At 43.5% G+C, this 241401-nt stretch overlaps 8 protein-coding genes across 20 annotated transcripts; 5 read left to right on the top strand and 3 right to left on the bottom strand.

Moving 5' to 3' along the window:
* The first annotated feature begins 39644 nt into the window (after positions 1-39644).
* nphs1 (NPHS1 adhesion molecule, nephrin) lies at positions 39645-63787 on the top strand. Its single transcript, XM_066717884.1, has 29 exons — positions 39645-39741; positions 40182-40376; positions 40543-40665; positions 43957-44082; positions 44321-44402; positions 44709-44812; positions 45290-45411; positions 45604-45775; positions 46222-46379; positions 46536-46677; positions 48217-48341; positions 48634-48805; positions 49342-49471; positions 49725-49897; positions 50166-50306; positions 50674-50814; positions 51355-51476; positions 58715-58883; positions 59064-59220; positions 59411-59562; positions 60046-60157; positions 60394-60575; positions 60756-60809; positions 61253-61378; positions 61582-61612; positions 62127-62250; positions 62509-62611; positions 62772-62941; positions 63487-63787. The coding sequence occupies exons 1-29, from the start codon at positions 39645-39647 to the stop codon at positions 63619-63621; spliced, it is 3840 nt and encodes a 1279-aa protein (XP_066573981.1). The 3' UTR covers positions 63622-63787.
* LOC136764891 (uncharacterized) lies at positions 44844-101055 on the bottom strand. 7 transcript variants are annotated; one of them, XM_066719258.1, is made up of 11 exons: positions 100899-101055; positions 95813-95952; positions 86011-86062; positions 85208-85246; positions 84614-84634; positions 83967-84047; positions 83677-83730; positions 83402-83467; positions 81605-81647; positions 79585-79679; positions 44844-44867 (listed from the first exon to the last, which is right to left on the bottom strand). In XM_066719258.1, exons 3-10 carry the CDS (start codon positions 86051-86053, stop codon positions 79634-79636), a joined length of 393 nt encoding a protein of 130 aa, XP_066575355.1. In that variant the 5' UTR covers positions 86054-86062; positions 95813-95952; positions 100899-101055; the 3' UTR covers positions 44844-44867; positions 79585-79633. The 7 variants fall into 7 exon arrangements, with proteins under 7 accessions (XP_066575355.1, XP_066575354.1, XP_066575357.1 ...); XM_066719257.1 differs by lacking the exon at positions 44844-44867 and having other exon boundaries at positions 75673-79679; XM_066719260.1 differs by lacking the exon at positions 44844-44867 and having other exon boundaries at positions 75673-79679; positions 83967-84044.
* Positions 68657-75675, top strand: fxyd5 (FXYD domain containing ion transport regulator 5). Its single transcript, XM_066719256.1, has 11 exons — positions 68657-68833; positions 70046-70088; positions 70575-70631; positions 70915-71016; positions 72361-72450; positions 73100-73156; positions 73447-73500; positions 74100-74132; positions 74680-74754; positions 74916-74964; positions 75183-75675. Exons 1-11 carry the CDS (start codon positions 68822-68824, stop codon positions 75205-75207), a joined length of 597 nt encoding a protein of 198 aa, XP_066575353.1. The 5' UTR covers positions 68657-68821; the 3' UTR covers positions 75208-75675.
* A 14100-nt stretch (positions 101056-115155) lies between the features above and the next one.
* Positions 115156-117795, top strand: LOC136765041 (IgGFc-binding protein-like). Its single transcript, XM_066719516.1, has 5 exons — positions 115156-115209; positions 115563-116127; positions 116351-116937; positions 117063-117630; positions 117737-117795. Exons 1-5 carry the CDS (start codon positions 115156-115158, stop codon positions 117793-117795), a joined length of 1833 nt encoding a protein of 610 aa, XP_066575613.1.
* Positions 117796-120454: 2659 nt separating this feature from the next.
* Positions 120455-135225, top strand: LOC136765040 (IgGFc-binding protein). Its single transcript, XM_066719515.1, has 14 exons — positions 120455-121047; positions 123141-123705; positions 123909-124108; positions 124226-124364; positions 124803-125128; positions 126360-126921; positions 130184-130812; positions 131033-131600; positions 131873-132456; positions 132845-133418; positions 133536-133735; positions 133821-134189; positions 134784-135037; positions 135134-135225. The coding sequence occupies exons 1-14, from the start codon at positions 120535-120537 to the stop codon at positions 135147-135149; spliced, it is 5499 nt and encodes a 1832-aa protein (XP_066575612.1). The 5' UTR covers positions 120455-120534; the 3' UTR covers positions 135150-135225.
* A 6362-nt stretch (positions 135226-141587) lies between these two features.
* On the top strand, positions 141588-160519 carry fcgbp (Fc gamma binding protein). Its single transcript, XM_066719244.1, has 21 exons — positions 141588-141629; positions 142308-142358; positions 145059-146294; positions 146499-146842; positions 147419-147998; positions 148564-149162; positions 149471-150038; positions 150158-150756; positions 151165-151738; positions 152088-152287; positions 152732-152873; positions 153178-153506; positions 153750-154323; positions 154586-155184; positions 155489-156059; positions 156525-157120; positions 157502-158069; positions 158183-158382; positions 158884-159264; positions 159637-159923; positions 160377-160519. Exons 2-21 carry the CDS (start codon positions 142310-142312, stop codon positions 160384-160386), a joined length of 9006 nt encoding a protein of 3001 aa, XP_066575341.1. The 5' UTR covers positions 141588-141629; positions 142308-142309; the 3' UTR covers positions 160387-160519.
* A 13205-nt stretch (positions 160520-173724) lies between these two features.
* tyrobp (transmembrane immune signaling adaptor TYROBP) lies at positions 173725-185293 on the bottom strand. The gene is made up of 5 exons (XM_066719265.1): positions 185037-185293; positions 179441-179461; positions 178904-179044; positions 176564-176622; positions 173725-175303 (listed from the first exon to the last, which is right to left on the bottom strand). The coding sequence occupies exons 1-5, from the start codon at positions 185083-185085 to the stop codon at positions 175247-175249; spliced, it is 327 nt and encodes a 108-aa protein (XP_066575362.1). The 5' UTR covers positions 185086-185293; the 3' UTR covers positions 173725-175246.
* Positions 185294-190472: 5179 nt separating this feature from the next.
* hcst (hematopoietic cell signal transducer) lies at positions 190473-207497 on the bottom strand. Of its 7 annotated transcripts, XM_066719276.1 has the most exons (6): positions 207405-207497; positions 207054-207219; positions 196142-196218; positions 193968-193994; positions 193145-193276; positions 190473-192221 (listed from the first exon to the last, which is right to left on the bottom strand). In XM_066719276.1, coding segments are annotated over exons 2-6 (282 nt in total). In that variant the 5' UTR covers positions 207056-207219; positions 207405-207497; the 3' UTR covers positions 190473-192177. The 7 variants fall into 7 exon arrangements, with proteins under 7 accessions (XP_066575373.1, XP_066575372.1, XP_066575376.1 ...); XM_066719275.1 differs by having other exon boundaries at positions 207054-207447; XM_066719279.1 differs by having other exon boundaries at positions 196142-196214; positions 207054-207447.
* Positions 207498-241401: the final 33904 nt, after the last annotated feature.

Raw genomic sequence — 241401 nt, 5'->3', positions numbered from 1 at the left:
GTGTGTGTGTGTGTGTGTGTGTGTGTGTGGTGGGTTTGTGTATTTGAAGAAAATAAACAAATGTTAGCGAGAACAGCAGGCAGCTGCGAGAAATCAACAAACAACGACGGCTTTTGTGTGCAACAAACTGACGTCGACCAACCCTCTGTTTATTGAGGTTAAACGACCGCCAAACGCCAAACAAAAGTTCCGCCCGTGTAAATAATCAGGTTACAACCATTAATGTGTGGAAGAAAAAAAAATCGAATTAACTTTGGCAGTCTTAGGCGGGGGGGGGGGGGGTAAAAAAAAGAGAAAAGACAATAAGTAACGACCTTAATTGTAATTGGCATCTGAAAAAAAAGGTCCCCGCTTTTCGCAAACGCTGGAACGTTTGAATTATTAATAGCAGCGATTTTTTTTAAAGCTTGGTGGTTTATTAATAATGAATAAAGTTTGATATTTACTAAAGTCTTTTGCGGGAGGAAGACGTGACAGTTTAGAAGTATTTTGCATAGTAATTGGAAGAGGGGGGCGCAGGGGGGTAAATAACACACATAGTGAAGCGGTTTATTTCTTTCTTTATTTCTTTATATTTATTTTCGCACAGGGCAAATTCATAGTCCCACAAGAATGCTGGCGCTTAAACACAGACACATAGTCGGCACATTTTACCCATATCTATAACGCGAGTTCTGTGCGTATATGTTGCATTAAAATTAGTATTATTTATGCGTATCTGTAAGAATAAATAAGTTGAATCGGAAAGGTGGTCAATGTATTACATAATAATAATAATAATAATAATAATAATAATAATAATAATAATAATAATTTGGTAGCCATACCGTTCTTTTACCATCCTCAATGATCTGCGAAAGATCACTTAATCTTTGACTGATTATTTTACGCCTGTTGCAGTCTAACCGCCTCTTAAACGGCACATTTAGAACTGTGATTTGTGTGATGTTAGTGGAGTTTAGCCTAATGGTGACAGATCGGTTGGTGCGTTTTTGATGCGTGTTTTTTTTCCAATACAGTAGATATTTCAGTTATTATTATTGCTATTATTATTTTGTTGTTGTTGTTGTTGTTGTTGTTGTTATAGGTAAACCTTTAATCAATATAAAACGTGTGCCAAGGAGATCAGTTATCTTTGTGAATCTCTCTCCTCTCTCTCCATCCCGGATTCTCTCTTTCACTCACTCCACTTCCCTCTCCTTCTCTTACTGTTTCAAATTCAAAATCACATTCATTTATTGACATGATAAGGCTACAGAATCTTTGCCAAAGCACGTCCTTCGCTCTCCATCTCTCTCCCTTCTCCTGTCTCTCTGCCCCTCTTCTCCAGCCCTCCATCCCCCTTCTCCCTATATCTGTCCCTCTTTTTTACTCTCTCTCTCTCTCTCTCTCTCTCTCTCTCTCTCTCTCTATTTCACTATCTCTCTCAGCCTTGGGCTCTACTCTGCACTGCAAGAAAGATATTCTGACTGTGTGAGTGGGTGTGTAAGAGTGAGTGTGCGAGTGAGAGAGTGTGTGACTGTTTGTCTGGAGAGGTGTCAGAGGGGTGTTGGGGGAGTCGATCATTAGGCCCAAGGACCCCCAGATCTTTCTGTTGGAGTTTGTTTCCTTCTCCCCAAGTGTTTCTGTTTCTTCACTTTGAGTGTACTTCATGCATACGCCAGACTTGCACTTCTGTCGTCTCTGTAAAGCGCTCTGAGGCAGTTCCAGGGGAGGGGGCAGTGGTATAGCTTGCTGCCATCTTCACCATCTTCTTCACCATCACCAGCCTTAGGCATGTCTGGCTGTGTGTAGTGGACCTGTTCTCCCCGTGGCCACCTGGGCTTTCTCTGGGGTGCTCTGGTCTCCTCCTACATCCCAGAGACAGGCTGCTTAGGGTGACTGGCTAAATTGCCCCATAGTGTGTGTGTTAGTGCCGTCCTGCGATGGCCCCAGCCTTGTGCCCTGTGTACACCGGGTTGGGCTTCGGCTCACCGAACTGGATGAAGCGGTGATTGAAAATGGATGGATGGATGATTAATTGATTGGAAGGTAAGTGGGGTCAGTTTGAACTGCTGTTACTGCAACCTACTAAATAAATAAATCTGCGCTTTTCGAGGGTGGGCGCAGGTCGTCGTCACTGACAGCGACACACACCCCTGTCATGAGAGATGTCAAGTCCACTTAGTCACAGGGCTGTAGGCGACGCTGGCCCCCACTCTATTAATAGTTAGTTACCTATCAGTAGACATTATGTTGATGCAAGAGAGACATGGAGACAGATTCCAGGGAGAAAGGTGATGGATAAGTATATGGGGAGAGGGGGAGGGGGAGGAAGAGGGGGCAAGGGAGAGGAAGAAAGAGAGGGGGTAAGAGGGAATTGGAGAGGGAGAGAACAGGTATAGGGGAAGGAGAGCGATGAATGGAGAAGGAGGGAGAGGAGAGAGGGAGGGAATGGGAGTTGGAAGATGGAGTATATATATATATATATATATATATATATATATATATATATATATATATATAGAGAGAGAGAGAGAGAGAGAGAGAGAGGGGGGGGTTACAGTGTAGTAACTCACCATACGGATAGTTATACTATGTGGGGAGGGTATAATAAATATGGTTGGATAATTTGTGTGTGAGTGTCAGGCTGTGTCTATCTGAGTGAGTGTGTGTGTGTCTCTCTGTGTCTGTGATTTGCGTCTCCCTGTCTGTCGGCGTTTTTTCTACTTATTCTTCTTCTAATCTCCCGTTCTGAAGGAGGTCTCGGAATGACGCGGTACATTTTTCATCTACCTTGTAAATTAAAAATGCGCGCCGGTCATCATTTATTTGTCGAGCCTCTCGTAGCGTGTTGGTGTCAGGGCCGGTTTGTGTCAGCTTGCTGGAGGGGCGAGTGGAGCTCTGAGCCCCGCACTCCTGCTGCTATTAACACTTTCACCCCTATATGGGGCGTTCTGAGCTGAATTCGTATCCCGAAACGCTTTCTTGTAGTAGGACATCGGTGTCAGTAAGGATGGAAAACTGTTGTATTATTATTATGATTATGCTCATTAGTGTGTCACACCCACAGAGATTAATACATATTTATCTGGATGAATTAGTTTGTCTTTTTAATTCCCCCAACGGAACATCTGAAATGCATAATGGGAGGGGGGAGGGGGTGTGAGTGGGAAATTGCACTAACACTAATTAGGATAATGCAGGAAAATCCACAGCAGTCGGGTACTCTGTGTTTATTCGGCTGATGCCTGGGGTTAACGGGTTCAGTGAGTGCGACGCAATACACACACCAGCACAGGGCGCCACGCTTGTTTTCAGGTGTTTGGCTCCCACTGCTGAGGCCAGACTGGTGACCCTCTCTACACCCCTGACCCGCAGGAACGAGATAAGACGGGAAGCTACAAAGGGACTTCTATAGCCTGGTTACACTAATGCGACAGACGTGAGGTTGATTATAGCTACAATTAGATTTGCACTTCCAATGACTTCAGTGTTGTGTGTGTGTCTGATTGAATTGCAATGCCCGTGGTCCTTACAATGATGTTGTGTCATTTCGTTGACCGTAAAAAGTGCAACTCACAACGCGGTTCAAATAGGCGTGTTGGATATTGGATTGGTCAGTTGAGGAAAATAGTCTATTTGAGTCGCATTTCTGTGTTGGACCAGAGTGGGCTAGGAATGAACTGTGACTGATCACTTATGTAAATTAGAAAACAATAACTGTTATCGACAGCAGATCTAGTAACTGATGTGTGTTTTGGTATTTATGAATCGAGAGCGGATACGGGACACGTTGTATAGCCTATAGAAAACGAAGCGTTCAGCTTTTTATAACCCTTCTTGCAAAGGTGCTACATTGCGGTCATTTTAGTGCGTCGCGCTCAAACTGTGCACCAAACTGTGTGTGTGTTGAGATTTTGAACTGTTTTCCGATTGAACAAACCCCACTAAAACCCTTCTAGATTTGTGTACGGTGCATAATCCCAATCGATATTAGTTTGTCAATGAGACCCAAAGGGACGTTTTAGAAATTCCTGTCGTTTTTTTTTTTTTTGTATTGATCGAATCACTTCAGTTACGCATGAAGTAAAAGCAGTCCGTAGCCTACACACTTCGTTATTTATTTACGAGCAGCGACAGTACATATGTGACACACAGTCCTCAATGCCAAACGTGTTAGGTGCGTCCTTCTCTCTGGGAAAAGACGCGTCAAAGTCGATTAATGAAACTGCGCAGCTACAGCTGGCAAAGTTTGTGTCTGCGGGAGGCTGAGGACCCCTCTGGCACAGCCGCCTCTTTCACATCATCTGCGCCAGGATTAGTGATCCACTCTCTGCTGATAGGGACCTAAAGTCTTATTTAAAAGAAAAAAAAAAAAAAAAAACACCGTTTCCCAGACAGAATGCAAGGGTAAGATATAAGCAACTGGATGGTGAATTCAATTTAATCACTTAGTAATTTGCAACCAATTTTGCTTACTCCCAGGGGTTGGGGGAGTTATGTGGTTCATGCACAGAACAGGCCTGTTGCTTATCAAGCTTTACAGCGACCTGTACTGCCGATTTGGTGTCTATTCGCACAGTCTGTGTTGTTCTTTTCTGCATAGAGGTTCTGACCTCATTGAAAGCCCAACAGCAGGGGAGACATATGCGTTGTGGATGAGCACGACATAGACACACACACACATAAGACATCGAAAGAGGACAAGTTCACATTTCACTGTGGGGGGACGTTAGAAACACACCGATCACAGCGAACAGGTTATATTACAAGGAAACCTGGTGGGGAAACCGATTGTGCAAGGGATCAATAGGCAATACCCTGGTTGTATTCTTTGCACAGTGTTCAGGTTTGGATGGAATAATGGGATTGAAAAAATAGAGTAAAATAAAATGAAAACTAACCTACAGGAAAATAAATGCATGTAATAAACGGTGAACGAGGCAGTACTTATATACAAGCAGGGAGCAGTGCACATGCAGTCACTACAGCTTTAATGTTACACTCATGGCCGTGGGGTTCAATTTAAGCGATTTTAAGCCATGGCAAAACTATAATTGTGCTGGTAAGGCTGCAGATTCCTTGACGGGCCCGATCGTGTGTGTGTGTGTGTGTGTGTGTGTGTGTGTGTTTTAAAGACTGGCGACACTGTAATAATGTGACTTTCGGAGTTACCCCCCCCCCCCCCCGACCTTCGTCCCTCAGCAATTGTCAGCCGCTGATTTGACGTCAGATGTGATGTGACAGCGTGACAGGCACACGGCCGTGTATTATGCAGCACTGCGCCGCTGTGCGCTTGGATCCTGTTTGTTTGTGTTGTTTCCAGACACAAGTGCGCATAGGGATCATAGGCGGCAATGCGAGGAGCCCAGGCGCGGTCACTTGCGGTTAGGATCAGGTTTAAAGTAGACCACAGACCACGCAGGCGCGCCGGCCCTCGGATACCTCACTCACACTTTTGGTTAGCATCGGTTGTTAGAGCATAGATAGCCTACAGCGCAGGTAATTTATACCCGACACCATTTTAAACGTGGCCCTGTTGTTGAAATGTGCATACTACACTTTACTGTGCTTTTACCACAGTAGGTCTACGCCACACTATACTTTACTGTGCATAGACTTCCTTACACCAGTAAAGGTGCAGTAATCCCGACCTGGGTGGGGGCGTGGTATGGGCGTGGCTGTGTGAGGGGTTGGGGGGAGCTGATTGACATATCAATTACAGTCGGACCCCCCCCCCGCCCCCCATCGGAAAAGAGTGAGATTCTTAATCACTCTTACACCCCCCCCCCCAACATCTTACCAGCTCTCCTCCCAACCCCCTGTGAGAATCTTGCTCCCCACTGCTACCACGCCTTTGCTGGAATCGGTTCAGTTCATAGCCGGAGTCTCCCCCCCATGATCAAATTTGATGCTGCACTACTGTGTGACAGCCTCTAAACTGGCGGGGGGGTGCAGATGTCTCAGAGTGTCTTTGTACACGAACAAAGAGTGCTGAATTCCTGTATTGTAATGAACAGTGATATTTCCTTGCCCCCACCCCCACCCCACTCCCTCTGACGCCAGCCCTAGTGGTTACCCTAATGATAAGTTCCTGTCTTCTTGAAAGCATTGTTTTTTTTCTTGTATCCACAAGTCGCTAGGCTTCTCCCGGGCTATTCCTGTTCTTTTGTGGTTTGCATATGTTCAAGGCGGCTAAAAATAGGCTACACCCCAATCCCTTCATTCAGGGTAGAAAGAGCGTGTATTTATGTGTGTTCCTCAAGTGCAGTCATGTGCTTATTCATTCTGGGATCCTTTCTATTGTTGTGGGGTTTGTGTTTGTGTGTTTCCATGTCTGCATGTTTGTTTCTCTGTGTGTGTGTGTGTGTGTGTGTGTGTGTGTGTGTGTATGTGTGTGTCAATAGATGTGTGCAGGTTTGTGTGTATCAATGGCTTTGTGTGTACCAGTGCATGCCTTTGTTTTGTGTGTGCCAATGTGTTTATGTGTGCCAGTGTGCATCAATGTGTTTGTGTACCAGTGTGTGTGTCAGTTTTTCACATTACACTGTACTTTCTTATCAGGGAGACCTATACAAAGAATACCCCCTCTCTCCTCGTCTTCAATCAACTTGAATCATCTGTACACTTTTCCCCCTGGGACTGAATCAGTGTCAAAACCCTCCCAAAGGTCTTGAAACAACCTCATTGGTAAAAAAAGGTAGTTTTTCAGGAACAGTATTTCTTAAAAGGAGTGAATGACCAAATCACTGTTTCCTATGGAAGCTGTTGGGTTGACACTGGCTTGTGTGCTGTTAGAGACACCTGACTCGACTAAACACCATTAGCAAAGTCACAGCAGCTGTCTGTAAGAACAGGGGTATGCTATATACATTAACTGGCCACTGTAACACTTGCACACTTACTGTTCACTGGTGCATTGACCTGTCACCTTTATTGACAAGAGGGACAAGGTGGAGGTGGAGGGGTGGGACTATTAAAGAGTAGAGAAAGTTATTTTGGGACTCAGCTGTTGTTTTTTAGGGTGGCAGCCTTTCTTGGCTAAAGTCACACAAGCACAGTATTGTGTACAGTTGAGCAGAGTTGTTTTGCTATGTTGTCCAGCTGTCTTGCGTTGTGTTGAAATGACATTTGGAGCAGAAACCAACGCATTCACAGTCAGCCATCCGGGCCTCCAATTTTAAATCGTGAACTGGATGGGTTTTAAATTGGACTCAGGAGACGAGGAGGAGGAAAGGAGTGGACAGTGTGACTGCAGAGAGAAGGAAACCACACCTGCCCAGGCACAAACAGACTGCTCAGACCTCCCAAACTGTACAGCAATGCCGCACCCTGACAGATAAGAGGTCATGGATTCACGCATTGCCCTCCCCGTTTATTTTAGTAAGTAGCTGATTACCGCTCTTGTGAACTAGGCTTTTTTGTACGTCTTTAAGTGTAGACTTTCTCTGTAAATTCACATTTATTAAGACTGCGTTTTATTAGCTGGACATGAGGTTATGTGGGTTGAGCAGCTTACTGACTGTAGAGTTTAAACCCACTGTGTTTTGTCTTTAAATCCGCTCCGTTTTCCAAATCGTGAACAACGCAGTCGGTTGTTTCAGTTCACCGGGCGCGGGGGGAAACGCAGCCCAATGACATAAACCCCGAGCCCCAATCGATTCAATTCGGCACTTTTGCTGAGTCATCGGCTCCATCGAGTGGCATCTGTGGGATTGTAAAAGCTTTGAAGCGTTGACGTGTGACCGTCCCCTGAGTGCAGGCCTTGTTAACGGTCAGGGCACAGCACTGCTGTAGTCCCAGCCACGGGAGCCACAGTCCTCTCTCTGTCAGCGATGGTGACTGTAACCTCTCTCTCACTTTCAGCCCCTCTACCCCGGGTCGCTGCTTCCTGGGTTCTGAGGTGGAGTCCAGTGGGTCCGGACACGCTCACAACGTCTCTGGTTGTTGCAGGAAGCCGACAGCGCCTCTCTCCTCGCTCTGCCTGGGTCAGGGCTGGCTGGCCGGTCGACCCACCTCTAGACATGAGTCAACCTGCTTTCTCCACCACTACCGTGTTTTCTCACACACTTGGGAGAATCAGAACCAGGGTTGCCGATTAAGTGGGTCAGAACTTGGGTTGTGCTGGAGTGAAAGGGGCTCAGGATATGTCAAAGTTCTGCTGTGCTCTAGACCTAAATCATTTTTAGCAGACTCCTCAATCCAAGGTGACCTACAATGTGCTAGCAAGACACTTGGAAACACCAGGGAATAAATGACTGAAGTCAAGAAGAATCACATGCACACATATGTACGTTAAGAAGTAAGAGAATGCATTTGGCAAATAAAAACGTCAATGAATAATTAAACAAGGGGGAAACAAATAACTGAATACATAAATAATGAATGCCTTAATTTTTAAACGGGCATGCAGCTATCTATGAGTAAATTAATAAACACATCATTCTTTTTAAAATATTATTTTCAAGACTCTTGTCTGTTCAGATTTATATGCATTGAAAGGTATGTAAAGCTGGATTTATCTGCTGGGGTCGCCGGGGTCTGTCTGTGTTATTCTGTCGTTTCCCTTTATCGCCACCCACTTTAAATAGCAGGGATGTTTTTCAAAACGCATTCCTTCCTGTTTCCTGATCACACTCTCCCCCCTCCCCGCATCTTCCTTCCTCGATCTGCCCCCCTCCTCTCTCTCTCTCTCTCTCTCTCTCTCTCTCTCTCTCTCCTTCTCCTTTGCACTCTCTGTCTGTCTCTGTCCATCTCTCTCTCTCTCTGAGCAGTGGCCTTGTCCAGGCTGTTATAAACTTCTCTCTGTAGAGATACTGTATTGGCTAGTCAGTCTGGACTAACCCCCTCTTTCCCACTCTCCTTTTCGATCTCTTTTTCTCTCTCTTTCTCCATCTCTCCCCTTTTCCCTCTTTCCCCCTACCTCTCTCGACTTCTCCTCTCTCCCCATCTACCTCTTTCCCCTTCTCCCTTCTCTCTCCCTATCAGTCCCCCGTTTTCTCTCTTATCTCTCTTGGAAGCAGTCAGGGCAAATTTCCTTCTTTTTTTTAATTTATTATTTTACTCTTTGATAGTGAGCACAGTTGCCCCAACTCCTCCCTGTCGCTGGCCTCAGGAGTCCATTCTGCTTGTTTCCTGTCAGACACTCTCTGTTTCCCCTGACTGATTATTTCCCTTTCTTTCTCTGTCTTTCTATTTTTTTTGTCTTTTCCTCTAGGGTCTTATTAGGCAGAGTCAGTCCGTAGAAGCTTCTTAGCTGATGATAATGATAATAATAATAATAATAATAATAATAATAATAATAATAATAATAATAATAATAATAATCCATCCATCCATTATCATCCAGTACAGCGGGGTGGTGAGCTGGATCACAAACTTGCGGACAGAGGGCAAGGGACACACTTGAGAGGACGCCAGGTTCAGAGAGCAGAGCTAACACACACACAAACACACAAACTCACACACTCACACACACTCCTTTCCTGCACCTCACAGTACATCTTGTCGTTTGTTTTGTTCGTGTTTTAATTGTGGCCGCTCACTCGCTGGCGCAGTCCCTCACACGCTGCCAATGGGGACAGACTGCTTGTCACTTCCAATGATCAACCTAAATTTCCTCTGCAAGTCAAGAACCTTTGCCAGGTCCTGTAAGACACGCGCCGCCCTGACGCTAGGACACGGCGCTCAAGTGCAGCAGTGGATGTCGGGATGGTGTACGGAGAGCCACAGGAAGGGCCTGGTGGCTGGACACTGCAGGCGGGGCATGCCCTGGGAAACGGGGGCAGTCTGACTGTGCTTCGCTTCCTCAGCCGTTAGGGCTGGAGTGGACAGTGTCCATTAATGTGACATAAAGCGGTGAAGAGATGGACTATGGCAGCCAGCACTGCAGTCTGTGACTGGACTGGACTGGACTGGACTGGACTGGACTGGTGTGTGGTTGCAGAGTAACTAAGTCACTGAATGTACTGCACTGTACTGTACACAGGCTAGTGCTATTGATGAAAACAGCCACAGCTGGTCCTGCTTTTACCAGACCCTCACCTCTCTCTTTGTAAAGAAGCATCTCCTATTTTAATGTACGTTTGAAGCGTACTTACTGTTTGATTTGCCCTAGTGTGCTCGAGTGTTTTTGATTCTTCTGTTAAATGTGTGTACTGGTACTTCACTACAATACACTTCACTACATTGAACTGCAGTAAGCTACACTACACTACACAACAGTAAACTACAATACTCAACACTACACAACATTATACGACAGTAAACTACTCTACACTACAGTACACTACACTTCACGACTTTACTGCAGTAAACTACACTGTACTGTACAACATTACACAACACTACAGTAAAATACACTACACTTCACTACTTTCTACAGTAAACTACACTGTACTGTACAACACTACACTAAACTACACTATGCAACACTACACAACACTACAGTAAAATACACTACACTTCACTACTTTCTACAGTAAACTACACTGTACTGTACAACACTACACTACACTACACTATGCAACACTACACAACACTACAGTACATTACACTATACTGCAGTAAACTACACTACTCGACACTACAGTACACTACACTATACTACACTTTACTACAGTAAACTACACTGTACTGTACTACAATACTCTACAGTAAACTACACTGCACGGCACTACACTATTTAACTAAAAGTAAACTACACTGCACTGTACTACACTATACTACACAACTTAACTACAGTAAACTACACTACACTGCACTGCGACACTAGTTCCCAGTGTCTGCAGTGTGTTATTACTGCACAGTGGTACAGAGCCCACCCCGCCGCATCCCCGCACTGCTGCGGTGGAGCACAGCCCAGGCACACTCCTGCCACTCAAAAGGGCATACTATTGTCCCAGCTCTATTTATATTCTGTGTTTTCAGCATTTGTCTTTTTTCTTTTTGTGTTTTTTTTGTCTTTTTCTTTTCATTTCGTTCTAAGGCTTTATTTGGAAGCTCCCAGCTCTTCCTGTATTAATGAGCTGGCGATAAAAGGGGGAGAAATTAAGAATTAAAAACAAGAGCATCACTTATTTAATGAGAGGGAGGTTCACACAGCTCTGAGCCTGATACAGACAGATAGAAGCAGCAGAGATTGTGCGGCTGCTGTAGTGCCCACTATTACAGCGAGTGTGTGTGTTCTAGATTGCATCTCTCCTTATTTATGCTTTGTCTTTTTCAGGTAGGCTGTATTGGATACTGCACTGTGTGAGTGAACTGGACTGGATTGGACTACACAGGGCCTATAGTGACAGGGCTTTGAGAGTGTATTGGACATAAGGACTATGTTTTAGTATATACAGGTCTGAACTTTTGTATGCTGCCATTGAGGTTCTATTTCATTGGGCTGTTTTTAGTTTTTTTTTTTCGTGGGCTTTGATGGCCAAGCGAGGTGCTGACGTGGGGCCAACCACCATAAAATAAATATGGATCATGATGAACTCGATGCTTTACCTCAGCTGTTCTTCCATCTGTTGGGGGAAAGAGAGAGAGAGAGAGAGAGAGAAAGAGAGAGAGCACAGTAACCACACAAGCAACCAGTAAACCTTCTCTCTCTCTCTCTGTGTCTGTGTCTCTCTCTTTCTCTCTCTCTCTGCCCACTGCCCATTACAAGTAGCTGGACCACATCAACAGAGAGCAGCCAAACATCATAGAGGAGCCCAACTGTTCACCACACACAGAGCATTAATCTCCAACACACACACACTCACACACACTGGCACTTGCACAAACTTGCACTCACACACGCACACACTTGCATACACAAAAACACACGCACACACTTGCGCACACACGCACACACGCATGCACACACAGTCACACACGCACATGCACTCTCACTCACTCTTATACAGATGACCACACACACTCTCTCTCTCTCACACACACACACACCCATTCATTCACTCTCCCTCACACACACACGCTGGAGCCCCAGGTCTCCGTGGGCTTGTGTACAAGCGGCTCTGCCTTTGATTTTGCAAAGAGAGCAGCTGGGCGATGGGGATAATAATACAGGAGAGAGAGAAAAAATAAAACAAATAAATTCATTATAAAATTGGACAGGGAAGAAGCTGGCTGGCTCTGGGCTGGCAGTGTGGTTGTAAACAGGCTCTGGGTTGGTGGAGTCCAGCGGGTTTTGGAAAATACTCACTGTTACATAGGCAGAAGAGTTGTGTTGTGGTGTGGTGTACTGCTGTGTAGTGTGTAATAGTATCATGGCACTGTTGTATACCTGCGGCTCCCTCTTCCACTTAGAATTTATGCCCTGCAGAATGGGTCTGGGGTGAAGGAGTCAGGCAAAGCAACACAGAAAGAGAGACTGGAGAGATACCTGCAGAGGAAGGAGAGTGAAAGAGATTTAGGCCCCAGTTCAGACACAATTCAATGCTTCCCTGCTGCAGTCTCTAACCGCCCTCCTCCCCCCTCTCTTTCTCTCCCTTCCTCTCCCTCTCTCAACTCCTGGCTTGTTCCATTAAGTTGGTGAATTAAAATGAATTCATCTGGAACGCACAAGTCAGCTCTCCATCAGATCAGAGGAACTTGAGTGTGTCTGTTTGCAAACCTTTACGCAGTTAAATGACTTGGCAAGCCGGGCTCCAATCAAAGAGCTTTTAACAATTATTTCTTCTTTAAACAATGGAGTAATAATCCTTTTTCATTACCCCCCTTCCTCATCCCCAGAGACACCCTCCCCCACCCCGTCAGTCATTATAGTGCATTTCCCATGCTCTCGATTACTGCAACTAAAATGTGTCTATTTTAATTAATTTTAATCATTTTAATCCGGTGGAGATTCAAGGTAAAATGCTAAAAATGGCTGTTGAATTCTCCAATGTTTTCTTTTTAATTAAGCATACTCGGACCCATGTTAATTTATTGAAGACACAGCCAATTCTTAAGTTTATCCTTGATGTCAGGGCAAATTGACTTTATGCCCATTCTTGTGGACAATGTTGTGGATGTCACTGAAATTGAGCAGGTAGGGTATTCATTATTTTCAGTGTATTTTCATCAAACTGAAATAGTTTGATCAATAAAGAAATCACACATCACATTTCTCGAACTCATGTGACAAAGTGTGACTAATGTGCAGTAGGGATGTTGTTTGTTATTGTATTGCAATAAATGCTATGATTTTTCCACTCAGGGCAACTGCGGAGACGTTTTCTTGAAAAGTTCACGTAGAACCCAATGAAGGCCCCTATCATTGTGTGTAGACGTTATGGAGCTTTCTTGGAAAAGGTATTAAAAATGATATTTTCTACTTCTCAAATAAATCAACAAATAAACAAACGCATCAGCATATGGTATTAAACTGTGGTGTTCTCTCTGTCTCAACCAGTTGGCTTCCTCTTTGCTTGTTTTTCTTCGTCAGAAAGCTTTGAAGGACATCCCAAAAAATAAAAAATAAATATATATATATATATATATATATATAAATATATATATGAGAGAGAGAGAGAGAGAGAGAGCATGTTTCTAAACTGTCTCACAGGAAGTGTAAATAAAACTATAAAAAGTAAAATACATCAAATGAAATATAGGTCTATGTAAAAAATGTTTTATTGCGTAAGTCAGGCATGTACTACAAGAAGACCCCATCAAATACATTGCCAACTGCTGTCATGCGGTCTGAACCCAGACTTCCCGTGTAATACTCTGTAAATCACCCAAAACACATGCCAATAATAAAAAAGGACACAACAATCAAATACACAAGCATTTATTATTATTATGATCATTTATTTCGGCGTATGTGTGTGTGTGTGTATGTGTGTGTGAAAGCCGCGTCTAGCCCACTTGCGCCGTTGTTAGGATGTGAGCCCTGTTGTAATCCGGGCAAGACATAGGCTAAGCTGCCTGCTGTAATTGGTGTCTTGAGCAGGAGCCCAACCCAAGATTCAAGATTCCTCACAGGAAAATCTTTTGCTGGCAGATGGCGTGTTTCCTTGCGACTGACGTTACAATAACCTCGCCCACCCCCCCACCACACGCCTCCTCCAACTCTCTCCCATCTAGATCTACTTGTGTATTGTTTCTCGCATCAGTATGGGTCTTTACTGTTATTATTGTTATTATTTTTAGCTGTATTTTAGAAATACATCACCAACTAAATAAATTCCAGCCCAAGAATGTTATCAAAAGTGTATCTTTCACTGCTATCTCCCTCTAAACACGTTAATCTCCCATTGGCCAGTATCTGTACTGAGGGTGCACTAAGAGGGTAATGGAATATACACAAATTGGACAGAGGAACAGACTTTTATTTATCAATTTCAAAAATCATATTAATATTCAAAACAGAACATTTCAGTCAATATAGAGCAAGTGTGACACACACACAGAAATCAACAGATAGAGAGTAAAATTAAGAGAAATAAGGATAGGGATAGATACAGAGAAATAGACAGATCAATAGAGAGAGAAACAGATGGGTTCATAGAGAGGGATAGACAGACGCCAACAGTGAGGTAGACAGACCAGGACTGACCAAAGGAAGGGAGGCCTGTTCCTATACTTTTGCAGCATTGAAGGATGTTTTATACAGAAAAGAATACAATCAAACACACACACACAGATACAATCACACACATAATCAATCTCTCTCTCTCTCTCTCTCTCTCTCTCTCTCACACACACACACACACACACACACACACACACACACACACACACACACACACACACACACACAGATACAATCACACACATAGTCACTCTCTCTCTCACACACACAAGCCTATTAATTCTTGATAGAGGCATGTGCTAGAATAGTGTCTTCATATATAGGCCAAACGTGCTGTTTTTATTCTAGGGGAAATGTACAATGCAGGGATGACAAAAGATTTGGGGTGGGGGGGGGGATTTAGCTAAGACATGTTCCCTGGTACTTTAATCTGGAACGATGAGCTCCCACAAAAAGAAGAAAAGACGAAGAAATCAAATGAAAGGAATCAAATAAACAATCATTCGAATCCGGTGTTCGCTACCCGCTGTACATTGCGTCCTGTTGTTTCTCAGAGGAAACGTCAATGGCTTACAGACAGACAGACAGACAGACAGGCAAAACACCTTGGATTCCAGTGTACATCACAAGCTGCTGTATTTAAACACCCAGTAGGGAGAGATGCTTATCTTTTTATTTATTTCCTTATTTCTTTATTTTATTTTTCCCCTTCATTTGATCTTTTTGTGTCTGCTCCCCGCTCTTCGCGGTCTCTGTTGCGCGGAGATTAGTGCTTATCCAGGAAGGTGGAACGTTTCGCTAAAAGGATCAAGGGCTTCATTCTCGCGCTGACGTACCCCCCCCCTCCATGCACCCCCCCCATAACAACTGCACACTTGTCAGATCCGATTTCTGACCTGTATAACAAACTGCAACTTCCTGCTAAAGTGTGTTTCAGTACTAAACTCTTCTGTACTCTGCTCGACTGTGATGAAGTGTTCTGCACTCCTGTGAAATCTATCCTACTGTACTGTGCTGCACTAGAATACACTTTACTATATCATACTATAGTTTTATCATAGTTTTACAGTGCTTTCCTATGGGATTGACAACCAGCGGGGATACACCCTGATGAATATCTGTAAAGCAGGTTGACTATGGCAGCCCAGGGTTTATTCAGGGTCCAGGGTATTAAAGCCCAGCGGAAGCCTGTTAAACACAATAGGAAAGCACTGACACTGGGGTCCAACCACACTCCGACCGTGGTCCAATATAAGTGTCCCATATCCCACAGGCAATTGATCAGGGTCAGATACCCCTGTTCTGGGTGGTTTGAAAGACAGGGCCATGCTCCCCAGTGCGACTGCAGCCTGTTCTGTGACCATAGCCCGGCTAGCAGCCACTGCTGAGCGTATCTGGCAAGTATCAGACTGGCCTTAAGGAGGTTTGCATTATTGAGAGGGGATGGATAGGAAAGGGGGATAGAGCTACTGTAGAGAAGCATTGATGCATGATATAAAGTATAGTTTACCATGGTATAAACATGGTACTACATGGTAAAGTAAAGTATGATAAAAGTGTGTTAGAAACATTGTAAAATCATGGTTAAAGCAAGTACAGTGTACTTTGGTAAAAACATGGTTTAAGTATAGGATATGCATGTACACATACACACAGACCATATGGGCCAAAGCCAGCACTCCTCCCAGACGACACAACCCCCTTTCCCGTGCAAATGGCATCCTGTCCCATACAAATGCCATTGCCTTCTACAACACTTATTGAATGACTGACTGATACAGTGGCTCTCAAAAGTATTCACCCCCCTTGGACTTTTCCACATTTCATTATGTTACAACATGAAATCAGAATGGATTTAATCAGGAGTTTTTGCCATTGATCAAAACAGAAAAAGTCCATAATGTCAATGTGATTAATTTAAAAGCAATCCTAAATGAGCTCAGGTGTAAACAATTGCCTTCAAAATCACACACCAAATTAAGTGGCCTCCACTTGTGTTAAATTGTAGTGATTCACATGATTTCAGGATCAATTCAGCAGTTCCTGTAGGTTCCCTCTGCTGGACGGTGCATTTCAAAGCAAAGACTCAACCATGAGTACCAAGGAGCTTTCAAAAGAACTCCGGGACAAAGTTTTTAAAAGGCACAGATCAGGGGATGGGTATGAAAAACATCAAAGGACTTGAATATCCCTTGGAGCACAGTCAAAACAGTTAGTAATAAGTGGGACGTGTATGACTGAGTAAGAAGAAGACTGATCAGAGAGGCTACCAAGAGGCCAATGGCAACTCTGCAAGAGCTACAGACGTTAATGGCCAAGACTGGTCAAAGTGTGCATGTGACACCAATGTCCCAAGCACTACACAAATCTGGAGTTCTGGAGGAAATCTGGAGGACCCAGAGCTTTAAACTGCCACATCTCTCTCTATCCCTGTCATGTCTAAGTTTCTATATCTTTGCCATGTCCCCCTTTCTCTATATCCCAATCATGTATATCATAGCACCGTTAAATCATTATATTTTAAAATAAACATATTCATTTTGTATAGTTGCAGTTTGATGTCAACACAGATTGTGGTTACTATGGGAACTTAAGCAGAGGTGGAGAATTCAAAGTACACGACACGACACGCTAATGTGTTAATAGGCTACCACCATGCGCTACACAACACAACACAACACATGAGCGTCTTAAACCACAGTGCATCACCAGTGCACTACACTTTACCATGGTGTTACCACAATACATTCACTCTGATTCTAGCATGTGTCCCCTGTGTGCATTTTCTTCCCTTGACTGGTGACAGATCGCCACATTACTGTCCTGCATCTCTCAGCCCATCTCTCTGCTGCACAATCCTCATTATTTTAAGTGCCCCGTCTGGCCAAGCCCCCACCTCCTCTCTCTCATCTCTCAGCACAGCTCGTGTCTGGTACAAGTTGCAGAATTTAGACCATTATGCAGTTGTGCCCTGAACCCTGAGTAATAATACACTGTTAGTACATATGGTGAACTTGGCTGGGAGAGGGGGGTGGGGGGGGAGGAGGGGTTGTGACATTACTGCTCTAATCTCTCTCGTTATGGGGGGTAGTTAGTGACATGGAGTTAGCCTGGGAGCATTACTTTTAGATTTGTGTTGGCGGGGTGGGTGGGGGGGATGTCTCGGCCTAGCAGCAAGCAAGCACAAACGTATACAACTTTCTCTGTCTGTCTGTCTGCCTGTCTGTGTGTATTTGCCTGTCTCTGTATCTGTTCATGTGTCTGTCTGTCTGTCTCTCTCTCTCTCTATCTCTGTCTTTCTGTTTGCTTGTCTGTCTGGTCTGTCCATTTATGTATGTATGGAGTGACATGAATAAATAGTGGCTTCAGTCAACCCTACAATATCACCCCACTGTCTGTCCTTCAGCGGGACACACTACAAAACAAACATGGATAAAAAGAAACGTACACTAGAACTGTTTTTGGCATTTTTTTTCCATGGGTTGGTGAGGGTAAGTGGGTGAAGGGGATAAAGAAAGATGGTGCTGATTGTATGAAATGAAACAAATCAATACCCTCATAATTAAAAACGATTGGCTCTACAGAAAATTGTTGGCTTGGGAAATCTTCCCATTCCCAGTACAATGGGTGGGCAGACACACAGGCAGTTGTGTGGTGCGGTGCACTGTGTCGTGTTGTCTTGTGTTCCTGGTTAAGTTCATGGTTGCCTTTGCTTGCATTCCTTTCCTAAAGGGAAATAAACAAAAGTGTGTCTATTCTGGGTTTATGACTTGGGGGAGTGTTAATTAAAGGGGTGGCGACGACCCCTTGCACAACACGTAGATTGAGAGAGAGATAGAGAGGGAGACTCATGAACGAAAACAGTGCCTTGATTTGCTTTTCTCGAGCAGGGCTGTGCAAAGGACTGATTTCAATTTTAGTACTCGGGATGGGAAAATAGATATATGAGAGATAAAATATATACATGATAGATAAAATATGCAGTGTTATAGTGTATGAGGATTGTGTATTGTGCCTGTGTGTGTGTGTGTGTGTGTGTGTGTGTGTGTGTGTGTGTGTGCGACAGAGAGAGAGAGAGAGTGTGTCTATGTGTGTAGGATTTTCTCATAGCGTCACGGCCATAAATTAAATTCCCAGTGTGCAGAGACATGAAACAACAGTGATAGAGAGAGAGAGAGAGAGAGAGAGAGAGAGAGAGAGAGAGTGAGAAATAAAGTAGATAAATAAATAAATTTAAATACATAAATACATATGTGGGCTCCAGGATCCTGTTGTGACTGTGATTGAGAATTCTCCACAAGTCAAACCATGACACCACCAGCTAGATTATGGCAGTGCACATGCTGTACAGCACAATACAGCACACAACAGTACAACGGACCACAGCACAGCATAGTATAGCACGGGACAGCGCAACGCACCACAGCACAGCACAGTACAGCACAGCACAATGCAACGCAACACCATTTAATGAACATGACTGACAACAAACAATCATCCAAATGCAGCCCCACTCCCACCCCCCAAACCCCAGGCGTTCTAGCTCATTGGGGCTGGGTTTTTCCCATGGTTCCGAAATGAATTGCACCTCATATGAAAGCCATTAGCCAGGGCAGCCCATCCATTAGCTGTCAGTGCCCGCAGATTTCCAGAACTCTCCGTCTCCCTCTCATTTCGTATGCACGGCCGGCCCGCAGCTCCTGTGAGCTCTAATAAATTCCCATCTCTCTGGTATGGCTTTTTCCCCCCTTCTTTTTCTACCCTGCTCACCAAGTCATGAATTAATTCTCTACAGTGTAGGTCACTCCTAAGGGTGTTTCAGAGAGGGTGAGTGGAGGGCAGTGCTGCTGGTGGCGGTGGGGAGGGAATTGGGGCTGTAAATACAGTGTTTTAGAGAGATTGATCAAAACCGAACAAATCTGTGGTTTTTATTTTATTTTTTCAAGTTCCAGATTGTCCATAAAACACCAAAACCATTAACCAAATGTGTTGTATAATCTTGTGCTCTCTCTCTGTATGTAAATTATGTAAATAAGTGATATGTGAAGATTCTCAATTGCATAAGTATTCAAGCCCTATGCTATGGCAACCCTAAATGAGTTCAGGTACAACATATTTGTTTCAAAGGTTACAACATTAGTGTTATGGTCTCTGATCTCTATGAAACCAAAATAGTTTAACTTGACTTCAGAATAAATTCATCTGTTTCTGTAAGTTTCCTACCTGCCTACCACCCAGTCACTACCTAGATCAGGCCACCCCTCCAAACTGAGCAGCCAGGCAAGCAGGAGACTAGGGATGCCATTGTGAAGCCGACAGGGACTTTAAAAGATTTGCAAAGCTCTATGTCTGAGATGGGAGTCAATGTTCATATATCAACAATATCGCAGTCCCTACATAAAGCTGGCATGTGTGGGCGAATGGCAAGAAAGGAGCCATTACTGTAAATATCTGGGGCATGTGGCAGAAGGTTTGGTGGTCAGGCGAGACCAAAATTGAACATTTGGTCTAAATTCAAAGCATTACATGTGGCACAAAACCAATATAACACATCACCCAATACAGCACAGCACAGCAGGGTCTCCGGCCCTGGTCCTGCATACACACAGAATTCCTTTTTTTATTTTTGGTCTTTGCATGCGTCACTACAGTTCACCATTTGTGACTGTGTGTGCCAGTGTGAGTACAAGCCTAAATGTGTGTGTGTGTGTGTGTGTGTGTGTGTGTGAATTTGAGTGATTATGTGCAAGTTTGTGACTGTGTTTCTGTTTAGGGGTGTGAGGGTGTGTCTGTGTTTATGGTGTGTGTGTTTAGTGGGGTGTTTGTGTGTGTCTGTCTGCGTCTGTGTGTTCAGTGGTCTTTGTGTGTGTTTAGAGGGGTTGTGTGTGTGTCTGTGTGTTTAGTGGTGTGTGTATGTTTATGGTGTGCGTGTGTGTGTTTATGTTTAGCGGTGTGTGCTTATGGTGTATGGTCTGTGTGTCAATATGTATTAATTTGCTTGCTTTTACATACTGCGGATTATTTATCTTTCACAATGTTTTTTAATGTTTAAATGTATTATAAGGGTCCAGTTTAGGACCAGTGCAGGACACGGGCTCTCTATGCAGGTCCCCACTTTGTAGGGTAGATGTCATAGTTTCCCCGCTTTTTGGGAAAGTTGGGAAAGTGAGGTCCTCACTTGGCTGTGAAAAATGATAGTCCCCACTTAGTAATATAGACGTGTGTGTGTGTGTGTGCGTCTGTGTGTTTAGTGGTGTGTGTTTATGGTGTGTGTGCTTGTCTGTGTGTTTATGGTGTATGTGTGTGTCTCTGTGTGTTTAGTGGTGTGTGTGTGTCTATGTGTTTAGTGGTGAGTGTGTGTAGATGGTGTCTGACACTTGAGGCTCAGTTATTGCTCACTGTGTTCGGGAGGAAGCAGCATCTGCTGTCTGACACCAAACATAAGGACACATGTATTTGGGCAAAAAAAAAAAAAAAAAATGTATTGCAGAAGATCAGAGTGACTTAGGATTTAAAACCTACTTAGGATAATATCTATAAATACATTCCCATTGTTTTTTACGTGCGCAATATTTCTGTCCCCAGGACTTTCTATCCCTGTTCCTTCAGATCCCGAAAATATTGAATCGTAATAAAACCTAGATTAATTTCATGTATACACAAAGCAAGTGATTTACCAAATACTAACACACACACAAATAAATAAATAATCTTAATTTCATAACTGGGCCAATTTTTTGGCGCAGGGTTGGTCCTCGGGGGGGGCAACGTAATTCTGCTGTTCGGTCCACCTGAGCTTTCTTAATTTGTTAATTGAACTAATTATTCACTTAACTCAACCCATTTTCTCTCTGTTTTTTTCAATTTACTTGTGTTTATTTTAATCAGTTGCTGGCGAAGATGCAGCTGATGGTCTTTACAGCACTGACAGAGAACCCAATGTGCAGCACAGGTGAAGTCATTACTGCCTCCTGGGTTTCCTTCCTGAATAGCTGTAACACAGCAGACCTAATAAGGAATATTAACACACACTGAGATTCTGATAGGAATACTACACACACTGAGACGAATACTAAACACACTAGTTCTCTGAGGAATACTACACACACTGGGTGGGTCTCGGAGAGGAATACTATACACCCTTAGACTGATAGGAATACTACACACAATGAGTCTCTGACAGGAATATTACACACACTTAGACTGATAGGAATACTACAAACACCAACCAAACAGCTTCAACCACATCGCTGGAGAGTTTATTCTAGATTGTGACAACTCTCTGTGTGAAGAAGTGTCTCCTGTTTTCCGTCTTGAATGCCATGAAGCCCAATTTCCATTTGTGTCCCCGGGTGTGTGTGTCCCTGCTGATCTGGAAAAGCTCCTCTGGTTTGATGTGGTCGATGCCCTTCATGATTTTGAAGACTTGAATCAAGTCCCCACGTAGTCTCCTCTGTTCCAGGGTGAAAAGGTTCAGGTCCTCAGTCTCTCAGTAGGACATTCCCTTCAGACCTGGAATAAGTCTGGTTGCTCTCCTCTGAACTGCCTCTAGAGCAGCGATATCTTTCTGGAAATGTGGAGCCCAGAACTGTTCACAGTATCCATATGAGGTCTAACTAGTGCATTGTACAGTCTGAACATTACTGCCCTTGTTTTAAATTCTACACTTTTGACAATATACCCTAACATCCTGTTTCCCTTTTTTATTGCTTCCCCACATTGTTTGGATGGAGAAAGTGAGGCGTCCACATAGACTCCTAGGTCTTTCTCATGTGTTACTTCATCTAGTTCTATTCCTCCCATAGTGTAATTATAGTGGACATTGTTGTCTTGTTTTCATTGCAATGTAGCAGATGTGGTTTGTGTAATGGGGCAGGGGGGGAAGGGATTGGGGAGGTGGGGGGATCAAAAGACTGAAGGTCAAGCTGAAGTAATGCTACTACTACTACTACTAATAAGAAAAACATACGGAGACACCAGCTGATTTGTAATGGGGGCCCGAAGTGCGGAGGCTGAGGGTGGTGCGGGGGGGCACAGGAGAGGAGGATTACATAGTGGGGGAAAAACTATACATATTTATTCTGAACAAATAAAAAAAAATCAACCTTAATTTGTGCTGGAGATCTGTGCATCTGCCCAGAGAGGGGATTTTATTAGTAGGCCCGTGTCAATCTGTTGCAGCGATATATATATATTTCAACAGGTTTAAATCCACATTATGGGGATTTAGCATGCGATACATGAGGATTTGTAGAGATAAGCTTCTGTTCACTGACGGAGAAAACAAAAATCTCTTGCTCTCGCTCTCTCTCTCTACTGGACCCAGCACTGTGTGGACTATAGTATAGTATAGGTGCCCAAACTTTAGCCAGTGCTGTGTGGACTATAGTATAGTATAGGGGCCCAGACTGGAGCCAGTGCTGTGGGGACTATAGTATAGTATAGGGGCCCAGACTTTAGCCAGTGCTGTGTAGACTATAGTATAGTATAGGGGCCCAGACTGGAGCCAGTGCTGTGGGGACTATAGTATAGTATAGGGGCCCAGACTTTAGCCAGTGCTGTGTGGACTATAGTGTAGTATAGGGGCCCAGACTTTAGCCAGTGCTGTGAGGACTATAGTGTAGTATAGGGGCCCAGACTTTAGCCAGTGCTGTGTGGACTATAGTGTATTGTAGTATAGAAGCCCAGACTGAAGAGAGCCAGGCCTGCTTCATTACTGTACTGCTTTGTATGTGTTTTGCATATGTTTGGAGTCACTGATCATGGGAGAGGAAGTACTGTGGCTCTCTGGGACCAGGGCTGGCGATCTCTGCCTGGCGAAGGGAGGTACTGGCAGTATGGACTGACAGAGTGGAGTGCCTAGGAGGGAGAGAGAGGGATGGAGAAAGAGAGAGGGGAGGGAGAGAAAAGGATAGGAGATAAGAGAGTGAGAGAGAGGATGGGAAAAAGATGGTGGAAGATTTGTAAGAAATAAAAGAGAAAGTGAGAGAAGAAGGGAGAGAGGGTAGGAAATAGGGGGAGGGAGGTAGAGAGAGGGGGAGAGAAAGGAAAGAGCAGAGATAGGGAGGGCAAAACAGGGGGATTACAGGGCTTCATCTGTGGGGTCACTGTAAAAGTGGGCAGATGGGGTGGGAGATTAGTGAAGGGGAGAGGTGTGTGTGTGTATGAGAGAGAGAGAGAGAGAGAGAGATAGAGAGATATACTTGGCTTGTCTAATACAGGGATTGATGCATCTCAACACATAGTGAGACATGGGTAGTTAGGACAGTGCTGGCTCCAGTCTGGGCCCCTATATTATATTATAGTCCCCACAGTGCTGGCTCCAGTCTGGGCCCCTATAATATACTATAGTCCCCACAGCGCTGGCTCCAGTCTAGGCCCCTATACTATACTATAGTCCACACAGCACTGCTCCAGTCTGGGCCCCTATACTATACTATAGTCCCCACAGCGCTGGCTAAAGTCTGGGGCCCTATACTATACTATAGTCCCCACAGCGCTGGCTAAAGCCTGGGGCCCTATACTATACTATAGTGCACACTGTGCTGGCTCCAGTCTAGGGCCACTCACAGAGAGAAAGTTTAGTCCGGGACTCCAGTGAGAAAGTCACTCACAGAGAAAAGTCTCTTAAGCTTATAATTTGCAAGGGATCACTTAGGCTTAGCACTGGAGTTTTTAGCAGTTTTACACAGAGAGACATCAGACTTTGTGGGAGTTTGTGAGCGTTAACCTCTTATCATATGACCTCTCAGGAAGACTGTTACCCTGCAAGCTGCTCAACCGATCACTTCAGAGAGTGTAGAGCCCCCCTCCCTGCCCTCCGCCTCCATCCCCTTTTTAAATACGGACAGTATACTGTATATATATTTTTAAAAAGAGCAGTATATTGTAGTATTATCTCATGGTTGAAACTGTTTTTTCAAATTACTAGTTTATACTACACTATGGTCCCCACAGTGCTGGCTCCAGTCTTGGCCCCATTATACTCAGGGGTGGGTTTGTCCATTTTGTAGCCCTAATTAAATCTCAGTTTAGGGGCCCCTCCACCTCTACCTGTCATGACCATTTTAGCATCACCACACACCAGTGTCTGCCACAATCCTATGTCATGATGGGGGGCGACAGTATTGTCAGTGCACTGTAACTAAAGTGTTCTCTTCGAAGTTAAAATAGGAGAGTGAAATACATTTTCTTACCTTCTAGAAACTCTTCATTTCCTGGCTTCCACTGCCTGAAGCTGGACAAGTTACGGAGCTCAAATGTGTCATGATGCACGGTGAATGAAATTACCGTTTGTAAATATACAGACGTGTCATATAGCCACTATGAAATCTGCGTTTCAGAGAACACGGACAGAATTGCGGAATTTAGGGGCGACGGACCGAATACAATACAACAAAGTAAGTTTAAACAAACGTGTATATAATAGTAATCACTGAATTGTAATTTTAAATACACTGAAATAGCACAGTGTCTGTATAACAAGAGGCTTCGAGAAACGCACATGATGGGAACGCATGAAAAAACTATTTTAGCACCTTTCAGCCACCGTACACGACCTGTAACCAGAGGCGTTTCTAGGGTATGTGGGGGCCCCAGGCAAAAAAATAATTCCTGACGGTGATGCTGGGGTGGGGGGGTATGGTGCGGCAGAGTTTTCTGAGAGTGGGGGGTTCCCATTTGGGGGCCTAGTCTGATTAAGCCTAGTCTGAACAGCGCTTGGTTGAGGTTTTTGTCGGCAGTTTCATGGTGCCTGCAGTTTGGACGGTGGATAGTCATTCCTAGCAATGACGATGAATAAGTCCGTTGCAATGGAAATGTCGGAAGCTGTGACCTGGTGTTTTAAACGGGGCCATTTAAGTCCTTTGAGGTTCTTTTGGGAAATGAAGTGCACCTGCCCATAACTTAAACACAATATTTCAGGGTTTACCGCCGCTAAATTAAAAACATCATTGCCCCCACAGCACACAAGAACCTTGTTCTTTGTCCCCCACCCCCGCCAAGAAAACCCTAAGAGTTCAAAAGCAGGAAAAATTATTACAATTTGTATTATTTTACTTCATATGAGAAAATAAGGATTTGTTTGCAACTTACAATTCAGCTTGCAATGTAACACTGCTACTAGGCATCAGGGGGGTGCACTAGCCCCAAGGGGCCGAAGCAATTGCGTTGTTTGCATGTTGGGAAACAACGCTGCTGCATATACTATAGTCCCCACAGCGCTTGCTCCAGTTTGGGCCCCTATGCTTGATAAAAAAAAGGAGAACTGGTGATTACAGACATGAAGGCATTCAAGTGTCTGTGAGATCAGTTGAACTGGGATTGAAACACAGTCAGTCTGCTGCTCTGAGTGATTGAGAGCTAGAACAAATAGATAAAGAAATAAATTATCCATACACAACAAATATGTTTAATCTATTACAGAAAAGTGTGATCCTTCCTTTTCCATATGCCAAAATGTGTTTAAATATGTTTTGGTCTGCAATCCATTCTTAGTTTTTATGGGTTTTGAAATATATTAAGGAAATTAACATCAGCACATATTTTCCACCTGTGACATAAATACATGGATTACAGCCTGGAATATATTTTAAAGTCACCCCATATATCTTAAACGTACAGAAAAAATGTTAAACAAATAAGAAAAATCTAAGGATCAGTCATTTCAGCAGTATATAAAAATGATTTGCGAGTTCTGTGTGCGTAATGTTGGTGCTGCTATTTCAGGAGAGACAGAGCAAGTTGCCGCACTGCTGGGGAGGGCCGGCAATGACTCCGGATACAGATGTTGTAGAGCACGTACATCTGGATAGACTTTTAATTTCTCCAATCTTCCCAAAGTCTCTGCAAATCCCTGCCGCTACTCAAATCCCTTTAAATCTCTCTTCTCTTCTTTTTTTTTAAAACTCCCCTTCTCCTCTCTTACTCTCTCTTTCCCTTCTTCTGCTTCTTTTCCCTCTCCTCTTACCCTCTTTCCTCTCTCTCTCTCTCCTTCTGCCTCTCTCTCCCTTCTGTCCATCTCACCACCCCCTCTCCCTCTGATCACCTCTCCTTCTCTCTCCCTTTCTCCCCTCTCTCCACCCCTCTCCCTCACATTCCCCTTCTCACCCTCTCTATTCACTCTTTCCTTGTTCCTCTCCCTCTCCCGTTCTCCTTCTCATTGCTCTTTTTCTCTCTCTCTCCCTCTCTCTCTCCTCTCTCTATCTCACCTCTCTCCTCCATCTCCCACTCTCCCTGGTGCAATCACCTTCTTCCTTGCTCTTTCCCTCTTGTTCTTCTTCTCTTCTCACTGCCTCTCCGCCCTCTGCCTCTGACCTCCCCAGTCTGTGTGTCCCTGCTGCTCTGACACTACTCACTCCAGATTAAGGCAGACAGGGGGGGATTAGTACTGAAATATGTTTAAACATATTCAGCCTGGTATTACACTGACATCCTCAAACAGTCTTCCATATACAGCTAAAGGATGGATTGCAGTGTGTGTGTGTGTGTGTGTGTATGTGTGTTGGGGGGTTAAATAACTGCCAGATTATGTCTCGAGACATATTAAAGATGTCACAATCACTTAATGAGAAATAATAAATGTAAATAACACGCTTGATCATTTGATTTGCAGCTGTGATTTCTACAAGGGAGTTGGACTCTCTCTCTTTCTCCCTCCTTCTTCTGCTCCTTTGTCTTCTCCTTCTCCTTCCTGTCTAGTATAGTGTAGTGAAGTATAGTATTGTATAGTATATTACAGCATCACAAAAAAAGTCCCTGATCCTCAATCCCAGAAATGGAACATCTCTGGGATTAACTGTATCTGTACTGTACAAACTCCATTATTAGCATATTGTCATGTGATGTATTGTATTGTACTGTGCTGCATTGTACATGTTGAGATACTTGGTACTCCCAGATTCCCCCGTATTACAGCTAGAGCACCTGTGGAAGGAGCTGGGCAGGGCAGGTCACGGGCAGGGAGAGTGTGTGGGAGCCCGGCCTGCTGGTGCTGCAGCTGCACTGGTGGCTGAAGCCTGAATGTAGGGCTGAGGAAAGGTGGGGGGTGGCTGCATCTCTCCCTCTCTCTCTGTGGGTTGTGGGGACATCAGGAAAACCTGCTCCGTTCCCAGAGTCACAGCAGGAGCTAGTGCTGGTCACCACGGCAACTCTAGAGAGAGAGGCTGCCAGAGAAAAAGCCTTTTTCATTTCACCCCCCCTCACCCCGGCACACTGCAGCCCCACCGCCCCCCAGACCCCCCAACACATATGGGCTCGCTCTCACAACTGAGAGAGAGAGAGAGAGAGAGAGAGAGGTGAGTGGGGGGCAATTTGACTTTTAAATACACTTTATTCTACATCATTAAAAAAAGCTTTTTGGCGAGTATTCAATTTTGGGCAAGGTGTCCAGACTTCATCTCCCTCTCTCCCTCTCCCAGTTTCTCATTCTCTTCATCTCCCCATTTCTCTTTAAACCAGATATACACTACTTAATCTGATACTAGTAAGGATAGGAAACTCCTTTTTGGTCAATCTTTACTTTGTTTTTTACAAAATACATCCTTAAAAAATAATATATATATTATTTTAGTTTGATTCTGATCTGAGCAGCTGCATCATTAGGCCTAGGTGTCCAGGGCTACAGGCCCGAATGTTTTATGAATAGCCCCGGATCTCAATTTTTTTATTTTTTTTTATTTTTACAAAAATAATAATAATTAAAAAATAGCCCCAGATATATTCATCTGTCATTCCGATCATGCATTAAAGCCATCGAAAATAATATGATATTGTTGATCAAAAACGCAAGTATGTTCTGGGTCCTGTATGTGTCATTCAAGCAGCAGATCTACTTCACTTTACTTGCCACGCATGCATTTTGTGTGAGCAGAGAGAGAGAGAGAGAGAGAGAGAGAGACAGAGCGCACCGGTTACAGGGCTTGTCATTGTTGGCATCTGGTGGTAGCTAATTCACTAAGACAAGACTTGAGTTGAAGGGCAGCTATGGATATAAGAAGCTTTTTCAAAAAGAAAACGGATCATGGAGGCAAGGAGGCGCAGGCGAGGCTAGAGGAGGAGGAGGATGAAGACGAGTTATCTCCTGTAGCTGTAGCAGCAGATGAGTGAGAGTGCCACTGCCTCATCTAACGTTACAGGCTCAGGTTGGTGAAGAAGAAGGCTCTTTAGCTAGCTAGCTAGTCTCAAACGTTTTTGTCACAAGGCCCACCATTTATGTAAACAAGTATTTCCAAGGCACACCTTTGCATATGATTATATGTTATGTTAATCATCATGAATAAGACTAATTCCAAGGCACGCCTGGCCAGCTCCCAAGGCACACCAGTGTGCGCCGGCACACAGTTTGAGAAGCACTGGTCTAGCTAGCCTGCACTCACTGTCATATTGTGGAACATGGGCTGAGCATAGAAAGAAAGTGGGATGACCTTACTTTGCCTTTGTAGAATACAATTGATAAGTCTTCAAGCTATAATTCGTTTCCCCTGAAGCATATGTATGACTTGTATGCATCTCTGCAACTGATTTGGCGACTGAAACAGTCATTTTGTATATTTTGATTTCATGTGGTGAAAGCCAGCCTACGCACCTTACCGGAACCGTTTGCTAGAGCACAGTGTCTCACATCTTATATTAATTTTACTTTAGTACATTATGAGTCCTCTCAAACGGAGGCACTGCTCTAAGGTTGCTCGCTGCTAGAAAACTCGTGCGGTCTGTTTACCTCAGCACTGCCAGCAGTAGTAAGACTGCCTATGCCAGCTAACGACGTTGAATGTGGCGAGGTAGCCAGCTAGCTAGCCAATTTGTTTCTAAGCATCAAGATGAAACCAGCAAAGAGACATAAGGTAGACATTAGGTTGTTTTTTCCACACAATGTGCTTATAGCTAAGCTACATATTTATGATTGAATGAAAATATTCCATAACAATATCAGACAGAAGTACAGCTGAAGAGTTGATGTCTGGTTGACAATGTAGAAGTCTAGCTAGCTAGCTAATGTTACTGCTGGCTGGAGATTTTGTTCAGATCAGTTTTTCTTTCCTTTTTCATCCAAAATCTTAGTTAATCTTTTTTATTAATACTCATTAAAAAGTGCACCAGATTAATACATTTAGCTGTTCAAAATCTTTGTTTTTGTTGCAGGGGAGAATGCCCCCGGACCCCCCTACTTTGGGTTTGGACTGTGGGCTAAGCCCTGAATGTATTGTAATCCTAGCAACGCCTCTGGATCTGAGCTCTGTTACAGTCGGTTTACCTCCATAATTTTAATCATAATAACGAAATAATAACCGGTCTCGTATTAGGCCATTTTTGAAGCCAAGAAACTCACTGAGAGAAAAACTTACAAACTGGACTGTTGTGTTTCATTTTTTTTTCATTTTTTGTTCTTAAATTTCTGTTCTTTGACAACTTCCAGCTGTGTCAGGGTAGAAGACCGAAACAATGAGAAAAAGGGGAAGACAGGAAATAAAGAAAAGACTGGTACACTGCCGTTTTTCTTGTCTTTCTCTCTCTGTGCTGAAGAATTCCTTTGATCTCTGAAGTGGACACTTGTCGGGCCAGAACAGCGTGAGGCTTGTTTGGAATTGACTAGGCCCCGTTGCCCTGGTTACCTGGCAAAATGTAGTGTATTTGAGTGTGTGGGTCTGGAGAGAGTGATGTGAGTGTTTGTGTTTTGGTGTCTCTGTGTGTGATTGCGTTTGTGTGCTGTATGTGTTTAACAATGTTTAGCTGTGTTAAGCTTTGTGTGTGTTGAGCTATGAGTGTTGAGTTGTGTCTGTTTCTGTGTGTGAATCCCCCAGTCTCCCCCTGACCTCTGGCTGTCTTCCACACTCTCCCTCTCCTTCTCCCCTTCTCCCTCTTCCCTCTCTCCCAGTTATGCCAACCCCATAGTTGTTGAATGTGTTCAGTTGACTTGTGTGTCTAAGAAACACACACACACACACACAGACACACTCACAAACAAACAAAGTCAACATTTTCAACTCAAAACGGGACATAACTATTAGAAAAGCCCATAATGGCTCCTCCTATGAGGCTGATTGATGGCCTTGAGTACAAGCAAGACACACAAGAAGAGAAAAAAATGGAAAGAAAAAAGTTTTGTATTGATCCACCTCTCTATTTTTTTCTCTTTCCACCAGACTGGCCATCCATTCACCCTGGCCAGCATGAGTCCTGGCCATGAGTTGAAAAGCCTTTTTTACTAGGCCCTGTCACCCTGAGCAACCTCCAAGGCCTAGCTGTGCGGGCAGAGCCTGGGGGTTGGAGTAGGGGAGTGAGCCCAGCCAGGCAGGGGGTTAATGGGAGGGACCTGACAGGAGTTTGATAAAGGAGGGAAGAGGGGATAAAAGATATGGGGGGAAAAAAACATCTGCTTTTGTGGTGGAAGGCATCAAAGCTTGAAGGAGCCCTGATGGGATTTTCTTTTCACCCAAGACTCCCCACGTACAGGGCTCATATTTCACCCAGGAAAATCCCATGGATGCAGTTTGGGCCTGTTTTGTGTCTCCTCTCTGCAGGTCTCCAAGTATGTGAGTGAGCAAGTGAATGAATGAAGGTTGAGTGTGTGTGTGTAATGGTTTTGATGGTAGATTTGGGGAGGGGTGCAGTTATACATATATACAGTGAGGGAAAAAAGTATTTGATCCCCTGCTGATTTTGTACGTTTGCCCACTGACAAAGAAATGATCAGTCTATAATTTTAATGGTAGGTGTATTTTAACAGTGAGAGGCAGAATAATAACAAAAAATCAAGAAAAACGCATTTCAAAAAAGTTATAAATTGATTTTCATGTTAATGAGGGAAATAAGTATTTGACCCCTTCGACTTAGTACTTGGTGGCAAAACCCTTGTTGGCAATCACAGAGGTCAGACGTTTCTTGTAGTTGGCCACCAGGTTTGCACACTCAGGAGGGATTTTGTCCCACTCCTCTTTGCAGATCCTCTCCAAGTCATTAAGGTTTCGAGGCTGACGTTTGGCAACTCGAACCTTCAGCTCCCTCCACAGATTTTCTATAGGATTAAGGTCTGGAGACTGGCTAGGCCACTCCAGGACCTTAATGTGCATCTTCTTGAGCCACTCCTTTGTTGCCTTGGCTGTGTGTTTTGGGTTATTGTCATGCTGGAATACCCATCCACGACCCATGGCTGAGGGAAGGAGGTTCTCACCCAAGATTTGACGGTACATGGCCCCGTCCATCGTCCCTTTGATGCGGTGCAGTTGTCCTGTCCCCTTAGCAGAAAAACACCCCCAAAGCATAATGTTTCCACCTCCATGTTTGACGTTGGGGATGGTGTTCTTGGGGTCATTCCTCCTCCTCCAAAGATGGCGAGTTGAGTTGATGCCAAAGAGCTCGATTTTGGTCTCCTCTGACCACAACACTTTCACCCAGTTCTCCTCTGAATCATTCAGATATTAATTGGCAAACTTCAGACGGGCCTGTACATGTGCTTTCTTGAGCAGGGGGACCTTGTGGGCGCTGCAGGATTTCAGTCCTTCACGGCGTAGTGTGTTACCAATTGTTTTCTTGGTGACTATGGTCCCAGCTGCCTCGAGATCATTAACAAGATCCTCCTGTGTAGTTCTGGGCTGATTCCTCACTGTTCTCATGATTATTGAAACTCCACGAGGTGAGATCTTGCATGGAGCGCCAGACCGAGGGAGACTGACAGTTATTTTGCGTTTCTTCCATTTGCGAATAATCGCACCAACTGTTGTCACCTTCTCACCAAGCTGCTTGGTGATGGTCTTGTAGCCCATTCCAGCCTTGTGTAGGTCTACAATCTTGTCCCTGACATCCTTGGACAGCTCTTTGGTCTTGGCCATGGTGGAGAGTTTGGAATCTGATTGATTGATTGCTTCTGTGGACAGGTGTCTATTATACAGGTAACGAGCTGAGATTAGGAGCACTCCCTTTAAGAGAGCGCTCCTAATCTCAGCTCGTTACATGTATAAAAGACACCTGGGAACCAGAAATCTTGCTGATTGATAGGGGATCAAATACTTATTTCCCTCATTAACATGCAAATCAATTTATAACTTTTTTGAAATGCGTTTTTCTGGATTTTTTTGTTGTTGTTCTGTCTCTCACTGTTAAAATACACCTACCATTAAAATTATAGACTGATCATTTCTTTGTCAGTGGGCAAACGTACAAAATCAGCAGGGGATCAAATACTTTTTTCCCTCACTGTACATATATACATTTTTTCTGAATCCAAAATAGACCCAGAATTAATGCAAACTATAATACATTTATACAATCAAATAAAATAGGAGTGTTGTTTTTTTAAATAGTTTTAATACTCTCTCCTCCCCTGCCTTGCCTGTAGTGGCTGCCCCAGTGGATTAATATCACAGATGGTCACCGACTCCCTGTGCCAAATGCCACAAACATTCCTACATACTTTTAACAGAGCCGAATTTGGGACTGTCTTTCTCCCTCTCCCTCCCTCCCTCCCTCCCTCTCTCTCTCTCTCCCTCTCCATGCAGCTGTACCACAATTGAATATCAACAATCTCTGACTGTATTGTAATGTTGCAGATTCACTGACTACACTATACTACACTATACTATACAATATTGTTGCTACAGGGTCACTAACTGGATTGGACTGGTAGTGTAGTGTAGTGTAGTGTAGTGTAGTGTAGTATACTGCACTACTGCAGAAACACTAACCACTGACTGGACTGGGAAAATAGGTTGTGAACTGACTGTGACAGAAAATCGTGTAATATAAAGTGATGTTATTTATATCATAATTGTATTTCATTCAAATGTTATTAAAATATCCCAATATAACTGTTCCACAGAGAAACTTCCTCCTATAACTCTCCTCTCATTACGACTGCTCCAGACAACAGGAGGCAATGAGAGACAGAGAGAGGAGGGTCTGGGGGCGCAGGGAGAGCAGTCAGGGAGGGTGGCACTATTAAAGGCACAATCTTCCAACCATATGGTCTGCATTCAGACTCACACACACACACTCCCGCATTTCTGAACTGAATCAATTAGCTGACTGATCACAGACAACTGCAAACAGGTCGGTGCGGTCTTTGTAAGCTACCCCCCCCTGCATCCCTCCATCACTGCTCCCCTCTTTCTCCCCCTCCCTCTCTCCCTCACTTGTGTATCACTGCAGGTAGCATTTGGAGCTTCACTAGATAACATTCATTTATTTGTTTGTTAGGTTGTTCCAAATTTGGGAGTTTTTCTTTCTTTTCCCTCTCACTTAATCCCTGACTGATTTTGTAAATGGTCAGAAATAGTAGGTAAGCTGGTGGTTGAGATAAAAGTATGTATTTGTGTGTATGTATATTTATTTGTTTCAGTTCAGGAATTTAAATTGTTTCCCACAAATTCACACACACATAAACACACACACATACCCACACGCCTAGTGCTTTGTGTCGTGTTTTAATTGAGCCAGTTTTAATGAACTACACAACCCCTAAATCTTCACAAGATATGGGGCAAGCCCTACGGAGGGAGGGGAGGGGAGGGAAGGGCGGGTGTGTGGGCAGGTGGGCAGGAGGGGGGGTTGTTTAAATTGTTTAAATCATATGGCTTTGGAAAGAGCACCAGTCAAAAAAAAAGAGGAACGACTTAACACAACCCATGACTGCTGAGGTGTCCTACTTGTTGCCCTCCCCTTCCAGCCCTCCCTTTCTGTCTCTCTCTTTTTTCCTAACCGGACTTTGGTCGTTATGGAGACCCCTTAGAGATTGAGATGTTTGGAACTGGGGGGGGGGTTGGAAGGTCAGGGGTCAAGAAGGAGTTGTTATAGTGGTGGCAGTATGGTTCATTAAGCCTTTAGTCCAGGGTTCATTAAAAAGTGTGGATAAGACATTCCAGTGGACTGCATTAAAAATGCCCCCCCCGCCTGAGCCCACTGTCTTGTCAATTGAACAGACAGCAGCCTTTACACAAGCTTTACCCCCCCAGCCCGCCCAGTCCTCCAAATCACAATAGACCCCATCTGTTGAGAATCTGTTTTTTCTCTCTCTCTCTCTCTCTCTCTCTCTCCTCTCGCTGTCTCAGTCGCTCTCCCTCTGCTGGGACCCAGTGCAGTTGGGGCAACTCAATTTATCAATATATTATTTATTTCTTTATGTATTTACATTGATGTATGTATGTTTGTATGTATGTACTTTTGTATGCTACAAAGTACAGAGCAAAGAGTTAAGACCCATCAAGTATGACTGCAGTGCAGACCCCAGCAAATTCTCGCTTTCTCCTCCCTCCCTCCCTCTCTCTGTCTCTCTCTTTCTCTCTCTCTCTCACTGCGTTCTCTCCCACTATATAACATAGTTTTGTGAAATGAGAGGAGTTAAACTAATAAACTTGTCTCAGGTCACCAGCTCTCTCTCTATCCCTCCCTCCCTCTCTCTCTCCTTTCGCTGTCTCCCACTGTATACTACAAATGAAATATAAACTTCTCTCTCTCTATCACACTATGTACCACATTATAACAAATTATAATAGTATATGAACTTCCCTTTCCTTCTCCCACTGTATAGCACACTATCTTTCTCTGCCCCCCCTTTCTGGTGAAATGAAGAGAGTTTAATTGACCTATCAAATTCACCAAGTGTCTCTGTCTGAAAAATAAATAAAAACATAAATAAATAACAGCTCTCCATTACATTAAAATCCCCTGATCTCCCTTTGTCTGGGTCGGGGGGGGGGGGGGGGAATGTGGAAAGTTAAAAGCTGGATTTTAAGGTTTATACCATTATTTTGCTATTTAATCGCTTTGTTCTGTTTTATTTATGTTATTTTTTATTTTTTATTTATGTATGTATGTATTTATTTATTTATTTGAAGGGGGGGGGGGGGGGGGGTAGCCTTTAAGGGATTTGTTGGTTTCCGATGATGTCAGAGTGGTGGTGCATTAGTGAGTCAGTCAATCTCCTCTCTTTGCTTCTTTGCTTCAGCTCTCTCTGGGTTACAGATTCGTTTGTCCTTCCTTCTCTCTTTCTTTCTTTCTGAAGACTTGTGGATGTGCTTTCTTCCATTCGTCTGCTGTGCTGAACTGGTTTGCAACTTGCCTCACTTGGTTTGCCACACACATTTTCTTCTTCATCTTCTTCTTCTTTACATAATTAATTAAATTGTATTGAATTTCAGATAATTTTACACACACACACACACACACACACACACACTCACACACACCCATATCCTGTCCTGCTCCCTGGACTCTCTCCTCTAAGCCCCTAACTGTAATCTGCCACTCTCATTTCATTTTGTAATTAAACGTTTTTCTGACACTTGGTATGACACTCAGCTGTCTCACGCTTAAGCCACTGATCTCCACCCCTCTGCCACTCAGCTCACCCTTCCTCTGCCCCCCCACCCAGACTGATGGTCATGTTCCTTAGTATGTTTCTTACATTACAATTCTAATGGGGGAGTTCTTTTGAGTCCATTTGTGCCCTGGAATCTTTTCTCATGTGGTTGGTGGTTGGGGGAGACATTGTACTGTGCCCAGCCAAATGCCTACGCTTCTAGTTGCTCTTCAGCTTCAGTGTTTGCCCATGAAAGATATGCCACCAACTTGATATGGAGGATTTTTAGTTTATGTTTGAGAAATTCGTGGATGACGCAATGTCCGGTTCGAGTACAAGGCTGTAGCCGGGGGCGTATTACACCTCTCCTCTGTAATACAGTTGTTATCGATATGTTTCTGTGCTCTGCACATGTCTCTGTTATGCAAGGGGCAGCAGCTGGCAATGTAGGTACCCCAGCCTGCCTCCCTGGCCTGGCAAGCATAAGACCAGCCATTACTGTCCCCTCAGAGCGGCTGCTGTGAGCGCCTGGGTTAATCATTACAGATTCCCATCAGTCAGCCCGTGTGTGTCGTGCTGTTGCCTCCACAACGCCTCCACCCTCCACGCTCCATCACAGTCTCATGGAACTGTCTTCCACTCATGTTTGCCCCCCCGCCCGTCCCCTGAGACCCGTGCCCCGGTGACCCCTGTGTTCCTCTAGTTAATGAAGCTCCCTGGATGCCTGTAACAAGGGGGGACAGCTGTTTGGCATCTGTCGCTCTGTAGGGGTGGGGAGTGGGATGGGGGGAGGGGCTACCCTCTGCTGGTGGTGTGAAGAATTACAATGGGGGGCGTGAGGGGAGCTACAGGTGCAATAGACTAATGCCACTGTATTGGATTGGAGACATTGCTGTGTGGATTGTAGGACCCAAACTTAGTCATGCTCCATCTTGGTTGAAACCAGCATTTTTGAGCGGCCAAAGAACCTTTGACCCCTAGCAATGCGAAACCTGACTTGGTGTAATCGTGCCCTCCTCCCACCACTCTTTGCATAAGGGAGGATAGATTGTGAATCTGCAGGTCTTGGATATAATTCCTGCAGAACAGCTGTGTCCTGTACTGCTAACGTTCTCCCAAGCTGTCGTCGTCCCCCCGTTCCCGTCCTCCCCATCACTGAGTCAGCGTTTTCAACTCACAAGAGAGGAGTTTAAAGTTATCATTGTAGTTCATCACTTACAGAGGGTTTTTGAGGAAGAGAGAGAGAGAGAGAGAGAGAGAGAGAGAGAGAGAGAGAGAGAGAGAGAGAGAGAGAGGCAGGATGGAGCACCCCAGTACTTTTATAGGTAAGTCTGATCCCCTCTATCCCTTCCCCCTACCTGGATTCTAATGTTTGTTTCTTAGTTAATTCGTTTGGCACTTTTTTCACAATGGCTTTGAAATGAAATTGTACTTTTGGTGGGCTGTTACCACACTGGACTGATTTTACGCTGTTGTGCACACTTACAATGGTTGTGTACTACTTACTATACCCTAGGATGAGTGTGTGTGTGTTGGGGTAGGGGGTTAAAATATGAGCCCTTGAAATTCCCTGATTTGTACCAGCTTGGTTTCTGTTAGCAAAAAGCTACCTTATCTGTCTGACGGTTGTTAACCCTGCTGTTGTGTATCTGTAGTATGTTGTACACTACAGGCATTTACTACATGAATTTTAATACTACCACTACTACTACTACTACTACTAATAATAATAAAGAACGTCAGAGCATGTATGTCTCTGTGTGTGTCTGTTTTTGTGTCTCTGTATCCAAGCTTGTGCATGTGTGTGTGCTGTGCCTAACTGTGTGCTGTGTATATGTCTGTGTGCATGTGTTTGTAAGAAACATCCGTTAAATTATGTTATAAAGGGCTATATACTAAATATATAAGATCATAAATATTCAGTATTTCTTAAAGGATTATAATACAAAATAATGCCATGATACAGTGATCCCCATCATATGTACACTGTATTTTAAGACCCATGGATGAATGCGAATGTGAATTGACAGAGAGCTGGGCTTGATTGCTTGCTGTTGCCCCCACACAAACCAGATACCAACAGAACCTTATTACTGAATTACTACATTACTAAATTGCCAATTGGAATTGGCACCCCAGCCAATTACTACCTTGATTAAACGGCAAACTCCAACAGCACGTCCAATACGAATGGAGTAGAGTGGAGTGCGCATGCGTCATTTCTATCTGTTTAACAATATGAAAAACAGGTTTTACACATTAATTGAATATAATTATTATTAATTATTCAGATACACAGATCATTTGCACATTTACTATCTTACATATATTAATAGGCTGTTTAACACAATTCAACAGTCACTGCCATTTGATTAACAAGCACCCTAACCAGTAAATAACTACTTTTTTGTTAGAGTTAACTGTCGAGGAAAGTGATAGTAACAATCTGTGTGACAGATATTCATAATATATGTGTCGAAGTGGAAGAAGTCTCCCTGCATAAATCAACAAGTCTTGCCTAAGGAGATCAAGTAGGCTACGGTTTAACTTTGTTGTACCATGGTTGTGCAGCTGACTTGAAATTATGTAAAGTTATTCGGTGTACAGGTTATGTTAAATTCATAACTTGATCAGTAACCAAGTAAACACATTTTTTGTAAGTCCTATGAGCGAGTTAAACTGTATATTCAGCTGAATAAACATACCTGCACTGTACTGTAAAAATGGCACTGTGAATGGGTCGTGGTGTTGAAAATAAAATGCATGTTATTCTCATGATACATATTCTCTGCTCTAATAGCACCCTGATGCAAATTGATATGATTTAATAGTCGATAACTAAGAGAGTGTGCAGGTGCAACTCAGTTTTAATGGGGTGATTAAAACACTGCTGTAAGTATATAAAATGTGAAACTGCATACAATACTATACCTTTATATATAAACACATATTTGGAAGTGCAGTACACTGGTGCATTTATATAATCATTGCAAATACTCAAATTATATATTTTTGGCTGTTATTCTTTCCTTTCTTTCTGTTTCTTTTTGCCTCCCCTATCCCTGTCTCATTCTGCTTGCAGTGAGAGGTCAGCAGTGCCAGGCTGCTGTGCTGAGTCATCACGCACTAGGCCCCAGTTCTGGCAAAATAAAAACCAACAACCAAATAACAGTTCCCACACAGGACACAAGAGAGTCTTTTCTGTTGTGTTAAACAAGTCCTATTAACGGAATCTGTTGACATCTGCATTTCATGAATTATTTAGTTTGTTTGTTTGTTTGTTTGTTTGATTTGCGGGCGGGCTTGTTCATTGAAGGTGTCTTGCTCTCCTGTGCTGTGTGTGTTTAGTGTCTCTGACATTTTCTGCCAACTCCTTTGTGCTTTAAAGCAAACATTTAAAAAACAAATCAATATAAATGAAAACAATAAGAATTAATATATCATGAACACCTGTGATTATACTACAGCTACTGACCTACTAACCTAAATGATACTATTACTATTTAGATTAACCTGCATGCTACCATAAAATCCAATCCAGTATCCAATAATATATGCAAAAAGTCCTGTCAGAAACTTTAAATCTATTTATATTTGTTATTTAATGGAATGTTATGTAATCTTTATTTGAGGTCAATATGAAGGTAAGCAATACAAATATTAATTATGTGAATAACAATTTCAATAACAATAATACCCGGCCTGGTGTGTGTGCCTGCGTGTGCTTTTTCCAGTAGTACAGATCTTGAGTGGACGAGTGTCCAGGCCAGAGGGATATGAGAAGGCCAGGCCGCCAGTCCTGAGCGCACTCTGTAGCATCATTCTCCTTCTCGCAGTGCAGCAAGGTATTAAAACATGACCTTCTCAAATGTCCACTTCGGGGCCTCCAGAGATAGTCCCAACTCCATCTCCTACACTGAGACCAAGACTAGGCTGCAGGCACGGGGAGGGGGTTAAGACTTGATTGGTTTCGGAGTGAAAAAAGTCTGGCGGGTATCTTTACACCTTACACAGAGAGTGGTAGGAGTGGAACAAGCAATCTACTTGACTCTGGGGCGGGGCCTGTGAGATCTGTCTCAATTGGTCTGCTGTCTAGTCACTAACCGTTTTCTCATCTTTCTAAGTATCGCACTCAGACAGATATATATGCATAATTCAGGTCGTTTAGACTTTGTCATTGACCTTTTTCACACTTTAGCATCTGCAGACGTGGAATTGGCACTCTATAGCAATCAAGTGGAGTAGCAGCTCCTAGTTAGCCGCTGGTGTGAGTTCATCCGGATGCACATTTTGTCACTGAGATTTGGCACGGCTGAGACTCCCACACAAGGCACAACCGCTCTCTTAAGCATCCCTGGGGCCGCTTCCTGTTTGTTTTTTCTCCGTGTCAAGGAGGGGGGCAGCCCGTGTTCCGCGAAGAGCCGCAGAACCTGACGGTGGTGGTGGGGGCGGCGGCGCGGCTGCAGTGTGCAGTGGAAGGGCTGACCGGTGAGACCGTGCAGTGGGCCAAGGATGGGCTCTTGTTGGGGCCCGACCGCAGTCTGCCGGGATTCCCTCGCTACAGCATGGCGGGGCGACAAACGGGAGGTGAGGAGGGAGCATGCTAGTTATCTTCTAGTTCCCCTTCCACATCAGGGAGATTTTAAAGAAGCAGTTGTGATTATTATTAATATTATTATTATTATACAAGTATAGATACAAGTGGCGGGACAGGGATCCAATTGAGGTCTGATCATTGAGATGTTCTGTGTAGGGGAATACCACCTGAAGATCGAACGTGCCAGCCTGGAGGACGAGTCCCTTTTCGAATGCCAAGTGGGTGGCTCTGAGAGCAGTGGGCCTCTGGTCTCTCCCCCGGTGTGGCTGACTGTGCTGGGTGAGCCATATAAACTGTAGGGGGGTGGGGGTGTTTGGACATTGTTTTTTTGTTAGTGAGAGTGCATTATTGACTGACAAGGGGTCCCCATCTTCTCCCCCCCCACACTCTCTCTCTCTCTCTGTTTCTCTCTCCTCCCGCGTCTTATCTCTCATTATCTCTCTTCCAACTTCAAATTCAAACTCAAAAATTGTTTAATTGGCACGACAGGAGTGTCAAAGCATTTAAAGCTTTAAAGCCCTAGACAAGGGCATCGGACAATAAAAAAAATTATCAATACATAATTTCAGCAACATAGATGTTTTATGTTCATACAATAAATAACAGACAACATCAACAAATAACCTAATTTAATCCCTCTCTCTTTCTTAATACAGACAGTACAGCTTTCTTTTGGATGTTTTACTCTGACGAAATAGTCAGCCAGTGTAAAATCTCTATTTAGGGCCCGATTACATTCCAATTTGTTATTTAATTTTGTTTAATTTTTAATTTTTGTTGTTGTGGTGATGTTGTTGCTATTGTTGGCACCAAGGTGGTGTCTGAGTGGCAGTTGGCCCAGGTGGTCTCTCTCTGGGCTGAGCTGAGCAATAGGGACCAGCAGGGGGAAGCGATCTAGCTCAGCCCTGTGTGCATTGTGGGGGGAATTTCTATGCGTGTGTAAAATGTTTTCACAGAATTCTAAATGGAATGCTTCCGTTTTGGTTTCATTCCAAGTTTTATAGTTACTTTTCAAAAGCGGGGCCCATATTTCTGTTCTGTGGGCGACAGCAGGACCAGGTCAACTGCATAGAGCAGGAACTTGACCTCTGTGTCACACTCTCTCTTTTTCTCTTTCTCTCTCCTTCTCTCTTGGCCTCTCTCCTGCTTCTTCCCCTCACTCTTTATTCTCTGGTTCTCTCCATCACCCTCAGCCTCTCTCTCGCCCTCTCATCCCTCATTCTCTCTCTCTCTCTCTCTGTTCTTCATTTGTAGAGTAAAGGTATTTAAAAAGTGAAAAGTCACTCTGCACCACTCTGTCACTTTGCCCCACTCTTCTTCTCTCACTCAACCTTTCTCTCTCTCTCTCTCGGTCTCCCAGTTGTGAGAGCGAGCCCATATGTGTTGGGGGTCTGGGAGGCAGTGGAGCTGCAGTGTGCCGGGGTGATGGGGGGGTGAAATGAAAAGGGCTTTTTCTCTGGCAACCTCTCTCTCTCTCTCTCTCTCTCTCTCTCTCTCTCTCTCTCTCTCTCTCTCTCTGGGGTTGCCGTGGAGACCGGCCATAGCTCTCCTGCTGTGACTCTGGGAATGGAGCAGGTTTTTCTGATGTCCCCTAAAACCCACAGAGAGAGGGAGCGAGAGAGGGAGAGGTGCAGCCACCCCCCCCCACTTCCTCAGCCCTGCATTCAGACCCCAGTGCAGCTGTAGCGCCAGCAGGCTGGGCTCCCACACAATCTCCCTTTCCCCTTTCTCTCCTTCCCTCTGTCTCTCCCTGTCGAATATGTGTGTTCTTCAATTGTTACAGAGTTCATAAAGTTATAGTGACCTGCTGTTTTAGCAGAAATAACACTTTTAATAGATTTGTGTACTACACTGTACTGTATTGTACTGCACTATCACTGTACTGTACTGCACCTCCCTGTCTTGTATCGTCAGGGGGACAAGAGTCTCAAAATTAATTTGGTGCTGTAATAGCTGTCACACACAGAAACGGGTCTGTCAGTCTGTTAGTGAGGAAGGCTGATCAGACTAGAGGTGAGGGGGCTGGGGGAGGGGGTATGGGGGTAGGTAGCTCGTTGTGTGTGGCAGACACCTGCCCCTCCCCCCCACAGCACAGCATGGCAGAGCACAATCAGGGCTGCCAGCCTCAGTGGGTACACCTGAGCCCCCTGTCTGACTGAGAGAGAGAGGTGTGTGTGTGTGTGTTAAAGTATGTGTGTGTGTGTTAATGTGTGAGTATGTATGTAACAGAGTGAGAAAGAGAGAGAGAGAGAGAGAGGGGGAGGGATCAGGTGTAGCCCAGTCAGGTGATAATAGCTGGAGTTAGACACACACACACACACACACACACAAACTCACTCACACACTAATTTAGATACACACAAACTTACACTGCACAACTTTAACTGGTTGCAGGGGTCTCCAGTCCTGGAACTGGAGAGACACAGTCCAGTACAGCACAACAGGGTCTCCAGCCCTGGTCCTGCAGAGACACAGTACAGCACAGTACAGCAGGGTCTCCAGCCCTGGTCCTGCAGAGTTACAGTACGGTGCCTGTACCCACTGTTTTCAGATTGCTAAAGCAATTGAAGGGCTGGAGACCCCTTGCTCTACCGTGCACTATATCGTATCATAGGCGAGGGATACACTGTGGAGCTCCATAAGACACATAAATCAGTATTGACCTTTTTCTTTTGTGTGTTTTTGTTTCTGTTTCGCGTGCTGAGCCTGACAGTGAGACGCGCTCGACAGGGATGACACTCATACGGACTGGCATGAAAGGGCTGTGGGGAGAACAGGCCCGTGCTGCCCTGTAATTTAGGGGGCAACTCACTGTCCTCCCAATACTGTCGCTGCGCCGCTCCGCACCGTCAGGACATACTTCGACTCTGTGGGAAACGCCCCTTTTTTAAAACACTTTGGTTTCGGTTTTCGGTTCTGCTCTGTGCTTTGTTGTTCTGTTTGGTTTTGTGTTCTCGCTGGCTTGTGTTTAAGTGTGTACCTGGTCGGGTGACACACAGAGCCCGGGGCCCATGCAGACCCAATTGCTTGCTTCAGATCAGGTTGAGAAGCTGCCGTGCCACTTCACATCTGTGACAGGCAGGGAGATGAGCCACTGACCGCAGTGTGGGTGAAGGGCTCTGGGAAAGGATGACGCTGCCCCCTGGTGTTGGGCATTGGTGTAAAGTGTTCCAAAGACTGGCTGACAGTGCTGTAATTTGCAGTGCTGCAGTGTTGCGTACCTAGAGACCCCTACCTATAGTCCTGTACTGTCTCTCTCCAGGACCAGGGCTGGAGACCCAGCTGTACTGTACTAAACTACGTACTCTATACTACTGTAAACTGTAGTTCTTTCTTTCTTTTCTTTCTTTTTCTTTCTTTCTTTCTTTCTTTCTTTCTTTCTTTCTTTCTTTCTTTCTTTCTCTTTCTTTCATTCTTTCCTTTTTCTTTCATTTTCTCCATCATTCTCTTCTTTCCCCCTCGTGGATAGGGTGTTGATAAAGATGATGAGCATGTTAATCGCAACAGTACCGTGGCCTCGTTGTCTCTGTTTACACACTGTTCTGTGTCAATGTGGTTCTGTGTGCTCAGTCCCCCCTGCCCAATGCCTCGTCATGGTGGATGCTGCGGATGAACCCTGGATGTTCGGAGAGGAGTACACGGTCACCTGTCTGGCCACTGACGCCAAACCAGCCGCCCAGATCACCGTCTTCAGAGGTAGGAACTGGTTCAGGGACGGGTGCTACGCTGTACTGTACCTTTCTGTGCTATACTGTGCTGTACTGAATGCTAATTTGTGCTATACAATTTTATACTGTACAATACTACACTATGCTATACTATACCAATACGATTCTATACTATATTATACCTTTACATGCTATTCTGTCTGTGTGTTTGTGTGTGTGTGTGTGTGTGTGTGTGTCTCTGTTTGTCTGTGTGTGTGTGTGTGTAGGTGGGGTGGAGGTGACCGAATTTGATTCCTCTGAAATGTCTGGATCAGAGGACAAACTGAGCAACACAGAAGTCACTGTCCGGTAGGCACACGCTATTTCCACACACCTGGATGTTCTGATTTCCCCCCCCTTAGAGGGTTGTTTTTAGTGACCAGATGTAAATGGATGGAGCTGTTCTTAAAACATTGTTATCCGTCAATTTCTCAATCGTATACTCTGTACAGAAAGACATTTGGGGATGTTGTTTTAGACACCGGTTACTTCCAATGATGCCCCCCGACTCACCCCAGAGACCCACGTAAACAGAGAAAGAGTGTTGTTTAAAACAGCGGTGGCTCCCACCGCTGCTGTCAACCAGTCCCCCTCTCCTCTCTCTCTCTCCTACAGTGTGGTGGCGGAGAGCGGGGACAATGGGCGTCAGTTTCAGTGTGTGGCCAACAGTGATGCTCTGCTTACCCCCCTGAAGACCAGCTTCACCATGTCAGTGCTGTGTGAGTGAGCCCCAGGAGCCCTCCCTCCCTCCCTCTCTCTCTCTCTCCCCCTCTCATTCTCCCTCTCTCCCTCTTTCTTTCTGTCCCATTCTCTCCCTCTCTCCCTCTTTCTTAGTTTCCCTTTCACTCTCTCCTGTCTCCCTGTCTCTCCAACTCTCATGTTCTCCACTTCCCCCTCTTTTCCCATTTCTCACTGTCCCATTCCTCCCACTTCTCTCTCACTCCCTCTCTCGTTCTCCCTGCCTCCCTCTGTCACGCTCTGTTCCTTTGCCCTTGTCTCATCCTCAAAACCTGTGTACTCAAATTCAAGTTGTTCACTCTCTCTTTCTCACTCTCACTCTTCCTGACATCCCTTGTTCTCTTTCTGTCCCCTAATGCCCATTTATTTTTCCCTCTCCCCCTGCCTCTCTCCTGTCCTGTCTTCTCCGCCACTCTCCCCCTTTCTCTCCTATGTCTCTTCCCCCTCTCTCCCCGCAGTTCCGCCCCAGCCGCCGGTCATCGAGGGAATGGACAGTGAGGAGGTCAAGGCTGGCACCACCCTGCAGCTGCTGTGCACGTCGCGGGGGGGCAACCCAGTGGCCACACTGCACTGGACAAAGGTCGGTCCCTCTGTCTGTCCTTACTGCACTGACTTTCTGTCTTTCTTTCTCTGTCATTCAAATTGTCTGTCGATTAGTACAGCACCGTCTGTCTGTCACTGCTGTCCTGTCTGTCTGTGAGTCTGTCTGTCACTGGAACACTGACAGTCTGCCAGCCTCTCTTTCTCCCTCCCCCTCTCTATCGCTGCACAGAACGATGAGTTGCTGTCATCCAGCTGGGAGGTGGACAAACAGGCTGTAGTGGCCCGCAGCTCAGTCACTTTGACGGTCAAGGCAGAGGACAATGGAGCCCAGCTGACCTGCGAGAGCACCAACCCTGCCTCCCCCAGCCCCCTGCTAAACACCATCACCCTGAATGTCGTCTGTGAGGAGCCCCCCCTTGCAAGACCTCTGCCTGCTTTGCACATTGATAAACTGACGTACTGATCTACTGTCATACTGATACAGTAATATAGTGATAAACTGAAACATGGATACACTGGTATCGATACTAATACACTGATACTGATGCACTGATACTGATATTGATACACTGATACTGATACCAATACTGATACACTAATATTGATACTGATATTGATACCGATACACTGATACTGATGCATTTATAGTGATGCACTGATACTGATACTTACATACTGATACTGATACACTGATACTGATACTGATACCAATTTTGATACTGATACTGATACCGATACCGATATTGATACTGATACACTGACACACACTAATTCATTGATACATTCACTGACAGATTTTCTCTGCATCGCTAAATCTGTGTCTCTGTACCTCCGTGTGTGTATGCAGTCCTGCCCTCGGAGGTGCATGTGGCCGGCTCTCTCAGTGCGACGGAGGGCAAGAACATAACGCTCAGCTGCTCCACCACCTCCTCCCGCCCCCCCGTACTCATCCGCTGGTGGCTTGGTGCCCGGCAACTCGATGCCAGCAGCGTCACTGTCACCGAGGTGAGAGGGCACATGGGGTCAGAGGGCACTGGGGGCAGAGTTCACTGAGTTTATCTGAGGGGTCACAGGTCACTGAGGACACAGAGGCACTTGGGTGCATTTAGGTCACAATTCACTGAGGTGTGAGGTCATCTTGCTCCCCCTCTCTCTGTGCAGGGGTCCCATGGAGGGATGGTGACCATGTCCAACCTGACCCACACAGTGTCCCGCGAGGAGAATGGGCTGCCTCTGATCTGTGAGGCCTTCAACCAGGCTGTACGCTTCTCCCGCACGCAGTCCAACCCCCTGCGAGTCTACTGTGAGTACCCCTGACCCCTTTAAGGAAGCCACAGGCCATGAGAACATTTGTAAAATTAGTTATCGGCATACTAAACCTCTCCAGGGTGACGTTCAGTCCCATTTTGATGATTAACATAAAGTCTTACGCTCCATATCTGACTGGCATCCTCGAACAAGATACTGGACACACCTGAACACTGTTGATAGTACAGTTAACTCATAACAAACAGTGACATCATCAACAGGCACCACGCTGCCGACCTGGGAAGCTTTGGGTGCCACGAACCAGACGAATAGATAAGAACATAAGAACATAAGAAAGTTTACAAACGAGAGGAAGCCATTCGACCCATCGTGCTGGTTTGGTGTCCATTAATAACTAAGTGATCCAAGGATCCTATCCAGTATATTTCTAAATGTTCCCAAGTTTTCAGCTTCTACCACATCGCTGGGGAGTTTGTTCAGATTGTGACAACTCTCTGTGTGAAGAAGTGTCTCCTGTTTTCCATTTTGAATGCCTTGAAGCCCAATTTCCATTTGTGTCCCCGGGTCTGTGTGTCCCTGCAGATCTGGAAAAGCTCCTCTGGTTTGATGTGGTCGATGCCTTTCATTCCAAACTAAGAGTCGACAATAATTAAAACACTTTGGCCAGCTTCATTTAAAATGTACAAGTAAAGAAAAGCTTATACATTATGTGATTAATTATTAATTATGTGACAGAACCTGGGCTGGTGTGCCAGTGGGAAAGGGGGTAAAGGAAGTAAGTACTGCATTTCTAAGAGGCAATGGGGAGAATCCACAGAAACCTACTGTTTGCCTTGCAGAAAAAAAAAAATCTATGTTTGCAGGTTTAAGGCTAAATAAATACACATACTTCTCAATCAAATTTAAATGAGCTTAACTGGCAAGATGTTCTGGTATTGCCAAATCTTACAACAAATATTCCATCCCAGCCATAGATATGCTGGAAACAAACAAACAAAAAAGACACAATAAAAGACACAACATTCATAGTTTGAAATACGGATAGAATCCCCCCCCACCACTTCCCAATTCATCAGTAACAGGCAGGTAACAAACAATGTGTGGCAGGCAGGGTTTCTACACAGTCCCTCAGGTCGTGGCAGGCTCTCTCTCTCTCTCTATCTCTCTCTCTCTCGGGCTCATTGAGGTGTTATTGTGTTGTGTTAATGTGTTGGGTTAATGCTTAGTGTGTTAATGCACTGCAGTGAATTAGCTAGCCTCCTCTGAGCTCCCTCTCCCTCCCTCCCTGTCTCGCTGTATTAGATTCAGCTAAATGACTAGGAAAATGATCTCACACAATCTCTCTCTCTCTCCTCTCCTTCTGTGAAGTGCAGTATGATTATGCTGCAGTTAGTATGTCACCGTTCACCTCTCCCTCTCTTCCACCTCCTATTCTTACTTTCCTCCCTCTGACCCCTTCTCTCTCCCTCTCCCGTTGTATTCTACATTTTTCCTCTCTACCTTTCATTCCCTTCTCTCTTTTCCCTTCCCCAATCCCCCTCATCTCCCTATCCCTCCCTCCCTCCTGTCTCAGACCCCCCCCAGAAGGTGTGGATTGAGGCCCCCCCCCAGGGTACGAAGCTGCGCTCTGGCTCCACTCTGCACCTGGTGTGCTTCTCCAGTGGGGGCAACCCCCCCGGCCGCCTCACCTGGCTGAAGGTCAGAGGTTGAAGGTTGAAACTGCAGTCAGTGTTACTGTCCTGTAGTGTCCAGTCAGTCAGTCAGTGTTACTACTGTAGTGTCCAGTCAGTCAGTGTTACTGTACTGTAGTGTCCAGTCAGTCAGTTTAAATGTGCAGTAGTGTCCAGTTATTGTGTATATCTGTGTGTTTTTGTCTCTTTCTTTGTATTTGCCTGTGTGTGTGTCTATGTATCTCTTCTCTCTGTGGGTCTGTGTATGTGTGTCTATCTCTTTTTCTCTCTCTGTCTCACTGTCTCTCTCTCTCTCTCAGGACAATAAGTCTGCTCGTGAGATGCAGACAGCCGTGCAGTCTGAGAAGGGAGTTTCCCGGGAGCTGGTTCTGCTGCTGCAGCCCAGTGACAACCAGGCCACCTACCGTTGCAATGCCACCAACGACGCCAAAGGGCCCCCCTTGTCCGCCCACACCAAACTGCACGTACAGTGTGAGTGACACCCCCCCCCCCCATCACCACATTGTGCCATTCCCACCCCCACCCCCCCATCCTCTGGGGCTAATTCTAATGTCAACAATCTGTGTTGACATCAAACTGGAACAATACAAATTAATGATCTCAAATGTGTTTATTTTTAAATATGATATAATGGTGATATACATGATTGGGATATAGAGAAAGGGGTAGTACATAGGGGACAGGGGGCATTTGTAGGGGATAGGAGGGTGAGGGCCCATATGTTCTGTGAGTTTGTGTGTGTGTGTATACTATACTTTACTCTCATATTTCACCATGGTACACTCTACATTACCATTATTAAACCATATTTTGACCATATTTTACCCCATGATTGTACTTCGATTTTACCATATTTTGACCATGGTTTACCACACTAAACTTAACCATTTTGATAATATTTGTAATGTTTATCATGCTACACCACACAATGCTTTACTGTATTTTTACCACAGGACACCACATTGTATGATCAATAATAATAATAATACTAATTGCCATCCCTTCAGTCCCTGCGGTCAGTGTGAAGATCAGCGTGACACCAAAGGAGGTCAGGAGGGGTCAGACGTTGACGCTGGACTGTGTGGCTGGCAGCAGTAACCCTGTGGCCAACATTTCATGGGTGATGGGTGGACAGAAGTAAGGAAAAGGTGGAGGGGAGGGGGTTGGGGGGAGTAGGGGGCAGTGTAGGTCATTTCTTGTACAGAAGGTGAGTTCCACAGTAACATTCTTTAATAACCTTACATAGTAAAGTTGCATACAAATGTACTGTAGTGTTCAGTCAGTCAGTTGTTGTGCAGTATTGTTGTACTATAGTGGTAAGTCAGTCAGTCAGTCAGTGGTCATGTGTATATTAAGTGTATTAACCATTCCCACCCCCACTGTGTCCCAGGTTGCAGGGTGTGCCTCGGGGGCAGCAGGGGGCAGAGTTCGGGGGGGTGTCAGTGCGGAGCCGGCTGTCCCTGCAGGTGTGGTCAGCTCACAGCGGCCGCAAGGTCTCCTGCCAAGCCTACAGTCCAGTGCTGGCTGAGGGGGTCAATACTTTCCACACACTCAATGTGCTCTGTGAGTGACCACGCATTCGAGAGTGTGTGTGTGTGTGTGTGTGTGTGAGAGAGAGAGAGAGAAAGTCTGTGTTTGTTTACTTATGTTTGTGTTTGTGTGCATGCAGGTGTGTGTGTGTGTTTGTATGAATGTGGGTATGTGTGAATGTGTCTGTGTGTGTGTGTCTATGACTGTATGACTGATTGTCGATCTGTGTGTCTGTCTGTGTGACTTTGTGTGTGTGTGTGCGTGAGAGAGTTGAATGTGTCCCTATGTGTTTGTGTTGTAGACCCCCCTGAATTTGACCCAGACCAACCCAGGGAAGTCCAGGCTGTGGAGGGGGGCATGGCCCTCCTCCCTGTCAAAGTCTCCGCCAATCCCAACGACATCTCCTATAACTGGACCCATCGTGGACACTTCCTGGTGAAAGGTAGGGGGCTGTGCAGGCCAATGAGGAAGCAGGCTGCTTTGTTGATGTCTGCAGCCTTATCCAATGAAATGACAGCAGATGTTACACTAATATACCTCTCACTGCATTTCTGTTGAGAACACAGTCATGTGTTAAAGGACTGGAGCCCATCAAAAATAATCTTGATCAGCTCAGTTGTAAAGATACAGCTCACTCTGTCTCCCTCATTCTCTCTCTTTCACTCTCTCCCTCTTAAATCTTTCCCTCTCTGTCTCTCTTCTTAACTCTCTCTACTTCCCCTATCTCCCAATCTCCCTCCCTCTCCCTTCTTTCTCCATCCCTCAATCTCCCTCACTCCTCTCTTGCCACCGGGTCTGTCCGGGCTAAGAGAGGGCACAGAGGCATCGGATGCAGCCAGGGGGCGCTCTGGAGATCTGGAACGTGACACGGGCCGACGCTGGTAACTACACCATCATCTGCAACAACGCAGAGGGAGAGAACCGCACCATCCTCTGTCTGGACATCCTGTGTGAGTGGGAGGGAGAGGGAGGGATACAGTAATCCCATGAATAACACAGGCATTACATTCTTGAATTATATTGTGAATATTCTCACAGTGAAAGTCATGGCACAACTGGGAAGCTGTGATGGCGAGAGAGGCGCCAGATAACAGATAATGAAATATTAATGAACAATCTTAATTCTGCTGGCCAGATTTCACAGCAAACACCAAACATGCATGTATTTTTGAAGGATATATAGAAATATCTACATTTTATACAATATTCTGCTCCCGATGTATATATTAAACTGTACCTTGCAACATGAGAGGGCGTGGCTATGTGGGCAGTTATGCTCAGTTGCCCATAGATGTGCACATTAATAATACAAAATTAAAATATCACAGAAATCGTCCGCATTACCATGGAAACCTGTGGCTAAATGGAAATTCGACCCTGTGTTGAAAAAGGGATTACAGCACAGCAGTCAATGGCTCAGATTTATATCGGCATTGTTCTACTGGTCAGTTGGATTGTTTATCTACTGTCTTGCTTTCCCCCTCACCCAGATGCCCCGACTATCACACACCTGGCAGTGCGCACTGAGGCGGACTTGGGCCAGCCTGCAGAGATTGTGTGCACGGCCAACGCAAACCCAACCAATCCTGACATGTTCTCCTGGACCTGGCTGGTAAGAGCCAACGTCAAGCAGTTGGTTTGTGGTGTGTTGTATTGTGTGGTGTGTTGTAGGAATAGTGCAGTGTGGCCTAGGTGTGGTAAAGTGCAGTATAGTATAGTGTAGTGTGGTAAATTGAACTGTAGTTTATTATGATAGAACATAGTGCACTACTGTGTAACTAGTTTCCCTCAGTCTCTCTTACTGTCTCTCTCTATGTTTGTCTGTTTGTCTCTGTCTCACTCAATCTTTCTCTCTCTCTCTCCTCTCAAATTCAAATTCAACGTGCTTTTATTGCCAAAGCAATGGTGACAAACAACAGTTTTGAACATATACATGTACATTTGCATACATAAATACACGATATGTATGTTAAAACAGTTAACTGATTCATTTCAATTAATACAATTTAAACCATATGTCAGAGACATAAAATTGATATTAATAGTAATAAGTCGGTGTAGCATGGGTGTCATTGCCTGTGTCTAGGGGTGTCCCCTGTGTGTGTGGACTAAGTGTCCACTGTGTCCCTCAGTCTGTGGCAGGCAGCTGTATACTGGGCTGCCAGTAATATGCAGCTGGTCTCCTCTCCCAGAAGGACTGGCACTTTCTCCGAGTCTGGCAGGTCTGGAAATCTCTTATAGAGATCTGCTATTTTGGGGAAAAATTTTGCTTGTAAATGTTTATATTTTTCACATTTTAGAATAAAGTGCAGCTCTGTCTCGACCTCTCGGCGTTGGCAGTGGGGACACAGCCTGTCCTCTCTGGGCAGCCAGGTCTGCCTGTGCCGGCCCTACTCGATGACCAGGCTGTGCTCACTGAGCCTGTATTTGGTCAGGATCCTTTTGTGTTTTTCGTTTGTTATTAATTTAAGGTATTCTGCCAATGTGTAGTGTCTTTTTAGGGCCCGATAGCACTGCAGTTTACTTTGTGCTTGTGTGTGTGTTTTCCAACGGGTGATGTAGTTTTCTTTGTGCTGTGTGATAATTTGGTTGACTCTGATTGTGTGCATGTGTGTGTTGCTGTCCTGAGGCTGGCCGGTGTCGGTGTGTGTTTGCGCAGTGAGCCTGCGGACCAGCTGGCTGAGGGGGCTCCTCTCTGGGTTCAGCTCTTGGCATTGAAGGGCCTTGTGGTGGTAGGAGTGTGTCGCTGTTTATTAGATGGAGCCAGAATTTAATTGCTCTTTTGTGTATGTTGATTAATAATGGGTATTGACCTAATTCTGCCCTGCATGCGTTGTTCGGTGTTTTCCTTTGCACCTGTAGGATATTTTTGCAGAACTCTGCATGCAGGGTTTCTGTTGGGTGTTTGTCCCATTGAGCAAACTCCTGCCCTGTGAGGGGACCCCACACCTCACTGCCATAGAGAGCAATGGGCTGGATTACGGATTCAAATATTTTTAGCCAGATTTGTACAGGTATTTTTATGCTAATTTGTCTCTTTATGGCATAGAAGGCCCTGCGCGCTTTCTCTCTCAGTGTCTTCACCGCCGTGTTGAAGCTTCCTGTTGAGCTGAGTGTGAGGCCTAGGTATGTGTAGTGGGTGCAGTGTTCGATGGTGCTGTTTCCTAAAGTGAAGTGGTACCTACTTCCCTGAGGCCTGGCCTTTTTCTGGAATATCATGATATTTGTCTTGTTCATGTTTACTGCCAGGGCCCAGGTCTGACAGTACTGCTCCAGCAGTGCCAGGTTCCGCTGCAGCCCCTGCTCTGTGGGCGACAGCAGCACCAGGTCATCTGCGTAGAGCAGGAACTTGACTTCTGTGTCATGTAGGGTGAGGCCGGGGGCTGCAGATTGCTCCAGCATTGTGGCCAATTCGTTGAGGTAAATATTGAATAGCGTTGGGCTCAGAATGCAGCCCTGCCTCACCCCACGCCTCTGAGTGAAGAACTCTGTTCTTTTATTGCCAATTTTAACTCTGCACTCGTTTCCTGTATACATTGATTTGATGATGTCATATGTTTTACCCCCTATACCACTTTGGAGAAGTTTGTAAAATAAACCTTCGTGCCAGATTGAATCAAATGCTTTTTTTAAATCTATGAAACAAGCAAATATTTTATTTTTATTTTGGTTGACGTGTTTGTCAATGAGGGTGTGTAGGGTGTAAATATGATCGGTTGTGCGGTGTTTTGGGAGGAAGCCAATCTGACTCTTACTCAGGACACTGTGCTCGGTAAGGAAGGCCAGTATCCGGGTGTTAATGATACTGCAGAACACCTTCCCCAGGTTGCTGCTCACACAGATGCCCCGGTAGTTATTAGGGTCCAATTTGTCTCCACTCTTATGAATCGGGGTGATCAGTCATTTATTCCAGATGTCAGGGAAGTGGCCCACACTGAGCACCAGGTTGAACAGCTGTAGCAGGGCCTGCTGCAGCTCAGGGCTGCTGTGTTTCAGCATCTCGTTGGAGATGCCATCAGGCCCACAGGCTTTCCTGGGCAGCAGGGCGCGTAGCTTCTCAGTAGACTCCTGCTCAGTAATAGTTGAGTCCAGGGGATTCTGGGTGTCTTTAAATGCCAATTCCATTCTTTTTAGTTTCACACTGATGTCATGCTGAGCTGATTTCTCAGTGTGGTGAATGTTTTCATAAAGTTTTTCAAAGTGGTCTTTCCAAATATCTCCATATTGAATGGCCAATTCTTCAGGTTTTAATTTATTAAATTTTTCCAGTTTTCCCAGAATCTATTTGTGTTAATGGACTCTTCGATTATTGTCAGTTGCTTTCGGGTGTGTTGTTCTTTTTTTGATCTAAGTGTTTTTTTGTAATGTTTGAGTGTTTCACAGTAACTAAGGCGTAAATCTGGGTTATCTGGTTGTCTGTGCTTTTGGTTTGATAGTTTCCTCAGTTCCTTCCTTATTGTATTGCACTCCTTATCAAACCAATTCTCCTCTTTGTATTTTGTTGGGATGTTCTTTTTAATTTTCAATTTTGACTGTAAAGCTGCTTTTTCAAATATATGATTTAAGTTTTTTATAGCCAGATTTATTCCTTCTTTACTATGTTGATTTGGGGTGACCAGAAAGGTGTGTATTAGTGATTGGATGTCTTGATTGCCAATTGCTTTGTGGTATTCTTGTGTGCTGTCTGGAGCCCATCTGTAGGAGTGTCTGAGGCTGTACAGCTTGCTGGGCTGTGTGAGAGCGCTGCTCTGTCCTCTTCAGGAACACAGTGATTTGGCTGTGGTCTGACAGAGGTGTCAGTGGTTTGACGGTGAATGCACTGAGAGAGAAGGGGTCTAGGTCTGTGATGGCGTAGTCTACCGTGCTGCTGCCAAGAGCTGAGCTGTAGTTGTATCTTCCCAGAGAGTCTCCCCGGATCCTGTCATTCACGATATACAGGCCCAGTCCCTGACAGAGCTGCAGTAATTGTTGCCCGTTTTTATTCACTCCCCTGTCGTGACTGTGTCTGAGGGAGCTGATGGGGGTGTTTAAGGGGGTGTGGCCGAATATGTGTCTCCCTGTGTGCTGGTGAAGTCAGGCAGGCTGCCTGTCTGGGCGTTCAGGTCCCCCCAAAATGCCTTGTTGATGCTAGAGGTCAGAGGAGAATGGGCCGACTGATTCAAGCTGATAGAAGAGCAACTTTGACTGAAATAACCACTCGTTACAACCGAGATATGCAGCAAAGCATTTGTGAAGCCACAACACGTACAACCTTGAGGCAGATGGGCTACAACAGCAGAAGACCCCACCGGGTACCACTCATCTCCACTACAAATAGGAAAAAGAGGCTACAATTTGCACAAGCTCACCAAAATTGGGCAGTTGAAGACTGGAAAAATGTTGCCTGGTCTGATGAGTCTCGATTTCTGTTGACACATTCAGATGGTAGAGTCAGAATTTGGCGTAAACAGAATGAGAACATGGATCCATCATACCTTGTTACCACTGTGCAGGCTGGTGGTGGTGGTGTAATGGTGTGGGGGATGTTTTCTTGGCACACTTTAGGCCCCTTAGTGCCAATTGGGCACCGTTTAAATGCCAAGGCCTACCTGAGCATTGTTTCTGACCATGTCCATCCCTTTATGACCACCATGTACCCATCCTCTGATGGCTACTTCCAGCAGGATAATGCACCATGTCACAAAGGTCCAATCATTTCAAATTGGTTTCTTGAACATGACAATGAGTTCACTGTACTAAACTGGCCCCCACAGTCACCAGATCTCAACCCAATAGAGCATCTTTGGGATGTGGTGGAACGGGAGCTTCGTGCCCTGGATGTGCATCCCACAAATCTCCATCAACTGCAAGATGCTATCCTATCAATATGGACCAACATTTCTAAAGAATGCTTTCAGCACCTTGTTGAATCAATGCCACGTAGAATTAAGGCAGTTCTGAAGGCGAAAGGGGGTCAAACACAGTATTAGTATGGTGTTCCTAATAATCCTTTAGGTGAGTGTATATATATATACATATATCTACATATATACCCTCATACATATATACACATATATGTAAGCATCCATATATCTACATAATTTGTAGAAAATATGTCCATATATATCAGTATATAACTATATATACAGGGGTGATTTTCGGATGTGGTAATAGCTAGTCACCTCCTGCAGTGGTTTCTTTGTTATGCACAGTTACTTATCTCATCAGTCGGGTGCAGATGAGGTTGAGCAGGTGTCGGATCTCCTGCAGCTCCCCGGTGTCGGTGTCGGCCACTCTGCTGACCGCTGCTGCGTAGTTGCGCTGGCTGTGCTGCTGGGCTGCTCTGTGCATGTTCTGGATGGGCTCCACTCTGGGTCTGCTGTCCTGTGGTCGGGCGTATCCAGGCTGGGGTCTGCGGTCTGGGGAAGGTGGTGTGCAGGTGGAGGGCGGGGGCTCCCAGGGGCCGCTCTCCTGATTGGCTCAGGGTTGTTCTGGGTGATGTGGGTGCTGGAGACCCTTCTGTGGCCATGTGGGGGGCTGGCTGGGTTTCGGCCCAGGGCGACGTCTTTGAGTGTCTTTGCGAAGACGCTCACTGCTTGTTTGTGGAGATGGACGTGGTCAAACAAGCTGTGGGCCCCAAGAGTGGGGTGGTGTGCCAGGTGTACATTTGGCATCAGAGCACATCCCCGAGATATCTCGGCGTTGATCATGTGGATGGTGTTGGGGTGGAAGTCCTTCCTGGGCAGCAGGGTGGAGATGATGATTTTGGCATGGGGGAAGGTCTGGGTGGCCCTCTCCGCCACTCTTCTGATGGAGCTGGCCACCTTGTCCTGCTGGGTCCTCAGGTCGTTTGTGCCTGTGTGTATAATAATATGGCTGGGGGATCCGAGGCTATCCTCGGACAGCTGCTGCATGGCCCTCTCTGTGGTCGGACACCAGACCTTTGAGATCTTGCCATCAGGGAAGAGCCGCCTCTCATTTATGAGTTTGCCATTTGAGTCTATCAGCAGGGCTACTTCAGTGTTCTTCTTCCTGGTAGTTTTTCTGCGTGAGGTGGTCTCATCTGTGTTTGGTTCGGCCTGTGTGTGGGGTACGCAGGTTTTGTGAGTGGTTTCGGGCTCAGGGTGTGTGTGTGTGTTGGGTGCACTTTGTGTGTCGGGCTCAGGGTGTGTGTGTGTGCTGGGTGCACTCTGTGTGTTCGGGTTGGGTTGTGTGTGTGTGCTGGGTGCAGTGTGTGTGTCAGGCTCAGGGTGTGTGTTGGGTGCAGTGTGTGAGTGGTGTGTTGTGTGAGAGTCAGTATGTCTGGATGTCATTGGGGTGGGGGGGCTCTGCACAGTGTGCACTGCTGGGTTTCTTGAGGGCTGGTTGTTGTGGGCAGTGAGTTTGTATAGCTGCTCCTTCAGGCTCTGCACTGTCTTGTCTCTGCGTTGCAGTTCCTCTCTCAGGGCTGTCAGCTCCCTCCTCATGGCCTCCCTGTCCTGCTGCAGCTCCCTCACCTCTTCCCTCAGCTCCCTCACTGTGACCTTGTGCTCGTGTTGGACTCTGTTGAGCTGGTCTGTTAGCTGCTCTGTGGTGTTGGAGGTTGTGAGCTTGGCCAGCACCAGCTCTTTTAGCTCCATCAGCTCCACCTCCAGCAGGGACATGTTCTCCCTCAGCTGGGACACTGTGTCGGGTGTCTGAGGGGTGTCCTGCGCTGGGCTGCGTGTGGATTCCTCGCTGTTCTCTGGCGCGGCGCTCTCCCCTCTGTTGGCAGGGCAGTGTGGGGCTGGACTCTCCTCCTGTGTGGCTGCGTCTGTGCTCTTTTGGACACGTCTCACCTGTTTCTCTCTGTCAGCCAGCGTTTTCAGTGAGTGGAACTGATTTTCGAAGGTGCCCAGGCTGCCCTCGCTGCCCCGCATTAAGACTGTTCCAGTGTGGTACAGATTGATTGTCAGCATGGAGGTGTCTGGGTCGTCCTCCTCACTGATTGACACCTGCCTTCCTTTACTGATGCCTCTCTTTTTAATGTGCCTGTACAGTTGACAGATGGCAGCGTGCCAGGCGTCGGTGTGCTCGGTGTAGAAGACCAGGTTGCTGGTGACTAGCTGGTCTCCAGTCTGAGAGAAGTCGGCTCTGAGAGTCTCTGGGTTGTCCTTCAGTATGTGTTGTCTGAGACTCTTCCTGGCCTGAGCGTTCTTCAGGTGCTCTGGGTACTGGATCGCACAGCTCCTGCAGAGGGGCGGGGCTTGTGCTGCTGAGCTGCTCATTGTATCTTTTATAAATTGATACTTTTTAGAGGCTCAACTGCCAGTTTCAAATTCAAACCTCTAACTGTCACTTTTCAAATGTCAACAGCTTTTCAGTATAGACACAGTTCTGTGTTGATTATATATGTATAATATTGGGAATAAATACATGTATAAGGTGAGAGGCTTACCTTATGTCTTAATTAATCCTTTCTATGGGTGCAGATATAAATCCTTTCCTTGAGTGTTGTTTTCTATTTTTTCTTTCTTGTATTCTTTATTTTCCTTTATTAGAATCTTCTCTTTTCTTTTCTTCCTTTTCCTTTCTTTCTCTCTTTTTATTGGTGTTCTTTCTTTTCAGTTTTCTTTCTGGTATCTATCCTCTTCTTTGCAGTTAAGTACTTCAGTTTGATTTTGCTGTGTCCAAAGCTTATTTTTGATAAAAATTATCGTCTTCTTCTAGATTTATTTATTATTAAAGGATTGTATTGTATTTTGTTTCGTTTATTTAAGTTTAATTTTCATTTCCAACTGATTTTCTAATTCCAAAGGAGCATATTAATAAATTACTTTAGGAGCTCTTGTTAAACATGACCTCTCTCTCTCTCCCTCTCTCCTCTCTCTCTCCCCTCTCTCTCTCTATCAGGGGGAGGAGGAGGGAAGCCTGAGCGAGGACACTCAGCAGGCAGTCCAGGGGGCCACTGGGCGGCTGCTGCTCCCTGAGGTGCAGAGGTCCCACAGTGGACAGTACCGCTGCCAGGTGGACAATGGCATAGCGCCCCCTGCCAGTGCGGACGTCTGGCTCATAGTGCGCTGTGAGTACACCTACCTTTGAGAGGGAGGGGAGAGGGGTAGAGAGGGAGAGGGCAGGGGATAGGGTATTGTGTATTGTACTTCATTGTTTTTTCTCTAATACATCACGTCCAAACAAACAAACAAATATATGTGAGACACAGCAGTGCAGAATGTCAATGCTCCCATGTCCTTTGCTGCAGTTAAGCCAGAGATCCACAAGGGGGTGCAGTGGAGCAAGGTGGCGAGCCGGGGCGACGGCAGTGGGACGGCGGAGGTGGTGTGCCAGGCGGAGGGGGTCCCTCGGGTCCAGTTTGACTGGGCCAAGAACGGCAAGACCCTTGACCTCAGCGACCCCAGGTCTGAAACCCCCACACTCTGGGACAGTACTGAAATTGAGACACAGTACAGTACAGTCCAGTACAGCAGGGTCTCCAGCCCTGGTCCTGCAGAGACACAAGACGAGGGCTGGAGTCCTCTGTTGTACTTTACTATACTATACTATGCTGTGCTGTATGCTGGCTCACTCCCCACTTCTTCTCACTCTCAGGTACTCTGAGCAGACGGTGCGGGACGGTGCTCTCCACACCAGCCGCGTGATGATCGTGAATGTGAGCGCTGCGTTGGACTACGCTCTGTTCACCTGCACCGCCTCCAACAGCCTGGGGCAAGACACCCTGGACATACAGCTACTGAGCACTGGTGAGAGAGAGGGAGGGAGGTGGTGGGGAGAAGGATAATAATAATAATAATAATAATAATAATAATAATAATAATAATAAGCATGTAGAAATACAAAATGAATTGCAGTACAGTTTAATAGCTTTGTGGTTTCACAGCCAGGCAGATTCATAATTGATGCGACCGTAACCCGAGGTATGCGCACAGAGAGGGAAAGGGGAGAGACAGCCAGCGCTCTGATGGGGATTTTAAGGTCTACTGAACTTTCATTAAAAGCAAAACATTACCGCCAGGGCCCCTACTGCGCTCTTCAGCGTCTGACTGAGGGATTTGATTGCTGTATATATATCATTTCCTTTCTGGAGCTCAAACCTTTTAACGAGTAAGAATTAGAATGTATAATGCTCTCTCTTGCCCCTCTCTCTTGCCCTCTCTCTCCTTATTTCTCACCTTCTATCATTCTCTCTCTCCCTCCCTCCATCTCTCTCTATCCCTCCACTGCAGATCGCCCCGACCCACCCTCAGGATTAAAGGTCATCGGCGTTACCCACCATTCCATCTCCCTGCAGTGGGCCCCAGGCTTCGATGGGGGACTGAAGCAATCATTCCGTGTCAGGTTAGTTTTGGATATTTGAGGGGGTGGGGGTGCTAAAAATGATCTACTTCTCTGCCCCCCTGCAATATAGAAACTAGAACTGATTGAGCTTCATGATCTGGACTGAAGTGGCTTTTGACACTGGATGTGTTGCTTTGTGCTGCTTGTTCTTCTCTTCATTGTGTTGCTGCTCATGCTACTGGTTCAGCTCTGTGTCTGTTCTAAACGGTGTTGCCATGTGTTGCTGGTTGTGTCAGGTACCGCAGGAAGGACGCACTCAGCTCCCAGTACGTGGACGTGTTCCCACCCCAGGCCACCTCCTTCACCGTGACTGGCCTGCGCTCTGCCACCTCCTACAACCTGTCAATCATCGCCCTGAACGAGCTGGGCGAGAGCCGCTACACGGACCACGACGCAATGCTCACCACCGTCACTGAGGGTCAGTGTGGAGCTGGAGGGTCAAAGTATCTGTTTCTTGAGGGCTCGGAGCTGTAGAGTTGCATTCCCAGGCCCTGCGATGGCAGTGATGCGAAAGAGGGGATGCTGGGAATTGTAGTCCGGATTGCCACCTGTGAGGTCCTAACTGACACCTTCCTTGTCTCACCCCTCCCCTCTGCAGAATCGGACCTGCCACATGAAGAGAAAGGAGAGGAGGAAGTGGAGCCCCCTGCAGGTGAGACTACAACAGTGTGCAACATCCCCTCCAAAACCAATTCCTGTGTCTTTTGCTGTCAGTCGCTGTTCACACCAGCAATGTCATGCCCCGTTTCTGAAGCCTTTCTGAGCCGGGCCAATGTCTGAAGTTCTGCGTCTGCTCTAGGAGATACCAGAGGGATTCTGGGACTCTGTAGCATTTATTTACAATCACAGACAGAAATGACTCCAAGTAATATGAGAAATATGTCTTTTACTTGTTTTTTCCCCATATTTTTTGTATTTAATTGCAAACACTAGCAAGAGCTAAGCACGTTAAGTTAAATGACCTGCAAGACAAAAAAAATCTTCCATGTTGAAAAATAAAGTGCTAGCATTTGCATAATAATCATCATCATTGTCTTCATCATTTTGAAAAGGCTTGGGCACGCCGAGCCTCCCTCACTCCACTCTCTTTCCCAGAATCCCCGGGCTGGCCGCTCTACCGTGTGGTGACCGTGGCAGTGGTGGGCGGGGTCTTGCTGCTGCTAAACTCTGCCCTTGGGGTCTGTGTGGCCAGGATATGGACAAAGGGGCGAAGAGAGAGAGGTACGGGTTCAAACATATTTAGACATTGAGTCATATCTAGTCATTTTGTAAAACATGATGTAGTGGCATTTTGTGGAAGGTCAAATATTGCATTCAGTCAGTTTAGAAAAGTAATGAGATTGAATGGGTATGCAGTCTAAAACCTTCTATATCTCTCTTTGTCACTCTCTTTCTGTCTCTCTTTTTTTTTCTCCCTCACTCAGCACTTTCAGAAGGAAAGAAGAGTGAGATGGGGTGAGTGTGGGAGTTGTAACAGAGGGGGGTTAGACAGCTCTCAGAGATGTGCACATGGAGTCTGACATTGTTGATGAATGTGCCAAGGACACCGTTCTGTCAGTAACTCTGTTACCCACCAGAGGACAGCACTGAGCCCCCTGCCCCATTCACTTCATACCCAACACTTCCATCTTCATGGGATTCTGCACTATAATGTAATATACTATACTGTACTACACTACACTATATTATGCTTTACTACATTCAGTATTGTACTGCACTATACTGTATCATACTACACTATATTATACTTTACTATACTAGAGTATACTATATTACACTGTTCTACACTATAATATGTTATATTATGCTGTACTACACCATATTCTAGTATATTATGCTATATCATGCTATGCTACATTACATTATACAATACTGAGATAGAGAGAGAATAAAGAGAGAGAGAGAGAGAGAGAGAGAGAGAGAGAAATGTTAGTTCTGCTGTGTCACTGCCCCCCCCCCACCCCGGCAGGTCGTGCATGACAGAGCCCAATCAGTACGGCAGAGGAGAGAGGCTCAACAGCGCCGCTCACAGGACCCTGCTGATCGACAGTGCCTCTGAGCCTGACAGCAGCCTGTACGAGAACTATGAGCAGGTAGGAGAGGAGGGGGGGAAAGGGAAGAAGGAGGAAGGGATTGAGGGTGGAGGAGCTGGAAGAGGGTGGAGGGAAGGTAGAAGATGAGAAGGGAGAGGGAAGGGGGAGATAGTGTCTGCAGGGGGTTGAACACTGTTGCACCAATTGCAAAATTTAAAATATAAAGGAAACTAAGATGATATCAAGACTGGCCTGGAGAGCCCTGCTATGCTGGACTGGACTGTAGCTCCCTGTCTCTGTCTATCTGTTGTGTCACAGGGTAGCGCTCCTTATCGGTACCCCGCCAGCGTATTCCGCACCTCCTTACCCCCCCACCCTGAGAGTGCAGAGGGATATGGCAATGACACCCACGGCATTCTGGGTAAGATTCCTGAGAGTCACACTAACCTGCGCACTGCCGAAAATGTTCTTTGGGTTACTACTACTACTACTACTACTACTACTACTACTACTACTACTACTACTACTACTACTACTACTACTACTACTATAATAATAATAATAATACAAATTTGTTGTAGGGGGATACAACACCAGACTGGCTACCCATGACTACGAGGATGTTAGAGACTGGGGCGAGTATGAAGACTTGGGGGCACCTCCTTCCTTCCCTCTTCCTCCCTCCAACTACTACCCCAGAGTTGTGGGGGTGGGGGGCAGATCAGCGGGGCTGCAAGACACACACACCCAGGTGAGGGGCAAACAGGCATCTTGTATCTGCCCATGGGGAGAGTGCATTCCTATGGGACAAACAGCTGTCCCTCTCGTGGGGATACACTCTGATGGATATCTGTAACTCAGGTTGACTATGGCAGCCCAGGGTTTATTCAGGGTCCAGGGCAGTAAAGCCCAGCGCAGGCCTGTTCAACCCGATAGGAAAGCACTGACACTGGGGTCCAACCACAGTCCGATAGGTGGTCCAATAGGAATGCCCAGATCCTATGTCAACTTTAGAAGGGTTGAGTTGCATAAGGGTTACAAATACAGACTGGGATTCCATGGTCTTAAGAACCCAGATTCTTAAACTCAATGGCGGCTCAAAAGATCCTTTTGATTCAAGGTGTCCACTGCCGGTTATATCATTTGTACACTGTAGGAAAGTCTGTCGGTGACAGTTTCTCACCAATTAATTACTGGAACTAAAGTCAGTTTACAGTGTTATTAACAGCTCCAGTAAAAGTCTATGATAATGAGGGTGACTCTCTTGTCTCCCCCAAAACCCACCCTGCCCTCCAGGGAGTCTATCAACGACGAGGCTGGAACCCACCTGAACCGGAGGAGCCAATCAGAGTTTATGACACGGTGGCAGAGTACCGCCCACCAGGAGGCGACCATGAGTTGCCTTTTGAACTGAGGGGGGAGCTGGTGTGAGAGTAGAGGAGGGAGAAACTGAACCCTACACCAACATGACCTTGACTAGTGTCTCAGTACAAAATGGAACAGTCTCTGTATTCTTATTATAATTAAAGATGTCAAATTTGATGATCATGTTGCCTTAGTACGAATCAATATCTTGGACATAAACCATTTTGAGGAAGAGAGGAATACAGGGATGTCAATGCGTGTCTTCAGACTTTCTCCAAGATAACAATCATGTTTTTAGTGGTGCACACTGCCAACACCAGGACCATTTAAACAGCAAAAATAGCTTTTGCTTGAGATTTCATGTCATTTGCTTAGTTTTATTATTTTATTAGTATTATTATCATCTAACAAATTCCCATACAAAACAAATATTTATATTTAATATCTGGTAGAAAAATGTGATCCTATTTTTCATACACCAAAAATAATCCCTTTTTGTATATTTAAAATGCCTGGGATATGTTTTAAATGTGTATTTTAGTCTGTAATCCATATATTCATTTTGCAGGTTGAAAATATCTTAAATTCACCTTGTCATAGACTTTCAGCCTGTAACATAAATATAGATTACACAGTAAAGTATATTTAAAATGCATCCTGTATATGTATGTTATAGGTTAAAAATATATGGTGAGGTTTCTACAATATATTGCCAGCATATAAATACATACGGTGAGGGAAAAAAGTATTTGATCCCCTGCTGATTTTGTATGTTTGCCCACTGACAAAGAAATGATCAGTCTATAATTTTAATGGTAGGTGTATTTTAACAGTGAGAGACAGAATAACACAACAAAATCCAGAAAAACGCATTTCAAAAAGTTATAAATTGATTTGCATGTTAATGAAGGAAATAAGTATTTGATCCCCTATCAATCAGCAAGATTTCTGGCTCCCAGGTGTCTTTTATACAGGTAACGAGCTGAGATTAGGAGCACTCTCTTAAAGGGAGTGCTCCTAATCTCAGCTCGTTACCTGTATAAAAGACACCTGTCCACAGAAGCAATCAATCAGATTCCAAACTCTCCACCATGGCCAAGACCAAAGAGCTGTCCAAGGATGTCAGGGACAAGATTGTAGACCTACACAAGGCTGGAATGGGCTACAAGACCATCACCAAGCAGCTTGGTGAGAAGGTGACAACAGTTGGTGCGATTATTCGCAAATGGAAGAAACACAAAATAACCGTCAGTCTCCCTCGGTCTGGGGCTTCATGCAAAATCTCACCTCGTGGAGTTTCAATGATCATGAGAACGGTGAGGAATCAGCCCAGAACTACACGGGAGGATCTTGTTAATGATCTCAAGGCAGTTGGGACCATAGTCACCAAGAAAACAATTGGTAACACACTACGCCGTGAAGGACTGAAATCCTGCAGCGCCCACAAGGTCCCCCTGCTCAAGAAAGCACATGTACAGGCCCGTCTGAAGTTTGCCAATGAACTTCTGAATGATTCAGAGGAGAACTGGGTGAAAGTGTTGTGGTCAGATGAGACCAAAATCAAGCTCTTTGGCATCAACTCAACTCGCCGTGTTAGGAGGAGGAGGAATGACCCCAAGAACACCATTCCCACCGTCAAACATGGAGGTTGAAACATTATGCTTTGGGGGTGTTTTTCTGCTAAGGGTACAGGACAACTGCACCGCATCAAAGGGACGATGGACGGGGCCATGTACCGTCAAATCTTGGGGTGAGAACCTCCTTCCCTCAGCCAGGGCATTGAAAATGGGTCGTGGATGGGTATTCCAGCATGACAATGACCCAAAACACACAGCCAAGGCAACAAAGGAGTGGCTCAAGAAGAAGCACATTAAGGTCCTGGAGTGGCCTAGCCAGTCTCCAGACCTTAATCCCATAGAAAATCTGTGGAGGGAGCTGAAGGTTCGAGTTGCCAAACGTCAGCCTCGAAACCTTAATGACTTGGAGAGGATCTGCAAAGAGGAGTGGGACAAAATCCCTCCTGAGATGTGTGCAAACCTGGTGGCCAACTACAAGAAACGTCTGACCTCTGTGATTGCCAACAAGGGTTTTGCCACCAAGTACTAAGTCGAAGGGGTCAAATACTTATTTCCCTCATTAACATGAAAATCAATTTAGAACTTTTTTGAAATGCATTTTTCTGGATTTTTTTTTTGTTATTCTGTCGCTCACTGTTAAAATACACCTACCATTAAAATTATAGACTGATCATTTCTTTGTCAGTGGGCAAACGTACAAAATCAGCAGGGGATCAAATACTTTTTTCCCCTCACTGTATGTGTGCAAAAGTTTTAGGCAGGTGTGAAAAAATGCTGTAAAGTAAGAATGCTTTCAACAATAGACATGTTAATAGATTATATTTATCAATTAACTAAATGCAAATTGAATGAACAGAAGAAAAATCTAAATCAAATCCATATTTGGTGTGACCACCCTTTGATTTCAAAACAGAATCAATTCTTCTAGGTACACTTGCACAGTTTTTGAAGGAACTCGGCAGGTAGGTTGGCCCAAACATCTTGGAGAACTAACCACAGTTCTTCTGTGGATTTAGGCAGCCTCAGTTGCTTCTGTCTCTTCAGGTAATCCCAGACAGACTTGATGATATTGAGATCAGTGGTCTGTGGGGGCCATAACAACACTTCCAGGACTCCATGTTCTTCTTCAAGCTGAAGATAGTTCTTAATGACTGTCGCTGTATGTTTGGGGTCGTTGTCATGCTGCAGAATAAATTTGGGGCCAATCAGATGCCTCCCTGATGGTATTGCATGGTGGATAAGTATCTACCTGTACTTCTCAGCATTGAGGAGACCATTCATTCTGACCAAATCCCTAACTCCATTTGCAGAAATGCAGCCCCAAACCCCAAACCTGCTCTCCAGCCCTTCGGTGAACAAACTGCCTTCTGCTACAGCCAAATATTTCAAATTGTGACTCATTAGTCCAGAGCACCTGCTGCCATGTTTCTGCACCCAAGTTCCTGTGTTTTCATGCATAGTCGAGTTGCTTGGCCTTTTTTGCCATCTCGGGGGTATGGCTTTTTGGCTGCAAGTCTTCCATGAAGGCCACTTCTGACCAGACTGGGTGTACCAGGGTCCCACTGTTTTCTGCCAATTCTGAGCTGATGGCACTGCTGGACATCTTCCGATTGTGAAGGGAAGTAAGCATGATGTGTCTTTCATCTGCTGCAGTAACTTTCCTTGGCTGACTACTGCATCTACGGTCCTCAACGTTGCCCGTTTCTTTGTGCTTCTTCAAAAGAGCTTGGACAGCACATCTGGAAACCCCTGTCTGCCTTGAAATTTCTGCCTGGGAGAAGACGTTACTGATGCAGTTTAACCACGTTGTGTCTTGTTGCTGTGCGGAGTCTTGCCATGGTGTATGACTTTTGACAGTAAACTGTCTTCAGCAACCTCACCTTGTTAGCTGAGTTTGGCTGTTTCTCACCCAGTTTTATTCCTCCTACACAGCTGTTTCTGTTTCAGTTAATGATTGTGTTTGAACCTACATGTTGAATTGATGATCATTAGCACCTGTTTGGTATAATTGTTTAATCATACACCTGACTATATGCCTACAAAATCCCTGACTTTGTGCAAGTGTACCTAGAAGAATTGATGCTGTTTTGAAGGCAAAGGGTGGTCACACCAAATGTGAATTTCATGTAGATTTTTCTTCTGTTCACTCACTTTGCATTTAGTTAATTGATAAATATAATCTATTAACATGTCTATTTTTGAAAGCATTCTTACTTTACAGTATTTTTTCACACCTGCATAAAACTTTTGCACAGTACTGTGTATCTTAAAAACATGTCCCCACCATTTTAAATACACAAAAGAAGGAACCTGTTTGGGCAGATGAAAAACAGAAGGATGACGCATGGATTAAAAATATGCATTTGCTCTGTGCTTGTAGTCATGTCTTTTTTACTATTATATTTCTGCTCAGGATATTTTTGCAGCACTGAGTAAATTCGTCATTGCAAATGGAAAAATGTAATTCTAGTAAAACCGCTAAGAGTCCCGGGCGCTTTTGAAATGCAACCACAGAATAGCAGAAGAGGCGACTTCCGGCCCTGCACTTCCTCTAGTTTCCCCTCTCTTCCCACTGCGTGACAGACAATCCCCAGCACGGGAAACCATGGCAAGGTGCTGTTCTCATGGTTCACTTTACCCTGTGCATTGAGGGGTAAATGGACATCTTTAAGACCGATTTACAACAGCTGGAGACATGCCTTTTTGTTCAACAGGTGGCTTTGCCGCATGTGGAGCGGTGTGATTAACAGTGACGTTTCTCAGCTACAGTCCAATATAAACAAAACAAACCCCGCACACAGACTGACACGGAAATTAAATAAAACCCTCTCATGTCAGTATGGTTGTTTTGTCATTGCCTGTGTTAAAATATAAAGTCTGTGGGTGGCAGCAAAGCAGGGCAAACTTTAATTTCCACCTCAAGAGGCTGAGCCGTACAGCAAGCCTATCTGGACCAAAAGGGTCTGTCTGTAATCAACAAAAGGATGATGAAACTATCCATCATAATAATAATCTTCATTTTATATAACGCCTTTCATGTCAGGACAACCCACAGCACTCAAAAGGCACTATAGAATACATATGTACAATTTTCAACCAATATAACTCACGGTATATAAATGAGTTGAGATTTTAAAATTATAACAGTACAGCTGGTATTTCATAATATAGGGGATAAGATATGGATATGTATATCCAGCAGTGGATTGATAAAGACTGATGTGACTTAATCAGTCAAACCATTTATCCATCTATCTATCTATCTATCTATCTATCTATCTATCTATCTAAGTCACCTTGGACGAAGTTAAAGTGCAAACCACCAAGCACAAAAGAGGAGCAGGCATCACATCTGGCTGGGCTTGGGACCTGAGTGTCTCAATGTGGCTGGGAAGAGAGAGAGAGAGAGAGAGAGAGAGAGAGAGAGAGAGAGAGAGAGAGAGAGAGAGAGAGAGAGAGAGAGAGAGAGAGAGAGAGAGAGAGAGAGAATTGGGGCTGTAGAGAAGTAGAGGGTAAAGGCAGAAAGAGGGAGGGGTGGAAGAGAGAGATAGAGAGCTGGGTGTCTGCACATGTGAGAGGGAAGGAAGTGTGTCAGCTCAAGGGGAAGGGTTTGTTGCTGGTTATCTCGAAAAGACAGAGGTGAGGTGAACACAGCTAGACCCAAGATACTTTTCACAGTAAGCACCCTAATGGAATCCAAGGTAAGAAGTTTTCTTTTCATTCTCTTTTGCTTTGGGAATTTTTGCTGCCATTTTGTGTGACATGATACGGAGTTGGGGTGGAGGTTAGGGGGACAGGGGTGTTGGGGGGGAGGGTGGAGGGCGGTAAATGAGAAGATGAGAAGAGACGGTGGAGAAGCACATGGTGCAACATGGAGAGGGGGAAGGATAAATTCAGTGCAAATGGGGAAATAAGAACAGCTCATGGAAGGGGACAAAAATAAAATTGCTGATTTTCCTGGAACAGCTAATGTCAAAGAGAATGGACAGACTGAACATTGACTTTTTTGTACTGGCGTGTTTCCGAGTCCACTTGTGTGTGCTAGAGCACTAGAGGAAGTGCTTGTATTGAAATAGGAAGTTTCAACACTGCACAGAGAGAGGGGGAGAGAGAGAGCTGAGGAAAGAGAGATGAAGGGGGGACAGAGAGGGGGGGATAGAGTGGGACAGAGAGAGAGATGGAGTAGGAGAGAGAAAGATGGGCGAGAAACAAATGAAGGGGGACAACAGAGAGAGATGGAGGGGCAGAGAGAGAGAGATTGAGTGGGAGCGAGACAGAGATAAATCAAGGAAGATGGAGAGATTGCAGGGGAAGATATACAGGGGGAAAGCGAAAGATGGAGAGAGAGGCAGAAAGTGAGAGACCTTGGTCGGGGGGGACTCCAGACTTATTTAAGATATCTCTGCCAACGGCATGAAATCATTCTCCTTACAAGTTGCTTGGAAAGCAAGGCTGAAAACATATTTGGGCAAAGAAATACTCAGCCGCTTAAACTGTTCTTTTGCCGACTTCGTTTAAGCAAAATAATCTCCATGTGAGATCCTCACCCCCTTGACCCCTCAGAACTACATTCCTGCCAAGACATGTTGTGTTCTTGGGAGATAAAAACATGAATACAAATAAAATTAATATGATTCACTGACCCAATCCTTTAGGAGCAGATAACACAGCCCTGCAAGATAATTCAGCAATTGCTATTCTAGAAAAGCATTCTCTTTACTCTTCACCAGTTAGATTGAAAACCCTATTACCTTCACAGTACAAACACCTGCCCTAAATAAGACAAACAAACCATGCTTGTGTGTTGTTATTTACAGTGCGAGTGCGGCAGGTCATGCCAGCCTGGGAATGCTACTCTGTCGTGGTGACCTCTGACCTGCCTGACTGTCTGTGTGCTCATCTTTTCTCTGCAGATGCTGACAGTGGCTTTTCTCTGCTTCCTGCTCTCTATGGGAGGTAAGGTTTTAATATCTGCTACTACAGCAGTCGTCATCGTCCCCCTCCCAACCTCCTCTAGTGTGGCCCACTCTACAGTCTGCTGGTTAAACTGATAACTGTTATCTGAGTTGTCGTGTTGTGTTGTGCTGTGTGGGTTCTGTTGCATTGTTCTATGCCTGTGTGTGGGGGATTGTTGTGCTGTGCTGTGTCACAGAATTACACGGACAACTTCCCTGGTACCAGAGTCTCTGATCCGGGGCACCTTTACGGCTTGGTTGCCATAGAAACAAGAGAACATCGCTGTCGTGGCAACATGGCCCTCATTCTCAGGAAGGAAGTGGCAGTTTAAGTTAGCTACCGCATAAGACATACTTTATATTTCAAGATTTTGTCTGGCTGCCCATGGTACTGGGTAACATTTAAATTTTGTATTGTTTTTTTTTTTTACAAACTTGAACAAAGAGGCGTCTATGGTTACTGATGTCAATTTTTCTTCTTTTGCAGCCGGCTCAATGAACATCACAGTCACCCCTAGAGTTACAACCAAAGTAGATGAGAAAGGTACTAATTAATGCAAACAATTAGATTACTTAATTGATCTTGTTAGTATTTCTTAATTAGTCACCATTACCCCTGCATGCGTGTGTGCGTGCGTGTGTGTGTGCGTGTGTGTGTGTGTGTGTGTGTGCACACAACCCCCTGAGAAGACATCACGGCATCAATGGTGGTCTTAGAAGCTGACTTTCTGGGTCTGGTGGGCATCATGGCATTCTGGCCTCTCTGCGTGACTCCTGCTGGTCTGTTTGTTTGCTTGCTTGTTTAAGGGGAAAATGTGTCTTTACAGAGCTCACTACCAACCTGCCGGTGCAGAAGAGTACATTGCTGGTGACAACAACCAGAATGATACTGAGCAGTGAGTCTGTGGAGCGGAACAGGACTTTTGAAGGTACGTGGGCTGAGTCCGTGGAGGGAACAGGACTGAAGGCACAGTGGACTGGGTCCTATAACTGTTTTTTTTTTTTTGTACTTTGCTGCACTGTAGTTTTCCAAAGATTTTCATGATTTACTAAACTGTATTATACTGTACTCTACAAAGTACTAAACTGTATTATACTGTACTCTACAAAGTACTAAACTGTATTATACTGTACTCTACAAAGGACTATACTATACTACACTACACTGGTACCATATTGTACTATATTATACTACATTACACTAATCTGCACTGCACTTCAACACACTACACTCAATATAATATGACAATTACTTAATTGAACCCTTAATTGAACTATTTCCTAAATTATTTTAATTATTTTTAACGGAAGGGGTTTTAAGTGAAGTATAGAATAGTATAAAGATCTTATTAAGAACCAACTCTTTTATTACACAATGTCAAATCTAAGCGGATTGTTACTTCAATTATTAAGTAATTGAGAGCTCAGTTGGAACAAAAACCAGCAGGGTAGGGGGTCCTCCAGGACTAGGATTGGAAACCCCTGTACTGTGACACCCATCTGAGTGATTTCAATATTGTGACTGTTTGCGCAGTTGGAAATTTTATTTCACATATCCGCCTGGCGTTAGAATTATCATCCTGTTTAGGGAATCTTAGTCTAGTGTGAGGGAAGTGAAAGCAAGTGACTAGCATATATATATATATACAAAATCAGTTCTCCACACCACCCAGCCTGGTTTTAAAAGGAGAAAGACAAGCAGCTGAGTGTGAGAACCAGCAGAACTGCACTGGGGATTGCAGACCCTAAAGAAGGCATTGGCTGCATTACTTAGGTCCATTGTGATTCTTGATATTATGGTGTGCTGATGCAGTGTGTCGGTAAGACAGTTTGTTTGGTGTTTGTTTGCTGAGAATTAAGTCTTTGGGTTTGCGATAAAGACTGTAGAGAGATGGAAGATGGGCAGGTCACATGGTGCAGGTTAATGTGAGTTTGCAGTTGCAGGGATTGGACAGTGGGCTTTGTTTTGAATATAAATAGGTTTTTCAGATACTAGTAGACTTTGGTTGCTATTCTTAGTTAGTTGTTATATAGAAAACTGTTACCAACCTGGGCATATTATCACTTGTCAACTAATTATACCAGGATGTGTGCTTATTGAATTGTATACTGATTATATTACTGCACTTTATAATGCTTTGAAATTATTCCTGTATATACTATAGTTATACTAAACTACAATTGTGCTTGCTCAGATCCTTCTCTATATGAATGCAGTGAATGGTGCCCTTTTTGTGTTCCAGACAGCTGATTGTCATTTCTTGTTCCCTCAGAATTCCCCATGAAAAGTACTACTGAAGATCTAATCACTCCCTCCCAGGGCATCACAACGCTGCCCCCCACCAGCACTGCCACCACGCCAGGTACACTAGGAGTTCCCACTGCGGATATTTCTCTCTCTCTCTTGATCTCATTCTCTCTCTCTCTCTCTCTCTCTCTCTCTCTCTCTGGTTCTCTCCTTTCTTTCCCACTGTGGATCTCTCTTGCTCTCTCTCGATCTCATTCTTTCTCTCTCTCTCTCTCTGTTCTCTCTCTTTCTGTTGATCATTCCCTCTAAATTTTTCAATGCAAGCTTCATTGGCATGGCATCTGTATACAAGTATTGCCAAAGCATGTGATATAACTGATGCATATAAACAAGAAAATCTATGTATACAAAATAAAGTAAAACTAAAAAGTAGTAATATAAAATAATAATAATGAAGCAATGTGTATGATTAAATATATATGTATTCTTCCACTTTGTATTGCACTTATGTTGTACGTCACCCTGGATAAGGGTGTCTGCAAGAATAATAATAATAATAATAATAATAATAATAATAATAATAATAATAATAATAATAATAATAGTAAATAATAGTAATAATATTTAGAAAAGAAAAGAGCAAACAAAACTAGGCATCTCCCTCTGTCTTGTTTTTATGTTGGTAATCAGTTGCTTTTCTGTTTTATTTCTTAATGGACAATAAAGTATTGAAAAGCCTCTCTCTCTCCATCTCTCTCTTTCAGCCCCACCGGTTCAGTCCACCACTGCAGAGACGGTCAATATCATCCCCTCGACACAAGGTACATGTGCTGGTGAATCTGATTTTTGGAGTGTGTGCTGGACTGTGTCTGTAGTAGACAGTACTAGATGAGACTGGACTGGACTGGACTGTACTGCATTCTACTGCACTGTGCTGTATTTGACTGTGGTGTATTTATTGTGCTGTGCTGAGCTGTACTGTGCAGTAATGGACTGTACTTTATTGTACTGTACTTGTTTCCCCAGTAACTGTGACCAACAGACAGACAGACTACCAAAAGCGGACTTTTGAGCTGTTGCCTCAATTTAAATCTCTCTCCCTCTCTCTCAGTTATCTCCACCACTCTCTGCACTACTATATGGAAGCCCGAGTTTCCTGATAAAGGTATGGAGCCACAGTGCTGAGGGCTCAGCACTTCTCAGGAAAATGTGGGGTTTGGCAGTGAGCCAGGGTGTCCTCGCTGCGCTGTAGAGCACTGCCCCCTTGCGGATCACCAGGGCACTGCAGAGTATCTGTCCCCACTACAATACTCGAGCTGTCTTTGTGTATGCGTGTGTGTGCATGTGTGTGCCCTTGTGTTTGTGTGAGTGTGTGTGTTCCTTATTTAAGAGGAAGTATCTGCCAAAGGGGAAAGATCATTCAAATAAGAAGTAGTCTACTGTTTTGCAAAACCCTCCACACTTTAAACTCTTTTTCACTCCTCTGGGGAGAAATAATCTTGCTCTCAGAGCCTCACTGCATCAGCCGCTCACAATTGGATGTCTGACAGAAGGGTTTGTGTCCCTGGAAAACATCAAAATAGTGTGGAGCTAAATAGCCCTGTAGCGGAGAAAGACACACACATGGACAGAGACTCACACATGGGGAGATATACCCACATGGAGAGAGACACACACACAGAGACAGACAGAAATGGCCAGCTTTGTCTGAGTGTGTTGCTTCACAGTGATTTTCTCTTTTAATTTTCTTTCTTTTCAATTTAGGATTAGGGGGCCTGAAAGAACCTTTCGTGTATGGTAAGTGGCTTCTCATTTCATCAACATTATCCACATTGTCTCTTTCCCAAGACAAGTTTTCTGGAACTTATAGTATAGGGGCCCAGACTGAAGCCAGCGCTGTGGGGACTATAGTACAGTATAGGGGCCCAGACTGGAGCCAGCGCTGTGGGGACTATAGTACAGTATATGGGCCCAGACTGGAGCCAGTGCTGTGGGGACTATAGTATAGTATAGGGGCCCAGACTGAAGCCAGCGCTGTGGGGACTATAGTATAGTATAGGGGCCCAGACTGGAGCCAGCGCTGTGGGGATTATAGTACAGTATAGGGGCCCAGATTGGAGCCAGCGCTGTGGGGACTATAGTACAGTATAGGGGCCCAGACTGGAGCCAGCGCTGTGCGGACTATAGTATAGTATAGGGGCCCAAACGGCAGACTATGGGAGTTGAGACATATAGGATTTGGGATAACCTTTTACAATTAGCTTATCTTCACAATTAGCTGCACAATTAGCCATCTCTAGGTCAGAGGTGCAAAAATGATGAGAAACTCTCTTTCTCTCTACAGATTACTACACCCTCAGATACATCGGTCTAATACTTGCATTTCTGCTGTTTGTAGCAGGGATTCTGGTTTTGGCCTGTGAGTACCTCTCCTCTCTCACCCTGTCTCCCCCTAATGTCTGCCTCTCCCCACCCTTACTCTGCCTCTCTTCCCCTTTTCTGTGTTCTTTATTTTTCTTTCCATTGGAAAACACCCCCAGAAGGCTCATCTGACCCTGTTATCTTTCTCGCTCTCTTTAGTAGGCGGAAGAGGTTGTAAAACACCAAAGTGTCATAGGAGAGTAGGGAGGTAAGAATGGCAGTCATATTATTATCACTATTATTTTCACCTTTGTTTATGGTGACTTACTGATCAAAAAACGACATTACAGTCGGGGACCAGTGTAAGCGTTGCACGATCACTGAAGCCTATGATGGGCAGAGCGCCGAAGCCTGTGCAACAGTGAAACACGCCCCCCTGGCCTAAGATAGACATTGTTACTGACCCCTTTCCTCTGCATCTTCCAGGAGCTATAACTTGACACCAGTTTAAGAAGCAGGAGACGACACTGAAGAAATACAGACGTGTGGTGGACCAGAGCTGTATGTAAGCTATGCTGTTGGAGGCAGAGAAAAACAAAATTCCTTGACTGAACCGATGAGGACCTGAGTACTTTCTCCATACAATGTTCCCCGAAAGACTTTTTAAACTGTGTTGCTCAGTCTCTCTGTCTCAACATGTGTATTGAAATGGCATTTAAAGACACATATCATCGATACATATATAAAGAAGTATATCGTCCCTTCTCTGATCGTGGAATACAAGGATGCTAAGCTGTTCTCCCTTTGGTGCTGCTTGGTGTCTTCACGGCGCTGTGGCATTCGCGGGTTACTATGTAAACACCGCTTATTACTGCGATAGCTGCCTCGTATCAGTATGGGAACATGTTATACAATCCTTTATATAATATGCCTTTGAATGATCCTCTTGCTGAACAAATAAACAAACAAAAAAAAATAACCAGAAGTGGAGTATATTTAATGTACATAACTGCAATCAATTTCACTCATTTAGAAACCAAGAGATGCAAATGTCACATACTGTACATACGGGGAGGATCCCTCCAAAACACCACCCCCCCACCACATTTTAGTGATGAAAATATAAAAAGGATTGAAACCTGGGTTAGGCTACAGATCACGTCTATAGTGCTACATATATAGTGTGAAATGCATGAGAAATGAAATGACTCAAATTGTTGTATAGATGATCAATTGTGTGTGTGTGTGTGTGTGTGTGTGTTAGGTGTTAAGTACTGTGTGTATGGATATTGTACTTGTGCCACAGACTCTAAACATCTGTGTGCTTCTTGTTTCCATTCAAAATACTAAATATAAAGGGTAAAATACTAAATATAAAGTAAAGTACCTGATAATGAAGTACATACCGCAAGCCCTTCTCGAGTATTAATATACTGTAATAACAGATGTTTATATATATATATATAATGATGGTGATGGTATATGTACACACACACATTCAATTTAAGTACAGGTACCTTTGCCTTAAATTATACAGCACACAAGATAAGACGTTTTTATGCGTCAAATTAACCAAACCTGTTGCCAAATAGTGCAGTCCATCCCATTTGTAATGGTGATTGTGGCCACTGGGTGGCGATAAATAGCCATACATAGACCGGGAGCATAGTGAAATGAACCAAATATATAACAAACATATTAATTTCAGCTTTCTCAAAATTAAAAACAACAACAACAACACAAACACGAATTCCCTTAATTATATCCAATTGAAATCCCCATTTAAAATCTATAAGTTTCTACATATATTGCAATTCCCTTAGCGGTTGCGGAAGGCCCCTGAACGAGTAAAGTTAAAGCATTTTAAAAATATGCTTAACAAATTCGTTCATTCCCTATGAAATCATAAGCAAATAACTGAACATACTTGCATACACACACACACACACACACACACACACACACACACACACAAAACTAATTTCTTGTTTTGTTTTTGTCTTAAAATAACAACATTCCATGTTGCAATAAAGATTCATGGTTAAACTGAACTCAAGAAATATATTTGAAAGACATAAGTGCTTTATAACTATCAAGAGAACAGAAGACAAAGTTCAGCACAGAGTAATAAAGTCAGGTGACAACCATGGGTTTAGCAGTACCAATGAAATGATTGAGTTTCATTAAGTTGTATACACAGTGGGGAATATGGTTCATTCTCTGTAACTAAATTGAATGCAGAAGGCTTGATCGATACCAAAGTCCTAGATTTCAGTCTAGTCTGTGTGAACTTGAAAACACCAAAACATTATTGGGTTCATCACAATTAATTTTCTCCTAGAACGGGCAGCAAACACCATTGGTCGATAATTCGCTGTACAAAAAAGTAATACTCTAAACTGTGCGACTCAGTTTGCATTGGCCAGGCCAGTCATTTCCATTAGCTGTAGTTAGATTAGTTGTAGGCCTGGTTTTCTATTTGAGAAGTGGGGAAAACAAAAATGGTTTCAGAGTGTTAAATAGGCAAGTTTCTTAGTGGATCGAAATAGGAGCCCAAAATGGTTGGAGACATGAAAATAATATATTGTAACTGCCTGACGGTAGGCTATAACCATATCCTTATTAGTGCACTGTAATTTAACTGAATAGACAGTGTTTAAAAGATATATATATATATATATATATATATATATATATATATATATATATATATATATATATATTGTATTGAAGGCCGTATTTATTGGATTCATTCATTGCTAATGAAGGGTGGTTTCAATTCCCTTTTTGCCATCCAGTCTGTCAAAACTGACACAACTGATACAAGAGTTACACTGGCTGCTCCACAGTTCATCTTTCTGGGTGCCCCCTCCAGGGTGGTGTGCCAGTGTGAAAGGGGCTAAAAACTAAAAAGTAACTTTGGTAGATCAAATGAAGAATATCTAAACAATCTGCTTCCCCACTGTGTATATTGTGAACAGCAGAAAAGCAATTGAAGATTGCCCCTTTCCCATTTTGACAGCCAGGAGCCCCAGTCTGACATTTAACATTGAATGACACAATTGTGTATAGTCCTGACATATACTCCCAGTGCCAGACGCTTCACCTTCTTCAATACACACAAAACGAACATGTTTATGGCAGTGGATTCAGATGCTTAAAAAGGTTAGTTCTCATCAGAAGAGTTATTTTCCTGTTTTCCTGTCTTCTAATGCATTCAGGATTTATGGCTTAAATATCCTTGTGTGTGTGTGTGTGTGTTTGTATATGTGAACGTGAGAGTGTGTTAAAGTGCATAGGAAACCAGGTGAAGGGGTTTCATTTGGAAAGTCCCCAACAGAGAAATGACTGAAAGTTGTGCTCAAGGGAAGTTCCAACTTTTGGTAATGTGTGTTTTATATTCTTCTCAGCATGAGTATATAATTTGAGTCAACCTGTTCCATTTTCTCTCCCATCTTGTGGGCTTTGAAGTGCAGTGTATTATAATACACTGTGAAGGCCCTGGGAAGTTCTAGTAAGATGGCATCGTCTAAAAGGCCGTGTCTGTGTGTCTGTGTGTGTGTCAGAATTCCCTTTGACACTGAAATGGATTGAACTGATGGCCTTCAAAGCATTGAATCCATTAGGCATCCATTAGGTTGGATATTGGGACTATCAGGAAAATATGTTGCTGATGTGAACTGGCCCTTGGAAGCATTGCATAGCAGAGAAGTTTAAATTTAGTGCAGATTGGTTGTATTCTCTACACCAGGTGTCTCCAGCCCTGGTAGCATAGTCCTATCCTGCCCTCTCGTTCGCCCCAAAACTGAGCTTTCCATCCCCAACCTCAACTGAATACTGGCTTTGGTCAAAGGTAATATGATATCCAGATATCACTGAGGACCTGGAAGCATCAGGGCTGGAGACCACAGCAAACCATTCCTTTGCATAAACCTGTCTCTGGAAATCCACCCCCTTGCCTTGTGGTGCGTGAAACCATTATTTGATGATTAGGGATCAAGTTCACTAAGGAGGTGCTGACAGGGGTGGGAGGCGGGTGAGGATGTGGGGGTGTTGCAACATTGATTTCCATGTATGTTTAGTTGTCAGGTTATTCCAGTCCTGTCAGCGTCACAATTTTCATCATAAGACGAAACCAGTTTCATTTAATGAGGAAACCTGGCTTAGAGGAATCATCCTGCCTCTCTCTCTCTCACTCTCTCTCGTTTCACACCAGCGATCAACACATAGTGTGTCAGTTTTAATCCAGCCGGATAAACTCCCTCCCAGAGGAAGAAACAACAATATTCTAATAATCATTTTCAGACAGACTTTTTCAAATTCCTTAACTTTCCTCTGTTAATTATCTGAGCTAAGACCAGCTGCAAGTAAGGACTGGAAAACAACAAATAAATGTATGAACAGCAGATAGGGTGGAAATTAGCCAACATGCACACGCCAGCAGGAATAAGATGGGAAGTTAATTAACGTCACCTTAAAAAAACAAACCAAAATGGCATTACTATACACATATCAGAACATAATAGGTGCCTTTGGATTTTAACAGCCCACCTTGTACTGGACAAGGAAGGGACCTTCATGGTCTTTTCCATGCACAAAGGACCAAGAGAAACAGGCAATGTGAACCTCCCTCAGTCCCAGATACGTTTATATAGATGTACATATATACCAAGTGGGACACTAGGCATGTATGTTTCGGTTTGCTGGTTTTGAGTAAAGGACACCTCTCTCAGGGATTGATGGAGGAGCTGAGAACCAAGGGGAGATGAACGCCTGAAATGGCCAGGGTGGGGGAAGGGGGAAGGGATGTGAGGTTTGGAAGACCTGAGAAACTGTTTAGGTGAGAATGGGCAGTGGCATTGTAACAGGTCTCTCTCTCTCTCTCCCCCCTCTCCCTCTCCCTCAGTGGTCTTCCACAGGGACTCCTGGGAATTGCTTTAGATGGTGGGTTTCTGTCCTTGCTCTGCAGGAACGGCGTAATCCCTGGAGGGAGAGAGATGGAGAAGAAGGAAGGAGAATCGTTATCAGAACAGATTGACCACAACAGCGGAAATCAAACAAAAAATGAAATAATACTAAACACAAAAGTGTGCTGAGGTCTCCAGCCCTGGACCAGGAGAGCTCCCCCAAGCCAGCAAGCTGTATTGGTCAACCCAAAATCACCACAGGCTGAGAAACACATATTAGTAATCTATGAAGAAAACCCAATCCTTGACATGACAAGTGGGTGGTTTAAGAGGTCGGATTGGAGACCCCAGCCTTAATCATGACAGCATGGCTGCCACAGAAAGAGCCTGTGAATCTCTGGGCTAACTGCTGCTTGGATACGGTTATCATGCAAACCTGGAACAAGACAAAACAAGAAACAAAAGACAAACATCCAATTCTTCTACCGAACGTTATTATGAAGCAACACCTCGTTAGTCTGCCTGTCGTGAGCAAGTGTGTACGACTCATCAAGCAACGGGAGCTGATTCACCTGAAAACATTCGTCAACCAAAACAAAACAAAAAAAGATCGCAGACAGCTGTTTTTATTACTTTATTTTTTCGCCCTGCTTGTCTCATTGTTCTGTGAGTTGTACAGTCATCCCTGCAGTAGCGGCATCAACAGGTGTCAACTGCGCGTGTTGCGTCTTGCACAGCAAGGTGAACTGCAGTTTTCTCCAGAAAGGTGGAGAGAGTCTCCTGCAGGTACAGATCGCCCCACCCAAGTTTGCTGTGTTGAGTGGCAGTTGTTTGTGCTGTTTGCTGGTGTATGCTTAATACTGTACAAATCGGCACAGACTGTTAGTTACCTGACTGGTCCAGCCGGTTCTGTCTCTCTTAACGCTCTCTTGCTCCTACTCTTTGTTTTTCCATTCCCTTTATTATTTGTTGTATTTGCTTTTTTTCTCTCCCCCATGGGTTGTTTACTTCCTTTACTTTTCCTTGCACGGTTTCTGTTTGTTATTTACATTTCCTTGCATTCTTGTTTTTCTTTCTTTTTTGGTTCTTTTTCTTTCTTCTACCTTTTACAACCCCCACTTCCATGTTGGGTTACAGCTCTACACAGGTCGTTTTCCTTCTCTCTGTCTCACTCCCTAACACTCCGGCTTCCTGCCTCTTCCTTCTTCATTCCATCACCCCCTCTCTTTCTGTATTATTTAAAATTTTCTCTCTCTCTCCCTCTATCAAATGAGTGATCAATTCAGTGGAAAATCTGATTATGCCATCTCTGCACTCATCAGTGGGTGTAGGAGGCCTCCCACACTATACCAGTTCTGACATTACAGTAACCTTTCACTCTTCCGCCTGCAGCTGTCCTGGATTACACCGATCTGCAAGAAATGACCTTCAGCAAAATGAAAAAATACAACAACAGAGCGATTCTAGTGACAGAACGAGGATCACTGAGGATTAGATGTTGGGAGAGGCACGTGATTATTTGCACAGATTCTCCCTGTCGGGTTGTTTCAATGCCTCGTGATTAAAACTCTTGCCCAGATAGAGCAAATGCTTCCCCAAGTGTCTATCTGCAGAAACCTGTAAACTGTCTCTTGCAATTGCGTGTCAGTTAACGCCGCCAGACCTCCTGAGAAGCTGCCAGACAGTCAGCACTACGGGTTAAGACTCCTGCAGATTACACGGATCCAGAAGCAGCCCGGGGCAGCTTCAATAACAACCGACTCCCTTTTTTGTACCGAGGCAACCGAGTGCATCAAAACAATAGACAGGTCTCTCATCAAACCTGACAAGGCCAAAGTGGTTCTGATCCTCCCCCCCACCCCGTGGATTTAGGAAGAAAGAGAAGAGCTAATTAAGCTAAAGCTTTTACATCAGACAGACATGTCTCCCTCTGCCAGTACTGTTTGCAGATCCAGAATGTGATCACACACACACACACACGTTCAGAAAAGCTCTCCTTACCCTTGTTGCCGATTATGCATTCGACGTCGTACCAAGAAAACAGCTGCAAAATAGAAGGATAAATGGTCAGGTGATGACTGCTCTGCGTTGGCCTTTCTGATTGATGGGGCTGAAGGAACAGTGCCATTCCTCTCATGGTATAGTACAGTACAGAGCAGAATAGATACTTCAAAAATAAATACAAATATATTTAAATATTATATATATATATATACACAGTACTGTGAAAAAGTTTTAGGCAGGTGTGAAAAAATGCTGTAAAGTAAGAATGCTTTCAAAAATAGACATGTTAATAGATTATATTTATCAATTAACTAAATGCAAAGTGAGTGAACAGAAGAAAAATCTACATCAAATCAATATTTGGTGTGACCACCCTTTGCCTTCAAAACAACATCAATTCTTCTAGGTACACTTGCACATAGTTTTTGAAGGAACTCGACAGGTATTCTTACTTTACAGCATTTTGTCACACCTGCCTAAACCTTTTGCACAGTACTGTATGTCATTTATATGTATATATACGTACACACCGATCAGCCATAACATTATAACCACTGACAGGTGAAGTGAATAACACTGATCATCTCGTTATCATGGCACCTGTCAGTGGGTGGGATATATTAGGCAGCAAGTGCACATTTTGTCCTCAAAGTTGTTGTGTTAGAAGCAGGAAAAATGGGCAAGCGTAAGGATCTGAGCTACTTTGACAAGGGCCAAATTGTGATGGCTAGACGACTGGGTCAGAGTATCTGCAAAACTGCAGCTCTTGTGGGGTGTTCCCGGTCTGCAGTGGTCAGTACCTATCAAAAGTGGTCCAAGGAAGGAAAAGTGGTGAACTGGCGACAGGGTCATGGGCGGCCAAGGCACAATGATGCATGTGGGGGGCGAAGGCTGGCCCGTGTGGTCTGATCCAACAGACGAGCTACTGTAGCTCAAATTGCTGAAACAGTTAATGCTGGTTCTGATAGAAAGGTGTCAGAACACACAGTGCATCGCAGTTTGTTGCGTATGAGGCTGCGTAGCCGCAGACCAGTCAGGGTGCCCATGCTGACCCCTGTCCACTGCCGAAAGCGCCTACAATGAGCATGTGAGCATCAGAACTGGACCATGGAGTGATGGAAGAAGGTGGCCTGGTCTGATGAGTTCAAGGTGTTGACTTGGCCTCCAAATTCCCCAGATCTCAATCCAATCGAGCATCTGTGGGATGTGCTGGACAAACAAGTCTGATCCATGGAGGCCCCACCTCGCCACTTACAGGACTTAAAGGATCCGCTGACCCGTCGAGGCATGGACTCCACTAGACCTCTGAAGGTGTGCTGTGGTATCTGGCACCAAGACTTGAGCAGCAGATCCTTTAAGTCCTGTAAGTGGCGAGGTGGGGCCTCCATGGATCAGACTTGTTTGTCCAGCACATCCCACAGATGCTCGAAAAGGGGGACCTACACAATATTAGGCAGGTGGTTATAATGTTATGGCTGATTGGTGTATATATATATATATATATATATATATATATATATATATATATATATATATATATATATATATATATATTCTTACACACATATAGGTGTGCTTTCAATTATTAGCCCAAAATATCAGTGATCTTCTAAACCCTGTAAGTGTCCCAATATCTTCCAAATGCTCACAACATCTTTACTATGCAGAGCTCCCCAACCAGGCTGCTGCACCTCTCCTCAGGAGGTGATGGAGGTGGTACTGAGCATGTGTGGTAGTGGCTGTGGCTGGGGGGGGGACAGGGGTCAGAGGGTGTGACCTGGAAGCACAAGGTACCTGCAATGAGCACTGCTGTGGCAGCGACACATACGACGACTGCAATGATGATCGCTATAGGCACATCTGGAGAGAAAGAGAGAGGTTGGGTAAGTTGACAGGTCCTAGATTATCGTTACGGTTTCCAAACGCAAATGTGATGAGGTGCAAGGAAAATTGTCCTATTTATCTATCCATTTATCTATTGTGCATTTACTATGCAGGTTTTTCTGAGATCCAGGCAGAGACAGACAGACAGGCAGTTTGACTGCTCTACAGCAAAGACATTTTCTTACCTCCTCCTTTGTCGTCAGCACCCTGAGCTTTGTCCAGCTTTGTCAAGTTAGAATCTGTGGTTCACAAACAGAAAAAAGAAATGTTTTCAATTCAGACATTATGTCCAGGCAAGTCCCAGAAGGTCATGGTAAATGTTTTACATGGTTTTACATCTATAGACAGGTCAGGAGACAGACAGAGACACAGAGAGATGGACATATAGATGGGCGGCAGACATTTAGGGGGTTATCTGGCAGAGAGGCACATTGCTTAACAGATAGACAGGTAGAGAAGGAGAGGCTTCTTTCACCTCTTGCTTGGTCTTCATAAGTTCTCTGAGCTTTGTCGTTAACTTCTCTGTGCTTGTCATCAATAAGGGGTTCCTCTACTGCTTGAAACAGAAAAGCAAAGCCGCAAGAATGATCACTGCACAGGGGTTTCGTTCTTGCACCCGCTGACTCATATCTACAGGACTGCTCACTGATTTAATTTCCTTCTTCGTGTGTTGATTGGTTCATTTTGGTACATTAGCTTTGTCTGAGGATGCCAATCACAGCCAAGGAGAAGTTAGCACAGTAAAGAGAGCCAGGGAGAAGCCTGCACAGCCAATCAGAGCCAGGGAGAAGATTGCACAACGAATCACCCATTAGGAAAAAGTCAAAATGAACAAGCAGAGGAAAGTACTACAACACAGTTCACTGGGCCCCAGCTGACAATACCAAATATATATCTTACCGTTTAAAAAATGTATTGGCATGCATGGTATATTACCTATTAAATTCACACAACCCATGAGTTTCCATGGCAAAATGGACAGCATTTCCAAAAGCCCTGTGCCAGTGTCCCTTGTGGGCCCATTCACTGCACTGTGGACTGAGCCTGATACACATGCAAAAGCAGCAAAGAGCCTGATACCATGTAAGAGCAGGAAGAATAATGAACATGTGGAAAACCTACCAAGCAGAAGGTCTTCGTCATCTGCGGGAGGAAAACAGAAGGAAAGAAAATTAACAGGTAAGCATTGAGATGTGCCATCTTCATTTTGAGACCTGATCTGTCCCCCAGGAACAGGCCAGAGTTGTTGGCTGTGTGTCTTCTGGTCAGTCCAGGTTGAGGTTTCTGCTTGTCCTGCCAGCTGACCCTGACTTGAACTTGATACTTTGATACTGAGATATTGTGTAATTGTTCTGTCTTTATATAGATGCATTGTCTAGGTCTTGCTCCTCCCACTCCTCCCTTTCACCCTGCCTGCCCTTCACACACATAAACACACATACACGCATACACACACACACAAACACACACACACACACACACAAGGTATAAATTACAATCTCCACATTGTACAATGAGCTCTGTGGATTAGTCCCAAGCAGTTTGCTTTTACCAGAGTATACAGGGTTTCCAGTGCGAGTGGGATCATTGGTTCTGGTCAATTTGGCAAGCAACATTGTGTGTGTGTGTGTGTGTGTGTGTGTGTGTGTGTGTGTGTGGGTGTTTGTAAGAGTGTGCACTCATGTTTTGCGATTACTAGGGCATATATTAACATACCAGGGAAATCGGCAGATCCTTCTTCATCCTTCGTTGCAGCTGCAAGGAGAAAGCAAGACAAGATTTTGAAACCTAACCTGAAAATACACTCATCTTCAGGCAGCTTTCCACGCTCGCCAGACGGGGAGGTACAGAAATGACTGTCACTGTTTAGTTTTGAAAAACATCACCATCTGTTACAATTGCAGTATGAGTGTGGTCCTAGTACTGGGGCAGGGCCTCTTTGTTTCATGTGGTTTGCTTTCAATGAATTGGCTACTGGCATTTGCTAATGTACATAAAATTGAATTTGCTTTCAGTCCCACAGCTATATTCAGCCCTTTTGAAGTCATATCAGGACAATCAAGCACCTTTGCCGCTCTTGTTGAAAGTTTCCTGAAGGTTTGTCCTAACCCTGACAGTTTCTGTGTCTGTGCCATCTACCAGAGCCTTGTCCTGGAAGTGGTGGGGTTAGCTTCAGCAAGGAGGGGAAGAAATGATGAGACTGTCCTGTGTTCATGAGCTGGATATTAATTTAGTTTATCTAGAGGGCTCCTCAAGCAGCTACAAGAAGTAGCAGATCAGTTGATGGTTTTAGCAGAGCAGGAGTCAGAAGACCTGGCTCAGATCATTCTAAAAATCAAATTCAAAAACACTCAAATTAATTTGAGTTCTTTTTCAGCCACCTAAGCAGAACATTAATCTTTCTGTGTTCTTCGTTTGCACATTCCTTGAGACAGTTCTACCTCACTGATTGATCGATTGAGAGAAAAAACAAACAAGGGTATTTATATTCTTTGCCGAACATGTAACTGAACACTCACCCGCAGTCTGCAGCACCAGGAAGAGTACCAACAGTCGAATCATATTGGAATACTGAAATAAGAAGAAGAAGAAGAAGAAGAAGAAGAAGAAGAAGAAGAAGAAGAAGAAGAAGAAGAAGAAGAAGAAGAAGAAGGAGAAGTAAGCTTGATTAACTGGTATAAAAGCATCATTTTCTGTCAGTTTATCGGTCTCGTGAACTTCCTGTCTGGCTCCTTCTTACAAATCCTGCAAGATAAACCAGACTCTGAAGCAAACTAATCTTGTTTGGCTGACGGCAGTTCATCTGTTGCTGTGAAGATTTGGATCACTGCAGTAGTTGTTTAGACATGCTACTCTGGGAAGGGTTAAAGCAGTCCGAATATCAACCCGCACGGAAAAGGTAAGATACAACCCGGAAAGATAAAACCAAGTCTCTTCAACCAAAGCCACCATGATGGGCCAGACCCCACCTCCTGTGGTTTTAAGCTGTCCCGTGCGTTTCCACTGTTTGGACATTAAGTGGAGCGGCACATGGTCTCAGCCTAATGCTATCTCCCTCTATCTGCAGTGCATCGCTGCCTGGGAATTTTTTGCGTGGACATGGCTGTTTCTCCTCAGTTTTGCCCAGTCAGTCTGAGTAATCTGAGCAAACTCTCTCTCTCTCTCTCTCTCTCTCTCTCTCTCTCTCTCTCTCTGCCTTGTCCTGAGGTTGAGCTGAAAATAAGACCTCACCAAACGACAGCGCTTTCGATGCGGGAGAAATTACCTTGTTCCCAATTAAACCCTCATCCCCCCATTTTCACCCTCCATTTCACCCTCCTATTCTGGGATTTTCAGAGCTCCATAGCCAGGAATAGGCGAGTGAAACTACAGAGAGTTCATTTAAAGGTGTGGCTGAGCCCTTATGTTGTGTTTTAAAGGTGTATTCCCTGTTGATAGTAACTTAGCTTTAAATTTAAAGCAAAGCAGTTGCTTCACCAGTGTTACTGGAAACTAGTTTGCATATGAAAGCCAGCAGATCTTGTACTGTAACTATACAGGACCAGGGCTGGAGACCTTGCTGTAATGTACTAGACTGTAGCTCATAAATAAACAATTACATAGCAACAAGCTGCCACTAAGTCTCTTTCCTGTCTCTCTATATACTTCCGCTTCTATCATCCTTTCTGATTTCCTATTTTCTGCAGCTGCTGTTCTCAGAAATTGCCTTTTTTCTTTGGGCCCGACAGACTGTGGGGGAAAAAAAATAAAAGCAAAAATATGATATTGTTTCCCCATCCCAGTGCAGGGCTTGGGGTGGGGGGGCTCGTGTTTGAAATGGTGGATGCGTTTTGTGTGAGAAATCGATGGAGCCCCCTGTCACTGGCATATGCCCGCCCGGCAAAACAACTTAAGTCTCGCGCTGCAGGACTGTTGACTCACAACCACGTGGACCTTAAACTGAAACAGAGAAGACTATATTCAGGTCAACCGCTTATTAACTTACAAAAGGTTTGACACATCGCAACTGAGATATTGAGGTTAACTGCTTGACTGTCTTGACTTGCTTGACTTCTAAGATCCTGTCAGGTTCTGGCTCACTGGAGACCAAGTGAGACGAAAGTGACAGCTGCATTGGACCGGGCCTGGTACCGCGACCAAGCATGTGTACGAACACCACTTGAAAAGCAAACAGTCAAACAATTAAACAAACAGAACGGTATCACTTCCCCAGTGTATGAAACTATAGCCTGGTGTTCCTTTTGTAAATGATTAAAAACACCTTCCTGAGGCATACAATGAGTGCAAGGGTATTATAAATACTATTATTATTATTAATAATAATAATAATAAATAACATACTGTTGATTTTAAGAGTTGGCAAACAGACGTTTACAATTGACAGAATACACATGAATCAGCTGTCTAAGACTTGCGAAGCGGTTGGTTTCCGGTATTAATATTTATCAAAAGACGACGCACACATCACAAGGCACAGCAAACAGCTATGGTTGATATTTTTACAGTGGGAAGGCAGTCGCTTCCTCCTGTGTGCGCCACACACACATGCACACACACACACAGCTGCCGACAAAACCTCGGAATAGTTAGCCGGTAATGAAGGAGTTTTAAATAGACTCTTCCTCTGCAGATGTAGCAGATTAGCACACCTGCCCGTCTCACGGTGCCGTGGCTGGCGCTCTGGCCTGGGCAGATGTTTGCCTTTTCCCTTTTCTAGTGACACACGTACATGTACAGCACACGATTGATGCTAAGGCTAATTGAGAAACACGTTAAAGGCGAAAAACTGTGTTAAAGTTCTTTTGTGTTTTGTTTCAATTATTCAATATTACATTTATGCTGTTTTGTTTTTTTATTTCTGACCTGATGTTGTTAATACTGAAATAGATCAATTGTCCTGGAAGGAAGAGAGAGAGAGGAAAAGGCTAGCAGTGGGCAAAAAGGAGTCTTGTTATTCAATATCGCTACTTTTTTTGCTGACAAGACTAAACCAGCCATCAGAATGTGATCGAACCAGTTGTTCTCTGAGCCGTAGCAACCACACATGTTTTTTTTTTCTCATTGTTCTGCTTTTTGTTTTCTCCCTCTATCTGTCTCTGATCAGCTGACATGCTAATACATATTGTGGCGGCAGTCACACACGCAGACTGCTGATCAGACAAAGGAACAAGTGGCAAAATGTGACCACTTACGACAGAACAATAAAGCATGTCACGTACCGAGAGATAACAACACTCCGTTTTACAGAGCAGTAACAGCGTAGAATAGCGTTTGACTTCCAGGGAAACTCTGTGTTGCTCCCCCACAGAGCACAGCACACGTTCTAGTGCAACAAGAGAGGGGTCAGTCTCTGCAATTTCACTGATCTGGCTGATCCCGAACCAGTTTTATCTGTGAGACAATTCCCTCAATACTGGCAATAAAGGCTTGCTGTCAGAACCTTCATGTACCACTGGCTGCTTAGCCAACGTTCTTTTCAAAACACAAATGCGCAACTTAAGCACATGATAGTTGTTCCAATCCAGTACCAGCAGAGCAATGTTTGTCCACAAATACATTTGGCATTACAGTGCATTTGTAAATGAGTTGTTTCTGAGAGACTGTGTACAGAACAGCAGGCAACCGGTTCAGCCAGTCTAAGCGTAGCAATGGTTACCTATTTTGAACTACTACTTGCTACTTGCTCTTTCATTCCTGCATTAAAACAGGGGTCTCAAACTCTTAATTGTACCAACATGACTATCTCTTGTAATCTCTCTCTCTGTAAATGAATGTCATTTTTAATATTTATAATTTGTATTTTATTCTCACAGCTGGTGACCTCAAATGATGTTGACTCAACATGCTTAAGATACTGTCGCCAGAGAACATTTTGAGACAGAGAGAGTAGAGAAACAAATAGAGAGAGAGATAAAGGGGACAGAGAGAGAGAGAGAGAGAGAGAGAGAGAGAGAGAGAACTGGCTTCATGGTCACAGTGTCACAGTGAAACAGGGGACGTCACGACAATGATGATGCACTTTCTAGTAAATTGTGAAATATTCCCAAACAAGGGATATTATATTTAAATATATATATATATATTATTTCTCTCCCACAATTCTCCCAAATAAAAGAACCAGAAAAATCTGTTAGTCCTTGTTGGGAGAGGGACACATCTCCATTGGCTACCAAATGTATGTGTGCCTGTCCCATCCTGAGGGACAGTGAGTGGGCACCATGCCTGCGTCAGGTGGGAGAACTCTTCTGTATGTGTGGGGGTGGGGGTGGGTATGACTCTCAGAAATTATATGTATTGTCTGTATTACAGATATTGTTTATTTACAGAACTACTGTTTATTTGATCATCTATGTTTTGTAAAAAAGAAAAAAAGTAAAGGCTTTGGCAATAAAGTACACTGTTCTCATGCCTATAAAGCTAATTGAAATTGAGAAGATTGAGAGAGATTCACAGAGACAGAGGGAAGAGAGTTACACATACAGGCAGAGGAGACACTATTGGAAAGAAACGTCTGACTGCTTTTGGAGCTACAGCATTTAGAGAAGTGGGATAATTTTCTCAGCACTCAGCTGGGGGGCTGAAAGGACAGGGAAGTTGGGGGCGTGACTGCTTCCTTCCTCCTTTCACCTCCAGCACCAAACATTACAAAACAAAACAAATGCCTGTGGCTACATTGGCTGCCGAGACCGCAGGGGACTGTAAACCAGCCTGTCTGACCTCGGTGTCGATTTTAATAGACTGCAACTCAGCTCAGAATAGACGGGGTGCGAAATGGATAGACCTACAATACGGGTGGCCCAATCAAAACAAATCCATTCAGGTCAACCCAGAACTGGAGTTGGAGGGAGATGCAAACGCTGCCCACTCTCCTAGTTTGGTTTGGGTCGAAGCCCAGCACACTTTCGTACCTGTGCTCCGGGTCTAAACATGTTTTTGGGTTCTGGTGGACAATCCTATACATAGGATACATTGGGTTTGTGTCTAAGGATGTGAGGACAAGAGGAAGGCAGGTGGATGACGGGGGTGGGGGGTTCTGATCACATGGTTTGAATGCTCCCCATGCACACGTGTGACTCAGGAAGTGCTTCAGAGATGGGCTGCGATTCTCTGCAGCAGTCTCTGATCGCTATCATCACTCTTGGTTAGATACGAGGATCTCTGTATCTTTGGGGAAGTGGGCTGAGATAAAGGTTCCCCAGCTGAGCAAGTAATGTCCTTGTTATCTGCTCTCTGCTGCGCACCTGAGAGTTTACTTTTTCCTGTTTAAATATTCACCCGCTAACTGCCATACTACCAGGAACTCCCCCCAGTCAAAGCTGGTCTGGTTAACTGATTCAAAACTAAGCGCAGGACTTCAATCTAAGAAATGGTGGCCCACACACGTAACAGGCCGCAAACCCAGTGCTAGCTTTGGGTTTCCATCGGGGACACCAGGATGGGCTGCACTGGGAGTTGCAGTGGAAAGCATGGGACCAAGTCCTGACCGAAGGCCTTGCTCAGCACAAGCTTGAGTGACGCCCAACTCCACCCAGCTAGGCAATGACATTTAGTCACAGGCGCTGGCAAAAACTGATTAAAGTAATATTATAATTATGACACGTCTCTAACTACATTCAAGAAAAACATGCAGTTGCGCTTGATATGGACTTGAATTCCAGAGACGAAATTCTGCAGACAGTGTTACTGTTCCCAGTTCCCAATCTACAAGCTGAGTTCTTAGACTTCTTTGTAAAAAGAGTTGTGGGTGTGGGGGACAACCTGAAGTAGGCATGAAAAGGCTTGGGTGACGCCAGATCGACTGGATACTGGAAAGCATTTCAACTGAGAAAAGCGTTAAGTAAACAGTCTAAGCTGATAAAGAAAATGGGTGTATCAGTTAAGGGGGTGGGAGACTGCAGTTCTGGGGCCAGAAAAGTCACAGGTGGTGCAACACAAACTATGCACTTGCCAAACAGTGCCAAAAACGTATAAAGCACAGAATAGAAGTGCCATAGTTAGCAGGTCTTTAGCTGTTATGTAGCATGCATATCATATACACTAGTCACTACTCAGCAATATTAACACACTGTTCAGCAAGAAGCAACATCTGTACCCACCGCAGCTGCTGAGTCTGAGAACCAGAACTGTCCTGACCAGTCTGTGGGTTGGTGGGGGTGGGGGGAGTTTGGCGCCTACGGGAGGTTCGCCTAGGGCACTAATTACCCAGAACACAGTGCAGTATTTTACATATATTTGTATTTGATCAAATGTATCACTCTGCAGGTGTTGCACTGAAATAACATAACTTCGTTTCAGCGCATGTTTGCAACCCTTTGGACATTATCATTATAAAAGACAGATGTATGCCTGGAACATTATACAAACATACCATATGTCTACACTCCCGAACACCGCGTTCCCGCGCTCAACCCTGAGCTGTAATGTTTACAGCACAATTGTACTGGAGAAATGATATAAATGGCTGTCACTTCTCTAGCACAGGTTTGCGTCACTGACAGAAGAACATGCCAATCAACGATAACAGCCTGAGGACTTGGAACCATTTCAATTTTTACTATTATTTTAAAAATATATTTTATTAATAATAATAATAATAATAATAATAATATTATTATTATTATTATTTGTAGTAGTAGTAGTAGTAAAAACAATAACAGCAGCGACAACATGATTATTTTTCTTCATCTTAATAATAATAGTGCTGTGTTGGCTAGTCAACGGATTTTGGCACGAGTTCAGGGATGGCACGGTGCAGTATAATGACGGTTAAGGCAGTTTTTCATAAAACGATAAGAAGCACAAAACCCCATTGACCTTTGATTAATTTATAATACAAACCCTTATTGTTTCCTGGAATACAGACGCACGACTACAACTGCTGCCACTAACCGCCACATTACATGACATTACTTGTCATTTAGCAGACGCTCTTATCCAGGGCGACTTACATTTGTACCCATTTACACAGCTGGGCATTTTACCGGAGCAATCTAAGTGAAGCTCAAGGGAATAACAGCACAGCCCCACCCGGGGTTTGAACCCCCAACTACTAATAATCTTAATCGTATTGATTAGGACTGCTCAGAATAATATTTGTGCCGATACTTTATTTTGGCATGTTACTCGTATGCCAATGCCCGTCTCACAGGATGCAGACTCGACACGCACGACAGAACCGCACGCAGGCGCGTCTCTCGGGTCCTGCAGGCTGACAGGCGAGGCGCTGCTGCTCCGTCGGGCTCCTTGATTTCTTGTTTTTGTGCGTGGTTTGGTCATTAGCAAGAATGTGAGAAGAAACCCTCTTCCGTCTTCGTTTTTTTCGAATGCCTGCATTGATTGATTACTGTGACCTTGTGTTGCATGGCGTGGTGTGGATATATGTACGTGATTACACACTAACACACCCGAAGGAGTAGCGCTTCTCCACCGACAAGCGGCCGGTGCCGAATCCGCGGCCGCTCCGCGCTTTTCCCCGCAGAAGACGCGTCTCCCGGCCGCACGGAGCCGCTTTTTCTGGCACCAAGGAAGCAGTGACGTCAGGGCCGGGGGGCGGGTGAAGTCGTCTCCACAGCAAGTGATTTGCCGGAGCGCAGCCGCCATGTTTAAAATGCCGGCAGAGACGCGAGCAGTCGGGAGAGTTTTGATTAGAAATGAGCGAAATCAGCAGCGAACAGCGCTCTGTCAGAGACACCACAGTGACAATATGTCTCACCAGGTCAGTAAATAGTTAGGACGACTGAGCGCAGTTTTCAACACATAAGCGCATTGCTGCGTGTCTGGCAACAGCGACAATGCAACAGTGATTTGGGACCATCATCCCAGACTTCATCAATAAGCACAATTTCCCATCAAACCATTAACATCACCTGAGATCATCCGACAGTTTATTGATCTGCCCAGGACTGCGCCGCGAAACCCCCAAAACAGCCGCATCCATAATCAGTAGGCCAGCCTATAGTCATTGTTTTTTACCCACTCATACAAAGTATATTCATAATGAACTGTGTGCGCGGTGACCAATGCATGTTAATTCTAACTTGTATTTTATTCAATACAGTAAGTGTCTGAAATAGAGAATCGGTGTAAATCGCTTAATGCATCAATAAAAATCAATACAAATAAAAGGCTGAGTTATCTGAGCATATTCGTATAGTTGTATTTTCGTTTCTGCTTGTCTACATGTGATTTCGTGTTTTTACAGTGTATCTGCTGTGTGTGATGCTGAATAAGTTTGATTGTGATGTATAATAGGGTTTAAAGACACAGTCGCCTCGGTGCTGATTATTACTGCTGTGTGACGCTGAATGAGTTTGATTGTGATGTATAATAGGGTTTAAAGACACAGTCGCCTCGGTGCTGATTATTACTGCTGTGTGACGCTGAATGAGTTTGATTGTGATGTATAATAGGGTTTAAAGACACAGTCGCCTCGGTGCTGATTATTACTGCTGTGTGACGCTGAATGAGTTTGATTGTGATGTATAATAGGGTTTAAAGACACAGTCGCCTCGGTGCTGATTATTACTGCTGTGTGTGACGCTGAATGAGTTTGATTGTGATGTATAATAGGGTTTAAAGACACAGTCGCCTCGGTGCTGATTATTACTGCCGTGTTTCTCTTCTACTCCGCGCTTGGGAACGCCCACACCAGTGACGTCAGGGTTCGAGTCCGAAGCCAGTGGAAAAGCGGGCCGGTTCCCAAAAACATCAGCCGGATCCCAGGCCAAGCAGCGGCTCCGGCTCCAGCACCCTCACCATGTCGGTGGAAGAGCGCTAACAGTTCCGCGACTAGTGAAACACATCTGCTTTCCAACCTACCCTGTTTACTTTTCTGCTTTTTTCCCCCAGAACAAGCCAAACATTACTTAACAGCCTCTTAACAATAAGCCATCCCTACAAGAAATACAATTTAAGTTTAACTGATCAAAAGTTGGTTCCTTAAGATAATTAGTTCCTTATACACTTTTATACTTAAAATCCCCTGTTTAGATTAAAAAGCTAATTATTGTATAAATTAAGGTTGCAATTAAGCAATTGAGACCTCAGTTGGAATAATAACCAGCAGGGGATCCTCCAGGAGCAAGGTTGAGAACCAGTGCCATAGAGGGTTAATAAATAAATAAATTAGTTAGTTAGCAAATAACCTTAACCATGGCAACTAACCATAGTCACAAAACAAGCACATTCCAAGAAACAGTGCAGAATAAGCAATGAATGTATAATATATAACTTTAGACACAACAACATTAATCTGTTATTTATATAAATGATGAGTAATGCTAAAGCCGATGGTACCCTAAGTCTTGCCCTGCCTTTAGTAGCAGTGTCTTATGAGTAGTGACAAAGTAGTTTGTCCCATTGAAGTCTATATAACTCACAAGCTATATATACAGTTTGGTCCATAAATATTTGGACAGTGACACAATTGTCATAATTTTGGCTCTGTATGCCACCACAGTGAATTTAAAAGGAAATGTCCCTTTTTTATTTGTGGTCCCCCCAATTTTATGGGCTTGTAAGTTTCAATACCTGGTTCCAAATCCTTTGCAGTCAATGACTGCCTGAAGTCTGGAACCCATAGACATCAGCAGATGCTGGGTTTCTTCCCTGGTGATGCTCTGCTAGGCCTGCACTGCAGCTGTCTTTAGTCCCTGTTGCGCTTGAGGCGTTAGTTCTTTAGAATCTAAAGACAGCTGCAGTACAAGCCTGGCAGAGCATCACCAGGGACAAAATGGGTGTAATTCCTACACCGTTCACCCAATTTGGATATACACTCACCTAAAGGATTATTAGGAACACCTGTTCAATTTCTCATTAATGCAATTATCTAACCAACCAATCACATGGCAGTTGCTTCAATGCATTTAGGGGTGTGGTCCTGGTCAAGACAATCTCCTGAACTCCAAACTGAATGTCTGAATGGGAAAGAAAGGTGATTTAAGCAATTTTGAGCGTGGCATGAACATGACAATGAGTTCACTGTACTAAACTGGCCCCCACAGTCACCAGATCTCAACCCAATAGAGCATCTTTGGGATGTGGTGGAACAGGAGCTTCGTGCCCTGGATGTGCATCCCACAAATCTCCATCAACTGCAAGATGCTATCCTATCAATATGGGCCAACATTTCTAAAGAATGCTTTCAGCACCTTGTTGAATCAATGCCATGTAGAATTAAGGCAGTTCTGAAGGCGAAAGGGGGTCAAACATAGTATTAGTATGGTGTTCCTAATAATCCTTTAGGTGAGTGTACACACACTGGCTAACATGAACTCTCTGGATCACAAATCGAGAAAAGGACTTTAAAAAATGTGTACTTACTGCTCTGTAGGAGGCTGTTGTCAGGTCAGAGCTCCTGATCACGTTATCTTATGTCACTTGTACCGCTGTCAAACAGGAAGCTCTCCAGAGATCGGTATCTGTTGTCTGGCCCTCAATTAAGTGAAATTAAGTTTCGACTTCTAAGAAGAAAAAAGAAAATGGGTTGCTGCAGAGGGGACGTGTTCATATGTTTCCCTGCATATTACTGACAACCAGTTTAAAGAAACGGGACACACCAAAAACTGCCACAGTCACCGGAAAGGACGTCATAAACTCAAACGATAGAGCAAAATCGGGGGTTCATAAAGCTAGCACAGGAAGACAACTTCACGGCACGCATCAGCAAGATAGAATCAAGCCATTCGCTTAATGTGGGTTTTCATTTCTTCAAAAGAAAGACACTTTTTCTCAAGCAACCTGCACAATAATTTGTATTTTTTTGTTTCGGCCTCTCTGTGAAGTAATGTTATGAATGAATACTTTCAGAATCGCGTCACCCCTTGGAACAGTATTAGTCTTAACGATTTCGCTTTTACACAATAAAAAAATGACATTTATTTTCCTTGTTTTTGTTACATTATTATTTCCACGGTAACCTAGTCTGTTCAAACTAGCACGTTCCCTCCCAGCCTCTTGCTGCTGACTTGCGATTAACTAGGTCCTCTTAAGAAGATGAACCCATCGTGTATATGTGTGGCTCAGAGTTTCTTATCTCGGTTTTGTGACGTCAGCAGTCCCATAACCCTGGTCGCAATACATATTGAATTGTCCGGATGCGTGTTGTTGCCTGCTCAGTGTTGTGCTCACTCTTTTACCCCGATCGAGAACAGGGTGCTGGTGACTATAGATAGCGCTGCTGTCGGAAGCTGGGGGAGTACAAAAATAGACTAGTTGGGCTAATGCTGTTTTCATGCAGTTATACTGTTTCTTAAGGGGATGAGGTGGGGGCAGTCATTTCCACATCCTCTGCATTGTGCGGCTTGGGGGTTAAGCTGCCTTCGCTACAGCCTCTCTGCCACCTGTCCCCTTCCTCCCGCTTCCTTCGATTCTCAGAGCACATCCTCTCTCTCCGCCTTGCAACAGGACAGACTGCTTCCTCCGATGTCCAACGAGCCCCGCTTCCCCTCGAAAAGACTAAGACGAGTGGAAGAAATAAGAAGGGCTGCAAAATACAATCAGGTCCCTTACGTCAAACACAGTGTAGTTTGACTACAATGATTGTTCTCGTTTTTGAATGAGGATTCCCGCACAGCCCGGTGGTGTACTGCCTGTCTCAACCCCACAGCGCACCGACACCCCAGGGGAAGTGCGTCTAATGATATATAATCAGCCATTATGTCACAATCATGTCATTATTTTCTCAGTTTAATTTATACATATTATTGGTTTTACAGATGATTGCTTAAACGTTGTTGCTGGGGGGAAAAGGGGTTTAAATTGAAGCTTTTGGGAAGCTTGGAAAAGTGGTAAATGTACCCAATATATGGGCCCCTTGCATCGAGGGCTGGGCTGGTTGGAACAAGGTCATGACTACCCCCAGATCACCCAACTACCGTTTTGTTTGCATAAAGCAATTAAGGAGGTCAGTTCAAGGACATCGAACATGTGTTCCCATCAAGCCCTTGTGCGCTGCTTGCTATTATTTATTTATTGATTTATTTATGTTGGTCCCTTTGGCTCTTAATGGAAGCTTTAATTGGACTCTGATTTCGACCTTGTCAGTGGTTACCGGCTGATAAACAGGTGGAGGTGTAGCCCAGCAGCAGCTCGTAGATTATCATCTACTGAGGTCTCGGGTTCAGGAGGTAGGTTGGGTTGCGCAACTGAAATCTCCCATGTTTTTTCTTTTTAAAGACAGGCATGTGAAAATGTTTTAACCGCACATTTAGTACAAAGAACAAACACAAACATTGACAAGGAATGAATGAAGGTGGTGACGATGTTAATAACACAACAAAAACATGATGATGATGAAAGGTCAATGGGGTTTTGTGTTGTTATTGTTATTATTATTATTATTATTATTATTATTATTATTATTATTATTATTATTATTAATAATAATAATAATAATAGTGCATTCCAATTCATTAACATTCAATAACTAAGGGTGCAAGGTTATACAATAAAAGGTTACATGTGAACCTTACATAGAGTGCACAGATAATGCACTCATCAACAGAGAGTAATTAACACGAACCGCAGATTTACTGCGATTTCCGCTGATTCTATAATCCGGAATCAATCAATTAACCCAATTACGATGACGTGATGGAAGGGCAGCGCGCCCTGATGAGGCTGACCTCGTCCACCTGAGCGTGTGGGACCAGGCGCGACCCCAGTGGTAGGAAAGTTATAAAAACACGAAGACGCACCACACCTGTAGTCTATTGCATTGTCTGTGAGACGAGCCGGGTAAGAGAAAACGGGGGTAATGCCGTTCAGCATTGTAGCCTATATAACCGCGTTACTTGAAATTAAACCTTTAAAATTGGATTAACATTGCATAAGCACACTTCATAATGTGCGCCTCTCTTGATATAGATTGGTAGTTGCCCATTTCAAACCTATATACTTTAGCGCGTTTAAGAATTAGAAGTTGGGTTATTGTAATATAGGGAGAGGTGCAAAAGTAGCACTTTAAAGGTTTTTTTTTTAGTTAATTTGTACAAATTCCTCAATGGATGCAAGTGTTAAACTAATTGCCATCTTATCCCCCCCCTCTCGTAGTTCTACAGCGATGCGGCGGATATTAATTTTATGTGCATGTTTCCAGCTCAGCAGTGGTAAGTTTATTGATCAACTTTAAACGGAGCAGTGCGGCTGTTAACGTCCCCTGCAATGCACAGCATCAAGTCCTTAACTTGCAAATACTCTGACAGTGACTTGTACAATCTTGTTTGTGCTTGAGGCATGATGCACAACCTGACACACAGATGGGATAAACGGGGTGTAAATATCAACAAAAAAACAAGCGAGGTTTCCTTGTTGATAGGGAAGGTACTTGGGTTCATGTGAAATTGTATCCCCAGTGAAGTGATGTTGCTTCAACACTCTCTCCCATAACTGAAGAAACACTATCTACAGGTATTATAGTCTCTTAAGGTGCGGGTAAGTGTCAATTACAGTGGTTAACATTAGGTGTACCAAGGCTATGCTCCCCCCATCCCTGCCTTTGGAGTTGCGATAGATCTGGAAGTTCTATACGGCTGGATTGTTGCCTTCTATTGCTGATATTGGGGTGCAGCTGTAATTTAGGGTTGAAGACAAAAGTCCAGCTGACGCACCTCACTAGGCAGCTGTGGTTAAGTGGATGATGAGCAACATTGCCCTCTTCCTGTTGCTCACTTCCTTTTACAGAGCCAGACTAGACCACTGACCATTTGAGCAACATCCTTGGAATGAGTCGGATCTTATTTTATCCCTTAGGGCTCAACCTTGGTTGAGTGCTTTTTGTCTTGCAGCGGAACTGTCACCTTCTTAAAGGTGTGGCTAATCGGAGCTTTTTAGTTTTCACACTTGGGGAAATGTGTTTAAACAAAAAAAAAAAAACAAAAAAAAAAAAAACCTTAAATTCTCTAACAGTTTGTTAGCTGAAATGTATTGGTGCATTTCCTTTTATAATGCAGATCATGAAATCCTGGACTTTTCCTTATTGTAATGCAGGATGTGGAGAACAGGGGTTTTTTGGTTCCTGAGGGGCCCCATGTGTGTCCCTCTCCCCCCATTGTCTACACCAAAGCTGTCCAGCAGTTTTCCTACAAATCTTTGTATTCTGGGTTCTGCCCCAGCTGAGATTTTAACTTTAGGGTGGTATTCTTGATGCAATTGGCGGGGGGCGGCTGCCAATTTTAAAGCTTGCAACAAAGGCTGGACTTGAATTGGGGTCTGTGGTTCCTAACACACTGCTCTCTGGGGTTTTGTTCCAGCTGAGCTCTAAACTACTTAATTTAACCTGCCCTGAAATTTCTTAATTTAGTATATGTATGTATGTATGTATGCATGTATAATTTATGGGGGTCACATGTTTCCCCCTCACTCTTTGAAGTATGTTGAGTTGTCCCCCCCACTTTCTGACTGGAATATTCTCAATTTAATTGAAGTGGATTCTCCCCCCAATAATTCAGAGATGCATAAACCATTTGTCGCTTCGACCTACTTGTCCCTTTGACCTACTGCATCTGCTGCTCTAGGACAGTTTGCACAGAACAGGCATTTTATAGATTCAGTTCCTCTTAGCTGTAATTCCTCTCTAAAGTGTTTTAGGAGCATATTGTGGTTCCCTAAAGCCATGAGAGCTTGGCAAACAATAGTTGCAGTTGCAACTGCTGATAACGCTGACAGCTGTACTGATGTTATCCACCCCCCCCCCCCCCCCCAATTTAAGCTAACCACTTATCCAGTACTTGGAAGGACTTGCGAGTGTACTTGTCTTGTGCTGTGTGTGTAGGAGAGCTATTAAAATCTGGAGCTGTACAAAAGTCCCGTGTCCTTTCTGGGAGCCTTTTTTGTGCCAGTGCAGTTTGCAGTTTTGCATTTGTGGCTTGCAACCCTTGCCTTTTGGAAGCTTGTGAAACAATGGGGGTGTGTGTATATTGGAACACACTTTGCATGTTGCAGTGTCATATTGCAGCATTGGGGCATTTGTACACACAATTCAAACTTAGTTAACATTGCCACCTGAATCTATAAAAGCAAAGCTAAATGGAGTCCAAACTTCCCATTTCAATTAATTTTAATAATGGTCTGCTTTGATGTTAATGTAGACTCTAGCCGATGCATTTGATCAAGACAGTTTTCAGAAATGGTAAACTGTTAGACAGGTTTTCTGGATTTTAGCATAGTTCTACATCAGAATTGTAAATTAGGTGTGGGAATTTAAACTTGTAAAACGGATCACTAAACCTTATTTTAATATTTGGTGTTTTGTTGATGTACATATGTTGCATGCAGATGGCAAAAGAAAGAAGCATAGAAAAAAAAAAAAGCATAATCTTAACCATTCCAGTTTAACTATGAAACTGCAGTGTGGAAGGAGTACTCGGACTAAGTTTGCATAACTTGGACAAGATGAATTGCTCCCTACCTTTCAGATGTAGGCACTTGTCTCTGCGTGTGTCCCAGCTGTAGTGCTGTCAGCAGGCTTGCTCTGAAGCTCTTCCTCCTTTGTGAGTGCGTGCATCTGTGTGAACTCCTTTAAAGCGGTTAGCAATCAGGAAGTTTCCCCTGCGCGTGTTTGTGCTCTGCACGCGCCTGTGTGTGAGCGCCATGCACAGGTGTAGTGCAGTACAGGAAGCAGAACTTCTGATTATGCATTACCTGATGTAATACAAGATGTGCAGGCCCCAAGTAGATGTGTAGTTCAGTGTTGTTCATCAAGTTTTTGTTTTGTTCTGAAGTAGCGTGTGAACAATCCATGTAAAAGGCCTGACGTCGGTGCAAAGTTCTGATCTTGATGCCTTGATATTGTAGTGGTTGGGCAGGCACCTTATTTATGATTTTAAGATCACAGTCTTTAACCCCCACTGTGTATGTGTGTGTGTGTTATATATATAATGTGTGTGTGTGTGTGTGTATGTATGTATGTATGTATGGAACACCTTCACAGTAACCAGAAGACATCTCACCAGCTACTGGACATTCAAGAAACAGTTCTCGGCTCATTTGAGAACCAAATGTGTGAACATTAACAACGGCACACTAACCACTGTTTTCCATGCAGTTGTCTATTTATTTATGATTTTTTTTTTTTTTTTTTTTCCCAAATGGCACTGGTGAGGGACAGCGGATGAAAATTAGCCACTTGGCTAACTCTGGCACATGTAAATGTATTTCAATGTGGATTAATGTGCACTGTCCCCTGAAATAAACCTAAAATCAGGACAGGGCTCCACAAGGACCAGGCTTGAGAACCACTGGTCTATGCTTATGTCTAAGCTTTTGATATGTGCACTAGTCTGGTATGGAGACTAACTGCTCATGTCAGAGTGAACAGTGATGTTAGGAGGGCAGCTCAAAGATGGAGTGCTTTTCAGATTACTTAATCGGCTTGCATTCACACGGAGTGTACACTTTTTTTTTTCTTCCCTCTCTCCTTCCAACTAAGCAAGAAACCCCAAAACCCAGCCCCCTGGATTGAGTGTTTTGTGTAGTTTTTGGATGACTCCTTAAAAGCAGGGTCTCTCTTTGTCCACACTAGGGGATCTAGGACTGCATGGGTGCCCTCTAGTGGTTAGATCTTAACCAAATCTTGTTGCATCCTTTTAATTTGGTATAGCATCCCTTCACAAGTTGTCACATCGCAGTTTTCACAGGTTCAAGACGAACGTCAATATAACAATCGGATACTGAGGGGAGGGAAAACGGTTGAGTCCCAGAAGAAACCGCCGCAAGCCCACAACAGCCGTAGCCTGTAATTTGTGCCAAGTTTATTGGAACCTGTTCTGCAAGCACTGTGATATTAGGCTGGGTTTCTTTAACTAAATATTGCCTACCTAGTTTCTTCTAAACTCCTTTTAAAGGTTTGACTGATGCAAGATGGGGATGACGAGACGATTTTAAGTACCCCTCACTTTGTTTTAAAAAAATTGGGAGTTGTCAAGTGTTTCAAATCAACGGTAAATTATTTTAGTTTAATTGATTTAAATTATACATTGAATTCTTAATAGTTCCTTATAGTTTTATAAACCATTTACTGATCATTAATGGCACCATAATATAGTGTTACCAGGTTTTAAAATCTCCCACTTTCAAATTGTGAGCGAACTGTACTTGCCTACCCCTACTTTGTTTTAAACAACAAATATTGATGTCGGTTCAGTCAGTTCTTGCTCATGTCCACCCTAGTAAGCCAGGCTAGAGTGCGGCTGCCGAAGGAATGCCTGACCCACTTTTAAGCAGGATGTGTACTGCCGTCATCTGGGCACTAGCAGGCACCCAAATGTAACCTTTTCACCGACCACCCAACCCTGGTTTCTCCTCTGCAGGTATTCCAGGGAGAGAGTTCGTCAACATCTTCCCACACCGCAATGGCCTGGGCTCTGAAGCGAAGCATGACATCACCATTGCCGCCTCCTCCTCCAGCAGCCCCACCTCAGTCAAGGTGCTGGTCTACAACACTGAGTTCCAGTGGGAATTCCCCCTCAAAGCTGGACAGATGTGGACCATCTCCCTACCTGCCCAGGTTGAGCTGAGCGGCACCATCTCCTTGACCCCTGTATTGGTGGAAGCTGACAATGAAGTCTCTGTGCTGACCTTAAACTGTGACCCCGATTCCTGCACTGCCAGTCTGCTGTTCCCCGTGAGCACCTGGGGAAACAATTACTACACCGTCACGCCCCAAATTCCTGAGCAGGACACCTACAGCCAGATTTTTATCACCAACCACCTGCAGAACAACACTGTGGATGTCTATGTGACGGGTGAGGTCACTTTCCAGGATCATGTGTTCTCCCAGGGTGAGGTGCTGAGCTTCACCATGGGCCCCTTTGAAAGCGTTAAACTCCAGAGCCCTCAGAGCCTGTCAGGCACCAGGATCATCTCACAGAAGGTCGTGGGGGTGGCGTCTGGCTACACCTGCATTTCCCAGAGTGGGCAGACATGCAGCTCTGGCTTCCTGCAGTTGCTGCCCACGCCTGCCTGGGGTACTGCCTACCTTGTCCCCCCTCTGCCCGCTCAGTCTACCTCTGACGTGCTCTACCTGGTCACCTACGCCACCACCAAGTTAGAAGTGCAAGACAACCTCGGGCAGCACATTCACACTTTCTCTAGCGGCCTCGTTGTGAAGGTGCCAGTCAACCCCTCCAGTGCCCTGTCCATACGTGCCAACAAGGGAATTCAGGTAATCTACTTCTGCTCCGGCAGCTCTGGGGGGGGTGCACGCCTTACTGCCCCATTCATGATGGCCCTGCTGCCCACCGACCGCTTCTGTCCCAACTTTGCCTTTGCTGCCAAGGCGTCCTTCCAGAACAGTGCTGTCCTGGTGGCAGAGGGATCCTCTGGTATCCTCCTGAGGTATGATGGTGCCCCCCCAACCCCTGAGCTGTACTGGCACAGAGTAATGGGCACAGACTTCTCCTGGGGTGTACTGCCTATCCAGAGCCCTGGGGACCATGTTCTGCACCAGCTGGATGGGGAGTTTGGGGTCTACATCATTGGGACCACCCCTGACCACTCCTATGGGTATCCAGGACTGTGTGCAGGGGAAGGCAAGTTTTTTTTTTTCTGATGCATAGACTTCCTAATTTTTCCCCTCCATTCCCATACTTGTTTATCTGGTGCAAAGCTTTCCAAAGTATGCAGCTTAAAACTATAGACATAAAACTTTGAACTTAGGTTGTTTGCTACACTAAACTAGCTCCTGCAAATTTGTCAAGTATGCCTTTCTGTAACCTGGTTAAGTCTTCTCTTCCTCACTGTAACATGAGATGCATCTTGTGGTCGGAGCCACACTTTCAGTTATCAAATGCTTACAGGTGAAGCTTCTCTTGGTGTTAGTATAGAAGTTTTAAATCTTATCTAGTGTTGACAAGGCAATACAGCTCAGGTCATGCACAGTGATTAGAAGGGCAGTACTTTTTTCAGTTCCTGCACAGTGATCTGCTGATATGCAAGCAAAGATTAGCTAGCATATGTCTTTTCTGCTGCTCAAATGTAAAACCATGCTTATGAATGTTTTTTTTTTTTTTTTTTTTCTACTAAAGCCTGGGTTCTCTGCCCTGGTCCTAGAACTGGTCCTGCTTTTTAATTTTGAACTATGTGTTGAATTCTCAAACCTTGTCATAATTTAAACCATGCAAGAAGTCCAGTTGAGCAGATGGAGTTGAATTAAAGTATGCGCCCTTGATTAGAATTACCTGCAGAACTGTGAATTCCCAGGATCAGGATCTAATGCCACTTCTCTAAAGCTTCATGCACCGATTTTTAAAGGTTTGTTTAATCCCTGCAGTCAAAGACCCATGTGAAGTTGTGCGCTGCGGGTTCAATCGCAGATGTGTCATCCGGGATGAGAAGGCCATGTGCATCTCCGACTCCGAGGCCTGCTCGGCATGGGGTGACCCACACTACCAGACTTTCGATGGTACTGCCTTCCACTTCCAGGGCACCTGCGCCTACACCATGACCCAGACCCACTGCCAGGACTTGAATGCTACAGCTACCTCCCCTCCACCCCCAGTGTTCTCTGTGCAGACTGCCAATGATAACACTGGGGATCCGAGGGAATCCTCTGTCCGCATGGTGCGTGTCACCCTGCAGGGAGTCTCAATCACCATGACGAAGGAGGAGGAGCAGCCTCAAGTCCGGGTAAGGTGCCCTATTTCATTAAAGAGAGCCAAGCTTTTACGTGGCACTTAGTGCTAAAACTGCAGTTACACTTTTGAAGCATGTATAAATGTATATAAACTTATGCTTAAATAAGGGATTTTGAGATTGCATCTGAAACCGTGAAGTATTTGGACAAGTCCTTACATTATCTTCCACCCCCCTTCTCCACACAGATAAACGGGACCAAACGTTACCTGCCATGTACCCTTGGTAATGGTACAGTGCGACTGTACCAGAGCGGCCTCTCTGCCGTCGTCCTGGAGACCAGCTTTGGCCTAGCGGTGCGCTATGACTGGAGCCACAGCCTGGTGATTGACCTGAGCCGGGAGCTGGCGGGGCATGTGTGTGGTCTCTGCGGTAATTTTAACGGCAACGCCTCGGATGACTTTCTTGTCCCCTCTGGCATGCTGGCACAGGGGGTAGATGAGTTTGGGCAGAGCTGGAAGGTGTCAAGTAAGGACTGTGGGAAGGCCCTTTGCCGGGATGGTTGTTGTGCCTGCTGGCCCCAATGTGACTCTGAGCAGGAGGTGCTTCACCGGGGACCGTGGTCCTGTGGGCTACTGGAGAACCGCCTGGGGCCGTTCCAGGGGTGTCTGCCGGTGATCGATCCTGCCCCATACATCAGTGGCTGCCTGAATGAACTGTGTGCCTTCCAGGGAGATGGCGCCCTCCTGTGTCGTGTGTTGAAGACCTATGCAGACACCTGCCAAAGAGCTGGGGCCACAGTACTCGAATGGAGAGGTGTTGCGAATTGTTGTAAGTATACATAAGGCCCTTACTTAACTTTAAACCCAGTGGCTCAAGAAATACAATACTTATCTGGAAACTGGGTTTGACCAGGACTGGTTATAAGTTCTGCAAAACTCTTCTGGTTTATGGTCTCAACCCCACTGGGGCACTGTTCCAAACAAATCCTAACCCATAGAATTTCTCTCCCTCCCCCGCTCTTATCCCAGCCATGGTTTGTCCTGAGAACAGCCACTATGACCCCTGCGGCTCTTCCTGTCCAGCAACCTGTGCTGACCCTGATGCCCCCTCTGGGTGCCAGTCCAGCTGTGTGGAGAGCTGCCAGTGTGATACTGGTTTTCTGCTCAGCGCGGAAGAGTGCGTGCCCCACAGACAGTGTGGTTGCTCCTACCAGGGCTTCTACTACCCAGCCAACTACACCTTCTGGGCAGATGACCAGTGCCAACAGAGGTGCACCTGCCAGCCAGGGACCCACCAGGTAACATGCACCCATGTTGGTTGCCAGCCCAATGAGGTATGCAAGGTGGTAAACGATACTTTGGACTGCCACATGGTGGGGTTGGGCGCCTGCTCGGCTGTAGGAGACCCCTACTACACCACCTTCGACGGGCGGCAGTACGACTTTGATGGCTCCTGTCTCTATGAGTTTGTAGCTACATGTCCTCGTCCCCCGGGCCTCCTGGCCTTTGAGATCCTAGTGCAGAATGAGATTTCTGATGACAAGAACATGTCAAGCTCCAAGACTGTCCGCATCCTGGTGCACGGCTACAGGATAGAGTTGACCAGGGAGTACAGCAGCAGGGTCTTGGTGAGTTGGCCAGTCCATGTGCTGGCTTTCAGTTCAGATTTTGGCAAAAGGGTCAAGGTTTGGTTAATTTATTCTCCCCCTTCTGTTCCCATTATTGGCTACCCATCTGACCGCACTGCTGCCACCACCACCAATGGTGTAATTAAAAAATAAAATAACCCTGAACAAGTGTGGTGGGGGTAAATGAGCTGTCCGGTTTTCTTTTCTCCCCTTCTATCTGGTATGCCTTCTAACCTAGTTTAAAAAAAATAAATGTATATACTTTACTAAAAGTAGTGAAAATTTGACCGATGACTTTAGTCACTGCTCTCTCATGCAAATTGTGAGAATCTTGCTCTGTGTGATTTAAACCATGGTCTAGTTTAAGTTTACTCCAGATAGGATGGATGTACTCATTAGACATAGAATACATAGTCCTTTGAGCTCTATAGTAACAACCCCTCCTCCTTTTCCATACACCTTGCTTATAGGTAAATGGCATCCTGATGCTCCTGCCTTCAGTGCTGAGCAATGGAAAGGTGAAGATGTACATGACTGGCTTGGCTGCATCAGTGGAAACCGACTTCGGCCTGGTGTTGATGTACAACTGGAACAACCATGTCACCATCACTGTTCCCAATGCCTACTCTGGCTCCCTCTGTGGCCTGTGTGGGAACTACAACGGAGACCCAACCGATGACTTGATGATGCCCAACGGCCAGCTAACCACTGACCCATCCACTTTTGGGGAGAGTTGGAAGACTGACAATGTTGCGGAGTGCAGGCCCAAACCTCTAGTGTCTTTTCTAGTGTGCAAGGCCCAGAAGAGGGATGTGTTCTCGAATGGCACTTACTGTGGGAAACTGATTGACCACAGGGGGCCTTTCAGGGAGTGTCACCCCATCATCAATCCCAGGATGTTGTTTGAGAGCTGCGTGCAAGACGTCTGTCTCTCTGAAGGCAGCCAATTCACCCTGTGCTCCTTCCTGACCAGCTATGTGGCATCTTGTCAGGCAAATCGTGCCGTCATCTACAGCTGGAGGTCCTCGCAGTTCTGTGGTGAGTGGACCTGATGTATATATTTTTTGTATGCATGGTCCCTATTTTTGGAACTTTCTGGTCACTCTCAAAGTCCCCCTCCAAGCCATATTTCTAATAGTTTAAATTCTTTGCACTCATGTATTATAGGTTCTTTTAGTACTGGTTGTGGAAAAAAACATTGAACGTTGAGCCTAATTGGGTTATGGAGATAAAGGGTCTGTTGTATTAGTATTCCTCCAATATATAGTGGGACACCCCTTTTTCCTGTCAAGTCCCCATTGTCATCTTCCTCTCTGCTCCACACAGACCTCCCCTGCCCGGCTAACAGCAGGTACGTGCTGTGCTCCTCGACCCACCCGGCCTCCTGTGTCCAGTCCCCAGGGCCCAGCGATGCACCCTGCCGGGAGGACTGCCACTGTCTGTCTGGCTTTGTCCGCAGCGGTGATCGCTGCGTTCCGGACTCTGAGTGCGGCTGCTTCTACGATGGTGTGTACTACCAATCTGGGGTGACATTCTACCCAGATGCAAAGTGCCAGCGTCTCTGTACCTGTGGGGCAGGCAGACGGGTTCTGTGCCAGCCTTCCTCCTGCAGCCAAGGGGAGGAGTGCAGCATAAAGGAAGGAGTGCGGAAGTGCACCCCTGTTGGCACATGCTCGGTCTCTGGGGGGCGGCACTTCCTTTCCTTCGATGGGCATGCTTTTGACTTCCAGGGCACCTGTGTTTACACCCTGGCCAGCAGCTGCCCCAAGTGGGGGGCAGAGGGTGCCCTGGAGCCCTTTTCCCTGCGACTGCACCAAGGCAAGGTGGAGCTGGAGATCTATGGGATGAACTTCTCGGTCTCCCAGGGGCAGAATGCCACAGTCCAGGTTTGCGTTCAAAACAGGCTGGGACTAATTTTATTATTTCTTGGTAGATGCCCTTATCCAGGGACACACTTTATACATCCATTCATTCCACTATGAACTTTTAGATGTTAACTTGCGTGCAACTTTTTCTTTAGCCCCCACCCCCCCTTCCCATTGTCAATTAAGTTACCTGAAGTATTACTTTGCTTAAATTCAGACCTCTATGGTGTGTGTTCTACCCCTCCCCCTCAGGTGGACGGTGTGACCTGGAATGTTCCCATCATCCTGGACCGTGTTCGTGTGATTCCTCATGGACTGAATTTGCGGCTGGAGACTGAGGCGAAGGTGGGGTTGATCTATGACCTGCGCTACTACTTGACAGTCGTGGTCCCAGGAAATTACCGGGCTCAGCTTTGCGGCCTGTGTGGCAACTTCAATGGCATTCCCGCAGACGACCTCCGGCTTCCTGACGGGCAGCGGGCCCAGGACGCCCAGGTGCTGGGGGCTTCCTGGAAGGTGCCTGTGCTGGGGCTGAACTGCAATGACAGCTGTGGTGACGCCTGCCCCCGCTGTGACCACAGAGTGGCGGCCAATTTCAGGTCGGAGCGTTTCTGCGGCTTCATCACTGCGACCAAGGGCCCATTTGCTACCTGCCACCCCACTATAGCCCCGCAGCCCTTCTTCAATGACTGTGTGCAGGAGCTGTGCCAGGCTGACCAGGTCAGCGCACAGCTTTGCCTCAGTCTGACCGCCTACACTGCTGCATGCCAGGAGGCTGGGGTGAAGATCCAGGCCTGGAGGACTGAAGCCTTGTGCTGTGAGTCTCCTGGTCTTAATGTTGCCTCGAGTTTGCCTTTACCCAAGGTGACTGCTGTGGCGTAATGAATGCTACACTTTGAGAATGTAATCTGCAAGGTGCTGCTTTTCTAGGTGGATTTCTAAATTAAAAAAAAATATATATTATTCAGGACTTGTGGCTGGTTGTGCCAGAACTGGCCAACCCTGGTCCTGGCAAGCCACAGTGCCAATTATTGGCATAATTGGTCAATTTCCATTGCTCATTTTGTGGGAGAATTGGGCTGTCCCACTTGATTTAGAGGGCTCTGTTATGGTTTAATTGAAATGGCCAGAAAATGGCTTTATTGGGCATTGGGCATCGTTGCATAGACCCGCTTGTAGCCCAAGGTTGTTTTTTGATGTGCCCATCCCCCCTCTCAAAACGGGGAAACAAAACTTACGGTCTGATGCATCTGTACCTATAGCAATTTGCATGTCAGTTCTAACTTAACCAGACATTATTGAAGTCCTATTGTGTGACCCAGCTTATTGTCCTTAAATTTCTCCCCCCCCCCCCCCCCCCCAGCTCTGGTGTGTCCTTCCTCGTCCCAATACAAAATCTGTGCCCAAAACTGCCCATCCTCCTGCGTTAAACTGGATGACCAGTGCCCACAGACCTGTGCTGAGGGGTGTGAATGTGACCCAGGTTTGCAGTTCAGTGGTGATCGTTGTGTTGCCATCCAAAACTGTGGTTGTTCTCAGGGTGGACGATATCATAAGGTATGTTTTCTTGGTTGGCACCCCCTCCCCCCACCTTGTGTTCAGCATCCAACTTCCCTTTTATTAAATGGATTTTCCTCCCACAGCTGTTTTGAATTGAGGATATTTATTAACTTGGCCTGACCTCAATCCTTACTTTGTGCTTTTACACTTCCTACTTTTCTGCACTTCATTGCTGGAACTTTTTCTCCTACACCCAGCAGTTAACTAGGGAGCGAAGGTTGTGCACTAAACGGATAATAGATTAACTAAACCTCTTAACCCGTTTCCACAGAACCCCCAATCATTTGGATTTAACTTGAATCCATGGGTGGCCATTGGTTAAAGCAGTTGTCAAAATCCTTTGGTTATTCAGAGCTCTGGGGCTTCTAACTGACCAATGTCATTGCTTACATGGAATAATGTTCAGCTAGAAATGTCTGGGCTTCTACTGGTGGAAATTGCAAAGATACAGGACTGCAGCTGAAGTGTGTTTCTAATGTGGGATCTGTGACTGTTTTGATGCGTACTAAGGGTGTTTTCACTACTCTTTTTAAAGGATTAAAATTGGTCCTCTTAAGTAAACCAAAATGTGGACCAAAAGAAATTGACCCAGGCCCCTGATCTGTTTCTGGTCCAGTTCTCAGTCCACGCATTACTGTTTCTTTAGCAGACACCCTTATCCTAGGTGACTTTTTTTTACATTTTTACCCATTTACATTTCCTGGAGCAATCGGTAAAATACCTTGCTCAAGGGTACAAACAGTCCTCTACCTAGGATTGAAAGCCCTGACTGCTACTCCACACTACTGCCACTTTTAACATTTATTGTTCTTTGGGTTCCCAGACCACCAGTGTATAAATGGTGTCTCTGTAAGGTGTTGGGCCACCACGAGCCGCCAGAACAGCTTCAATGCTCTTGGCACAGATTCTATGAGTCTCTGGACTCTACTGGAGGGATGATCACCATTCATCCAAAGATATTCCCTCATTTGGTGTTTGGATGATGGTAGAGAGTGCTGTCTAACACGTCGGTCCAAAATCTCCCATAGGTGTTCAATTGGCTTGAGATCTGGTGACTTGGAAGGCCTTGGTGATCACTCAGAATAACTTTGTAATGATTTGCACTGACCCTTCCCTCTAAGGGGACAAGTGGACCCAAACCATGCCAGGAAAATGCCCCCCACAGCTTAAGAGCCTCCGGACCCCCCTCACTGTAGGGGTCAAGCGGTCAGGCCTGTACTGTTCTCTTGGTGTCTCCACATGTCATCCTTCACCATATTCTCAACAAGGGCACATCTTTTTTCCACATCTCTGTAGACCAGTGCCTATGGTTTTTGCAGCACTGAACTATCCAATGTGCATTTGTCTTTGTAATGAGGGGTTTATACACTGCAACACTACTATAATATCCTTCTGTTTAGTTTTTCGACACTGTTCTTACTGACAGTCTGATCACGTCCTGCATTGACATTCTCAGTCACCTGGGAAAGAGTTGCTCTTCTGTTTTTCCTCGCATATTGTAGTAATGCACAAGCATCACAACCATAGAATGGGTGCTTTCAACCACAATTGCCAACCCTATTTACTGATGTCTTTCCCATAGATCTAAATGCAGATGTAACTTTAGTCACTGTTCCTATTGAAACACTAGCTAGTTGAACAGTCTTTGTGACTGAAGCTCCTGCCATTCGTGCCCCAATAATTACCCTCTTTCAAAGTCATCCTTTTCCTCTTGCCATCTTGATCCAAAATCGAGGTCAACTAGGCCTGCTCATAATCTTTATACATGCCACAGAGCATGATAGGATGTTAATTGCAGATTGTATCATGCAGTACACCTGTTTGGAGGCACCTGCATTCATTATGTTCCTCCACTAATCGGGTTTTTCCTTTAAGTGTGTGTCTTAAGAATTAATTGACCTAAAACAAACGTATCCATAGTCCTATATTAATGAGAATCATAACAAAAAATGCTATTTTGGTTATTAACATTTAAATACAGCTCTGGAAAAAATTGAGAACACTGCAAATGTAGAGATGCCGATTTAAGACATGTATGGCTGTCATTCCATTCTTATTTTTATTTGGAATTTGGGAGATGTCAGCAGTTTATAGAATAAAACAAATGTTCATTTTACCCAAACATACCTATAAATAGTAAAACCAGAGAAACTGATTTTGCTGTGGTCTCAATTTTTTCCAGAGCTGTATTTTTGTATTGCACTGTTATAATGAAATTACGGTATTTGATGTAGGCTAACTTCATATTTCAGCAGGTAATGAAATTATTTTAAAAATGGTAAAAAAACTAAAAGACTAAACTTGCATGTTATTGTGTATTGTGAGAAACGATCTTTCATGATTTGCCAACTTAGGTTATCGGCTCACAAGCTGTGAATCCCCAATACCGAGGAAGACTGGCCTCTTCAGTCAAGAAGTATGCATAGATCAAGTGATGTACAAATAATTCTCCACACCAAAAGCCTTGGTGCGTGAAGTACAGATCGCATGTTCTGTGCACAATCTGCTGATTGAATTTGCCCATTGATTCCACATCCAGATGCTGCAGAGGACAGATATGGAAATCTTATGGTGGACTCGTCATTGTAGTTCAGCATGAAACAAAGTAGCAAAGACGCAAAGTCTAGCAAAGTCACTGCATTGTGATACAATTAGGGGAAACGGGAAAAGCAGTTTGGATTTGTTTTTGACTATTGAAGAACCCAGTCTTCATGCACAAAGGATAAATGGATTGAGGTCAGGTCTCTTGCCCTTGTAATGTTTGTGGTTGTCTTCCTGGGGGGAGGTGTTGGATGTGGAAACCAAATGGCTTCCTTTTGATACATTTGCAAAAGGTCCGCTCCATGGTCAGCTTTTACAACTGTCAATCAATCAAAAAAAAAAAAAAAAAATTCCTGCCAATCTGGGAAAGCAATGAAGTTCACAAACTTTTAACAAACTGCTCTAGACCCTCTCTGTCCTGTTTTGATCCTTTTATTATTGACAGGGTAACTCTCCAGTATCCCAAGCCATCACTTACTCCGAGCAGCATCTGGCATTTAACAGGCCGTTAACACTTGTGTAGTGTTGTAGACTTGTTCAGATCTCTTGGTAGTAGTTGTGGGAAAATCCCTCAGTGGGTTTTCCCCCTCTTGTGGTAATCTCTGGGTTGCATCTTGATTTTTATCACAACCTCCATCTACTTCCCTGCTGTTCAGTTAGAACTGTGACCTGTGATCACAATGGAGAAGTACAGAACCGGTTAGTTTTGTAAATTACATGCGGAGATTGGAACAGGGCTGGGTGCAGATTCCAATAGGGCTGCGCGGCACTGCTTGCAGCAGTAACTGCTCTCCTGACTCGTGTCTGACTAATTTCAGGGAGACAATGGGAGCCATGGTTACACAAGACTTGATTCTAATGGGCAACTCCTAATGCACCTTGGTGACTGATTTTAAACTACAGGATTACCAGTTCTTGTGACAGTTCTAGTCCTGAACGATTAATCCAAACAATGGGTTTCACAACTAATTGTTTCTGAATCTAGAAGAAACTGATTTGTTGAGTAATCAAAAAAAAAAACACTACTCCCCCTCCCCTTGAAAAACAAATTTCTGCCTCTGACTCACTCCTGTCTCCTGTTTGTGCAGCCTGCTGATGTGGTTTGGGAAGAAAACTGCACCAAGAAATGCACCTGCTCGCCCTCTGGTGGCTTGGAATGTGAAACTGCAACCTGTAAACCAGGGACTGAATGCAGCCTTCGAAATGGGACACTGGACTGTTACCCGAGTAAGACCACCCTTTATTAGACTTCCTCTCCTGCAGGGGCTCGTGGTGACTGAGGTAGCCTGCACTCGGTTATCACATGCCACCTCTATAAACTGATCCTTTGATAGAGATTGTAATGTTATCACTGATTGGCTCTTGATATTCAATGTGTTTTCTGGGCCAGGTTGCTAGAAAAGGTTGACTGTTTAGAAATGTGGTGATTTTAAATTGTTCTAGAAGTTTCCTGATCTTTATAACCTCCCTTTTATGTAGAAGGTCTAACTTTAAGATGTAAAGGGGTTGGAAAATGTTGATCAGTGCAAGAATTTGGGGTTTGTAAAAACAAATTGCCACCGATTGTGCAATGAGAACTTTCTACACATTCTGGCACTGATCAACATTGTCCCATTTATATGCATTGCTTTCAATTTAAAGTATTGTAATGCATTTAAATGCTTGTGGAAAAATACATTTTACCTTGAATTGAGGTCCTTGTGACCTCAGATCTCAGTGCTAGGAACCACTGCTGCACTGCATTGCATTGTGGTCTAGGGCTCCTGTGGCCGTGCAATGTGGTCTGACACTTTGAAATCTTTTGTCTCAGTTCCTGCAAGGCTGCCTTGGATATTATATATTTTTTTTGCAACTAGTGCTCAATTGGTTAGTTAACCTGGATATTAAATCTATTAGATCCGTGATATTTAAAGGTCTATTGCCTTTCTTTGCAAGAATGATTTTGATTTAAGTGCTACTACCTGTAGCACAATTTGTAGACCTACTGTAGGTTTTGCTCATCTCTAAAGTCATTCTCTAACTGATTTAACTTGACCTGTAGGCTTGTGCTCAATTCCATAACTGCTACATGTAATTTTAACCTTATTTTTGGTTTAACTTTTTGTGGGTGGCAAAAAGTCTGTATATTTAATCCAAGATCCTAGCTACTATGAAACGATAAGCATCTCATCTGACCAACTTGCCTGTAAACTCCAATCTCCATTACAGGGTCTGGCAAATCCTGCACAGATGTATCCTGCCCAACCAACCACCAGTGCCAGATTTTGAGGGGCCAGCCAGTGTGTGTTCAGGAAACCTGGCGCACTGCAGAATGCTGGGTCCTCGGTGGCCCTTACTACCACACCTTTGATGGCCTGGACTTTGACTTCCAGGGGAACTGCACCTACATCCTGGTCCAGAAGTGTGGGCAGGGCGGCCCAGCACCATTCTTCTCAGTCCAGGTGACAAATGAGCACCTGCCTGGCAATAATCGGGCCTCCCTCAGTGCTGTGCATGTCATGGTGTCTGGGGACAATGTCACTGTGCTGAGGCAGGAGGTCGGCTTTGTGAGGGTAAGATTTTCTATTTCGTTGCGTGGGGATTTTGGTCAGACTGCATTTGTGCAGGTGTTGGCTTATTGTGCTGTGGTTTATTGTAAAACTACTTAATTGCCAGATTAAGTTAGTTTGCTCCCCCCACCCCCCAGCAAAGACCTATGTACAAATCCTGAGGCCTACAATAGTGTTTTGGGCTGTTCCACTTACTGTAAAGCACAGATGGTCCTGACTGTTCAGAGTTTGGAAGTTCTTATGACATTTGTGCGGTTGTGAAGATCAGCCGATTTATAACTATTAATCTTTACAACTGGCGATACTAATTTGGTAAGTTTGGTAATACTTTTCTCCCCCTTTCTCTGCCTATTAAGGTGAATGGCCTGAAAAGTCCCCTGCCCCTCTCGCTGTCATCTGGGGGGATGAGGCTGTCCCAGAGAGGGTGGTCTGTGGCTGTGGAAACTAACTTCAGCCTGTCTTTGTTGTACAACTGGGACCAGCTCGTGGTGGTCACTCTGCCTAGCTTCTACGCAGATGTCTGTGGGCTGTGTGGCAACAACAATGGGGACCCCAGTGACGACCTGGAGACTCCCGACGGCTCCCAAGCCAGCATCCCCGCATTCAGTTGGAGCTGGAAGGTTGACAACGGGGACCCCTCCTGCCAGGCAGACTGCAGCGGCCCCTGCGTGTCCTGCAAGCCCTACATCGCCAGCCGCTACTCCACAGATTCATTTTGTGGCCTGCTAAGCTCCAAGGATGGGCCCTTTGGTGGCTGCAATGCAGTGGTTAACCCCAACATCTATGACAAGATCTGCGTGAACGACCTGTGCATCAATGATGGCAACCAGACCTTCCTCTGCAGGGCTGTGGAGGCCTACGCTGCCGCCTGTCAGATAAAGGGGCTCGACACCCTGGACTGGAGGAACCGTACTCGGTGTTGTAAGTATTGGAGTTGACGTATTAAATGGGCCTGAATATAGGATTATAGTCTAGGGTGAACTTTTGGTATTAATGTTTTGTTTTGTTTTAAACGCTTACTAAAACATCAGGCTAACAATTTAACCAACCCTTCGAATCCCATAACAAATTATAACCCATCAAACTAATTCAAATTTGAGAACTTTCTTCCCCCCCCCCCCCCCCCCCCCATCTCTAACTCTAGACCTGCAGTGTCCGATGTTCAGCCACTATGAACCCTGCGGCTCTTCCTGCACAGCGACCTGTGCCAACCCTAATGCCCCCTCCGGGTGCCAGTCCAGCTGTGTGGAGAGCTGCCAGTGCGATGTTGGTTTTCTGCTCAGCGCGGATGAGTGTGTGCCCCGGGGACAGTGCGGCTGCTCCTACCAGGGCTCCTACTACCCAGCCAACTACACTTTCTGGGCGGATGACCAGTGCCAACAGAGATGTACTTGTGACCCCCAGACTAACCAGCTGACCTGCACCCAGTCTTCCTGCAAACCCCTGGAGAGCTGTGGGCTGGTGGGCGGGGTGCGAGGGTGCCAGGCCATTGCAGTACAATCTTGTTTGTCTGAAGGGGGAAGGCACTATGTCACCTTCGATGGTCTTGCCTATGACTTCCAGGGCTCCTGCGTTTACCACCTGGCAGTTCTGTGCTCCCTCAGCACCAACCTGACTGCTTTCGCAGTGCAGATTTTCAAAGGGATTGAAGACACGGCTGCAGTCACAGTGATCATCCACATGTACGGTGTCGCCATGGAGATCAGTAGTGACCGTAGTGGAAAGATCAAGGTAGGCCAGATAAATTGCCTACTGTCTTGCCAGGGTATAAAGGTTACCTTTTTGAAATATTGAATAGAATAAGGGGAGGAGACATTGAACAACAGGCTGCTTATAAGTTTACTTCTCTCTTTCAGGTGGATGGTGTCTTCAAAGACCTGCCCTACAACCTGAACACAGACCAGGTGATGCTGTACGACACGGGGCTGCTTGTATTCATGCAGACTAATTTTGGCCTGTCTCTGACCCTGGATGTACACAACCGGCTTACCCTTGCAGTGCCCAGTGTGTACTCTGGCTCCCTATGTGGACTGTGTGGGAATTATAATGGCAACTCCACAGATGACCTGACAACCCGAAATGGACAGCTGGCTGCAGACCCGTTTGAGTTTGGGAAAAGCTGGAAGGCACGAGATGTGCCGGGCTGTGTGGACGGCTGCAAGGGCCCCTGTGCTGTTTGCAGTGAGACGCAGAAGCAGATGTTCTTGGGCACTGGCTACTGTGGGAAGCTTACCGACCCCGCGGGGCCCTTCAGAGATTGCCATGGCACAGTGGATCCTGCCAGGATCCTTCAGAACTGCGTGTCTGATGCCTGTGTGCACAAGAGCATCCAGTATGTACTGTGCCAGTCTTTTGCCTATTATGTGGCTGCCTGTCAGGATCTGGGAGCCAAGGTGTACAAATGGAGGACTTCATCATTCTGCAGTAAGTATGGGGGGGTGGGGGGTTATAGTAAAGTCCGTTTTAGATTTTTGTAAACTTAATAGATTTAGCTGTGTGTGTGTGTGCGCGCGTTTGTGGTCCCATTCAGCTTCAAGCCAAGATCTCTGGCACACCTCCGAGCTCCACACAGCCTCCACAGCAAAGTGATAATTCTGCTATGCCCAAATTTGGAGCACCGATATTGGCATTTGATTATCGGCACATTCCTCTTTTTTTGTTTCTCAAACTATTGGCTATATCATTGGTTAGTCTGCACAGAATAACGATAACAGTGCTAATGAGTCTGCTGTTGGATAGCGAGGCTGTTTTGGTATTTTTACCCTTTTGAGTAGCACATTCTTATGCCCTGCCCACCTTGGGCCATCTGGAAAGGGCCGTTCTCATTTCATCCAAATTTGTATGATGACAATTACACAGTGAGACATGAGCAAAAATGTTCATCAGACTTCAGACAAATACCAGTTTGGTTTTTCAATTATAGTGTGTGTGTGTGTGTGTGTGTGTGTGTGTGTAACTATTATGGGGTTTTAGTTTTCTGCTGGTAGCTTCTGAATCCAGTGATTCTCCCACACAGCAGTGCCACATAAACAACTGAGCAATTGATAAACCAATACAAACCAATAGCCAATAGTGTTTTTGAAAGATGTGCTGCATTTGAGCATCTGTATACCTCTCAAACAATGTTGGATAAAACTGAAACCATACAACTTAAAATCCTATATTGTGTGTTGGCAAATATGCGTATTGCAATACTTTTTAACCTATGCATTTAATGTGCAAAGCTATTAATCCTAGTTTGGGCTTTTCTGCAGCTCAAATATGCTCATAATGGTTCTGGATGGCTGATATGGGTTATGACCTACTTTGTGTTGTGCAGAAGAAACACTAGATGGTGCTATTAGTGCATTACTAGGCTTCATAAATGAATTGAGGCATTAATCTTGTATCCCTTTTACTTGTGATTTAAATAGGTCTGATTGAACACTTTCAATGCAGTGGTTGAATTTTAGGCAATAGGGGTGGTGGGAAACTTAATAGTGCCATTGTTTTGTATGAACGTTCTCTAAAGGTATGAGTAGGTTAGCTCAGCTGGACCTCTTTAGACCTGTACTGTATGTTTGAAACAGTCTTCCCTCTGCACACTGTAGGAGGTCATGCAGCTGCTGGCAGTGTTGGGCGGATTTTACATGGACTATATAATGGAAGATGGTCAAAATGTGTGAAAACTTGGTAGTACTGTAATTTGTCTAATCATGATCAACTATGCAGAATATTATAGTACAGGTTGCCTAGTTTCATTTGATAGTTGTACTCCATAGGTCCATATTAAAAACTTGTGCATTTAAGAAGCTCCAACCAGGTGAAAATGGGGCAGATCGTATAGGGTTAATTTCTTGGCAGATGGACTAACCTGATTCTTACAGGTTACACAAGCATTAAGAGTGCAGCAATACAATTCAAACTCCAAATTAAGCATTAATACAAAGGATAAATAAAAAAATTTAAAAAAGTGCTGAAGCATACATCCTAGTCAGGACTGGCCCTGCCCAATTTGGTGCCCTAGACAAGATTTTAGCTGGTGCCCCTTTTGCATCGCAGCTAATTCCACCACCGATCATTGTGTTCATACACTCACACAGAAACTGCATAGCTTTGTCTTTGAGATTTTCTTTATTTTGTATTTGTTTATTTCTAAAATAAATGGTATTAAGGAAACAAGTGATATAAAACTAAGTGTAAATAAAATATAAATAAGAGTATTGCACAAAAAACTATTAGACACCTTAGTGCAATATGCATAATGTAGCATTGTTCTACATCCTTACTCATCTTGCCGTTCTTGCAGCAAACAAGTGACATAAATAAGTGTATGGTTCATGCAGTACACTTGAAAGAAAGTGTATTTCTCAAAATTGTCATAGGTTATTCCCCAAACAGCTGAATAGTCTTTCCAACATTCACTAATGCATTTAAGGTAAAAGTAACTGACATTAACTCTAGTTAGCTCTTTAAATTAGAGAACGTTACTAGTATTGTCCAAAGTAAGCTTTCTAGTAGTAACACTGCTCAAACGGTAACAGTTAGATAAGCAACTAGATAAACTATTCATTCATCACATCCTCTGTCCGTATCCTGTTTTTCCTCCCTTCTTTTGTTTTTCTTCCCTGGGCACCTGAGGGCTTTGGTCTTTTTGACATAGTTTGAAGTAGTCTGATGCTAATTGATCATGTTTTGCGTTCAGTGTCACTCACTATTTCACATAACTGAACTCACCCCCCCCACTATCCAGTCAGTCTAACTATGAGAGCGGTGGGGGGGATTGATGCGCCGTGCCGGGGTCTGGCAACACGGAAAATGTCCTAATAAGCTATGTAGTTATGTTGTGGTGGCTTTCGCTTTATCGTAATATTTTGAATTAATATTAAAATACGATTAGTGAAAAATGGTAAAAATAAAAAATAATGTCCCTATGGATGGATGGATGGCGCCACTAGCATTTGCCCGTTACGCCTATGCCATGGGCTGGTCCTGGTCCTAGTTCAGGGGTGGCAAGTGAAGACCTGATACAGTGAAGTCCTCGGAGAGCTAAAGGGAGAGGGCATCATGATCAATGCGGCAGTGTGGGATCTGTTCTGATCGAGATTACTGTCCCAGCCTTTGCAATGGCTTAAAGGCTAGCCTATCAAGTCTACTGGTCTACTTCTTGGAACTGGGTTTGAACCCTTGGTTTAACAGAAGAGTCTTAGTTGCTCTGCCCTGTACAGGATTAACCCCAGTCTCTCCTCCCTCCTTTTCACAGACCTGGCATGTCCTGTGGGCAGCAGCTATGCCCTGTGTTCAGATTCCATCCCTGTCTCATGCTCCAGCTTCCCGTCCCCGGTGGCCATGCCCTGCCGTGAGAACTGCCTGTGCAACCAGGGCCTCCTGCTCAGTGGTGGCACCTGTGTCCAGCAGTGGCGTTGTGGTTGTCTCCATGATGGGTATCACCAGGTCGGGAAGAGCTTCTACACTGCCCAATGTGCCCAGAGCTGCACCTGCAAGCTGGGTGGGAAGGTGCAGTGTGAGGCTTCCCCATGTAACGGCCATGAGGAGTGCAGGCTGGAGAACGGGGTACTGGGGTGCTATCCCCATCCACGGAATGGTCAGTGTTCCCTCTCCGGTGGGGTGCACCTGGTCTCCTTTGATGGTCATGCATTCGACTTGCAGGGAACGTGCTTCTACACCCTGGCTACGTACTGCCCTCTGGAAGCAGAAGGGGGCAGCCTGCAGCCCTTCTCAGTCCGCGTGCGGAGCAATAAGTCTTGGCAGGGGAGCAGAATTTTGGGGGACACTGTGGTGGAAGTGGAGGTCGGAGGAAGGAACTACACTCTGGTCACTAGACTGGATGGAAAAATCAAGGTATGCATCTCCTTGAAGATAGATAGTTTTGCTCTACTGTACCTAGAATGAAGGTGAATTCTGGATTTAATCTTGAATAGATGTTGAAGATGGTTGCGTAGTGTACATCCTAGATCTGACTGGACAAGTGGGTTGGACAGTAATGGAGATTTAAGTTCTGTTTTTGTTTCCCCCCCGCTGTGCTTCATGACCAAAACTGCTTGCATCCAAGTTTCAAACTGAAATCAACGTAGACTCTGTAGCGTAAGGTACACTTATACATTTCAATTAAAGAAGTGAATTTATACTATCACCTTATCACGAATCCTGGAATCTTGTAGAACTCAATTTCTGTAATAATTGGACGCAGACACCAATTCCAAAGATATATAAATTGTCAAATTTATTCAAAACAAAGACTAAATGTAGCACTACACTAATTATACAAAAGGAAAAAACGAATTAAAATTCAACTCTAGATCAACAAATCAAAGACAAATCACTTCCGTGACCAAATCAAAGACCATGGGATCGCATATGATAACACGCAAATCGTTAAACAAAGGTTATAAATACATTGACTACAATACCGGTTAGTAAGATGAAGGTGAGTCTCTCATTAGTTAGTCGGACATTAAATAACTACGCAGGTTAGTATTTGTCAGGTAAATTCTCGTTATATATATCAGTCTCATTTACGTTTAGGTGCTGAGAAAGATCCTATCATTACTTGTTACCACAATTTCCCTTAACTGATGATTATTCAATGATTAAGGATAGGCAGGGCCACCAATAATCTGGTGTCTATTAACTTGTGTCAATTTCAGACTAAACAGTTAAACGGGAATAAGAAATTTCTCGGCATTGACAGATTTTATTTCTAAAATTATCAACAAAACAGTTGAATGCAACACATTTATATTTAAGAAAACTAAATATTCCACATTCTAGAGTTATGAATCACAGATTAACATTTCTAATTGATTTCTCAAATGTCATGAATCATGAACTCCAAACTGTTAAACTTATCTGAACTTCGTCGCAGAGAGGCCTCTCTGGCTTCGGGCTCAGATAACAGCACACGGCACGAGGTCCGTGTGGTTGGAACAAAGGCAGTCCGGTTCGGCTTTGTCCAAGAACTTCCACTCAGTCGATGCACCTGGAAGTTGGGGTTTCGTGAATGTAGAGTCTTTTCCAAACCGATTTTCCACTGGTTTGAAGGCTCCAAGGTTGTGCACAAAATCTTCTTTGTAAGCAGGGTTCCACCGTAGTTACTTGAAGACAAAGTCTTTGAGGAAAGCAGGGCCCTGTTTGTTCCAAGGGTCAAGTTTCTTAAGACTCAAATAGCTATATAAATGACTGAACACTTTCGTATACAGTCGACTTAGTCAATTGTCCAGCTGTAAAACTCCACTGATCAGGTGGGCACAGGCGTGCATGCGCGGTCTGTAAAGTTCTTTATTTAAAGGACTTTATTAAAATAATTCTTCGTACGGCTCAATCTCCTTCTCCCAGTTTAACTCTTCTGTTGCCAGCAAAGACTTGGTTGGCTTCTGGTTCCGGTTCTGGCAACAGAGCTACAGGTTGAGCTGTGGCAGTGAGTTTCTGGTTCAGGTGAGAGAGAGAGAAAAAGAGGCCGTGCGCTGTTCTTTATAAGTCTGTCAGATCAATAGGTGATTGGTTCTTGTTTTTGAGATTTGGATTTCGGTTTCAGCCCCCAGTGTCCTATTGGAGGGGGGCTTGATTTATGACTGTCAATCCATGCCATCTTTTGGAAATGCCGGTTGGCCCGGGTTCGTAGCTCTGTGTCTGGATTTCGGCTCTCGTCCATTTCAAATAGTTTTTTTTTATTACCTACAGGCCCCTTTCTCCAGACATCTCATAGCAGGATTCCAAACTATTTGGCCTATTCTCGGTGCCATCCTCCCCAAAACTGTCACTTTGATGTAAACCAGTTCCAAGCTGATGAGTTAAGGAAATCTGATAACTTTGGGGGGGGGAGAGGTCTTCTTTAGATCAGTGCTTCAGCTCAGAGCTAAAATGCTCTTATCAAAATACACCCAACATAACGCTACAACTCATTTGAACACCATTGCTTTCTGGTCTTGTTTCAGGTTGATGGAGTCCTGGAGACCCTCCCCTTCTCAGATGGTCAGATGCACATTTATCGCCAGGGAGTCCAGGTGCTTGTCCGGACCCAGAGCTCAGTGAGCATCCGCTTCGATCTTCAGTACAATTTGGTTGTTCTCGTCCCAGAGCCTTACTGGGCCTTGCTGTGTGGCCTGTGTGGGAACTTCAATGGGAATCCCTCAGATGACCTCCAGCTCCCCGATGGGCAGCTGGCTCGCGATACCCAGGCACTGGCAACCTCCTGGAAGGTGCCAGTACATGGGCTACACTGCACTGATGGTTGTGGAGATGCCTGCCCCCGTTGCGTCCCCAGTGTGGAAACCAAGTTCAGTTCAGACAGTTATTGCGGCTTGATCATGGCATCCAGTGGTCCCTTTGCTGCCTGTCACCCCACTGTGCTCCCACAGCCCTTCTTCAACAACTGTGTCCATGACCTGTGCCAGGCTGGTGGGGCCTCGGGACCATTCTGTGGCAGTCTGACGGCCTACACTGCTGCCTGCCAGGAGGCTGGGGTGAACATCCAGTCCTGGAGAAGTGAATCTCTGTGCCGTGAGTAATGTTCAAATTAAATGGAGACCAATGCAAAACTGAGAAATATCTGCACCCTTGGTCATTGTGCAAGACCTTCCTGATGGGGAGAGGGTCCACACATGCCAGCCTAGTTACTTTTGTGACGTGTAATGTCCAAAACTACACAATCTCCTAACATATGCCGACTGAGACATTTTCTTGAACTGCCTCTTGATTTGCAGCCTTGACATGCTCGGAGTCTGGCCGCTACAGTCTCTGTGTGGAGCCCTGCTTGTTTGTGTGTGATGAGGTTGGAAGCCTCCTGGACTGCCAGAGCAACTGCACCGAGGGCTGTGCCTGCAGAGAGGGCTATGTGTTCAACGGTGACTCCTGCATCGCTGTGGAGGAGTGCAGCTGCTTCAAGGATGGCCGGCGCTATGAGGTAATGAACATGGAGGCCGGGTGGACAGCGTCTCTCGCGGAACCAAGTAGTTTCCTTTTCTTGGGATAGGTGCATGTGGTGTGGTACGGAGGTGACCTTTGCCTTTCTCTCCCACAGCCTGGAGAGGAGCGACTGCTAGATAACTGTACTCTGAGCTGTACCTGCAGCCCTCCATTGATCCAGTGCCAGCCCCACACCTGCTCAGGCTCTCAGACCTGCTTTGTCCTGAACGGCACTATGGGCTGTCACTCGCAAGGTAGCACAATCCTCCGGTCCAATCCTCTGTGAGGTTTGGATGGTGTTGGCGAGAAGCAGTGGAATTTCTGAAGTTGCTGATGCTTCATTTCTGGGGGGGGGGTTATTTTAGTTGCAAAGTTCTTGCCTGTTTTGGTAGGCCGTGACCCCTTGAAGACTAAGTTGTCTGATCGTAACAAATGAAGGGAAAGTCCTAAAAAGGTCAGACTGGGTGCCTAGATTTTCCAGTTATAGTTGCACTGTGCATTTTAAAGGCAGTTCTCCCTTCTGTAAAAGGATTAGAATATTGCCTTTTAGTGCCACCATTGTCTTCCATTGCATACTCGGAATGCTAATCCCCCTTGCCCACACATTAATGTAGCAGGAGGGGTTAACCGGTAATGCCTACATGTCCATTTGAAATGTATTGCAACAAATCCTTGATTTTTATGCAACGCAGATCCATGCAAGGAACAATGTGGCCCTTCCCAGAGCTGTGAATGGACAGAAGGCAAGCCAGTGTGTGTGGACCAGGCCTCAGGCACCTGCTGGACCTGGGGAGACCCGCACTATCACACCTTGGATGGCTGGGACTTTGACTTCCAGGGCACCTGTGCCTATGTCCTGGCTGCCACCCAGCCGAATGCTCAGGGGCTGGAGCCCTTCTCAGTGTCGCAGAAAAACGAGAACCATGGCAACAAGCTGGTGTCCTTTGTGAGGGAGGTGTCTGTCACCGTGCGTGGCAAAACAGTGTCCATAATCTGGCAGGAGCTCGGCACAGTGAGGGTGAGGGAGCAGGGGGCTGGGTTCTGGGCTGCTTGTGATGGGTGTCAATTGTAGCCCAGGGCTTTGTTAGATTTGTAAAGATACCAGATTCTTGGCTTAACATGCACTGAATAACCCTGCATTCCTGGTGCCATGTCCTTTTATCTCTATTTTCTGGTTTGGTGAAGCAGGCCTGCATCCTATTCTCTGCGTTGTGGTTTAAAAATACAGGTGTCCCTCGTATTACACTATTTAACAGTTTCCCAGAAATTCCTGTGTAAAGTAAAATCACTTAAAGTGAATTGATTTTAATGTGTGTAAAATAGGAATCTGTTCCAGTTTTAATTTAAAACCTTTTTTCCTTCAATCCATTTTCTCACTACCTTGAAGGCCGTGGGTCGGTGTACTATTTTGCTCCATTGAGGAAATGGTCAAGAGACTGCTGACAGGCAGCATTTTATCTCTCCCTATAGAGTTTTGTAAATGGCCAAGGAGCTTTGAATATCTCCAACTTTAGTGTTTCTCTCCCTGTTGGCAATGTGCCATAGCTTTTGCCATTTAAGTTAGACACTTAGCCTTACTCACTACATTTACATACATTGCACACATTTAAAGCTAAAATGCCATGTGATGCTTTTTGCTCTACAGCTGTAGAGAAGTTGGGTCACGTTTTGTGTATCAGATTTCTGCAGATCTGCACAGCTCCACCAATGGGATCAGTGGGATTCTGAAGAACTGTGGAGATCGGAGCTATAAGAATGTGACCTTGCTTCCTGTTGCCTAATCGAGGATGTGCGTGCACTTTGATTTTGCAACTGTTAATGAACCAAACCCAACCACAATCAACCGTGTTATACACAAACTGTATTAACTTTAATGATGCCATTTTTGTGAAATTGTTATAGCAAAAACTTGATCGTGTATAATGAGGGACACCTGTATGTCAAGGGGAAGTGTGGGAAAGTAAAGTTTGTGCACATTTCAATTTTATTCCACATGCAAGTTGAAGACTAATTTGAAGGACACTTAAAATTGCTCAGTCTTCTAAATAAAAAATTTGATCATGTATTTAAGTTTACTTATCCCTTATGCTATAGGGCTAAGGGTGACTGATTTATGGCAACCCTAAGAACAGGGTTGTATTGGCCAGCCTTGATGGTACCTCCCTTCCCAACTGGAACAAATTTAGTTTCTCTTGCATGGAAATGTACACAAGCTACTGTGCCATTGACTAAGACCTGCCATTCTACAGGTAAATGGTGCGATTGCCTACCTGCCCCTCACCCTACTGGAAGGCTTGGTGAGAGTGAACCAAGTGGGGGAAAGTGTGGTATTGGAGACGGACTTCGGCCTGCGGGTGATGTATGACCGGGGCACCACACTGCTAGTCTCCCTGGCAAAGGTGTATCGGGGCAAAGTGAACGGTCTGTGTGGCAACTTCAACGGGGAACCCCTGGATGAGATGAGTGTTGGCACAAAGATCTCTGTGGAGCAATGGGCTGACAAGTGGCGTGTGAATGATGGGGACCAGCTGTGTTGCACCAGCTGCCAGGGTGTGTGGCAGACCTGTGGGCCCAACGAAGAGGCTCTCTATGGCCATAAGCTCTACTGTGGTGCCCTCACCCAGCTCTTTGGGCCCTTTGCCCAGTGTCATGATGAGGTCTCTCCTGACCCATTCTTCAGAGGCTGCAAGTTTGATCTCTGTCATCACAAAGGAGCCAGACAAATCCTCTGCAAAGCCCTGGAAGCCTACGTGGCAGTTTGCTGGCAGAAGGGCATTGTGGTCAAAGACTGGCGTTCTGCATACCGTTGCTGTGAGTATGAGTTTGGTTTACTAGACCACCTTTTGCTTGGCAATGGCATGTAGTCTAGAACCATAGGGGCTTTGTTTTCTTTCAGTCCCTGCTCCTTCATCTCTGCAAAAGGGACACGGTTTTTCCCTTTTTCCAAGGGAACCTACTGGATTCCAAGGTTAGTTTTTTTTTTTTTTCCTCCCTGAAAGTAAAAATTGAAAGGTGTTTTTCTTTTGAGGGAATTGCAATTTTTCTCCCGTTACTTGAGTGGTTTACTGCAGGATTATGGTCAATTCACTCTACATCAATTGATTCAAATTCATCCCCCTTGTTCTAATTTTTCAATGCTTTGAGGGTGGTCTAGAATGTCTATTGCAGAAATGTGCCATCATGCTTAAGTGCATTTGATCTGAAATTGTATTTCATGTTTTCATTCTGAAATGAGGGCTACCCTCTAAACCAATAGAAAGTATTTTGCTCATTTGGTGTCCATTACTTAAGTGATCCAAGGATCCTATCCAGTCTATTTAAATGTTCCCAAATTGTTGTCTTCAACCACATTGCAGGGGAGTTTGTTCCAGATTGACAACTCTGAAGAAGTCTCTCCCATTTTTTTTATATTAAATGCCCTGAAGCCCAATTTCCATTTGTGTCCCTGACCGAAGTTTATGGTAAACCATGACATTGAGGTGCATTTTTACTGAAAACTTCTTTTTAATTTTAAAATCTTTTCAAAATCTACTAACGGTAACTAAAGTAAATATTTGCTGAAGATATAGACTGGATGTCAGCAAGGAAAAAACTCTGCAAATGACATGCAAGCTCAGATCACCGTAAATCTAAAAGTGAGATTGGGGGGAAAAAAAAATAAAAAAATCCTACATAGTGTTTTGACTGATTTTCATATTGCAGTTGTAACATATGCAGTAAATAACAAGAGGGCATTTTTAAACTGGTTAAAAAAAAAAAAAAACTTTTCAGAGAAAATAGTTTCCTGAACTGTAACCTGCCACTGTTGGATCAGCAGTATTGAACACTTAGGAGTTAACTAAAACGCAATCCACCACCAATGTTTCAGGTAGAAAGTCTTCATTGAGACGTATCAATGCTGAAACCATACAACTAATATACAAACGTGCTCAAATTTGTTGGTACCCCTCCACAAAAACCTAAATCACTTGAAAATGACAAGTATTTGGCATCCACCATTGTTTATACCATATTTAATAGAAATCAGACTTTTTGCTTTTGATTTGTTTTTCAACATAATAAAACAAATGGCATGTACCCATTGATGGGACCCTCAACCTAATATTTTGTTGCACAACCTTTTAGAGGCAATCACTGCAATCAAACATTTTCTGTAGCTCTCAATGAGACTTCTGCACCTGTTAACAGGTAGTTTGTCCCACTCTTCGTGAGCAAACTGCTCCAGCTGTCTCAGGTTTGATGGGTGCCTTCTCCATACTGCAAGTTTCTGCTCTTTCCATAGATGTTAATTAGGATTCTGATCAGGACTCACAGAAGGCCACTTCAGAACAGCCCAATGTTTGTCCTTATCCATTCTTGGGTGCTTTTAGCTGTGTGTTTTGGGTCATTATCCTGTTGGAGAACCCATGACCTGCGATGGAAACCGAGCTTTCTGACACTAGGCTGTATGTTTCAATCCTGAATGCCTTGATAGTCTAGATTTCATTGTGCCCTGCACAGATTCAAGGCACCCTGTGCCAGGCGCAGCAAAGCAGCCCCAAACCTTAACCGAGCGTCCTCCATTTTTCACTGTAGGTTTGGTGCTTTTTGAAAGCTTTATTTTATTTTTTTTGTCTGCGAACATAGAGCTGATGTAACTTGCCAAAAACTTCCAGTTTTGACTCCTGTCCAAAGGACATTCTCCCAAAAGGATTGTGGCTTCTCAATATGCATTTTTGCAAGTTCCAGTCTGGCTTTGGTTTTGTTTCAAAAGTGGAGTCCTCCTGGGTCGTTTTCCATGAAGGCCACTTGCATTCAAAAAGCAACGGATGGTGCGATGCCTTCACCTTGGAGTTCAGCTTGTATCTCTTTACCATTCGCACTATCCTTCTGTTCAACCTGGCATTGATTTTCCTTTTGTCGCCATGCCCAGGGAGGTTGACTACAGTTCCATGGATCAGGGGAGTCTCTAGACTTCAGGTTTTAACCGGGCTTGATCCCGGTCACCCAGTGCTGACTGTGATTTCTCCGGTATGAGTGGGGGTGGGTGCTAATGGTGATTTATCTGATACGAGGGGGGTGGGGTGCTGACGGTGATATCTCTGGTACGAAAGTGTGGGGAAGGGGGGTTGGGTGCTAATGGTGATTTTCATATTCTGTTTTTGCAACTTGGTATAATATAATCGCGCCGTTATGGGAAAGGAAGCCCAGGTCTAACTATGCCAATGCCATGGACATTAAACTTCTAATATTTACATAGAAACATCAAGCTGTGTGGCGATGACCTTTTACCATACTTGTCCATTTTCTTTCTGATCTCCTCAGACAACTCTCTTCTTTGCATTCTCTGGTCCATGTTCAATGTGGTGCACACAATAATACCAAACGGAAAATTGACTACTTTCCTCCATTTAAATAGGCTGACTGATTACTAGATTGGAGACATGATACTTATTAAAGAAACTAGTTTGGAATATCACTAATACAATTATTACAATAATTACAAATGTGTCCAGGCCATTTTAGAATATCTTTTGTAGAATGAGCAATAATGCATCTCTTCATAGCTTCTTTGGTTTATTCTATGATGTACCAAAGGCATGCGAGTATACATAATGCAGTAGCTTTTAATTTAATAACATTTCAGGAGGAATTAAGCATGATTTCAATTAACTTGTAAGGGTACCAACAAATCTGAGCACATCTGTATCAGTTGACAAGGGATTTCAGTAAGTCACAGGCATAAAATTAATGCATGGAATCGGTAAAAAAAAATTGAAAAACTGTAGAATAAAGATGAGTTCTATCAGTGCATATGTGTAACAATTTGAGAGCCAATTTGAGGGATCCATGCTAGAAAATTTCTTCTGCATGTGACAAAAGAATTGGCAAGTATATCAGTAATTGGGAAATTTTGCTCCAATTATCGTTATTGGTATCGGACCCCACGTATCGGTTGTGCTATAATTGTAACCTGCAAATGCCATTACATTCTGATGTGCATCATGCCATGTATTTTCTAATTCCATTCTCAACAGGAGTTAATGTTAAATAATGAGATGCTACCTGTAGTCCCCTATATGAATGACATGAGTGCTGAGCCCCCAACCTTATCAATCTCTCCCGATCTACCCTTCAGCTATTTCCTGTCCTCCACACAGTCACTATAATGACTGTGGAACAATGTGTCCCCCCACCTGTGGTGTCCGGGGCATCGCGACCTGCGTGAATGTGTGTGTGGAGGGCTGCTTCTGTGATGATGGGTACCAAAAATCCCCACTTGGTTGTGTCAATCGGTGTGGCTGTACCTACAATGGTCAGTATTACCAGCCTGGGGTGTCCTTCTGGAGCCCTGACAATTGTCTCCAGCACTGTGTCTGCAACCCAAGAAACGGATCGGTGCTGTGCAAAGATAGCCGCTGCACTGCCAACCAGAAGTGCATGCTCTCTGGGGGCATCTGGGGGTGCTATCCAATCCGCTTCAACTGCACCATCATGGGTAGCTTGCACTTTCTTGCTTTCGACCATCGTGCCTTCGACTTCCAGGGCAGTTGCTCCTACCGCCTAGTGGGTGTCTGCTCCCAGGATCCCCAGCTCATTCCCTTTGAGATCCACTGGGGCAACAACAGCTGTGATGCCTGCCTCCACCACTGCAGCAGCTTGAGTCTGGAGGTTTACCAGATGCTGCTCAGCATTCACAAGGACTCTCCTCGCAGGGTGCAGGTGAGCTGGGTCTGTGCTGGGGACTTGAATTGCTCAAGATCTGAAATCCTATTTAATTTGCATAAAGTTTCTAATGCTGTAGTGCTAGCACAATCTTTAAATGGGCAATTTCTGTCAAGCTCGTCAAAGTAGGATTTTTAGGCAGCATCACTACAAACACTATTATACCAGAGTTATATTAATGTTCATGTAGAACTTCCTTGCCATCTGTCTTGCCTAGGTAAATGGAATCCACAGGACCTTGCCGTACAAGTTCCAGGAGAACAAGATCATGGTCTATCACTCCCCTTCATCTGTGGTGATGGAGACTGACTTTGGCTTGCAGGTAGTGCTGCACTGGAGCAGCACACTAACCGTCTTCCTGCCCAGCACCTACAGTGGGGTGACATGTGGCCTGTGTGGCAATGCCAACAGTGACCCCATAGATGATCTCTTGACACCCTCTGGAATGCTGGCCCAGAGTGTTGAGGAGTTTGGGTGCAGCTGGAAGGTGGCTGGTGTGGCAGAGTGCAAGTCCCCATGCACCTCGGGTCCCAAGCAGTGCACTATGGAGGAGACGCAGCTGTTTGAGAGAGGGCTCTACTGTGGGGTCCTCCTTAATGACATGGGCCCCTTTGCTCCTTGCTTCCAAGTTGTGGACCCTCTGCCCTACTTCCACAACTGTATCAATGATGCATGCAGCTATGGGGGCCACTTCACAGCACTGTGTAGCTCCATCGCTTCCTATGTGGCTGCCTGCCAGGCTGCCAAAGTACCTGTGAGAGAGTGGAGGAGAGACACCTTCTGTGGTAAATTTAACTTGTATTTGGGAGAACCGCAGGGAGGGGTGCACAATTCTATTCAAGCTCTCAAAGACTCCATGTCCTCTTGAATCTCTAAGTTGGTTGCTAAGTGTTTCTGGGAGGTGGGGGTGAGGGGCAGGGGTGTAGACATGTTTAGTCTATAACTCCAAGGCTGTCTACTTCCCTGGTGTAGACCTGCAGTAACTGTTTGGTTCGACTGGGGAGAGTGTGGGTGAAAATGTAACTTGCAATTCTATTTTCCCTTATCCCATTCCAAGGTGCTATGTGTCCTGAAAACAGCAAGTATGAGTTGTGTGGATCTGGCTGTCCTGAAACTTGCTACAAACTATCCAGCCCAGAACACTGCAGCGCCCCCTGTCAGGAGGGATGTCAATGTGACAACGGCTTTGCGCTCAGCGACGGGCAGTGTGTCCCGATCTTGCAGTGTGGATGTGTGTACCAGGGGCAGTACCATGCCCAGGGGTTGTTTTACCCTGAGGGTGGATGTAGGCTGCTGTGCAATTGCAGTGAGGGTGGAGCAGTCCAATGTACACAGGCCAGTTGTGGGTCACAGGAGCGGTGTGCATTGGAGGAAGGAGTCTGGCAGTGTGTGCCTGTGGGTTACAGCACATGTCTGACTTTAGGTGCCACTGGTTACATCACTTTTGATGGCTACAGCTTTGTCACCCAGGGAGTCTGTAGCTACATACTGGCCCAGTCCAGAGAGCCTGGCCTGGCCACCTTCTCTGTGCTGGTTAGGATGGAGAAGGCCAAGAATGAAGCCCCACAACTGAGGGAAGTGGTTGTGTTGCTGGAAGGGAGCATTGTCGAGATCCACTATGCAAGGTTGTGGAATGTCAGGGTGAGGTTTTTTCCTTTGATTTGATTTTTGGTTTGATTTAGATTTGCTGCACCCACTGGTTATATGAACAGTGTGCTGCTTGGTTATTACCTGGAACTTGCTTTGGAGGGAAATTTTACTTTCAGTTGCCAGAACATTGACAATAGGCAGCCAGGGGTGTTACAGTGAGTAATCTGTCCAGGATTTGGTGATCGATTGCCTTTAGATTGACTTGTGACAGTTCGGGCATTTCTATGAAATGCATGAAAGTCTGCATCATTTGGTAAATTCCTTTTATAAACCAGTCAGTCTTGAATGCATCAAATCTAAGAATTGGTGCCTGCAAAGGAGTAAGCTGGAGACTCCATCCCACCCTTGCTCATGAACCTTCTCTTCTGTTCACTTCCAGGTTAACGGTGAAGATTTCAGCCTACCCTGGCGGCCGCAGGGAGGGGAGATCTGGGCCCTTCAAGAAGGTGGCTACAGCAGTGTCATCCTGCAAACTGCCTTTGGGCTTGAGATCCGCTTCACGTCCACCCGCCTCCTGTGGCTCACTGTCCCTTCCACCTACCAGAACCACCTCTCTGGCCTGTGCGGGAACTACAATGGCTTGGGCTCAGATGACCTCGTGCTTCCCAATGGGATCAGGGCTCCCAGTGTCCCTGCCTTTGTAAGCAGTTGGACACAGGCAGAGGAAGGGCAGGTTTGTGATGGCTGTGATGAGGACTGCCCCCAATGCAACACAACCCAGTTGGATGAGCATAGCGGCAAGCTAAAATGTGGGATGCTGACCTCGGTGTATGGCCCGTTTAGCACCTGCAGGGTGCTAGTGGATTCTCAGCTGTACTTTAAGCTGTGTGTGGCGGGCCTGTGCATTACAGGAGGGGCTCACGCAGTGCTGTGTCAGGCTCTCGAAGCTTATTCCTCAGCCTGCCGCTCCAAGGGAGGCAAAATTGGCCAGTGGAGAGAACACTTCTCCTGTTGTAAGTAACTGAATACAGAATGAGGGCATGGTTTTCAAAGTCTAAATATTTTTGATCTCTTGTGTTCCAGCTTGCATGTGGCGTTCTGTAACTTTTTTCCCTCCCCCTGTCCTCCAGCACTTTCCTGTCCTGATGTCAGCAGCCCCAGCTCCTGCTTGGGCTCCTGCTCCCTGTCCTGTGCAGAGATGATGCAGCCTCCAGTGTGTGGGGAGGGCTGTGTGGAGGGGTGTCAATGTGACCACGGCAACCTCTTCTCTGGCAAGGAGTGTGTGCCCATAGGCAACTGTGGCTGTGTGTACAACGGCAGATACATCAAGGTGGATGGTTTCTGCTGTATTCTGCAGTACATTGTCAAAGTTTTTGAAGTCCAGTCTTAACCAGACTTGTGTGCATCTCCCACAGATGAATGAGAAGCTGTACAACGAGGACTGTACCAAGTGGTGCTGGTGTCACCCTTTAGGGGGTGTGCTGTGTGAGCCGGTGGCTTGTGGTCCAGATGAGACCTGTGCTCTGAGGGATGGGGTGCGAGGCTGCCAGGCCTCAGCAAAGATGTGCCACCTGCTGCAGGGCTCCTTGCTGCACTCCTTTTATGGGATGCAGATGTCCTTGACCCCTGGTTCCCCTTACGAGCTCTCCTTCCTCTGCGACCCCACCGATGACCGGTGGTTCAGAGTTGTGGCATACAGGGGCATCTGCGGTTTCTCTCCTGGAACCACGTTGCACATTTTCCTGGGTCTCGTAGTAATCGTGACTCAGAATGGAATCGTCAAGGTAGGGGAATGGGTGGGTCTCCTGGTAGTCATCCTTCTCCCTTTCCATAAGTGATCTGCTAACCTAATGGCCACTTTCCAATAACAATCGTACTTGAGTTTTGAAAATCCTTCTCCCAATTAACTGCAGCCAGCTTGGATCAATTCTCCTGTGTTTCCCAAACCACGTTGAGGAACTGCAGTTGAAGATGATTTAAAAAAAAAAAAAAATAATAATAATAATAAAGTGTAGAATCACAGCCATACGACCACCTATAGAGATGGAGAGGTTTATGCAGTTCATGCATGTACTTCCAGCACTGCTCTCTTCATGGTAGCCACAGACCCCTCATGACTGTGCAATGCTATTGATGTAGGTCTTGATTTTAAGGTTTCACATGTGATGCATTTCCTCATTAACTTGTTTGCTAGCATTACTTTTGGGAAATGTACCCTCAGTCCTGGAGAGCTGCAGTACAGCAGGGGAAACGGTTTCATTCGGCTTGTGTGTGTAATCTGAAATGTCATTCCAATATCTAAATAACCTCACATCTGAAACATACCACTTCTGGCAGATTCTTGCAGCACAAGCTTTTTTTTTTTTTTTTTTTGCCAGGTGAATGGGAGGCAGGTGACTCTACCCCTCAATGTCACCCCAGAGATTTTTCTAGGCCAGGACGGCCAAAAAGGGATCGTGGTCAGGAGGGGCTCGGAGGTGGAGGTCCGGCTGGATTTTGGTAGCGATACAGTGACACTGCAGCTCTCCCCTTGGTATGCTGGCAAGCTGTGTGGAGCCTGTGGAAACCACAACCCCTCGGACGACCTCAATGAATCGGTAGAATCCTGGGTTGCAAAGAAATTCCCTGGCTGGTGAGTTTGGTTTTGGTTTAATCAACTTTTGTACGGCTTGTACATTTTGCATCCAACTTTCAAATGGTGACTTTTTTTTTTTTTTTTTTTTTGCAGTGATATTAATGGATGAAGTGAAACCCAAGTTGATCTTTGACATGCTCATGCTGCTTTTGTTTTTACTATATGCAGTAAACAGTTTTTCTTAATGCTTTTCTCTGGCTTTTATTAACTTATGAACACTAATTCACTTGGACCCTGAATAAATTCCAGCTCTAAACCTGACATCCTATACTATTTTATGGAGCTCTACCAGGTGAATGAAGATCACACGGCAAAAACAAGCTGGTCTCTAAATCGGTCAGTCCTCTGACTTTTCTGGTAACTTCTGGTCAGGGATTCATTCAGAAGGGTGTACTTGAATTCCTTACCTAGATTTGGGAGCATCAAATTTCCCCTCCCCCATTTCCTGTAATATGGATGCACTGCCCTGTTGACCAATAAAATAATGAAACCCTCTTCAGCAGATCTAGCCTTGGACCAAAACTGATACAAGCAGGTTAAACAAATTCCACGGCAGGCTTGTTCTACCAACAACTGTGAAATGCAAGATCCACCCACTTGGTGTCTACCTTCGGAGTCATTTGGGAATTGCCTTGTTGCTCACTTGCGCCTACACAAACCGTTCCTCTTCACAAGCTGGGAAGAGTTGACAAGTGTCAGCCGATTTTGAAGTTTATCAAGGAGTAAATGTTTGCTTTCCTCAAGGGTGGTGACTAGGAGAATGGGGAAATCAGTGTTTGCATTGCTTTGTGTATAGTAATTTGACTGAGGCTTGTTTGTTTATTTTGAGTCTGAACAGTTTGTTTTGGCATGATTAGAATCTAATTTAATGGATTCCAGCCTCCCTTTGCACCAACAAAACCCAGCTTCTAAAACCCTGTCGAATTTGTCTAATCAGAAAGTCCAGATAAGCACTGTGTACTGAAGAGGAGGAGGGCTGGTATGTGTAAGGATTAGGCATTTGTTACTTGTGGGTTCTCACAGAACCTGGTTCCAGGTTTGGGTCATGTAGAGACTTCTGAGGCCAGGACTTCCATTCAGTTTGGCAGACTTGAGTTGATGCTGGTAAATTTGAACTTTAAGTGGTGTTCAATGGTCTTTCAATAAAAAAAATAATAAAAAAAAATCTATTCAAAGCTTTCTTCCTCAAACAAAAATCCACTACTAACATGCATGCACACAAGGTAGCAATTTAAAATCCTAACCATGCTGTTGAAATGGACAAGTGTGGACAATTATTTAGCTTTTTGTATCATGAATTTGTATTCCCCACCCTATCGACCAAACCACTCATCTCAGAAATAATTTTGAGAAACTCAATGTCTTCCACTGTGCTCAATGTTCTTTCATTTCCCAGATGTAGGGGTATCCATGCTTTTAGTGGAAGGACTCTGCTTAATTTAACTTGTTTCGTGGATTAACCATTGATAGTCACAGATTTACCAGTTCTGTGGAATAGGATGTACAACCGATATAAAACATGCATGTCCTGCAGTTTTATAAATAGTTGTCCGATGACTTCCAATGAAGCTTGTCAGAAGGGTAGCTGGGTGGAGACTTGGTTACATACAGCTGGCAGGTTGTTGGGAGGAATCCTTTAGACAAAGCTTTTCTCTGTGTTATCAGAAGTTCCACCTAATGTAAATGCCAAAGGCAGAAGTAAAGAATTGGTTTTCTGGAATACTGTTGGCACTGATCCCAGCTGCTTATCCTGTCCAGCTGGCACACATCTCTGGAGTGGATCATGCAGCCCTATTTACTAGGCCAATGCTCAGTGACCTAGAATATTGCAAAACTAACATTTACAGCTATACCTCAGTTATGGCCAACCTTGGTCACGGAGAGCCACAGTGTCTTCTGGGTAATCACTCTCCATCCCCGTTAACTTCTAAAGGCATAGATATTGGATGTATAGTGCTCGCCTGTTTATGGGCACTTTCTCCATGTACCTGGACTCCATAAACCACACTGGTGTACCTCCCTCCATTTAACCAAGGGAAAGGTGACCGATATGCAGTGATGCTCTTGGTGTGACCCGAACAAATCTCTAATCAGCTTTGACAAGGGAGGAGGCTGCTCTGACTAATCACGCCTTCATATTCAAGAGCAGTGAAAGCCATAATCCCAGGCAGGTAACGCATGTCTGTATGGTATCAATACTTGTCCCCATGCCTCAAAATTCACCCCAGGTAATAAGGTTTTTTTTTTACTTCACTTGGTATGATTTTTCAAATGTTCTCAGAGTGGTATGGGAAGTGGATGCATCTTGTATAAACCCTTTGCAAGGTGTGGAGGTAACTCCCAAAATTACCCTAAACTTTTACAACTGACATGGCATCCAGTTTATTCTGCTCCTTCTGAGAATCTGTTCTTACTCTTATCAGTCTTCCTTTTGTGCAGAATAGGTTTTACATTCCTTAAGTCTTGTTGCAGAATTTACAATCAAATCCATGGCCAATGCAAAATACACTTCCCAGATGTGTCAACAAGTGCCTAGCATAAATGTGAACATGCAGTTTATGGACAACGTATATTTTCTTAAAGGGGCAGTGTTCTATCATACTTGCAGGATGTTTAGGAAGAGAAACTGGCTCTTCCTGAGCACTGAAAGTATTATAGCTTGGGTCTGCTACCCAAATCTTGTTTAATCTGAACCACCTGTTAGCCCTGTTCCTGAAATGTTTCTATTGCAATGGTGTTTGATGGATGAGGAATGACAAGGCCATTCCTCTTGCTTGGGCCCTGTGCTCTCCTTCTGATTCACTGCTACCTTACCACAGGCCAGAGTTTAGCGGGAGGCCTCTTATCTTGTTCCCAGAGCTGCCTGCCAAAGCCAGTGATTAACAATCTGTTTGGTTACACCTGGAATCCTTCTTGGGCCCTCATACCTCATATAGTTCTATCATCAGTCGGTGATCCTGATTTAGCAACAGGCATCACTTGATGGTAAATAAAGGGAATCTGGTTCTGTGCAAAGCACAATGGTCCCAAAAGTAAACCTATACTCCGCAAAAAATAAACGTCCCTTTTTCAGGACACCGTTTTAAAGATAATTTTGTACAAATCCAAATAACTTTACAGATCTTTATTGTAAAGGGTTTACACAATGTTTTCCATGCTTATTCAAAGAACCATAAACGATTAATGATTACAACTAACCGCTTACAGACGGTAGGCAATTAAGGTCACAGTTATAAAAACGTAGGTCTCTTTTAGTGTCTTTTCTACTTTCTAGCACCAAAAGAAAGATGCCCAGGCTCCCTGCTCATCTGTGTGAACGTGTCTTAGGCATGCTGCAAGGTGGCATGGGTACTGCAGATGTGCCCAGGGCAATAAATTGCAATGTCTGTACTGTGAGACGCCTAATACAGCGCTACAGGGTGACAGCTGATCATCCTTGCAGTGGCAGACCACATGTAACAACACCTGCACAGGATCGGTACATCTGAATATCACACCTATGGGACAGGTACAGGAATGCAACAACTGCCCGAGTTACACCAGGAATGCACAATCCCTCCATCAGGGAGGGTGATTTCCTGCAAGACCGGAATGTCAGTGTTCTGCCATGGCCGGCAAAGAGCCCGGGTCTCAATCCCATTGAGCACGTCTGGGACCTGTTGTATTTGAGGATGAGGATGAGGATGAGGATGAGGATGAAGGTGAGAGTGAGGGTGAGGGCTAGGGCCATTCCCCCCAGAGATGTCTGGGAACTTTCAAGTGCCTTGGTGGAAGAGTGGGGTAACATCTCACAGCAAGAACAAGCAAATCTTGTGCAGTCCATGAGGAGAAGATGCACTGCAGTACTTAATGCAGCTGGTAGCCACACTAGATACTGATTCTTTAGATTTTGATTTTGACCCCCCCTTTGTTCAGGGACACATTATTCCATTTCTGTTAATCACATGTCTGTGAAACTTGTTCAGTTTGTCTTAGTTGTTGAATCTTTTTATGTTCATACAAATATTTACACGTTAAGTTTTCTGAAAATAAAAGCAGTTGAAAGTGAGAGGATGTTTCTTTTTTTTTGCTCAAAATATATCTAGACTAAGCTCTTCCCTGCATTATAATGAAGTCTATAAGAGGTGAACATTATGCACATTGCATAGTATTTGTCATTTATTTCCATAGCTCACAGTGGCCAGGAAGACATACGTAAACACATATGCACCAAGAAGCATGAGAACAAAGCATCTACCATGTCTAGCTTCTCCGAACTTGAAAATGTCTTGCGTCGAAGTTATGATCTTGGAGCCATCGGCTGTGAAGGCTTGTTCACTGACTTTTTGATTGATCACAATATACCGATCAGCCGCTAATCACGCAGGTAGCCTTTTCGAGTTAATGTTTCCTCAGCGCGAGACCAAAAATATGGTTGTGCTTTCATAAAAACAACCACCATAGTAAATGAAATGGCATCTGCCTCAAACTTTTAAAGTAACTGTGAGCTTGGTGAAGTCGGGTGTCTTCAGTATGGCTACAGATGGGAGCAATGATCCTTAACTTTATCCTGTTGTGATAACTCTTCAACCCTGTATGGGCTTACTTGACCCTCTGTGTAACTTGTGTTTGGGATCTCTTCATATAGTTAAATTTAAAATATTTTTGTTTTATAGATTTGTTTTTAAAGTAATCTATTTCTTAAATTACCTGTAATCAAATTCTTGTACGGATTCATCTACCTAATCATTTCATTGCTTTTATTGTACTGAAATGTATAGTTGACTGTCTAAGTAGACTGAGATGATTGTGCAGACAACCTGAGTGTGATACTTGTCAGTTATTATATTTATTTGATTTTGTATGGTTTTATTGTAAAACGTAAAATTACCACTCTATAACTATTGACTTTATTTTTAGTTCCTTGTTCAGTTTCCCGACATTCCTTAATATCTGAAGTGTGCCTTACTATTTTTAATATTTCAAAGTTGGCAGGTCTGCTATGGAACTGAGGGCAATTGGCTGCAAGTCTGGCCTTTGAAATGTTTGCTGCAAATCCTGTCTTGGAGTCATACAATCTAACAGGATTTATTGCAGTCATTAATATGTGTCAGACAGCCAACAGCACTTCGATGGTTGATTTGATAAGAAGCATGACCTAATCAAAAGCACGATGATAACCACAACACTTTGTGGACCTAAAAGACAATTCCATGTCCAGGACCAAATCTGAACTCTGGTCCACCTGCCCCTTAAAAATTACAGACTTGTGCCCATACAGGGATTAATGTGTTGCAAGAAGCCACTTCCTGCTAAAAATGAAAGGGTTTAGATTTAGCAAATTCACAAATATGTCCCATGTTTGAAGACCACTGGAGTGCACTGTTGTCCAAAATGTCTGGTGGTGATGTCATCTCTTGGATGCCTGCCTCCATCAAAAAGAGATTCTGTTATAGCATTGGGACCCAATATCCTGCTTTGTTTTGCTTCCAAATTAGATCTGTTCCTCAATTAACCAATAATTGGCCCAATCAGAGCTTATTAACAATTTTAAATGGTTTGAGATGTCAAGTTAAATATAAATGTATATAATGGATTGAGTGCAGTTGCATCAACAACCAGCAGGGCAGTGGGTTACCAGGTCTAAGATTGGGAAATACTTTTGTAAAGAGTTTAATCACCTCAGTTGGGACATTGAAAGGTCACTAAGGGAAATCGGCCACTTGCCTTCCTCCTCAGTGTCACACCAATTGTTTGCTTTTAACTGTGTCTCTGAGCACAACTTTGTTCTCACATAAACATAAATAAAAATTGATTTCAAATGAAATACCTTTACTTCCTTGTCAATTATTCATTTCACCATTTATTAATCTTAATGTGTGGCTGTCATTTTGGAGACTGTAGACCAGTGGCTCTCAGCCCTGGTCCAAGGGCCCCCCTGTCCAGTTGAACTGTGTCCCAGCTCAGCTCACAGTTCACTTCAGAGCTTGATTTAAGTAACTAACTTATTTGAGCTTTTTTTTGCTTTAAAGTTTGGGACTTCTAAAATGATTGAATTATTTTAGCGAATTAATTATGTAGATGGCTAATTATTAGGTTGATAAAGGTTTTAACTGAGCAACTTGGATCTTTTGGGGAAAAAAAGAGTTGAGCTTCAGGAACCAGGATGGAAAATCACTGATAGAGATGATCGCTTCCTCAAAGGACAGGGAATGTTCTAGAGCACATCCTACATCGCTTTAGGAAAATCTATATCCGCAGTAATTATTAGCCTCTGGAATAACAAGGTTATGATTGCGAATAACCCATAGAATACCTTTTTTTTTTTTTTTTTTGACTCATTATTGAGGGATCTTAGCAAGTGAGCAAAGGGAGTTGATATGCGAGTTTTATATGAACCTTTTAAAATGGCACACCTTTGTTCAATACTCTGCCCGCAGATGTAGAAAAGAGAGCGATTGTGTGGGTGTGGGTGTGGGTGTAGAGTCCACCCACCCTCAGAGATGGGAGTGTGGTATCTAAAAACTGAACTGATTGGGTGCAGGTCCTGAATCCATATCTATTTAAGAGCAATGCCATGAGATTCAGTCAAGCCAGCGGTCCTGTACAGGTGAGTTCTCATTGTTTCATGTGGGAGAGTATTACCATGGTGTTTCTCATAGCTAGTTACACATTTAACAGTAGTGTGTGTACAAAAAAATAAACTGATGTAATTGTTTTCTTCTTAAATGAACATATCATTTCACAAATAATTATGAATATATATATATATATATATATATATATATATATGAATATATATATGAATATGCTGAATTGGTAGACTTATGGTATTTTGAAAAACCAGACATGCATTTCAATTTCATGTTGAGTATTGAATATTTAATTTACATTTCTATTCATATTGATACAGGTTATTCATTGCAGATATAGTATATATGATTTATTTATTTATTTCTTAGCAGACGCCCTTGTCCAGGGTGACTTACCAAATTTAAGAGCAATACAAAGTGCAATAATACAGTGCAGTTCAAGGCATAATGCAGTTTACAAATTCCAATTTAAACAAGTCATATATTAATATACAAATATACAATGTGATTTCAATTATACACTACTTATGGATATATAGTATTTGACATTAATGAAACTGCATAAGCACGATAAAATATCCCTTAAATTTAGATTGTTTTTAATAACTATATTTCTCTCAGACACTCTAATTACATTTCATATTAAAATCATTGTGTCTGGGTAGGAGTCTAACAATGTCTCCTTTGTTTTTCAGCCATGGGGACCACACCGTTACTGCCACTCCTGGGGGCTCTGTTATTCTGTGGTAATTTAATAATTTCCTTGATATTCTTGCTATATAGGACACCTTTTTATGCTGAGTGCCATCTCTGAACATAGTCACTTGGATGTCTTCCCATGTTAACAGTTTTACACTGTAATCATCAAACTCTTGTGCAATGCTGCTCTTATTTACATTCGTATGTCTTGATAACTCTGCAGTGTGGCAACACAAAAAACAAGTTATATCGAGGTGTTACATTAAGTGTGGCTAATTTGTATCAAGCACTCAAACAGGAACCTATCGCTGCTCCTGATACATAGATTTGTCTTTAAATAACCAAGTAAAAACACTAGTCACAAATTTCCTGTTTAAAACGTGCCAATTGTTATTTATGATGCACGATACTCTGTACCGCAGTAGAGATCAGTTATTTAAGATCTGCCTTGAAACCCCGTTTGATAATTAATTATCATCATAAAAATAACAGAGAAAAGTTCAAGCAATAATTATCTTTGGCATTTTTGGGCCACCCCTGTTTCTGCTGTGCTCCGTGTTACGAACAAAGATAGCATATTGCAAACTGATGCATTTGTATACTGGTCCAGAATAATACAATAAATCAGCCCAGTTTCATATTTGACTTTTGAGTTATGGAAGAGTTGGTAATATGGCAGTTTTACAAAATTTAATATTTATTACCAATTATGAGTAAGAAGCCTTGTTTTTAATACAGAGTGTTAATGTGAACAAGCTTTTGATGCGTAATAGACTCTTCTGCTTAAATTGATGTAGTTAATGAACTCAGTTTTGACAGCACTGTTAAAGAGGTACAGTGAGGGGAAAAAAGTATTTGATCCCCTGCTGATTTTGTATGTTTGCCCACTGACAAAGAAATGATCAGTCTATAATTTTAATGGTAGGTGTATTTTAACAGTGAGAGACAGAATAACAACAAAAAAATCCAGAAAAACGCATTTCAAAACAGTTATACATTGATTTGCATGTTAATGAGGGAAATAAGTATTTGACCCCTTCGACTTAGTACTTGGTGGCAAAACTCTTGTTGGCAATCACAGAGGTCAGACGTTTCTTGTAGTTGGCCACCAGGTTTGCACACATCTCAGGAGGGATTTTGTCCCACTCCTCTTTGCAGATCCTCTCCAAGTCATTAAGGTTTCGAGGCCAATGTTTAGCAACTCAAACCTTCAGCTCCCTCCACAGATTTTCTATGGGATTAAGGTCTGGAGACTGGCTAGGCCACACCAACCACGACCCATTTTCAATGCCCTGGCAGAGGGAAGGAGGTTCTCACCCAAGATTTGATGGTACATGGCCCCGTCCATCGTCCCTTTGATGAGGTGCAGTTGTCCTGTCCCCTTAGCAGAAAAACACCCCCAAAGCATAATGTTTCCGCCTCCATGATTGACGGTGGGGATGGTGTTCTTGGGGTCATTCCTCCTCCTCCAAACACGGCGAGTTGAGTTGATGCCAAAGAGCTTGATTTTGGTCTCATTTGACCACAACACTTTCACCCAGTTCTCCTCTGAATCATTCAGATGTTCATTGGCAAACTTCAGACTGGCCTGTACATGTGCTTTCTTGAGCAGGGGGACCTTGCGGGCGCTGCAGGATTTCAGTCCTTCACGGCGTAGTGTGTTACCAATTGTTTTCTTGGTGACTATGGTCCCAGCTGCCTTGAGATCATTAACAAGATCGTCCCGTGTAGTTCTGGGCTGATTCCTCACCGTTCTCATGATCATTGAAACTCCACGAGGTGAGATCTTGCATGGAGCCCCAGACCGAGGGAGACTGACAGTTATTTTGTGTTTCTTCCATTTGCGAATAATCGCACCAACTGTTGTCACCTTCTCACCAAGCTGCTTGGCGACGGTCTTGTAGCCCATTCCAGCCTTGTGTAGGTCTACAATCTTGTCCCTGACATACTTGGACAGCTCTTTGGTCTTGGCCATGGTGGAGAGTTTGGAATGTGATTGATTGATTGCTTCTGTGGACAGGTGTCTTTTAAGAGAGTGCTCCTAATCTCAGCTCGTTACCTGTATAAAAGACACCTGGGAGCCAGAAATCTTGCTGATTGATAGGGGATCAAATACTTATTTCCCTCATTAACATGCAAATCAATTTATAACTTTTTTGAAATGCGTTTTTCTGGATTTTTTTGTTGTTATTCTGTCTCTCACTGTTAAAATTCACCTACCATTAAAATTATAGACTGATAATTTGTTTGTCAGTGGACAAATGTACAAAATCAGCAGGGGATAAAATACTTTTTTCCCTCACTGTATAAATACAGCCCTGTATGATTGCTTAGGATTAAAAAAAAAAGGCAAAATAAACCTAAACAAAACTGAAATGCACGGAATTAAAAAGCAAATCATAGGGCTTTGAGAAATGTAGGATTGTATCTTCTAGCATGTGGCATACACTGACTAATTAATGAGATGTTTATTTGGAAAAAGTGTCTTCAGCTTTGGAGGAAGGTCCTTTTAACTACATTATTAATAATAATAATACAGAAAAATTAAGTGTCTTTTACACTCAGCATTTTATCTGCAGTTGAATAGGATAGCAGAGCAGTGCTAAAATGTATAGCAACAGTGAGGAGTAGACTTCTGATACACAAATCCAACCTGAAACTTTTCTTGCAGGGGTAAAGGAAGTATATGGAGAATCTGAGTTTGCTGTATTTCTTTTGCTTATTCGCCCTTTCTCTCCCATTCTCAGGTCTGTGTTTGGCCAGTCCAGCAGGGAAAGAGTTTGCCACAGTGTTCATGCAAAACTACTACCAGAACTATGCTGAACCCCGCCTGCAGATCCAGGTGTCAGCTTTCAGTCCTGACACCAAGGTCAAGGTCAGCGTGTCTGGGCTGAGCATAGTCCAGGAGAAGACACTAGGGGCTGGCCAGGTGGCCTTCTTCCAAATGCCCAAAGATGTGGAGCTGTACGGCAGCCAGCTGTCTTTTAACACCATCCTCATTGAAGCCAGCAAGGAGGTGACAGTGGTGTCACTCAACTACAAGTACCTGACGGCTGACACCTCAGTGGTGTACCCTGTGACAGAGTGGGGGACAGAGTACTACGTCTTCACCCCTCGCATCTCACCCTTTGGCACGTTCAAAGAGCTGTCTGTCACCAACTACAGAGAAGCCAACACTGTCGATGTCTACCTCAAAGCTGCCGTGGAGTTCCAAGGCCAAGAATACCCCCCTGGTAGCAAGCTCACTATCCAGCTCTCCCCCTTTCAAAGCGTGCAGCTGCAGAGTTGGAACGACCTGTCGGGCTCACGTGTTGTCTCCAGGCTCCCAGTGGCCGTCTCCAGTGGGCACACTTGCACCTGGAGGTTCACCAGGTGCAACCATGTCTATGAGCAGCTGATGCCCGTCAGTCACTGGGGTAAGAACTTCATTGTGCCACCACTGTCCTTCCAGAACCGCTATGACAACGTTTTCATCATTGCCTCCCAACCTACCAGCTTCACCATGCGTGTGGGCAATGCGGAGCAGGTGGTCCAGATCTCTCAGGGTGAGGTCTATGAGTTCCCCATCCGGGCACCAAATCCTATGTCCATCCGCTCCAACCAGGGTATCCAGGTCCTCTTCCAGGCCAACGGGGCCTACTTCAGAGATGGCACCATGTTCGACCCTTTCCTAATGACCATCGTGCCCACCGATCAATTCTGCACATCCTACACCCTAGATGGCCAGACCGATTTCAACAATGTGGCCATCTTCCTGGTACACACCGGTGACCTGCAGGGGCTCAGGTTTGACAACAACCCAGTGCCAAGAAACATCCAATGGAGTGCCATTGTTGGGACGGAGTACTCCTGGGCTGAGGTGGCTTACACTGCTGGGGCAGGACACCACACCGCCTCCCACCCCAAATCCCCCTTTGGCCTCTACAGTGTGGGGACGTCTATGATGAACGGGTATGGAGCCCCAGCACCCTGCAGCCTACAAGGTAAGCATCTCTCCTGCACACAATGTCGGCTGTGTTCTTCTACACAGTGTTGACCTTACATCCTTCAGGGGTCAAACCCAAATTTCAGGAGTGGGCAACTTTTTATAATAATTTCTCTCTCCCCCTTCATTTTCTCTCTCCCTCTCTCTTTCTCCACTAATCTCTTTCCTTAATTCTCCTCCTGCCCCCCCATTCTCTCTCTAGTTCCCCTGTCCTGCAGCAGTCTGACCTGTAGCCAGGGCGAGAACTGCCAGATGAAGGATGGCTACCCGAGCTGTGTGAAGGTCCAGGAGAAGCCCAAAGGCACCTGCTGGGCCATGGGTGACCCCCACTACCGCACCTTCGACGGACACTACTACAACTTCATGGGCACTTGCACCTACACCATCGCCAAGAACTGCCAGAGCAACGACGGGCTGCCTGCCTTCGAGGTGGAGGCTAAGAATGAGAACCGCGGGAGTGTCCGGGTATCATATGTCGCCACAGTCATTGTCAAGGTCTATGGCTACACCATCACTGTGGTCCGCTCTGAGTTTGGCCGTGTCAGGGTAAGATTGCCTTCATTGTTTTCTGTGCAACTGGTCTTCTGTTATCTAGGATGTCTTTCTATATCACAGGATTAGTCTTCTTGCTCACACAACATTACCTGAGCACATAATCCCCTGTTCTGGACAATCTCCACTGGCTTGCCTGTGTTTTGCAAATAATACAATATGAGGTCCAATTGGGTACTTCTAAGACACTTAATGCATTGGTACACTCCTATCTTTCTGATTTTATATGATCACAGACATAAGAGGCATTTCTACAATTCACCTTTAAATGACACCTATTGATCTGATCTGGCTTTGAATATTGGATTCATGCATCTTTGTTTTTGCATCACTTGCATAGTCCTCAGCAAGGCTTTTTTGGCCTCTTTGTAAATCCTCCCCTTACTGGGGAAAAGGAGAGGGCTGCTGGCAGGGGATATTCACTCCCTCCAGGAATAGAGTTGAGGCATGATCTGATTTGAGAGTAAACTCAGTTTATTGGACTGAGGGGGTTAGAAAAGGGCTGTCCCTCACATACTTTTGCAATGACTAATACACAGCCTCTCCCCCTCCCCCTTATGTTCCCTCAAGGTCAACTACATGGTCAGCTACCTCCCCCTGTACCTGGATGGAGACAAAGTGTCCATCTTCCAGAGTGGCCGATCGGTCTTCATTGAGACCAACTTTGGCCTGTCGGTGCACTATGATTGGGAGCACTATCTGGTGGTGACGGTGCCCGGCAGCTTCGCGGGCAAGGTGTGCGGCATGTGTGGCAACTTCAACGGCCAGCCGGGTGATGATTTCATTACCCCCTCGGGCTCCCAGGCCCCCAATGCGGTGGACTTCGGCAAGAGCTGGAAGGTGAACAACGTGCTAGGAGATGACCTGTGCTGGGACGACTGTCAGGGCCAGTGCGAGCGTTGCGAGCACAGCTTCATCAAGCGCTGGGAGGGTGAGCTGTTTTGCGGCCTGCTCACCCGCATTGTGGATGGGCCGTTCCGTAACTGCCACTCCGTCCTCGACCCCAAGATCTACCTGGACAACTGCGTGTATGATGTGTGCATGGCCGGTGGTTACCGGAAATTCCTCTGCCGTGCACTGGAGTCCTATGCCGACATATGCCAGCGCAATGGCATCACAATCTACGACTGGAGAATCGTCGCCAACTGCCGTGAGTATTGGGGGGTGGAGTTTGCTGTTCGCTCCTAAAAAAAACCTTTGGGAGTTCAGTAGTTTCCAGGGGCAACCCCTAATAATGCTATTCAAATATACAGAGATCTCGGGCTGTTCATTCCTGAGCCAAGATGTGTGCTAAACTCTGCTGAGTGGAGCAATGCAAACTCATGGGCAGCTTTGAATTGGACAAATCCAGATTGTATTGTATTGATTTATACTGTTAAATTAAACGTGCTCCTTACGAATCATCAAAACTAAATCCTAAAAATGTATAATTATGCAGATGTGTTTTTCCTTTTCTTATTTGAAGCACATTCCTGATTCCCGATCCTTTGCGAGGCTTCACTCCACCTAAACTTGAACTTGAAGGTTCTTCTGCAGCAAGACTAATTATGTAATGCATTAAATTAATGAAGAACAGTGTGCCGGGCCTGGTCGTGCACTGGAACAGAATAGGACAAAAGAGCTAAAATTGCCCCTGATGTAGATACCTGTTTCTCAATGTACTGATTACCCATTTCCTCCATTCTCCTTCCCACCTTCTCTCCCCCACCTTACAGCTGCTACCTGCCCTGAGAACAGTTACTACGAGCTGTGTGGTAACGCCTGTCCTGCCACCTGCAGCGACCCCAACGCTCCCGCCAAATGCCAAGCGGCCTGTGTCGAGACCTGCACCTGCAACCCAGGCTTTGTGCTCAGCGGGGGCAATTGTGTGCCGGCCTCCCACTGTGGCTGCACCTATGAGGGCCGCCATATCCCTGCTGGGCAGACCTTTTGGGGTGACGACCGCTGTGGCAAGCGCTGCCTCTGCAACCCAGCCAGTGGGAAGGTGGAGTGCCAAGATAGAGGATGCCACTCCGGGGAGCAGTGCCAGGTGGTGGATGGGGTCAGGGACTGCTACCCTGTCACCATCAGCACCTGCTACTCCATTGGGGACCCCCACTACCTGACCTTCGATGGTAGCACCTATAACTTCCAGGGCACCTGTGTCTACCAGCTGGTGGGCATGTGCTCCAACGACCCCAACTTGGTGCCATTCGAGATCCTGGTACAGAACAACTACCGGGGCAACAAGGTGGTCTCCTACACAAAGCTGGTGGAGGTAAAGGTGTATAACCTGGACATTGTCATCAGCATTGAGTACCCGGGCTTGATCATGGTGAGTTTGTTGCTTCAATGGAAAACTTTATCTGTTTGGTGTCCTTCCATTATGCTATATTTCCTTGTTTTGGTGTGTGTGTGTGTAGATAGATAGATATATATGGGGATATTTATTTGCCACTCTTTAGCAATTCACAATTAACACATATAATGTCCATAACATACCCTCCCCTTTAATTGGGTTAAGATTGATAAATGGCACATACCTGCACCAAGGCTAATTCTATACAGCCGAAGCAATGCTGTGCTCACTCAGATGTTCCCACACCCTGCAGTCTAGGTTCTAAAGTTTTGCTTTTGTTGCAGGTAAATGGGGAGCTGATCAACCTCCCAGTCTACCTGAACGGAGGCAACATGGTGGTGTACAGAAGTGGCTTTTACGCAATACTCGAGACCAGCTTTGGACTTAAGGTGGCCTTCAACTGGAACGACGCGCTGTTCGTCTATCTCGCCAGCACCTACAAGGGGGCGGTGTGCGGCCTGTGCGGCAACTACAATGGGAAGCCCCAGGATGATCTTCAGATGAAGGACAGCCGTCTGGCCCCCAACCCCACTGACTTTGGGCAAAGCTGGCAGGTGGCGGAGATCCCGGGCTGTGTCCATGGCTGCCAGGGCACCTGTCCCGACTGCGACATCACCCAGGCAAAGCAGTACGAGAGCAACACTTACTGCGGCCTCCTGCGCGACCCCCAGGGCCCCTTCCGTGACTGCCACACCAAGGTGGACCCCAGCGTCTACTTCAAGGACTGCGTGTATGATGTCTGCCTCTACAACGGCCGCAAGAATGTCCTGTGCCAGGCCATCGCCAGCTACACCACCACCTGCCAGGAGAAAGGTGCCAAGGTCTACCCCTGGCGCTCTGCCCAGTTCTGTGGTGAGCCTTCAAATGTATTCATACATAAATTGATACAAAGATTATGTAATAGAAGAAATGCAAGTGCAAGTGCAAAGTGTGACCCTGTTTTCTTTTGATGATTCACCCTATTCTCCCAGATATCAAATGCCCTGCCAACAGTCACTATGATGTGTGTGCCAGTGGCTGCCCAGCCACTTGCCACAGCCTGGCCACACCATCCGGCTGCAGAGCGCTGTGTAAAGAAGGGTGCTCCTGTAATGACGGCTTCATTCTGAGTGGTGACCATTGTGTGCCCCTGTCTGAGTGCGGCTGCCTGTACAAGGACCGCTACTACAATTTGGGCGAGGTCTTCTATCCCAACGGCAAGTGCCAGGAGGAGTGCAAGTGTGCACAGGACGGCCACGTGCAGTGCGCCAAGTTGTCCTGTGGCTCCAACGAAGAGTGTCGTGTGGAGAACGGAGTCAGGAAGTGCTATGGCGTGGGACATGGCATCTGCTCAGCCTCTGGGGATCCCCACTACATCTCATTCGACGGCCATCGCTTTGACTTCCAGGGCACCTGCACCTACACCCTGGCCAAGGCCTGCAAGCTGGAGGGGACGAACCTCACTCCCTTCTCGGTGGATGTGGAGAACGAGAAGTGGGGTGACGGTAAGGTGGCTGTCACCAAGCTGGTCGCTGTGGAGATCTATGGCAACAGTCTGATCCTGAAGGAAGGCAGGAAAGGAGTGATCATGGTTAGTTTCCCCATTTACTGATCACTACTGGAGTTACGAATGTGTGTGTATATAATGTGTGTGTGGATAGAGAGAGACTGAGATGTATTGTTATTTACTGATTTATATGTTTTTCTCCAAGTATTTATTGGTATTCATTCTAACTCTATTAAAGCGCAATTTGCATTGTTAAAAAGGAAAAATAAAGAAATGTTACACAGTATGATCAAATTTAAATAAATAAAATGCAAAATGTCATTAACTTTTAATTAACAAGAATCTGCTGCATAACAATACATAGTATTATTGAATGCCCAAGATTAAAAAGGAATCAAAATCCTTAAATTACAAAATCACTAAGGTAGTTGTATGGTTCTAGAATCATTCTATCTTGCCTTGGTCAGTCTGATGATTGTTTTTCTCCTGCAGGTGAATGGCGTGTGGAACAACATCCCTGTCAGCCTAAACAACGGCAAGGTGCGCGCCTACCAGCATGGGGTCAGCGTTGTCATCACCACCGACTTTGGCCTGACGGTGACTTACGACCTAGTCTACCATGTTAGTGTCACGGTGCCAGGCAACTACCGTGACAAGATGTGCGGTCTGTGCGGCAACTTCAACGGCAACCAGAAGGACGACTTCCAACTCCCCAGCGGCCAAGTATCTCCCGACGCCAAGGCCTTCGGGTCAGCCTGGAAGGTCAGCATCCCTGATGTGGTCTGCGATGATGGCTGTGGTGAGGACACCTGCCCACGGTGCGACCCCAAGAGGCGTGCCATCTTCGAGCAGCCTGGCTACTGCGGCATCCTCACTGCACCACAGGGTCCCTTTGCACAGTGCTACTCCAAGATCAACCCCGAGATCTACTTCAATAACTGCATCTATGACCTGTGCATGTCCGAGGGGGATGGCAAGGTGCTTTGTAACAGCATCATGGCCTACACAATCGCCTGCCAGGCAGAGGGAATCACCCTCAAGAGCTGGAGAACACCATCCTTCTGTCGTGAGTTTTCTACCTGAACGTTTTTGTTTTGTTTTGTTTCTTAAGACTGATAGTTTGAATAATTGAATGACAATCCCTAAAGATGTATTCAAAAGGGTGTATTGGCAAAACCAGATCTTGAATTTCAATGAGCAAGTGAACAATTTACAGAGGCATGAAAATATTGCCCAATTTTCTGAAATGAGCAATATCACTTCCCCGTCTGTTATCTTAGGTGGGGTTAAGGTACCTGAGGATGTGGTCTAATGCCTCCCGTTCGAACAAATCCAAATGTCCTTTCTCTTGCTGGAAAGACTCTGTAGACTTGTTTTTAGGTTCAGTGCTCTGATCTCTTGCTTTGTTGCTCCAGCCATGGCCTGCCCTGCCAACAGTCACTACGAAGTCTGTGCCGAAACCTGCTCTACTGCTTGTGCTGGCCTCTCTGACATCACCAGTTGTCCCACGACCTGTGCTGAGGGCTGCTCATGTGACTCCGGTTTCTTCTTCGATGGAGAGGGTTGCGTCCAACTGTCCCAGTGTGGCTGCTACGATCACGGACACTATTACAAGGTATAATGATGAATTCGATTTCTGGGGGACAGGGGGTGGACTGTGACCAAAAAACGGATTTGTTATGGTTGCCTACGAAGTGCGGGGGTGCAGGTTGTGGTGGTTTGGCACATAGGAATCAACCAGCCCACCTAACTGAAAAATTTAACCATTTCCCAGAATTGCCCGATGACCAGTCCGCCTATGCTGATATATATCACATTTGTATGTCAGCATGGCAACAAAAGATGGGTGGAACTTGAATCTTGAATAAATTGTACTCATCAAGCAGAAAAAACATTTGTATTGAATATGCACTGCGGTATCTACCAATAACAAGGCTCGAGATGGTTTGCAATTTATTTCAGCATATTCAGTGTCACTTTGACCTCTCTTACTGTTTTCTGGGTACGATGCTTAAAATTGGTCTGACAACCTGGCATTTCCTCCGTTGTGCTTTCCCAGCCAGGACAGGTGGTGTATGAGGACAACTGCTCCCAGAAATGCACCTGTAATGCTCTGTATGGGCTGGTTTGTGAGGCCAACTCTTGCCCCAGTGGGACCAAGTGTCTGATCAGAGATGGAATCAGAGGATGCTTCAACACAGGCAGGTTTCTTGCTCGTGTTGTCTGGTAGCAATGATTTATAGTTTGTCAGTAGACTACTTGAGTGAGGTTAGTGATCAAATGTATTTAATCAAACATATGTGCAGTACAAGAAGTGAAATCCTCTTTACCGCAAACCTCCAGAGAAAAGTCATTAGTAGCTAAGCTGCTAAGGGAATGTTTCTTAGCAAGGCAAAAATCGTTTTTATATCCCCATATAAAGCTTCAATACAGTGAAAAACTTTAAATAGGCCAGTAGGAGAACTTAGGAAGTAACAGCTTGGATGTCCTGCTTTTCCGGGTCAGATCCCTGCAAAGACACCAAGTGCCGAGTGAAGGAGACCTGTCACGTAGAGAAGGGAGCAGCGGTGTGTGTGCCCCAGTTCACCGGGATCTGTTGGGCGTGGGGCGACCCTCACTACCACACCTTCGACGGGTACAACTACAACTTCATGGGCACTTGTAAATACACCATCTCCAAGACCTGTGGTGACCTCGATGGCCTGGTGCCCTTCTCCATTGAGGAGGAGAACGACAACCGCGGCAGCACAGCAGTCTCCTACGTACGCCAGGTGGTGGTGTCAGTGTACGGCTACAAGGTGACCATGCTCAAGGACCAGTATGGCCGCGTCATGGTGAGTATCTCTCCCTCATGTCCTCCATCAGACCGTCTCTGGCACCCGTACCATTGCTCATAACCTTTTCTAATTCCTGGTTATGAACCACCTGGTTTGATTGTGTTACTGTTAATTACTTTGTTGTTGTTTTTTTTTCCTCTTTTTGAACGTCCAATGATTGAAACTTTCCCAAACCTATACAAAGATTTCCTCACAAGACATGAACTTCTGGTAACTCTTTGCATCCTGCCTCCCCTGTAGGTCAATGATGAGATGGTGCACCTCCCAATCATCATCGATGGTGGCCTCCTCCAGGTGGTCCAGAGGGGTCTGACGGCAGTGCTGCAGACAGCATTCGGCCTGGAGGTGTCCTACGACTGGAACTGGTCACTCATCATCCATCTCCCCAGCAGCTACTACGGCAGCGTGTGCGGGCTCTGTGGCAACTACAACGGCGACCTCAGGGATGAGATGAGAGAGCCCAGTGGCCAGGCTGTCTCCTCTGTTATTGAGTGGGCCAAGAGCTGGAGAGTTAAGGATGCCAGTGACCCCTACTGCTGGGACACTTGCCAGAAGGACTGCCCTACCTGCAATGGGGATCTGTTGAAGCTCTATGCCACTGAGGCCTACTGTGGTGCCCTCACCAAGAAGTTAGGGCTCTTTGACAAGTGCCACCTGAAGATCAACCCCCAGGCCTTCATGGACAACTGCGTCTATGATATGTGCCACACCAGCGGGGACAAGAAGATGCTGTGCCAGGCACTGACCTCATATTCTGATAGGTGCCGTGGCGAGGGCATCATCCTGCAGGACTGGAGGAAGGAGACTGGGTGCCGTAAGTGTTTTAACCAAGCAGGGAAAGACCAGGGTAGCTGGTTGATTGGTGTGAAGAAGATGATTTTATTTTTTCTAGATGATGAAAGATGGGAAGGGCTTATGGCAATACTTTCTCCTATGTGTTAATGATATTTTATGACATATTTGACAGACAAAAGAAAATGCTCTTTAAGCCTTAATTGTATTTCTGTCCTGCAGAAACAAAATCTGAACAGCTGCATCAAACACACCTATGATTCTTGATGTTTGTTTCCTTCCAGCTATGAACTGCCAGCCGTTCAGCCACTACGAGGCCTGCACCAGCCCCTGCCCCATTACCTGCCCCTACCCCGACCGCCACCCCACCTGCACAGGTACCTGCGTGGAGGACTGCGTGTGTGACCCAGGCTTTGTCCTGAGTGGGGGCAAGTGCGTACTGGCCAGCTTATGTGGCTGCTCCTACCAGGGCCGCTACTACCTGCCCGGCGAACAGCTTTGGCCAGAAGAGGGCTGCCACAAGCTGTGTGTGTGTGACCCAGCTCTCAGGATGATGGTGTGCAAAGACGAAGCCTGCAAATCTACCCAGCAGTGCAAGGTGGTGGATGGCGTCCGGGCATGCCACCCCCTGACCTACTCCACCTGCACTGCTGCCGGAGATCCGCACTACTTAACCTTCGATGGGCACCGCTTTAACTTCCAGGGCACTTGCATCTACCAGTTCGTGGGGTTGTGCTCCAAGGACCCTAGCCTGATCCCATTCAATGTGACCGTGCAAAACAACAACCGGGGCAACAGAATTGTGTCCTACACCAAAGTAGTGACTGTGGAAGTCTTCGACAAGACCATCACTATGAGCAAGGATTACCCCTACAAAGTAATGGTAGGTATGCACTGGCAATGGAGGTGTCAGTTCAGGGTTTGTTTTAGCATGGTAATACTCACACCCTTGAGCCTGGACAGACAGTTTTCATAGGCATTGTAAAACCCTCTGCAGCGATACCATAGCAATTTTGTCTAATTAAGCCAGTAAAAGAGAACAAGGCGTCAGGAGTTCACAGCTCTCTGGGACCAGGAGTGAGTTTGACAGTTTTAGCAGCTTTCTATTCTCCAGGCATCATAAATATATATTTCTATATATCTGTATTGTATCTGACAAAACTGACAAAACATTATCTGCCTATTAGGTGGATGGGTTGTTTGTGAACCTGCCATATAAGTATGAGGAAAACTGGCTGGTGGTGTTCCAAAGTGGCTGGACAGCGGTGGTGGAGACCAACTTCAGCCTACGGGTGACCTTCGACTGGAACAGTGTGATCACTGTCACCTTGCCAAGCACCTACCAGGGCGCTGTGTGCGGCCTTTGTGGCAACTACAACAAGAACCCCTCGGACGACTCCATGATGCCCAATGGCAAGCAAGCGTCCAGCGAGGTGAAGTTTGGTGACAGCTGGCAGGTGGGTGTGGTGCCAGGTTGCTCCGCAGAGTGCTCGGGTCCCTGGTGCAAGGTCTGCTCCAACTCCCAGATGGACGTCTACCGCGCTGAGCGCTACTGCGGTTTGATCACTGACAAAAACGGGCCCTTCCACCAGTGCCATGCCACTGTGAACCCAACAGCCTTCATGGAGAATTGTGTGTATGATGCCTGCCACTACAAGGGCCACCCCAGCGCGGTCTGTGATGCAGTGGCTGCCTACGCCTCTGCCTGCCAAAACACCAGGATTGCCATTCAGCCCTGGCGACGACCCAACTTCTGCCGTAAGTTCTCTAAAATCCATCGGTTGTGGGAAGGAGAAGTTAAACTGAGATTCTCTCCCTTTCCTAGATCTCATTCCTGCAGCCTTAGTGTCCTTGAATCTTGGTTTAAAAGCATTTAGTTTGTTCACTGCTTCGCTGTTGAAAATTTACATTTGACCCATGAATTTCAAAAATCTTTCATAATTATTTCAGCCAAAAAAAGGGTTAACATTAGAATTGAATGTGAATATTACTTTGCTTACACTTGCTTGGGATTGTATTAGGAGCGCATTAGAAGTGTTGCCACATTGTGCAGAGACCCTTCTGCTGGACCAAGCTCATGGCAGCTGACCTGAAGAGTTACTGTTCATAGCAATATCTCAGTTCAAATTTAGCCTTAGCTACTTCGCTTCAGTGCTTCAGTCCTTAGTACTTTCATATTTCAAAATCTGCATTTATTTATTCTTTAACCTCACCACTTTCCAGCCGCCAGCTGCCCACACAACAGCCACTACGAGGTCTGCAATGCCGGTTGCCCTGTCACCTGCAATGGCCTGTCTGCTCCAGAGAGGTGCCACCTGCCCTGCAAAGAGGGCTGCAAGTGTGACAACGGCTTCCTCCTGAGCGGAGACCAGTGCGTGCCCATGGCTGAGTGCGGCTGCTCCTATGGCGGGCATTACTACAAGAAGTGCGAAGTGTTTTACCCCCAGGGGCAGTGTGGCCAGCAGTGCAAGTGTGGTGAGAACGGTGCTGTGTCCTGTTCCCGCTTCTCCTGTGGTGCTCACGAGGAGTGCAAGGTGGTGAACGGCGTCAGAGGCTGCCACCCTGCCGGCGAGGGCAAGTGCGTGGCCTCGGGCGACCCCCACTACATCTCCTTCGATGGTCGGCGCTTCAACTTCCAGGGCACCTGTGTCTACTACCTGGCCAAGGTTTGCGACGCCCAGGGCAATCTGGTGCCCTTCTCTGTGGAGCAACAGAACGAGAAGTACGGGGACGGCAGGGTGGCAGTCACCAAGATGGTGGCGGTGGTCGTCTATGGCTATGTCATCACCATTGAACAGGGCACACGATGGAGAGTACTTGTGAGTATATACACTTCCAGGTTACTGATAGCAGGGAGTGAAATCTGATATAGAAGCTTGGAAATGGAAGTCATTTTGATCAATTCAATGTTGTCAGAAATTCACATGCAACTTTTTCTATTCGAGGCATCAAGACTCAAATTTTGTACCAAGACAGGAAAAAAAACAAAAGCTTTGGGGTTTATTTAAAATTAAATGTATGGATTGTGTTTGCTTTGCCTGTACAATTGCTACAGGAGTCTATAGACCGAAACCCACTTTCGGAACACACTAAGATGCAAATTGAGGCTTTCGGGTTCTTCTTCACCGTCAATTTGGCATTTGTAGGCAGTATTATTTTTTCTTTAAACAAACTTATAAAAAACACCCTTCCGTTGGTAGGTCGATGATGAGTGGTTCTACCTCCCACTCTCCTTGGACGAGGGCAAAATCACAGTCAACCAGGAGGGGCAAAACATCATTGTCCAGACAAACTTCGGCCTGAAGGTGCTGTATGACTCGGTGTACCATGTGGAGGTCATTGTCCCGGCCACTTACCAGGGCAAGATGTGTGGCCTGTGTGGCAACTACAACAGCGACAGCAAGGATGATTTCCTGTTGCCCAACGGCCGGGCGGCTTCCAATGAGGACGACTTTGGCAAGGCCTGGCAAGTGGGTATCCCTGGCCTTGACTGCGGCAGCTGTGGGAACAACTGTCCAGTGTGCCAGCAGGCGGAGCAGGCTCTCCACGGCAAGGAGGACTCCTGTGGGATGATTAAGTCAGCCCAGGGCCCCTTCCAAGCCTGCCACACCAAGGTGGACCCCCAGGCCTACTTTGACCACTGTGTGTACGACGTGTGCGCACTCAAGGGAGACAAGGGCACCCTCTGCAAGAGCATCCAGGCCTATGTCACTGCCTGCCAACATGCCGGTGTTGTCATCAAGCCCTGGAGGACCAGCTCCTTCTGCCGTAAGTGGGTGCCAAATCAAACCTGGAGGACACACTGATGCCCTGCGGAAGCATTTTTTTGTTCCACCCTCCTTTGGCCACCCAGCTCACTGTACCTCTCTTCTCTTCCCCAGCTACCACCTGCCCAGCCAACAGCCACTATGAGCTGTGTGCGGACACCTGCAGCACCACCTGTGCCGGCCTGGTCAGTCCCAGCACCTGTTCCAGCAACTGTTTCGAGGGCTGCGAGTGTGATCCTGGCTTTGTGGCAGATGGCGACCAGTGCGTGTCCATGGAGAACTGCGGCTGCGTCTACAATGGTCAATATGTGAAGGTAACGTTCTTGTTTTCACTCCACCAAAGGATACAGGCCACTCCCCTCCCCTGTAAATATCTATGTGACAGTAAACATACCTTGGAAACCTTTATCATGACACATTATGGTGTTCCCATTATCCAATGTAGTAAAGCACAGAGAAGGCATGGGACCCATAGAAAACCAATATAAAACTATGGTAAAGCCACAGTCAAACCTGTTAAGAGTGTAAATATACTGCCAAAGTAAACTTACATTAGGGTCTGTGCCACAGTAGAGCTCTCAAGCTGCATTGCCCTTCGATCTAGACTTTCTGGATTTAAGCACAGCGTTTTTGTGTACTGCAACCTGTCCACCAGCAAATTCAAGCAGCTGCTGCTGCAAAAGACTTGAGACAACAATTTCAAAAGATGTAAAAAAAAAAAAAAAAATAATAATAATAAAGTATGTGCAAGTATATAACCTCTGTAGAGTATGTTAGATTATATACAGTTAACCAATGCGATCACTGTTCTGCAGGTTGGCCAGGGGTTTGTCACAAAGGGCTGTACGGAGAAGTGCACCTGCCAAGCGACTGGTGCCGTGATCTGCGAGAATACTCAGTGCACGGCCGGGGAGCAGTGCGAGGTCAAGGGCGGGGTCCGGGGCTGCTACAAACCAGAGGGCAACTGTGTGGTGAAGCCCGGTGCTCACCTGAAGTCGTTTGATGGCATGGAGGGCAAGATTGCGAGCGGCGGGGCCTTCGAAATCGCCTCCCTTTGTGACAATGGCTCGGTGGAGTGGTTCCGCGTGGTTGTGGACGTCCGCCTGTGCAACCAGAACAGCATCGCTGGCACCGTCACCGTGTATGTCTTCTTTGACAACACTGTCATCGCCGTCAATAACGAGCACGAGACCTGGGTAAGTGCAGGTCGGACGAAGGCCAAGGCTGGGCAACAAGTGCAGATCTAGCAACCAATCCTAACAACGACTTTAATTGTAATAAAACTGAAACCTGAGGTGAAATGGAATGCTCTAACCATGGCTGAGATTAATAATAGCACATTAGACATGTATACAAGCTTAATTTTTAACTTATTAATAATGGCCAACAACATAAACTAAATATCTTGCAATTCCATTTAAGCCAATATAAGACCCCACTTTATTTGTTATGTCTTCCTTAGAAAATGAGTGCTGAAGACAGAGGATTTTTGTTCTGTTGTATGTCCATATAAAAAATGTAATTAAATAAAATGCATAAATCTCTCTATTGGATTTCTCGGAAAACAGGTGAACGGAAAGCAAGTCGCCCTGCCCAGCAAGCTGAAGAATGAGATCTCGGTGGTCATCTCAGACAAACTGGTAATCATTGAGAAGAGGTCAGCAGTGCGGGTCAGCTACAGCGTGACACAGGAGGTGACAGTTGCCGTGAGCGCGCACCTGAAAAGCCAGGTGTGCGGGGCCTGCGGCAACTACAACGGCAATGCCAATGATGACATGACCACAGCCAGCGGCAAGATCTCAGTGAACGTTTCCGAGATCATCGACTCCTGGAAAGCCAGGGATGTTTCCAGCTGGTGAGTATGTTGTCAAAGAATGCTGCCCCCCCCCCCCACACACACATGTTCTTGCTAATACCTGCTTCACAGTGCAGGAAATGTGTGTCAACGATAGAGAGTGACGGCCTCTGATCCAGCCGTTAAAAAACATCTCTCCAGTATGATTAGCATTAGAGACTCATTATACAGGGACAAATTGACAACTAATTTACTATAAGTAGATTTGGAGTGTACAACTATATAGGGGTTAGCTTGTAACACTACAGACATAGCACTAGTTCACTAAGTACAATTGTAAAGAGTTAAAGCTAATCTGAATGTAAAATATTCAGAATGTGAGACCCATTTAATCAATTATAAGTTGGTTTAAACAACAGCTTGTAGCATTTTTTAAATGATTATTTACTAATATTTGATTAAAAAGGATCGATTTAACAATAATTTAACCCCTTCTTTTCCCTCTCCTTGCAGTGGTCTGTAAATCAGTGGAAGACTGTCCTCTGGACCCATGATTTGAATTCACCAGAAACAGTTCTTGATTTCATGTTTGTTTTGTTGGGTTAATCATGGTTTTTATCACTCCTCTTGTTAATAAATCTGCATTTTATTTGGAATGTTCTTTTGTGTTTCCTTCAGGGCTTAAAATATGAACAATAAATTAACTATATATATAAATACAAGTGTTTGCAATTCATTATGAGTACACTTTAATATAGGGGCTTCTTATCTTCTTTAACACTAATTAGATTAATCTAAAATTGTATCTAAAATGACCCCATTTACAAGTTATACATCTTAAACACATGCTCCCAAATGCACTCAGAGTATTGTTAAAGCAATATAATGAACCATTAGGTAAAACACTCAGTGGATATTGCAACCATTAGCAAACTGTCACATATTTCTCTTGAGCTAAATCATCTTCAAATCTTAATAGTAACTTTACTTAATTATAGTTTTCATAAGGAAGCTGATATCTATAACAAGGAAATAGTGGTAAATTACAGGAATTTGAACCATATGCATATTTGGGTTTCAGGCAGTTTGAGTGAAATTGCAGCATCTAGATGAAAATATGAAATATGATGAAAATGCCTGTGTTGACACACAAGAAAGCTCACTGAAACAATACAACACCGAGATATCTACACCATTTTATTTATTGTGTGAAAAACTAATAGCTCATAACCCATTTTTCACAGAAGTGTCACAAAACATGGGTTTTCTGGTTGAGAAGCTGACATCTGAGCCCCCAGGCTTTGAGAGTGAGACTGAGAAACAAGAGAAATCACAGTGAAATTGTGTGTGCAGGTTCACAATCCCTTATCCAAAACCTTTGAGGACAGATTTGGGAATTTCAGAAAGGTAGTATGGTATATGTAGGGTAGCGTGCGGGGGAACATGCCCCCTCATCCTTAGTGCATAGGAGTATAGGGGAAATCAAAATAAACAATACGAGTACTAGTAAAGCAAGGCAAGTAGTATGATAAAACGTTGTATAAGTGCAATCTTACAGGAGAGTAAATTACTAAATTACAAGTACTGTCTGAAAAGATGTGTCTTGAGTAAGCACCGGAAGGAGGTCAAGGACTCTGTTTTGACTTCAGTGGGAAGGTCCATCCACCACTTAGGGGCCAGGGATGAGAAGGAGCGGCTCTGGAGGAAGGGGACTGCAATAGCAATAGTAATAGTAATAGTAAAGCCTTCTGAGTATAAATCCAACAGTGTAAGCATCAGGTGTTTCTTAATGGTCATACTCCCCGGTTTAAATACCTTCCATAGAAGAGGGAGCAGATTAAGGTAATTACCTGCGCTGCGAGGTGAAATCCATGGTACTGAATGTCTCAGGCTGGGGAAACTCGGGACAAATCAAAAGAAACCCTCGTGCAAGCTAATAATATAATAATTAAGTAATTCATACAAAACCAAAATCACACAATATAAAGAAAGGAAGGAAGTTAAACAAAACTTCAATATCACACAAAAGGAAATCAAAATAAATATATAAATAATGCCCAACCTCGTGTAAAAAATTGATAAGGGTAATTGGTGTAAGTAAACCTAGTTTCAGCGTCTGTGACATTTACTTTGATTTTTTTATGTGGCATTTGTATATCCTTTTGTGGACTTTATATTTCAACGTTCATAATTTAAGATGTCATTTATGTGTGGGAATAAAACAAAATCTCCCTTAAGGGTGACGTTTCCAGAATGTTACCCTACTGTATCTTACGGTAACACACCGGCACGGTCTGTGGCAAAACCGCGAAGCCTATGTAAACACATTCATATTTTTTGCAGCGAATGTTCAATAAAACTTCAAACATACATTCAATAAAACATAAAACATAAAACAAACAAAAAAACAAACAATATCTGAGAGCATCTGACGCATAGGAGCGCTGAGACACAACCAGTGTTAATTTAGTCATCAGTTTTTGATTTAGTCATAGTCTTAGTCATGTCGACTGAAATGTCTGTGAGGTATATTCACATTTTGGTCATGCACTTTTCTTTATTTTTTGTCAACTAAAAATTGACTAAAATCTCTGTTAGTTTAGACAACTTTGTATTTAATTTGTGATGCTAGTGAGATTTTTTGTTTTAGTGATGCTATTCGTCATATTGACATAAATATATATTAAAATATTTAAATATTACTCTCTCTCTCTCTCTCTCTCTCTCTCTCTCTCTCTCTATATATATATATATATATATATATATATATATATATATATATATAAGAATTGGGGACTAACTTACATTCAACATAATTATTTTACCTCCAAAGCCTTTACAGGTTTGTCTAAGAAATAAACACAAAAATGTCACAAATGCAATTGGATTGATTTCACTCTTCAGATGTCGGTGTCGCTTCATTCGTTGTCTTTTTTCCACTCGTATTGTAGCCACATTCGGTTTCCTTTCCTTCAGTTAATATCTTACAAGACGTTTTCTTCGTTTTCCCATTATATTTGAAGTGCTGCCGGACTGAAGGATCTTTCTTCCAAGTACTGAATGAATGATGACTGGCAATTTAGGAACCAGTTGAATCGACCGTCTTCGTTAGCCTTACTATTATTTATTTTTTTATTTTTAATCAGTCTGCGTCAATAGCTAATGATAATAATAACAGCAACATTATAGCTAACAACTAGCTTTTATCGAACACTCTTTTTTGATCAAATATTTGTATTTATTTTAGAGGAAATGATCGCACTCTCAAAACTATTGTGTTGCGTTCTTCTAGCGCATATATTCGAAGAACTGCGCTGCTCCACCAATGGTATCGTTGGAATTCTGCAGATCTGCGCAGAACTTAGGTCTTCTGACGCCATGCAACTTCGGTTTTCACAGCTTTTCGAGTTTCGGAATTGCGGATAAGGGATTGTGGACCTGTACAGTTCAAAATCTGCTTTCATATCTGCAAGACAAAACCCCACATACTTGGTGTTTTGAGTGTTTTTCTATAGATAATATCATTTCAGGTAATGTAATGTTCTGACACTATAAGCCTGTTGGGTATATGTGTGTGCTTGTATATTTTTTGAATATATACAAGTACATATTGACATAGTTGTAAAATTCTCCCGAAGTTACTGTGCATATGTGAGCACTGCTTCTCTCAGTGTCTGAAGGTTCACATTTAATGGAAGCGAACCCATTGATTTCCACATGGCTAATGGCGGGTGTTATGGGGGTAAGGGGAATGATTTGCATGATGTACCGTTGAAAGGTGTGTCACTCTGCCCAGTCCTTGTAGAAGCTGTGGAAGCTGGAGGTGACTGTCTTGTCTTTCAGCATTAAGTCGTCGCCGCTGATCTCATTGAAATTGCCACAAAGATGGCCGATGTAATGCCCAGACATAGGGCATTGTATCTCGTTGACTGGTAATTATGCCTTCCTTAGAGGCTCATTAGACATGTACAATTTGATAATTGTTTTACTATAATGTATAAGTAGATTTGGAGTGTAGAACTCTACAGGGGTTGACTTGTAACACTACAAGACATAGCACTAGTTCATAAAATAAAATTGTAAAGATTTAAAGCTAATCTAAAGGTAAAATATTCAGGATGTGAGACTAATTTCATTAATCATAAGTTGGTTTAAACAAAGGCTTGTGTCATACTGAAAATAGCATTTTTTAAATGAGTATTTACTAATATTTGATTTAAAAGGATCGATTTACAATAATATACAATAATGTTTTCCCTCCATGTAAATCCATGGAAGACCCTCCTCTGGAGTCATGTTTCAAATTCGAACATTTGTTATCTTCATTCTTGCGTCAATGTTCCTCTTGCGGCCATGTCCAGGGATGTAGGCTACAGTCCATGGGCCTTAAACCTCTTAATATTGGCAACAGTGCTCACAGGAACATCAAGCTCTTTAGAGATGGTCTTTTAGGACAATGCTTGGCTATTACCTTCTTTCTAACCTCCTCAGACAACTCTCTGGTTTTCCTTCTCTTTTCCATGTTCAGTGTGATACACACAGTGACACAACACAGCGGAGTGAGTACTTTTCTCCATTTAAACTGGCTGAATGAGTGATGTGATTGAAGACACCTGTGATACTAATTAAAGGAGAATGGTCTGCTTGAGGTATCACTACAATACAATAATTTCATATAACTTCTAAAGGGTATCAATTATATTGTCCAGGCCATTTTAGAATGTCTTTATAGAATAAGCAAGAATTCAGTTATTTTCACAGTTTATTTGCTTTGTTCCACTGCAAACCAAAGACATGCATGTATGGATGACAAAAGATATTTTAATTTCAACACTTTTCAGGGTGAATGGTGCATTATTTGAATAAAATGCAAGAGTACCAATACTTTCAGCCACATCTGTATTTTATTGTTACCCCCATAGCAATCAAAAGTATTGATCTTGATTACACCATGGAAGGAAAGTGCACCCAGTGGATATTGCAACCATTAGCAAACTGTCACATATTTCTCTTGAGCTAAATCATCTTCAAATCTTAATCGTAACTTTACTTCATTGTAGTTTTAATAAGGAAGCTGAGATCTATAACAAGGAAATAGTGGTAAATTACAGGAATTTGAACCATATGCATATTTGGGTTTCAGGCAGTTTGAGTGAAATTGCAGCATCTAGATAAAAATATGAAATATGATGAAAATGCCTGTGTTGACACACAAGAAAGCTCTCTGAAACAATACAAAACAAAGATATCCACACCATTTTATTTTGTGTGTGAAAAACGAATAGCTCAAAACCCATTTTTCACAGCGGTGTCACAAACATGGGTTTTCTGGGTGAGAAGCTGACATCTGAGCCCCCAGGCTTTGAGAGTGAGACTGAAAAACATGCGATAAATCACCGTGAGATTGTGTGCAGGTTCACAATCTGATTTCATATCTGCAGGACAAAACCCCAGATATATGGTCTTTTGAGTGTTTTTCTATTGATGATATCATTTTAGGTAATATAATGTTCTGACACTATAAGCCTGTTGGATATGTGTGCATGTTTGTATATTTTTTGTATATGTATATTGACGTAAAATTCTCCCGAAGTTACTGTGCATATGTGAGCACTGCTTCTCTCAGTGTCTGAAGGTTCACATTTAATGGAATCGAACCCATTGATTTCCACATGGCTAATGGCGGGTGTTATGGGGGTAAGGGGAATGATTTGCATGATGTACCGTTGAAAGGTGTGTCACTCTGCCCAGTCCTTGTAGAAGCTGTGGAAGCTGGAGGTGACTGTCTTGTCTTTCAGCATTAAGTCGTCGCCGCTGATCTCATTGAAATTGCCACACAGGTGGCCGATGTAATGCCCAGACACAGCCATGGCGGTGTGCCCGTATTTGCAAGATCCGCAGGATTATGCCAGAGCTGTGACTCACCAGCACCGAGCCCCCTGGTTCCAATAGCTCATTATTTACCTGGAAAATAAAATCCCACCACAAAAAAAGAGCAACACAAAAAAGAAGAAAAAGTTTGTGTGTTTACCATGAGACTGGGTCTGTCACTATGTCACTTCAGACACTTCACAAGCAGTGGCTCAGAGAGGTCATGTAAAGCACTGAGATGCTGTGAGCCGGAACAGAGCCTCCACACAGCAGCGGGGAGATACAGCACCAAAGCATCGGCCCCCCAACCCTGTTCCCTGCTTCCCAGTCCGCGCAGGTTATTCAATGCGTGAGTTTAGCGACAATGATTCACAGTTTGAGATGGGTCCTCAATGCTTGAGAGCTACGCTAAATACTTATACTTATAATGCAAGAACACTCCTTCTCCTTCCCCTCTCGCTACAGCAAACGGTGTTGATACTCGCAAATGATACAAACTGCGCACACTGCCCTGTTAAGAAAAGCATTTATTTCAAATGAAACAGAAAACCATAACTTTGTCTTCAATATTTCCTTCTGAATCCTAAGCTAGAGTGTAGTTGTCCTATTAGCGGCTGTAGCCCCGCAGTTTGTGCGCAGATACTGTACTGTAGCTCTTGTGATGGGATCTCTTGCGTGATTCGCCATAATGTAACACTATAAGCGCAGGGCTGGCCAGTTTGAACGATTTCATTTGAATACTCTGTGTTCCTGATTACACTGTGCATACCCGTTATTGAGTTTTTTTTTTTTTTAATTAAATATGCCTATGGTGTTTTAGCTGCATAAACGCAAAGCAAAGCAAAGTCGCGATCATACCTCACCTACCTTGGGTGAGAACCTCCTTCCCTCAGCCAGGGCATTGAAAATGGGTCGTGGATGGGTATTCCAGCATGACAATGACCCAAAACACACAGCCAAGCCAGCAAAGGAGTGGCTCAAGAAGAAGCACATTAAGGTCCTGGAGTGGCCTAGCCAGTCTGCAGACCTTAATCCCCTAGAAAATCTGTGGAGGGAGCTGAAGGTTCGAGTTGCCAAATGTCAGCCTCGAAACCTTAATGACGAGGATCTGCAAAGAGGAGTGGGACAAAATCCCTCCTGAGATGTGTGCAAACCTGGAGGCCAACTACAAGAAACATCTGACCTCTGTGATTGCCAACAAGGGTTTTGGCACCAAGTACTAAGTCGAAGGGGTCAAATACTTATTTCCCTCATTAACATGCAAATCAATTCATAACTTTTTTGAAATGCGTTTTTCTGGATTTTTTTGTTGTTATTCTGTCTCTCACTGTTAAAATACACCTACCATTAAAATTATAGACTGATCATTTCTTTGTCAGTGGGCAAACGTACAAAATCAGCAGGGGATCAAATACTTTTTTCCCTCACTGTTTGTGCGGGGGGCGCGGGGGTGCTGATTGTGTTTTTTCCGGTTTCGGGGGGTTGCTAACAGTGTTTTTGCGGAGCTAAATAGGGTCTAGCGACGCCCCTGCTGGAGCCTAACTGGAACTGGGTATACCTTGGCCATCACAATGCAGCAATAACACACACACACACACACACAGTAGCTAGTCAACCTAAGTAGCTTGTCTCTGCGACGAAAATCCAACCAGCTACTGGGAGAACAGGCAAACTCCATGCCAGCAGACCCCCAAGGCCGGTACATAATCTCATGTACAATATCTACTGACAGGTGCACAAACATGTGGCTTCCCAGTGTACACCACTTGCAAAATGCAACAGACAAAATGCAACATTGCTTTTTAGATAAGAACTAAGATTCGGTGACATTCATCTAAAAGCAGATAGATGGAACCACCTTAATAGGTTTCCCATTCCACATCTTTCCGGAGGCACACAGTCCTGACCATTGAAGAGGAATCCCTTGTCACACTGGCAGCCTTCTTGGCAGGCCGTGGAGCAGGTGGTGGTGCCGATGATGCCTTCATAGATATTCGTACAGTTCTGAGCGCAAAGCTCATAGTGGCTGATCTCGGGACAGGTCAGTGCTTCAATTGAAAATGCAGACCTCTAACATTGAAGTTCACATTACTCACTGATACTGAAGAGCCTCCTGATTTTCAGAAGCAAACCACACAGCACAAAAGGGGGATGCAGTTCTGAAAAAAACACCTTGTCATGCTTTGTGGATGTGGTAAAGTTTGACACATATTCTATTTCATTTCTTGTGCTAGTTAGAGCTATTCTGCTGGGATTTAAATTACAAGATAAAAAGACAAAAAAAAACTTTTCTTACATTTTCTTACATTATGAAGCTACAGATATTTGTCAACTTAAGTGTAAAGTGAGAAGAAAATGTATAATTCTGTTGTACCAAAAATACTTGTACTTGTGCTAAAGGTCATATGGTTTTACCACACTACCCATAATATGTATACAGCATTTCATTACTTTTGTGTGCACATTGAATCCTGATCACTCCCTCTCTGTGTTATTGAGGATTGAGATCTGTCACTGAAACTCATTTAATCACAATTAAGCAGTTTTCACATAAGGTGTTTGTTCACCATCTGAATGCACTCATAGAGTCATAGATAAGACTCAATACATTACAATAATTACTATTTTTTTCTTCACAATATGATTTCCCCCCGAATAAATGAATGAAAAGAAAATCAACTTCCAGCCTCCTGACATGCAGTGGCATAGCTCTCTAAAGCCTGACACAGCAGGGTCTTGTACCCATCATTCAAGCAGACATCAAACATGCAGTCTTCCACAAAGCCCTGCGCAGACACTGCCAAGCTACCAGATGCAAATGGACCATCCTTCTTGGCCAGCAGACCACATTTGTCCTCACCTTGGTAATTCTGCATCTCGGCTGCTGGGCACAGCCCTCACCCCTTGCCATCACAGTCGTATGAGCATTTGGGATCCCCGTCCTGCACCTGCCAGCCGGCTCCGAAGACCATGGTGTCGGCAGCCTGCTTGCCATCAGGCATCACAAAGTCATCGGCCAGGTTGCCGTTGAAGCTGCTGCACTGGCCGCACATCTTGTTCTGGAAGGTGTTGGGAATATTGATCTCCAAGTAGTGGTTCCTGTCAAAGGTGACCTTCAGCCTGTAGTCAGTGCTGATAACAGCCTCTGAGCCACTCTGAAAGATTTGCAACTTGCCATCTGCCAAGGTGACAGGCAGGTAGGTCTGCTTCATGTTCACCTAAAACAGACAGATTATTAAAGGTCATTGACATGGTAGTGGATGAAAGTGAGCTAATTCGCTGTCCAGTATCAATGGAAACATTATCAAACCTAATCTTGTACACTTCCATTTATAAGGAAGACTCATTTAATACACACACAGCTAACCAAAGAAACCGAAATTTCAGCATGAGCTAGAATCCAATCCAAATTGGAATGGCCACCATTTGGAAGAGCAGGTTATCAGACCTACTAACACAACTTCTTTCTGTTTCTGGATGATGGATATCTTGAGTCCATAAATGGAGACATCCAAATTTTTGATCCAGGTCATCTTGTTGTTGCCGTGGTTCTCGATTTGGCTTGGATGTAGAAGTCTGGCAGGTCCTTCCCTGCCTCGCAGGGCTTGGCCACAGTGTAGGTGCATTTGCCCTGGAAGTCAAACTTCCTCTAGTCAAAGCCAGTGTAGTGTGGGTTGCCCCAAGCCCAGCACTTGGTGGAGCTTGTATCTGCAGGGGTAACTGAATAAGTAGAGTTTGAAAGAAATTGAAAGGATTAAGATCAAAGTAGAAGTTAATATGAAAAAGTTCTTCTGACAGATTTCAGCCTACCAGAATGTGATGGGATGAAGGCAAGTTAACCTACTGGTAATAATAAATCAGGAACATGAATGAATAATGAATCAGAACAATGTACTGTGCAGGTTTAAATGCATGGTGATGCATTGTTGTTTTTTTAAATCAGTTACTAAAGACAGAAAACATTTTCAAAGAGATTACTTTTGGGGGCTTTTGAATGAGTTTTCCATCCAACTGACCATTTTTATTGACAAGATAAAAAATGCTGGAAGTTTAACATTTTGCAAATGACATTTGAAATGGCTGTGCTGAGGGTCTTATATTCACAGCCACAAACTGCAGGGGCTCTGTAGCTATTTCTGTCTCCGGTCCCCACACTGTAGACCCTGATGGATGCACTTGGGTGCCCCACAGTGTGGTGACCCCTTCCTTTCTCATAGGTATAGTGAGCCCAGGAATAGTCTGTCCCCTCCACTGACTGCCAGTTCAGGGAGGGCTTCTTGTCATCGAGGTCAGAGGGCAGGATGTTCATCATGAAGGGGTCAAAGGCTATGTAATCGCTCAACATACCGCCTGCACAGTAGTAGAGGACTTGCACAGCCTGTGAAGAGGTGATGACCAGTGCAAGGGTCTGAGTCATTAAGATCTCCTTCCACTGCCCAGCCTTGAGGTCAGCGGCCTGGGTCTTGGGGCTGAACTAGTAAGTTACACGGGTGGGCTGAGAGGCGAAGACAAAGACTGAATCATAGAGGAACTGATACTCCAGAGGGGGCACGAATATGTTATAGATTACTTACAATAAATATACACACTTCCATGACTCTGTAAAGTGCAATAATTATTCAAAATGCATAACATATTCTAAACATAAAACAATATTCCACATTAAAAAGATTCCTCACTTCCTGCACACAGACTGTTTATGTGCAGTATAGAATATGACTGGTAACAGAACACTGAGGCGGTCATGAGCTGGTTGTATTCAGGACATTGTAATCTTATTCAGGGTGATATACAATATTAATATATAATATATAATAGTATATAATATTACCTACCTACATATTAATACATAATATATAATAAACACAGAAAGATACATAGACAGACAGATAGAGAAAAGGCAGAGTAATAGAGACCGACAGATCGATGGACGAATAAGAGTTCTCTCACCTTTGACAAGTCTTAGAATTGTCTGCCTCTCCTGACTACAAACACCTTTAAATATGCATCCAAAACATTCACCCCTCTTCTGCCCTTCCCTCCCATTCCCTCAACTCTTGTTCCAGTCCTCTCTTCCCTCCACCCTAGCTACCTCTGTCCTCTCTTCATCGCTTTGCTTTTGATAATATCCACCATGTGAAATATAAGATCATTCCAAACAAATGAATAAAACACCTTTAATGAGTCCCATATGCCAGTCCAGTTAAAGCAAACTAACAAAAGCTGTTCACTTTCAGAGTGTCAGATAGGATGTGCACAGACCCGCACCTGGCTTTATAGAACTGCTGTGTGGTCCAGTTCATCACTGAGGTTTTCTGTGGGTATATGTCGGTACACGTACTGCATGTACTAGTACTACTACTACTGCTACTACTCAAGGCTTGTAAAAGCAACGCAGTTTAACCGAAAACACAAACTGATGCATGTGCACCTGTGTGCTGCTATAATAGCCACTGCATTGCGCACACAGAAGTCGAGGTGTAGGTTTTGTTATTTGTATATACAGTGTATGTCTTTTATACCATAAAACATGCTGAGAATGTTCATGTACAGTATGTTGAAGATACTTAAATAAATATTTTCATAAATATTCATATCTCTACATGTTTACCTTTCACAGTACTTGCTGCAGTGTAGGCATAGTGGGTTAAGCAAGGGAAGTTTGTATAGTACATTGTGTTGCACACTTCTTGCATGCAGCAGGCTTTCAAGAAAAAAAAAGTGATATGAGTAATGGGGACCTGTGCCCCAGTAGAGCTTTATGTCTAGCAACGCCCCTGGCAAATGGAAATACTGCCTGATTTCCATAGAACTTCACTCAGTTCCTGTTAACTGATTATTCAAATCAAGAGAAGGCACAGTTAATCTAAAGGAGTGCTGACAATACATAAGAAAGCAGAAGCATAAGGAAGAGTAGTTTAATAAGAAAAGGCATAGAAGCCAGTGAAAAGCAACTGAGGAGACTTGGCTCCTGTATTATACATTTAGGTCTGAATATAAGAGGAACAAGTGATGGGGGAAATAGGAACCAGGAAGCTGACTCATAGTGAGTGCAGAGTGGGGAAGTGTTGAAACCTGTATGCTGAGAGGGGAAACTAATGCTATTTTTGGACAACTCTGAAAACATCTGGCAGAAGCATTGACACAGGGAGAAGAAGGGAGAAAGAGACTGGGACTGGGAGCAGAAGAGGAAATTAAGAATAGAATACAGAAGGGAGAAAATAGTTAAACAGGAGGAGTAGTGTCACACACTATAGCCAAATAGTGGTGCACCTCAATTGATTACACCACCCTCGATTGTTTGAGGGAGGGAACTCATGCCACCCAAAGTGCATCTTGTGGCCGAAAAAAAGTATATTTATGACAACTGCTTATTCTGTATCAATGTGTTACTTCCTTAATACATTGTTGACGTATTTATTTAATTATATTGCTGTTTTTAAATTAAAATGTGTTTGTGGCTTGTGATAATTGTGGTAAAAGGGGTCTTATTATTTGATGCCCGGATTTGCGGCCCACTGATTAATTTTCCATGCTCACCAGTGATTTAGAGCAACAGTAGCAGTACTAGCAGTAGCAGTAAAAGTAGAAGCAACTGCATTCTAATAGTAGTAGTAATACAAATAATAGTAATTATAGTCGTAGAAGTAACAACAGTAATTAGGGGGTGGATGCCAGACCCCCTTACTGACAAATGGGCACACAGCAGGAATCAGCACTATTGTCTGCAAACCCCCATCACTGAATTTCAATTGAAGTCTCAGCACTGCAAGACATTATACATTACACTGACCAGTCATAATATTATGACCACTGACAGGTGAAGTGAATAACACTGATAATCTCGTTATCATGGCACCTGTCACTGGGTGGGATATATTAGACTGCAAGTGAACATTGTATCCTCAAAATGTATGTGTTAGAAGCAGGAAAAATGGGCAAGTGTAAGGATCTGAGCGACTTTGACAAGAGCCAAATTGTGATGACTAGATGACTGGGTCAGAGCATCTCCAAAACTGTAGCTCTTGTGGGGTGTTCCCGGTCTGCAGTGGTCAGTACCTATCAAAAGTGGTCCAAGGAAGGTAAAGCGGTGAACCGGCGACAGGGTCATGGGCGGCCAAGACTCATTGATGCACGTGGGGAGAGAAGGCTGGCCCGTGTGGTCCGATCCAACAGACGAGCTACTGTAGCTCAAATTGCTGAAAAAGTGAATGCTGGTTCTGATAGAAAGGTGTCAGAACACACAGTGCATCACAGCTTGTTGCGTACGGGGCTGCGTAGCTGCAGACCAGTCAGGGTGCCCATGCTTAATTTGCTTTGCCTACTTATAAAATTATATTGTATATATTATATCAATTTCTTGACAGTAATTGCCAATTAATAAGTAATTTATATTTGATTCCATTTTAATATTAAAGCAATAGGTTTTATTAAATTAAATATGAAGTATTGTAAAATGTTTTGCTGTAGATAAGGTTTGTTTAGTTTTGAAAGTAAATGAACCAATCAAATGTGAATGTTTGTCAATGCAAGGAGTGATATCATGGAGCTTGCCTTTCAACAAACATCATAAAACTTTCAAAGTATTTCATTTGTGAGACCTGCTTGTAAAACAAAATTTTTTTTTTTGTGAAAACAATCCTAATATGTTTTTAATGTTTTCAGTATTCCAGGCCTGTCATTCCATGTCATTCTACACAATATTAGGCAGGTGGTCATAATGTTATGGCTGATCGGTGTATGTGTGTGTATATATATATATATTAACATACTTTATATATATCTTTGTGGCTGTGTGTGTCAAAATGAAATACAATTAGTCACAATCACATGACCTAGATAGTTTGTATATACAAGATAAGCGACCAAAGTGCATAAAGTCCAGTAAGTATTTTTAACCCTAAATGATTAGAGAGGTCAGTTTTTCAGTCATGATTTTACTGTTTACTGCAGCCTAAAGTTCTGTCAAACAATGCAGAGACATACAATATTGATGAATCACAGTTAATTTAATGTAGATGTTTAAATATGCAAACATTATTCACAATTTCAGAAAGCTACAAAGGATCTGTACAGCACAATCTTAAAAGGCTTTGTTGAAATATTTCACAAATTGCATAGATTACATATAATGCAGTAATTTTGGAATCAATTAGAAACACGTACAGTACTGTGTAAAAGTTTTAGACGTGTGAAAAAATGCTGTAAAGTAAGAATGTTTTCAAAAATAGACATGTTAATAGATTATGTTTATCAATTAACTAAATGCAAAGTGAGTGAACATAAGAAAAATCTAAATCAAATCCATATTTGGTGTGAGTACCCTTTGCCTAAAACTTTTGCACAGTACTGTGCATGTGTGTGTATATATACACTGTATACAAATAAATTACAAAACATACATTTTGAATATAGGGAATACATTTGTCCAGTTACAATTCATTTCAGAAATATTATCTGAATACTAAATATATATTCTTATTTAGTACAATATATTTTCTTCTATTTTCAAGCTGTACTTACAAATGTACTTTGAAATGGCATTTTACTTGATTCTTGCTTTTAACTCTTTGCAATCTGATTAGACGTCATCCGGGACATCTCTGAAATCATAAAGACTGCATAGACTGAATGTGTAGCACTTATGTATTAGTCCAAACAGCTAAGGAAGCTTAACTACTCGGAAAAAGAGAAGGCTATTGAGTTGTTTTTGCACTGTATCTCCAGAAATGTGTAATTCACGTGCCAACTGAAGAGAAGTCCAATGGACACATGAGCACAGGGCAACCTGTTGGAATTGGACAGTCTCTCACTGTGGGGGAGGGAGGAACCCTGGTGTTGACATCGGTTATGGACAGCCTGACTGGATATATGAGTGGCATTGGCGACCGTGTTTCAGAGGGCGGAGTCTGTCAAGTACCAGTCACTGACCTGATTTTGGAATCTTGGCCATCCCCTCATGGCCCTCTCACACACTCTCTTTCCCATGTCTTGTCCTTGACCTTCATCCGCATCTACTGATGACTCTCAGGGCAACTCCAAGCATAGTTCGTATGTTCAGAACCCCCCCTGATTGGACTCCATTTCCCATCTGACAAACCTCATACAGTACGCCAAAAGACTGGTCCCTTGACACCGGACTGGACTGCACAGTATCCCTCCTGCTGTCGCTCAGAAGGATTGCCACAGTATTCAAGTTTTCAAATCCAATGTTTATTTTTTTTAAGGTGGTTTGAGAAAAAATGTAAACATGAAGAGTCTTAATTACCATGAGGCTGAGGGGTAGGGGCGGGGATTGGCGGGATCTGGGGACAAATGTGTTGTAATGAATCTTTTGTTTTGGATACTTACATTTCTTTAAATAAAAAAAGGAATACAGTGGCATAGGCCAATAGTAGGCCTATACTAGACCCTATTAAACTTGTGGTCCACCCCACTACCAAAGCCCTGTGTCCGCTTCCTTGTTAATGCTCAGTGTCAATAATTACAACCCCCGCAACTCCGCCCGCTGCTCACTTCTGTGGCTGCCTCAGATCGCTGTACACATCGCTTCTTGTGCCTTGGAGTTCCTGTTAAAAGCACAGAAAGACAGGTGGGGAAGCGATCAGAGAAGTGGTCTGCAACATCTGGTGTTTGTGAAACCCCCAGGCCCACTCCTTTGAGTTCAACTAATTATAGTGCCACTTAGTCAAGACTGGAACTTCTTGGACTTTCTGATCTTTATGCAATCGCATGTAGTCATCTGATTTAGTTACCATGCCTGGAGGGGCAGCAACCATTATGCCTAGGCCTTAAGTTGTGGACCTACAGAGATGTATTCTCTTCTATAACCATCTCTGTTATCCTAGAGTAGTTTTTAACTCCTCTGTGCTTAATGGTTTGAATTTTCTTCTCTGCTCTTTTGCATTAACTGGTGTCCCATCCTGGGTGTATTTCTGCCTTACGCCCTATGCCTGCCACAGGATCGGCTCCAGCTTCCCTCGGCACCCTCACCAGGATAAGCGGTTTCAAAAATGTATGGATGGATGGATGCTCTGTTGCATTACCAATAAGCATTATTGTTCTGTCATTATTACTATTATCAATTTCTGAATCTACACTTCTCTGTTTGTCTCACTGTATGAAGTGCTTGCTGTTCAGCAGCTTGCTGTGTTAGGGAGATGCACTGCATAAATCCTGATGATTATTATATAAATTGACTGGGAAAACACTGAATGAGTCCATTAAGCATGCACTCTCATGTGCCCCATGACAAATCTACATGACACTGTCTCATTCAGAAATACTGATGCTAACCACTCTACTTCCTGGGTAATATTAGGATCATGTGACCCCTCTTTGCACAGCTCAGTTTGTGACAGTAAAGTCTTAGAATGAGTCTAAGGGCTGAAGCAGTCTTGAACTGTCTTGAACAAAACATTGTTGCGCCTTTACATCCAGCTGTGGGTCCAAAGTAATTTTGTCTCGCAGTGTCTCCTGCATTGTGGGGCCCTCTGAGCACCCAAGCCGTGAAGCAAAGTGAGCACAAATTTGACATATCTGAAATTAAAGTTATCTTCCCAGATAGAAAGAACTGAAACCAACTTGATATGGGTCTGAAAAGCCACTGCTGAGAAACAGATGGTCTGGTTGCAATTGTCACCAGAAGCAAAGCAAATTAAAGCCCTATGTATATCTCTGTTCCACAGAATTACGCATAATAGTCTCAGCAGCTGTTTATAGATTGCTCTTTATTTCTTATGAAAAAAAGCAGTCAGTTTGAAAACAATACCTTTATAATCATAGCATGTAAATTTAAATCACTGATACAATGCTGAAGTGGACTGTACCTGGTACGTGGCCTCCAGGTCATCTTGTTTGTTTCTTCTCACTGCCACATTTCCTTTGCCTGGTGGCAGCAAGCAATGGGGTGGGGGTTGAGACAGCAAAAGAGAAAAGGGATGAGATCAGGGGATATTTACAGTGAGGGAAAAAAGTATTTGATCCCCTGCTGATTTTGTACGTTTGCCCACTGACAAAGAAATGACCAGTCTATAATTTTAATGGTAGGTGTATTTTAACAGTGAGAGACAGAATAACAACAAAAAAATCCAGAAAAACGCATTTCAAAAAAGTTATGAATTGATTTGCATGTTAATGAGGGAAATAAGTATTTGACCCCTTCGACTTAGTACTTGGTGCCAAAACCCTTGTTGGCAATCACAGATATCAGACGTTTCTTGTAGTTGGCCACCAGGTTTGCACACATCTCAGGAGGGATTTTGTCCCACTCCTCTTTGCAGATCCTCGTCATTAAGGTTTTGAGGCTGACGTTTGGCAACTCATACCTTCAGCTCCCTCCACAGATTTTCTATGGGATTAAGGTCTGGAGACTGGCTAGGCCACTCCAGGACCTTAATGTGCTTCTTCTTGAGCCACTCCTTTGTTGGCTTGGCTGTGTGTTTTGGGTCATTGTCATGCTGGAATACCCATCCACGACCCATTTTCAATGCCCTGGCTGAGGGAAGGAGGTTCTCACCCAAGATTTGACGATACATGGCCCTGTCCATCGTCCCTTTGATGAGGTGCAGTTTTCCTGTCCCCTTAGCAGAAAAACACCCCCAAAGCATAATGTTTCCACCTCCATGTTTGACGGTTCTTGGGGTCATTCCTCCTCCTCCAAACACGGCGAGTTGAATTGATGCCAAAGAGCTCGATTTTGGTCTCATCTGACCACAACACTTTCACCCAGTTTCATGTTGCGGGCGCTGCAGGATTTCAGTCCTTCACGGCGTAGTGTGTTACCAATTGTTTTCTTGGTGACTATGGTCCCAGCTGCCTTGAGATCATTTACAAGATCCTCCCGTGTAGTTCTGGGCTGATTCCTCACCGTTCTCATGATCATTGAAACTCCACGAGGTGAGATCTTGCATGGAGCCCCAGACCGAGGGAGACTGACAGTTATTTTGTGTTTCTTCCATTTGCGAACAATCGCACCAACTGTTGTCACCTTCTCACCAAGCTGCTTGGCGATGGTCTTGTAGCCCATTCCAGCCTTGTGTAGGTCTACAATCTTGTCCCTGACATCCTTGGACAGCTCTCTGGTCTTGGCCATGGTGGAGAGTTTGGAATCTGATTGATTGATTGCTTCTGTGGACAGGTGTCTTTTATACAGGTAACGAGCTGAGATTAGGAGTACTCCCTTTAAGAGAGTGCTCCTAATCTCAGCTCGTTACCTGTATAAAAGACACCTGGGAGCCAGAAATCTTGCTGATTGATAGGGGATCAAATACTTATTTCCCTCATTAACATGCAAATCAATTTATAACTTTTTTGAAATGCGTTTTTCTGGATTTTTTTGTTGTTATTCTGTCTCTCACTGTTAAAATACATCTACCATTAAAATTATAGACTGATCATTTCTTCGTCAGTGGGCAAACGTACAAAATCAGCAGGGGATCAAATACTTTTTTCCCTCACTGTACTTGTGTTTTGCATGTTTATCTACCCAATATCTGTCTAAACTTCCACCCATAGACCATAAAGTGATCAGTGTATTTCTGCATCTTTCTAGCTGTTTATCTTAATAAAAAAAAATGTTGGATATTATTATAAAGGAAGGTGAAAGTTTATAGTCATGTTTGCCACCGGGGCGACTGACAGTTCGCACAAGAAGCATTTCAAAGCTTTGCAAAGTGCAGTAATGCAATCAGTACAATGAGGTAACGTGCAGACATAATAGAGTCCCAGGCATGCACAACATAGGAGTAGTTGCATAAGTAACGAAAGAAGTGCTAACAATACAGAAGTAATCAGGAGCATAAGAAGCATAGTTAAATAAGAAAGTGCATAAAACCAATAGTGCTGAGCATCACAGGAGATTAGGCTCCTGTACAGACTAAATAGATGTGTCATGAATAATCATTACTTCAAAACATTACCTACCTACCAAATCATCACCCCTATCAATAGCTGGAACCCAAACAATGGAAGTTTTATGGGGGAATCCAAATCTAATCCTAGGGCCAGAGTACTGCACATTTTTCAGGTGTCTCTCCATCAACAAATTCTGACCCTGCTACAGGACTTGGGTCAATCAAGGCTATGCCAGCCTAGAGCAAGTCAGAATATAAATACTGTACATACACCTGTAAATGCACATATGTACACACACACAAGCATACACCGACCTTCCAGTGCCTCCAGTTGGCTTTTCTTCATGCGGGAGACTAGGCAAAACACAGAGAGCGCGATGAAGAGGGTGAGTATGATGTCACCCACGATGATGGCCACCGCCGTGCCTATATCCAGATGGTAGCAAGACTGGCAGTCTGAATCACATAGAGAGAGAGAGAGAGAGAGAGAGAGAGAGAGAGAGAGAGAGAGAGAGAGAGAGAGAGAGAGAGAGAGAGAGAGAGAGGGTGAGGGAGGGGAAGAGGGTGTGGGTGAATTAAAAAGAGGGTGACAAGGAGATATACAAGCGGTGGGGGTGAAGTACAAGAAGCAGGAGAGAAAGGTTGAGAGGGACGAGGATGAATAGGGAAAGCAGAGGAAGAGATTCAGAGTGCTTCACACTCAGACAATTATGCTACAAAGCATAAACTAAATAATCAAATCAGTTGGATGAGTTAAAATGCAAACATCTTAATAAATGTATGGATAATTATTAAATTGATTTAGCTCATAGATGGGTAGGGAACCCAGTTATTTAAATGCAGTGTACTTACATTGCTGGGCAGCCACATGACCTTGAAAGAAAGGGAAAAAAATATATAATTAAATTAAAAAATAAAGTGAAATTGTTTAAAATCCCATGCAGACACCAATTTCTTGATGGATATATTAAGGAAGATCACTTGGATCTAGTCAGTCAACCTCCTCACCTTATTCTGATCTCTCCATTTCAATTCCACTGAAATCTACCTCACTGTCCCCCTCTTCTTCCACTAAGAATGTAGGTGTCACCCTTGATCCAGTGCTCTCCTACACTCAGCACATCCCCACACTGATACGCACCAGCCGGTTCTTCCTGAGCAACATACACAAAATATACAAGTTTTCTCACCAACTACTCGACACAGCTGCTTGACCAGATCCTAGTTCACTCCCACTCCCTACTCCACTGCTCTGCTCCCTCCACTGACTCACAATCTTGGCTCACATACAGTTCAAGACATTGACCCTCACCTCATCATTGTCTCGACCAGACTGCACTGGACCTGAACTTGATCCAGTGCAGTTTGGTAGAAGGAGACAATGCTCCACAACACATTGTTTGGTCAATTTAGTCGACTATACAGTATGTACAATGGTGTCAACAGACTTTGCAAAAGCCCTTGACTGTGTAGACCACGCATAGCAGTCCAATGCCTTCTCAATCAAGGAGTGTTTACGTGATTATGCAAATCAACCCAGAGACTATTGGAGACCGGCTGCGATTTGAGACACGGCGGCTATTGGAAGTTTTACTGTATACAATTTATTGTGTAAAGTTTGTTTTATTATTTTTGTAGCGATCTGGGACTGGGTGGGGGGGGTGCATGTGCATGTATATACAGTATGGCAGCCATTCCATTCCAGTGTCTGGAATTCCAACACAGGCATAGCTCATTCTACTGAATGAGGTACTGATTAGGTGATCACCTGAACCAAATCTTATTTAATGAGGAAAAATATAAAAAACACTGCTGTGGTCATCACTATTCTCTTGCAATAGGACCAGATGGATGGCAAAAACAGTGCTAGTAGTACCTCAAAAGTAATTGGAGTCAAAAAATAACTATTGACCATGCCAAAAGAGTTTTGAGTGAGGAAAAGCAGACATTGGGGACAACAAAGCTACAGACCGGCAGAGGGCGAAAACGACTCTCAATAAACAAGATGACCGGCAATATCACTCAACAACCGTAGGATGACATCAAGTGACCTACAAAAAGATTGTCAAACAGCAGCTGGGTGAAGTGCATGGCAAGGACTGTTCAAAACAGGCTCCTAGGGGCAGGGCTGAAGTCATGCAAAGCTAGAAAAAAGCCCTTCATCAATGAGAAGCAAAGAAGAGTCAGGCTGAGGTTTGCAAAAGACCATAATGATTGGACCGTAGAGGACTGGAGTAAGGCCATCCTCTCTGATGAGTCCAATTTTCAGCTTTGCTCAACACCTGGTTGTCTAATGGTTAGACGGAGACCTGGAGAGGCCTACAAGCCACAGTGTCTCGCACCCACTGTGGAATTTGGTGGCGGATGGGTGATGATCTGGGGGTGCTTCAGCAAGGCTGGAATCGGGCAGATTTGTCTTTGTGAAGGACACATGAATTAAGCCAGGTACAGGTAACCTGTACAGGTGGACAGGTGTCTTTTATACAGGTAACGAGCTGAGATTAGGAGCACTCTCTTAAAGGGAGTGCTCCTAATCTCAGCTCGTTACCTGTATAAAAGACACCTGTCCACAGAAGCAATCAATCAATCAGATTCCAAACTCTCCACCATGGCCAAGACCAAAGAGCTGTCCAAGGATGTCAGGGACAAGATTGTAGACCTACACAAGGCTGGAATGGGCTACAAGACCATCGCCAAGCAGCTTGGTGAGAAGGTGACAACAGTTGGTGTGAAGCAGATCATTTAAGTCCTGTAAATTGCAAGGTGGGGCCTCCATGGATCAGACTTGTTTGTCCAGCACATCCCACAGTTGCTCAATTGGATTGAGATCTGGGGAATTTGGAGGCCAAGTCAACACCTTGAACTTGTGATTCATCAGACCAGGCCACCTTCTTCCATTGCTCTGTGGTCCAGTTCTAATGCTCACGTGCCCATTGTAGGCGCTTTCGGCAGTGGACAGGGGTCAGCATGGGTACCCTGACTGGTCTGTGGCTACGCAGCCCCATACGCAACAAACTGCGATGCACTGTGTGTTCTGACACCTTTCTATCAGAACCAGCATTCACTTTTTCAGCAATTTGAGCTACAGTAGCTTGTCTGTTAGATCGGAACACACGGGCCAGCCTTTGCTCCCCACGTGCATCAGTGAGCCTTGGCCGCCCATGACCCTGTTGCCGGTTCACTGCTTTTCCTTCCTTGGACCACTTTTGATAGGTACTGACCACTGCAGACCGGGAACACCCCACAAGAGCTGCAGTTTTGGAGATGCTCTGACCCACTCGTCTAGCCATCACAATTTGGACCTTGTCAAAGTCGCTCAGATCCTTACGCTTGCCCATTTTTCCTGCATCGAACTCATCAAATTTGAGGACAAAATGTGCACTAGCTGCCTAATATATCCCACACACTGACAGGTGCCATGATAACGAGATTATCAGTGTTATTCACTTCAGCTGTCAGCTGTGTGTGTGTGTGTGTGTGTATGTATATGTATGTATGTATGTATGTGTGTGTGTGTATGTATATGTATATATATATATATATATTAGTGTTTACTGTAATAACGCATTGTTAAAAGTAACTATGTAACTTGTACTCCGAGCACTTTTTATATTACAAATTTAAAGTTGGTCGAATACAGCATTTATGTTAATTATGTGAACTATCAGAATAATTGTACAGCTTTTTCTCAGCAACAAAAGAGAAGACCTAATTTGAGCGTGTTGTGTGTATGTGTATGTGCGTGTGGCTGTGAGTGTGGTGCTTCAGTATAGCAAAATACCTGGCATAAATGTTTGAGAATGTTTCATTCGAAAATAATACTGTTGAAAGTGTTTTATTCACGTAGGTAACATTATATGATTACATGTATTTTCGTTGTTGTTATTATGATAATATTGTTGTTGCTATTTCACTGAAATGAATACCATTTTAAAAGATGCCACCGTATGCATTGATTTATGTTTATTTTTGCTAAAGTAACATGTTTTTAAAATCTTTGTTATTTATGATAGGATATGATATAATTGAGAGCCACTGACTGAGAGCGATATGGTTGAATTTCTGTGGGTGAGAAGGACCTGCTAGAAATGAAAGATACAGATACTGTTTTTATCCCGGGTCTGCTGTTGAAGAAAATCTACTTGACACTCAGCAGAGGTATTATTATTTGCAGATTACATGGCCAGACTCTCGTGTTTTTTTTTTTTTTTTTTTGTTCTTGTCGCTTCTGCTTTCTATGTCATGTGTCGCTATCTTCCGGAATGGCATCCGTCTAACTGACAAAAACGTTTTTTTTTTTTTTTTTTCGTTTTTTTTTTTTTTTTTTTCTTACTTAAAGGTAGCTATCTGATCTCATACAACTGTCCCGACAATTCATGCGAATGTGATTATAATATTATACTAAATGTTTTTGTTTGTTTGTTTATCTATTACATGCAAAAGAAGTACCTTTAAACTATATCTAAGTTCCAAAGCAGATGGCGCAGATATTTTTGCTTATCTAAAGCTGTTCATGATCGGAGGTGAGTCAGGGTACTGGACAGAAATGTTTTCTACAAAACAAAACATGTGACTATATTTGTGTGTGTGTGACTGTATGTTATTGCCCGTGTCTCATAAGCTTTCGTGAAACCGTCATTCAGTCATAAGGATTGTGACACAATCAGCACAAAGCAAGAAGAGGTGGCAATAAAAGCTCTTTAAATGATTCTTGCCAGCGTGATTTGATTGATTGAGATTTCTGTAATATGTTCTACTCCAGGAAAGAAACACACCGCTCTCACAAACTCATATTCACAAAACGTTGCTTGTTTAACACCCGTTTCTTTTCCATCGCAATGCCGCCCACACTTTCCAAAACTCAAGACCCCTCTGCTGGGCACTTCAATGTTACTTCTGTAATGAGAATCTTCATACTTTGCGTTGTTAAATAACGGCTCACTGCAAATTAAATTCGGTAACAATGTTTTATACAGCAGTGGCATGTATGAAGTATTTGTAAACTATATTTGATTAATTAAAAATAAATACAAACAGAAATAAAAGTGAAATTACAACATGTGGTTGCAATGGTAAGGGACAGGTATTAATGGGTATGTGCTGATGATTGACAGGACGTTATTAATAATTGGTGGCTTCTTCGTTCTGATATGTACAATTAATTAACATATGAAAATTTGATCCATAAAAGCGATTTCAGTGACAGAAATAGTATATAGGCTAGTACAGAGACGTTTTATAGGGGGTGTTTCATAGCAGTGGTTCTCAAACATGTCCTGGAGTACCACCTGCCCTGCTTTTTGTTTTTGTTCCAACCGAGCTCTCAATTACTTAATTGAACCCTTAATTTAAGTAATTTTATTACATTTGACTCTACATTGTGTAACTGATCAAAGTTGTCTCATTAATACTTTCCTTATACAATTGTATACTTAACTTAGAACCCCTACTGTTAAAAATAATGAAAAGGCTCTGATTTAGGAAATTATTAGTTCAACTAAGGGTTCAATTAAGTAATTGAAAGCTGTTTGGAACAAAAACCAGCAGGGTAGGTGATACTCCAGGACAGGTTTAGAACCACTGTTTTATATCATAGTGCACCCTAGTGTAGAATGATATAGTGTAGTGAAGTGTCCTATGGTACAGTGTACTACAATACAGTGCAGTGCAATGTGGTGTAGAATACTGTACTGTACATTAGTGTACTAATGAATTGAGGTATGTAGTGCAGTCCTGTGTAATGCAGTGTATTCAGGGCTGGTGCAACCATTATGCAAACTAGGCAGTCGCTTAGAGGGTCACCATTGTATTTTCTTGGTGGGGGGCTACAATTTCTAAACTATAAAAGTAATTTAGCTTAATATTTAGTCAATGTGTGCAGGCCAAAGCTGACCTCTCTCCCGTACCTGTCCTGGCAGCTAGGGGGGGCATGAATTGGAGTACCCCCTGCCCTACTGTTTTTTGTTTGCTGTTGTACCTTTGAGCAGTAAAATTCCCAGCTGTATAATTGGGTACAAATGTAAGTTGCCCTGGATAAGCCAAATGACAAATAATGTAATGTAATGTTACAACCTAATTATATAATTGGATGGTATATTGCATTGTTAGGTCAATTAAGGATTAAGGAAAACTTTGAGAATACTGTACTATAGTGTACTGCAATGTACTAAACTGTACCTTGACACTCATTCAGCCTTTCCGTGTTAGTATTTAAAATTACATAATTTCGACATGGCATTCCCCTTCTCAGCTCAATTTAGCACAATAAAAATATTGACTGGCTTTACTTCCCTTTCTCTCCATTTATTTTGGTTTATACATCAACCACTCTCCAAAGAAAAAATGTAAAATGACTTCAAAAACCTACCAAAACTAACAAAAAAACACACACATAAACTCAACAATTACAAAAACACAACCCACTTAGTAGTTCATGAGAATGACTTACCAAACAGCCCAACCAGGGGAGGTAGAAGACACAAGGACAATCTGCCCATCTCAGGCCGATGCAGAGAGGAATAAAGAAGAGAGATGAAGAAAAGAGAGGAGAGGGCAGGTGTTGAGGGGATCTAAGTGAAGAGGAGAGGAGAGTAGAGCAGTAGGAGCCCGACTCTGGCACAGACTGTGTTAGTCCTAAACGTCTCGACTGGCTGAATTCTCCTGCCCTGATCTCGCTGTGCTGCACTGAGGAGTGACGGTCAACTATTAGCTGGTGAGTCTCTGAAAGGGAGGAAGTGTGCAAGTTTCTGTTCTGGGCTGTGAGATCACAGGCCGTTCACTGGTCCCTACCTCTTCCCCTATCTGTAGTGACATAACACACAACTTGCCGCACTTCACACTCATACACCAACTCACTGCACTCAGAGACACGCACAGACCCACTATGCCCACACATACAATAAGTCTGTCTCTCTCACACACTCTCTGGGTAACCACATAGTGTCTTGTAATCATTGATCTGGGCTGATGGAAGAAAACAAAATGAGAGTTGACTGGGAAAATGAGAGTCAAGTCTTGTGTGATCAAAATTAAAAATCTGTTTGAGCCTGTAACAATATACGGTGAGGTGGACATCTACAATATAAAATGCATACATATTGTAAATTAAAATAATGTACAATATATCCCATATGTTTTAGATATCCAATACAAGGTGTGGGGGTCAGGTGGTGGCATATGAAAAGCATAAACTCTACTCATGACCACAATATATTAAAAATATATATTGGTTCCATATGGGGAGATGGCCAGTGCTCATAAAAACACTGCAGAACCAAGAAGCACAGAAGAAGTGCCTGTGAGTGGATCTCCTGCAGTGTGGCGAGTTAACGTTGTTGAGCACTGCGTATGTCACAGCCTCCAGGGCTACAGTGCAGGCACCTGTCTCTTTGGATGGTCAGGGTGTGCACTAATCTGAGAACTCAATCTCACGCCAGCATGCAGATAACGCAGCTTTGCACAAGGTTCTCTTATCTCAGTGGATGGCTCAAGAAACATACTATAAAAAATTAAAATAAATAAAAAAGCTATTCAGGTCAGCCTGCTTGTGGTCACACATTACCATGGTTACCAACCAATCTCTCTCTCCCCCCGCCAAGCACAACCTGAAATCAGGTCAGGAAGCCTCTGTCCACTCCAGGGCTTTGAGAACAGCTCACCAGCGGAAGTGAGACTGCGTTGCACTCATGTAACCTCTGCAGTCTAGAGGCGCTGCTCTGGCTGCACTCTGAAGGGCTGAAATGGCGCAGTACAGGTAAGGAGTATAGAAAGTTTTAGCTCTGAGAACATGACATTACAGGACACTCAGAAGTCCAGTCTCTATAGTCCTTGCGCAGTTAATTTTGAAAAACTGATTTATTTTTAAATATTTTTCCTCTGGGAACTACAGAGACAGGGTGATAAAGGTTAGGATTGTGGTGTAGTACTGCTGCTGATATATTTTCTGTTTCTTAAGTAAACTTTCTTTGTGATTTGAAGATTATAGTTGTTTTATGAAGTGACACCCAGACCGAAAACTACTGCAAAGCGTTTATAAGACAATGTTTATGCAATCTTTTATAAATCCAGTGTTGAAGGTCCTCTCCTTGATTTCCCCCCAAACTGGTCCTAAAAATCCCCTAAATCAGAAAATTTCCCCCACCTTTCAGAGAAGGTGTATTGAGGTCTTGGGGGGGTGGGCGGGTGCTGATGAAGTAAGGTGGGGTGGGGTGCTGATGAACTAAGGGCAAGGGGTAGGGGGGTGCTGTACAAATGTGGTCCGGTGGGGGGGAGGGCATAGGTTGGCTGATGGGGGTTTAGGGGTGTTGAGGAAGTAAGGTGGGGGGGGGTTAGGGTGTTAATGAAGTAAGGTCCGAGGGTGGGGGGGTGCTGTAGAAGTGTGGTCCGGAGGGGGTGCTGATGTAGTCAGGTCCGGGGAGGGTACTGGGTTGGGGGCATAGGTGCCGACTACGTGGGGGCTCAAGGGCTCAGCCCCCCTTGGAATTTTGATGAGTTACTTAATCAATAAAGGAAGAAAATAAAACAAACACTCTCCACCCGCTCCTACCGGAGAAAAAACCGTCAGCTCATGCAAATTATTTTATCTGACAGTGGTCGTGTCAGACAGCGCCCCCCACCCCCCCGGGAATTTCAAAACTCAATGCCTATGGTTGGGGGTACTGGTGAAGTGAACTCTTATTCAGAGCACTGAGGGCAATTTACAATCATGAACATAATCCCGAGCTGAGATTAGGAGCACTCTCTATGTGCTCAAGAAAGCAAATGTACAGGCCCGTCTGAAGTTTGCCAATGAACATCTGAATGATTCAGAGGAGAACTGGGTGAAAGTGTTGTGGTCAGATGAGACCAAAATCGAGCTCTTTGGCATCAACTCAACTCGCCGTGTTTGGAGGAGGAGGAATGACCCCAAGAACACCATCCCCACCGTCAAACATGGAGGTGGAAACATTATGCTTTGGGGGTGTTTTTCTGCTAAGGGGACAGGACAACTGCACCGCATCAAAGGGACGATGGACGGGGCCATGTACCGTCAAATCTTGGGTGAGAACCTCCTTCCCTCAGCCAGGGCATTGAAAATGGGTCGTGGATGGGTATTCCAGCATGACAATGACCCAAAACACACAGCCAAGGCAACAAAGGAGTGGCTCAAGAAGAAGCACATTAAGGTCCTGGAGTGGCCTAGCCAGTCTCCAGACCTTAATCCCATAGAAAAACTGTGGAGGGAGCTGAAGGTTCGAGTTGCCAAACATCAGCCTCAAAACCTTAATGACGAGGATCTGCAAAGAGGAGTGGGACAAAATCCCTCCTGAGATGTGTGCAAACCTGGAGGCCAACTACAAAAAAACGTCTGACCTCTGTGATTGCCAACAAGGGTTTTGCCACCAAGTACTAAGTCGAAGGGGTCAAATACTTATTTCCCTCATTAACATGCAAATCAATTTATAACTTTTTTGAAATGCGTTTTTCTGGATTTTTTTGTTGTTATTCTGTCTCTCACTGTTAAAATACACCTACCATTAAAATTATAGACTGATCATTTCTTTGTCAGTGGGCAAACGTACAAAATCAGCAGGGGATCAAATACTTTTTTCCTTCACTGTACATACACTATACTGAGATGCATACACTATAGACATATACATACATACTGTAATACATACACTACATACCGAGACATATATACTACATACTGAAATGCATACAGTGAGATACTTCCGCATACAGTGAGATTTCATTTCCGTTTACACTGAGATTTCACATCCATTTACACTGAGATTTGACATCTGTTTAAACTGTTTAAAGTATCTCACTTTATACATTTCAGTATGTAGTGTATACGTCTCAGTATGTAGTATATGCACTTTAGTATGTAGTGTATGCATTTCATTATATAATGTATGCGTCTCAGTATACAGTGCATGCGCTTCTCAGTATATAGTGTATGCATCTCAGTATAGTGTATGTACCACGGGGTGAATTATGTCCCTAATGGCGCCTCATACTAATTGAAATGGATAAGGAATAATAATAATAATAATAATAATAATAATAATAATAATAATAATAATAATAACAACAAATAGGTTTTTTTGTTTTTTTTTCTATTAATGTAATCTATTAATATATACTATAATAAGTTACTGATAAACAACCTGCAAAAAGCTTCACGTCTCTCTTGATTGGGTGTTTTTGGGTTTGAGCTGAATGCCACTGATAATGATTTAGTAACCAGTTAGTGAGATTAAATAGTCTGCTTCAAATATACCACAAGAGGGCAGATTTCTCCTAATCATGATTTAAACTTCATAATAAAATGGAAACATATATGGATGCCCATTTCCGCCACAGAAAAAAAAAAATCATTTTTTTTTTCTCCAGGTCAATTTGCTATCTCATAATTATGACTTAATATCTTGTTATTACGACTTAGTATCTCATAATTATGGCTTACTGTAATGGGGACTGGGCATGCGTCAACAGGACGGTTGCAATGGCAGCAGTCAGGTTTCAATTAAAATCAAGTATGTCAGTTAGCATAGTGGTTAAGATGTGCCCCTTTATCTTTGGAGTTGTGTGTTCGATTCCTGATGGTGCAGATGTGATTTCTTTTCTATGGATTTATTTTATTATGAAAAAAATATATAAATATAATTCCCTGGAGTTAAATGGTATCGGAGTAGAACGAACGAGTATGAGGCAACTAATAAGGCTTATACACAGATTCTCCTAATTAGAATTACGGTTCAGTGAACAAAGACCATTGCTATACAGTTACAGTGGACCATTAATCGAATTCAGGCAAACTAACAAATCAATAATAATAATAATAATAATAATAATAATAATAATGGGGCATCCACATATGCACTGACTTTGTTAAGAAATCAATAAATTAGAAATAACATCAGCCCAATCAGGAATTTTACCTGCCCAGTCCCCGTTACAGTAAGTCATAATTATGAGATAGCAAATTGACCAAAAATAAAAAATTGGTACATTTTTTTTTTCTTTCGTGGCAGAAATGGGCTTAACAAGATCATCATTATCATGATTTATTTCTTAGCAGATGCCTTTATCCAGGGTGACTTTACGTTTACACAATAAGCATTAAAAAAGTGGTTCAATGAGGTTCAAGATTGTGGGGGTCTCCAGCCCTGGTATTGGCTTGACTTTGCAATACAACCCACTTATTTACATCAGTAGGCTAACTGACTCATTTAAAGGCAAAAACAGCATCCTGAACCCCAATGCTAACAAACTCCAACATCTCAAGCTAGCCCCACACAAGTCATCATCCACTTCAGTTTAGACAGGATTGAATTCTAATTTGATATCTGTATTTAATTTGAATCATATCATAGCTAAATTCCTCAAAATAAAACTCTCTAAGTGGCCTAACCCTTTGACCATGGGTGTCCAACATGCAGCTTGTGGGCAGAACACAGCCTGCTTGACCCTGGGGTGTTGCCCACCTGAGATTTTTAGCAATGTTTTTTTTAGTTTTTACCTAAATAGCTAACATACATGAACTAGCAGACCAGTAGGGCCTTACCACGGAAGAGGTTCGAGAGATAATCTCAACAAAAGTCTTCGAAAAGTTACGTTCAAGCACTTTTATGCAGACCAGACAGGAGAGAAAGATAACAGGGCCCACGTCTGTCGTGTGATGAGTGGAAGCTCAGTTTCTGCATGATTACTGGGCGGGAAGTCCCATATATGATCAAAAGACAGTAAAATTAAGGCATATGTAATGTTTAAGATAAGGGGAGCTTGTACTAAGTATCAAGTCTGCTTCTTATTAGACCCTGTTCTTCCAGGTGTCAGGGTTGAACTGTAGCACACTGAGACATAACCTTGTTTACACAGACACACGGGGAAAGACATGCAGATTTTCAAAATCATATTTTATTTTCGTAGCATCCAAATCTTCAAGTTAATACACACAGAACACATAGCCTAACAGCTTAATAATACCTACTTAGCACAATTTTATTAGTTCTGCAGGTTACTTGCTCCTAATGAAAACTCATTGTCCGTTTTTTTTTTAATTTCAGAATTCAGGAAATGGCAAACATGAGGAAGAGAAAATATTTAATAAAGGATTAATTCCTACTAGCATTACAAATCTTCATAAAGTAGGATTGTCACTGATTCCAGTTGTTCAAAAGTTTATAATTGGGGGGAGGGTGTGCCAAACTTTTTCACTTAAGCTCCAGACACTGATTGAGAAGATAAGAGGACTGAGGGACAACCAACTAACTGATCAACAAAAAAACAGGTGATCAGAATGGTTTTGAATGCCAGTTTTGTTATTTTTAATACAAAGTTCCTGTAAGGGGCAAGTGTGCTGATAATAAATAAATATATATACTGAATATATAATAGCTCTTACGTATACATAGAGACAATGGTATATAGTATAATATAGCATAGCATGTTATAGTGCATTATATACTAAAGAAAATATTCCAGAGTTCTAACCTCAATGCAGCAGATAGAACATCTCTGAGAGGAACTGGAATGGTAAAATCAAGAAGAGGTTCAGGAATCAGCAAGACACAGTATTCTTCCATCAGTCTATCAAAATTATTGCAGCAAGCAATATGTCTCAGAGCCAAAACTATAGATATGAACACATTCATTGTACAAAGCCCTTTACAAATATAATAAGAGAACACATAATTCAGACACATGCCATTCTTTTCCAATTGCCCTTTTGTGTTCTCCTGATGAAAGGTGTACATAATACAAAAGCATAGCAAAGGCACAGCATAGCATAGTACAGTACAGTACAGTACATACAGGCTTGCGATTCGAGAGAAAAAAGCTTTGAAGAGCCTTAAATAACAGCAAATCATTCCATCAGAGTAATTTAGAGAGCTACTGCTCCTGGAGGGAAACCAGGACTGGAGTTTGACACCATAGCTCAGGATTCGCCTCACTGACCCATCAGACTTTAGTTCCTTCACTCAGGCTGCAGAGGATCGATCTCTTCTTTAATAAAGAGGGAAACGCAGTAAAAGTTTTTGCTCTGAGGGCGCAGACATGGCAGGTCATTTCCTTAGCCCTCTGCGACCAGGATTCTGGGGTTGCAGCCCTGACCCTGTAGCTTTGAACTCCTTGGACATCTTCATTCTTTAAACAGGAAGTACATTTCAGAGGAAGCTTGCTGTTGCATGCTAATGGGTTGTTTTCAACTCTCTGTTGGGCTGATATGTGTGTCCAGTGGCAGTTCCAGGATGGAATAAAGTGTAAGAGAATTGTTCTTATTTGTAGGGGAAGGGCAAGGGGGGTGGTTGGAAGGGAATGGAAGTGTCAAGGTGTCCTATTCCAGATCTATAGACATTCTAACCAAGATACCAATTGACTGATCATTTGACAGGGTGATGTGGTAAAAGGGAAGGGCAGAGATCTGACAGATTTGCAGTCATCCTTCCATTAACAATCTTCACGATTTTCTCTTCAGAAGCAGTTGATAGTAGTAGTCGGCTGGTGGCCTCGGCCCTGGATCTGGCTCCAGGAGGCTGGTGTGGAGAGACGGACAGAGTGCAGGAGAGGCAGGCGCACACTGCAGGAAAGCATTTCGGGCTTCAGGCTTTGACGTTCGCTCTGACGTTCATGTAGACTTTATCAGCTGTGGGGAGAAAATATAGTTTTAGCATTGGTCTGTAAGACACACGACCTCCCTACCTACTACTGAGCTGGAGTAGGTGGAACAAACAGCCCTTGGAGACAGGGAGGCTCCACCCCAAAAAAGTACCTTATGGTGGCAACTGCACTCCTGATTTCACAGGCAGCCAGTGCAGAAGCCCTAGAGCAGTAGTTCTAAACCCTGGTCTCGGGGACCCAGTGTCCTTTGGAGTTGTTGTTCCAACCAGACAGTCAGTTACTTAGTTGAACTGTTAATTGAACTAATAATATGCCTATCCAGAACCAGAACAGTTTAATATCTCAAGTGAAATGTAAAATTGTATAAAGGTTCCCCAGGACCAAGGTAGAGGACCACTGCCCTATAATCTGCCCTGTTGACATGCTTAATTCTGTCATGTGAGGTTGCAGTTTGTTTTCAGTTTTGGTTCTGAACAAATGCTGCACAATCAGATCACCCTGACCAATGCGGAGTCATTAACATTGTCCGTTAAATTGTAGTGTTATTCTAGTGGTTTCCAACTCTGGTCCTGGAGAGGATCCAATCCACTTAATCTTATAGGTCACCTTAAATAACCAATTTCTAAATACTGGGAACACATGGGGGTTATTAATCAATGAAGCAATTCAGCCAAGGGAATTCTTGAAATCTGAAGGTTGATGATTTCTCCAATGATTTCTAAATGACTGAATTTACCAAACCTTCTGCTTAATTGTTTCGAATTAAATACTTGCAGGTGTTTACGAATTGGTGATAGAAGGGTGACTCGCAAAACCTGCCGTATAGGGGCTCTCCAGGGCCAGGATTGGAAACCCCCCAGTTTCTGTTGCCATATCATCACTTTGATCTCTCATCACTTTAGTGCAATTTTGCCATGTTACATGGTTAGCTGGGTGCCCACAGAGTACCTTGTTCTCTCTTCTGTCTCTTGCGGCTGGCGCAGTAATAGACAGAGATGACGATTAACACAGTCAGGATCACGTCCCCGATGATGATGCCCACCATGGCGCCTGGTTCAATCTTATAACAATTGCCACAATCTGGAAGACACAGAAAGAGAGACACAGAGGCAGTGACAGAGCAAAAGAGAAAGGGAGAGAGAGCGAGCGAGAGAGACACCTTTTAATTAAACATCATGACTGCTTTCAAGATTGCCAATCAACTCACTTCCTTTCACGATTCTCCAAACATCCAAATCTCAGCAGCCCACCTCCGTCTTAACTCCGCAGTGTCTCCTGCTTACTGAATTCTAAACACACACAACCCAGGCTCTAACCCTACCCCCATCCCTTAACCTAATCTTAATCCTAACCATGAGTCCTCAGTTGGCTTGTGGTGGCAGATATTGGGATAACCCGATTGGATAACTACTGGGAAATTCCATCTCACTCTCTTGGGCCTTAGGTGTCAGTCAGTCACTCCAGCTGGTATATCAACTGGCTACAACATCACTTTTGTCCTTCCTATTATTTATTAAAAAATGTTTTTCTTGGCAGACACCCTTATTCAGGGCAACTTACAACATAGGTGCAAAACAAAGTGCAAAAATACAGTTAAGTAGATCTCAATGGCTCATGACACACAGTAACATCCTCTCCAATGGTCAATTCCAGACCCATGTACTGCATTGCCCATTGAAGTACAAGTTAAGTATAGAAGTACAGTTAAGTACAACACAGGGTCAGCCACAGAGCACTGAAGTCAGAGCTAAATCAACATCAAGAAGCCTACCTGTGTGTCCTTGTGCCTGAGCAGTTTCTTGTGATGATAAAAAGAGGGCGAGAGAGAAAGAGAGAGGGAGAGAAGAAGGTCATATGTTATTGTAGATCACACACACAAGAGGTTTCAAACACTGCCGCAAGATTACAATTCAAATCAAACACATCGTATTCTGCTTTAGCAAGGCTTGTGTGTGGGATATTTGGCCACTGCAAGAGTTACCTCACTCTAAATTGTCTCATCTGCATAAATCTCTCTTCACTGTTTCATGTCAACAGGCTTCAGTTCAGTAGTAAAGCAGAAGGTTACTATTGAGGTTAAATTCAGTCAATTACGCAAGAGAAAGCTAGACTGATTACTCACACACCAGCAGCAGTGTGTGGTCAGCTGTTATCATTTCTTGGTCTTTAATACAAAATCTAGTTGCAGAACAACATTAAATGGCGAAAAATCTGATCACCGTGTTGCATCTGGCCCCATTCTTTTCTGGGTCAGCGAGATACCCTTTCGGCAAACAGCCGATATCGTCTGCAATCTTATCCTGTCTGGAGAACAGGCAAGAAAACAGTTCTGCAGATCAGATTGCATTTGGAGTCTCTGAACATGCTTCTGTCTCTTCTCATTTTGTTTTCTTAACACTTCTAGTCAGTTTGCAGAGACTGGCCCAGTTTCCGGTGTTAGGAAGAAGCACAGTGCAGGGCTGTGTGGTTGGCTCTTCCTGTTCACAAGAAATGTGAGCACAAGGCTTCCCCTACCAGCATGCTGTGCAGCTTTTCCCAGTGCCCCCCACACCTAGCTGCCACCGCAAAACATAACAATGCTTTCATCAGAAGAACTGTGCTTTGCAGTATGAAGAAAAAACTAAACAAAAGCTCCTTGGTGACAGATAAAGATTTTTCCAGAATTGTATTTAGATTTTCCACTTTATGTACATCCCCTCTGATCAGGGTTGCCAACCATCTGTAAATTTACAGACATACATACATACATAAAAAAACATTTTAATTTCATCTTGTACGTAAATCCATAAAAAAGTTTGACTGTCTGTAAAAATGTCCCATTAATACTACTTCTTTCATTGTTAATTACTGACTGCCATCAAAGTTTCCTTACCAAAGTACTTACAAATATTATTTCAACAAGTTTAATAAAGAGCATAGATAGGTAAATGTTCCTGACAATCAAACGTGTTAACCAATCCCAAAATGGGGGCATCCATTGCAAAGTATTAATTATCGGAGAAACGATTTGTTAAAATCGGGCAGTTCCTGGTTTTAGTAATTCAATGGGCAGTGCAGTACATGGGTCTGGAATTGACCATTGGAGAGGATGTTACTGTGTGTGTCATGAGCTATGGAGATCTGCTTTTACTAGCCCCAAAAAAAACTCAGGCAGCTGGAATACATGAGCTGATAAGAGGAGTCGGGTTACAGACACTGAGCAGAGCCAGCCAGAGCCAGATAGAGAGAGAGAGGCTTTTATAATTGAGCTATAATAGATGATATTGCTATGTATGTTGTATCTATGGATTCAGAACAACTTCAGCTATGCATGTATGCATGTATTATGTACTTATAATAATATAATATACACTGCATGATATTATATATATTATATAAAAAATTATGGTTGGCAACCCTGCCTCTGATATGTAAAATACAACAAACAAAAAAAGTTGGTAAAAATAAACGGAGGAGATATACATTTTGCTTGCTGCCCATGAGCATGATGTCCATGATGGAAGTGTTTGTCCTTAAGAAAGTGATCGAACGTACACATGTATCCTCAGTAAATACCCCAATACGTCTTCATTAACACTGAGGCTGCCTTTCCCTGCATTTGAAACAATGAAACTACATATATTTATCAGAGCTTGCTTAGCACCATTTTCTTTTTAATAATTCCCTCTGTTACAGGAGTTCAGTCAACTGGAATCAATATAATTTTCTCCAGGCTGAATTAGTGTTCAAGCAATGAGATAAGATACTGCAGTACTCATACCCAAGGGCATTCATTATCATCATCATTATTATTATTAGGTGACCACTGTCGTCAGATGTAAGTTGAGTTCAAAGGTCACGAATTATACCCTAACACACACTATGTATTTCTGAGTTTTTTACATGACCCTAGACTGGGGGCTTGAGGGGGAAGGAGGGAGGAGGAGTCTCCTTTATCATACTTACCTGCCACACAAGGGAGTAGGGCAAGAAATAACAAGATCATTTGGTTGACCATTTCGTCTGTCAGTTCCAACACCTGCCTTAACACACAAACAAAGAAACACACAGAGTTAACCTGTAAATGACTTGTGTACCATTATCTCCCGTTTGTGTTTAATGCCTGAAATCCAGTAGGTGATTTTTCAAGTCAAGAAAACTAACCAAAGGGGGATGAAACATTGTATGTTACCATTGGGAACTTGGGAACATGAACAGTTGTCACTCAGGCAGAATCCCCTCTGCCTGCTTTAACCAGTACAGCTCGCAGCCATTTACCATCTCCACTGCTGGCAGTGTGATTTTATGTCTCTGTGCAGCTTACCTTTCTCCCCAGTGCATCTCAGTGCAGATCAGTGCAATACATTGTGCTGCAGTGCACTTCGGTACCAGCCTGGTGTGGACCCAGTGCACTCAATAGAACCCGGTACTGCCATCAATGTGCTGCATCAGATACTTGGTACAAGGCACACCCCCCAGTGTAACCATGATCTTGCGGTGCAGAACACCTCCTGCTACCTGTACTCGATGTTTGATTGCACATGCGAAAGACCATCCTGGTGCCTACACTGCCTGGCATGGACTGTGACCTGACTGCTGTATACCACTGAGTTTGCACAACAATGCAGTACCTGTTGCTATCCTTATTATATATACACCTGTTAATAGTGCATATATACAGTTAGGTCCATAAATATGTGGACAGTGACACAATTGTCATAATTTTGGCTCTGTATGCCACCACAATAGATTTGAAAGGAAATACCCCAAGAACAAGCAGGAACTAAAGACAGCTGCAGTACAGGCCTGGCAGAGCATCACCAGGGAAGAAACCCAGCATCTGGTGACGTCTATGGGTTCCAGACTTCAGGCAGTCATTGACTGCAAAGGAATTGCAACCAAGTATTGAAACGCACAATTTAATTAATGATTTTGTTAGTTTGTCCAATTACTTTTGAACCCATAAAATTGGAGGGACCACATATGAAAATGGTGTAATTCCTACACTGTTCACCCAGTTTGGATGTAATTACCCTGAAATTAAAGATGAAAGTCTACACTTAAACATATTGATTGTTTCCTTTCATGTCCATTGTGGTGGCATACAGAGCCAAAATTATGACAATTGTGTCACTGTCCAAATATGTATGGACCTAACTGAATATAAGGGCTCTGAATGGTGGGGCTTTGGAAAACAGTAAGCAGACAGTGCAAAGTGGTGCAAAGTGGTGATATATTATTGACAGACTGCGTGGCCAAAACAAAAGGTACGGTGGCCCTGAAGTGCAACTGCTGAAAAAATAAAGCAGTGGCTGTGAGATTTGGAAGTCCTGAAAAAATAAAACAGCAGCTGCGAGATTTGCAGCGGCTGTGAGATTTGGAAGTACTGAAAAATAAAGCAGCTTCTGCAGCATTTTCAGAAGCGATTACGGAAAGGGAGGTACATTGTGAAATATATTTGACTGATGCCATTGGACAGCAAGCAAGTCACGTCGGCCGAGCAGCTTCTCAAAAGAGACAACAGAGTCTGAGAAACGGGCGCCAACTGCGCAGAGCGAGAAGTGTCATATTAATATTGCTGTGTCTTCTGCTCTCTGTCCACTTTGTGCTGACATATTAAGAGTTATAGGGCTGTCCTAAAATGTAACAGAAATGAATTAAAGCTTATGGTATCACTAATTTAACTAAACATGTACATTTTCATATACAATTACAGTACTCAGCCTATATGTAAACTCTAAGAAGTGAAGGTTGTAATAAGAACCTTTTTCGATCCCAGGGTTGATACTGTGGAGGATCCTTAAGGTTCTTATTAGAGCCCTTTACCAAGGTTCCCTGCAAACCAGGATCCTTAAAGCATGTTGAATGTGTGTTAAATCAATTGCGATCATGATGAAAAGGGCTCTTAAATGCTCCCTTGTGTTGACCAGGGAGCTCACGCTTCTTAAACGAACCCTTTAATTCACGAACAACCCAAAGTGTCGATAGAACCGCTGAAGAATCTTACATTTTTAGAGTGAGTATGTACTCGGTTGGTGTTTTTTCCTGTTACAGTCAGGGGCGTTGCAAGGGGTAGGCATCCTAGGCAATTGCCTGGGTCCCCGGGCTGAGGGGGGGGGGCCAAATGAGACCCCCCCCCTCTCACGGGAGAAAACTCCGCCGCCCCCCACATACCCTAGAATCACCTCTGCCTGGGGCCCCCACATACCCTAGAATCACCTCTGCCTGGGGCCCCCACATACCCTAGAATCACGTCTGGTTACAGTTATTAATTTACTGTAGAAGCTTTATTTTCTGTTAACTGTATTTGAAAGATTTTACGTTTAAAAAGTAAAGTAGTCCTGATCCAATGTAAATTACAATGTCTGGTCACGCATAAGTTGGGGCAGGCTAATTTGAGAGCAATTCCAAAAGATAGAATAACACTCATTAATAATAATAATAATGATAATAATAATAACAATAACAATAACAATAATAATAATAATAATAATAATAATAATAATAATAATAATAATAAAATGTGTTGCTGTTTATATCAATTAAATATACTTTTCTGTTTAAATGGGTTAATGTATGTATGTATGTATATTGATTGCTTTATAATATATATTGTGCAGGCACATTTGTTAATGGTTTATTTGAAGTAGACAATACAACAAAGGTTAAGGTTCCCAACAGGTTTTGTACAGAGCACTACAGACGGTACATGGTTTTAAAGCAGAAAAGTACATTCAGTATAAAACGCATGTAGAATTAAGATAAGTTAGAGAGACAATGAAAAAGTCCTTAATAAAATAAAAATCCATCCATTTTCGAAGCCGCTTATCCTGGTCAGGGTGGCGGGAAGCCCATGGCGGATCGGCAGGAACACAGGAACACACCAGGACGGACGCAGCCCATTGCCGGCCGGACGGTGGGAAGAAGCGGGAGACCCGGGGAAACCGAGCCGAGACCCGAACCAGCGCCACCGTGCCGCCCCAAAATAACAATACTATCTTATATGAATGTGTTGTTTATTATTGTTTCTTAGTTATTCATATTTGTTAAAGCCGTCTCTCTAATTTTGCATTTCCCAAATTAGCTCCTGCTCTTGTCTATTAAATCAGTAAACTGCTCCTTCTGATGGAATTGTTAACGGATGTTTTCTGTTAGCGCTTAAGAATAATAAACCACTGTCACACTGCCTTGTAATAATGAAGTACAGTTGTTAATTTAGTAAATATAGCTACTTTTAACCCCATTCTGTCTCCTACCTAAGCTTTCATTAATTCTAATACATGTTAGGACAGTTAATGTGTCACCACAGTGGACAGAGAGCAGAAGACACAGCAATATTAATAGGACACTTCGCGCTCGTTTCTCAGACTCTGTTGTCTCTTCTGAGAAGCTGCTCGGCCGACGTGACTTGCTTGCTGTCCAATGGCATCAGTCAAATATATTTCACAATGTTCCTCCCTTTCCGTAATCGCTTCTGAAAATGCTGCAGCAGCTGCTTTATTTTTTCAGCAGTTGCACTTCAGGGCCACCGTACAAAAGACATACAGAACACAATAAATAAAAGCCGAGCTCCTCTTTGAACTTAACTAAACTAAACACATCACCAGGTCCCTCTCTACACATAGCCACTACACATATTAAATGTAACAGTTCCGAGTGTCTTTTTTCACACATTTAACTTAAACCTTGTGTTTTTTTCCACATTTAGTAAATACTTAAGCCGTTTTTTCCACATTTATACAAATTTTGCTTTTTTAAATAAATGCTTAATCTCCGTTTTTGAAAATAAATATTTATCGTTTGATTCAATCCTCAATCTCTGAGTCACAAAATATACTTTTTAAATAGTCTAAATATACATGTTAACTCTAAATCTAAATGTTAAATGTGGAGTTTGCAAAATAAATATATCGCTAACATTCAAATGATGTCCCGCCCCTCTGGTCAGTCAGCCTCTCACAGCAGTGGGCGGGGCGTGATCCCTTAAATGGCGGTAGTGCAGTGACAGCGAGTCCAGTGTATAATGTGTCTGTTATTAAAAGAGAGATCCTGTCCGCACACGGCACTGAAAGGAAACAAAGTCAGACATTTCTTTCTTTGTGGAATCAGGTCTTAAAGGCTCAAGAGAAAAAAGCATCAAACGTTTCAGCTTCATCAGTGCTTAGCAAGCGCAGCTCACAAAGCTCAGTTTTTCTGTTATGAAATTAAAAACATGTTGAAATTTCATAGATGCATATCTTCTAAATTAAATTGTCTGAATCTCACGATCTTTCCTATATTGAATGTTTTATACACGAGTATCCCATAATGCATCTGGATACAGGCATGACCAGCCACTATCACAGTGCGCTGGTTCAGTGACTGGAGCACTGATGACCAGGACTGTGTGTTATTTATTATAAATCCAATATGAGTGACCACTGATGAGCAGGACTGTGTTTTATTTATTATCAATCCAATATGCTGGTGTGATTGTGGGTCAGTGTCTCAAAGGGGGAAACTATGAAAAGGGAAAAACATCCAGTATGCGGCAGTCCTGTGAGCGAAAATGCCTTGTTGATGCTAGAGGTCAGAGGAGAATGGGCCGACTGATTCAAGCTGATAGAAGAGCAACTTTGACTGAAATAACCACTCGTTACAACCGAGGTATGCAGCAAAGCATTTTGTGAAGCCACAACACGTACAACCTTGAGGCGGATGGGCTACAACAGCAGAAGACCCCACCGGGTACCATTCATCTCCACTACAAATAGGAAAAAGAGGCTACAATTTGCACAAGCTCACCAAAATTGGACAGTTGAAGACTGGAAAAATGTTGCCTGGTCTGATGAGTCTCGATTTCTGTTGAGACATTCAGATGGTAGAGTCAGAATTTGGCGTAAACAGAATGAGAACATGGATCCATCATGCCTTGTTACCACTGTGCAGGCTGGTGGTGGTGGTGTAATGGTGTGGGGGATGTTTTCTTGGCACACTTTAGGCCCCTTAGTGCCAATTGGGCATCGTTTAAATGCCACGGCCTACCTGAGCATTGTTTCTGACCATGTCCATCCCTTTATGACCACCATGTACCCATCCTCTGATGGCTACTTCCAGCAGGATAATGCACCATGTCACAAAGGTCGAATCATTTCAAATTGGTTTCTTGAACATGACAATGAGTTCACTGTACTAAACTGGCCCCCACAGTCACCAGATCTCAACCCAATAGAGCATCTTTGGGATGTGGTGGAACGGGAGCTTCGTGCCCTGGATGTGCATCCCACAAATCTCCATCAACTGCAAGATGCTATCCTATCAATATGGGCCAACATTTCTAAAGAATGCTTTCAGCACCTTGTTGAATCAATGCCATGTAGAATTAAGGCAGTTCTGAAGGCGAAAGGGGGTCAAACACAGTATTAGTATGGTGTTCCTAATAATCCTTTAGGTGAGTGTATAAACCCTGCCCTGATCCTCCTGCTGCATCCGCAGTTCAGTGAATGTTTTTAAATCAGTTTTACTGGGAGCCAGTGTCCACTCAGTGATCAGTTTTACTGGGAGCCAGTGTCCACTCAGTGATCAGTTTTACTGGGAGCCAGTGTCCACTCAGTGATCAGTTTTTACTGGGAGCCAGTGTCCACTCAGTGATCAGTTTTTACTGGGAGCCAGTGTCCACTCAGTGATCAGTTTTTACTGGGAGCCAGTGTCCACTCAGTGATCAGTGACCACCAGATCCACTGACCGCATCACGGAAACACAATCAGGCAATTTAATGACGCACCGAATCAGCTCACATTACATTCAATGAGAGGCTGACTGACCAGAGCGGTGGGGCTGGATTTGCAGGTTAGCTATATATTTACTTTGCAAATTCCACATTTAACAATTATATTTAGATTTAACATTTATATTTCACTTTTACATCTAACTACATCTATCTAATGTGTATATTTAACCTGTATATTTAGACTAAATATTTATTTAAAAACGATATATTTATTTTGTGACTCAGAGATTTAGGATTTATGCTGGGGTCACACTACACGATTTTAAGCCCGATTTGGCCCTCACGACAGATCGGCACCGATCGTCACGACAGGCAGCTGGTCGGGGTCCCGCTGCCGATGGTCGTGCACTGAGAGACCGGATGATGCGTCGCTGACCTCCGATCCGTTCGTAAGCTGGTCGGAGCCGCTGAGTTTATTAAACATGTTTAATATTTACGACTCGATCGGCACCGATCGTGGAGAGTGACGTCATCAGCAGCCAATGAGAGCCGAGCTGTACATGTCCGCGTCCGTGTTTGTTGCCCTCCTCTCTGTGCGGATCACTGCGTTTCTGCGAGGTGTGGGGTTGCAGGTCTGTGACGCAGATCCACGACAAAGATGTCAGTCCAGTCGTGCAGTGTGTGTCTGTACTGAAGCGCTCGGCTGTGTGCGCTCCTTCCCGACGCAAAACACATAAATTCGGTGCAAAATAGTCGTTTAGTGTGAGCTGCGCACTGTGCACAAAATCGGGTTAGATCGTGTAGTGTGACCCCAATTAGTTAAATATTGAATCAAACGATACATATTTATTTTTCAAAAACGGAGATTAAGCATTTAAGTATTTATTTTTAAAAAAACGAAATCTTTATAAATGTGTAAGAAACGGCTAAGTAGTTACTAAATGTGAAAAAAAAACACATTGTTTATTACACACCTATCTGTAATCCAAACCGTTTTCAGTGTAAATCCAAGTTCAAATCAATATTTTCTCTCTCTCTCTCTCTCTATCTTAGGAGGCCTGTTTTTTTGGAGGCGGGAAGTCAGTCACAGAGAACAGTGCTCAGCTGCTCTCGCAGTCATTTCCCTCACTCGGGGTCCGAGCAGGGGCAGGGCAGTTCGGGGTGGTGCCTCTCCGTGTCGCATCCCACGGCATCACAATAATCTCCCTATTAGTTTAGTACAGTGGTTTTCAAACCAGTCCTGGAGTATCCCCTGCCCTGCTGGTTTTCGTTCCAACTGAGGTCTTAATTGCTTTATTGAATCCTTAAATTGAACTAACAAAGCAATATACAGTTAAGTAATTAAGATCTCGTTGGAACAAAAACCAGCAGGGCAGAGGGTACTCCAGGACCGGTTTGAAAACCACTGGTTTAGTAGTATAAATCTCTATGGTGTCTCCGCTTTCCTGGCTTTCCACCACTGTGCCACTCATGAGAACACCAACCTCCCACAGGTGTGCCATCTGCACATGCGTGTTCACTGCATGATCTCTTAATCAGAGCCACTGAACAGGACCCGTCCTCTGCTGGCTCTTGAGCCCCCTTCACTGCCATCATCTCAGCCCATTCCCAGGTGCTGTGGCACATTTGGAGCCGGTTCGATGGGGCCAGTCTCTACACCACACGAGTGCAGGCACTACCTACTATGGTTGGCATTCAGAGAGACTCTGAGAAAGGACAGGCCAGCAGTTGCTGGCACAGTCAAGCATGGCCTTTGGTCCCTGCTCCTGGTCCTGGCAGAACGGCTGTGGACTGCTAATTAAAGTGCCTGAGTGACAGCACACAGGGGCCTATAGGCTGTTTTTTTAGGAAAAACATTCAGGAGTTCCCCATAGTAATGTGCAAAAGCTCATGCCACTTAGCTAGTATCTTCTTTATCAGACATGTTATGCATTCACAACCTATCGTTTTAAAGGTGTCTTCAGTGAGTGGCCTAATAGTGGCATTAATATGGACCAGGGGCGACACCAGGGTACATAAATCCATCTGCATCCAGTAAATATATCTCTTGACAATACTTTGTTCTCTTGCTTAAAATTAAATGGCCCAATCTCTGGAAATTACTTTGAAATGATTCCCTTCAATATAATATTTAAAATCAAATTACTGAATTTCATTTATTTTATTTGAAAGCAGACTATTATGCATTGCAAGTGAAAAACATCGTATCCAGATTTAAGAAATAATTTTACTTTTCTACATATTCATTTCAATTTGAAATGCAAAAACTTAAATAAATGCTTAATCTCCACTTAGAAAAATAAATATTTAGTACATATTTAATTAAATCCGGAGTTTGGAAATAAATATTTTATTAATCAATATCAATTATTAAATATGGAAAGAAACGCGAGATTTAAGTTAAATATATGTAAAGACACGCAAAGTGTGTGGTTTTACATAAGGCACCCATAAAGGATTACAGAGCTTGCCTTGCACTATGAAGCAGGTCAGAAAATAAAAATGCGATTTCATATGGAAATTATTTTTGTCTTTTTGTTGACCTAACTAACTTTTTATGTTTCATGGCAAGGATGAATACGCAACAGTAAGTTACGTCATTGGGTTGTTATTTACTTTATAAAATATTATACAAAACGAAAAATTTTAATGGAGATGGCTAGACAAAAGAATAAGCAAAAGCATTACGAAAATAAAGATAACCACGCAGCTTTATTTATTTTGTTTCGTAAATGTTACCTAGTAGTGTGAGAGTAATATAACTTTTGTGTTGCCTTATCTCATCGATAGCCATCCTGGTCGATGGGCATTAAAATGCACTGAATTTGTACAGCCATGCATTTTTCTGCACTGGAGTATGTCGCGGAGATGATCTTATGATTATTATTTGTTTCCACTGGTTAGGCTTTTGACCTTTAAACAGATTTTTGACATTATACTCTCTCTGTTGACAATTTCTTTCCACACGAACTGTTGCACGAATGTCTCTTCCAGAGTGGTTGCAACACTTAGCGAAACCCAAAGCAAGAAAGAATGGAGACTGTTGTTACAGACCACGACGAAAAAGCGCGGCTATAAAAGTTGTGTTCTTTCTTATGAAACACTGTATATAATATAATTCTGGTTCAATGGCACCTTTGAGAAGCAAAAGTTGATAACATTAATTAATTACACCAGGTTAGACTCCAGTCCTTGGGAGCCACAGTCGGCTGGTTTTTGTTCCAACAGGAGCTCCCAATTACCTACTCGGGTAGGCTTATCAAACACTTCCATATTTGATTTTACAGCCGATACCTTACAATTGTTGATTACTCAAAACATTGAACCCACAGACCACTTCACTTGTTTAATTAGACCAATTAAGGAGCCAAGAGCAGGGCTGGTGATTTATCCTTAAATCGTCCTTTAACACTCAGTTGAATGGGTCACGAAGGTATTATACTCATTCCTTTTAACGGACTATTGTTAAAACCTTTCATGTGACAGATTAATTTTAAAGGAAGATGTGGGTGTTCATTCTGTGTAAAAAAAAAAAAAAAGAAATAATGATAATACATAAAAAAAAACGGAAATGCAACTCCCAGTTCATTTTCTAACAGGAACGTTCAGCTTTCTCGCTTCCTCGATCTCCCTTTCAATGTGCCCATTGTTATATAACCTAGATATAGCTTGCCTGTGTGTTAATGACTGATGTCACTTTTTTTTTTTTGCTGTTTTTGCTTAATTTATGTTATTCTTTCCTCCCCGTTATTAGAATAGTTTAGACATCACCTCGTCTATACAACCACAGTATGAAGCACTAATAGATCTTCAGAGACAAACTGATTTAGAAACTTATGAACCACAAACTTCGATGACAAGCTGCATGTCTTCCCATTGCCGCTTTGTATTTTTAGTGTCGCAGACTTTCAGGCAAATAATCATACAGCGGTTTGATGTTTTTAAATAGTTCTAGATGCAGACACACTACGTGAATCCGCGTCACAAAGCTGCTAAAAGCAGTCAGTAGTGTTTGGCAAAAGTAAAATTAAAAAATAATCCCTCGTCTTTATCCTTTTCAAGAGTCTCTGCAACTCAATTAGATGACAGGGTCGAGGTGGACATAAAGCAATATTTCGGTTTAAGCCATTCGGGTTTGAATCACGACTGAAGTTCATATGAGCAGACATGCAATTGGTCTTTTACACATTTTATATATAATTATCCAATTGTTTATAAACCAATAATTCGGAGTAGGGAATATTATTTAAAAATCCCCCCAACAAATTGTACAAAACATAAATAAAAGCCCCCCCTTCACAAACCTAAAAAAAAGCTACATTAGAAGTCCATTCTGGTCATAAATAACAAAAATCCTAGAATATACATTTTTAGTTTATTTTAAAGGTTCTTGCCCGGATAGGGCATGAAACATGAAACGTGAAATAGCACAATATGCCTCTTGAAAGGAGAAAACATTTCCTGTGGTTATTCTTCGAATTTAATAATGATAAAGTAGCTTTCCAAGCTGGGTATTACACTTCAGTCAAATTTAAAACAGCTTTTGTTTCGCTTTAAACGACTCACACCGGGTATTTTGACACATACATGAACACACATTTAACCGTTTAAGGAGAGGGATAATAGCGCCACAAAATGTGCCACAGTAGTCTATTTTAAACACATATTTAGTGTGGAATTTCAACAGTTTAGTCTTAATAGTGTATAAAGTGCACGGCGGGGAGAATGCCAAAATGTAACCCCCCGTTTTCAAGAGGTAACATTTTAAATGAGATCTAGGTGATACCAATCTACTGGCTTGCGGTGCTCGTGTATTATAAGCAGTATGGCTACCATTCATAATCTGCATTTTATATATTAAAGAAGACAATATGGATGGAAATGCCTCGTCTTCATCAAGCAATGGAAAAACGGTTTAAATAAATCATTCCGTAGAGTTAATCTCCCAATTTGAGCTGAAACTCGTCCTGGGGTGTGCGGTGAAAGCTGGTGACTGGTGAAACCAGTTCGATTAACTCAGAAAGCATTGCTCAAATAGCGTTTTTACAAAACCCTGGACAGCCCCATGCTCAACGTGTCCCAGAATATCAAATGTTCTGCTCCTTTAGCATAAGGCAGTACTGAGAGACACATAAACCAATCATGAAAATGGGAAGAAAATAAACTTACATGGGAGTCAAATTTCCTTACCCCTGTAACAAGTAGCAGAGCCGGAAGTTTATGAGTCTTGCGTTTCTTCGGTCTTAAATCTTTAGTTTCAGGACGTTTGGATACCACCCTGCATCAGTGACGTCGCTTTTGATCGACCCCCTTCCTGGAGACATCAGACTCCCACCTATACGCCGTAAACATACTTCAATACGTGATGCTTTAAATAAATACATGCATAGGACTACAAGCACAGTTATCTCACTGCTGGATTGTAAAGATACGTGGAGATATGTATCTATATTGTGTCTCATTTCCTCTCACCATCAGCAGAGAGTAAACCAAAGAAAAAACAAAAACAAAACTAAATACCGGTTCTCTTTTATCTGAAAGAGTACTCTGCTGCATCTGCCCCGATGCCTTCTCTCTTTCTGAACTCCTGGAATATACAGTACTGCAGTTCACCTCTGACTTGCGTGGGCGGTGAGCGGTGCATACATACGTACACAACTTTGATCAGTTCTTCTTGCAATGTGTCTGGCACATTGCCATTTTAACATTTTCACTCTTTCAATTATGTCACATATATTTTGATTTGTGCTCGGATCAATTTTTCCCGGTTTCGTTTTGTTATTGCAAACACACCATTTTCCATTCTTATTTGTGGCATCCACAGTCTCTGTATCTTTTTTGCCCAGTGACCAGAAATGTGAAAAGTGTCACGGTCTCTCAAGGAGGACCGCAGGGCACGGGAGTTAAGGACCCAGGTGCAGCGCTTGTAGAGGCGGCTGACAGGACAAAAGGGCTGGACAAGGACGTAGTTGAGGTCACGAGCAATGGTCAGGAACAAGAAGGCTGAGAGGGAGCACAAGGAGCACAAGGAGCACGGCTAGGTGGAACTGACGACATTTCTCCCCGAGTGAGGGCAGTGAGGGGTTTAAGAAGGGAACCAGAAACCAGGATGGAAGGTGCAGGTCCAAAGGGAGCAGAGGAAAGGAACAAGAGTGCACATGGTTGTGGCGGAATGTTAATTGGAAGAGTGGCAGATGAAAGCAGTGAGAAGAGAAAGGAAAGGCAGGGGAACAATTGCGGCCTCTAGTGGGGATAGAGGATAAGGGCTTGGGAACCATGACAAAAAGTGACCAGGTTTCACAGCCTTAAGTGAGCATTAGTAGTCTGCATTGATTAAGTATTTTCTCTTTAGGCAAGTGGGTTTACTGTATATCTCGTATACACTTGTGTAAAATTAGAATTTTTAAAATGTATTATGCCTTGAACTGCACTGTATTTTTGCACTTTGTACTGCTCTTATATTTTGTAAGTCGCCCTGGCCAAGGGCGTCTGCTAATAAATAAATAATAATAATAACAGAGGAAGCTCATGTTCTCTGCATCTCTCCAATACTTCTTGTACAACTTGTATATGATCCAAAATGTTATATCTAATGAGTCTACATTTCTTCAGATCTTTATCTACTTTCTTGTGCAGGAGAATGACAGTTGCATCGTTCCATTTATCCGGTATTTGTTTATGATTTTGTTTGCCAGAATCTTCTCCATTTCTTCTCCAGCTTCTTTTAGAATCTCCATTGTGTTTCCATCATCTCCAGGTGGTTTTCCATTTTCAGATTCTTAATGGCATATATACAGACGGGTGACAAATTAAAGGAAAAACATGAAGGAACATAACAAATGCAGATGCCTCCAAACAGGTGTACTGCATGATACAATTAAACAGTTAACATCCTATCATGCTCTGTGGCATGTATAAAAGTGCTCAGCAGGCCCAGCTGACCTCAATTTTGGATCAAGATGGCAAGAGGAAAGAATCTAATTGACTTTGAAAGATGGGTCATTATTGGGGCATGAATGGCAGGAGCTTCAGTCACAAAGACTGTTCAACTGGCTACTGTTCTTGAGAAGTGGGTGAGTGCATGTGTGGTGACACCAAGAAAACGTTACATGCCTGACTGCTTGACCCCTACAGTGAAGGGGTCCGGAGGCTCTGTTATGCTGGGGGAGCATTTTACTGGCATGGTTTGTGTCGGAACATGGTCGCAACCGGTTAGCTTCAGAATGTGTTGCAGACATTTAATATGAAAGAATTCAAGCAGTTTCAGATGCCAGGTGTAGAGTGTCCAAGTTTCACATCCATACAGTAAGGTGGACATACACACTGCCTGATAGAGTCTTTAATACCTGTCTTTCTCAATCATCCAAAGGAAAAGGAGGCTTGTTTTGATTCTATACTGGATGTCCTGGTTAATGGTACAGCCTTCAGAGAGGATGCTTCCCAGGTATTTAAAGTATGGAACAGTGGCAAGTTTAGAGTCTGAGATGAAGATGTCTGGTTCAGGTAGAGGACTGGAAAACCCCTGACACAGGACTTCAGTTTTTGAAATATTAAGAAACATTCCCATCATAGTTCAGATACATTCTTTACATGGCGATCATGTAGAAGTTCTTATAGAATCTTACAGAAACAGTAAAGCAAGAAAAGTACTAAACAGTCAGAAATAGTTTACTGGCAGTTTGGAATTTGGCAGTTGCTAAAATAGAGAAACTGTTTCTCCAATTTCCAAATACCCCTTACAACAAAATCTGAAGGCAGTGGCCTATGCAATCTTTGGCATATGAGAATCCAGACTGTTGTTGTAACAATGCACTGGGGACAGTCGATCAGAGAAATTCCTACAATTGGTAAATCGTCAGTAGTTAATTCCTGGTGGCTAATAAAAGAAAAAGACAGTGGAAACAGTAGGCACATAAACTTTCCGTCCTTCACCGACTGTTGAACGGTAGTGTCCTCTCAAGCCCACTGCTTGTTAAAGAAACCCTGAGAATTTCCGGACTGAGACAACATGTTTGTAGCCTACGGACTATCAAAACACATGATGGAAAATGTAAACCACAACACTGCTGAGTTGATTTCTATCAGCCCAACCCAGAAAAAGCGACAGAGGAACATATGGGTTGTATCACCAGTAGGAAGCGGACGCGTCATTAATGTCACATACAGTAGACCCAGTAAATTGGGATATATATATATATTTTTTTTTTTATTAGCTGTTTGTAACATGTACATCACACGGAGTTCAGTTGCCTAGGCTCATATCATACCTATTTATTTTTCAGTACATCCATTCATTTTCAGTAACAGTTTTGTCCAGTAGAGGGTTTGCAATACAGTAGTGGGATATTCTATATATCACTACTGCCTCCATTGATAATCTCTTATGAGGAGGGGCCCCAGTACATCTACCAACACAACACAAAAAAGGCAGACAAAAAGTCCTGAGTGGAATGTTTCAATGTGTCAAATGGTAGCCTTCAATTTATTTTTTTCTTATTAGAGCTTTAAAATGCTTCTAATGTAAACTGTGCTTAGCCATGGAAAAAGCCATCTTCACTTATTGTTTTATAGGTTGCAATGAACTCATTAAAAAATAAAAAATAAATCTCTTTTGTAAGATGAATTGCTGATCATTATTTGTGTGTGACGGGGCCTCCCCTACAGAAACCATTTTGAAGCTGTGAAAGCCTTTCTGGTATTCGGTTATAGTCCGAAGGCTTGTATTAAGATCAAGTGTGTTGTACCGGTAACTGTGCTGGCTTGGTCTCAGTGCACTGTATATCAGTTTGCTTGGAAAGTTATGGATTCAAGGAGAAGTGTTGAGATCATGATCCCTCAATCCCAATGACACCTCTGGGATAACCTGGCAAGGCGAAATGGGAAAATGTACCATCAGTGGGATATAATTCTTGCAGTCTATTATCAAAAATGCAGGCGAAGATGTTCAAGTTGAGTTTACTATATACTACACCCCAAGCAATTCATTCAGATAAAATAATGCATTCATTCCTATGAACATGTTTTTTCAGGCCAAACTTGAATTAAAATATCAACAGCTTTTCCTTAAAAATAACCAAAGTGGTCTAAATAAGCAAATGTCTTAATTAAATGAAGACTAACACACAGAGGGGAACTTCAGGACCAGGGCAGACTTGACTTGACTTAAGTCATCATCCAAATCAAAACGCTTACCTCCTTACGAATTGCAAATTGCATCTAAACCCTGTGGCGTATGTAGTAGTGTAAGTAGTGCAAAGTGGCTTCTGACAATGTCCACTATGAGACTGCAAATTTGTAATTAGTGATTTGTTGATTTTCTATTCATAATCGACTTTTCTCTGCCCTGTCAAACTCTGCCCTCTCACTCACTCTCCCTTCTAGTCTTAATAACGTTTCCTTTTGTAGATTGTTAACGCCCCAACAAAATAAAACCTGATTGGTTGTTGAAGTCTTTACAGATGTCAGTCATTTATTAAGCAACCAATAGTTGTTCAAAAAGGCTTCACATAGGCGAACACTATCACCTCACATATCATCGCTCACGTCCGATTGAATTGTAGTGCTGCCGGAGCTGAAGGGTTAAACTCGCACTGTAGCTCAGTGCTGTAAAAAGGACAAACAAGGCAGATCACATTTTTAGATAATTTAATCTCCGTCTGGTCGGATTTTTTAAGGACCGAAAAATTCCGGTAAAAACTGGATGTATGGTAACCCTAAACTAGTGTAGCTTATCACCATTAATCAAAATGTTAGTCGTAGCAGAAATAAAATTCAGCACAGCAAGAGAATTTCAACGATCAACTTACATCTCGTCTTGAAACAGATCTGTAGTGGAGAGCAGCGCGCAACCGCAGTTGTGTTTAATTCAGAACTGCTCTATTGCCTGGATTCATGCTATGTGGTATACACACAAAATTGAAAAAATACATAAATAAAATAAACTTTGGCAAAACGCACCACATTGGCCAGAACAGGGACACAGGAAACAGACTATGAATATATATATTTGTATTGGCTGGGGCTGGGGGGTACAATCAGAGGGCCAGTCAGATTTCAGCAGGGGCCAGTGCCCCTGTGCCACCCCTCGGCTCCGCCCCTGGAGGACAGCAGACACGGCACTCTTCACGGGCCCTCATGTTGCTTCCAGATCTCCTCGCAGAGCTGCAGTGCTCCTTGGACCATCTGGCTATGAATCAGTCACAGCATGTAGTATAAAGCATGTGCTGGCAAGGTCTAAAGGCTAGTTTACACTCCGACGCTTGACCATCTTCCGACCACAAACTTGGTGACAGCGAGCTGTCCAGCGATTGTCGCCCGATCAAGTCACTCGTGACGTTTCTCGTTGAACTATAAACACGGAGTGATGCTCCAGCTACTCTAGTTGCATGTTTCCTTGTGTTCATATTAATAGGAAAAAATAATGTTGAATGTCCAGATGCAACGGGACACCTGCTGAAACACAGATGACCAGAGGCGATCATGGTGTATGTGTGGTCATATTAGCACAAATAACGATAACGTCAGCATTAGAAAACATTGTTGTCCAAGGAATAATTATAGGTTCTCTCTCTCCATATAATCCCAGACAAACTCGATGATGTTGAGATCAGGGCTCTGTGGGGGCCATACCATCACTTCCAGGACTCCTTGTTCTTCTTTATGCTGATGATAGTTCTTAATGATTTTCCCTGTGTGTGTGGGGGGGTCATGGTCATGCTGCAGAATAAATTTGGGGCCAATCAGATGCCTCCCTGATGGTATTGCATGATGAATAAGTATCTGCGTGTACTTCTCAGCATTGAGGAGACCATTCATTCTGACCAAATCCCAAACTCCATTTGCAGAAATGCAGCCCTAAACTTGCAAGGAACCTCCACCATGCTTCACTGTTGCCTGCAGACACTCATTCATGTACTGCTCTCCAGACTTTCGGCGAACAAACCGCTTTCTGCTACAGCCAAATATTTCAAATTTTGACTCATCAGTAAAGAGCACCTGCTACCATTTTTCTGCACCCCAGTACCTGTGTTTTTGTGCATAGTTGAGTCGCTTGGTCTTGTTGCCACGTCAGAGGTATGGCTTTTTGGCCGCAACTCTTCCATGAAGGCCATAACTGATCAGACAATAGATCGGTGTACCAGGGTCCCACTGTTTTCTGCCAATTCTGAGCTGATGGCACTGCTGGACATCTTCAGATTGTGAAGGGAAGCAAGCATGATGTGTCTTTCATCTGCTGCAGTAAGTTTCCTTGGCCGACCACTGCGTCTACGGTCCTCAACGTTGCCTGTTTCTTTGGGCTTCTTCAAAAGAGCTTGGACAGCACATCTGGAAAACCCTGTCTGCCTTGAAATTTCTGCCTGGGAGAGACCTTGCTGATGCAGTAGAACTACCTTGTGTCTTGGGGCTGTGCTCAGTCTTGCCATGGTGTATGACTTTTGACAGTAAACGGTCTACAGCAACCTCACCTTATTAGCGGAGTTTGGTTGTTTCTCACTGTTATGTCAGAGGATGTCATGAGAAGAGGACCCAGGTGCAGGGCTATAGCTGGTCAGGGATGGGAAAAGGATAGAGAAACAGGCTATTCACTTTTATAGAGATGTAGAGAAAAAGGCAGGCAAAAGGTCAGTCGATCAGCAAACAGAGTTCTAGGGAAAATCCAGGAGTCATAAACAAAGGCAGATGCAAAGTCAGGTACTCAGAGCATCATGAAACACTGATTAAGGGCTTGGAATTGATTCACTAACAAACTCAAGACTTCACAAAAACTGAGGGGATAGATAGATAGATAGATAGGACGGAGAGAGCATTGAAGTGTTGAACCAATGGGAGGAAAGAATATCAATTAAACGGAATGCACATGGATGTGATGAGACAGGACTAGTATTCTGGCGAATACTCTAGTGGTGAGATCAGGACATGACACTCACCCAGTTTTATTCCTCCTACACAGCGGTTTCCGTTTCAGATAATGATTGTGATGATTCAACCTACATATTGAATTGATCATTAGCACCTGTTTGGTATAATGGTTTAATCATATACCTGACTATATGCCTACGAAATCCCTGATTTTGTGCAACTGTACCTAGAAGAATTGATGTGGTTTTGAAAGCAAAGCGTGGTCACACCAAATATGAATTTGATTTAGAATTTTCTTCGGTTGACTCATTTTGGATTTTGTTAATTGAAAAATATAATCTATTAACATGTCTACTTTTGAGAGCATTCTTAATTTAAAGCATTTTTCCACACCTGCTTAAAACTTTTGGACAGCATTATATATATATAAAAAAAATGAATGATCACATATTAAGTCCAGAATACAACTGAATTGAGATGCAACCCGATTTATGCAATAGTTCAAGAATAACTATACACCAAGATACAAAATATGAATTCCAACGTCAGAGTGCAAATACAATGTAAACAATTAATAGCAATACGTTACACGACCTCATCAGTAGAAATCAATTAGCATGATAAAGTGGGACACGTTGTGATGGAAACAAACACGTCATAATACAAAACATTATCTGAAATATGAATACTTCATGGATAAGTAAACCGCTGCCTGCGGTTTTGCCAATGAAAGCCAGGTCGGACCAGGGTAAATACACTTGAACCTGGTAGAGAAATTACCTGTGGACAGGAATCCGCAGAGAAGTAAGTGCCCCAAGGTGAATTTACCCGTTGCTTTCATTGCTAAATATGCAATTTGTATAAATACAAATTGAGCGAATGGCATATGTGCCATGCGACTTGTATAAATATGGTGGCATAGGTGACACGTTTACCTGCTGTTTTGCCATTGGAAACCACATTGGGCCGGGCTAAATACACCTGGACCTTGTAGAGAAAATGCCTCTCGTCAACAATCTGCAGAAACATCAGTGACCCAACGCGAATTACCCCGTTAATTTCGTTGATAAATATTCAACTTGGATAGATAGTTTGGAATATGTGGCATGTTCACCTGAGGTTTTGCCAGTGAAAGCCACGTTGGGCCGGACTAAATACACTTGCACCTGGTAGAAAATGCTCCTCGTCAAGAATCCGCATAGCAATCCGTGTCTCACGTGATTTAACCCGTTAATTTAATTGCTAAATATTCAACTTATAAATAAACGTGTGGGCAAATAAGCTGCGAAATAGAAGCCAACTTCAGCCTCGTGAATAACACCATATGGAAATACTGAGAAGACTGTACCAAAATCAAAACACCAAAACACTACTCGGAGACCGCTATCCTAACTCAGCTGTTAGGCACAACAGTAAATAAAATTAACTACACCTTTAATGTCACCGCCTATGGGGTGCGTAGGGGCGACACGCTCACGACCACGCCACCTCTTTTGTTTGAGGAGAGAGGACCTCGTTCACCCCAGTCAGTTCTCTCCCCGGGCAGCTCGACCGGACCCCAGAACAGCACCACACGGAAGGCAAGTTCACAAAAAAGTAACGATTTATTATATATAGCTAGAACAGGGTATGAAGACTGTACTAGCTCAGAACCCTAGGAAGTTGGCATCCCTCAAATTCTAAAACCTATTAAAATGCCTTTAATAAATTGGGCACATAAAACACTAAAAACCCTACCCAAAATAACAAAGAAAATAAGAAAAGATGCATAGAATAAATAAAACCCAAATTCCCAATATAAAACAAAAAGCAACGACTAGATTTTACAGTCTCTTCTGTTCACAATAGGCGACACCACACGGAAGGATCCCCCTTCCTCTCGGAGGAAAGGAGTCTCTTTGCAGCTGAGCTGGAACCCCGTCGGCCAACTGGGACCCCAACAACTGCAGGTAGGAACAAGTATTAGCAAGTCTCCAATTGCACGAATTCAAATGTAATTAATGTATTTTCTTCTATCCCGCAGTCACCCGTCTGCATCACAAAGACCGAAAAATCACAGCAGGCAAGTCTCTAGCCCCAGGACAGGGAACGCTCTCCATAAAGCAAACCGGCAGAGGAGACCTCAACAAAATCTTAATAAAGTTCAACCTCTGCAACGTGTGGCTTCTCTTTTCCAATTATTCCCTTCTAAAGAATTACAACTGGGTACTTAACGCTCCGTAGCCTGCGCGGTCATCTCCAGCAATCCAGTGTCTGTCGTTTCCAAAGCGCCCTTTAAATTCCGTGCTTGGAGAAATCTTCGACGTTCACTGCTGGCACTGCGGCACTGCGGCACTGCGGCACTGCGGCACTGCGGCACTGCGGCACTGCGGCACTGCGGCACTGCGGCACTGCGGCACTGCGGCACTGCGGCACTGCGGCACTGCGGCACTGCGGCACTGTTCCCCTCTCCGCCAGATGTCCTGCTCAGTAGTCCATTGCTCTCTGCCGAATGACCATTTCCCTGGCCTTAAATACTAAATAGAGGGATAGGGGCACAGGTAAAAGCCACCAATGAGAAAACGTGCAGTTAGTCCGTGTGGGAATGTGATCCGGCGATTAATCAATGAACCCAATAATTAACCCAAAAAACAAATTAACCATAAAAATAGAAACAATAAGGAAGTCAAAAGAACATACTTCATAAATAAAGCCATCGTGAAAAATGAACACGGTGCGCAAACAATAACCAAGTGAAAAAAATGATAATAAGTAAATAAATAATAAGTGATCAATTAATGCTAATGGCCAGTCACGCCCCGCCCGTGACATTAAAGTTAATTACTTTGGTTCCATCCGATCCGTTACTGAGACAGCTCATACAATCTAGCTTTGAACACAACACGGGGTCTCACTTTTGCCACCCTAGACGAGATTTTGGGATGACACCTCCCCGGAAAAAAATACTTCAATATTACATAAATGTCTTATATTTACAACAATTTGCTTTGTTTAGGAAGTACACTCTTAGAACAAATGTGTTAAAAACTACACACGATGTGTTGTTTTTTAACACATTACTGAGTGTGATTAAGGACAACACATGTTGTTAAAGTTAGGACACCTACAACACCTGGGAGCCAGAAATCTTGCTGATTGATAGGGGATCAAATACTTATTTCCCTCATTAACATGCAAATCAATTTATAACTTTTTTGAAATGCGTTTTTCTGGATTTTTTTGCTGTTATTCTGTCTCACACTGTTAAAATACACATACCATTAAAATTATAGACTGATAATTTCTTTGTCATTGGGCAAACGTACAAAATCAGCAGGGGATCAAATACTTTTTCCCCTCACTGTAGCTCACTGTGAGCTCACATTCTTCACTGGGAAGTGGGTGGCGATTGGTTGAGACACATTTCACAGAGGATTATGGTTATGGCTTCGACTGTGTTAGAAGAAAGACCGTACTCTGCACATATTGTGTAGAAAACAACACAAAACGTGTCATAGTACCATTAACACTTTTTTGTGTAGAATTTCAACACATTACATCTAAGAGAGCATTTTTAAAATCTGTTTTTCAGGTGGTTTAATATACAATCAATCTTTTTAAAACTAGTTCCATGCAAGTTATGGTTAGAGAGCACTTTTATACAAACCCACAGTTTTTCCAATATGTTTTATACAGGTCTCCAGTTGAATTAAAGTTGAAGTAAAAAAAAAAAAAAAAAAAAAAAAACATAAAAAACAATGCACACTGACATTTTTCAATTTTCAAATCGTCAACGGCCACTGATAAAATATTTTAATTGTAGTTACTATTTTGAGAATACATTTGATTAACGCACACATAATACAATTTTTATCCTGCACTGAAATATTTCGCTAGTGACTTATTTAAATTAACAAACACTCACAAATATTGTTCCTTTAGAGGAATGTGCTTAAATTCCAATTATATACCTTCATCAATTTCTACAGTATATAGCATATAGCAGTTAAACATTCAAGCAGAAAAGACTCAATAGCCTACACAAAAAATATATACTCTTACTTGAGAAAACTTTCCTCCATACAGTTAAAATGGAGGTTCTTCCCAGGCTGTCTTCAAGTTTAGAGGCTTTCCCGCTTTCATCTAATTATATATATATATATATATATATATATATATATATATATATATATATATATATATATACACATACACTCACCTAAAGGATTATTAGGAACACCTGTTCAATTTCTCATTAATGCAATTATCTAACCAACCAATCACATGGCAGTTGCTTCAATGCATTTAGGGGTGTGGTCCTGGTCAAGACAATCTCCTGAACTCCAAACTGAATGTCTGAATGGGAAAGAAAGGTGATTTAAGCAATTTTGAGCGTGGCATGGTTGTTGGTGCCAGACGGGCCAGTCTGAGTATTTCACAATCTGCTCAGTTACTGGGATTTTCACGCACACAACCATTTCTAGGGTTTACAAAGAATGGTGTGAAAAGGGAAAAACATCCAGTATGCGGCAGTCCTGTGGGCGAAAATGCCTTGTTGATGCTAGAGGTCAGAGGAGAATGGGCCGACTGATTCAAGCTGATAGAAGAGCAACTTTGACTGAAATAACCACTCGTTACAACCGAGGTATGCAGCAAAGCATTTGTGAAGCCACAACACGTACAACCTTGAGGCGGATGGGCTACAACAGCAGAAGACCCCACCGGGTACCACTCATCTCCACTACAAATAGGAAAAAGAGGCTACAATTTGCACAAGCTCACCAAAATTGGACAGTTGAAGACTGGAAAAATGTTGCCTGGTCTGATGAGTCTCGATTTCTGTTGAGACATTCAGATGGTAGAGTCAGAATTTGGCGTAAACAGAATGAGAACATGGATCCATCATGCCTTGTTACCACTGTGCAGGCTGGTGGTGGTGGTGTAATGGTGTGGGGGATGTTTTCTTGGCACACTTTAGGCCCCTTAGTGCCAATTGGGCATCGTTTAAATGCCACGGCCTACCTGAGCATTGTTTCTGACCATGTCCATCCCTTTATGACCACCATGTACCCATCCTCTGATGGCTACTTCCAGCAGGATAATGCACCATGTCACAAAGGTCGAATCATTTCAAATTGGTTTCTTGAACATGACAATGAGTTCACTGTACTAAACTGGCCCCCACAGTCACCAGATCTCAACCCAATAGAGCATCTTTGGGATGTGGTGGAACGGGAGCTTCGTGCCCTGGATGTGCATCCCACAAATCTCCATCAACTGCAAGATGCTATCCTATCAATATGGGCCAACATTTCTAAAGAATGCTTTCAGCACCTTGTTGAATCAATGCCACGTAGAATTAAGGCAGTTCTGAAGGCGAAAGGGGGTCAAACACAGTATTAGTATGGTGTTCCTAATAATCCTTTAGGTGAGTGTATATATATATATACACACACACACACACACACATACACACACACACATATACATATATGAGTTTATGTATGTAAATTAACCGATATATATATTTTTGTTTTATTTATTAAGGGGAATTTTGCAAATTTTTTTACCATGTCACTGAAAATACACCCATGGAAAAAGTACTGACTGGGGAAATACATTTGTTTGAGAGGATATTGTGTTTGTTATCAGATTTTTTTGACTGTCACAACGTCTATTCAACCTGAAAGCAACGTATATTTCGATGTTGATGAATCGTTGCCAAATGGGGTACGTTCACGTTCACCATTGAGTCAATGAATGCTAAGACTTTCGTCTGATTCATGTGACTATGAATACAAACACACTTCCTAGCATAACAATACAAAATAATGAAACAAAAATGCCCACAATGTTAAAAAAATAAATTAAATGTATTTTCTGGTATAATAGGCTATGATAATTCTAACTTTAAATGAAACTCAAAAATTGCTCATTGAACATTTCTGGGCCACAATGCAGAGGCCTTATCACAGCACCAAACAAACAGGCGGTATTAACAATACATTATTTTTCATCTGTGAGTAATTTGTTGCAAGTTACAATTCAGCTTGTAATGTAACACTGCTACTAGGCATCAGGGGGGCCCCACGCAATAGCGTGGTTTGCGTGTTGGGAAACCACACCACTGGCCATAATAAACTAGAGCATTACTTTTCTAAACTTAACTCTGGTAAGTGTGTGGTTTGCCACTGGACATTCAAGCAAGCCAGCAGAGGGGTTGCCTAGATCAGCCCAGTTAAGTATCGTTTTTTCATGGGTCTTCTAGTTTAGCTAAGAGATACAGCGATTGTTTACGTGGTTACTTGTTTAGCTAAGAGTTAGTATTTAGTATTGTTGCGAGCTATTGTTCAGTGTAACAGTGTGTGTCTGGCACAGCCTTTATCTGTATTCAGATTCAAAGTGGCCATTAATTGTACCATTAGCAGTCCTGCCTGGAAGGGATTGTGCCATCACGACAGCCTTGTGTCACTCAACACAACACAGGTGTGTACTGTCCTAATTAACTACAGGTGGAGTATTTAACAGCCCCCTGGACCTCAGCAGCAGCAGCAGCAGCAGCCTCAGTACCCCCCTCCCAAAGGGGCCATGCTTACTCTCCCCTATCACGACTAACAGCTTTGAATTCCACGCAGTGGAACTGACCTCTCCCTCTCCCTCTCCCTCTCACCTCTTCCTTCTAGTTCTCTACCATCCTCCCGGTCCACTCGCCTCCTTCCTGGATGAACTTTACTTTCTTCTCTCCTCCCTCCCCTCACTGTCCTCACCTACCATCCTCCTGGGAGACTTCAACATCCACATCTCCAACCCCTCCGACTGTGCCGGATTTCTTCCTCTCCTCCACTGCTTTAACTTCTCTCTCTCCCCGTCTCCCCCAACTCACAGGGCAGGCTGCCAGCTAGACCTCATCTTCTCTTAGAGGCTGCTCCCCTTCGACACACTCTGTGGCACCCATGGACGTCTCAGACCACCACTTCATCTCCTTCTCCCTCGCTCTCTCCCCACCCTACCCCACCCCACCCTCTGTCACCTTCCACCGTAATCTCTGCTCCCCCTCCCCCTCCACCCTGTCTCCCCCTACACCCTTGCTTCGACTGCTCTCACTCTCTTACCTTCCATTGACTGTTTTTCCCATACGTCTGTCAACTGTGCTACCACCTCTTTCTTCTCCTCCCTCACCTCCTCTCTCTGACCTCTCACGTCTCGTCCTGTCCGTCCCTCACCTCCTCAGCCTTGGATCTCTTCTGTTCTCCAGTCAACCAGATCCAGTCTGCGTGCTGCTGAACAGAAATGGAAGAGGTCCAAACTCCCAGCTGCCGTCGAACTCTACGGCTCTCTGTCCACATTCTCCTCCTCACTCACCTCAGCCAAGAAGTCTTATTTACAAATCACTCTATTGAATCCACTGTCAACAACCCCTGCAAACTCATCTCCACCTTCTCCTCCCTCTTAGCCCCCCCTCCCTTGTCTCTCACTGTAGATGATTTTGCCTCCTTCTTCTCCTCCAAGATCACAGACACCCACATGCTCTTCAACAGTCCCCCCCCTCCTCTCCCATCACAGCCAAGTTTCCCACCGATTAAGCTTCCTTTTCTTCATTCTCACCTCTCTCGGACTCCAAAGTTTCCTCTCTCCTCCTACATCACAAACCCACAACGTGTGCCCTGGACCCTCTCCCCACTCACCTCCTCCAAGTGACTGCTCCTGATCTACACCTTCATCTCCGCCCTCCTCACTCCTCTCTGGTTGTTTCCCCTCTGCATTTAAACAAGCTGCTGTCATCCCACTCCTCAAGAAACCTACCCTGATGTCATCTTTCATGCAGATAATTGTTTCAGTACTTCACAATTCTCCCCTCTGAGGCAGCATGAGCACACACATATATTCAGATTTCTTAAGTTGCATTTGAGTTAAAAAGACAATTTTAGCCTCTATTTGTCATCCAGGAAAAGAGATAGCCTGACTTAAATTATTGGAGTAACCGAATCCAGCTAACATCTGATTAGCCTAAATTTGTTAAACCAGCTACGAGGAACAGGGGCCCAGGGGGAGTGCTGCTCCAATGGAAGCAGAGGACGAATGAGCAAGTGCACATGGTGTTGAGGAATGTTGATTGAGTATTTGCTGGAGTGGTCGGGGAATTGAGCCAAGGTTAGAATGTGGGTGATTGTGACCTCTAGTGATGAACTTGGGAATAGCAGGAGCAAACCATGACAGAGTGTGAACTTGGATGTTTAGTTATGACTACACATGAATTTCAAGGTTCAAGCATCAACTGGATTACATTTATCTTTCGATTCACAGGCTGATCCTGGATGCATTTTATTTTTATTTTTTTAATGGAAAATGTCCACCTCACAACAACTGCACAAAGACACTATTCCCACAACACCACTATTCCAGATCAGCAGGGACACACGCACCCGGGGACACAAATGGAAATTGGGTTTCAAGGCATTCAAAACGGAAAACAGGAGACACTTCTTTACACAGAGAGTAGTCACAATCTGGAATAAACTACCCAGCGATGTGGTTGAAGCTGAAAGTTTGGGAACATTTAAAAATAGTCTGGATAGGATCCTTGGATCACTTAGATATTAATGAACACCAAACGAGCATGATGGGTCGAATGGCCCCAATCGTTTGTAAACTTTCTTATGTTCTATGTTCTTACACAACCTCAAGTGGGGAGTACCCCCTGTCCTGCTGGTTTGTATTAATTGCTTAATTGACCTAATAAAGCAATATACCATTCAATTAATTAAGCCCTTGGTTGGAACAAAAACCAGAAGGGCAGGGGGTATTCCAAGACCGGTTTAAAAACCCCTGGCCTACAGTGTAGAGGAGTGTATACCACTGGCAAGAGGGTCTGTGGCACTGTCAATCTGTCACTATGGGTGTGTAGATGGACACTTCAAAATAAACTACACCACCTCTCAGTAGTTTGAGAGAGGAGCTCGTACCCCCAACTTCTCCCCATACAGGTTAGGCTCAGGACCCCATGAAAAGGAGGAGTAAGTTATAATAGTTTATTAACACAACAATAAGACCGATTGGCAGGGCAGGAAGGCTGCACCAACAGTACAAAGTACACAAGGGTTTGAAGGAACATTTATGCTAATTAAAACCAGTTAAAATACCTTTAATACACTGGGTAATGCAATTAGTGATACAAAAAATATTATTAACCCCACTAAAAGTAAAAGACTGGCCACTATAAAACAAAGATTCTCCATTAGTTAAATCCCACCCAAAAAGTCAGCACGACCCTGCAAATGAACAGGTAAGTGATGAATAACACCAAGCACTCAAACACCTGCAGACACAGCGACACTCCTGGAAGCAGACAGGCAAGTAATGTTATGATTAGTATTAACTTATATCCTTTTCCATTCGTCTTTCAAAGCCGTCATCAACAGGTAAGTTTATTACTGTCCCAAATGTTACTCGTGTCCTCTTTTGTTTACATTAAAGCTGATGCCATCTTCAATTTCTCTCTTCTAGGTCAAGAAATACAGCAAACAGTCCATGGCAAATTGTGCAAATAAGCAAGTCAGAAAGAAGTCAATGTTGTTGCAATATCCACTATTCGACTGTCACCAAGTTCAGAGGTCGCCCACACCACTCTTTCTATATGGACTGTTCCCTAATCATTGCTGGCAATCATTCAATCATCCAAGTCCAATTGATTCTACATTGCACCTGTCCCACACTTTCCTGATCACAAGCTATTGTATTTAAACCCTTCTGTCCCGTTCACTTATGCAAAGTTTTGTGTTGCCTCACTAGCAGAAACTCCAAGCCTTTCTATTCTACTATTAACTGCCTAAATTACCATGTCCTGACCCAAGTCTGATCTTTGTCCCTCGTTCTCTGGATCGCCCGGTCTATTCAGTTTACCCGATCAATTGAACTTTTGTCCCTCTCTTTGACAACACCTTTCGCCTCAGCCCCTTTGTACTGCCCACAATTGGATCCTACCTTCTGGGGGTCTGATCCCTACAGTTCTGTTAAGCCAAGAATTAAAATTTGTCTGGATTCAAAATGCAAGAGGGGAAGGCAATAGTGGGTCAGCAGACTTAAAGTATTTCTGCTTCATACTCTCTTCTCTGCACAGTTTAGAATATCCAACAGAAGGATTACCAATCTCAGGATACTTAGCTCTACGTGGGGAGCCCAGTCTGTCTCCTACATTCATGCAGGGCCAGTGTTGTCACCACCCACCCATCCATCCATCCATCCATCCATCCATCCATCCATTCATCTCACCCAGGTTCTCTCTCGCTTGGTCCATAGCTCAAATACTGTTGCTCATCTGCTCATCATCATCATCCCTCCTTCCCCTCTGCTGAATGCACAATGCATCTCCATTGCTGGTCTCAAACCAGTTGCCTTCTGGTGAGTTTCAGCAGTCTATAAAGCTTGAGCTGCGGTCAGGGGTGCACATGGAATTAATAATTGCAAGGAGTGCGGGTTAGTACAGGTGAGTATGTGTTTCTCGGCGGAGCCTGCTCAGTGAAAGAACAATAAAACAATTAAACCAGAAACCACACTTTAAATCAGACAAGCACACAATCCGAAAAAAAAAAGATATAACCCACCATAATGAACCATAAACATTGTAATAGTGAAAAGAAAACTGATAAAGCAATGTGTATAAAGATAAGGATAATAATATTAAATGTAATTAGTGCAAATAAATTGAGTCACAGCCTATTATAACTAATTAGTATGACAGTTTTATATACATATTTATTTAGGTTAACAACTTAAAACAGCTTAAAACTTAGGACAATTTAACCTGGACATTGGGATAGACTGCTCGCAATCTGACAGCAACTAGGGGATTATTCTGCCCCAGGCATAGCAGCTGCCTATAATCCAATCCTCTCTGTATCGCATGGGGCATCCTGATGATTTTTCTGCTCTGTGTGGTCCTCAGTTTTGGTTGTGGTGTCTCTGGTGGTGATGAAACTACAGTGGAGGGCAGTGAGTTAGAAGGAGCTGGAACAGACTCCTCAGGATCCACTGCATCAGACCATTTTGGCGCTTCACAGGCACTGGAGATGACGGAACAAGTTGCAGATGTCTCCTGTTCCTGCATAGAGTTGTGCCATTCTCCAAATGTACCATGTATGACCTTGGTTCCTTGGACTTGTTCTTTACAGCAGCTGGTGTTCCCCAACCAGTAACTCAGGCAGAGCTCTGGTTGAATGTCTCTGGTCAAATAATCGCTTACAAGCCAGTTTGGCCTTCATGTCCTATGCTCCACGGACTTGTGACTAATCCATTTAGGCTTCAGCTTCTCTTCCAGCATTGAGACAGTAGTTTTTATCTGGTGACCCATCATCAGCTGAGCTGGAATTGCACCTGTGGCAGCAAATGGTGTTGCTCTGTTGCACATTAGTGCCAAATGGGGATCCTCCTGTTTCAGGATTCTTTTTGCAGTCTGCACCGCTCTCTCTGCTGCTTCATTAGCATAAGGATAATGCGGGCTAGTGGTGGTGTGACTGAACTCGTATCTCTTGCTGAACTCATGAAATTCCGCTGCAGTTAATTGTGTCCCATTGTCGATAATCAATTTGTTGAGAATACACCATCAAGCAAACATACATTTAAGCTTGTTAAAAACCTGCTGACAGAAAATCGTGGACACATGGGCTAGCTCTATATATCTAGAGATGTAGTCCACTACTACTAGGTATTTCTAGCCCTTTATTTCACATAAATCTGCAGCAATTTTCTGCCATGGCCCAGACGGCAATGGTGTGGTGATCAAAGGTTCCTTCCTTTGAGCTGGCCTGTTAACTTGACAGAAATCGCATGAAAACACTTTCTGAGTAATGTCACTGCCAATCCCAGGCCACTAAACTGCCATCTTTGCCCTCTCATGGCACTTGATCAGCCCCTGATGACCCTCATGAATCCTATTGAGGATTTCTTCTCTCAGCTCCTCTGGTATAACAATCTTGTCCTGATAAAGAAGTAAGCCTTTCGCTTAAGATAATTCTGTGCACGCTGCATAAAGTCCTTTCAAGGCATAGGGGACCTGCTGTAAATGTCTAGGCCAACTCTGACTGGTATAGTTAATTGCCATCTGGAGATCTTTGTCACTCCTTATTGCTTTTGATCTGTTCCAGCTTTTGTCTGGACACTGGTTTGCTGGTCACCACAGCTTGTACATATGCATTAACCTCTTCTTCAGTTTCTGAAACCTCAGTGTCCTTCAGAGGTTTCCTGGATAATGTATCTGGCACATGGCCTGGAACTAATAATTGCCTGGAACATGCTCTGCCTTTACATTGAATCTTATGAGACACATCAAAAGACACTGGCATCTCAATGGTGCTCTATCCAACTCATGGCTGTTGATCAGTGACACTAAAGGTTTATGATCAGTCTGAAGACAAAACCCTTCTAAGCCCAGTAGGTAGAGGGCAATTCTCTCAGAGGCCCAAATTCCAGCCAAACATTCATTTTCAATCTGGGCATCATTTCTCTGCCTCTGTCAATGTTCTGGAACAGAAAACTACTGGCAGAAATCTGTCTCTGTGGTGCTGAAGCAACACTTCTCCCAGACCAAAGCTGCTCGCATCAGAAATTACTACTGTTGGTTTTCACACACATCATAGTATGCTAGAGCAGGAGCAGTTACTAACACCGCCTTAACTTTGTCTAATGCCTGGTGCTGGGCATGATCCTACATCCGTACTGTATCTTTTTCAGTAGATCAGTCATTGGGTATATGATGGATGACAAACTCGGCAGGAACTTATGTAAGTAATTGATCATCCCTAAGACTTGTCAGAGCTCTGTGACATTTGTTGGGCAAGGCAGCTCTGTGATTGCCTTCACTTTGTCTGGGTCTGGCCTGATTCCATCTTCATTGATGATGTGACCAAAGTACTGTAGCTCTTTCTTTCCAAAATGGCATTTGTCTATGTTCAGCTTCAGTCCATATTCTTTCACTGTACGTAGCACAGCACGTAGACGTGCATCATGCTCTTCAGGAGTCTTCCCATACACCAACACATCATCCATTACTCCAACTGTGCTCTGTAGCCCCTTTAAGAGCATGCTCATTTCTCTCTGGAATATTTCAGGGGTAGACGTGATTCCAAATGGCAGTCTGCGAAAACTAAGTATACCAAATGGGGTAATAAATGTTGTGAGCTTAGCACAGCTGGGGTGGAGAGGGATCTGCCAAAATCCATTAGAGGCATCCAGTGTAGAAAATGCACAACCTTCAGACAGTTTGGGAGCAATATCCTCCAACCTGGGCAGTATTAACCTCTCTCTCTTGACTGCCTCATTCAGGCATTTAAGGTCTACACAAATCCTCAGTCTGCCATTCTTTTTTATCACTGGTACCATTGGGGCACACCAGTCAGTGGGCTTTGTAACTTCTTCCACAATGCCCATTTTCAGTATTCTTTTCAATTATTCTTCAACTTTTGGCAGAATTGGAAATGGCACTCTGCACAGTGTGGTTACACTATATGGAACTGCATTGCGTTTCAGTTCAATCTTCACAGGCTCACAAATTTACAATCCAATGTCTCCAAATACATAACCATTGATTGCATCAGCTCTGTATACTAAGCCCATTCTACATGCAACACTTCAACTTAGTAAGTCACTTACATGCCTTCCTTCTATGACAATAATCCAGAATTGGCATTCTACTCCTTTAAACTGTCAGAACTGAGAATTTCCCAAAACATTTCAGTTTTCCCCAAGGACTGTTCACAATTTTGTGTTGGTTCCAGCAGGGGGCACTGCGGTATACTCTGGAACATAGTTTGAGACATGACTTATATCGCGCTTATATCAATTTTAAAATAAACTGATTTGCTGTACAGTATGATGTCACTGGTTGTTGCCTGCGATAGCAATCTGAATTGTATAATCACTCGGCTCTCCCAAGAGGGCTTTATAAGCTGACAGGAACTGGTGTTTAGGGGATTCTGTCCATGATTCAAACCTGTTCGGATTGCACGCGGTGAGCTGTCTAAGCCGCAGAGTATGTAGCAATACAGAGAACGACTGGGGTCCAGTGCAGGTGGATGTGAGCGGCGGATAGGATGGAGTTCCGCTACGTCAATCGTCACGGCTCTGGCACAGTAGAACCGGCTGAGATTTACCCTTTTTTGTGTGGCTTATTTGGGGAAAGATGGTGTCCTGCTGTCGGCCTGAAGTCCCCAGGTTCACCACTAGATGTCACCCTTAACCTGTTTCATGGCATTCAAGTCCTGCATTATTGAATTATCTCCTTCACCTGTTCCAGATTTCCCCACTCATCACTGTGCAACATTTCCAAGCCTTATTCTTAACCTAATCTCCACTGTGTTTTGACCATTGCCTTCTTCTCTTGACCACTGCCTTTTGGATTTCCTGTTTTTGCATAGTTCTCTGGATACCTGACCTTTTTGGCTGATTGTTCTGACCACAACCTTGGATTGCCTGCATTTCCCAGTTTGCCTGTGATTTCCCCTCTGCTCATTCACTTGACCTCGATTATTGGACTGCCTCTGTTACACCTGTCTGCCAGTTCTCACCCCCCACCTAAATTGTGTCTGCTCCGCAACTGGGTCCCTATTATAGCATGGCTTGTCTGTTGTTTTGCTTAGTTTCCCCAGAGGTGTGCCGCACTGCTCCCCTACAGAGACATTAAGAATACATGTGATTTTGTATAAACAAGACTCTTGTTACTTTATAATAAGTCCATATACGAGTGCTTTATCCACTCCTACCTGTTTTCTGAAAAACTGCACTACAAATCCAAAACTATATATTTGACTTACTGATTCTCCGTCCAAATTTGCAACTGAAATAGGTCGTTATTGGAGACAACAGTATTTAAAGAACTAATTAGTAAACTGAAACCATGTAAACCCCGAGAGGGTCATTTAATCTTTGAGTATATTGTCTCGCATAAGGTCAAACTCAGCCTTTGTGTCAAAGTAATTGAAAAAAATATATGAACAGATTATGCAAGTATCTCGGCGCAGTCTTGTGGTGAAATGTTCAACTGTTAAGCTGTGGTGTTAATTATTTCGTTGACGACAAATAAAATCGCGACCCTAAATTACAATAAACCGTTTTTGTTTCAATGGACTGAATTAATTTCTTATGAGAACACTAGCTACCCCGTCCCCACGACAACGTCAGGTTAATAAAGGGGGAGCTGGGGCTGATATGCAAATTAGCCATGTGTAGAGGTTCACTTGTTATTGATGAACAAAACATAGTCTGTGCTGCATTGCATATACAATGAGTGCGATCTGGAAAGTTGGAAAGAAAAATAAATAAATACATAAATAAATACATAAATACATAAATAAATAAATAAATAAATAAATAAATAACATTTCTCAGATTTCCTGCACACGATGTAAAGCAATAGGGTCGGAACAGGTTGATAGTTTTCAGCCCCTGCAACAGCGAAGTATGTAATTCGCAAATGGGCCACGGGGTGGAGTCCACGGCGAAGGAACAAGTCCTTTCTGTGTATTTATTGGCGATTTAAAAAGTGACTTGTCAAACCGGATTGGGGCTCTCTATGATCAAGGCTGTGTATAACTGAAATAATTACATAAAATATTTGGAAAATGAAATTACATTTTATTTCTTCGCAATGATTTCTAGGACCAGGTTCGAGTCCGGGTGTTTTCATGCTAGGATCCGTCAAGAGTGTGCTTGCTGCCTGTACCTGCCGGGTTAGACTCAGGCTCACACTGACCCTGTACTGGATGAAGCTGGTATTGAAAGTGAACGGCTGTAAGGAAAGTAAAAATGCAGTCCAATTCTCCAGAAGCTCCTATACAATTTCAGAAGAAATACTCGACTTGTTTAGTAACTGCCTAGATGTAGGTTATCCGATATACTAATCCACCAAATAATAATTAAATCATGAATTGGATGATGTGGTTATTTCAAATGAGCGGATGGTGGATACAAATGCAATTGTTAGTTATTAATTTATCTATCGTTGTAAATTAATGAATGGCCAGATATACCACGGACAATTAATTCGTTTCTAGATTACGTCATCTTTCATTTTATTGGTGAATTATGACATCGGCCTTTGAGATTTGTATTCCCTTTGTTTAGTCTTGCGCTGGGAACTCCCCTTTGAGTGTCCTCAGATATGACATCACGAGAAAAACTGCAAGTTATGCAGCTGGTTAATGAATTCTGTTATTACATGGAAATGATTAGGCCTATTATTATCTTGCACATTTAAACATGACATGAAATAAAACATATGGTCTTTACTCTAGGGCTATTCAGTTTGAGGAGGTAAACTATCAACTGCATCCAGTCTGGCGGCAGTGGGCAGAACGACATTATGAATAATCAGAGGGTCCTTTGGCAAGACACTTTGTAATTCAATTATTTTAAAGTGTAGAACAAAAACCCACTATGTGTTAGGTCCATGACCTGTCCTAACCGATTACAGCATGATATGCAAATACAATAAAACGCATCATACGTCTGCCACGACACTTCCGCTCCCCCTAGTGCTGCCATCAGAATAGTGGAAGGAGACAAACTTATTTTGAAATATTTCCCTTTGTCAAGATGGTGTGAAAGATCTGTTCAGTTCCTTAGGTGTACAGAGGAAGGGTACCACAGCCCGGGCCCCGAGCAGCCAATAGGAAGCCAGACAGAGGCGCCGCTCGCGCGTGAGCATGGTTTTCCTCCTGCCGTGCGTTGCCGTGGCGACAGACTCCGGGTCACAGAAGAGCGAGGCGGAAGGGAAAGAAAGATCTGCAGCCGCGGAAGTTTCCTCTTTTCCATTTTATTTAAGATTAGACAGCGTGCCGCGAGGGAGTGACCCATAAAGTTTATTCCCTTTATTGTGGCAGCCGCCTAACAGATCCTCCAGTCACTCCATTTGCCCACGTCTCTTATTATTATTAGACTCTTAGTTGAGCATCTGGATGTCGCTATGGAGCCTCACTAAGGAGTAGGCCTACATAGACTATTACGTCATTCACATGCACAATCTCCACTTACACGTAGTATTGCACAAAATGGATATTATTATTATTATATAATATGCAAAAATGATTATGATGATGATGATGATCGTTATTATTATTATTAGTAGTAGTAGCAGTAGTATTAGCCTATAGCTGGCGTTGGGTGCAGGGCCTCTGATTCCTATAGTCAATCTTAAGATGTCGCCTAGGACAGTGATTCACAAACGGGACCCCAACCATGCTGGGTTTTTTTTCCAACCAAGCTCTCAATTACTTAATTGAACCTTAATTGAAGTAACAAAATGCATAGATTTGACTTTTTAAATTGTTTAAGAAAAGAGTTTCTTCTATAATAAGTTATTTATACAGCTTTATACTTAACTTAAAATCCCTACTATTTAAAATAATTAAAAACCTCTGATTGAGGAAATTACTTGTTCAATTAAGGAATCAAATAAGTAATTGAGAACTTGGTTGGAACAAAAACCAGCAGGGTGGGAACCAGCAGGTTTGGGAACCACAGGTCTAGGACATCATCATTTAGCGGGCACCCAAAGTCAGTGAAATATCTTTACATTATAAACAGCAAATCCTGTATACTGAAAATTCTTAATTTGAATTGACTGTGTATTAAACATTTTCAGATGGGCAGTTATATACTGTTGCGCAGGGGTTTTCAAACCGGTCCTGGAGTACCCCCTGCCCTGTTGGTTTATGTTCCAACTGAGGTCTTAATTATTTAATAGAATCCTTAATTGACCTAACAAAGCAATATACCATTCAATTATGTAATTGAGATCTAGGTTCCCTAACCCTAACCACTTGCTCAAGACGCATCTTTTCCGACAGTACTTGTAATATTAGTCCTCTATCCCTGCTAGATAGCACTTCACAGTTTTTATTATGCTTCTTGTGTTCTTGATTGTTTTCCTCCTTGCTCCCTTTCCTGTAGCCCTTGACTGTGACCCTACATCTTGACAGCACTTAGCTTTCACTGTCCAGGATGTAGGACCTCACTTGCTGTACTTGTGTAAATTGGAATTTGTAAAATGTATTATTTTGAATTGCTATGTTTAGTTAAATTGAATTTGTATTGATTGATGCCTTGTACTTAACTGTATTTTTGGAATTTGTTTGCTGTTATGTTGTAAGTCATCCTGGATAAGGGCGTCTGCCAAGAAATAAAAAAAAAAATAATAATAAAAAAATAAAAAAATAAAAATAATAATAATAATAATAATAACTCCCTCCTGTCCGCCCTGCCTGCATCTACTACCCGCCACTCCTGCTCATCCAGAACTCTGCGGCTCGTCTGGTATTCTCTCTACCCCGATTCACACACGCTACTCCACTGTTCCGCTCCATCCACTGGCTCCCGATACCAGAACATATTCAGACATGACCCTCACCTACCGCTGTCTCAACCACACTGCACCAAGTTACCTTCAGTTCCTCATCTTTCCATACATCCCGTCCAGACTGCTGTGGTCTTCCAGTGTCAGAAGACTAACTCTGCCTCCTCTCCACTCCCCTTCCTCCAGAGCCGCTCCTTCTCATCCCTGGCCCCTAAGTGGTGGAACGACCTTCAGGTCAAAACAGCAGACAGAGTCTCTGACCTCCTTCCGGTGCTTACTCAAGACACATCTTTTCAGACAGTACTTGTAATTTGTAATACTCATATTGTTTATGTTGCTTTCCAGTTTGCTCTCTTTCCCTCGGCCCTTGACTGTGTCTTAACATCTTGTCTGCACTTATCAGCTTTTACAATCTAGGATGTAAGACCTTATATATTGTTTACTGTATATTTTGTATACACTTGGAATTTGTAAAATGTATTATACCTTGAACTGCACTGTATTATTGCACTTTGTATTACTCTTATATTTTGTAAGACCAGGGCGTAATAATAATAATAATAATAATAATAATAATAATAATAATAATATATGCGTAGATAAATGAGTTCAGTGCCTCTATATCATGACGCTCACTAAGATTGGCATTTTTTTCGATCTACAAACTGTTATGTGTGTTGTATCAAATGCCCATCTTTACCATTCATACTTAAGGTTTTGAATGAAAACAGTTGTAAAACTAATTCTATTTTTGATTAATATAATTCTGCCATGAACCTAATTTGGGTTCACCACAATTTGTTGATTCCATTTTATTTGTATTGCTTTCAGTATGCTGATACTTTTGTGATTCTCAGTCTTCTTTATATAGCTCTTGGAGCTAAAACTAATGCAAAGATATTTTTTCAATACTACAAAAGCAAGAGGTCAATAAAAGAGGAAGTGAAACAGATAAAGGGTAAAAATTGAAGTATCTTGGAAAATGAACAAGATGTGGCAAATGTTCTAAATGAGTATTTCTCAGTGGTTTTTACAAAAGAAAAAACAGATAGCATGCCACAGGTTAACAATCAGTGCAAACCCGAAGAGAGATCAGGATAAATGAGGAGGATATATTAAAGGGACTAGCAGAATTAAAAACAAACAAATCACCTGGGCCAGATGGTATATTTCCAACAGTACTTAAAGAAATGAGGGAAATTATTTATAGGCCGCTAACTCAAATATTCAAAATGACACTTAGAACAGGGGATGTGCCAACTGACTGGAAGACAGCAAATGTCATACCAATCCATACCATACCAAATGTCTCACCTGCATCACCTGTAAAATGTTGGAAAAAATGATTAGACAGAAAATAGAGGAGCATCTTAATGAAAACCATATTCTTGAAGATAGTCAACATGAATTTAGACGAGGCAGATCATTTCTTAGTAATTTATTAGAATTTTTTGAACATGTAACTGTAGCTGTGGATCATGTGAAAGCATATGGTATGATATATTTAGATTTTCAGAAAGCTTTTGATAAGGTTCCACACCAAACTCTTATTCTCAAATTGGAAACTGTAGGCATTCAGGGTAATGTAAGTAGATGGATTATGAACTGGTTGATATATAGGAAACACAGGGTGTCGATTAGAGGAGTCGCTTCTAACTGGAGTGAGGTTGTTAGTGGAGTTCCACAGGGATCAGTACTAGGGCCTTTGCTTTTTCTAATCTATATTAATGATCTGGACTCTGGGATAGTTACCAAACTTGTCAAATTTGCAGATGATACTAAAATAGGTGACTCAGCAGATACAATCTCAGCAGCACAGGCTATTCGAAGTGACTTAGATAATATTCAGTTTTGGGCTGACACCTGGCAAATGAAATTCAATGTGGACAAGTGCAAGGTATTACATGCAGGTAACAAAAATGTCCACTATAATTACACTATGGGAGGAATAGAACTAGATGAAGTAACGCATGAGAAAGACCTGGAGTCTATGTGGACTCCTCACTTTCTGCATCCAAACAGTGTGGGGAAGCAATAAAAAAGGCTAACAGAATGTTAGGGTATATTGTCAAAAGTGTAGAATTTAAAACAAGGGCAGTAATGTTAAGACTGTACAATGCACTAGTTAGACCTCATCTGGATACTGTGTACAGTTCTGGGCTCCACACTTCAAGAAAGATATCGCTGCTCTAGAGGCAGTTCAGAGGAGAGCAACCAGACTTATTCCAGGTCTGAAGGGAAAGTCCTACTGAGAGACTGAGGAACTGAACCTTTTCACCCTGGAACAGAGGAGACTACATGGGGACTTGATTCAAGTCTTCAAAATCATGAAGGGCATCAACCACATCAAACCAGAGGAGCTTTTCCAGACCAGCAGGGACACACGCACCTGGGGACACAAATGGAAATTGGGCTTCAAGGCATTCAAGGCAGAAAACAGGAGACAATTCTTCACAATCTGGAATAAACTCCCCAGCGATGTGGTTGAAGCTGAAACTTTGGGAACATTTAAAAATAGACTGGATAGGATCCTTGGATCACTCAGTTATTAATGGACACCAAACGAGCACGATGGGTCGAATAGTCTCCTCTCATTTGTAAACTTTCTTATGTTCTTATGTTCTAATTACACATATCTATAACAGGGTGCACTGTGTAATGAGCTCATTACAATGATGCAACCCCTCTGAATTCAGTAGACTGTATTAATGTTCCCTGTCGGGAGACCAGTCTTTTGGGGTAGCGCATTTGTAGCTCTGCTGAGTGGAGCTGATCATAGGGGAGCCTGCGACTGCGTGGCTCAAATCAGAGAGCAGGCTTTGACCTACACACAGATTTGTGTCTGAATTTGCAAAACCAGAAGGGCAAAAAGTAAGCTTCAAACTTTGTACAAAATTGTTTCAAATCTAGATTTTCCTTTTATTTTTTCATATATAATGTGGTGACACTTTTCAGTGGTGTACATGTGCATATGTAAAATCTTTTCACAGGGTTATGAAAAGTAGCTTGTAAAACATTTTAGAAAGTGCAACTATTCTTTCCTATAAGTTGGTTATGTCAAACTAACAACTAATCAGACATTTTTCAGAAATTTTGTAATTATTGTTGACTATCATTTAGATCAGGGATGGCTAACCCTGGTCCTGGAGAGCCGCAGGGTCTGCAGGTTTTTGTTTTATCCAGATCGTTAACTGCTTAATTGAACCAATTATGGGTCTTAATTAGGCAAAATGTCCCTGCGTTCAAGATATCCATTGATTGATAATTAAGAGAGACCTGGAAATCCTGCAGGATTACGGCTCTCCAGGACCAGGGTTAGCCACCCCTGATTTAGATAATGGGGTTTCAAACCGGTCCTGGAGTATCCCATGCCCTGCTGGTTTTTGTTCCAACCTAGGTCTTAATTACTTAATTGAATGGTATATTGCTTTGGTAGGTCAATTCAAGATTCAATTAGGCAATTAAGACCTCAGTTGGAACAAAAACCAGCAGAGCAGGGGGTACTCCAGGACCGATTTGAAAACCACTGATTTAGGTAATATCAAATTAATCAGACATTTTTGAGTATTAAATGTACAAGCTGACTTTTAATGTTCGTATGATATTAAAGTGGGAGTTCTTGAATATGTTTGATTTAATTAAAATGTGACAATAAAGTATGTTTTTTTTTATTAGATACCATCCCTTAAATTATGCAGTACATTCAATATTTTGTCCCACTATATTGGAAGTGTGACTGTCAGTTGTGTATAGGAGGTGGGGGGAGTGCCTTTGTGGCAGCTTGTCTAGGGCACCCATTGCCCTGGCACCGGTCCTGGTCCGGAGACCGTTCTTTTGGCTTAGTGAGTTTGTCGGGTGGAGTTTCATTCAGTCACCTTCATATATAATAAAATCAACAAGCGAAAAGCCTGAAACATTTTGTTTGTTTGTTTGTTTTATGGTGGTGGATTCCATTTGGTGCTAACTGTATGCAGTTTACCAGTTTACTGTTTACTTCGAGACTGTTTAAGATGGTTCGGTCATTTTTTATTACAAACAACTTACGTCTGCCTGCTATGGATTTCACACCATTCTTATGTTTATAGTGCTAACGTGCAGACCGCAATATTGCTTCACATCCACGGAGTTAGACATTACAATCACCCCCATGCCCATGGTCAGTTGTAACAGTAGCCAGGGTTAAATGTAATATATTTTGAAAATACATAAAATAATCGAAACGTCACATATATATAGAACACTTTGAAAAAATGTATATGCTTTATTATAGTATTGGCTCCTAATAGTCTCATACAGTGCTTTGTACAAACAAAAAGCAGGCCTTCTAGCTAAAAATGTTTTGAAATCTGTAAGTCTTCACTGTGACTAACAGTTCATATGTATCTTGCTGTTTCAGTGCTCCAAGGGTCCAGACAGTTCTTTCCTATCTTTTTTCATACATTTGCTTTCCATTATCCATTAATTGTTTTTCAACCCACTGTATCACAGTATTAATAAAAAAGGGCAGTATAATACAAATCTGCAAACACAGAAATAAAAAAAGCATTATTTATATGGGTCAAATGTAACGTGTTACAACTGACCCCAACCCTGGGAGCCATGACTGAACTTTATTTTTACAAAATAAACAAAAAGTACACATATTAGTGATCAAAGTAATATATGTGAGGAATGTGAACTGGAGAGCACCGAACTATATCAGAAAAAGGAAATTGGTTAAATATTTTACAAACAGCTAAAACCCTGTTTTTTGGTTTTGGTACAATCAGCTAATTTCTCACAGGCAGGTAGGAAACCAAATTGTCTTTCTATCTTAGTCTTTCTTTCTTATGATAAATTGACAGGGCCAATTGATCACTGTACATTTTTATTAATTATTCCCTTATACCATCACTCTTCACAAATAGCAATATCATGTTTCATTGAATTTGATGTACTTCAGATTCTATGTCATAACTAGACAGGAGCTGTGCAAAGCGTTTCAGGCAGAGGGGGAAAGTGAGATTCTATCCTATTTGAATTAGTCTGTTGAAAGTTATAGTTGACAACAACATTAATAATAGTAATAAGTTTATGAAAAACATGAACATGTAGTGTCATACATAACATCTCTGCGAAAAATCACATCCATCAACATCAATCAATCGCCACGTTAATAATCCTAACCTGGGATGAAAAATGTAGACCGCTCTAATTTCAATATAAAGTGAGATAAGAATAATCATCATAAAGTTTTAAATTAGAGTGGTTTAAAAAATCCTTAAGTGATAATTATGTGTTATATGTTATGTCTTATCAATGGCAATGTGTAAGAAAGAAAAAAGGTCAAGTCGTATTCGGATCCCCTTTGTGTAGCAGACAGTGGTGAAACTTACCACTCAATAAACGAAATGTGCGCACTTTCACTAAATGTTACTTACCTAATGCGTCTCTTTTGGATGACTCAAAAGGTACATTGATTATTCATCGCACTTTTCTATTCAAAAAAATGATGATATTAAGATCTGAAACATGATTTTTCAGATCAATATGCGTATATTCACATATTACACGCTTTTATTATGGGCGTGAATTATAGCAGGACGCGTGGGTGGGTGGGACCATAGGGCAACGTGCGTTGTGTGTACATTAGACAGAAAGAAACAGGAGGGAAGGGAGCAGAAAAACCCAGCAGTAGAAACTGACGGTCAGAAAGAGAGAGACCGACTACGAAAGAGGGAGAGGGAGTGAGTAGAGGAATAGGTGTTGAGATTCCCACGGATGAAAAACGAGAGGAGACGAAATAAAGAAGCGGGTTGAAATCTAACACTTTGACGAGGAGAGTTGACACCGCATCAGGACATGCACTGGCAGAAATGTAAGAATCGAAACTAAACTTCTTATGCAATCGTATTGACATCGGTACTCACATTAGAATCTGTCGTGTCTTTAACAGTTATTTTTTTAATCGTTTTTAGTTGTCCACTATGCTCTGTGCTAACATTACCGGCTGCCTCGTTGACATAAGAAACTTTAGACAAATGACTTTGGATAAACGTGTAACGCTATATGAAATTAGGCTACATATTCATTTTAAAGACCCTTGTGGAGACGCTGGTAAAAAGGAAATCCAATCAAAGGAAACATCAATATACTCTCTTAAAACTAACGTGGTGAAATATTAAATGTGGAGTGTTGCTTCTGCCGTTTAACAGGTGTTGTGACAAACTGAGCTTCCATATCAGGATGGGCTGCCCGGTATCCGACTGAAAATATTAAGCAGCTCATCCCGTCAGACAGAAGGGACCTGTCAGAATGGGCTTCCCTCTGTTTTTCAACACTATTACTGTATTTTAATACTTAAAATCCGAGGTAGCTCATCCTGTCGGACAGAAGGGACCCATCAGAATGGGCTTCCCTCTGTTTTTCAACACTATTACTGTATTAGAAGCTTTCAAACCCTATGTAGCTCATCATGTAATCTATCCGTAAATAGCAAATTGGTCACTATGAAATAACATGGCCAAAATCATTTTAAATGTTCATAATTATTACCAACAGATTTTTGGGCGTGTTCACTGCGCATGTGTACTTTCGCTGGGCAGCTCATTCTGACAAAGTAGCTCAGTTTGGCAAAACAGGTGCCGCCTAACATCCCGACACCGTGTCCAAAGCGTTTTCTAGTACTGCAATGTGCTCAATGTCGCTATTGTTTCTGAACTGACTTTCACTAACTGCAACATGTGGAGATGAGACAACACTTTCCCGAGTGCTATATGATTTTTTGTATTTTTAGTAAAGTGTGTAAGTTGTGGATGAAGTCATAGCTACACACAACCAAGGAACGACTGGAGCGTTCAGCCACGGGGAAACCCTCTGCAGCCCTGACCCACCTGTACACGGTTTCGCTTCTCGTTTACGGGTGGGGTTTGGGGTTTGGGTTTTGGGGTTTGGGGTTTGAGGAAGGGGGTGGAGGCCCGGGGGGTCAGTAAGCGTGATTCCGCAAAACAGGGGAATCACAAAGAAGAAGGAAATGGGGACTCCCTTAACCGTGTGTTGTATTCTATTATGATTTATATATACATCTCTCTCACTCTCTCTCTCTCTATATATATATATATCTATATACATATACATATACATATATATATATATATATATATATATATATATATATATAGACCGAAAGACCTCTGGAATCCCCGCCCGCCAACGCGCAGACCTGAGTCACTGCCCAGGGGTTTCCGCTGGTATTTGCATAGCATAGAGTGAGAGAGGGAACGAATAGGCCGATTCTGTGAAAAAAAGAAGATGAAAGCAAAAGGATATCCCTGTCCTTACACGAATACTCCCACGCCCGTCACGGCAGCTGGGGAGAGCCTGTGTGAAGTCACCATCGATTGCATTAAAGGCCACGGACTGACGGTGACGTCAGTATTGGCATTGGGCCAAAGCATGTGTCATTCAAAATACTTAATAGATATAACTGGACTTTTTAGTCAGTTATTTTCAGTTTATTATGATGACATGAAAATAATATTAATAATGACAACAAAAATACTACTACTACTACTACTACTACTACTACTAATAATAATAATAATAATAATAATAATACTTATTATTATTATTTGTAATACGTTCCCACGATTATTTATTTATTTATTTATTTATTTATTTATTAGCAAACACCTTTACCCAGGGCGTAACTATACATTATTCTGATTTTTTTATTTACTTAATCAACTTATGAATTAAAATAATAATAATAATAATATTTTACGTATATTTTGTCGCTGGGTTTAAGGGGTTGTGTGACTAAGCCGTTTTACCGTAAGAACGCCCTTTAACGGTAATGGAAAGTGCAAATAAAAACTCCAGTGTCAATTGTGTTGTATTGTTCTTAACAGGGACCTGTAATCTCTAGAGGTTTGGAAATGGGACCCGTGTTGTCATGCACATAACTGAGACAACACGTGCTGTGTGTAGGTCTGTTTTAATATACTGTAGTAACACTGAGTTCATCTTGAAACTCGAGAAAGGAAGAGAGAGAGAGAGAGAGAGAGAGAGAGAGAGAGAGAGAGAGAGAGAGAGAGAGAGAGAGAGAGAGAGAGAGAGAGAGAGAGAGAGAGATGCCCTTGAAAAATTGCTTCGCTTCTCGACCTGAGCTCAAACCTCACATGGTGACATTTCACTATTGTAAAATGTAATTCTGGCACTTAGTATTATTATTATGTAATAGTAGTAGTTGTATTGGTGGTAGTAGGAGGCCTATGGTATAGAAAATGACAGGGTTGATGACAGGCTGTTTTGAATAGGACTGTTTTTATAATCATAATAATCGGCTAATAATAATAATAATAATAATAATAATAATAATAATAATACAGTTTTTGCAAAACTGATGAATTAGGATGATGAAGTGTATTAACTGACAGGATTACCTACCTGAAGGGCTAAACGCAAAATGTAACTTACTATCTTCATGCTGATGATTATGGCGTGTCTCAGATCACACGTCACCTGTTTGCATGAGTTCCTGCAGCTGTTTGCATGCGAGGCAGCAGGTGCTCCGGTTTGCGCTTGCATTCCTGCCAGAGGATTTGCATGGCAAAACACCGACACCGGTGTCCCCGCTGCTTACTGCGCAGGACTTCCCTATGCAAATTGTTCACACCTCCCACTCCCGTGAAACGTTGACCGAATGTAAATCGTCTGTATGTAGGAACCAGATAAAATGATGCAGAGAGATAAGCCCAGTTCTTAAGGGCACCCTGTGTTTGTTTGTTTTGCAGTCGAGCTTAAGGTTGACCATGCCCTTTCATTTCACTACACGGGATATCAATATGAAAATGACACGTCCGATAATCATCAGCATCCTCATCATCATCATAAACGTTCAGGGAGATCTGGAGTGTTGAGAGAGAATGAGAATGCCTATAAAATGTTCTGCGCTTGTCACTGAATCTGTTGAATACTGTTCAGACCCCTATATGTCGGTTTTCATATGTATTCCTTAAAAAGCTGATTAAATACAAATATATTAAACTCATCTGAAAAGAAAAAATATTATCACTGAGGCTGCTTGTTGCAGATGCAGCAGAGTTTTAACATTAGGGCCCAGTGCAAAATTGTGTTGTGACATTGTGTATGATTAACAACTATCCAGATCTTTCAACCAGTACCAGATAGAAAGTGATTTGTGTCTGAAATCAGAGCGATACTGAATTGTAAAGATGGGTGAAGCACACTAAGTATAATGGTGAGAGTTCTGTATTGTCGATGAGAGGTATTGAAGATAGGCCTAATGTAGGGTAGATTGGGAGTGTTTCACTTAGTAAGCAACACTGGCTTTCT

This window comes from Amia ocellicauda, chromosome 12, assembly GCF_036373705.1.
Source record: "Amia ocellicauda isolate fAmiCal2 chromosome 12, fAmiCal2.hap1, whole genome shotgun sequence".
Classification (NCBI taxonomy): domain Eukaryota; kingdom Metazoa; phylum Chordata; class Actinopteri; order Amiiformes; family Amiidae; genus Amia; species Amia ocellicauda.
This window is presented reverse-complemented; position numbering and strand designations above follow the sequence as displayed.

Excerpts from the sequence above, each read along its gene's own strand:
- nphs1 (XM_066717884.1), top strand. The coding sequence starts at position 39,645 with ATGACCTTCTCAAATGTCCACTTCGGGGCCTCCAGAGATAGTCCCAAC. Across the intron at positions 45,412-45,603 it reads CCACACTGCACTGGACAAAG|AACGATGAGTTGCTGTCATC; the intron begins GTCGGTCCCTCT and ends ATCGCTGCACAG. Across the intron at positions 50,815-51,354 it reads CCTCTGTCTGGACATCCTGT|ATGCCCCGACTATCACACAC; the intron begins GTGAGTGGGAGG and ends CCCCTCACCCAG.
- fxyd5 (XM_066719256.1), top strand. Across the intron at positions 72,451-73,099 it reads CAGCACTGCCACCACGCCAG|CCCCACCGGTTCAGTCCACC; the intron begins GTACACTAGGAG and ends TCTCTCTTTCAG. Across the intron at positions 74,133-74,679 it reads GAAAGAACCTTTCGTGTATG|ATTACTACACCCTCAGATAC; the intron begins GTAAGTGGCTTC and ends TTCTCTCTACAG.
- LOC136764891 (XM_066719258.1), bottom strand. The coding sequence starts at position 86,053 with ATGATTCGACTGTTGGTACTCTTCCTGGTGCTGCAGACTGCGG. Across the intron at positions 84,635-85,207 it reads AGGATCTGCCGATTTCCCTG|ATGACGAAGACCTTCTGCTT; the intron begins GTATGTTAATAT and ends TTCCTCCCGCAG. Across the intron at positions 83,731-83,966 it reads TTATGAAGACCAAGCAAGAG|ATTCTAACTTGACAAAGCTG; the intron begins GTGAAAGAAGCC and ends TGTGAACCACAG.
- LOC136765041 (XM_066719516.1), top strand. The coding sequence starts at position 115,156 with ATGGTGTCTGGGGACAATGTCACTGTGCTGAGGCAGGAGGTCGGCTTT. Across the intron at positions 115,210-115,562 it reads AGGAGGTCGGCTTTGTGAGG|GTGAATGGCCTGAAAAGTCC; the intron begins GTAAGATTTTCT and ends CTGCCTATTAAG. Across the intron at positions 116,128-116,350 it reads GAGGAACCGTACTCGGTGTT|ACCTGCAGTGTCCGATGTTC; the intron begins GTAAGTATTGGA and ends CTCTAACTCTAG.
- LOC136765040 (XM_066719515.1), top strand. The coding sequence starts at position 120,535 with ATGCCCTGCCGTGAGAACTGCCTGTGCAACCAGGGCCTCCTGCTCAGT. Across the intron at positions 121,048-123,140 it reads GACTGGATGGAAAAATCAAG|GTTGATGGAGTCCTGGAGAC; the intron begins GTATGCATCTCC and ends GTCTTGTTTCAG. Across the intron at positions 124,109-124,225 it reads AGGATGGCCGGCGCTATGAG|CCTGGAGAGGAGCGACTGCT; the intron begins GTAATGAACATG and ends TCTCTCCCACAG.
- fcgbp (XM_066719244.1), top strand. The coding sequence starts at position 142,310 with ATGGGGACCACACCGTTACTGCCACTCCTGGGGGCTCTGTTATTCTGT. Across the intron at positions 146,295-146,498 it reads AGCACCCTGCAGCCTACAAG|TTCCCCTGTCCTGCAGCAGT; the intron begins GTAAGCATCTCT and ends TTCTCTCTCTAG. Across the intron at positions 154,324-154,585 it reads GAGGAAGGAGACTGGGTGCC|CTATGAACTGCCAGCCGTTC; the intron begins GTAAGTGTTTTA and ends GTTTCCTTCCAG.
- tyrobp (XM_066719265.1), bottom strand. The coding sequence starts at position 185,085 with ATGGGCAGATTGTCCTTGTGTCTTCTACCTCCCCTGGTTGGGCTGTTT. Across the intron at positions 179,462-185,036 it reads TCCCCTGGTTGGGCTGTTTG|GTCATGTGGCTGCCCAGCAA; the intron begins GTAAGTCATTCT and ends CTTTCTTTCAAG. Across the intron at positions 175,304-176,563 it reads ACCTGGAGGCCACGTACCAG|GAACTCCAAGGCACAAGAAG; the intron begins GTACAGTCCACT and ends TGCTTTTAACAG.
- hcst (XM_066719276.1), bottom strand. Across the intron at positions 193,277-193,967 it reads TCAGGCACAAGGACACACAG|ATTGTGGCAATTGTTATAAG; the intron begins GTAGGCTTCTTG and ends TGTGTCTTCCAG. Across the intron at positions 192,222-193,144 it reads GAGACAGAAGAGAGAACAAG|CTGATAAAGTCTACATGAAC; the intron begins GTACTCTGTGGG and ends TTCTCCCCACAG.